Here is a 278,312-nt window from a genome sequence, read left to right as displayed (position 1 = left end):
GTTTTTCTTGTCAAAACAGCATGGGGGCAGGGGGCAGGGATGGGGAGGTTAAACACTGCCTTCTTCTCTCACACTCCAAATAAATTGGCTACACACCGCTTTCATGGCTGCCTGGCTTCATTCCATGTTAAACATTCCATGTCATGGCTTCATTCCAGTTAAACAGAAAAAGTTGTGAGATCAATTACATAATGTGTAATATGTATTCTTATATAATATGTAGCCAGGGCTGGCCTTAGAGACAGGCGAGCCAGATCGTCACCCCAGGAAGCTACCTGAAGGGGGCGCCAAGCTGAACTTGTGAAGCCACACAACTTGGCAACACCGATTACCTAATTCTGAGGGGTGCCAAAGGCACTCTTCACCAAAGGCACTATTTACCCAAGAGCTGGCCCTGTGTCTAGCTTGGCAAAGAGGGAGACTGATGAAGCTCTTCTGAGAGAGCATTCCAAAGATGATGGGCCACTACTGAGAAAGCCCTATTCCTTGTCCTTGCCAATTGGTGTGTGTCACTGGCGATCTGAGGGCCCTAACAGAAGGCTCAACTGGATGATCTGAGGGCCCTGACAGACTCTGATAAGGGTGAGTGTGGTCCAGAAGGTACCCTGGTCCCAAGCCATGTAGGGCTTTAAAGTTCAAAACCAGCACTTTGACACTGGCGCATAAAACTGGCAACCTATGAAGCTGCCACAGGATAGTTGTGATACTTGTGTAGCAACGAGCACCCACAAGCATGAAGCGTCCTTCAAAGGTTCAAACAACCTTCAAAGGCAGCCCATGTAGAGTAGGGATGTGCACGGAACCAGGCGGGAGTGGCTCAATGGCGGGGAAGAGGTCTCACTTTAAGGGTGGAGGAGGGTGCACTTTCTCCACTTTTTCCCTACCAGCGCTTGGTATTTTTAATGTCCTAGAGGGTGGCAGCGTACTTCCCTGCTGCCCCGTTTGCTCCTTGGTCAGAAGTGGCTGGAAGTAGCTGGTGCATGTCGAGCTCATGCGCGTCAGGCAGGCTCACGCATGAGTGTGGCAGGTGAGCAGGCATGCCCACTGGGTGCATGCACACCAGCTACTTCCAGCCAAGGAGCAAACGGGGCAGCAGGGAAGTACACTACCCCCCTGTAGGACGTTAAAAATACTGAACGCCAGTGAGGGGGATGTGGAGGGAGGGAAAGTGCACCCTCCCCTGCCCTTAAAGTGAGGACCCCCCCCTCGCCTTCAAACTTCGAACCCCCCAGTGTTCGAACCTGTTTGGAGGCCTGTTAAAGTGCCTCCGAACAGGTTCATGCACATCCCTAATGTAGAGCACATTGCAGTAGTCCAATCTGGATATGACCAATGTGTGAGTGACAGTGGTCAGTGCTGGTTTCTCCAAGTAGGCTTGCAATTGGCATACCAGCCAAAGCTGATAGCAGCTGCCTTGAAAAACAACACTACAGAACATAAAGCAGCACACACAATCCCTCCCAACACAGAACACCACATTTTGCCAAACACAAAGTCCAAAGGCCAAAAAAGAATCACTGACCCAGAATCCACTGTCAGCCAAAGTGCCAGCATTGCAGTAACATCATTGGCACAAGTTGCTCTCTCACACACAATTATGACTCCGTTCTTACTTGCAACAGCTGCCACAGCACAGCAGCACCTTTAGCAGCCAGCAAGCATAGCCATAAGCTGAACTACAGCACTGTTTTCAGCCACATTTTGACTGTGAGTACAGCTTGCAATGCAGATTGCAGAGCAGACCAGAGCAGTGAGTGTAGCACAAGTTACCCTCAAGGCCGTCAGACATGGAGCTCATCTCACAGCAATCACCAAGGAAATATGAGAGAGAGAGAGAGAGAGAGAGAGAGAGAGAGAGAGAGAGAGAGAGAGAGAGAGAGAGAGATATGAGCTGCCACTGTCCATTTCTTGCCACAACACCATCTCAGAAACAGATCAAACCGTAACTCAAATAAGGCAGGCAGGCACTGAAGTTCTGCCTTTGTCAATCTGAATCTAGAAAAACCAGATCATTATAGCAGCAATAGGTATCACAGCATTATACTCAGTGCTGAGAAAAGAAAACCACAAAATCAAACCTTCCTTGAGTCCTTCCTTCTCTTAATGTAAGAGCTCTCTCTGTTGCCCAGTCCCTTTGAATACATTTTGAAATTCCCTCCAAAAATGTTCTCCCCTCCCTCCCTCCTCCCTCCCCCAATCAATGGGGGAACAGTTGCCCATGCTAACACTTAATTTGAATGATAACAAGCCAATCAAAAGGCAAGGAGTCCTCCAGCTAGTCAGATGCCAGTGCCAGAAAACCAATCAGCAAGGGAAAAAGCCCACCAAAATGGCCACTCGAATCACATGAATCGATTTGCGCCAATCAGGGCTGATCCGATTTGACCTTGAATCAGCCCCTTCATTTAAGGGGTGGTTCAACTAGTGGTTGCATCCGTGAATCACCTCTAATAAAGAGCCCCTGGTGGTGCAGTGGTAAAACTGCCGCCCTATAACCAGAAGGTTACAAGTTCAGTCCTGACCAGGGGCTCAAGGCTGACTCAGCCTTCCATCCTTCCGAGGTCGGTAAAATGAGTACCCAGAATGTTGGGGGCAATATGCTAAAATCATTGTAAACCACTTAGAGAGCTCCGGCTATAGAGCGGTATATAAATGTAAGCGCTATTGCTATTGCTAATTTGAGCTACTGTATGGCCCTATCCTCATCTTGTTTGGCAATATCCATCTTTGTGCTTACTGAACTAGTGTCAATGTGACAGTTTTGTACTTATTTTCACCCTTTTATAATAAATTGTAATAATAATTGTAAAAAATAAAGTGTAGTCTATCTTGGGTTTTGTTTTCTTTTGTCTTGGCTTTTTTAATTAAATTAAAACTGAATCTCATTTGGTTAAGTTGAACATATTTTGCCCTTGGATGTCTGATAGATTGCAAAGAATTCCCAAGGGGAGAAAAATACTCAAGTTCACTTTTTAAAATGATTTTCAGGCTCAGTTATGCAAGGTGGAAATCCAGAAAGTTGGCTGGTATAGACTGACATATCAAGAGTTCTTCTCATGCCCTCTCCCAGGGTGGGACTGAAGAAGAATTCCACTCTTCTTTGTAGCCACTTGAAGAAATTCAGCCTCTGAAATATTCTGTTTTTTATAGAAGAGTCAAGAAGTTCAAATGCAAATCCAGACATTCCATTCAATTACAAAGGCAGTTCTGAACCGATAAACCAGTGCATCTCAGGACATAAAACATTTCAGACTTTGCAGCTGTCCTTAAATACCCAACATTAATAATGGGATTCATTTCAGAGTAGAAAACTTAAGTAAAAATAGCAGTCCCAACAGGTTCACAGGGCAGGCTGGATACATGATATCTCAAGTCAGAAGAGTGTCCCCATCCAACAGCCCAGTGCTGGGGATGGGCCCTTGTCCCACCCCTTCAGCACAGTCCCGGGGATCATCCCGATTGGTTGAGGCTTGTCAGAGGGCAGGGACCGCAAACTGCTCAGGCGGCTCCCTCGCCTCCTTGTGACTCCACCATCTGTTTCTGGTGTGACTATCAGGCAACAGTACAAGTTGTGAACTCCCAGAGACCTCCCATTCACCCTGGGTTATAGGGTGAATACTTTTGTGCATACCTTTGTGCTACAGTGCCTGTAGTATAACACCCTCTTTCTGGCAAGGCATGTGCTGGGGCTCCAGAATGACATTGCTGATGCCCTATCTCATTTTCAGGTCACCAGGTTCAGGGAATTAGCCCCAGAAGCCAACTTGGACCCAGAAGTGATGCCAGTGGCTCTGTGGAGGCTTGGCGACTAGAAACCCATCGGGCCATTGACGCGTCTCTGACCCCTAGTATGAGGGTTAGCTACTCCTGTAAGGTAGTCACCTTTCATGCATTCAGACAGCAAGAAGGACTGTGTGACAGCTGGCCAATCCTGCCCGATCACCCAATGCAATACCTAGTGCAACTGCATGCCTCTGGGTGTGCAGTCTCCATTTTGGCAGGCTATCTGGCCACTTTGTCATTCAAGGTGCAGGCTTGGGGTGTGCCACGGGTGATGTTAGGGTGAGGTGCATGCTTGAGAGCTAAAGAACTGACCCGGGTCCAAGACCTGTGGTGGCCTATGACTATTGAGATAGTTTTGCCACTGTTCAGGTGGCTCCAATCCCTTTGCAGCTCCCCTTGGTAAGGGTACTTTACCCAGCGACAATCACGAAAGCCTTCTTTGTGGGTTTTCGGTGACTGAGGGCCTTCCACGTAGCACTGAGGGATCGGTGCCAGCAATTTGTGGATATTTCCTTTGGGGGCTCTGGTGTGCAGTTGTACCTACGCTGCTCTAAGACTGGCCAGAAGGGCAAGAGTCAGTGGATTGAGCTGGCCCCAGTGGGGTGTGCCATGATGTACCCGGTTCGGACTTTGCGACAGTATGTTGCACTTAGGCTTAGCATGGAGGGATGCCTTTTCATGTACTCAGATGGCCTGCCCCTGACACACTACTAATTCTGTGCTGTCTTGCAGAAATCACTCTTTGCATTGGGTAAACCGACTCACGCTGCTACAACCACCCATCAGTCAGATGCTGAGATTAAGTGTATTGGGCGGTGGAAGTCCAAGGTTTTTGTGTGTTATGTTCGTTAATTACTTTTGTACTGTTGTTTCTTGGCAGGTGCTGGTGGAGCAGCGGCTCCTGTGCGTGTCTTAATCTGCGGCCACTCCCTGGTATTCTGGGCCTACAAATGAGCCAGCACCTCGTTGATCGGCACCCAACTTGGTTTGGTGAAGTGTGCCACTGTGCGCTGGCTTGGGAAATGGGGTATGCTGTGGGGCCAGTTACTTCCAATGTGGAAATATTTAACTGTTTGCCCGCCCCCTGAGGTTTTGATCTTGCATTTGGGCAAAAATGATCTGGGGAAGCAAACTGGGCTTTTCCTGATTCAACAAGCCACCTCTGACTTCACCAACATTCACACATGGGTTCCCAGGGTGATCATTGTATGGGCTGACTGAATTCAATGCAGAGTTTGGCAAGGGGTTCTGAACTTGCCAGATGTTGAAAGGGCCAGGAAGAAAGGGAATGCTGCCATGGGCAAGCATGCCATGGCCCACGGGGGCACGTTTATCTTGCAACTGGGTAGCACAAATTGGTTGCCACACCTTTTTCAGCCTGATGGGGTGCATTTGTCCATGACAGGTTGCTATTTATAGCTGGCTAACATTTGGAGGGGGCTTGTTGAGGTCTTGGAGGGCTGTGGGAGTAGGAAGGGAACCTCCCTTTGTGGCAGGTACAGTGTAGGCTGGGTAGAGGTGTATAAGCGTTTTAGATTGGTGAGCACCCTTGGTCAGTTAAAATGGCAGACTGGTCAGCTGGTACTTAGAGGCTTCATGGCTCAGGGACTTTGATTCACCAGCAAACCTGCTTCAGGGCTTCATACACTTTAAAGGCTGAGCGGCTTGGGGCAGAGGGTGAAGCCCTAGAAGTTTACCCTAGCCTTTGGGGTTGATAAGGAGAGGGGTGATGAAGGTTTATCCCACTTCTTTCCTGAGTCAGGGTGTGTCGCCCATTTGGGGCATGGGCGAAGACAGCAAGGTTCTAACCCGGCCTTAGTTAGGCCTGCACTGTAGGATGTTTGCGCAGTTCACGGGTTATACCACATTAATAAAGTTTTGGCTCTTTTTATCCAGGCCAATTGTGTCTGTTTTCCCTGGGACTGGGATGTGGGGACAATGCAATTCTTATTCCCACCAGCTGACCCCCTTATGGTTGCAGATGAGAAGCTACATACACAACCTCGATACACATAAAACAATCAGCAACATTCAGCATTTTTATTCTCTTAATCTCTTTTTATTTATTTATTTATTTTATTATTTATTATTAAAACTTTTATACCACCCTTCCAAAAGGCTCAGGGCAGTTTACATTAAAACACCATTAAAATCAGTTAATAAGTAAAACAAAAATTATAAAACATAAAAACAATGATTAACAATCAAAAGCATCATAAAACAACAATTAAATAATCAGAACAATTTAAAAACAAGTTTTAAAAAGGTTTTGATTGTCAGTCACAAATAAATGTGTATTTCTTTTTCAGCTCAAATCCTTGGTGCTGAAATATGGATGAAATCCTTCAGAGACAATTTAAATGTTTGGGGTTTGGCTTTTTTTTAACCAATGTTGCATTGGTCTGTGGGGGGGGGGGGGAAAGAGTTAGCTAGATTTTTCTTTAAATAAATGAGTACAAGAAAGAGATCAGGCTTTACTTCATATATGCTTCAGAAATAGGAATGTAATCTTATCATTTGTCAGAAAATATAATCTAAATGTTCAAGTTTCTGATACAGGAAGCACCTCCATTGGTGCGTCAAATTGAAGATTACGGTTTTCCCCCTCCCCCTGCTTAATGCTGCTTAAAATCACCTGGGAAGCAACGTTTTATGAGATAGGATGGTTCAAACAATTTTGCAAAGAGCAGGAGACAAAGAATTCATTTTACATTAAACTGGTTTCCTTGGAAACACAGGGGGGAAATGCAACATGATGTCTTTTAGAGGTAGTTCAAGGACCTCTCTAGCTGTCTTGTGATACAGCAAATTTCTGTCTAACTCCCTCTTTAGATCAAACAAGGACAGAACAAGTTTGGTAATACAGCAAGTACCTCATCTGCTGATACCCTTCCCAAAGCATATTATATAAGCTTTTTAAAAAGCATGCACTAACACTGAAGCACAAGGCACATGCCTTCTAAAGGATTTGGATTGTTCCGTTTTGAAAAAACAAGGAAACTGTCATTTTTAATTTTTTAATTTTGAAGTAGGATTCATAAGATAACTCAGTAGTCATTTGATGCATTGCTTTCAAGGTGGCATTAAAAAGATTGACCAGAAGAATGTTGTCCTTGTTTGAGACCATCTTTTAGTTCCAAACTCTGGCCCCAAAAGGAACCTTTTGTTTAGCTCTTTGTGATCTGGCAATCTATTGATAAGGTGCTTCGTGAATCATCAGTCCCAACCTATTACTATGAAATCAATAATCTAGCTCACCCTTTTGTGAGCTAAGTTTCAGCACAGGCCCACTGGCACTAAAAATCACGATTTTTGACCATTCTTGTCCCAACCCCATTTTTAAAATCTGTGGAGAAAACAATTTTATAACTTCTGCAGGTAACTTGCCCCAACATATACATAAGTAACAGTAGTTTTTGTCTGTTGCCTCAATCAAGATAAACATTCTGAGCTCAAGGTTAACCAGAATCCTAGAAATAACGTAACAGATTCCTAGATCCTACAGATACAAGTGGCTGCAATAACACAGAGTGGCTTGCAACAACATTACTGCAACAGCAATGAGTGGCATGTAGATTGATTCGATACAGTCCCTATCGGCAGTAGGGCTGTGTGCAGATGAAATTATTGGAGCCAATCTATTCCAATGCAATGCAAGTGATTATCAGACTATACAACAGATAATTGTACAAACCCAGAACAAATTGTTCAGTGCACTGGTATAGGAGTCAATGTATCAGCCCAGAGAATATAATATAATCATCAAAATACCCATAAAGATATTACTGTAAGCCAGAATGGGATGAAGATTTCAGGTGTAGACCTTTCTTAGAGGTGTAGTGGACTTTCTTAGGGCTCGATACTACCCCCATTTCATGCAGATTACCAATATGACAAATATTTATATACCGCTTGTCAATGAAAGTTTCCCAAAGTAGTTTACATAGAAATAAAGTAAATGCAAAGCAAAGTAAGTAAATAAAGTGGCTAAAATGGCTCCCTGTCCCCAAAGGGCTCGCAATCTTAAAAAGAAACATAAGATAGACACCAGCAACAGCCATTGGAAGGATGCAGTGCTGGGAATGGAAAGGGCCAGCTGCTCTTCCCCTGCTCAATAACCCCTAACCCCTGCCAGGGTTTCTGAGAAGCAGACAATCCACGCTCCCTTTTCACACTTCCGCTGTGCTTAGATCCTTGCTTTACTTGGATGCTTTCCAAGTGCAGGCTGATGTGGCAAGGTGCCCAAGAAGAAGGCAGGCAGAGCATTGGAGGTGTGGGGTTCTGGTGGAGCAGCAATTGTGCCAAAGGCACAGAAGCACCCAAGTTCCAAGGACTACGGTGTTGTGTTTAGTTTTTGAGGAGCAACAGTTGTGCCAAGGTCATGGACACAGAAGCAGCCAAGTATATACAATTCTAAGTCCCTTCATCATAGGACTGCCATTGGAAGGGAAATGAACCAATTGCACAATGCTTTGAGCAGCTACATTGATCATTTTGAAGCAATGATGTCAGCCACATAACTGCCCATCCTCCCTCCCCTACCCCCAGAATTTTCCATAAATGGCACATCACCAGATTCAACAACAAAGAAGTTTTGTGACATCCGTAACAGAGACAAGCAGCATGAAAACAGCCACCTGATGATGATCAGATAGAGTCCGATAAAAACCGACACACTACAGAAACTATTGTATTGGGTGGCACAGATATTAGCAATTTTGCCTCAAAACTGATATGATGAAAATGTTGCCGATAGGGACTGTATTGAATCAGATCTGATCATTCCAATTTGATGCACAGCTCTAATGTCAAGTCATGTTGCCTGCTTTAAAAAAAAATCTTATTACTGAAGGTTACTACCAAATGTGAAGTAGATATTAAATGCTATGCTGATGCATACTGTGGATACATATTATGTGATTTATATCACATTTAGTAGCATACAAAAGTACCTGAATTCCCACTCCAATCTAGGAAAGGTTCAAACACTTAATAGAACAGACACACAGGGCAGACAGGCAGGAATGGAAAACTGTTGGACATTTCCCCTAGCTAATCAATCTTGATTTGGATGATCAAGGAACACTCTTTTCTCAGGCTTCTTGTAGGGCAGCTGTCTCATTATAGGTGTGGAATAGGAAAAGGAAGGAGTTTGACACCTGTTGAATACTCTCGAACTTCTTGAGCAAGTATGCCGCAGCACTGATGAGAAGGGGAAATCTTATTTCTACTTCAAAGAACTTTCCAACTGTATTTTTAAGTCATACATAGCAAGAAATAGGCTGTGAAAGAGGCTCCTGGTGTGTGAAGCTGTCACACTGGCTGCTTGAAACCTCAAAGAGGAAATCCTAGGCTCTGCTTCTGAATAGGAACCTGGCTGTTTTCCATTTCTTCAACCGAAAGGGTTATGTGCCCTGGTCACATATATCTGTTTGACACTATGCATACAGAAAACCACAGGCTTGTGTTGGGAAAACACGCCAAGTCTATACATATAGATCATTTTCAGGATTCCGAATGTATATGCCCTCACCTCTTGCCTGTGGGCTCCCGAGAGGCATCTGGTGAGCCACTGTGTGAAACAGGATGCTGGACTAGATAGGTCTTGGGCCCGATTTATTTATATAATTTATTTATTAAGTGATTTAATATACCACCCAATCCACAGTCTCAGGGCAGTGTACAAAACAAGAATAGCATCTGAGATTTAAAAATAATTAAAAGAATTAAAGGGCAAACACCTGGTGGAAAAGAAATGTCTTCAATAAGGTTTTAAAGGCTGAAAGGGAGGAGGCAGACCAAATCTGGGGGTGGGGAGAGTTCCAGAGTGAAGGGGAAGCAACAGAGAAAGCCCTTCCATGGGCCCTAGTACTATGGATCTCTCTGAGACCAGGAACTGAAAGCAGGGCAACCAGAGAAGATCTCACAGGATGAGACAGGACTGGCCAGCAAAGGTGGTCTTGAAGGTAAACAGGTGCAAAGCCCTGAAGGGTTTTAAAGGTGAGAACCAGCACTTTGAATTGGACCTGGAAGCAAACAGGTAAGCAGTGCAGCAACTGCAGGAGAGGTATAACACTATCATATCTTCTAGAGCCCATAAGCAGGTGGGCTGCCACATTCTGGACCAACAGAAGCTTCCAGGTCATCTTCAAAGGCAACCCCAGGTAGAGCGCGTTACACTAATCCAAACGAGAGATGACGAGGGCATGAGTTACTGTTGCCAGGGCCTGCCAGTCGAGATAGGGCCGCAACTGGTGGACCAGCCGAAGCTGGGCAAAGGCACCTCTTGCCACGGCCTCCACCTGCGGCTCGAGCAGGAGCGGTGAGTCCGAGAGGACCCCCGAGTCGCGGACCACCTCCTTCAGGGGCAGCGCAACCCCATCCAGGGAGAGACTCAGACTCAGAAATCTTGACCCAGGGTCAAGAAGTAAGCAAAAGCAACTCAGTCTTGGTGGAATTAAGTCTGAGTTTGTTTTGTCCCATCCAGACCTGACAGCCTCCAGACACTGGGCAAGCACAGAAACGGCATCTCCGGAGTGGCCTGGAGTGGCCTGATCTAGCAGTTGTTCTTTTGTTTTTATACAGAGAGCCCCCAAGTGGGAGCTCTCAAGTGGCTTCTCATCCAGACCCAGATTTCAGGAAAGCTTCCCCATCACATGCCTTCAGACCACACATGTTTACATGGTGGTGATGGCAGCATCAAGTGATGAATCACCACAGATACAGCTTTCATAGCACCCAATGGAACTTCAAACAATACTTCAATACTTCAAACAATGGAACTTCAAACAATACAGCTCATGCCCTTTCCTGGCAGTCATCAAGGCTGGCAGTGACAGATGCACATTCATTGCTTGGTGACTCCACCATCAAGCAATTACTTGCATGTGTGAATAACTCATCACAGATAAAAACCACAGAGACAACTTTCTTTTGGCCTCACTGTCACATCACCTCAAAATCAACATTTTCCAAGGGCATCAGTTTACACATTCAGCTGCTGGTTGTCACATACAGAGGGATCAAGTGCAGAGAGATATCCGGTGATGAGTTCTTTGCCAAGCTGTCCTTAAAGCTGCAATGCAGACAAAGTCATCTAAGTGTAAGTAAGCTTCCTTTATTTGCACACAAATGATTTATTTGGGTCATACAGAATAGGGGTTTGTGTGGACCATGTGCATTCATAGAGGCCAGGTGAGTGCCAGAGCCATGCTGGGAGTGTGCTGCACCACTGCTCCAGGCAACACACCAAACAGCTGCACTGAACAATCTGAACCGAGTGCTCCAGGATCCATTACAATGTTGCAGAGGCAGCTCGTAGACCACTCTCTGCTTCAGGGTAGTTCTCAGACAACTCTCCACTTCCTTCCCCTAGTATGATTGCCACTCTAAGCAACCAATTGTTAACTGACCCTGAATAGTAGTAGTTAATTATCAGGGCTCCAAGTTACAAATGTCAGCAAGTAAATATGCAAAGATAAGGTGACCATTTTTATAGATTTCCTGTTTTCACATCATAGAGCTTATTAATGGTTCCATAGCAATGATTAGATTTGAACTGGGATGTTTTAAAGAGGCTGTTTAGATATAGAATTCTGGTCTAAATGCTCCTATCTAATCAAAATAAATCAGCCTAGTTAAATAACTTTTGTTAATTAAGGAAACATTCTTGGTTTTTATCCCATGAAGGACAGAACAAATAACAACAAATATAAGGCATATAAGAAATGCCAAACCATTTCTATTTTTTTTAATAAAAAAATTCAAGTTGAAATCCATACCCATTTCTGTTAACCATTCCCAAAAACAAATCCTGACCATAGACACAAGTATTGTAGGATCTTCTCCAGCATTCACCTCTTGTGTGCAAAATGCATTAAGTTGAGTGACAGCACACTAAGTGGTGTCTTGGGAATTTTCTTTATAACAAACATGCCAGTCTACATAACTAATACGATGTGGTAGGTTCTTCATTCATCTTTATTTTTTGCCTTTCAATACAAATCAACAATAAAGCCCCATCCGTGGATTAAAGTACCAGCTGTTAACATTGTGGGAGCGGCCTCCACTGTCTTAATGCTAATTAGAAATGAGTTGTTTGTCTTATAAAAAAAGAACAGTATACTCTTGCAGTAGATCTATGAGAGACTTATGCTTAAATTATCACAGAGCTGGAAGAATTACACAATAAGCATGGCCCCTTTATCAAACCAATGGAGAGAATCTTCTCTTTAATTTTATAAGCGATAATCAAAAATAATGCATTTGCATGTTTTTACAGGGTTCACCAACCACTAGCTTCATCAGTATGATAATTATGCAAGCATGCTGCTTTTCAGAAGCCCACTGTATTTATTATTATACTGTATAAAGACACCTGAGCTTTACTCACTCATTTGCTGAGGGTACTGAGGGCACTTCCAGCTGAGATAAATTAAATTTGGTACAATACACCCCAATTTCTAAAATACTCTAAAAACAGTTGCACGTTTATCTCTAAAAATGGACTCCATACATACCCAAAATGGTTAAGATATTTCAAGGACACTCAGAAGGCTGTAGTTAGCCAAGACAGCTTGTGACTAGAAAAGTTTGAAGGGGAAGCTACTTTATCCTGAGCCAAAGCCTTGGTCCGTCTAGCCCACTGTTGTCTATACTTACTGGCAACAGATCTCCAGGATTTCAGACAGGGTTATTCCCAGTCCCATCTGAAGAAGCAAAGGGCTGAACCTGAGATATTTTGCATGTCATGCATGTATTCTACCACTAAACTATGGTCCAAGGGACATTTGCACATCTTTCTCTGCCCAAGAAATGTTCGAACATGTATATTTGTACACCTCTCTCTCAAAAGCAGGCCTCAGTGTACCCTGAAATTGTTACTGCATTTTTGGGCCATCCAGAAAGCTAATTTTTTTCAGACAAAATGTTCTTACAGACAAAACTTTCCATCCTTAGCAATGGAACAAGAACTGTAGAGCCAAACTGTTAAGATACTTCTAGGGGAAGCTGAAATCTGCACATGCACGATGTAAGACACACTGGCTGACATCCAGAGCAGCAGTCTGAGGACACAGCAGAAGCAGTGTCCTTGTAGAGAGAGGCTGCCATTAAAATAGTCAGAGCACAACAAGCCTGCTATTGATACAATCAGAGGCTTCTCAACCAGTGAAGTGCACACACAGGCTGTGTGTCTTCCCTGCCTCCAGAAGTGCTCCTTCCTTTCCAGAAATATGCCCCTGAAGACAGCAAAACCCTCAGGGACATATTTCTGGAGAGCAAAGTGCAGTACTGGAGGCAAGTAAGCTCAGTAAAAATCACTCCCTTCCCCTACCCCACGTGTGCACGCTCTGCTGCTTAGGGAGGATGCAGCCTCTTTCTGTGAGGAAATGGCTCCTTCTGCATCTTCAGAGCTCTGGATGTCAGCTACCGATTCTAAAAGTCTAAAAATGGGAACTTCTTTTGCCCCAGAGCAAACATGGAGCATGAAGTTTACTTCAAAAGAGAGGGCAGCATACCTCTCCCTTAAAGTAGGCAACATGAAGTATAGTGGTCACACACTGACAACCCCTGCTGTCGAGAATGGATGGTTACGCAAGCAGCACTACTGCAATTTATCCCATTATCGCAAATGGGAGATTGTGCGCTGTCACTGCTTGTGCAACCACCCGTTCTCCATTGAGTCCAACCTGCCTTCTGAGTCCACAGCAGCTTTGATGTGGTACACAGTGGCTCCGTACTAGTGCATGTCATACTGACATACTAGTGCATGTCAGCCACTGACTGAAGTCTAAATTACGTAGCACAGTGAGCACATCATTGGACCTTGCATGTTTGCATTTTGTTTCCTATTTAGGTGTTTAGCATCCAGCCAGCATCCCCGGGACAGAAGGGTTTTAATGCAGTCTCCCTGTCATAATCCCAGTCTGTATTGGGGCTGCAGCAAGCGCAAAATCCCTTCTCCCCCAGGCCATAGTCTCTACATGAATGCACCCTCACTATCTTAGCAACTATTTAGGAAACAAAAACCTAGTGCTCAGTGATATGCTTAATGTAACATGCTGTTTGGGCCCAAAGTGAGATCCCCAGAGAGTCAGAGTGAGCAGTCCAGGATCTCATGCATTTCTTAGTCCTCTGACGCCTCACCAGCAACCAACAGGCAGTTGAGAAGGTGGGATCCCTGCCCAAGGCAGATGGACATTCCAGTTCTTATCTCAGATAGGGGTGGCTGTAGGAAGTGTACATTGCTAGATTTGTCACTGTTCTTTGATTATCAGGTGGTAATGAGAAAAGGTGAGGCTCAGTCCAAAGATGTTTATCCCCTTGCACAAGAGCTGATTCTCCAACATGCAGGATAAGAACTCACAGAGTCAGAATACAATGCATGACTGTATTATGGCGTGCATAAAACTCTTGCACAAGAGCACCAGGGGCAATCTTCATTCCATTTGTGGTTCTCTGGCTCCTAGCTTTTGTATTTTCAAATCCTTTGAGGAAAACATGTTTTTCTTCCATGTGTAAACCTTTTCCTGTTGGGTCTGAACACAGCAGATACATTGTTCACAATGATGCACTAAAGATGATCCACATTGGATCTAAGCCAAATAAGGTCACATGCAAATCTGGAGTTGAAGGCAAGAGGAGTGCTGAAACTTAGTCACCTGCACTAAATAAGCTGACTTTATTTCAATTTTTAAAATTAACAAATCATTACAAAAACTTTGCATAGTCAAACAAAAAGATCAAGATCAGCAGAGGGACAGGGACTGTGGAATCTTGTTCTGATTTCAGATATAAGACAGAAATATTCACAAATTGATTTAGCCACATTGCATCTTATTTCACAAGAGCATTGTCTAGAAGCAATAGAAGAGGTAGCACAATACTGAGTGTTTCTTCTGCTCAAATCTCTTTAAGACAAGAATGTTTCTACTACATTTTGCAATACAACCTAATATCAAGAAATCTGAGTATACTGATCAATGTTAACTCACAAGATCCATGTCCACCGGCACTTGAAAAAGAACTACTTCATTTCCACTGTGGATTCTATTGTTTCTTGTTGTATATACCATTGTTCTATTTACATCCAATTGATCCATATTGAATGCACTTTCCAATATAGTTTTTTCCCATCATATTGTGGTTATTCCTCCCCCCGCCCCCACTGGCTAGTTTGATGGGTTCTTTTTGGTTCTTTTTGTGGTATTATGAGGTTCAAACCATGACAGCAAGGTAATGCGCTGTGCTACTCATTAGGACCCTAGTAACAAGCTATGGAGATGCACTCAGTGGTTGAAAGGGGTACATTGTGGGACAAGATGGAATCGCATAGCTTTTTTCTAGCTCTGCTCATTCGCTGTAGAATTACAGCATTATGAACTGTATGTCTTTCCCCTTTCTCTCTTTCAGGCATGCGTGACCCACCCTAAAACCAGACCCCACACCCTGTTAATCTTTTACAGAGCTTCAGCACCCAGATGATGGAGCTCTGATTTAGCTGCAACCTATGTTACAGGTTCACTAATTCCACAAAGCCACACATAAAAATGGATCAATAAAAGAAATATTTATATGTCATTAACATGTCAGAGGCATTCATTATGCCAAATAGCTTGCACGGGCAAAGCACCTAGAATCAAAGGATGATGAAGAAAGTCTTGAGGGCCGTCATGCTTTGCTTGATGCAGGAGATTCAGTCTTTTAAAGTCTCCAATATCTCATTTACATGCTTAGACAGATCCTCTCCCTCCTTTAGTTTCTTATTATACATCTTTATAACCTGATGGGCCTTGGAGACAGCTGACTTTTCTTTCTTTCATACAACTTCTTTAGAATCTCCCATGTGTCCTGATAAACAAATTATCCTGGTGGCTTTATCAGCTGCACTGACCCATGCTTGTCTTTCTTCTGCTTCTTTGTCAGGGTGCTCTGTGTGTGAGCCCCTACGGATTCTTGCCCTGTCTCCATTTGTTTCCCTATTCAGGCTAATTACTTTCTTCACCAGTCTCACAGCTTTTGGCCCATAACCCTCCTGAGGGGTGTGAGGAGAAACATTAAAGTCTGCACACAGCAGAGTATGATCTGGTGGTAAAGGTGCTTAGCCTAGGAGATTATTTAGAAACATTAGGTTGAGTTCAAAAAACAAATAAAGATTTATTAAGAAACTAAAACACCACATACTAAGAGAGAGCCATTGAACAACATACATGAACAGGCACTAGCCTTCAACAAAAACTGAATCATTCTAACTGACAAAGACAGACCTATTAACATCTCATCATGCCTCTAGTGGCCAGAAGAGGTTACTGCGGTGCTAAGAACAAGGCTTTAGGATTCTCACTTCTAGCAGTTCAGAGGTTCATTGTAGAATCTTTTCAAATCTCATCCACTTAATCTGAATTAGGACAATTGCACTTAATCTGCAATCATCCATGAGTCCCCTAGTCCTTTAAGCAGTACCAGCCTGTGTGTGTGTAGGGGGAAAACAAACAACATTTTTACACCCACTTTTAAACAGTGAGAACAGTGGTGTGACAGTCATCCAGAATAAGATCTCCTACATCAAAAATTTTGTAGTCGTTTTTGCATTGTTATATGAACTAAGGCTAAACAACTGAAATCTAGTTGCATTGCTTTTTTGACATTTTTCTTCCTCCACTTGAGCTAATTAATGTTCTTTTCCTATATCAATAACATTTCCAGTGCTCAAAATAAATGCACTGATAGACTCCACTTCACCTTGTGCCAAGGAGAAAGAAACCTGCAGATTTAATTTAAGCTTGTTTCTCTCAACTTGTGGAGTTGGCAACTTGCAGGGTCAGCCAGTAGGTAGGAGGCCAAGAAACAGCAGCTTTCAGTCTGCTCGCATCCGCCAGATCTGCAGCTTGGCATAAGTCATTCTGTGCTAAATTACAATTGATCTTTCCAGCGCTCAGGCTCATACAATCTATTGCTGATGCTTGAGACAGTTAATGTTGCTTCTTTTTGTGTCACGCTTGCCAGTTATCATCAAAACTACAGAGGGATGGGGAGAGGCTAAATATAAAACCAAAGTTACTTCCTCTTTATTCCCAGTGTTCTTTGCTTTGTTTGTTTGTCCTCAATTGGACAATTCAAAAGGGAGTATCCTTCGTGAAGGAACTGGCTAAATAAACACGTAGTAATATAAGGAGTAGCAAGGGGACAAGGTCACCTGGCATGTAATTCCTTAAACCTTGTTGATCTTCAGTAACATCAGAACAAAAGTATGTCTTTTTCCAGCTGGAAAATGCTTTGTATAAATAGCACATTTCAAAATCTCTGTGTTTAAGCCTTGTGGAACATTCTTTTTAGTAAGGTTTTTAAAACACTCTAGATAATGCAGATAACAATTTGGCTAGTGGCAGAGAGTTTACTTTGGTGGCCATGAAGCTACATGGAGAGATAGTTGGGTAGTATCTGCCCATATATAGAAAGGAGAATTTTACAACACATCCGTACCCATTCAGAAATCCAGAGAAGTAAATGGCATGAATGGCAAGGTGGGTGGTGGGCCAATATACAGTTGACCTGATAAATTACCACAATATGGTAACGTACAATATGGTCAGTGACCACAAGTGATCACTGAGAACCCATAAAGTTGGCCATTCTATCCTGCAGAGATAACTCATCATGAATACATGATGAGGAGACTCGACTTCATAGACTCTTGTGCCATAATATATGTTAGTCTTTAAGTTTCCACAAGATTTATTGCTTTTGGTTGTCTCTGTCATACTGCCACATTAAGAGGATTTTTTTAAAAAATCAGCTGCACATGTTTTGAAAAACAGCTCTCTGTGTCCCACTGAGTTTTAAACCCTTGATGTAATTATTGCCTGATAAGGGAAGAGAAGAGCCAGATTGCATCATCAGTTGATTGTTAGTTCAGCATCACAGGCATTTTATTGACTGGCCACGTTGTTTTTTTTAACTGAAATGATTTTATTTCAAATGTAGGGGAAATGTGACATGTAAAGCAGAATAAGACAAGAGGCATATCAGACTACAATATCAGAGATCCTCAAATAATTTCCTTTTATAACCCTGAAGCTTTAAAGGGACTACTTATATGTAAAGTGCTTTCAGACAAGACACACTGGAAAGGTAATGTTTTCCTGTGCACAGAATGGTAGTTTCTGCAGACCTGATTTCAAATCTTGGTTTAGCAATGAATTCATTGTTTCAGTCTCAGCTCTCCTTTTTAAAAAACAACAACTGTGAGTAGTCATCATTTACAGGGATAAATAAGGACAGTAAAGCACTTTGTGCATTTAATGCATCATTAAATTAATAAATGAGAGTACAATCTCATTGGCAGTGATGAATGTAATATGCAAATGTCTAAACTAAAAGGCAGCTTTCCCCTGATGTACCTAGGGCTGCCAGTGTGCAATCTGGAGAACAGTCAGTTTTTTCCCTTTTTGTTTTTTTAACACCCAAGATTCTAGAGTTCTCTGAGAGAGCAGATAGAAAAGAGAAGGTGATATCAGAGGGCCCATGGCTAACAAGCAGAAGGTTGCCAGTTTGAATCCCTGCGGGTACTATATCTGGCAGCAGCGATATAGGAAGATGCTGAAAGGCATCATCTCATACTGCATGGGAGGAGGCAATGATAAACCCCTCCTGTACTCTACCAAAGAAAACCACAGAGCTCTGTGGGCACCAGGAGTCAAAATCGACTCGATGGCACATTTTACCTTTAAGTGATAGAACTGAATACTGTAACCTCTTTTTGCAGCTGCGAGGCCAGTAAAAAGGCTGGAACATAGCTAAAATAGGCATAGATAACAAGAAGTAGACTCTCAGCAGTGGAGCAAAAGATCCAGAAGAGATCTAGAAGAGCAAAAAATCCAAAGAACTTGGCATGGAAAAGGTCCCAGCATCCCGAGCATGTCCAGTTTTTTAAAAGGATCTCAAATAGCAAGGCTGCAAAATAATTCAGCTCTGAATTATTGGACCTTGGAGAGTTGCTGCTAGTTAGGAATTAAAAGTATCTCAATTGCCTCCTGAAGGTCATTTGGGAAGCTTTTTAAACTGTTCCCCAAGTCCATGTGCATAGGAGAGGCAGTGCTGCAGTGCAGAGTGATGTACGGCTGCTAGGGCTGCCATCTGTTAAAGACCAATCCTCCAGGCTACAAAGCCAGCAAGTGAGCATGTTTGACAGCTCTGTGCTTCTTTACTGCTCACCAGCGGTTCTTGCCAAGGATCAGCCTTCAGCCTTCCTCGCTCTGCATTGTTTTATGCATTATTGAAGCATAAATCCCTGGCTTTGTAGTCAGGGGAAAGGTCAACAACCTTTGTCGTTAAGGTTTAAAAAACGTTCTTCCAGGTACCTTATTTTAGAGCTGACAATGGATACAATGAGGTTTTTACAACAAATACTTTCTGAAGGCAACAAAGAACATGTTATTTGTGCTCATGACTACAATCCCCTGTTCTGTCTTTGAAAAATAAGGAGTACTCAGAAATGGTACTGGTTGAATCCACAGGGAATGAGAACTATGTGCAGCCCCCTATTTCCACCTTAGCAAGAAAATGAGTAGGAGGGGGAATGCGCTTTCTGCAAAATAGGAGAGCAGATATTATCTATTAAATGGAACATGGAAGAAAGAGTTTTCACAATTTTCAGAAGGATAACAAAGCTGTTAATTATTTTACAAGAATTTTCTTCCCAGATCTATAAAATCTCTAGAAGGTTATTTCAAACCAAGAGTCTAAAAACCTTATAGGCTTTTTTGCCTAGTTCTCATTTTGAGCAACTGCATTGTGTCAGGCAATGTTACTTTGATCCACACTTCTCTAAACAGGAAAACAATGGCATTTATTCATATAGTAATGTTCGTAAAACTCTTTAAATGAAAGCTCTTGAGTAGCATTCCCAATATTAATTACATATACTAGGCTTAAAAACTGGCTATCATCTTGATGTTCTTCTGCAGGCCCATTTACTGATCTGCTCTGACACAGTGGAATATTTATGAAGATGTGCAACGCTGAGGGGGAAGGAGCCATCACAGACCGTAGACCATCACTGTAATCAGCTGATTGCCTTCCCAGTGCAAAGTACAGCACTAAAGGTAAAGTGTGCTGTCAAGCCGGTGACAACTCCTGGTGACCAAAGAGCCCTGTGGTTTTCTTTGGTAGAATACAGGAGGGGTTTGCTATTGCCAACTCCTGCACAGTATGAGATTATGCCTTTCAGCATCTGCCTATATCACTGCTGCCCAATATAGTACCCACAGGGATTCGAACCAGCAACCTTCTGCTTGTTAGTCATACATTTCCCCACTGTGCCACTTAAGCATTAACAATTCACAAACATTCCTTTAATTTTGTATTTATACCAGCCAACTCACTTTATTGATAAATAATAGGCAAAAGGATGTCACAGTATTAAATCAATCCAATTCAAATAAGCAGAGCAACCTGGCCAGAAAGTATATGAATATATCAACACAGAAGTCTTTAGCTGGAGATGTGTATGTGTGTGTCACACTGAGTAACTCTGAGCTCTAACTCCAAACGCTATAAAATCTTTGGATCCATTTATTTATTTTATTGTTTGTTTATTTATCATATTTTTATACTACCTGTTGTGTACATCTCTAGGTGGTGTACAAATTTAAATATTTAAAAATTAACAAGATTAAAATATACAAGACACCATAAAAACAATAGTATAAAACAGTTATTAAAACAAATTATTAAATTATTAAAATTCTAATTAAAAGCTTGAGAGAACAGGAGAGTCTTGAGGGTCTTCCTGAAAACAAACAGAGAAGGAGATGCTCTTATTTCAGCAGGGAGCATATTCCAAAGCCCCGGGGCAGCCACAGAGAAAGCCCAGTCCAAACAAGCTGGTGGCAATCATAACCAGACCTCTCCAGAAGATCGTAACAGGCAGTAGGGTTTATGACAAAGGAGACACGCTCTTAAAATGCCTGGACCAAAGTCGTTAAGGGCTTTATAGGTAATGACCAGTGCTCTGTATTTCACCCAGAAACATATCAGCAGCCAGAGCCTTTCAAAACCAGTGTTATGTTGTCCCTTCGTGTTGTCCCAGAGACCAATCTGGCTGCAGCATTCTGTATCAATTGTGCTTTCCGGACTATGTACAAAGGCAGCCCCATGTAGAGCGCATTACAGTAGTCAAGCCTGGAAGTTACCAGCATATGTACCATTGTTTTAAGGTCATTTACCTCTAGAAATGGACGTAGCTGACATATCAGCCGAAGCTGGTAAAAACCACTCCTGGCCACGGCCTCAACCTGAGAAACCAGGGAGAGCTTGGGGTCCAGGAGTACTCCCAAGCTACTTACCTGATCTTTCAGGGGGAGTGTAACCCCATCCAGAACAGGCAGATCTAACCATCTCTCAGGTCCTGACCCCCCACAGTCAGTACCTCTGACTTATTTGGATTCAACTTCAGTTTGTTATTCCTCATCCATCCCATTACCGTCTTCAGGCAGGCATTTAGGGAAGGTATGCCATTTCCTGATGAGGTCGGCATGGAGAAGTAAATCTGGGTGTCATCAGCATATTGATAACACACAGCACCAAATCTCCTGATGATCTCTCTCAACGGTTTCATGTAAATGTTAAAGAGCATTGGAGACAGTATGGATTTTAAAAAACCACAACAAAAAACTCCACAATTTAGTTCTCGCTTTGCAGAACAGCCTCCAAGCAACACAATCTGGAATCTTCCTGAGAGGTAGGAGCAGAGCCACTGTAAAACAGTGCCACTCAATCCACCTCCCTCAGACAGTCCAGAAGGATACCATGCTTGATGGTATTGAAAGCCACAGAGAGATCCAAAAGGATCAGCAGAGTCATACTCCCTCTGTCAATAGCCAGTTGGAGTTCATTCATCATGTCAACCAAAGCAGTCTCAACCCCATAGCCCACACAAAAGCCAGTTTGCAATGGGTCTAGATAATCTGCATCATACAAAACTGCCTGGAGCTGAGAGGTATATATTTTAGTACAAGCATTTGCCATGCATTTGAAATCTGCCTTCACTTGGCACGTTCATGGCAATGTGCTCCTACAAGACCCTATTTACGTTACACTCATCATCATAATTTGTCTTCTGCACAGCTTGTGGCAGGCTGCAGTAGGGTTGCAAAATGAAATTTGGAGCATCTAAGCTAAAAGGATTACATATATGCAAATACAATAGTGGCCCAAGTGAGCAAAATTATTAATTTAAAAAAATTAAAAGCAATAGAAAAACAGGCACACATGTTATCCCATATAGTTCAGTGAAAGCTGAGATTTTCAATTTCACATAAACATAGGAAAATAAATTATGCTGCTAGGCAAACCCTTGCCTCTCGTACATCTGTCACTTATAGCTCCGTATAACGTTATCATTACATGGTTCTGAAACAGGCAAAGTCTCACAGCCTCTAAGGCAGCACCAAGATTTACTGTCAAACCTCTGGCACAACAACTACTTTAGATGATTAAAAGAAACCTACCAAGGGGAATACCTTTCAAACCTAGCAGGGAAAGTTTTATTGACCTCTTAGTTGCTTTGTTACATGAATAAGAAAATGAAAACAAAAAGATAGCAGAAGCAGCAGATTCTCCGGAAGCACAATGAAGGTCTTAACGCTTTTTCAAAGTCAACCTTGCTGAATGAAGAAAATACCATAGTAGAATCAAGGAAGAAATTAAGAGCATCTCATCCAGAAGAGTTATTTGAGATATTTTGCTATCCTCAATAGCTGCTATCCCATATTATCCTCAAGGTGTATTGAAAAGATGCCTTACACTCTCGCAGAACTGCACAGTTGTCAGACTACACATCACTGCATACAGCAGAGGCTCCCAACATTGGGTCCCTGGATGTTGTTGGATTACAACTCCCATCAGCTGAAGGACATTATGGTTGGGGAGCTGTAAATCCAACAACACCCAAGGACCCAAGGTTGGGAACCCCTGCCACAGAGCAAGAGTTGCACCCTAGCCTCTCCCACAACATTGCAATGCATGCTGGGATGGCATGCCCCTAAAAACTGTCTGCATCAGTTACTGGTGATATTGCTAGTCCAGATACGTGGCCCAAATTTTATTCAGTGTCTTAAGAATCCAAATGATTCTTAAGCTTACACTGCTCCCTCTGCTATCTCAAGTAGATGTGGCCAGCAGTTTGGACTGAGCTGTCCAAACAAGTCAGTTCAGTGAGCTTTGCACAGTGACAGGAGGATTATCAGGGCAAAAGGTAAATCTTGGGGGAGGTGGTATGTGAGGTATCCTGAGAATAGCATACTATAAACTGAGGGCTGATAGATGGCGGAAGACCCTGTTCCCTCATAATTCTTTTCTTGCATGGCATTCAACTAGAAAAGAAAACATCAGATGTAACTGAAAGCTAAGAAATGAGGTTGACGGTCTCTTCACCTTCGTTGTTTTTATTCCTTTTTCCTGGGGCTTTGTTCATCACTCTTAACAAGTTTGATCTTCCAAAGAGACCAAGTGTTAAGCAGCAGACTTCCCTGAACGAGGCACAGGAGAGCCCGGGTCAAAAGGAAGACAATGAGAGAATGAAGTGCAGACGGATGAGTCTAGCAGCCAGGACATTTATCTGTTCTCAGCTGATGAGCTGAGTCACAGATGCTGTGTTGCCTTCAGCTAACTGCTCTATTCTCTTCCTCAATTCCCACAGCAAAATGAGGGAGGATGTTTCCAGTCCCACTGGGGACAAAAGACAAAAGATAATTAATCACTATGGTAGCCGTCCAACGATGAGGGTCCACAAATACATTAAGAGAAGGTATTGGTTATCAGTTTAGTGTCTTCCAGTTCTTTTATAAGGGCCAAATTACACCTTGCTTTAAATGTGATGTTGTTCTGTGAGGGTTGCCCCCACCCTTTTCCTTTTGTAAAAGAAAGTCAAGTGGGGAAGGGATCAACAACTACAGTATGCATTTGAGAGGTTTAACGTCCACCCAGACATACATACACATACTGTATTACCAATACTGAACTATCTCTCTCTCTCTCTCTCTCTCTCTCTCTCACACACACACACACACACACACACACACACACACACCCCTCTTGCATTGTTATTTACAAAAGGGGGGAAACGCGCAGAATGGCAACAATGGGTCAGTTCAGACAATGCTTTCTGACCAGTCCCACTCCCATATCATTAAACTGTGAGTGTGTCATGAGCAGTGTTCCCTCTAACAGAGATTCCCAGATGTTGTTGAACAACTCCCAGAATCCCCAAGAAAAAGCCATTATATCTGGGGATTCTGGGAGTTTTAGTGAAGAACCTCTGGGAATCCTTGTTAGAGGGAACACTGGTCATGAGTGTACACATTCCACCCTCCCTTCATGCCATTCCTTAATTGTGTAGGGAGTGGTTAATCCAAACCACCACCTACATGTGCTCCAAGTACTACTTTAAGGAAATATTTGGAGCATGTGTAGAGGAACAGAGGCATCTGCCTTATACCATTAGCCCATGTTGCTCAGTATTGTCTACACTGACTGGCACCAGCTTCTCCAAGGTTACAGGCAGAAGTCTCTCCCAGCCCTTTCTCGGGATACCAGGGAGTGACTGTGGGATCTTCTGCATGCAAGAATGCAGATGTTCTTCCAATGAGCTATGGCCCCATCTCTTAAGGGGAGTACTTTACAGCACTCACATGTAGTCTCCATCCAAATGCAAATCAAAGCAGACCCCGCTTAGCATAGGGGAGAATTCATGCTCGCTACCACAAGACCAGCTCTTTTTTTCAATGGAGGGGGCAGTTTGGATTAACTATGCCCCCATGTGTTTAAGGAATGGCAATCTAGGGGCACACAAGTGCATGAAGAGGAAGGAAGAGGAGAGCTGGTCTTGTGGTAGCAAGCATGACTTGTCCTCTTAGCTAAGCAGGGTCTACCCTGGTTGCATATGAATGGGAGACTAGAAGTGTGAGCACTGCAAGATATTCCCCTTAGAGGATGGAGCCACTCTGGGAAGGGCATCTAGGTTCCAAGTTCCCTCCCTGGCATCTCCAAGATAGGGCTGAGAAAGATTCCTGTCTGCAACCTTGGAGAAGCCACTGACAATCTGTGTAGACAATACTGAGCTAGATAGACCTATGGTCTGACTCAGTATATGGCAGCTTCCTATGTTCCTATATTCCTATGCTCACAACACATCCATGCCTTAATCATGTGAGAGTGGGATCTGTTGGGAAGTATCACCTGAACCACTCCAGTACGTTTAAAGCTATGCTTAGTTTGGCCCTCAAACTTGGGTCCCTCTTGTGCCTGGGAATTATGGAATTGTAGTCCAGCAACATCTGGGAACACGCATTTGAGAACCCCTGACCTACATCAAGGTGTCCCCAGGCAGCTCCTTGTGGTCACCACATAGCAAGAGGTGATGTCCTTGGGTGACTAGAAAGGCACACAGGCTGGCTAAAAGCCCAAAATTAACACATGGCCCCAGGAACCCAATTCTCTCTACCTTAGAGGAGAAACTCTGCTAACAAAGGATGAATTTCCTGGAGCAAAGGAGCCTTTGCAGAGATTTAGGAATGTATTTACATGCTTAATTGATCCTCTCAGTTCTTATTGGAGAATATACATTCTCTATCTCTGAATGTCTCCCTCCTTTGTGTAATATGCATTATTTTTGTTCAGTGAGAGGTATTACCGACTAAGAAGTAATAGAAAGAGGATAAAAAGTCCCATACAAAACAAGTCTGCATTGTATATAACCTTTCAGGCCATTGTACTGAAGCTCGTAATATGGAAAAACAAATAACAATCTTGCATCTCCAGAGAGCAACATAACCTCTCCTTTCTATTTACAACTACGTATTTAACATTGTCTGAACCTTCCCAGAATTTTTACATGGATTTTCTGTTCAAGTCTTCCCAAAGTCCTTCATTCTTTGGTAATCTCACTTGTATCACCCAAGGCTCACAACTAGGACATGTATGCTCGTGTATGTTGTGCTGAAATCCCCTGGGCATTTTCCAGATGGCAGGCTTAACCATGGAATTAAGTGGGGTAAAGTAGGGCAGGTTATGAGGTAATATATGAGCCGCATGTAAGTGCAATAAAGATAATCTGAAGAAACCTGGGGCAGGGACGTTCACATAGGGCTGTTTTAATAGGGCTCCTATCAGTTCCTTCTGTGCACCATTCATACTGTGCACCGTTCAAGTCTGTGTGTACCACAATTTCCCTCAAGATCACCAAGAAAATGTTTTTAAAAATATAAGGGGAAAGTGAGGTTTTAAGAAAAGCCTATTTATGTTCTTATGTTCACCATAAAGTACCACTGGGACCCAAATACAGTCAGGAGGCTTTTCAAAGAGGGGGGCGGAATAAATCTTATTAAGAGAGGAAAACAAAATGCACTGTGTGGGTGCATAGAATGGTGTTCCGCAAGATCCCCAAGCATACGTTAAAAAAAAAATTGGAAAAAAATGTGGCTTTAAGAAAAGGTGCTCTATCAGCATGGCCTCATCTCAGAAGAAACATTGGTGTATTTTGGATATATTGAAGTATCCCAGAAAGCCACTGTAAAAAGTTGAACATTTTAGCATGGAGATAATGCAGGCTAACCTCCAATTCTCAGGGGAAAACCTGAATCAGGTATGGAGTGCTCCCCGATATCTCATATGGACTTCAATGTAAATCCATCCATTGTGTGAACGCACACCTGCCCTTCCCACGTTGAAGCAAAGTAAAATCGCCATCTGGGAACAGCCCTGGTTAAAGGGTACATTACAAATGACACTACTACTACTCCAACTGCACAAACAAACCCACTTCTCACCACATCAGGGCCAAGATCAGTGTCATAACAACCTCTGAAGGAATTTGGGTGCAATAACTGAACATGAACCCCTTTGGATAATTTCCCCATAGGGATCAATTTTTTAAAAAATCCATTAAAAATCAATGAGTGGACTGATCTCCTTGAATGTCCACACATTTAATGTTGGAAAGCCATGTTAAATTTCAGATTTTTCTGCACAGCCATTTGGACATTATTAATATTTTTGAGTTTCCCATTGATCCTTATAGGGAAATTATGATTTAAATTTAAAATTGGGGTGTGGCTTCCCCTGGTGGTAGGCTGTGTTCATTGCACATGTTTGCTCAATTGTAGTTCCACCCCGGCCAAGATTAAGAATACTGCATAACTAGTTTGCTAACTGCAACAAGGCTTTAACTAGGTTTTTAAACATTCTGTCTGTACCCTTCCCCACACCTTGCTGCATGGCAGGTTGTTTTTGAAACTGAAGTTCCAACCCAATGCAACAGCAGCAGAGCTGTTTCTATAAATCGGAGTCTGCTCCAAATCTAGTGAAGAACTCTGGTCCACTCTTTACAATACAGCAGGCAATGGGCAAATAAGGAAACCCTCTCCATGCCCAGCTCTTATGTGCTTGGTACTCAACTGGGAAGAAAATTACCAAAGGAGAAGGGAAGTTAACCTCCAGTAAATGGCAAAAAGGGACTTTTAAAAGTGGAGCCTGACTTATAGATAGCAGCAGGGAGACAATTGTTTTTATTCACCCAAGCATATATAGCATCAGTGTTCCCTCTAAGTCATGCACCTGTGCACACGCTCACACAGTTATTGATGTCCGCTCAGTTAATTTTAGATCACACTCAGGTTGAATCAGGAAGGTCCCACTCTGAATGCACATGCGCGCACACTACCTTGATACTGCCACCCACAACAAAACTCATCCCACACACAGATGAAACAAGTTGTTCTAGTAAGAACTAATCAGCCTACTTTCCTTTCCCTGTCTCTACAACAGGACTAAATTTGGTTCAAATTGAGGTCCACAAGTTAGATCTCTTGCACCTCAAATGACCATGCATATGCCATCTTGGATCGGGGTGGATGACATCATTACAAACTACACCATTGAGGTGTCCCTGTGTGTCACTCACTACAATTGTACAAAATTTGGTTCAAATCAGTGAGACAGTGCTCAGGTTAGTGCACTTACGCCTCAAATGTTCACACATCCACCTTCTTGGATTGGGGTGGATGACATCATCACAAACTACACCATTGGTATATCCCTATGTGTCCATACAGCTGAAGCAAATTTGGTTCAAATCAGACTGTCCACAAATTAGTTCACTTGCACCTCAAATGTTTACGTGTCTGCCATCTTGAATTGGGTTGGATGACATAGTCATTGAGGTGTCCCTTCATGTCCCTACAGTTGTAGCAAATTTGGTTCAAATTGGTTAAGTGGTACATAGGCTAGACCACTTGCACCTCCAAAGTTTACACGTCTGCCATCTTGAATTGGTATGGATCACATCATCACAAACCATGAGGTGTCCCTGTGTGTCACTTACTGCAACTGTACCCAATTTGATTCAAATGGGTTAGACAGTCCACAAGTTAGCCAGCTTGCACCTCAGACGTTCACGCAACCACCATCTTCGGATTGGAGTGGATGACATCATCACAAACTACGCTGTTGAGCTGTCCTTATGTGTCCCTACAGCTGTAGCAAATTTGGTTCAAATCAGTTAGGCATTTCACAAGTTAGCTCATTTGCGCCTCAAAAGTTTACATGTCCACCATCTTGGATCGGGGTGGGTGACATCATCACAAACTACGCCGTTGAGGTGTCCCTACAACTACAATTTGGTTCGTATTGGTCCAGGCGTTGCAAAGTTGATGGGGGAGGACACATGGATGGACGGACAGACACACAGAATGCCAGGTGATCTCATAAGCCTACTGGAAAGTAGGCTAAAAAATTAGACAGAACACTGGATAGCATCCCTCCAATGGCTGTTGTTGCTGGTGTGTCCCTTGTGTTCCTTTTTAGATTCTGAGGGTCCAGGTAACTATTTTCATATACCCAGTGCTATGTGAATCACTTTGACGACTTTTCTCTTGCAGGGTATGGACACTGATAACAGTATTATCAATAATAGTAATAATGCAAATCCTGGGGAAGAGGAGGATTGCATTCCCCCTTTGCTTTAAACATAATCCCTACCTTATACACAATTGAGGCTGGCATATCTGTTGTTCATGTGCTTCTTTGTGTGTGATCAAGGGCGGGGCGGGGGTGGGGAGGATGGCTTTGAATTTGTCGTTTAAATGGAGAACACTTTTAATAAAATGCCCATAATGAATACATGACTGAATTAAACCAACGGATCCCCTGCTATCGTGTTTAGTTTGGGCCTAAGGGGAATATCAGAAATAGTTTTGATATGCCAGGATGGAAGGGAGAGGCAGTCTGCTTTTTAACAAAAAGAAGGCTTAAAAAAAAATTGAACAGGTGAACGCCAGCCCTTAGACCAGACTGAAAGTCGCTTCTTGGGATTCTGGCCCAAACGCATTGGCACCAATGTGTCCAATGGAAGAGACTGCATTGTATATTTATGAAGCAATGGAAATGTTAAGAGCGAAAACTCAGAGGGCACCCTCCATACACCAGAGTTATGATGAGATTTGGGAATCACTATTTCTACATTACCAAGGGCAGGGGGGACATTTTAGAATTACATTATGCACTTCTGTATAGGGAGGAGAACTGGAATTGGAATATAACTAATTTGGGGAAGATAACTAACTGTGATAGAACTTCATGTCTGTTTTATTCAGACAAGCGGACATGTTCTATCACAATAAGAACTGCCAAAAGCCTGGTGGCATGTCTGGTGGCTATAGGCCACCTCCAGCCTCAGAGGCAAGATGCCTCTTCATACCAGCTGAAGGGGAGCAACAGCAGGAGAGAGGGCATGCTCTCAGCTCTTGCCTATGGACTTCTCAGAGGTATCTGGTGGGCCACTGTGTGAAACAGGATGCTGGACTAGACAGGCCTTGGGCCAGGTCCAGCAGGGCTGTTCTTATGTTCCGAAAACATTTACATGAGAAAACACTCTCGGTGTAATGAATCTGCATGTCCCAAAGTGTAGCAGTGCAGGCGGGGTGGATAGGTGAATGATCCCTTTGAAAGTACTATATTATTGCACTTATTGAAAATACATCTATGAAAACAGACATAATTGTGTGCACTCAGGAATAAAATGCTGCCATCAGCATAATTTTCAAAATAAAAACCAACTTGAGCTTTAATTTATCCTGCCTACCAGGAAAGAAAGAAAAAAGGAATCTCAATGATAAATGCCTGCTCTCAGATTATAGCTTTCTTTAAAGGTTTCCGATTTGGTGCATGCTAGTGAGGTGTGGAAGATGCATGGCAAACTGACAATATATTTGATTTATTCTTCAAAGACCTCTGGAGTCTTGTCAGCTCATCACAATTAATTCCAAGAACAAGAGTAGCTTAATATTGTTTGCGTGAGGGAAAAGTGGCTGGATTTTATTTATTTATTTTACTACCATGTGATGGTATAACCAGCATTGTTAGCACAAATGCTGTGAGCATGTTTCTGTCCTTATTGGAAGTATGCAGTGAAAACACAGATATTTCAGATTGCTCTTTGATTTGGCTTAACCACTCAGTCCTAAGTGAAATGAAATTTAAGTATATGTAAATACACTTGCTCTTTATCACACTGGTACCCTTCGCTACATTCTCTAGTTCCACTTCTCTACATTATCTGTTGGGACAACTACTACCATTATTTATATACCACTTTTCAATGAAGAAGTTCTCAAAGCAGCATACATAGAAAAAGAATACTAATAAGATGGTTCCCTGCCCCCACCCCCCGCCAAAGGGCTCACAGTTTAACAAGAAACACAATGTAGACACCAGCAATAACCACTGGTGGGATGCTGTGCTGGGACTGAATAGGGCCAGTTGCTTTCCCCCTGCTAAATATAGGGTGATAAATACTTAGGTTGCCAACTCACCACAAGAACTCACGTGGAGTGCTTTTGTGCTTAATAGCAGCTTGATCTGACGAAATCACAGGTGAAACGTCTCACACAATATTGTGATAAGCAGTATTAACTCCTAATGTCAGCAGCTCAAGCTGCTGTTAAAGGCACAAAACTAGGAGCCAAAAGCAAAGTTGGCAACCTTTCCTTTCCTTTACCCTTTCATGTTATCTTCCCAAATTTCAAATTTTAGATTGTCAGGTCCTTGGAGCAGGGGCTTGTATTTTTTTTTTATGCAAACATGTGAAGTATCATGTATTTTGATGATGTTGTATAAAACAATCATAATCATATCAAATATGATTGCTACAGACTGCAATCCATAGAAAATGGAGAGAGGTCCTGATGTTTTTCTCTGTTCACATAGGACCATAAAGCACAAACGTTCTCTAGCAGCCAGAAGCTTTTGTTAATCTGTGAAAGAGGCACTACCTGTCTCTAGCATGTAGAGATTCTGAAGCAGCACAAAACTGAATCTCCTGTTTCTGAATAATTTAGGAGCAAAGACGGTAGGGACAAGATGCCTGTCTTCCTGTAACTCTTCACTATCACTAATTCACTAACTCTTCATTAACTCTTCACTATTTGAGACACATCTTGATGATCTTGTCAAGCCACAACTGAACTGGAGAATCAGTCAGAAAGAAGTGGACTTCATTTTAATTTCAAAAATAATTTGCATTTTAAGGAGGAAAACTGACAGGACTAGTAAAATAAAGTAGCTGAAAGCTTTAATTTGACGGACTGCCACTCAAAGAGCACAACTCCATCAACCTTGGTGAACCTACATGGGTCATTTAGTTTTTACACAAAGGGATCGACCTTGAACAATTTGTCCAACATACTCTGCATAACAGGCCTTTCTTTCAAACCAAGCATAGATCAGATCTTTTCCACTGAAAGCCCAAGAGGTCAAACCTTTTGGTTCTTTATTGTAAGGCCTAGGGGACAGTGGCAGCTCCCATCAGCCATAAGTGTACCCGCCTGACTAATTGTTTATTGGGCCTCTGCAAAGCTTTGGCCTGTGCAGAGTCCCCCAGCACCATCTGGATATGACCACTCCCACAGTGCAGTGCTGCACTTTGCCCAGCACTGGTGGGGCTCCTTTAAGGGAAATGGAGGCCCCTTGAGCCCCTACATCATCTAGGAAGGCATACAAGAAGTCAGGGGCGGAGTTATAACTGAGCAGACATGTGTGAAGACCACTCACCCGCCCTGCCTCTGGGGCCGCCCTGCTTGCTTTCCCTCCCCACTTTCCAGCCAGCTAGCCAACCAGGTGCCGCGTTCTGCCACACTTCTACCGGCTTTCTCCTCCATCACTAGCAGTGCACAGATATACTTTCCCCTCCTCCCCTCAGCATATCATGCGTGTGAAAGCCAGCATGCAGGAGCCTGCCCCATTTCCTCCTTTTCTCCCCTGAACACTGTCAGGATCTTAGAGGCTCTGCTGAGCAGCAGTGGTGACAGCAGGGCCCTGTTTCCATCCCTGTGCTCCCACCACACCCCTGTTCCACTTCATTTCTGCTCCCCCTCTGCGCTCCAGCATCTCTTCAGATTCAGCACCTCAGGAGCAGCAACACTATAAGAGGGGTACAGGAGAAAGCTGGCGTGGGGGGAGCAGCACACCTCCTTGCCACCCCAGTCACCATCAAACCAGAAGCACATGGCATGCATGCGCACACAATCTTAAAGACAGCGCCGGCGAGGGAAACACGGTGGGGGGCAGCACCCTTCCCAGTCCTTAAGTAACCCCCCATGCTGAACCAGCCATCTGCCAGTTTGTGCGCATGCCTAGTAGCCATCACCCTCACCCCTTCTGCCTCAGCAGTAATGCAAAGAGCCACCACTCCACCTTCTCCCGGGCATGCTGAAAAGGAGGCCAGGAATGGAACCAAAGAGGAAGCATGAAGAATAAAATGTTGGCTAGAGAATTTCCCCATGACTCTCTTCTTTCCCGCACTTAAAATGTGTGAGAATAGTAAATAATAAATTAAACCAAGTCTAAGCTAGGGGTGTGCACAGAACCGAATCTGCAGTTCAGTTCAAATCTGAGCCAAATTCGAATCGGACCCATGGTCCGTGACCCAGTTTGTGTCAAGCCGCCCTCCCCCAGTTTGGTCCAAGGGTCGAACCAGGCTGAACAAGTTTGGAACCAGTTCAATTCGGCTCAAGGGGCATGCTTGTAAAGGGGAATCCAGTGAGAATTCCCCTTTACAAGCAAAGTGGGGTACCCTGCCTGCCCTTTAAAAAACTCCTAGTGGGGGGTGGCGAGAGGGCACCTCATCATCGGAGTCAGCGGCAGCACAGCTCCTCCAAACTGGGTCCACTGCTCCAGCACAGCTTGATTCTGATTTCCACGCATGCACGTGTTTGGAGGAGCTGCTCCACTGCTCCCTCAGTTTGGAGAGGCCGTGCCACTGCTGCTGACTCAGATGATGAGTTTCTAATAGAACCAGTTCCGCACACCTCTAGTCTAAGCCTCTAGAGCTACCTGGGAGGGAGCATATGGACATATAAAACTTATTTGTTCCGGATCAGACCATTGGTCTCTCTGGCTCAATAATATCTACACTGACTGGCAGTGGCTCTCAAAGTTTTCAGCAGGGAACTTTTCCAGACCTAACTAGAGATGCCAGGAATTGAACTTCGGTTCTTCGGTATGTAAATCATGTGCCCAACCACTGAGCAAGAACAATACTGACTGCACAATCCTCTGCTTACTACCAGCCCCTCCCAACAAATATTACAAGAAGTCTATAACATCCCTCCCTCTACTCACAGAGAAACTGATTCTGTAACCACTGCCCCTACAACTTACTACCGTTTCAGGAATGGGCCGCATGAAACAATGTGCAGTTTTTACACAGGACTTACTTTGACAATGTATAACCTAATTTCTACTTTAAAGCACTAACAGTATAGCTGTTGTCCCAGAATAGTATATGCACAGAAATGGAAGGACAATGAACTGCCCTCAAAAGAAGATTGGCTGATAAAAATTTTGGAATATGCGGAGATGGCAAAACTTACAGTACTGATAAGAGATCAAAATTTGGAAGGTTTTAAAGAAGATTGGAAATCATTCTCACTGTACCTAAAGAACTATTTTCCTAATATTGATTTTTCAACAGGGTTTGAAATTTTGTAATATTAGCGGGTTGAGTAGACTAAAAACGAGTTTGGTAAGGTATAGGATATATGTTTTGAATTATTATAGCAAGGGTTAATTGTATAGTTAGTGATTCGCGCTGATTGGCGAGTTGGAAGTCAATTTTTTGTTTAATGTTTGATGTAATGAGATTTTCAAGATATTGTTAAAATCAATAAAAATTTAAAGCAAAAAAACCAAAACAGTATAGCTGTTGTCCCATCCCCTTCCCCGCCGCACACACACACAGCAGATAGGTCTGTGTAGGGAAGTGGTCTCGTGTGAAATACTAGCAAGAAGAAATGCCTCCATTGGTGGTTTTCTAATTACAGCTGTTTAGAAGTCAGGGGTGTAGCTATAATTGAGTGGATGGGTTCAAAGAACCCAGGCCTCAGAGCTCCTGAGGGCCCCCCAGCACCACCCTTCCTATCTTCTTCATTATCTCCTTCACTCCGAGGGGCTGCCAGAGAGAGGAGTGAACATGGGCCTGCTCTCTCCTAGCTACGCCCCTGTTAGAAGTGGCACAGTTTGTTTAATTCTACCTCTCAAAGTGGGTGCCCAGATTAAACGTGAATGAAGACATCTTTACCTCTCTTTGTGGGAAGGCTGAGTACTGACTAGCTGCATTTCTTAAGTGTTTTTAAAAAACATTTTCAGTAAACACTTATCTAGATTCCACAGAGGCTGTCAGTGACACTGCATTGTCATTAAAAGGCACCACCTCTTCAGAAATAAAGGAGCCAGGTTCTACATGACTACACCGTTCTGAAACATTTATAGCTCTTCCCTGCTCTGACGTGCTCAAGTTGTTCTCAGTCACAGCCCACTTCATGGGCAGGGTTTACTTTCAGCTTGATACCAGAAGCCTGTGAGCTGACCAGCCATATTCACAGGGACCTGAATCATCAAGAGCACTTGAGACGGTGAAGAATAGAGGTCATCACACCCACAAGCAATGTATTGAGGCAAGTATCATTAGCCCATTCTTCAGATCCCATTGCTTCATAACTTTCCTTCTGATCAGAATCAAGTCTTGAATTCCCTTATTGCAATTGCCAAAAGATCTGTGGCTCAGACAAATCTATCAATTTACTGCGAAGATGTATAGCCTGCCTTTCAGTCAAAATGATCCCCAGGCTGGCTTACAAGAGAAAACAATATAAGGACAAACCAAGAACTCTTTGCCTTCTGACTGATGGCAGAGGCCAGAGTGTTTTGCCCTTGCTTTTGTAGTCCCAGGACCATGGGCAGTTAAAACAGAGTTCTCATTCAAATAGAATGAGGAAAGAGAAGGCAACTCTCTCTAGCGCTTCTTTCCAATACGGAGTTTTGTGACATCGACCATTGGTATAATTCATGTATAATTGGGTGGGTTCAACCCATCCCCCTACCAAATGTTCTTCAGTGTCAAAGTCAATCCCAAGCACATGTTTCAAATCCTTTTTATCACCTAGGAGAGTATGTGGTGCCAAGAGCAAAGCTTCTTGGGGCTACTACAATGACTTTGTCTCTACTAACCTGTTCAGAGCACACAGCTGGAATGTGTGAAGACTGCAACGGGTTACTCTCAGTTGCATTGTGTACGCATGCTGGTTCATGCATGCATAAGCAAAGGGGATGTTCATGCAGTCATAAATGGAAAGTGTAGCATGAATTCCTATAAACCATTCAGGGGCAGCCCTAGGTATTGCAGCACCTGATGTGAGCCTTGTCCCATGCCCCTGATGCGGGCTGGGCACTTTTCAAAACCAACCTTTGCCACAAGGAGGAGGGAAGGTTGCCCGCAGCCACCCTTTCACTTCTTGTACTTCTTGCAAGCTTTGCAAGGATTGTTGGGAGAGACACTCTTTGCAAAGTTTGCAAGGATCAGATTGGTCCCAAAGATGGCAACCATGGGGAGAGACATCCTGCCACCCTACTGACCCCTCAGCAATCTTCTACCGCGCTTTGCCTCATGAAACGGCCACCTCTGAAACCCCACACTCACACACCCCTCTCTCTATCTGCTTTCCTGGCCTAAAGGAGATGTTTCTAGCTCAAGTTAAGTTTCTAGCTATGTATAGGTTCAGCTGGAAGTCCTAGCTCAGTGCAAAAAAGGGCAGCAGAGACCAGATTTGGTGTGGTTTTGTCATTTGAGGTGAAGGTAACCAAGTTATGGTTGCCATGACAACTTGCCCTGTGGTGAGAACCTGGTGTGGATGACACAGATGCAAATGAAAACTAACAAATTTAGAACACTTCTCAGCACCTTACTTCTTGTTTTGCTTTTTAAAATGATTACCCCCAGAAAACTGCTCTTAGCAGTGCAAATTATATATTAAACTTTCTGTCTCATTAAAAAATCCTAGACACCACTTACATAACAGAGGTTAGTTTAACTATTTGTTAAATTTGTTTTGAAAGCTAATTGAATTCAGAGCAATGGGACCATGAAGGTGCTGGGAAGAAAAACTGTTAAGTAAGCAGAATAATCACCATATCTTCACTGGAAATTGTTCCCAGTTGCAGCTAGAGAAGCGACACTGAAGATTAAGAGAGGGAACAGAAGGTGACACAAAATGAAGAAAATGAGTGTGGAGCAACAGAGAGGTGTAGAATTCTTGCAAAATATTTTACTCACATTCATCATAACATTAGGCCAGATCACACATCATCTAGTATGCACATATCTTGTTCTGAGTGCACCAGCTTTACAGGGTGTCCTGAGTGAATTTTCTAATGTGTAGAAGCACCATATACATTATGCAAGGAGCTCCAGCTTCAACTGAACTCCTTCACGAAAAGGTTTACACATATATAAGCGTCCATAAGGAACCTATATAATATTTTGGGATTTCTGACAACACATGGAATTCACTTTCAGCATCAATCAAAGGGTGCTGAGGCAACTTCCACTTCCAAGGCTAAGTGGAAAGATAAGAGGCATCACTATTTGCAAATTATTGACCATTTACTTGCAAAGGGTGAGACTGACAATCTTATGGAAGCAGGATAATACTTTCCTGCTTGGGTGATGGTTTCAATGACAGGGGCCAAGATGATAAAAGGGTGCGAACATGTGTTTTGTGTTTATCTCAGACTGCTTTTCATTATCGCCTCTGAACTCTCCTGGTGGAGTTAGTTAGGAAGTATAAGTAAATTCAATGGTAAAGGGTAACCATTCATTAGTTAAATATTTGTCACAGGGATGAGGGGCAGAGGAAAGTAAATTCATACAGGGAGTACAATATATATATACATACACACATACAGATTGAGTATTCCTTATCTGGACTGCTTGGGACCAGAAGTGTTCTGGATTTTTCCAGATTTTGGAATATTTGCATAACGAGATATCTTGGGCATGGGATCCAGAGTGCCAAAACAGACGCTAACAGAGCAGGCACCAAACTGAGCAGGGGATGGAGGAGGGGGGCTTTCCCTTTTCCCTCTAGCGCCAAAACAAGAACATAAAAAACATTAAAAAGCTTCATAATAAAAACAGAGCCGCAACTAGAGAGAATTACAGACACTAACAGCCTTCTGAAATAAGTAAGTTTTGACTGCATGTTTAAAAGCAGCAAAATTGGGAATCTACAAGCGAGGGAGTTGAGCTGTTTTGTTTCTTTTTTTTTTTTTTTTGGTACAGCGAAGTGTCCAGATTCTGGAACATTCCGGATTTTGGATATCTGGAAAGGGATACTCAACCTGTATATGTGTGTGTGTGTGTGTGTGTGTGTGTGTGCGCGCGCGCGTGTGCACACACACACACAGAGGAGAGGAGATAAACTTTGGTAAAGTTATGTGCACAGAATAGCTATACCTTCATATGCAATAAAGACTTGCCACTTGCTTTAAGAAAACAACTTATAACAAAGACTTACAAGCCCATTAAAAATCCAGTACTATTGATATAGAATCTTTGAGAATACTGCAACTGTCACCCAGCCTTATACTAACAATCCTTCAGCTTTTGGTCCCTCTCCTATTATTTTGATAATGTACTTTGGATACAGGGCATGACCACCAGCTCATATGCTATGAATGGGTAACAATTGCTTGTCAATTTTTACCCTGGCTAGAACAACATCAGAGTGCAAAATGAAGAAGCGTTGTTATTCACCATCAATCTCATGAACCATCCAGTCCTAAGGCAACAAAACCAGCCATCAATGCCGTGTAATGCTTCAGTAATTGGTGCACTCAAGCAAGCTATCTTTTGTACTGATTGCTCGCTGATTTTAAGACACCAACATCTAGATTTTAAAACTATTATGAAAACGTAATCCTGACAACATGTCTTCAACTCACAACAGACTTACATTTTCCTTGACGACGTGCACTTATCTGCCCTATACTTTCACAACATATCAAGCTTTAACTGTGACACTAATAATTAGCAAACCTCTCTGGTATCAGTGCCATGTTCTTTAACCTTTTAATGTGCAACTTCATGTGCAACTAAAATAAAGGCATTCTTTGCCCAAGGAAATACATTATTAGTCTAGGGAATTAATATTAAATGACATAGGAACCATTTGGAGGCAAGCTGATACTTGATGCAAGGATGTTGATTTCAGCTGGTATCGTCTAATTTATTTGCTGTCTGGAAAAGAGTTAATTGATGCCAGAAAGTTTAAATATTCTCTCTTGCCAAAATTGGCTCTAATGTTTCCTATTTAGCACAGACAAAGTAAGGATTGGCTTAAGCAAGATCAAAAGGAAATTTGCCCAAGGAAAACAAAAATAATAATAATAATAATAATAATTTGATTTCTATACCGCCCTTCCAAAAATGGCTCAGGGCGGTTTACAAAGAGAAATAAAACAAATAAGATGGCTCCCTGTCCCCAAAGGGCTCACATTCTAAAAGGAAACATAGGACACACACCAGCAACAGTCACTGGAAGTACTGTGCTTGGGGTGGATAGGGCCAGTTACTCTCCCCCTGCTAAATAAAGAGAATCACCACAGTAAAAGGTGCCTCTTTGAGGGACAACCTTAGAAATATACAAATGCAGTAATAGATGTAAATAAAAATGCAACTGAGATCTAAAAACCACTTGAGCCAGCATATTTGCATTTAAAATGGATATAAATAGAGGGCTTACACAGAGTTAGAAGGAGTGTCAATTCTGCCAGGCAGCAGGCCTTGAATACAATTCTCTAGTGCTGCAGACTGGACAGGATATCTTAACTGTCGTTATGGGGGAGAGAACCGACATTGTGAACTGTGTCTGCACCAGTGTTCTGTTGTACATTTCTTTCACAACTATGTCTTTGTTGTTCTTTGTACATTGACTAAACAGAGCACAGGAATGACAGGTAAGATCCAGCTTGCCTCCAACCTTGCTAGTAGATCCGCTGGTAGGGATGCTCCAACCTGTTGCTTGAAATGGCAGCCCATGGCATTTACATGTTTGACTTCCTCACAGGTAGCTGTGCCATCATGTAGCTTGAAATTGCAGGCTAAGGTGCTTACTCATTTGAAGATGTGAGTTGCTTTCCATTTCAAGCAAGCAGTTTGTAGGGAATAATCTGCAACATCTGTCCTGACATCAAGGAAGAGCAGGCTTGCTCAACTTAGGCCCTGTAGCTGTTTTTGAACTATAACTCCCAAAATCCACAGCCACAGTGGCCAATAGCCAGCGATTATGGGAATTGTAGGTCCCATAATGCAGGAGGACTGAAGTTGAGCAGCCCTGAGGAAGAGTATAGGGAAGCTAGGCTATCGTCATCCATAAAGGTACTGACTCTCCTGCAGCAGAATCGTGGAACCTAATCACAAACATCACCCAGGACGAGGTGTAGACTGAACCAACTACTCTGGGGACTACTTTTTTCCAAGGAAAAAATAATAACTGGAGTGAACAGTTACATGACTGTGTTCAGAAGGAGTTACACCGGTACATTATATACAGTATTAAATACTCCTGCATGCCATGTGCAGAGACAGTGGACAGAGAGAAATCTTTCTCCCTCTCTCACAACACTGGAACCAGGGGTGATCCCATGAAACTGAAGGAAATTTAGGACCGACAAAAGGAAGTACTGTGTCACACAACACATAATTAATTGGTGGAATTATCTGCCATAGGATGTGGTGATGGCCACTAGCTTGGATGGCTTTAAAAGGGGCTTATACAAAGTCATGGAGGACAGGTCTATCAATGGCTACTAGTCTGGAGGCTATAGGCCACCTCCAGTCTCCAGCCTAAAGAGTAGACTAAAAGATGGCTCTAAATACCAGTTGCAGGGGAGCAACAAAAGGGGAGATGGCATGCCCTCATCTCTTGCTTGTGGGCTCCCCAGAGGCATCTGGAGGGCCACTGTGTGAAACAGGATGCTGGACCTGATAGGTATTGGGCCTGATCCAGCAGGGCTGTTCTTATGTGTGTAATAATTGTTCTTTGACCAAGGGCTCGCTCTATTCATAGAGAAGGACAAAAGTGCAAGGAAGATGAAAAATCATTTGGACAACTTTCCACCTGACATGGAATACTGCAAGCAACTTATGAAATGTGCCTGCAAAGCTGACTGCAAAGGAAGATGCAAATGTTTCAAAAGTGGTCTCGACTGCATTGGACTGTGTAACTGCACATGCTTGGATTAGAAAGCTATCCAGTGTCTTTACTTTATTTCATTAATCCATTAAATTTGTTTCTCTATTTAAGTATTTTATTTATTATAGTTATGCTTATAAACATTGAATAATGTTTATATGGCTATATGATATAATAATATATATACTACTACATGGTTCAATTTCTTATTACAATTAAGATATAGTAGTTCAATTTCATAAGAAACTTGGGCCGCATTTAGATGTAACGGATAACCTCAGTTAAACATGGCCGAGGTTGTCACTCCATTATGCCCATTATACACGAAACCACAGTTACAAGCTGAAAGCAACCTTTGGTTTGTCTCACCAAACTCCAGATATCTCTAACTCAAACACCAAACTCGGATATCTCTAAGGTTCACCACCGAGACTTGAGGCTTTGCCACCAAAACATTATGCCCAAATTGTGGTGCAGCTATGACCACGGTTTCATGCAGATTTTCAAACCGTAATCATAGAAGCAGCAGCACAGACCCACCCCAAGGACGTGGCTGCTCCATACTTTCAGCACTTCAGCCTGGCAGCCTCTTGGAAAACTAGATTTGACCCTCCTGTCAGCTATGCAGCTATGGAGTTGCCAGGCTACAAGGATGCCGCCATGCGTTCCAATCCAGGATGGTCTGCCTATCAAGCTGCACAGTCATGTGGGGGCATCGCTGTTTCCCAATCTGCCCCTTGCTCCACCCACCTGACAAGTGGCTGTGTGAGGGCACAGGATGACAGAATGGGAACTAAGTGCTTTGCTCCCCAAGAAGAGAGCAACAGTCGTACATTCACAAAAGCAAACACTCCAAGTGTCAACATAAGCAGAGTACCCCATCACAGCACTGGGAGGGGAGAAAATGACTGGGGCGGGGGGACTGGGGACGGGTATATAAGGCAGACCTAAGCAAGGAACCTGGAGCAACAAAGTTCTATTTTTTCCCCACAGAAAGTTTGGGAAGGGGGGGCAGCCCCTTTCCTGGATGTGGATTTTTGCACCCTAGTCTTGCACACGAAAGAACCACCTGTGAGGATTAGGTGCAAATGCATGGGATGACATCCCTGTGGCATGGGAAATGGCCATCACCATGTTGGAGACCTAGCCCATTATCCCATGGACCATCTCTCATGAGACTGGCAGATGAAGGGGAGTGAGGGAAGATGCTCTGTGCAGGAAAGCCGTGGAGACGTGTGCTTGGGCGAGTGCTATCCTGGTCTTGGCAACTGCTGCCAGGCTCCTGTCAAACGCTGTGCCCTGCCAGCCCACACACCCATGTGAGGATGTGCACCCCTGCCTGTGGCCCCAAAGAGCAAGGCTAATGTCCTGGCCAGCTTCCGGGAATCCCCGTGCTGGGTATTTGCATACAATGCCACGCTCTACCCAGCCCAGGAACTTTGAACGGGTTTAAAGGTCTGCGCCCAATCCCTGTGTCTACACCGTCCACACAAGCGGGCATGCTCCAGCAAATGGCCCCCTCATGGCAGGGATAGCCAGCATGAGTAGGGCATCCCCTCTCCAGCTGGGGAGAAACTTGGGGGGGGGCACTCCTGTCTGGGTTTGAGAGGCTGCCACAAGCAGAGATTCTGGAGCTACCAAGTTCTGTTCTTTTCACAGAACGGTTGGGGAAGGGTGGACAGCCCTTTCTTCTTTTGGAGTTTCATGCCCCCCCCAGGCTTACTCATGGTTAAGGTCAGTCAACAGAGTGAGAATTGGGTAAACTGAGATCCATTTTCAAGTATATGGCCACCCAACCCAGGGCACACTGGCCAGGCATGAGAGGGAAAGCCCATGGGGACACCCCTACACAACTCATGAGAAGGACCATCAGAGCGGAGGGGAGAGAGTTGCCTGGACAAATCTGACATGAATATAGGCAGCAAGACATCCCTTTCTCCCACTAAGACCTCCCTTATGTCAGACCATGGGTCCGCTAAATAGAGCCAGGTTGTTCTGTGCAGGCAAGCTGCAGGGAGGAGTAGCCTGGAGACTGCTTTCCTAGTCTTAGGGACTACAGTTAAGCTGCTGTGAAACTGTGCCCCGTACCAGCCCACCAGCCCATGTGTACATGTGCACTGTTGCCATTGCCCCAGAACAACCACCCCACTGTCCGGGGGGGGCTGGAGAAGAGGGGCTCACCTCTCCTGCAATTCCCTGCACCCGCAGATTTGCATACAGCATGATGACGGACCAGGACCCAGGATTATGATTGGGTTTAAAGGTCCACCCCAGGGTCTCTCCTTCCCCTCCATGCATGTGTACAGGCTATGACCGATGGAGCATCTGGATGTCCTTTGGGTGTGTGAAAGTCTGCATAGGGGGAGACGGTGGAGAGGTTTAGGGAGATCTGTTCTATTTGTTACAAAGAAAGGATGGGGAAGTGGGACCCAGCCACTTCCTCTTGGGGGTGTGGTGTTTACAACCCAGGTTTAATCATGAGCAGGGCCAGCAGGATCAAGATCAATCCAGTTTTTGGAATGATTCTTTCTCTGTGATTATGACTAGTCCCAAAGCCCACACTGACTGCACCCACTCATGAGAGTGTCAGTCCATGGGTGCTCCAAGTAGAGCTGTACTGTGTTGCTGTTTGTTGGCATGGATATCCCAGAGACTGCTTTCCTGATCCCTGGGAGAGCGGCCAAGCTGCCACGGAAACATGCCCCCTGCCTGGCTATCCACACCTGTGCACAGGTGCACCTTCACCTGCATCCCTTGCAGTCAATCCCACTGCTCCACGGTTGTGAGAGAAGAGGAAAATGCCGTCTCCTGTGATTCCACATGACTGCTTATCTACATAAGGTGCAAAGATGGAGCAGACCTGGGATTTTTGAATTTGTGTAAATGTACATCCCGTTGGCCCACACCACGGCCGCACATGTGGCCAGGCTGTGGCACATGGGGCGTCAAACTCTCTTCTGGGGTGCGAGCAAGTCTTCAGAGGGATTCAGGGAGAGGGAGGTAGCGGAGAATCAGTTCTATTTTTTACCATAGAGATCTTGGGGGCCCATAAATGGTGGTTCTGTTCCTCCCTCTCTTGCAGATTCCAGATGGTGTCACTTGAAGACTGTTGTCCTGAAAAGTGAGAGCTAAAGTGTGGGGCTCCACAAGGCTCCATACTGTCCTCAATGCTTTTTAACATCTACATGAAACCGCTGGGAGAGATTGTCAGGATGTTTGGTCTGGGATGCTATCAATATGCTGATGACACCCAGCTCTATTTCTCTATACCAACTGCATCAGGAAAAGCCATGACCCCACTTAGTGCCTGCCTGGAGGTGATATAGGGCTGGATGAGGTATAACAGGTTGAAGTTGAATCCAAACAAGATGAAGGTACTGTGTGAAGGGGGTCAGGATCTGAGAGATGGTTTAGATCTGCCTGTTCTGGATAGTGTTTCACTCCCTCTAAAAGATCAGGTTTGTAGTTTGGGAGTGCTCCTGTAGTTTGGGAGTGCTCCTGGATTTCTGAAGACAAGTTGCCTTAAAACGGTGGTACATATGCTGGTTACCTCTAGGCTCGACTACTAAAACGCACCTTACTTGGGGCTGCCTTTGCACGTAGTTCGGAAACTACAATTGGTACAGAATGTGGCACCTAGATTGGTCTCTGGGTTTACCCAAAGGGACCAAATAACACCAATTCTAAAAGAACTGCACTGGCTGCTGCTATGTTTCCAATCGAAATACAAAGTGCTGGTTATTATCTATAAAGCCCATAATGGCTTAGGTCCAGGGTACTTAAGAGAGCACCTTCTCTGTTGTGAACCCTGTCGCCTATTAAGATCATCTGGAGAGGGCCTTCTCTGTGGCTGCTGCAGGGCTTTGTAAAGCACTCTCTGCTGAAATAAGAGCATCTCCTTCTCTGTTTGTTTTTAGGAGGACCCTGAAGACGTACCTATTTTCCCAGGCTTTTAACTGAAACCAAATTTTAAATTTTAATGTGTTTCTATCTATTATGATTTTTATCTTTTTATGAGTTTTAAATGTTTTATATTTTATATTACGTATTAATTCTGTACACCACTTAGAGATTTATATATTAGGTGGTATATAAATTCTATAAATTCAATCAATCAATCAATCATGTGGATGCCCCTTGGGTTCACTGGTGGGTAGGTGGGCTGGCTATACTTGTGAGCTTGCAGTCCATGGGTTGGAACTACCCTTTTATGAGCACATCACAGCCATATTCCCAGTAGGCTGGCCCTCTCATGAGAGGACTAGCCCGCTTGGTAGCAAGCTGCCAGACAGATTATTTAGAATGGGTCTTCATGGACTGCTTTGCCGGGGTCACTCGTCATGACATCTTCCCTGGTTATGGTGGGAAAGAGCCCCAGCATCCTTCGCACTCCCCCATCTGCATATCCCATACTAGCAAATGTGGATTTCCCCCTCCTCTACTGTAATGAAAGTGGAATTACACACACACACACACACACACACACACACACACACACACACACACACACCAGTCCACCAAATCAGAGAATTTGTGCTTGTGTGGTGCTTTCATGGTTCTGGGCTACGGGGGATGCGGCAGTGCCATCACTGGCAGAAGCAGAGCTGGCATTGCAGGGCATTTAAAGGGCTTTACATGCCCTTTCCCTGCTGAGGGCAGGCAGAGTGCTCCAAAAATGCACTATCACACTTGGCCAACGTCTGCAGTGCGATTTGGGGTTTCAAACTGAAACCTCAGCCACATTTACCTCCGGTTAGCCATTATGTCTGAATGCAACCATGCTCTGTTGGAAATACTGATGTTCAATTCCATCAAATAAATATATTCAATACATTTGAATGCTATTTTTCCCCATTGTATATTGGTCTGTGGTGAATATTGCCATTATAATATTTTACCCATTTTATATAGGTAAAAGATAAAGTGTGCTGTCAAGTTGATTTTGACTCCTGGTGACCACAGAGCCCTGTGATTTTCTTTGGTAGAAGGATTTTACCATTGCCTCCTCCCGCACAGTATGAGATGATGCCTTTCAGTATCTTCCTATTTCACTACTGTCTGATATAGTACCTGTGGGGATTTGAACTGGCAACTTCTGCTTGTTAGTCAAGCATTTCCCCGCTGCGCCACTTATATAGGTACCATCTTTGATATGGGCACCATTTTGGATGTTTACATGGCTAACATTTCCCCCCATAAAATTTATAATTTATTCAACATTCATGCCATTTTTCATGCTTGTATCATAAGGTGAATGATACCATCCACTTTGTGCCCTACTAACAGGAGGGAAAAGGCAGACAGCAATTAAGGTTGTGCACAAAACTGGCTTACCCAGTTTGGTTCGAGTCTGGACATGTTCGGTTTTGTACACACCTGAACCCCACCCCTCCACTACCCCCCACCCCTGGTTCAGCTCATGTTCGAGCCAGTCCAGGGATCAAAAAGTTTTTTTTTAAGCTGTGCCCAGGTGGCAGGGGCCACCGGTGGTAGACTAGACAACAGCCGCCGGCATCCTCATTATGCCACTGGTTGGGAGTCTACTCTTTACATGAAACTTCACTCCCTTCCTGGCTTACCTTGCTGCACACTGTTGATTTAAGCATTTTCCTCTGCTATTTGGCTAGCTTCCAGTATTGGAACAAGGCTGTCAATATGATGATGATGATGATGATGATGATGATGATGATGATGATGATGCTTTCAGCAATGGAGTCCAGTTAGGAAAATGGGGAGAGAGCATGTGTGTCAACCCCTCCTCCATATGTGATTTTTCAAGAAATGTAAAGACCACCTCTGCCCTCAATTTATATGTGAAGAGTGCAGCTCTTATATTTGTGGTAGTTCTTTTGTTTAGGAGAGGGACAAAAGTTGTCTCTGTTAAATCCAGCACAGTGTCTTTCCAGTGGCCATTGCTGCCATTTTTTTAGACTGTGAGCCCCTTTGGGCGGGTAACCATCTTTCATTTCCTGGCTATGTAATAACTTGTTTCTTTATTATGAACTATTTGTGTATGTGGACATTACCAGAGTAAAGCCCACTCAGTCCCTCTCCACACTGCCTCTGCTCATCATAGACATTGTCAAAGGCTCACTCAACTGAAGACGTTGGCCAGAGATATATGATACAATAGCCAGTAGCTCAAGTTTCAGTTTTATTGCTAAATAGACAGGTTTAACAGTCTCCCCAGGGATACAGAAGTGAGGAAAAGCCCAAATTCCAAGGTCCCAGTCTCTCCGACAGAGGCTCAAGCCAATTTGACGTGTTGTTTCCAGCAGTTGTTCAAGGCACAGGCTGCCTGATTTATAGTCAGCAGCCACATGCCCTTAATCAACACGCCACCCCCACCAGCTGTCATAGATTCAATCCGGCTCCTGCTGCCTCCTCACGAACCGCTCTCTCCTCTGTAATTCCCTCACCTGTTGCTGACGTTTTCCCCGTCTGCATCCTCGAGGAGATAGTGGCCATTCAAAGTCTGGCTCAGATCCTGACCCTTCTCTCCAAAGGTCACCCGGCCCTGCTGTCCCCTCCTGCGCCAGACACTTGCCCTGGTCTGTCTCAGTTATCTCCCCATTCACATCACTGGCCCGCTCCTCCTCAGGTGCCTCCCCACCTTCTAGTAAGTTGCCTGCCCCCCACTCCTTTCCAGTATCCTCGAGTGGGGGCATGACAGACATCTTCTGCCTTTCCCTCTCTTAAAAAACAAAAAACAAAATACAGAGTGGTGAAAAACTCAGGGGTATCCAGTACGTACTTTGCTGAATGGTTTCTACTGACTTCCCCCTTTCTGGGGGATAAGGTAGGATCCAAAAGTGTGGATAAGGTAGGATCCTTCCTAGTGCATTTGGGGTAAGTAACCTCCAAAAGTGAGGAATTTAAACTCTTCACTTTTGGAGCTGACTCACAGTAAGTCAGTGCAGCACAGTGAATTGCAGATTTCAGCTGTGCTAGTTGTGCTATTTGTGCCCAGCCATACATACAGGTGAAACTCGGAAAATTAGAATATCGTGCAAAAGTCCATTAATTTCAGTAATGCAAATTAAAAGGTGAAACTGATATATGAGACAGACGCATTACATGCAAAGCGAGATAAGTCAAGCCTTAATTTGTTATAATTGTGATGATCATGGCGTACAGCTCATGAAAACCCCAAATCCACAATCTCAGAAAATTAGAATAATACATGGAACCAAGAAGACAAGGATTGAAGAATAGAACAATATCGGACCTCTGAAAAGTATAAGCATGCATATTTATTCAGTACTTGGTTTGGGCCCCTTTTGCAGCAATTACTGCCTCAATGCGGCGTGGCATGGATGCTATCAGCCTGTGGCACTGATGAGGTGTTATGGAAGACCAGGATGCTTCATTAGCAGCCTTCAGCAATTCTGCATTGTTTGGTCTCGTGTCTCTCATCGTTCTCTTGGCAATGCCCCATAGATTCTCTATGGGGTCAGGTCAGGCGAGTTTGCTGGCCAATCAAGCACAGTACACTGTATACTTTTCAGAAGTCCGATATTGTTCTATTCGTCGATCCTTGTCTTCTTGGTTCCATGTAATATTCTAATTTTCTGGGATTGTGGATTTGGGGTTTTCATGAGCTGTACGCCATGATCATCACAATTATAACAAATTAAGGCTTGACTTCTGTCGCTTTGCATGTAATGCGTCTGTCTCATATATCAGTTTCACCTTTTAATTTGCATTACTGAAATTAATGGACTTTTGCACAATATTCTAATTTTCCGAGTTTCACCTGTACATGGCTGGGCAGGAAGATGAAGGAAGAGAAAACACATACATTATACATGCATACATACATACATACATACAATGTGCTGTGGCTTTGCAGCTGCAAAAGGGCTGATGCTAGTTGGGGGGCAATGTGCTTCAATTTATTTTATTTTTTCAATAGAAATGTGCCGTGGGAGAAAAATAATGTTGGAAAATGCTGGCTTATAGAGCTAGACTGCTCTGCAAAGTGACCCAGCTGACCCATGTCCTGTAACAGAATATTGTGTTTCTCAAATCAAGCCAAGGGAATGTTGACCAAGGTTGAGACTTTGTGGTGCAAGCTTAGTAGCTGGACCCTTTCTGGGCTCAATCAACAATAGTGACCGCCAACAGCAATAAAATCTATTGTCCAGTTGCCTTCTTTCACACAGGACATTGTAGGAGATATAAAATAATGGGAAATGTTCCAATTGTAAACAGTGAGATGGAACTGTTTTTAGAACACCTTGCATAGAGCAAGGAAGCAGAATAATGGATTCAAGCCCACAGCAAACTGGCACCTGAGGTTGCAAGTTCTGTGAATGCCTAAAGTCAGACATGGAACATCACACAGCAGAGTTATCTTTGATAGGACTGCTTTAGAATGTCATCAACTTGCCTCGGGAAAATAATAGAAACATTTCAACTAAATATTCAGAATTGCACACACATAACCAAGCATTGTTGGTTGGTTATTTTTTAAGCCACCAGAGGCAACAAAAACAAGTGGATTTTAAAATTAGAGTGTTAGAAAAGGGATGGAGAATTGCTCTCAGGATATGACATGAGAGAATTTTATGGCTGACCACTTCTTTGCAATTGACCTGGGGTTGTCATCCTTGGCCATTGTGCCCAGAGATGTTGGGTTGTCATCAAACATCTGAGGACCCAAGGTTGAGAACCTCTCAATAGACCATGCAGATACCCTCACAGAGCACGGCTGTAGTGATACAAAAGTACAGTACTGTAGAACATTAAAAAGCGCTTGTACATGCTGTAATGAGCTTGAGGGGGTGGGACCATTGCTCAGGGCCAGAGCATCTGCTTTGCATGCAGTAGGTCCTAGGTTCTATCCCTGACAACTCCGGCTAAGGCTGAGAGAGACTCCAACCTAAAACCTTGGAGAGCCACTCATAGTTAGTGTAGTGGACAATACTGAGCTAGATGGACCAATGGTCTGACTTGCTATATCATGGCAGCTTCCTACGTGGTTATGGTTATGAATGTTAATTGGTCAACTCTTTTTCCCCCAAAGCAGATCACTAGCTAATATGCCAGGAGGCCAGAGGATGTCCCTAAATGTGGTGTTAATGGGGCTGACAGTTGCTCATATATACATTCACCTCACTGTAGCCTCTAGGAAATAGTTTTTTTGTATTAAAAAAAAAAAACCCTGCAAGACCTGTTTGTGCACAGATGACTGTGGGACAAGAGAAATATGTGCAATATGGACATGAACCCCCCGCCCCCGCTTGAGCCATTTCCAGCCACTGTCCATTTCTAGCCATTCTTAGCCTGATTCTATTGTGCTACGGTATCTGTTGTGAGATCAAGCAGCAGTGTGTAGCAGACCAACACATCCCTGGCAAGGGAAATATTCTGGCTAAAAATTTCCTGCCCCCCTCCACACACACACAGTTAAGTGGGTCCCAGCTCAGGATAGACAGCGTGTCTACAACTCTACCCCAGACATCTGGGGAACAGGGATTTAGTGCTGTGCATCATGAGTTGCAGCATTGCCCAGTATGAAGATCACTACAGATGTGTTTCCTATGTTTGGAAACAGCACAACTTGTTCCATGTTTTGTTTTGCTTTTGTTTTTTCAATAGCAATAGCAATAGCAATAGCAATAGCACTTACATTTATATACCGCTCTATAGCGGGAAGCTCTCTAAGCGGTTTACAATGATTTAGCATATTGCCCCCCAACATTCTGGGTACTCATTTTACCGACCTCGGAAGGATGGAAGGCTGAGTCAACCTTGAGCCCCTGGTCAGGATCGAACTTGTAACCTTCTGGTTACAAGGCGGCAGTTTAACCACTGCACCACCAGGGGCTCCTGGTGAAGGTGAGGGCTCTGCAGTTATCTACACTCTGACATAAAAGCTCCATTATATAACTCAGCATTCACAGGAAAGGAAAAAGAAGGCACAGGGATTTTTTTTAAGATAAGAGTTTGCAGGATAAGTTTGTATTTTATCATGCATCTTGTGCAAAGAAGATTGATTTGAGAACTGGTTAATGAATCTTCCTCCTGAAATGAGAAGGTAATTGTGACAAAGATATACTTTGTGAAAGGACACATATGCAACCTGGTAATAGCAAAACACTTTTATGTTCAGTGGGAGCTCAACATTTGTGTCCTTGGTTCATTTGCATGCCCCGATCCAATTTAGCCTAAGCAAACATCACTGGTTGATTTCTGAACAGAAGAATGAAGAACTCTTTAGGTACCTTTTGCTTTAACTGAATGAATGAGCAAGTGATCAAATTAGCATGATGGAATTAGGACAGTGCTAATGTATCAAAACACTAGCTGACAAGAGGCTTTCTGGTCTACTAGTCATCCATGGTTTAGGGTAATGTCTTATGCTAAAGAAACTCCCTGTGGCATAAGAGAACAGCTGGAGGGTGGGGCAAGTACTATAACTGTGAGCCCCCCACACGCAGCGGAGACTGAACTGTGTGCTCACCAAATCTTTTTCTTCCTTTTTTAATTCACCTGCCAATTAGTGCTGTGTATGAAGCAGGTTCCTGCTTAAGATTTTTGCCTCCTCTGAGGATTCCTCCTTGAGACTGAGAGCAATGAGGGAAAAGGCAAGAGGGAGAGAAAAGAGCTGAGTGATGTTCTTGCTCTCATTTCCCAATTCAATTAAATTACCTTGGCGCACTGCACAAAAGTTAATGCAATGTCAGATGCTAACTGTGATCAAGAATGACACATATTGCAGTTGCGTCACCAAGTCATAAATATGCGTGTGGCAAAGGTGAATTAACAGAATTCAAGTGCTTATTCCTCTCCACATGCAGGCATTGCTTAGGGAGCAGTAGGTTCTAAAACGGCAATAACCAGAATCTCACCTCAACACAAACAGGCTTTTGAAGGTGTCAGGCACAGACTCATGACACATGGCCGGTCTTTCTTTACATAAACAGTGATGCATCAATAAATGCTACTGGACTTGGAGGAGGAGGGAGGAAAAGTGGCTTAATGAAATAATAGATTATGAGGTAGATTGTTGTGCAATGCAAACTTGCTTTAGCTTGCTGGAAAGAAATAACCTAACCACCAGCTTTCTAGCTGACAGTCTCCCATGCATAAGATAAGACAAAAGAAAGGTCATTTTTTAATGGTGAGTGAATTCTCCTTCTCTAGACTTCTTAGGTAAGAGACTGCCAAGCCACGGCCCTATCCATTCTTAAAATGCCACCCTTAAAAAAAAAAAAAAAAGGCTTTGGAGCTATGCCTCCTGCTACTGACAAATGCCACCCGTACGTAGCCCATTGTTACTACTAACATGAAACTGCCCAACTGAGATCCTCTCACTTGCTTTTATACAGTTTATTTGTATTGTTAGCATTCTGTGTTCTTTTATTTTATCAAACACATCACTGGCCCTATTAAATATTCACTAATATTCCTTTAAAATGTAATGAAGAATAATAGCGGGCAGATTTTCCTTGGGCTCAGGAAAAACATTGTACGCTACCAGGACAGTGAACCTGTATGATGGGAACTTCCAAAGATGGTGATGGTGAGGAGAAATTGTACATCGTACTTCATATGACCTGGAAAATCTCACTTTTTAAACATACTGTATGACCTGGAAAATCTCACTTTTTAAAACACAGAGGAAATGTTGCCATTTTGGCCATGGTGTAGTGACACTGGCAGTGGTCCATGTTCAAATTATTTGGCAGGTCACCACTGCAGCCACCAGCCCTTCTAATCCTGCCACCAAGCCCAGCCCCATCTTGCCGCAGCCCTGCTAATCACTGCAGCCACTGCAACTGGCAAAGGAAAGCCAGCTGACCACGGTGCCGTATAATGCCCTCCCTGTCCAGCAGCACCTGTGCTGGATGGAGACATCATTAGATCACCATGTGGCCGGCTTGCCTCCCTTTGCTGGCTGCACCAGTTGGCTGGGCTGCGGAGGCCAGCACCAACAGACAGGGAAGGTGGGTGTGGGGTGTGGGCGCAGTTGGAGGGTGGGCATGGGGGGCTGCAGTGGCAGGAGGGCAGGGGGGCTGCAGCAGACCCCCTCCCCAGCAGGACCCTGGCAGCACGTGTTCTTCGCACATGGCTGCACAGTTATAGATCTGCCCTGACTGTGGCCTGCCTGACCTTACATGAAAACAATGGTAATTGATCCAACATTGTTATGGACAGTACCCCAACCTTAGACTTAAAGGTACCAACTCAGAAGTATGTGGAATTGAGGCCTGTGTCTGATTTCATTTTATATTAAGAGTTCAATTAATGCCTGGACTCAGGGTGAATTGGCACCCCAGATCTCAACTGCTCTGTGAAGGAGGAGGCAATCCAGCATTGTATTGTGAAATGGGTACTCAAGGAAGCACAAAAGCCAGGTCGAACTATCCAAATGCTAAAATGTGACTCACTATCAGATAATGTCTATGGAAGAGGCCAGAGGCTGATCTCCCCTCTCCTGTTGCAAGAAGTCAGCATTAATCCTTGTCAATGATTAACTCAATTGCTCTCTATAGAAATTCAACATAGGTAGATGCATACAAAGAAAACACCTATAGACTGTAATTCTTACTTTACTAACACTTTAACACCTTTTGGGATGAGGCTAGCAAAGAGAAGATGCCCATTTTCAGCTCAGAGATGCAGATTTGCTTTGGGCAATGTTCCCCGCCCCCTTCTAAGCGCACAGTTTACAGAAGATGAGATTCAGATCTCTCTGGACTGGCCAATATCCTGAATAATTAAAAGACATTATCCAGAAGGTAGCAGCAAGTTGTCACCTTTTGGGACCCAGGAAATATGATGGGAGATCAAAGGAAAATACAACTATAAAGAATAAGGCTACTGGACAGAGAGTTAGCAGTCTTGTGCCTACAGGCAATCTTGTGCCTACATGCAAGATCTGCTCACAAGCCATCCCAGAGTTTGCTGCTAAGCCGCGGGGCAACAAGCAGGAACTCTGTCCATGGACAGGAGCTGTCTGTGACTTCTACTGCGCAGTGAGAAGTCAAGACTTCCTCAGCCATGGTGCTCTGACTCTCAGCCATGCTCTGAGCAAACTGCATGCTTGATCCAAAGCTCCTGTCTCCAACGAAAGGCCTTGCTCCTTCAGCTGAAGAGATCCACCACTCTCAAGTCTCTCTGATCCTGGTAATATGCTGCTCTTACAAGCCTTGAATCCCTTCCTCCCTTCCCCGTCTTCTGCTCCCTTCCCCTCATCCCTCTACTAAATCCTGATCTCCCCAAACCATGCCAGTCCTCAGCCTTCCTTCCCTCCCCCCCTTTTTCTGTCTATATCTGAATTATATTAGGCTTTAGGAAGATTTAATACACACACATATGTTAGTTAGGAACACAGGTTGAACATTGGTGCTGGCTAGGATGTTCTGTTTAAATACTGTTAGTAATATTGATAGAGTGTTCTGCTTTCTGCTCAGCTAGAATTGATGCTGTTATTCTTTTATACTCAATAAAGCCCATTGAATCTTTTTAGGAGTGGTTTGATCTCCTTTCTTCCTTGTGCCCAGATCCTACATGGTCACTATATAAAAGAACTTGGTCACTTGGTGACACTATGGGACAGGCCTAATTTTGTATGCTAGCTAATGAGCATATTTGTTATATAAATCAGGCCTGGACGGTAACAACATTTTGTTTTATTTTGTTTTATTATAATAGGCCTTATTTAATCTGTCTCTCTTCAAACAGTAAAATCATTTTAATTTACTTTAAATAAGGAAAAAATTGTCGATTGACAGAGAGAGTGCGACTGCTGATCCTTTTGAATCTCTCGGCAGCTTTCGATACCATTGAACATGGTATCATGTTGGGTTGCTTGAAGGAGGTGGGATTGGGTGGCACTGTTTTACAGTGGTTTCATTCCTACCTCTCTGGCAGATTTGATAGTGTCAATTGGATACTGTTGTCCTGAAAAGCGAGAGCTAAAGTGTGGGGTTCCACAAGGCTCCATGCTGTCTCCAATGCTTTTTAACATCTACATGAAACCGCTGGGAGAGATTGTCAGGATGTTTGGTCTGGGTGCTATCTATCACCCAGTTATCTATACCAGCTTCATCAGGAAATGCCATGACCCTGCTAAGTGCCTGCCTGGAGGCGATATAGGGCTGGATGAGATACACCAGATACATCCATGTCTGGAGACACCAGATACATCCATGTCTGGAGACAAATGACCTTAAAATGGTGGTACATATGCTGGTAGCCTCTAGGCTTGACTACTGTTATGTACTTTACTTGGGGCTGCCTTTGTACGTAGTTCGGAAACTACAATTGGTACAGAATGTGGCAGCCAGATTGGTCTCTGGGTTTACCCGAAGGGACCATATAACACCGATTCTAAAAGAACTGCATTAGCTGCCGATATTATTATTATTATTATTATTATTATTAGTAGTAGTAGTAGTAGTAGTAATTCAGTTTCTATACCACCCTTCCCAAAATGGCTCATGGTGCTTTACACAGAGAAATAACAAATAAGAAATAACAAATAAATCAAAATACAAAGTACTATTTATTACCCTAAAACCCCTAATGGCTTAGGTCCAGGGTATTTAAGAGAGAGCCTTCTCTGTCATGAACCCTGTCGCCTATTAAGATCATCTGGAGAGGTCCGGTTATGGTTGCCGCCAATTCATTTGGTGGCAACTTGGGACCGGGCTTTCTCTGTGGCTGCCCCAGGGCTTTGGAACGCTCTCTCTGCTGAAATAAGAGCATCTCTTATCACTGAGCCCCTGGTGGCGCAGTGGTAAAACTGCCGCCCTGTTACAAGTTCGATCCTGACCAGGGGCTCAAGGTTGACTCAGCCTTCCATCCTTCTGAGGTTGGTAAAATGAGTACCCAGAATGGCAATATGCTAAATCATTGTAAACCGCTTAGAGAGCTCCGGCTATAAAGTGGTATATAAATGTAAGTGCTATTGCTATTGCTATCTCCTTCTCTGTTTGTTTTTAGAAGAACCCTGAAGACATACCTGTTTTCCCAAGCTTTTAGCTGAAATCTAAACATTTTAAATTTTAATGTGTTTTTATCTATTGTGATTTTTATCTGTTTTATGAATTTTAAATGTTTTATATTTTATATTACTATCAATTTGTACACCACCTAGAGATTTCTATATCAGGCGGTATAGAAATTCAATAAAAATAAAATAAAATAAAATAAAATAAAATAACTAAACCTTGAATTGTATAATCCTGTTTTAGAACATTCTTTAAAGAACAAAAACAGCCAGACATCTGCAGATTTATTTCTTCTACCTTTCTGAATATGTATTTTATAACCTCATAATAACTCAGCAACAGAAAAAGGAGAGTGGAGGCATGTCAACAGAATCATTTCTAACACTTCTCAGCAACTGAGTAAGTGGAATGAATTTGCTCTTTGGCTAATTATCAGTAATTAGGCATGGGCTGCTAAGATTGACAACCTAGTACTACAGAGGGACAGTTCTTTTTTCCCCTAAACTTTTTAATTGATATTTTCCAACATAATACAAAACAGTTCTGACATTCCTAACAGTACCTTTGGAAGCATTCTGTCTTTTTCTATATTTAGCATAAAAGTCTGCAATAGAAATAAAGGGTTTTTAAATTTAAAAAATGTTTCTGACATTTTGACTATACTTAAGTGGAACGTGTTTTGACATTAACTGAGTCTAGAAATGATTTATCAGAGGCATTTGTTAAAATTAACTAGTAACCCAGTGCAAGACCGCACACTATAGCCTCCAGTCACATACAGCATTTGTCAGTGACGTAGATGAATGGATTTTGGAATAGCACCTTGCTTGGTGTTAAATGTTCCATACAGTTCAGCAAAGTGCTCAATAAAAGGAAGAAAAACCAAATACAGCCTGACCTCTTCTTGAGTCAAGCATGGTTTCTTCAAGATGGCAAAGCCCTCAATTTCTACAAAGTGCTTTACGAAAGATCTATGGAAGTTGCTTATGCAAAGTGAGGAGCAAAGCTTTCAACATTCAAGAGAAATCATTTATTAAAAGATGGTGCTGTGCAAAAGGAGAGGGATAGGGAGAGAGAGGGGGGGAAGGGAGAGGGAGAGAGAGAGAGCCCTTCAGCTGCACTTTAAAAAGTCATAAGAAGTCATTTCTAACATTTAATTATGTTAACAATGTAAGCTCATAAAATGATAATTTTTAAATCTATAGATTTGTACTTTGTATAAGTGAAGAAGTGCTGCAGAAAAAGCAAAGAAAAAACATTCTATGCATATAATTGTTTATCTCTGAGTACATAAGATCTGGATAAGGCATTTAATTAAATATCTAACCCAGCAGCTCAAGATCCAATACGGAGTAGACAAATTCTGAGTTTTCCAAGAATCAGAACCATTTCTCCACTTTAAAAAAAAAATCAGAATAGACTTATGAACAAAGAATCAAAACTCAGATTGTTCCTATAACATTTAAGGAGAAAGAACAAGTGAAAGAGAATGATGGCGAGATTTTTAAAAAAAATCTATATACTATTTCTGATAGTGCTGAAATTTGAGGCTCTAAATGGATGGGGAATCAGAGCACCTGAGGGCAAGTGGAAGGTGCAGACTTTGGGTGACCCACAGATGTCAGTGTTCAAAAGAATCTGAAGAAAAAACATGTAAGGAGGCCAAAAATAACCCAAACTACCCACACGTTAGTCAATGGAATAGAGTGTTAACAGTTAATGGCCAAGAAGGTGGACAGAGGTAATGGAACTCTATGGCAAGTGAGGGGAGGAAGGCTTGAACAAAAAGAGGGAGAAATTTATCCACTTGAACACTTCCTCAAGACAGTCATAAGTTGTTGCTAACATTTGCTTTCTCACTGTGCTCAGCCCCAGGCGCAGATAACATGCACACCCGGGATATACCACAACACCTTGTTGCAGGTCCGTTCTTGTCAGTCTTATTTTCAGACTTTGCTATATTTGGAGCACATGCAATGAGGAGCACATTTTCTGGTTTCAGGTCGCAAAACCAAACAAAGGAGACAAATTAACTGGGGTTCTGCTTTGAGCAAGAATATCTCACCATGTATTCACATAACTCATGAAATTAATGGAATGATTAAGTTGTCACATTGGGTGGGTTCAAATGTCCTGCAGAACTTCAGTTACAACTGAGCTCCACAACATCCCTCAGACCCGGAAGTATGCATTCCCCACCCACACCCACCCCCCGCATCGCACACAAGTACTTCCTTCCTAGGTTAGGATATTCCGACCTTGGTTTTAACATCCAAACCCACCAATCTCAGCTTATCCTAACCTACTTGCTTCAGAAAACAGAGCCCCAAAACTAAGGGTTCAAGTGACTTTTGATTCTGACATTTCTGAGGCAAATAAATTAGGATAAACCAAGTTTGGTGGGTTCAAATGTCATGACCAACCTTGGCATTTTCCAATCTAGAAAGGAAGTAGACACTCATGCAGAAATAAGAGGGAAGTCACACCGAGCTCAGCTGCAACTAAGGTTCTGTGTGATATCTGAACCCAGCCATTGATTTCAATGGTGCTTAGAAGAGCCAGCGTGGTGTAGTGGCTAGAGTGCTGGACTAGGACTGGGGAGACCTGAGTTCAAATCCCCATTCAGCCATGAAACTAGCTGGGTGACTCTGGGCCAGTCACTTCTCTCTCTGCCTAACCTACTTCACAGGGTTGTTGTGAGGAGAAACCTAAGTATGTAGTACACCACTCTGGGCTCCTTGGAGGAAGAGCAGGATATACAATGTTAAAATAAAATAAAATAAAATAAATATTAATGACCAGCAAGTCTGGATGGAATCCCATGTTGAATTTTTGTCATGGAACTAAGGAAGACCTGCAATTTGTCCAGTGCTGGAGGGAGGGATGTGTGGCAGAATTAAAGATATGTTAGTTTGATTTTAAAAAAATAAAATAAAATTCTAAATTAAGTAAGATATGGTACTTCCACAGAGATTATTTAAGAGCACATGACTTGCTTCCACACTGGCCACATGTTTGTTATATACAAAGTCTTATAGGGTTTTCCATTATCTATTTCCATTTGCCTTCTCTATGTGTCCATGTATTATTTGCATGAATATATTCATTACTCATTTATACTGCTTATATTTAACACAGTTCTTGACAGAATTATATCTCCTTGTAGAACTGAATTATATTTATACGGCTGCATTTCCCTCATAATTCTTTTCAGGTCGTGACTTATTTCATATACTTGAAGCAATGAAGGGAAAATAGTCACCCTGTCGATGGCAGAGAGAGAACCTCACCTCAGTTGTCGCATTCAAGGCACCCAGAAGTGCAACATATTAATTGTAAAGCCATTACTTGAACCAGCTTTCATAGGTCTCAGTGCAACAGTCCCACTGTACAAGCTCCTGCAGTGGTGCTTTAAATACAAGCAATCTAGCAACAATTTGTTTTTGTTTTTTTAAGACCATGGGGTGTTTTTCTTTTTTCTTTCAATACAAGCTTGAAAAGCATAAACACTATCAGCCAATTGTCTGAAGGAAGCCAATGGCTTTTACTTATCAACTCTTTAAAAATGTGTGTTCCTCGGCTAATTATAAGCATGGATACAGTGGTAGTGGTGGGCAGCTCTATAGCAACAACATTAATTACAGCTAATGGAGGCATGTTGAGGCAGGCCATGTGCCTCTCATTCCAAAGTATAATCCACTTTCCCCCCCACACACGGCAGGTTGTTGCATCCTTCACCAACAGCTGGTTCCTTCAAAACACAGGGTGTTTGTTTTGCAAAGCTTTACCCTTAGCACTCCCTCCTTTTGTCTTCTCTGACATAAGTTGGAACCAGCACTTAGACAGCTATTTCTCTTCTTCGGTAGAACTCTCTGCAAGGGTTCTTTTTTGTGAGTTAATTGCTCTTGCTATGTAAGAGGAGCAATTAATTTTTAGCAGGAAATATAGGGAGACAAAGACCACTGGTGCAGACATTTCTGAGAATTTCCAGCATGGAAACAACAATTTTGCCTTGTTTCCTTTGAAGTCCAGTTCTTGGCATGTTTAATTTAAAATGAATCTCTCTCCTGCTGTGTGGATAGGCAGCTTGAAATTTGGAATGAAGGGATGTCATGCTGCTCTGTGGTAATAAATGGCAAATTTACCTCAAGTTTCTATTTCTGGACAAAGAACTGGGCATTTAGAGATGTTAGTCCAACGAACCATTATTAATAATGGCTATTTATTTGTTTCTGTTTAAACACTTAATTAGAGGCACATATGCTCATAGAAGCATCAGCTAAGCAAAGTAAATATTGTTCCTAAGATTTGCGTTGGCTTCAGCTATACTGCATTTTCTCTGAAGAAAAAACACATCTCATGCTACATGGTGATACTTTCGCCCACATATGGGCTATATTTACTAGTGCTTAGGGGGGATGATATAACATACAGAAAAGGACAACAGATATTGCTCATAAGGAAGGATAGCTATGGATCCGCAAAAATGAAAAGCAGTCATTTTTGAGAGTTTAGAACAAACCAGCAAAAGCTAACAAGCTGCTTGATTTAGAATTTGCAAATTATATACTGCATTCTCTAGTGTAAAATTCTCATTATCCATCAATCATTTATTTATTCCTCCTCCCGGGAAGGCATAGATGGAAGCAAATGTACAATCTCCATTGGGATGTTCTCCTGTGGTGTTCTCTCCTCATAGAAATTAATAGAAGCTGTGTAAATGGACCTATAGTGGATTGCATCCAATAATGGCAGATAAGAATCACCATATCCTTTTGGGGGAGGTTTTTTAATGTGACATGAATCCAATGTCATGCAGGAAGATGGCTAGTGATAAGGGTTTTACTAAGGTGATAGCAGATGAAGAATACTTTATTGTGCAGTTTTCAGTATTCCAATACTATTACTTCAAATACTTAATCATGAAAGTTAGAAACTTACCTCTGACTACTGTTTTTGAGCAGCCCCCTATCTAATGCCTCCTGTGAGGCATCATATTTTTTTATTCAGATAATTTTATCCTGCTTGTTAGATTGCTGCAGGAATTTTGTTTAGCAATTTAGAATTTAAGATATCAGGTGTATGACGTATTATTAAAAATACAGCAAAACTGTACATGCCCTTCAGGGCTTAGCACCTGCTTACCTTCAGGACCACCTCTCCTGGCCAGTCCTGTCCCATCCTGTGAGATCTTCACAGGTTGCCCTTCTTTCAGTCCCTGGTCTCAGAGAGGTCCGTAGTACTAGGGCCCATGGAAGGGCTTTCTTTGTTGCTGCCCCTTCACTTTGAAATTCTCTTCCCCCCCACACACACAGATTCGGCTTGCCTCCTCCCTTTCAGCCTTTAAAACCTTATTGAAGACATTTCTTTTCTGCCAGGTGTTTGCCCTTTAATTTTTTTTAAATCTTGGGTGCTGTTCTTGTTTGTACGCCTCCCTGAGTCTGTGGATTGGGCAGTATATTAAATCTTTTAATTAATTAATAAAATATTTAATGCTTCCAGGTGGCACATAAAAGGGCTTCTCTTCTGGCAGACCCTCAGACTTCCAATTTAACAAATTGTTCTAGTAAAAAATAATCTGCTACTTTCCTTTCACTGTCCCTACAATTGGACTAAACTTGGTTCAAATCAAGGTCCACAAATTAGATCTCTTGTGCCTCAAATGTTCATGCATCTGCCACCTTGGACTGGGGTGGATGACATCATTACAAACTGTACTATTCGTTCGTTGGTTCAATTTCTATACCACCCTTCCAAAAATGGCTCAGGGCGGTTTGGTCCAATAGGTTGGCAATCCAATCTATTGAGGTGTCCCTGTGTGTCGCTCACTACAACTATACCAAATTTGGTTCAAATCAGTTAGACAGTCCACAAGTTAGCCCACTTGCACTGTTGAGGTGTCCCTATGTGTCCCTACAACTGTACCCAATTTGTTTCATATTGGTCCAGGCGTGGTGAAGTTGATGGGGGAGACATAGACACACAGAATGCCAGGTGATCTTATAAGCCTACAGGAAAGTAGGCTAAAAATCAGCATTGTCCCCCTCATGGAATGGTCCTTTATTCTCCAAAGACATCCCTTTAGAGCAGGTAAAATCTTATAATGGATCCGTTCTGGAAGTTATAATTTGTGCTAAATCCTAACCTCTGCTTTATAGAAGACATTATGCCATAACTATGAAGTAATGCCACCACTGTCATGTCACAACACAATTGTTGCTGTGGGAGCCCTGAATTATACGTAAAGGAAGATGGTGATTGCCAAAGGGCAATCCAACATGCTGCCACTGCCATTGCCAGGATAAACCTCATAAGTATTACTTTGAGGGTAGTGGTGGAAGATTGTAGCACTTCTCAGCTGCCATGTTCACTTTTCATTAGGGTCTCAGAGGTCAATCATAGGTTCTTTGAAGGCCCTGGGCCTAGACCAGTGCCCAAGTTGATGGGCATTCCAGACGCAGGCCTGAATATGCACACAGTAGGCCTGATCTATCCTCCTCAGTGGTGCTTACTGAGGTGGTGATTTCTGAGTCTCTTTAAGCCTGGGCCCACACCTGGTACACCCACACAAGTTGTTGACTTCCTTATGCTCTAAATGCCTATTAATGGGCACTATAAAATGAAACTTTGAGCAGGTTTCATCCTACATATCTTCAGTAGGACAAATTGAGCCTTCATTGTTTCAGATTGCCAAGTGGTTTGTATTCCTTATCTCAGGAAAACACATCCCGTAACCTACATCTTGTTAGCTAACACCTTTTACTCAGGTTTAAATCTGGACTGTTAATTTTATCCATTAGAGAACCATCTCCCAGATTGCCTGCAGAGCTAAAAAGGCAAGTATTTATTAAAAGTGGGGGAAGAAGCAAGGAGTCCTTTTTATTAAAAACATTCAACTGTTCCTGGGTGGTAAGAAACAAAAGCACACCTCCACTCTGCGAAAACAAAATGACTGTAGAACTGACACCTTATATAACAGACCTGACTATATTCAGACTTGCAACTGCTGGCTTTAGTGTTTAAATAGAATTGTACCTGCTGAACAAAAGCAGCTCAGGAAATGGCACTGTATTTTATTCCCAGCTGTACATCACAACAGTTATTTAATAGCTGAAGATGAATATACTGGGATTTGAACACACCACTGATGTCATAATTTGACCCCTAGAGCCTTTATTGCCATCAAATGACATAAATGCAGAAAAAGCAGTAGCTTGCCATGTATACCCAACACAAGCATGACACCCACAGGGCTGGTTTTACCAAGCAGCTTTTCCACACTGTACAATTTGGCTATCAGAACCAGTATGCAGTATAACTCTAGGTTACTAAACTGACCTCCACAACATATCTTGGTCAGAGCACTGAGGTCCCTTTCACATGTACTCAGAGGCATATCTAGGGAAAATAGCACCTAGGGCAAGCACTGAAATTGCGCCCCCTGTCCAAACATCTGACACCCATCTTTCAGATAACTTTACCATAATATCAGCTCAAAAATACAAGCCAAGCTCGTTAATCTTTTAACATTTCAAAAACTATTTAGCAGTGGACGTAGCCAGACCAAAAAATGCTGGAAAACTCCAATTTCAGTATGCTGGAGCTCATGAAATACCCAAATACTATGTGGAGGTGTACTTGGAAAATTAAACAGAAGTGCCTGTCTAATTCTCTACTATGCATTGTAGCATCACTATTACATAAGTTTTAAAAATAAATGGAGAATTTGACTTTTCCCAGATACTCTGAAAATAATTAAAGGATATGCAGAGTAAACTGTGTCACTGCTTGGAATATATTCTAGTATTTCAGAAAGACGGTTAAAATGAGAGCAAGAGAGCAAGAAACTCCCAGTGGACCTTAATACTAAGGATTTCACACTGATTCAAAGACAAACTCACCATTAATAACCATATTATTAAGACATCACATTTATCACAAGTTGTTGTTGTTGTTTCCCTTCTTTTTCTTGTATTTATGCTGGCCTTGGGCCGAAATAAACCAATACATACATACATACTTATCACAAGAAGCAAAGTAAGAACAAATGAATACAATCCTAGCTCATAAGCTTCAGCTCAGTATTCACAAGCCCTGATTCTCTGTACATAGTGCCAAACTGAATATGTGTACAGTGACTTGTATTAAATTTTAAAAATATTTTTTACCTGTAGCCCCTTCGGGGCGCTTCCTATAGGCCGTGGGTGGGGGGGAGTCTGCAAAGGTTACCCCTTCCTCCACAGGCCTCTAGGGCCTCACAGGGACCATTTGAGCATGTGCAGTGGCCATTTTTTAAAATAATTGTTTTTTTAAAAAATGGCCACTGAAAACAAAATGGCCACCGCACATGCTCAAATGGCCTCTGCAAGGCCTGAAATGGCCTAGAGCCTCACAGAGGCCATTTGAGCATGCGCAGTGGCCATTTTGTTTTTGGTGGCCATTTTAAAAAAATTTAATTTTAAGAAATTGCACCCCCCCCTTCAAGTGGTGCCCGGGGCATGTGCCCTGCCTGCCATACCCTAGATACGCCCCTGCATTTACTGCTGTCCAAACAGATTTTCCCCAGCCTGTACTTGTGCATTTGGTTTTTCTTACCAAACGCATGACTAAACTTTTGTCTCTGTTGAACTTTTTTTAAAAAAAAAAATTTTGTCCAATATTCAAACCTATCAAGCTCCAATTGAACCTTGATCCTGTCTTGTAAGGTATTATATATTCCCTCACCCCGCCCCCCCACCCCACCCCAGATTTGTGTCAGTAGCAAATGGGATAAGCAGAGGTGCACTAACCCCCGGTCTGGCCCTCCAAAGTTCAGGGGAGCCTCCAAATTGCTGTGGGCCTCCAACAGCTGAGCCACCCTGTGCCCGCCCCAGCAAAACTCAATTTTTTGTTTGTTTAAAAACTCTTACTGCAGTCAAGGGGTGGCTGTGGGGGGTGAGCAGTCCTTCTCCCTTCTCTCCCCTCCCCCGGCGGCAGTGGGGTGTGAGCAGGAAGGATGCTGAGCCCATCCCTTTGGGTCAGCATCTTGAAGCAACTGCTAAGTGCACCTGCACAGTTTAGAGATTGTCGCAAGCCCACGATGTCACAGGCTTCAAGCCTCACAGTTGCTTCAAGATGCTGACCCAAACAGATGGGCTTAGTGTCCTTCTTGCTCACCCCCCCACTGCCGTCGGGGAAGAAGGGAGAAGGACTGCTCCGCTCCCCCACCACCCACCATCCCTCGGCTGTGGTAAGAGTTTTTAAACAAAAAAAATGAAGCTTTGGCGGCGTGGGCCCACCAAAGGAAGTTTTGGGAGGCCTCACACCCGGAGAGGGGAGCCCTTGCGGCTGAGCGGTCCAGGCTCCCAAGTTACCTTGGTGAGTCCCTGGGGATAAGCATCACCTCTACTCTATCCTCCAAGTCATTTATGAAATGTTGATTGGCCCGGGGCAGAGCTCTATGACACTCCACTTGATACCTCCCTCTAGGTCAGGGGTAGACAACCTTGGCTCTCCAGGTGTTGTTGGACTACAACTCCCATCATTCCCAGTCACAGTGTCATAGAACCATTAATGAGTACTCGCAGGGTACAGTTGTTCAACCAGTTGTGAATCCACCTAATTGTAGAATTATCCAGCTCACATTTTACTAACTAGTCAACAGGGATATTATAGGAAACTCTGTAAAATGCTTTGCTGAAATCAAGATAAACTATGTCTACAGATTGCCATGATCTACTAAACTGTCAAAAATGGAGAGAGGATTAGTTTGGTATGTCTTGTTTTTGACAAATCTATGCTGGCTTCTAATAATCACCAGATTCTTCTAATAATGAGCCCCTGGTGGCGCAGTGGTAAAACTGCTGCCCTGTAACCAGAAGGTTACAAGTTCGATCCTGACCAGGGGCTCAAGGTTGACTCAGCCTTCCATCCTTCCGAGGTCGGTAAAATGAGTACCCAGAATGTTGGGGGCAATATGCTAAATCATTGTAAACCGCTTAGAGAGCTCCGGCTATAGAGCGGTATATAAATGTAAGTGCTATTGCTATTGCTATAATCACCAGATTATTTTCTAAGTGCTCACAGACAGACTGCTTAATAATCTGTTCTAGGATCTTGCCAGGTACTGACATCAAACTGTAATTTCCTGGCTCTTCTTGTTCCTTTTTTTGAAGATAGGGACATTTGCTTATCTCCAGTCTTCTGGCACTTCACCCGTTCACAAATATTACAGACAGCGGCTTAGGATAAGTTTAAAGGTAAAGTGTGGCATCGAGTCGGTGTTGACTCCTAGAGCCCACAGAGCCCTGTGGTTGTCTTTGATAGAATACAGGAGGGGTTTACCATTGCCTCCTCCCATGCAGTATGAAATGATGCCTTTCAGCATCTTCCTATATCGCTGCTGCCTGATATAGGTGTTTCCCATAGTCTGGGAAACAATACCAACAGGGATTCGGACCAGCAACCTTCTGCTTGTTAGTCAAGCATTTCCTCGCTGCGCACACTTAAGGTTAGAATAAGCTACTCAATAGTAAGACTAGTTACTACTTAATGCCAACTAGATTTCTGTTGAGTAATTTTATTTAGGATGCCAGCCAGTGTTCTTAGATCATATCCTCAACTTCTTGCACTATCAGGGGATGTCATGCATCTGAACCTGGAGATTTCAACTCATTTAAAGTAGAGAGGTGTTCTCCTCTTTACTTATCTTGAGGTACAGTTCTCTCCTTCATTTGTGCATCTATTGCCTGACTGGGCCACATTTGCTTTGTAGGAGAAGACAGCTGCAAACCAGGCATGAGGTAGCTCTGCCTTTTCACTGTTACCATTTCACTATCTTCTCTAAACAGATCTGTTGTGCACCCACACCAAGACTCCAGGGAGATTAAAGGGGGAAAAATTGAGAGTGTCCTTGAGAGTGTCCTTGCGAGTGTCCTTAAGTGGAACTGTACACATTGCTGCTCCCTTGCCACCAGGAGCCTGTCAGTCTGTCTCCCACACCCTGCCTGATCCAGTCAGTACCTTAAAGGGGTAGGGTCATGGGGGTTGGTGGGCTAAAGCCAACCTTCGATGGCCAACCTGCAGTCAGCTGATCCACTTTGGTTTAGGCCTGGTTTGAACTGAACCAGATGATGGTTTAATTCATGCTGAATTGGGACAAATCTGAATCAGCTGTTGAAGCCTCACACAACTACAAGAAACACCTGTAGTTCTGCTGAAAGTATCTAATCTATATGAGTGGGATTGTTTCAGCACCATTGGCCTCAATCCATCAATGACTCAATCAGTCATCCCTCTGCCCTGTGGCTGTTTTTAACCAAATATATATTGGGCAATCACATGTATTATTATTATTATTATTATTATTATTATTATTATTATTATTATTATTAACAACACTGTACAACAAAAAAAGTTCTCAAAGCGAAATATATGAGGAAATGGTTTCCTGTCTCCAAAGAGACCCATTTCACACACACCACCACCACCACCAGCAATAGTCACTAGTAAGGCTGCTATGCTCAGCTGGGCAGTTACTTTTCACCTGGTATAGTGGTTAGAGTGTTGGACTAGGACTGGGGAGACTCAAGTATGTATGTATCTGATTTTCATATTGGCATGTGGCAGTACATACATGGCCTAGTTGCACAGGCTATACGATGAGGTGAGTAAGCATGTCTCGACTCACACAACAAGTGCAAGCTGTAAAGGTGAAGTGTGCCATTGAGTTGGTGTCAGCTCCTGGTGACCACAGAGCTCTGTGGTTGTCTTTGGTAGAATACAGGAGGGGTTACCATTGCCTCCTCCCACGTAGTATGAGATGATGCCTTTCAGCATCTTCCTATATCGCTCCTTCCCAATACAGGTGTTTCCCATAGTCTGGGAAACATACCAGTGGGGATTCAAACCGGCAGCCTCTGGCTTGATAATCAAGTCATTTCCCCGCTGTGCCACAAGGTGTACATAACCTATAAGAAGAACCAGTACTTGGACCTGTGGACCCCATTTGTTTTGCTGCATGTAGTCCCCAGTTCTCATTACAGGCAAAAGAGTCCAAGCCTCACTCCTGCTGGTGAACAGCACATGGGTTGAAGAACTTGTGAGCCAGTCGCATGTTCCATATCACCCACTTTACTATGTCACACTGCAGTTCAAAGGTAAGGCTATCGTGCTGGCATCAGAGCAAAAGCCATTTCATATATTTTCTTGCTTTGGGGGATAGAGAGTATCCTTGCCTTATCTTTTGAATTTTCCTGGATTTTTTACAGCATCAAGTACTAACAACACAGTACATCTTACAGTCATGTTTTCCAGGTGATGCATGCCAGTAAATGGAAAATACCCCGCATTGCAACAAGCTGTTAGTAAGATCCCTATCTATTCAATTATTCCCATAAGCTCTTCTTGCTTTGCTCACCAGGACTCCCTTTACAGATGCTATTTTATAGAAAACTTCTTCAAGACACATCTTCCCTAGCTATATTCATACCCTGCTCACAGAGACAATTCTGGAAGTCTTGTTTCTTACAACACATATTTGGGGGTGGTTTGCTTGCTTGTTTAAAAGAGGCAAGGAACAATAAAACCATTTTTGGGTAAGGTGACTGCATCAGAGATCTGTGAGTTTGTTCATCGATTATTTGGTAAAACAACTAAATTATCATAAGAAAAGGCAACTGCTCAGGGTCAGGAGCTGTGTCAGGCTTCACCCTGGGGTTGGCTCAGAGTCTCATAATGACCAGCCAGGAGATGAAGAACTATCTTCCGATAAGTCCCAGTCTGAAGACCCAGGGAAAGTCACCCCGGCATCTTCAGAGCTGGAGCCCCAGACAAGCCCCCCTCTCTCAATTCCATTGCCAGGACACACCAAGGACTCCCCCCACCCTTCGCCCAGAAGATTATATCTGCCTCCACACCAGATCTGCCACTGGAGGCTCCTGAGCCATCAGGATTCACTCAGACAACCTTTCCTGAGGACCAGGCTTCTCCCAGCAGCTCCTATGAACCTTTTGATGCAGAGACATGCCATGGGTGAACACTCACTCCACGACAGCCCAGGGAGTCCCCTTCAAGCCCCCAATCCTGCAGACACTACCAGATCAGGAAAATCTTGCAGAATCACCACCACAGTGCTCGCCTTGCTGCCAGACACCTGCCTCAGAAGGGTCTCCTGAAGAGGAGGGGTAAAACAACTCAGAAGGTTTACTTAAAACACAAGGCTTGTGTTTGTAGCAAGTAGGCAGGTTAGGACATGACCCTATACAAACCTACTTAAGCCACTTCCTGACTGCTGGACTGGAAACAACAGCTCAATCTGGGTCCTGCTACAGTCTTGCTGAAGTCCTAGCCAGCCCCACTCCTGCAACTTTTTGGTTCCCTGCTGTTGCTTTCCTGTTAACCTGCTACAGAATCTGTAAGACCTAACCCAACGCTCTGGCCTGGTCCCTGATCTTTGAATGTCTGTCACTGCAGCCTCCGCCTGGGCCTTGTTTATCCTGTCCAAAGTTCCTGATGAGCCCCTGTCCTGTCCCAGCATCCTTGGTACATGACAAGCTGTCTCTGTACTGTGTGGGATTGTCATTAACATTGCTGTCCCTTTCTTAGAGAGGCATGATCCCTTTCTTCCCACATTGGGCGCACACACACACACACACACACACACACACACACACACACACACACACACAGAGTCTAAGTGCTGATCAACCATTTTGCTATGTCAAGAAGAACTCTATCGGGGGTAGAATTAACTTTAGTTTTGCTTACTCATGAAGATGTCTGCTGTAGTACAGCAATTGAGCAGAATAATTTAACTGGCGATGCACACATGTAAACGAATTCTTGACAATAAATTTTTTATTGAAACTGAATCAATACACTCAAATACTACAAACCCACCCACCACACCCACTCACTGGTGGTTAGATATCTTCGGGTAGCTTAATGATGTAATTGTTGTACATGTTTTCAGACTATAGGTCAACTCATACATAGAAATCTTCAAGAGTCAAGCCTATTGGTTGGCCCATGGCTGAATTTGATATATTGAATCATTCCCAAACCAGAATGTACAAGGTATTCAAGTTGTTCAACATAAGACAACCTGGGGCAGGGGGGTTCTCCTCATGCTGGGAAGAATGATTGTCTGAATTTGCCTGAGTTCTCAGCACTGGCTGACATCCTAACAAAGCACCAATGCAACAGGAAAAGCATTGGTTCTTTTGAAAAGTTCAACTAACTCAGCTTCCACTGCTGTCTCAATGGCGTGGGGAAATTTCAGTGACTCCATTTCCCCCCAGAAGTGCTCTGTGATACTCAAAAATATGTCCCTGAGTGTCAAGCAGCCCTCAGGGACATATCTTCAGGAGACACCGAGGAAGACTGCTAGGGGCAGCAGAGTTCATTAAAACCCCTACACACACACACACACACACACACACACACACACACTCACTCAAGCACAAGGTAAATATTAGTCTAGAACTCTTCAGAAGCACTGATGCTACACCACAGCTTTTCCCATTGCACTGGTGCATTGTTAGTGAGGATGTCCACCACAGTTTAATTAAAAGCATACTTTCTGAAGTGTCACAGCTAAACAATTATGTATGTATCTGCTAAACAATTTGAATTGTACCAGCCTTCAAACAGGCTATATCTCTTCAGACAGAAGTTCCATGATGAATTACCACTGTTTTCTCCTATTTTCTCACACCCCCAAATCAAAGGGAAATTGTGGCTCAGCTTAGAGGTCATATCAATAAGAATCCAATCTCCTGGCCAACGCAGCCTTAAGTAGCCGTATTAATCAAGTCTCATCTATCAGCTGGAGAATATATAAAACTGCCTACTTAAAACAAAACAAAACAAAAAAAAAAAACCAGCCAAGACTTGGCATGGAGGGATATTTTGAAAATGAGTAAATGAAGTATGAAATGAAGTAAGTCCTTAATGCCTTGTGTTGAATTTCTATACAGGTAAACTGTTTAAAAGAAATAATGTAGATCTTAAAATCCCATAGGGAAGACATGCTTTGTTTATAAGGGATAATGAATTCAGTCTTCAGAGACCAGGAGAGCCTGTTCTACTTGAATTCTGTACTGTCAACTGAATAATCACCTAACAAACTATGCCTGCAGCTCTGTGATTTCTTTTCTTTCCTGTTATGAACCATAAGGCTGCTAACCTCTTCAGCAAAATACACCAGGTCAGGGAATGTCAGGTTGTACAAACACCATTTCCCACTTGTACCTTTCCTTTAAGTAGTATTGATATTTGATAAAAACATATCTGAAATAATGTTGATGGATAACACAGCCTTCTCTCCCAGATGTATTTTACAGTCTACCGAAGCAAAGTGTTAAGGAAAGAAAATGAAACACTTTGTCAATACAAGATGTGCTAAGTAAACCAGCTAGCGCAAAAAAAAGGGGGGGGGGGGAGATGTCTTGTGCTTAAGCAAACTTACAAGTTTTCTTTAAAGCAGAGACCTTGGGAGACAAATAAGACTTTGATGTTAGACTGAATCCACACAACTTCTTCAGCACCACCTACAGTGAAGCTTGTATGAACTGATTAAATGCAATGGGACAGTATTAGAGAAATCTCAAGTAGATTTTATCCACTGTTTTTACATAGTAAGAATGTCTTTACTACTACAACAGATATTTATATACTGTTTATCAACCAACGTTCTCAAAGCAACTTGCACAGATCCCCAAATGGCTTACAATCTAAAGGAAAACACAAGAGAAGCAAGAACAGCCACTGGTGGAATGCTATGCTGGGGCTGAAAAGAGCCACTTGCTCTCCCCCTGTTAAATACGAGAACCACCACTTTAAAAGGTGCCTCTTCGCTCAGTTCCCAAGGGCTGTATTACAAACAAATGTCATAATTCTGTCATAAAAGTATTTCCCTGCTTTGTTGTAGTTAGATGGGTGCCTGCCTTACCCTTCTTCCAAAGTGCCCTGAGTTGCTTTTTCAGCCTCATAACTATCCTGTAAAAGACTTTGCAACCAGACCCAAGGAGACACAGACACATGTTGCTTTGGTGAAATTGGCCACTTTTATTGAACTTCAGATTGTAATGTGCCCACAAGGCACTCTGCTGGGATTGGCGCTCCACCCACCACAGTGCGATCCCTAGCAGGTCAGCCTATATGCATATGGCGCTGGCACCTTGGCTCAGGGTGGGTTCCACCGCTATAAAGCGGGGGCACCCTTCTTTGCCGACCTAAGGTCAGGTCTCTGATATCAACGCCACCCCTCCTATGCTGCCCAGCTATACGGAAGGATGCCGCTTACAGAGAGCTAGGAGTTGCGCTGCATCCCCAATCTGTCAAACCTCAAGGGATCAGCCCCTCCTCCTTGAAGCCAAACGCTTACCTAAGGTGCTGCACCGATTATTCATTTGTTTCCCACTGCACTGTACCTGCCATTGTGGGTGTTAGCCTAGCTTAACGCCCGCACACCCCACAAGCCCTGTAGAACCACCGCCAATCCCAGCCTCCAGTCATCAATGAGCAGCTGCATCCCTGTGGCTGACAAGTGCACCCCGTCCCCTCTGCAGAGGGTGGGTTGCAAAAACAGTATGTCATCATGCAGTATGCAACCACCTCCCCTACTGGCCAAAAAGCGAGCCATCGCCGCATTAACACCCCCTTCTAGCCCTGTCAACCTTGTTTTGCCTGAGCATCTCCCTCCATACCCTACACTGAGTTATGCCTGACCAGAGCAAGGTCGCCAGGGCACCAGATTTGCTGGGTTTCCTTCATATGTAAAATAGAAAAACAAAATAAGATTGTTTTATAACAACATCTTGAATCAAACTGGATAAATTTTTAAATTTTACAAGCTCTTTTGAGAAAGTGGAATTTTCAGTTTTTGTTCCTCTTTCAGACTTCATCATCTTGGGCTGCAACCCTACACATATTTCCTTGGTATTAAGCCCCACTAAATATAGGAAGACTTAATACTAAGCAAACACACACAGGATTGTATTGTAGGACTTTCTCTTCTTTGACTTGACACTGTTTCCCCTTTGATAACCTTTAAGCATTAGCGATCAAAAGAAACTCTTACGTAAACTAGGGAAACTAATGTAGAAAAAGATGGGATTGTGTTGCATTAAAAAGCTATGATAAAATCAGTGAGAGAGTGTAGAAAACTTTACAGGATCCTGCAAGTACATTGTTAATCTATTGTGTACATTTAAGATTTGAAGTAGTATGAAGAAACATTTGAATAAGATACTGAAAAGATTTCTCAACAGGAAGCAAAATCCAGCTTCCTGATATTGAAACTCAAGCTATGTGCAGAAGAAGGTTACCAAATAGCGTAGATAGATATTGGAAGAGATCCCTGTAGTGAAAATTCATGTACGATGCAACAACAGGATGAACTAGATAACCATTCTCACCTATCAAGTTGTGGATTCTTATCTCTGTCCTTATGGTTGGCTACAGCATTTTAACTTAGTTTTACTTTTTAAGCATTTTTGAAATATTGTCTTACAGTCTCATCTATGCGGGCTTACTCAGGAGTAAGTCTAGTTATTGAAATGGCCTTACTCCCAAAATAAGTATGCATAGCATTGTTAACTTTATAGGGCTGTTTTGGACATGGGTTTTTCATAAGATGGTTACAGTTTTCATAGTTTAAAATTAAACTAGAACGTTATAATGAACTTCTTTGTTTTCCATGCTGAGTGCTCCGGGGAATGGAGCAAAAGAAAAATCATTTTTAAAAGAGAATCCTTAATCAATTGTTGTTGTTTTCAGTATTACTCCTCCTTGTGTTTTATTATGCTTTCTTTCCACCACATTTCTAAACTCCTACAATCTGTTTCTATGTTATAGATGGCAGTAGACTGCAATGGATCACAACTGTCATTCTAGAAGCTAAAAAGTCCTCTTCCACATTTCATTCCATTCAACCACCAGCAGATCACAGAAAATTACGACAAGTGTTGCTGCCGGAAATTGCAGGCCCCAAGGCACCATCTGCCAGCATCTCCACAGGTCACAATTCTAGCTGGCTCTCATTTTGGTACTCACAAAATCTCAAAACAGCAAGACATTACTCCAAAATGACAGTGCTATATTCATCCATTTGTGTATCCACTACTGACAGCAGCACATTGTTATTGTCTGTTGTTTATTTATCTGTGTTCATGTCCTGCTTTTCCTTCAAGAAGTTTAAGATGATATACATAGAAATTTCCCATTTCATTCCTCCAAATATTTCTGTGAAGTAAGTTAAGAGGAGAGAAAAGTAACTTGCTCAGTGCCGAGCAGGGATTTGAAGTTGCAGTCAGATGACAGTGGATAACTAGTTGCACCTTCATTTTGATGATAGATAAATATTGTGCACAGCAGTAAAAAGAGAAAACAGGGGAAGGTAAGTGCTACCCATGGTAAAAGTCCATAAAGAACATGGAAGAGGATTTGAGTGTAGCTCAGTCAGAACCTTTGGTGAATGGGGGTGTCTTTTGGTTGAGCCTGAAGAAGCAAACGAAGCAATCAGGAAAAGGCAAGTAAGAGACCAAAGGGAGGAAAACCAGTTAGCAAGCTACAGTCCTTGTAAGTGATACCAGAGCCAACCTGCAACCTATTTAAAAGAGAACTAAAAGAAAACAATCTAGCAAATGTGCTGGACTTCTCATAACCTGGCCCACCTGGAGAAATAGCTCACCATGTTTGAGCTTTGGGGGCATGGTTTGTTAGAAGGTGCAATATGAAGCAGCAGAAATAACAGAGGCAATAAAGGGCTTGTTTGTTCTAAAACCACTTAAATGGAGTATACTGGGGAAACAACTTTTCAGCAGTCTCTATTCTGGAATCATTTTACTAAAGCAGAACAAGACCAGTTGTCTAAACTAATATGCAGTGGAGACTTTGTGAAACGAGCCATTGTGTTCAAGCCCTCATTTCCTCGTGCCCGCTGTTTTTATAGATTGAAGTAGTCCAAATTAATTCCAGCTTGAACTTCCCAACTTTGGTGTATTCCCCTAAACAATGCCTAGTGTTCTTAACCTCTGGATTTCATTCATGTAATATTCAGGCATGGATCCAGTTTTCCTGTGCCTCTCACAGAACTGTAAAGCATCTTGACACTGATAAAACAAACAACATACTTCATGTTCTATAACCAGCATTGAAGGTTGGAATAAGTACCACAGATGAATGTGGTACTTATCTCATCCAGTGAGATAATCTCACTCAGTTCAGTGAGCAATTAAAAATAACATCAATTAGGCTACGTTTGTTCAATGTAGGGATCCCACACTAGCCATACATTGTAGCTTCCAGATGCTAGATAACCCCTCTGCTCTTGCAGAGACCGAACAGAATTAAAAAACTCTGCCTTTTTGGCTTAGGCAGAATAGAAAAGATAATACAGAAACCTGAAGTCTCTTTGAAAGTCAGGTCCTTTAGATTGGAAGTAGGCTTCTGATGTTTGTACTTCAAACAAACTCCGGTACATGCTTTCTCCAACCAAACTATTCATTATTAGCATCTATGCAGAACATTTACATTGAAATTTTTAGATCAAATCTGAATGCCTAGGACAACACAAAATTGACTTCAACTCTGTAGTACAAATATTTAGCAGTCTTATAACTAAGAAGAAGAAGATCTCCCACTCACAGAGGACAGGTAATATTGTCTTCATTTTGATCGTAAACTATAAATCTCTTAGCAGGAAATTAAAGTCACCAGCATCTTAAGATTCTATACTCATGCCTACTAAATGTAAAAAAAAAAAAAAGCTACTGAAGCCTTTTTAGACGATGTAACTTGAGCCTGTAACATAAATCACTAAGAAATCTGGAAATGATTCATAGTTATGTTTCAGCACATGGAGACATTTTGTTTTTGCTCCTTCATAAGTGTCCATATACATAGCTGTAGGACACAAATGTCTGTGCTACTTATCCCATATTACATTCTAGCTTCTTTCCTTCTTATAAGAAATGGATTTGTATTTAGGTACTTACATCTGTGCCCACATTTTTACCATTATACGTGTCTAGACAAGCTTCCTCACATCAGGTCCTTAAACAACAAGAAATTGGTGGATGGGATTGCACCCGGCTATATTTTATGGAAAAGGATTCACACATAGATGAAGGAATGCATACTCAAGACCAGATTAAGATAGTTGGGGGCCCTGGAGCACTTCCAAAATTAGTTCCCCTCCCCTCAAAATGAACTGTCCTGTTTCACCAAGACAACAGAGACAGAAAGATACTGTCTGCAATCTGTATTGTAATGTTCTAAAGGAGTTTATGTATAGGGGTTATGCAAAGAGCTTTTGCTGAAGTTTATGGCACTCAGATTTTCCAGAAGAAAGTCTCCAAACTTACCATTTTGAATCTATAAGAAGCAACTGAGATACTAAAATATTCTTGAATATACAGAGTTGATTTATAGTCCCTCTAGACAGCACTGAGTGATGGTGGCTTAACATCCAGACTGATGTTGCATGCACTGAATAATGTTACATGCATGCAACAGGAGAGGGGCAATTTTTGCCAATCTCCCCTTCCCTCTACAGCTCCCTGAGCATCCCGCAAAATTGTCCCTCATGCTCCTGCAGTCCTTAGGGAAATATTTTCAGGAGGCACAGGGCTGGAGAGGGAAAAGGTTCCTTCTTCCCCATTGCACAGCATAACATTATTCAGTGTGTGCAATATTAGTCTGGATGTCAGCCACTGGCTTTCTCAGGAGGCTGTCTTTCCCAGGCCTGTGTCCATTTCCTGTCCCCCAGGAATCTGGAGAAGGAACAACAACTTGAAATGGGGGGGGGGTGGAGTGTGTACAGTACAGCAGAATCAAGTGCCAGAGCTTTTCCTGGACTTCACCACTTTAAATGCTTCCCCATCCAAAAATATTACTGTACACAAAAAAGTAGCATGTCAGGAAGAAAAGTTCAGCTCAGCATTCCTCCTGACACAGTATTTCTATGTGCAGGAGAAGATTTTTTTAAAAATTATTTGTACTGGGGTTGGGGTGGAAATAGCCAGTCCAAAATGGTTAAATCTAGGGAAAGCAACACTGCCTGAGATGGTGGGCTTCTGCTGCTCCGCTCTTAAGTAGAGATGTAAAATTTCCGGAAAAGTTGAAGTCATGAAAAAACCCCATGGTTTTTTGTTTTGTTTTTCATTGTGTGGGGGGGGGAATTGAAAAATGCAATACCTTTCCCCCCCTTGAGCCCTTTATGAGTCTAAAGTCACCCTGTTTCTTTAGGAGTATTTATTGCATATAACCTGCTCTTTGCTCATAACATTGATCATGTTTGGTATGTTACATTAGAAATACTGTATCATGATCAGCAGTTTCTGCTTCTTCTGATCCTTCATTTTTATCATCTTAATGACTTACGAAAACTGTATTGCCTGTACTGAGACAAGCCTCCCTCTCTACCTTTTCACATGTTCCTTTATTTCTTGATCGGGTATATTTCCAAACATAGGCCAGTTTCTTTCACATGCTGTAGAAGATGGAGGAATCTGAAGATGGATCTGTGGAAGATGGAGGAATCTCCCAAGCTAAGAAGATTGGGAGAGGAAAAGCCAGAACACCCTTTACTTATATGACTATATCTGAACACCTTTTCTTAAATATTGCATTCATGATTCCAAAAGAAACAACAACAAATATTTACATACCGCTTTTCAACAAATCCCCCCCCCCCATTTTTCAGGGGGGAAACAAAAGTCCTTTGGGAAACAATGGGAAAAACCAGTCCCCCCAAATACATTTCTGGTTTTTTTCCAGGCCTTCACACCTCTACTCCTATCCCAATAGTCCTGGGTTTGCTGGCCAATAGCAATTGCCAATGCAGACTTTCTAGTGTTTCTGGGTTTTTAGGTTTAAGGGACTTTTGCAGTTAAAAAGCACAAAAGCATGTCTAGTTTTAAGAAAGTAGAACCTATATAGACCCCCTCCTTAATAAAAACCCCAAGCACACAAAAAAAACCAACCCCAGAATAGGGCTGTAGTTCAGTGGTAAAACATTTGTTTTTCATGCAGAAGGTCCTAGGTTCTATCCCTGGTAGGGCTGGGAAAGACTCCTGCCTGAAGCCTTGGACAGCCGCTGACAGTCAGTGTAGATAATACTGAGCTAGATGCACCAGTGGTTTGACTAAGTATAAGGCAGTTTTCTGTGTTAGAAGGTTCTATCCCTGGCATTTCTCTAGAGGTGGGAAAGATCCTGCCTGGAACTCTCGAGAGCAGCTGTCAGTCACTGTAGACTGTGCTGAGCTGGACAAACCAACGGTCTGACTTCACAGAAGGCAGCTTCCTATGGTCCATAACTCCAACATTTCATAGATAACAGAGACATGCTTGCTATCAATTTCAATGCAAAACACAATTTTGGGGCATCTTAACATGAATTTTTGCATTTTACTAAGTTACAACATGATAAAATACAAGATAAAATGGAAGAAGAAGAAGAAATGGGACACTACACTCTCTAAGATAAGTGGACAAATACACCTTCCTCAAGGAGAGAACATAAGAGTTACCTTGCCATCAGATCCATCCAAAGAGGAACACACACCAACTTACTATAGTTTAGATGGCTTTAAAAGAGGATTAGATAAATTCATAGAGGAAGAGAGGTGTATCACTGCTTATTGGCAACAATAGCTATATAGATCCTCCACATTAAAGGCAGTATTGTATTGTATTGTATTGTATTGTATTTGTTTACATTTATATTCCGCTCTTCCTCCAAGGAGCCCAGAGCAATGTACTAAATACTTAAGTTTCTCGTCACAACAACCCTGTGAAGTAGGTTAGGCTGAGAGAGAAGTGACTGGCCCAGAGTCACCCAGCAAGTATCATGGCTGAATGGGGATTTGAACTTGGGTCTCCCCAGCCCTAATCCAGCACTCTAACCACTACACCACGCTGGCTCCTTCCTTTGAATTCAAAGTATTTCAAAATATTATTTTGAATACCAGCTGTAATCTGAAGAAGTTATTCAAGCAACTGATACATCCAAAAAGAAAAAGTCATCAACTTGCAATCAATCAAAGCAAACTACATATCCTACCACTAATTTTATTTCAAAGCAGACAGCAGAAAGGCATACATGGATGGATTGATTGATTTATTTATTTATACAAACATATTTCTATACCACCCAAGCTCATGGCAAGCACTTCAAAGAACAGGGAGAACTATCTCTTTTACAATGTACCTTTTAAATGCATCCATGATTTATTTCACAAAATCTTACTTTCATGCAAGTGTATAAAACAGACCATAGAATCACATATTTTTGGTAGGGGAGAGGGAATGCTTAATTCCCAATTTTTAGAGAGTAAATAAGCAAATACATAACTACAGCTGCAATGCAAAACAGTTACTAGAGAGTAACTGCCACTGAACTCCAAGAGACTTATTTTTGAGCAAAGATGCTTAGGATTGTGCTGTGATCCTTGGAAAATAGATTGATTCTTTCTTTTTAAAGCCCTTTCTTTTTAAAGGAATGCAGACCTTGCAAAATACAAAATTCAGCATTCTCCATTTTCACAGCTGTAAAAGAAAAATCTTTCGATTCTTAAAAGAAAATAGCATGGCAGGAAAAATGTTCTAGCTTAGCTTCTCCCTGACATGCTACTTCCGTTTGTGTAAGGAGCTTTTAAAATGATGAAGATTTCAAATATTTGACTCTAGCTTCCTGCATCATCTGTAGTACAGTATAGCAAAAGTTAATTGCAAGCCTGTATCCATTATCAAAGATATGAGATAAAATGCAACAATCCATAGATCAACAAAATTTGATGTCTTAACAGGCAGGGTCTTAAAAGTATAACAGCAAAGAATTATGCCAACTCAGAGGGTTCCAAACCTGATGACTCTCTGGGTGGAGGGAGACCACATGGGAACCACATACAAGAGCTCTTTGGAGGAAGAATAGCAGTGTATAGGTATAAAAAGATAAATACTATTCAGAGAACATCCAGTCTAAGTGAAACTGGGATGAAATCAATCTCATGTTCTTAACCCCAGCTGAGACCAAATTGGACTTTTCCAATTGTCTAGATTTCTGCATTTCCAATATTACCAACAGAGAGGGTGGAAGACAAGAAACTCTTTCTGATTAGTTAGCATCAAAATCTGCATGAGTAGAATTTAAGAGTAGAATCTATGCAGATTATCCTTGGGATCAGTTGTTAGCCAGATGAGAAGTTGAGATGCTGGTAAAACTTGCCTGGATTGGGAAGCTTGTAATGCTCCTCTCAAACAAGAGGTAAGAGTATTAGGAGACCCCTCAAATCTTATCTGCCTTAAATCCAAGATGGAGAAAATTTTCTGGTTTACCCACACCACTCTGAAATCCTATTCCATCAGACCCAGTTATCAGTCTGGGCAGGAGTAGCAGTATTCCAGCCATTATTAGAGGGTGGAAGAAAAATCTACCACTCATAGCATGGATGCCCCCACTGGCCCTTGGGAACTGTATTTCTCCCAAGAACTATCACAATGGAGTGCATTGCAAGGGGCTAGGGGAGGGGGCTCGGTTGTAGGGTGTTAGCAAATTCAGATTAGCTTAGAAATGAGCTAGGCTATTTAACAGTTTTATCAAAATGACTGAGCTCATTTCTCAAGCAATCCAATGGGAGCAGGGTGGGAAGCTCACTGGTCTCTAGTGAAGAGATCTTCCCCCATTCAGTTTCAGGAGTTTCTAGTTCAAAGTAGGAAATTTAACAGAAAAACCAAAGGGAACAGCAGGTGCTTCCCTGTAACTGAGGTTCTTCAAGTGGCCAACTGTTCATTCACACTTGTAGGGTTTCGAGCCTGCACTGAAGCTCTGTCAGGAACCTTCTAAAGCTCTTTTCCTCTGCTACATTTTGGTGGTAGCTCCACCCCCCATCCTAGTGTTGCTCCAGCTTTCCCTCAGTTCAGAAGTCCGCCAATCTGAAAGACACTCCAGTGGAGAGGAAGGGTAGGTGTGTGGATGAACAGATGACCACTAGAAGAACCTCAGTTACAGGTAAGCAACCTGCTGTCCTTTGTCATGGCCTCTGTTGTTCACACTTGTGGGTGCATCACAAGCTTACATACCTGGAGGTGGTTTCTTTGCAAGTCGAGTTTCTTTGCAGGTTGGTAGGTCAGTCTAATGGTTTCCACAATCCACCTTGAAATGGATCATGAGGCAGGCTGTAACTTCAGAATCTGTTTCCCATAAGACACAAAAAGGTAAGTGTCCCTTTCAGATCCCAGCAGTTTGATGAACATAGAAGGCCAATGCCTTCACAGAAGTACATCTAGGGTGTGCAGTCATTTTTCAGCATATAAAGTGTGATTTGGAAAAAAGACTGGCATCGAGATAGTCTGTAATCTATGAAAAGTGGAGACCACTTTGTGTAAGTAGTTGATATTAGGACATAGCTGGACCTTGTCCTTATAGAAAATTAGGTATGAAAGGTCTGCTCATAGCACCTGGAGCTCACGAACTCTATGAGCTGATATAACAATGACAAAAAAAATTGTTTTCCAGGTGAGTAGATGGAGATTGCAAGTGGCAAGAGGTTCAAAGGGGTTATTCATTAACTGGATAAGTACAAGGAGTAAGTCCCAAGGCAGAGAGAGATGAAGTGCGTCAGGATAGGTGTGGCCAAGGCCCTTGAGGAATCATTTCACAACTGGGTCAAGAAACGGTGAGGACCTATTTTCTCTGGTCAGATAGAATGTGATGACAGTTAAGCGGACCCAAATTGAGTACAGAATGAGTCCCGATGTCTTCAGGTGTAGATGATGAGAGAACATATGAGAGATTGTTTGGTCATGATGACCATTACCCATCCACTCCATAAGTGTAATGAAACATTTCCACTTATTCCTATATGTTTTTCTAGTTGCAGGTTTCCGAGAGGCCAAGATCTGCAGGATACGTGGGTCTGTTACAGAAGAAGGCACCAAGTGGTTAGGAGAAGATGATACATGTCCAGCTGGAGAACATTCCCTTGTTGCTGTGTGAGTAAGTGAGGAATGAGTGGTACCATTCCCCCATTGCCAGCAATTGCAGGTGGGGAAACCATGGTGGCTTCTGGGCCACCAAAGTGCTATCAAGATGGCCAAAGTATGGTCCCACCTTATCTTCTGTATCACTCTGGGGAGAAGAGGAATAGGTGGGAACATGTAGAGGAGATGGGAGCTCTAGTTGAGAGCAAAAGCATCTTCCATCGAGTGCTTGTCCTTATCTGCCCTGGTGCAAAATTGAGGGTATTGGTGATTGTCTTTGTGAGGCAAACAGCAAACAGGTCTATTTCTGGGGTGCCCCACTTGCTAAAAAAAAAAACCTGCAAGCAGTACCTGACGATTTGCCACTCATGAGAATCAGAGGTTTTCATGCTGAGGATGTCTGCCAGGACATTTGTGTGCCCTTGGATATCACCCTTTACAATGAGCTTACAAAACGTGTACTGGAGGAAGAAATTCAATTTGTGGAGATCGAGAAGAGGGTGCAGTCCTCCGCCATGCTTGTGGACAGTAAAGTATGGACAGTAAAGTACTCCTCCACATCGTGGTTGGTGATACAAGCTCTATGGCATTCTTCTCAAGAAGGGCATCCAATTCTGATAGGAGGGTTGTGGTGGGGGGATTGGGATTGATTTGAGATGCTGGAGATGGATATTCCTTGAATTCTATAGCATAGTCTAGATGCACAATAGTAAGTAACCAGTGGTTTGTCGTGATGTTTTCCCATGTTTCAAGGCAGGGTCGGAGACACATACTAATCCCTCAATTGTGACTGTCAGGCCTGTTTCATATAGGTAGCGGCCTTGGACCTGGTTTGGTTCTGCCTTTGATGTGCGAACTGGATAGGCTTTCTGTAAGTATTTTGTCTCTGGCTGTGAAAGGAGTTGTCAGAGTTTTGCAAATAGGAAGATGTCTTGGAAATAGTGGGTCTATTCCACTTGAAGGTTTTGATTTGCTTAGATTGTGAAGGTTGGAAACTCATGGAATGGGCCATATTGCATTATTTGTGGACATTTCTCCATTGTTTCATCCGTCTTAGAGCTGAAGAGCGCTTCTCCATTGAAGGGCAAATCCTCAATATGCATTCGTGCTTCAGGAGTTAGTCCTGATGAACAGAGCCACGCGTGGCAGCCTAACGCAGTAGAAGTGGCCATGGTTCGTGCTGCAAAATCCATCTGTCTTGAGACGTGTAGTTGCTTTGACAGGTGGAAGGCTTCATTGTGGATGACTGATGCTAATTCCCTCTGTTCCTTAGGTAGCCTAGCATGTCAAGTTAGGGGCCCAACTTCTCCTATAGGAAGTGGTTGGATCGGCCCATGCAGGCTTGATAATTTGCGATCTTGAGTTGCAGTAGAATAAATTCAGCAACCAATAGCATCCAGTTTCCTACCCTCACAATTTATGGGTATAGTGTCTTGAATGGGACTGTGCAGCCTCTACCACTATGGAATCTGGTACTGGATGTTTCTGAAGGGAAGCACAGTCATCCAGTTGAACTCTATAAAAAGATTCTAGACTCTTGAAAGTTGGTTGCACAGAAAGCGGCTTTGTCCAGCAATCACATGTAATGTCCAGCAATGGTTTGAACTTGGGTAGGGCAACTGGGGTACTGATGTCCGTCTCAATCAGGCCAAAGATAGGCTCTTCATCCTGCTTTGCTTAACTGTCCTGGAGAAGTTGCCATGTGTAGGACTCTCTTTGAGTGAGACCACACATCTTCTGTTGGCGATTCTGGCTTTGGCTCAGGAATGCCTTCCAGATGTGAAGTATGTGTGCTGGCAGGGGCGTAGCAAGGTTGGAGTGGGCCCAGAGACAAGATTTTAAAATGGGCCCCCCCACTCAAAGTCCAGGGCCTCCGCACACCCCAGGCCCCCAAGGATTTAAGTCTGATATTCCAAAATAAGTATGCTGCCTGGAAATACATTTCACTGAATACACACACGCACACGTCACAATATATAGTGATATACATTGAGTACTATACATCTGTTTTACTTTTAATGCCTAGAACACACTAGAAAGATGAATGATTAAAATGGGCCCCTCGCTGCAGATTAGCCAAGGAGACTTTCAACCATGCAGGGTGAGCCTATGTTTGTTTTCCCAGAATTCTGAACAAATTCAGTCAAGTTTGATTCCAGGAGGTTTTTCACACGGGGCTTTTAAAGCCCTATAACACACATCTCCTCTGGAATGGAGGTGCTGCATTCACATGTTGGCCAGATTTACCCTGAAGTCCCTGCAAGTTATTGGGGAGCAGTTCACACACAAGAAAAATAAAATAAAAGCACAAGACATGCTTCACAGTTCTCACTCAGACCTTCTGGGTTGCAAAAGAACTTGAACATAAGTGCATTTATAAATATATGAATGAATGAATAAAATTAATATAATACTGTTTCTTCCAGAAGTTTTTGTAATTTTCTGCCATGAAACAAGCCACTTATAGGACTTTTTAGATAGTTTTTTTTAAGCCAGCAAATTTTCCAAGCTGTTTAAAAATAAATATTCAGAGACTTCTCAGTCCCACCCACCCCCATATCAAAGCCCTATGGCAAGCAGATCCCTATATATGGGGGGGGGGCGGGAAAGGTAACCACAAAAAGGAGTTCACACTCTACCTGGCAGCAGGGGGTCTTCTGCTGCAGAGAACAGTGGAGGCCTCTCTGGCTACCTCCTCCTTCCTGGCTTGCTTGGGCCCTACTGGAGTTCAGGCTTCACAGAGGCCTACAGGAGGCCTCCGTGGAAGCCCCGCCCACCCGCCGATCAGCTGAGAGGCGGGAGAAAAGGAGCTCTTTGCAGCTTGTCAGCTGCTTCCATTGCCGGCCAGGAGAACAAGCTGGAGAGACGGCGAAGAGGGCAAGTGGCTGAGAAGCTATGGGGCTGGGCAGGGGGCAATGGGGAGTCACGTGAGGTGCCTCTGGGGGGCCCCTCCAGGCAGTGGGGCCCCCAGACAACTGTCTCCCCTTGCCCTATCGTTGTTACGCGCCTGTGTGCTGGCATCATAGAGGTCCAAATCTGCATCTGAGTAGGAAGCAGATTTCAAGTCTATTGTAAACGGCCCATGATCCAAAGTAATAGTTTGGTTACAGGCTGTTTCTTCCCGCAAGCCAGACTTCCGACACCCCTCCCATGGGTGTAGCAGTGTCCTGTTCCTTTTGTGGAAGGGCAGTTAAGTCGGTTGGGTGGAGGTTGGCGAGGTGATTGCTTTCAATGCCCATGGCTTGAGACAGATGCCCATGGCATGAAAACCTGGATAGTCCTCTGGATTGGGAACTGCATCCTTACGGTTGTGGCCACGATAAAATGGTGACCAATCCCTACAGTGTTTGGATGGTGGGGGTGATCGCTGGCAGTGGCAGTATAGTTTTTGAGCATATAATGATCTATGGTAAAGTGATAGTGATCTCGAGTACACTGTGACAATCATCCCAGTCACACTGGCTGTGGTGGTGATGCCTGCAATCATCGTAGCAATCCCAATCTCCCTGGTGATGACAAACTTTAGGAGGGTAATTGCCATCTGGATGCTTCGCTCTTGGTACTCGGTCCTTGTGTGGTATTGTATTTTCTCTAAATGGGGTTTCCCCCCCACCCCAGTTTAGATCCTCCACAGGAGATCACCAGCCATCTGAATGGTGACTATCATTTCCCAGGCTGATTGGGGAGGTTGGGTCCCAGTTGAGGCTGAGTGGAGTGGAAGGACTGTGAGGTGTGTCAGGGTCAAGAATAGGATCAGGCTCAATCGGATAGAGTTCATCTCGAGGCTGGGAGCAATCTTCATCTCAAGATCAAGAGTGGTCTTGTTGGTGTTTAGGAGCACTCTGTCGACAGCTTCTTTTTCTTCAAAATCGGTGGCAACCCTTGTCCCGCCAGGAGTTACGGCCTCTGGGTTTGGTGGCACGGAGCCCATTGGGTCTGGTGGCACGGAGCCCATTGGGTCTTTTTCTTCTTCTTTGGAGGTTCTGCTCTGAAACCTAGTGGCAGCTAAGGTGGAGCTGGCAGTTTGGCCTTGGTTAGGTCGGTGCCACTCAGTCCCATGTGTGCAGTTGGGAGTTGACAGCACAGGCATTGGGAAAGACAAGACTGGTCGGGCCTGAGATCCCCTGAATGGGATGGATCCGAGTTCATACCCTTCTATTCCATCTATTGCAATTGATGTCGTAGCCACGGGAGCAGAGAGAGCCTTTTCCCAAAGCAAGGAACGCAATATCAGATCCCTATTTTTTATGGCCTGCTTAGTAAAGTTCAGACAGTGAGGGCAAGAATAGATGATGTGCAACTCCCCTTGGCGCAGAAGGCAATGAGTGACCGTCCATCGACAGGAGCTTGGCCCAACAAATCATACAATGTTTAAATGTGACTTTTGCAGCCGTGCAGTGACTCTGAAGAGCAGTTAAATAGAGTTTCTACCCCCACTCCCAAATGGAGGGGTGTGTGAGGGAAGGGAAGGGGGGTACACCAGAGGGGGGACAAAATGCAAACAGTGACAGAATAAGGAAGAGAAACTAAGGATAGTGAAGAAATAGGAACAATTTATAAGGAGATAAAGGCAGAGGTGTTTGGGGGAGGGGGTTAGCGACAGAGAGAGTTGAGAAGAAGGCACCTCAGCTAAGCTGTAGATCCTTCAATAGACAACAAAGAACTGAGAGAAAGCTGGATTGACACTAGGATAGGGAGCAGAACTACCGCCAAAATGTAGCAGAGGAAAAGAGCTTTAGGAGGTTCCCTACAGAGCTTCCACGCAGGCGCGAAACCTGACCACAACAAAGAACCAACCATTATTACGGTTTATATGCTACTGTAGCATTTGTACATGCTATTTGATACTGTTGTGAGCCCCTCTGAGAGGCATGTTTGTGGAACGGCATATAAATATCACATCAAACACACCAACCTATAGCCTAAAGTAATAACATCTAGAGGAAATATTTTCCAATTCAGACTTGCATTGTATGCTGACTAAACAACTGCCAAGTATAAGTCAGAGTAAGATAACTAGTTTACATTTTAATTATTTTTCACACTTGCCTGATACAATGTTTTTCTAAAGAAATACTTCCTTCAAATAAACTCTGCATTTCAATTTGTTAGGTCTAAATTATCTACTTGGCCGACACTAATGCTTATTTCTATAAAAGCAAGTTGGAAAGAAAGATTTCATATTAAAGAAACACAATATAGCATGGATCCCTTCTAGGGACTCCTGATTTGTCCAGATGATCTGGGAGTGTCTAAAAAACCTGATATTAAATTAAAATTGGGAGAATCAATGGTAAACTAGCCATTTCTCCCTTTCTGCTTCTGTAAAGGTCACACCTAATGTGCACAACAGCAAAGGTACATTAAGTATATCCACTGTCACAGACACATGGGGCTTCACTCCAATCAACAGCTTAAAAACATGCTGGTTGATACCCAGACTAATATTGTGGGGCCCTCAGGAACAAACCTGCAGGAGGCATAGGTGGTTACAAAAATTGCTGTTCTGGGGTGAGGAGAGCTGGTCTTGTGGTAGCAAGCATGACGGGTCCCCTTAGCTAAGCACGGTCTGCCCTGGTTGCATATGAATGGGAGACTAGAAGTGTGAGCCTTGTAAGATATTCCCCTCAGGGGATGGAACTGCTCTGGGAAGAGCAGAAGATTCCAAGTTCCCTTCCTGGCTTCTCCAAGATAGGGCTGAGAGAGATTCCTGCCTGCAACCTTGGAGAAGCCGCTGCCAGTCTGTGAAGACAATACTGAGCTAGATAGACCAATGGTCTGACTCGGTATATGGCAGCTTCCTATGTAAGTGGGGTATTGGAGAAAATCACCCCTCCCTCATGGCACCCACAAAACGTTTTCCGAAGTGCACAGCATTAGTTTGATGTCAGCCACTATTTATTTCATGGGCATAACACAATTGCTGCTCTTTGAATGATAACCATGATGGAAAGTAAGTATAAATCTATTGTAAGCTAGTAAATATATCCAAAGTGATTATTTAAAATGCAAAGTGTTTATTTAAAATGCAAAATTATTTAAAGTGATTATTAAAAATGATTAAATTGTTAAATAGAACAATCATATTCATATTTAGAAAGTCATATATCACCCAGAAGTTTCTTGAAAGCACAGCAATTCCAACGTGCACACAAAAATCCTGGATGTGCAATGGTTCTTCCTACCACTCACCTCCACTCATTACAGGGTTAGAACAGCTACACATATTTATGTTAACTGTCCTTAAAACAATCTTTTACAGCTACTAAAGCAGCCAGAAATGGCTTTGCTTTGTAGCTCAGCAACCTTGAAATATATGTAAGTTGTTAAAAAGAAAAGACAATGGGTCCATAACAGAAGTTTCTTTATTTTTTTAATTATTGAGATATACAGTAGTTATGGAGCAAAATGTTTTACCTGTTGAATTCTGATTAGTCATATTTTTTCTAAATATTTGAACATGTATTCTGTATTTAATGGTGATAATTGTTTCACTTATAGCCCTTCAACATTTGCAAATTTCCAACTTCTATGCAAAACAGAGAAACGGGCAGGGGTGGGGGATGAGAATGAATAGCACATCTACACTTCAAGATACCTGTAAAACAATATAGGGTGTATCCTCTACTCCAGTAAAAAATGTTCTTGAATGATGTGGTAAAGATGAGACCGACTAGAACCTCCATTTTCTTAACAATGATTTTCTTTGGTTACTGGGCAAACAAGAGACAAGCCATTTTCTGAAAATAACCAACTGAATTATTCAGCAAACTGTTGGCCAATCCATCTTCAAAAGAGAATACTGAAGTAGCAGAATGTGGTGGAGAAATTCATCTTCAGAACAGTATCATGTAAGGGAATCCAGTTGTGCTTGTATGGTCTCCAGCTATTTAATAAAAAAAAGCATTCAAGTAAGGGATTTAAACATGAAAACAGAAGAAAAATAATCAACTAGACAATATAAATTAAATATATTCATCTAGCAATGAGAGTATGCTATAATAGATGAGATTTTTACTGCTTTATTTATAATAATAATAATCTTTATTACGGTCGTTGACCAGCACAATGCTTTATTTATTATGTGCGTGCGCACACACACACAAACTAGCCTGTTCCTCCCTCTTTCGAGGCTGAAGTTTCCCAATAATTTTTTTCTTCATTAAATTCATTAGTATCATATGTAAAAGAAAGAGACGTCTTTTTTAAAAATCTACTTTAGGCATGAATACTTGTTTGATGGCAAACTTTTCCAATATATAACAATAAGGTGAGAAAAGTGAATGTTTATACAAATGTTGAGCTCATCCAGTAAGGAAAAAACACAAACCAATATATACCTTCCTGAGATATGCCTTTCAGAAAGTTTCTCATTGTCCTTTGGCTACTTTTTAGATTCAAGAGCAAGGTATATTGAGCATCACCTTGTTCAAAATCACTTTAACAGCAAATGTAAAACCTGTATTCAGTTAGAGCTTTATACGAGACATAACTCAGAGAGGCAGAGCTTTGGGGGAATGAAGCTATTACATGTTTACAAGGAAGCTCAAAGCTAGAACCAAAGGATTTGTAATAAAGACATATTAAGGGCAAAGGAAAGGTTATCAAAATGTTCAAAAGTCTGTAAAAACACCAATACAGACCTTGTTATAGAACTCAAACAGTTCTTGATGGCTGAATTCCACACACACCTTCTCCACATTCTGTGAAAAAGAAGAAAATATCCAAAAATTTAGATCATGTAATGCGACGTTATTTGCTATTCTCTTCCTATTTCAAGACTGCTGATCGTACAGTGCCCTTCAAATTTTAATTTTAGCTATGTGGGACATATAACAGCAGTAATATTCCAACTGCTATAGATCACAGTGTCCTCTGAACATGCACACTATATTTTAGTAAAGGACTTCAGTCCATGTTTTCATCTGTTCCTCTAGAAGTTATTCTCAAAGCCATAACAAAATAGATGCTAGGAGAAAATGATTTCATTATCTTTTTTAAAGGCAGATATAAACCACAAGATTATATTTCACGTTCTCAGCAGTCCTTTTGAGAGCTAGTAAATACCATTATAATGAGACACTGGAGGCAGTGTTTGTGACTGAACTCACATAGCCATTAAAGTGGTATACCAGCATAGAGCTAATACCTCAAATTAATCTAACAGTTATGATCTTACCATGCTGAGTTTGCTACAGTCAATTTACACAGACATTCAGCTAAAGTTAACAATTAACATAACTGCTTCAAAGCAGTTGTTAAAATACTAAAAATAAGAAGTAACCATTGATGGGAAGCACGGTGAACAAAACAGATAGAAGGTAATAACCTTCTGCTTGACTAACCTTATAGTTGTTGGAGAATTAAATTAAAAATTCTTTAAAAGGTCATTCAAACAACCAAAATTCCTGGTGGCTAGGGAGGGCTGGCAGGGAAGGCAGGATTATACCTACCTTCCCCCACACGACTGCAGCAATCGCTGCACCACTTGGCCGTGCAATCGATTTTACCGGGTAGAACGAACCAACAATTCCACTACCATTTTAGGCAGTGAGCTGAGGGGTGGAAGAGCAGCCACACTGAGCAGAGAGGCTGTTCTACTGAGAGCAGCCGCTCAGCTGCTCATGCGGGGTACGCTGGGATGTGGGAGGATTTCCTGCTCCTGATCCCAGCTCGGGACCCCATCACGGAGTCCTGAGTGTGTCAACTTGTGTAGGCATGCAGCAGAGCCTGAGATGGCTGCTGCTCATCTGTGGGGGAAGACAGGCAAACTCCTGCCTTTCCCTAACCCTCTCCATGCGAGTGGCTGAGGTCATATGAACAACCTCTATGTGTCACAAAACAAATGAGCCGCTATCTAGACCAGACAATTTAGGGACACAATTTGCTTTGAAGGCTTGCAACCGAGGCAATTTTGTTTGGAGACCAACATGGCTGTAATTTTTTTGTATTTATATCAAAGGAATATTAGGCTTAATTAATATTTCCTTAAAAGCATGCCTCCAAAACTGCTCAATGGATTTCCAACAACAAAGGTACTATTTGAAAGCTGAAGGCATGTAGGCACTCTTGGTGTTTAATTTCAGAGGTCCTCATGAAATGTGCAATTCAACACCAGCAGATTGTGACATTGCAGCAGATTAGCCAATTGGCTCTCATCTCAGAGTCCTTCTCATACTCCTGTTACAGTCCCTCTGACTGTCATTGGCTTAGCTGCTCTGACAATTCTGCCTACAGACACTCACTGTGACAAAGAAACAGATCCTATTGTTCTTCAAAGAGATGAGGACTCTGTTCAAGGTGGAATGGAAGGTCTAGAGATGAAGAAGACATCTTTGGCTAACAAACACCATTGTACTGATAGGCTGTTTGCTAGTTTCCAAATGCTGTATAATGTCTCACCTGCTCTAACTGAAAAAAGTAACAAGGCAGGAAACTTTTATTGAAAAACCAAATCATATAAAACATTCCTATGTGGTGTGCATAAATGTTTGGCTTTTTTTGACCTCCTCAGATATGATATATGAAAGTCAGACTGTCAGAAAATCAATGATATAACAAAAATAATGCATAAATATAATTATGTGTCTATGCCTAACCAGAAAGATTAAACTGATAAGATGCAACCTCTTCCACTTCAGTGGGTTAAAATATGCCTTATAGAAATATTTGGTTCAAGGCACAAAAGAAAAACAAGTTGCATGGAGGACATTCTACCATTGGCCCAATTATTTCAGAGAACTGGGGTCTGGCATACTGAATTCTCAGGATGAGCAAACACATTGCCATAAAATCACTGGGGCCAGCATGTCTACCCCAACGCCTCCCCCTCTCTTCTGCAGAAAAGGCCTCTTTCTATCAACTTAGAGAAACTTACAAAGGACCAGTAATTTGTATGAGAGACTAGTCTTAACTCTGATGAGGAAACAAAGCAATTCTGGGAATGGAATCATGAAAAAAAATCAGAAGTACTGGAAAAGGTTCTTTCTGCCATGATTCCCGCTGGTCTTCTGTATACAGAACATAATATGCTAAAAGCAAAGCAAAAGATTTGTATAACTTTCCATCAGCTCTTAAACCGAAAGAAAGTCAACAAGTGGCTGGAGGCAGGGAGAAAGGCAAAAAGAAATCTATTTCTAAATACAGTCTTTGTGTCCACGTCTTTGGGTTTATTACATGCAAGTTGAATGAATGCCAACACATTATTATGAAAAGCACACAAAAAATGCAAATATTATAAAATATTACTTGAAGTTTGCTCTTCACACGGAACCAACAAAACTTGGCCAATTCACTTAACTGTCAAACCAGATTTGGCACTGGCAACACCACTCCTAAGGTGCCAAAAACTGGGCCGTTTCATTCACACAAAGTTACAGTGGGGAAGCTCTAATGTACTTTTGAGAATATATGCTTAAATGTTACAGACAAATAAGTGAAACACGATTTAGTGACAAAGCACTAAAATCCATTTGATAAAATATGCAGTGTGTAATACCAAAAACTCATTGGCGAACATTCAAAAATACCATTTAAGAGTTCTAAAATTAATATTAAAATTAATATATTCTGTTGGCTGTACAGTAATATATTATATTGCCTTAATCGAAATACTGGATACTAATCACAGTACAAACAGGAGGATTTTCAAGGCCTGAAGCAGCTCCATCCATAACCTTGCTTTTATGGAGCTCTCTAGCTAATGTTGATCTCAAATGTTTTTGCCCAATAAGCTTCAGTTTTATGTTTAATGTAAAGACTCTTGGGAGGAAAGCATCTGCCCCCACTGTAAACTAAAAAGCTCAATAGAACAGAGACTGGGGGTGCGGTGGGTGGGCAGCTAATACATTAAACCCTTTGCATAACTTAGAATTGGAGAGCTTCTCCTCAACTTGGCCAGACAGACCGTACAGCTCTCCCTCACCCCAGGCCTGGAACCTCCTTGGCTTGCCACAGTCCCTAGAAGCATTAAAAGTCCTGCGTTGGGGCATATGCTTAGTTCCATCTGAGCTATCAATAGTATATAGGACAAGAATCAAACAAACTAAAATCACATTCTGATTTTAAAATTCAAAGCCACAGAAGAATTTCTGAGGGAAATGATGTTTGCTTTGTCATGCACCTGAGCACTATGAGCTAAGCAAATTTATACTCCAAATCAGGTCATTATGAAGTTTGAAATGAGAAGTATGGAGGTTGTGTGGCGGGGTGGGGGGGATAGAGCATATTTCAGCCTAGATTTCAGAGCCTTAAAAAGTCAATGCAATGAAATTAAAGCAGAACCTAAAAATGTTTTAAGCTTCACTTTAACTCATTCTTGTCAAAAGCACCTCCATTTCTCAGAGGTTTTGACTGCGCTCAGAATCTTATCTATTTTTCACCCAAGCCTTGCACACCAATCCCAGCTGAGACCAAGCTCTGCAAAAGCCCCTAAAGACTAGTACTTTAGGCTCCAGGAACCTGGGTCGTCCTTGAGCAGGTCACACAGGCTCTTTGAGTCTTGGGGGCAAAACAGCTGTGCAGTTCCTCAAATCTTTCTGATGAAGTTTGAGGAAGCTCCACAAACTGAATGAAACAAGAGTCCCCTTTTAAACATTCTGCAAGAGTTCCTGCTAGCACAAGTGACTGTAGTTAGGGCTTGAGGTGGGGTTGAAGCAGGGCTGTCACATGAGCTTACAAAGAATATATTCAGGGACAGTGTATTCAGGTTATGGAGCTTTTTCTAATTGGGCCAAGGTCAGGAATTGTACAGCTGCCTTGCTCCTCTGGTTCAGTTGCTTCCTGAAGCTATGCCCTGTGCATTACCTTCAGGATCTTTTCCACTGCTCTGCCTAAGCAATGTTCAGTGTCCCAGGGTTAGATAAAAAGCAGAGAAACAAATTGGCTGTTATGCAATTTCTCAATGGGAAGATTCCCCCCTCATGTGCAAATTGTGACACAAAAAGGAAACTTACAAAAATCTGACTCAGCTCTGCTCTAAACAAAACTGGCATAACTCTGGCAGCTGTCAATTTTAAAGCTACCTTTCTAAAGCGATAAACTAACGTGGCAAATTAACGTCAAGCACATATACACAGGCAGATGGAGCGACAGGTTGACTTGTCTTTAAAGTACCCATGGATGACAGGAGTGTTACTCAGCATTTAAAGCAAGAAAAGTAGTGGGGAATTTCAATGTTGTTTGTGGTTAGAAGCTAACTGAAGAGTAGTACATATCCTTCACATTTGAAAAACTGAGTAAAAGCAATATTTCGTTATATTGCAACTTTACATTTTTACCTGTTAAGCTATCATTTAGCCCTATCAAAACAGATCCAAGTTAACCAGGAAGGTAGGGTTAAAAAACTTCCCTTTAAAATTCCACAGTTCATGCAGTATCTCAGAGCTCTACCCCTAAGCCCCCGAACCCATGTATCTGCTTGTAGTACTAGCTCATCCCTAAAAACAGGAATGTAGCATGATTTATTGTGATTGTGATGTCATGCTGTCAAAGCTGCTAGCCTTCACAGTAAGCCGTGTGTCTTCAACCTGTGCCACTTTTGCCATTATTCCCAATGGCGGGAGCCGCACAGGAGTGTAGACGCATGGCTCATGTCAATAGACGCATAGCCACCATCCCTGCTGCTAGCAGGAACAGGCTCTCGGCTGCGAGAGGAGTCGTGTGCGTGCACCCTCCTTCCGTTGGCAGCATGCTGCATGGTATGTAAGTCAGCAGGTCTCAGCCTAATCACCTGTATTGTGGTACAGCAAGACTTAAGGCCAGCGCTTGCATCTCTGTTGTCCTTGCATGATCGCTGCAGGAACACAAGGAGTTCTAGCTTCCAGCCAAGCCATGCTCACATAGAGGCCATGCTTGCACTCTCTTGTGGATCCTGGATGCATGGGCTGCCACGATTTCTGCAATGGGTGGTAGCTTTGAGGAGGAAGTGAAGAAATGGGGTGTAGCAGCAGGCCATCATCCCAAGGTCCCTAACCCAGGGGGCAGAGAAAGCCTGAGCAATGGCATGGCCTTTCCTTGCGAGCAAGGGGAGGGAAGCCCACTTCCTCTTCCTCCCTTGTCTTGGGAAGCATTGCTGCTACTGCTGCAGCTGCCTAGGAGCTCTTTGCAACAAAGAGTGTTATAGTGTGCCTATAGGCTCTGGTCCTTTTTTGCACCAAGCATAAGAGAAACAGAACCATAATCGGAACGGAAGCCATGAAGTGGCTTTTCTATATAGGATGTCAGACGAATACCTACTAAGCCTTACTAAGTCACTACCTACTTCATAGGTCTATAATATTTCGTCTGAGGATAAATGAAAGCACTTTGTTAATTTGGGTTTCTTTATACTGTATTTCTATTGTTTCCTCATGCTTAAAACCAAATTAATTTGCAATACTTCTAGATGAGAAAATGTGTTGTTGAGTTCTTTCTCCAGAAAGGTCAGCTAGTCCTGACACTGCATGCCTTCAGGAAAAACAACAACAACTAGCTGCTGAAGAAGGCCTTTGTAGTTAGCTGAGGATGTTTTGGGTTATCTTCTGTTTTGCCAACTATTATTTGTTTAGTGTGATCATACTCTTTACTTATCTTCTACAGCTGTGAATTTTTGTGGACTATTTGTCTCTGCTGCTTTACTTAAATTCTTGCATTTTGATGCTTCAGTAGTTTTATAATGTTGTATTCTAGCTGCTTTGAGCTCATTTTATTAAAAAGGCAACACAGGAGAAAAAGTTTAAATAAATTCCTTGCCCTTTACCTGGCCAAGGGCACACTGTGATTAGTCAAGACTAATCTTGACATGCTGTGTTAGTCTCTTATGTGGCACAATATTTCTGCTTTTTACATTCTTAAAACACAACACGCTGGACAAATTAGGTTACCAACTAACTGCCAATCAGAACCAAAAAATCATTAACTGCTGTATTTAAAAAGCACGTCTGTGTGTGCAGATATGCTGCTATGATTTAAATGTTCACTAGGAGAAACGCTTAGCCATGCATATTAATACACTATATATGTTAGAGCTGCTTTTGGAAATTGTTAAGGCTTGGGATTGCTCTGTAATAGGACTTTTTACTATTAGCTGGAAACCCCTTGATTGAACTAGGAAAGAGTTTCTACTGCAACCACGCTTTCATTATTAGCTATCTTAAATTATAACTCGTTTTCCTTCCGAAGCACACTGTATCAATTGCAACAGCATACACCTTAATCACATTCTATTAGCTAGAGATCTGAGAAAGAGAGAGAAATGAAAAAAGCAAAAAAGGAAACTCTGCCGCTTTCAGTCAAGATCCTTTTGTCGGAAACAGTAATATTTTAATCACAGAAATGAGTCAACATACCACTTTGTCTTTTGAATTGCTTTACAGCATAAACTCTGGAGTAATGAAGCAATTTACAACACAAGAGGGAAAGGCAAGAAGAAATGTGAGTTAATACATTTTGTCGGTATGCCATCATGCCAGACTTAAAACCCCAGGCAAAGGCACATCCATTCACACTTCAGATTACTGCCGATAGCTTGGCATCCACGAGTTTGGATTGCTTCCCCCCAGCTCTGCTCATGGTTTTCATAGGACACATTTCTCAATCCCAGTATCACATTTCTAAGTGACTGGGATTTTTCCATGCCTGGCTAAGATAAATTGACATTTTATAGCTGTTTTCATGGTGCAGACACCACACAGATATTCAGGATCACTTATACTTTAACAGTTGAGAAATGCACTTTTTGGAGAAATCACCTTGTAAAGGTTGCTTATAGTCATGTTGATAAACCATAGCATTCAGGACAGTTCTTGGGCTGAATCTAGCTTGTTTTGTCAAGTCAAATGTTGAATATGAAGTTGGCTGGTTTTATGGCTTGTCTAGGAAAAGGCAGGAGCTTAGATTCAAACTACAGGACTAAAGAAGATCCAAAATAGTTTAATAAGAAGTTCAGCACAGGTAGGATTTCAACCAATGAGACTGAACCAGGACAGATATCTCATGACTGGTCAAGGATTTTCAACATTCCATAGAAGAGGAGTACAAATAGAAGGGCAGAGCAGAATCAAAAATAGCAGTTGCTGGTTCCAGGGACAAGGATAGTTGCCTGATCCAAGAGGGAGACGACTACCAGAGCAGCAGAGAAGAGAGGCAGCAAGAAAGAGCAGGAAAGATGACTGCAGAGTCCTCTTTCATCTAGAAGCCCGAGAGGGAGAGCTGAAGTTGAGCTTCCCTCTTGACACCTTTAAGGAGCCAATCTGAATTAATCTGGCTCTGTAGATTATTCAACTGGTGCTTGCATTTCTCAGTGCTGGAAGACTCAAAAGTGAGATCAACATCATTTGCTTGGAATATTTAGTAAGCTGAAGAAAGGCAAAGACCACAGACCACTCAGAAAGGAGGCTTCCATCATATCAGATGTCTAGCTGATACTATTTATTGCATTTTGCATTTGTATCCCACTCTTCCTCCGAGGAGCTCAGAGTGCTGTACATAGTTATTTTTACCCTCACAACAACCCTGTGAGGTAGGTTAAGCTGAGAGATATGTCACCCAGTGAATTTCATGGTTGAATGGGGATTCGAACGCAGGTCTTTCCGGTCCTAGTCCAATACTCTAACCACTATGCTGTCTACTAGGTAGTGGCTGAACCTCTTTTTGGAATCCTAGGGCTTGAACATGCTGAGACTGTCACTCTGTCTTGGCATGGCCTCGGCTCTTGGCTGTGAACTTGCCAGAGGGATCTGGTGGGCCACTGTGTGAAACAGGATGTTTGACTAGATAGGCCTTGGGGCCTGATCCAGCAGAGCATGTTCTTCTGGAAAAAGTGGCCTTCTAAAACAAGGCTTACCATTCAGTGTTCCTGTAAGCAGTATTGGAAGGCAAAGCGAATAAAATTATATTGGGAGAGGGAATCTGGCGTTGTTCCAACAGGCCAGCCCTATGTACCTTTCCTATTCTACTATTCTTATTTAACAGCTCTTACCTAAACAATATCCATTTGTTATTTCTCTCCAATCAATGTATTGGAGAGAACTTTTGTTGAAAGTTCACCCTAGATATTCCTTATGTTTTACTCCACATCCATGTTAACTTGCCACTTAACAGTAGGGAGGACATTTAAATGCTCAGTAAGAACATGCCCCGAGATTGTGGAATGTACTCCCCACTAAGATACGACCCTCCCCATCTCTGGCAATTTTTAAAAAACATCTAAACACCAATCTTTTTAACCAAGCTTTCTCAGCCTTTTAAAATTTGTTGGTTTTAATTTTGTGATTGATTTTAAATTGTTGAATTGTTTTAACTTTTTATATGTGTTTTAATTGTTTTATATTAACCGTCCAGAGACAAAAGTTTGGGCGGTATATAAATGTGACGAATAAATAAATAAAATAAATAAATAAGATCATTAATGAATAGTTGTATGCTGGCAGCAAGTGTATTGGAGGAAAGCAAATACAGAGCCAGGTTGAAAAACTGCACTAGGTGGCTCTGCCCACCAGAATCAGGCCTGATCCCAAGGGTTCTCACATGCAGCCTAGCCCAGACTGGGCTTCCCTAGTCAGGGTTAGGGTGCGCATGAGAACAGCCTCACTATCTTCCGGAAGATTTATAGTCGTTGTTGGACCAAGCCTGAGAGACATTCCTCAGGCAGCTTGCCTCTTTTGATGAGCTTATCTGTTTTTATTAGCAGCAGGGGATTCTTTGAATTAGAAATCAAAATTGCCACTGATAAATTTGAAAAAAAATCTACCTGAAAACAATGAATTAAATATCAGCAAAGACAAAGTATGAAGTATTACATCAAGTCCTCCATCACTGTGTAGATCAGTTCACACGATCAAGCCTCAGGCTCACACACTCTCCCTTCCCTAGCACGTTCTATTTAGTTATGCCTATTTTGCATCAAACTACAATTTGCCACTGCATCCAAATCATCAAACTATGGTTTACACTTTCCCTTCAAGATCAGGACTGAAAGCTTTTGAGTGGAAAGGAGGCTGTAGCTTTCATGAACACGCAAAAGTAGTTTGATCAAAACCACCATCAATCCAACCATTCTTGCATCATTAGAATAGGTAATTTGTGATTAGCAAAGTTTTAATTAAAAAAAAATAGCAGCAAAAACAATTAGTCTGCTTATCATCTCCCCAGGAGTCTTGTAGTCACTAGACAATAAAAACTCAATTGAAAACCAGGGACTTCTGTTCCTGACCTGACATCTCCTTCCTGGGATGGATCCAGCTCCTAACTGAGCTGTTGCCCTCTCTAAGTGCTGTCATCAGAACTCTGGGCTTGTACAGGAGAGAGTGGGGGAGGTTTAGCCACCTTTTTGACCATCTCACTGTCTGCTTGCCGTTTCTTTGCTCTCTACTGCAGAGGAATGCTGGGACTTTGCCTTGTGACTCTGTGCCCTCCTTCCTGTTGCTGTCACAACACACAGTCATGTCAGCAACCGACGTGGCTTCTTCCTTCCAGCCGCCATCAGCAGGCCTGGTAAAATAATTTCTGCAAAAATGTGGGCTGCATTATGGAACTGTGTGGGCTTCAGATGGCTCATGGGCCATGACTGAGACTAGCATAAAACAAGGATGCATATCTTTATTGATGAAAAGCACCTTTGGATCCAATCCATCAAAGGAATCATACATATAATCTCAGGTTCTATACCACATGGCCGTGACAGCTCTGATTTAGCATTATTGAATATTTGGGCTCATTCTTCTTAAGACTGTGGAAAGAAATGGGCAATGGTTCTATTTGACCAAAACCCATTTAACCCATCCAATGCATTGCATGTTCACTACCACCACTTCTTCCACTTGTAGTATACATCTGTTTCAATGGTATTCATCTTTATCCAAATATCAGACTATCACAACTTTTTGTCTGGAGAATAACTAGAGTCTTGCTATATTCTGTAGATCTGTGTCACAAAGCTTGCATTACCATTTGATTGGCTCAACGACAATGCATACGTGAATTCCTAAAATAAACAGTGCGTTGATCCTCTAACAGCCTTAAATAGATTCTGAAGACTCTACACTTTCATTTTAATGAAAAACATGCCACGTTATTTTTACAACTTTGTCATTTGAGTGTGCATTTCAGAGGAACCACAATCAGTTTCTCAAAGGATATAAAACATTTTCAAAACAGTCACATCGGTCAGATGCTTCCAAGAATACCACAAAGGGGCCTTTTCCCACTGTTGCACCCCAATAACAAAGAACACGCGGGGTACTTGGGCTGAGCACCACCCCAGAGGAAGCTTCATGGGGCGGCAAAGAGCAGGCAAGGACCTGCTCTCCTTTTTCTTACAGCTCCCGCTCTCAAACGGTGCTCGAACTGTGGTTTAGGCACACCTCTCCATTTTAAAGAAATGCTTATTACAAGGTATTTGTGCCGATATTTAGTCCAAAGTAGCTTTTCTTTTACTTAAAAAGGCTCACTTATAAAACTCTAGCGAGGGAAAACCTCCAAGGAATTTTACCATAGATTTAAAAGGTAAGAAAATGAATGTTTTTAAATATATGGCTAGGTTCATTTAGTGACAGTTTAATGCTATACAGTAAAACTGTGCTAATAGCAACTGCTGCTGGATGGATGATTGACATGACAGTTTAGGGTGTGTGTGTTTCTTTTTGTCTCCTAGCTACAACACTAAAAGCAAAGTATTAGCAATGTGTGCTGCTGAAAAAGCAGAAGAGAAAATAAGTGATAGGTACTCCTGATACAGAGAAGACTACATTTATGTTAAAGGAGTGGCTGTGCTTCAGAAAATAATCAATAAGCTTGTTTTGTTTTGCCAGTGCTGAACATCAGCTACAAGCTGATGTGACTGAATGATGCACGTAACACAAAAAACATACGGATCTGTTTAGTTTTACGGAATACTTACATCAAATTGAGCTCAACTATCTATCTTTATCTCTCTTCTTCCTTTTATTGGTGATCACTGATCACTAATTCTCCTTTTACTGATGGTCACTGATGACTTCTGCATAATCCTTCATCTTGGAACAGCAAATTCTGATGTTATAAAATGCATACACAGTACAGAGTACTAGCATCTTATTTGAATTTGTATTCATTTCCCCCCTCAAAAATTGACTCAATCAGCATGCAGTTTTAAACAAATCCATCTGTCCATTCTGAGAAAATTAATTTCAGTGCCCAGATTAGTAATTCCTCTACATGACAATAAGGGAACAGACACTTAATGCAATACTTTTACTATCTTGCTCCTGGCAACATGTAGAGACTTTCTTCAGTAAACTCTATTAAAATGCATGATGGCAGGGGATATTTTAAATTGAATTTGTAAAATCTATAACCCTCAAATACATGGCACTTAATAGCCAATGCACATTCAAAACAAAGTGGGTCAGTAACAGACAGTATGCATTAATAATAATCAGACTGTTAGTATGGACTCATTTTGCTGCTCTTAATAGGAATAGGTCATATACTGGAAAAGCAAGTTGACTGTCAATCTGGGACTTTTTTCAGATGCCAGCCCCTTTGTACCACGCAAGATTATGTTAAATTATCCATGATTCTATCTTTAGTTGCATGTCACAATCAAACAAATTGGTATTATTTCCACACAATTATAGCTATAAGGTCCCAAACACAAGGGAGGATCCTGTGATTTCCCCAATGTCATGGACAGACCACATCTGGTTATGGTTGGACTCACAGTCACACCCCACCTTCACATGGGCGAGACGCCCATTAGAATGGTCCGCCCGAGAAGGTTATTGGTTCCAAGAAGCTTTGGGGGAGATTTAGTGTTGGGTCTGCAGGAGATCCTGTTGATGCCCTGGTGGAGAATTGGAACAGCAAACTCACGAGGGCAGTAGATGTAATCGCTCCTAAGCATCCTCTCCGACCCACTTCAAAATTAGCCCCTTGGTATACGGAAGAACTACAGGGGATGAAGCGGCAAGGTAGATGACTGGAGTGCAAGTGGAAGAAGACACAACTCGAATCTGACAGATTACAATATAGAGCATATTTGAAGATCTATGCTCTGACGATATGGGCAGCAAAGAAGAGATTCTTTTCAGCCCATATTGCGTCTGCAAGTTCACATCCAGCAGGGTTGTTCAGGGTTGTGAGAGAGCTATTAAGTGCCCCTTCTACCTTGAATCAGAGCTTGGAACCATCTATTACCCACTGTGACATGTTCAATGAGGTTTTTTGTGAATAATATCTCTCGTATTCAGGCTGACGGATTTAGATCTCACAATTACTGCAGTATCTGAATTGGAGGTGTCACAACTCCTCTTATGTGGTCAGGCTGGATCAGGTCCAGTTTCTGACTCGTGAGGATGTAGACAAGCTTCTTGGAGCATTGCAGCCTACCACCTGTTTTCTTGACCCTTGCCCAACATGGCTTATACTATCTGACAGGGAAGTTGTTGTAGAAGGCCTAGTAGAGATCATAAGTGCTTCTCTGAGGGAGGGCAGGATGCCTCCTTGCCTTAAGGATGCAATTATTAGACATCTTTTGAAGAGGCCTGTGTTGGATCCCACAGAGTTAAGCAACTATAGGCCTGTCTCCAACCTTCCATGGTTGGGCAAAGTGATTGAGAATGTGGTGGCTTCCCAACTCCAGGAAGTCTTGGATGAAACTGATTATCTAGACCCATTTCAGTTGCTCTGCATAGTATAATGGGCCGGTTCAAGTCCTAGTAGAGATCATAAGTGCTTCTCTGAGGGAGGGCAGGATGCCTCCTTGCCTTAAGGATGCAATTATTAGACATCTTTTGAAGAGGCCTGTGTTGGATCCCACAGAGTTAAGCAACTATAGGCCTGTCTCCAACCTTCCATGGTTGGGCAAAGTGATTGAGAATGTGGTGGCTTCCCAACTCCAGGAAGTCTTGGATGAAACTGATTATCTAGACCCATTTCAGTTGCTCTGCATAGAATAATGGGCCGGTTCAAGTCCCCATTATACCCTACATAGAACCTCTTAGAACCGGTTTAAGTTGGGCTTGAATTTGAACCAAACTAGGGGGAGTTCGAGCACAACCAAAACCGAATCTACCCACCCTGGTTTGAATTTGAAACAAACAAGCCAAGCTGGTTTTGTGCACACCTCTATTCCTCAGAAGCAACAGGTACACAGTCTGGGGATGCTTCTGGACACAAACCTCTCCCTAGTGTCCCAGGTTGAGGCAGTGGTCAGAGGTGCCTTTTATCAGCTTAAGCTGAGACACCAGCTGCATCCGTTTCTTGAGATTATTATTATTATTATTATTATTATTTATTTTAATAATTATTTATTATAATTATTATTTATTATATAATAAATCTACAACTTTTTCTATTATTATTATTATTTTACACAGTCAGACAGGTGTTATTGACTGGTTTGTTTTATCCAGACATCGAGTCCTTCCCAAGGACCTGGGATGCCAGAATTTTATTGTAAATGTTGTTGCTGTTGTTATAGCTATCGTCGCAGAATATAGGCTGTTCCCATCATCATCATCATCATTATTATTATTAATTCAATTTCTATACCACCCTTCCAAAAATGGCTCAGGGCGGTTTACACAGAGAAATAACAAACAAACAATATGGAACCCTGTCCCCAAAGGGCTCACAATCTAAAAAGAAACATCAGATAGATACCAGCAACAGTCACTGGAGGCACTGTGCTGGGGGTGGATACAGCCAGTTACTCTCCCCCTGCTAAATAAAGAGAATCACCAAGTTAAAAGGTGCCTCTTTGCCAAGTTAGCAGGGGTCATGACCTCAGAACAGTAGTACATCTGCTGGTCACCTCCAGACTTGACTTCTGCAGTGCACTCAATATGGGGCTGCCTTTGTACGTAGTCTGGAAACTGCAGCTGGTCCATATCACTCCTATCTTAAAAGATCTACAGTGGCTGCCGATAAGTTTCCAGGCAAAATGCAAGGTCTTGGTTATAACCTATAAAGCTCTAAATTATTAGCCCTTATTTGAAGAAACCTGCATTGGATCCCTCAGAGTTAGCTAATTACAGACCCGTATCTAATCTTTCTTGCTTGGGTAAGGTGACTGAACGAGTGGTTGCTTCTCAGCTCCAGGCAGTTTTAGATGACACAGATTATTTACATCCTTTCCAGACTGGCTTTCAGGTGGGCTATGGGGTTGAGACTGCCTTGGTTAGCCTGATGGATGATCTCCAGCTGGCGATCGACAGAGGGAGTGTGACACTGCTGATCCTTTTGGATCTCACGGTGGCTTTCGATACCATTGGACATTATATCCTGCTGGGTCACTTGAGGGAGGTGGGATTGGGTGGCACTGTTTTACAGTGGTTCCACTCCTACCTGTCTGGCAGATTCCAGATGGTGTTGCTTGGAGACTATTGCTCTGAAAAGCGAGAGCTGAAGTGTGGGGTTCCACAAGGCTCCATAATGTCTCCAATGCTTTTTAACATCTACATGAAGCCGCTGAGAGAGATCGTCAGGAAGTTTGGTCTGGGATGCTATCAATATGCTGATGACACCCAGATCTATTTTTCCATACCAACTTAATCAGGAAATGGCATGACCCCCACCTAAGTGCCTGCCTGGAGGGGTAATTGGGCTGGATGAGGGATAACAGACTGAAGTTAAATCCAAGCAAGACAGAGGTACTGTATGTAGGGGGTCGGGATCCTAGAGATGGCTTAAAACTGCCTGTTCTGGATGGGGTTACACTCCCCCTAAAAGACCAGGTTCGTAGTATGGGAATGCTCCTGGATCCCAAACTCTTCCTGGTCTCTCAGGTTGAGGCTGTGGCCAGGAGTGCTTTTTATCAGCTTTGGCTGATACGCCAGATACGTCCATTCTTGGAGATTAGTGACCTTAAAATAGTGGTACATAAGCTGGTAACCTCTAGGCTTAACTACTGTAATGCACTCTATGTGGGGCTGCCTTTGTATGTAGTTCAGAAACTACAATTGGCACAGAATACGCAGCCAGGCTGGTCTCTGGGTTTACCCGAAGGGACCATATAACACCAATTCTAAAAGAACTGCACTGGCTGCTGATAGGTTTCTGAAATACAAAGTGCTAGTTATTACCCATAAGGCCCTTAACGGCTTAGATCCAGGGTATTTAAGATAGCGCCTTCTCTGTTGTGAATCCTGTTGCCTATTAAGATCATCTGAAGAGGTCTGACTATGGGTGCTGCAAACTCGGATGGTGGCAAATCGGGTTCGGGCCTTTTCTGTGGCTGCCCCAGGGCTTTGGAATGCACTCCTTGCTGAAATAAGAGCATCTCCTTCTCTGTTTGCTTTTAGGAGGACTCTAAAGATGTACCTGTTTTCCCAGGCCTTCAACTGAGATTGTATTTTAATATCTTAATGTGTTTTTATCTATAAATTTTATCTTTTTATGAATTTTAAATGTGTTATATTGTATGTTTTAATTCTGTAAACCGCCTAGAGATTTTTATACTAGGTGGTATATAAATTCAATAAACAAACAAACAAACAAACAAACAGCTTGGGCCCTGGATATTTAAGAGAACCTCTTCACTATGAACCACACCGCCCATTGAGATCATCAGGAGAGGTTTGTCTGCAGTTGCCACCGGCTTGTCTGGTGGCTACTCAGGGATGGGCTTCTCCATTGCTCCCCTGAGGCTTTGGAACACGCTTCCTGCTGAAATAAGAGGGCCCCCCCCCCCAATCTCTTACAATGTTAAGAAAGGCATTCCAGGACATTTGTTCATCCAGGCTTTTAATTAGATACTGTTTTAATAGTTTGATGGTTTTTAACAGTTTTAACCTTGTTTTACATTTTAAATTGTTGTAATGTTTTAGCCTTTTTACTTGTTGTTATTGTTTTGTTTTAAACCACCCAGAGACTTGCATTTTGGGCAGTATACAAATATGTTAATTGAATCAATGAATGAATGAATGAAATAATGCAGATGTTCCCTTTGTGTATGATACCACGAAGAGATATCATGGTATATCTTTGCTTCATGCCAATTGTGTAAGAAGCTGCCTTTATTTTACCCTATTTATATTTGGTTACACATATTCAAGCACAGTCTAGGCACACATATGGTCAGTTGTAAATGTGTGCTTGCCACTTCTCTATTTTCATTATCTGCCCCATTTCCCAGTTCCCCAATATCTCTGCCCCTCTCTCAGGTGGAACTTTGCACTGGTGGTGGGGGGGAAGAGTTAGTGGTATAAAAAGGAACCAAGAGAGCCAGCGTGGTGTAGTGGTTAGAGTGCTGGACTAGGACCGGGGAGACCCGAGTTCAATTCCCCCCCATTCAGCCATTATACTAGCTGGGTGACTCTGGGCCAGTCACTTCTCTCTCAGCCTGTCTCTGGGTGACTCTGGGCCAGTCACTTCTCTTCACAGGGTTGTTGTGAGGAGAAACTCAAGTATGTAGTACACCGTTCTGGGCTCCTTGGAGGAAGAGTGGGATATAAATGTAATAATAATAATAATAATAATAACCTGTCACCTGCCTTTTCTTCTTGCATAAAAGGTTTCTCTACTCATGTTTATTCACAAACTAAGTCTTTGACAGAGTGTGATGGCAATCTTTATGCAAGGGCACTGATCTCGGCTACAGCGCAAACAGGGTGCCAAGCACATATCAAATGATTACTGAAATCTCCTTTGTGAAGCAAGAGAGCCACTACTAACTTGGAGATGCAGTAACTCAAATGAACATCTACATTTGATTCTGGCCTCCTTATGCTCACTGTAGAGCTTAAGTATGGCTTGAAATGGAGGCAAGTTAAAAGAAAAATGTACAAGAGCCAACACTGGCTATGATCTGAATTCAAGTACAATGTAAAGATGATTGGAAGAACTATTCATGTTTCATAATATCAGGGTAAAATGGCTAACTCAGGACCAATATTTTCCCTACATAATGTAAAACTAGAATTATTTACTTTTATTAATTTAAACTGTACCCAACTCCACTGCAAAACGAAATAAAAATTATTAAGTTTGGTTCTATTTTATTAAGAGCATTCAAAAAAGTTAATGCAATTAAACAAAACAAAGATGGCTTTCTTTCTCTTTAATGAAATATTTAGTGCTTAGAGTATACATTGGTATCAGTACATCAACACACTGCTCATAAAGATCAACAATACTGATTTCAGTTTATCAAGACTGAGGGCTGTACCTAAAGATAGTTATAATTCATATGTCTCGTTAAAAGTAAAGAGACTTAAGTAATTATGACCAACTTTCTTAAGGTACAACCCTGAGTGTTTCACCTAGATCCATGCTTGGCTTTATTGTCTCAATATTCCTTCTGAAGAAACTGGCAGTCTTGATTTTGTTGTTTGCAGTTGTAATAGCACTAAAGATTGCATGGTTTTTACTATGAACTTACAGCAATAAGGGGCTGCGTCACACACTATCAATTCCAGAAACAGCATGCATATGTCAAATTAGGAGAATTGCATCCTACTTCCTGTATGATATAATGTGTTACACAGCATGTTCAATCTCTGTAATCACCTCATCTCAAAAACAAAAATGATGGAAGAAAAGTAGGAACACACTGTCAGGAGCTGCTTGGGTTGGAAATGAAAATGTTGGGTTCTGTGATTAGCTGCAGCCTGGAACATTCTCAAAGGAGGAGTATTATTATTTATTTACACAGTCAGACAGGTGTTATTGACTGGTTTATTATTACTACTACTACTACTACTACTACTACTACTGTTATTGTTATTATTACATTTATATCCCACTCTTCCTCCAAGAAGCCCAACTTAACTCAGGAGTTATAGCCCAGAAGTAGACAGCTTTCAGGCTCTGGATTGGTCCCAGTCACCCAGGCTGGCAATTTGTTCCCTCCGGAACAAAGAGGGCTATAAAGAACTTCCTGTTTGAGCTGGGGCCTGAGCTATGTATCCCTGCTTTTGGTCCATTCCTGTTTGTGACTTCTAGCCTTGACTGCTTGGCTCTGACTTGAACCTTCTGTCTCCACTCCTGGCTTGACTCATCTGTTCAGGCTTCAGACTCTGCTTTTGGGTCCCAATTCTCCCAAGCCCTCTCCACATGACCAGCATCTCAGCATAAATTCCTACACAGCCGTATCACAGTCCTTGTCTCCCCTTCCCCATTCTCGAATGTGCCAAGCTGCACTAAGCACAATTTCTGGTCCTACAGCCCCAACCCCCTCCTTTCTCACCCCCCTGGTACTTTTCCAAGCTGTTAAAGTTGCATAAGTGCACACAGCACAAATTCTTGCTCCTTACAGCTCCCCTTACCCTGGTCCCTTTCCAAGCTTATCAGCGCAAAGCCACCCCCAGCACAGTGACTGTTACTGGTGTCTACTTATGCTTCTTTTAGATTGTGAGCCCTTTGGGGACAGGGGTCCATCTTATTTATTTATTATTTCTCTATGTAAACCACCCTGACCCATTTTTAGAAGGGCGGTATAGAAATTGAATAAATTAATCATCATCATCATCATCATCTGCTATTACAAGTCTAGTCCAACTAGAAGAGGTTATTTAAAAAGAATGTACCAGATTTGGAAAGAGAAGCATCCAGATACAGAAATAACAGAACAAAGGCTAGCAGACCAGAGAAGATTCATAATAAGAAAGTATTCACAGAAGTTGAGCTGGAAGAACTGCAAAGAGCAACACAGGCTCAAGACATGGAAGAAAAATTACCACCAACTGAAGCAGTTGCTCAGGCGCAGGTGGAGGAGGTGTTGGAAATAGGATGCCACTGTTGCTGAACTGTTTCAAAATCAAAACCAAGCAACCTCCCCTTTGCCTTCACCTCAAAAACCCAAATGCCGTTTAACAGAAAAGCAACAAGAACTAAAGCAAAAAATAACTGAGCACATGAACCAAACAACCAGCAGGGTTCGACTTCCCGCTCTAAAAACAATTGCCAAAAAATAACTTGCTCAGGCATTAAAAGATGTCAATGCTGCACTTGCAGAAATAACAACCAATAATTTGCAAGAAACAAACCAACGAATGTACAGTGCAGCAACAATCACAACACAAGAGCTCGGATATAAGATCAGTGGACCTGTAAAAAAAGTAGTACATCACCTAAATGGAAGATTAGATTAGAAAATAAAATCTCCAGGCTTAGATCAGATGCTAGTAAATTGAAAGATATGAAAGACAAGAAGCTGAAGAATGAAAACACCAAACAGTATCTGATCCAAAAATACCACCTAGATTCAAGGAAAATTAGAGAAGTCCTGGAAATAATAAAGCAGCAAATAACAGCAGTGTCAAAGAAGATTAGCAGGTATGAAGCCAGAATTACATAACACAGGCAGAATCTCCAATTCCAGTTGAATCAGAGACGTTTCTACCAAAGCAAAGAAGGAGAAACTGCAAGAAACCTAGAAACACCAAATAAAGAAGAAACAGTGCAATTCTGGGGGAAATTATGGGACAATCCAATAGATTATAATAAAAAAGCAGGCTGGATGAAAGAGGTCAAAAATGTAACCAACAAATGCAAGATCTAATAACACCAGAATTAATAAGTGAAAGAGCAAAGAAAATTAAAAATTGGACTGCGCCAGGCAACGATGAACTGCATGGCTTTTGGCTTAAACACCTAACAAGCCTTCATAAACAACTATCAAAACAGTTCAATCACATTTTGCAAGGAGGTGATACTGAACAATGGCTAACAACTGGGAAAACTCATCTCATTATGAAAGACCCAGCAAAAGGTGCAGTTCCAAGTAATTATAGACCGATAACCTGCCTGCCAACCATGTTCAAATTATTAACTGGAATAATAGCAGATGAAGTGATGCAACACTTATTAACTAACAAACAGCTTCCAATTGAACAGAAAGGAAATTGCCCGAACACCAGAGGCACAAAAGACCAGCTGCTGATTGACAAAATGATTTTAGAAAATTGCAAGAGAAGAAAAAGCAATCTTTGCATGGATTGACTACAAGAAAGCCTTCGACTCATTGTCTCACACATGGATACTAAAATGTTTAAAAACAACTGGTGTCAGCAAAAACATTCAGATATTTATTTTAAAAAGCAATGAGCATGTGGAGTACACAGTTAATCAATGGTGAGACACTTGGACAGGTTAGCATTAGAAGAGGCATTTTCCAAGGGGACTCAGTATCGCCTCTGTTGTTTGTAATCGCCATGACCCCACTTTCACAAATACTAAACAAAACAGGCCTCGGATACCAAACATCTAAAACATCAAGTAAAACAAACCATCTGCTGTACATGGATGATCTGAAGTTGTATGGAAAGTCCCAGTCAGAAATCGAATCACTGCTAAACACTGTCCGTATATTCAGTAGCGATATAGCAATGGAGTTTGGACTAGACAAGTGTGCTGCATTAATAATGAACAGAGGGAAAATAACAAAAACAAAAGGAATAGAACTGCCCAATGGAAGGAAGATCAAGAACCTGGAAGAGAAAGAACATTACAAATACTTGGGCATTCTCCAGGCTGATAACATCACACAACACTGAAGTTAAAAGAAAAATTGGAAGTGAATACATCAGGAGAGTTAGAAAAATCCTCAAGTCCAAACTCAATGGAAGGAACACCATACAAGCCATAAACACCTGGGCTATACCTGTTATCAGATACACTGTAGGAATAATAGACTGGACCCAGGCAGAGCTAGCGATGCTAGATCATAAGACCAGGAAAATAATGACCATCAATCATGCTCTAAACCCCCGCAGTGATGTAGATAGGCTATACCTCCCTCGCAGCTCAGGTGGAAGAGGAATGCTGCAAGTCAATCAAACAGTAGAGGAGGAGAAAAGAGGCCTTGAAGAATATATCAAGGACAGTGAAGAAGATGCATTTAAAATGGTCAATAACGAGAAACTATTCAACACCAATGAAAGAAAGCAGGCCTACAAGAAAGAACAAGTCAAGAACCGAGCAGAAAAATGGAAAAAGAAGCCACTGCATGGTCAATATTTACACAATATAACTGGAAAATCAGACATCACAAAGACCTGGCAATGGCTTAAGAATGGCAACTTGAAGAAAGAAACAGAGGGTTAAATACTGGCTGCACAAGAACAGGCACTAAGAACAAATGCAATAAGAGCAAAAGTCAAAAAATCAACAACAAACAGCAAGTGCTGCCTTTGTAAAGAAGCAGATGAAACAGTGGACCACTTAATCAGCTGTTGTAAAAAGATTGCACAGACTGACTACAAACAAAGGCATGACAAGGTAGCAGGGATGATACACTGGAACATCTGCAAAAAATACAAGCTACCTGTAGCCAAAGATTGGTGGGACCATAAAATTGAAAAAGTTGAAGAAAATGAAGATGTAAAAATATTATGGGACTTCCGACTACAAACAGACAAATATCTGCCACACAATACACCAGATATAACTGTAGTGGAGAAGAAAGAAAAACAAGTAAGAAAAACAAGTTAAAATAATTGACATAGCAATACCAGGGGATAGCAGAATAGAAGAAAAAGAAATAGAAAAAATCACCAAATACAAAGATCTACAAATTGAAATTGAAAGACTTTGGCAGAAGAAGACAAAAATAATCCCAGTGGTAATTGGCGCCCTGGGTGCAGTTCCAAAAGACCTTGAAGAGCACCTCAACACCACAGGGGCCACAGAAATCACCATCAGCCAATTACAAAAAGCAACTTTACTGGGAACAGCCTATATTCTGTGACGATATCTATAACAACAGCAACAACATTGATAATAAAATTCAGCCACCCAGGTCCTTCGGGAGGACTTGATGTCTGTATAAAACAAACTAGTCAATAACACCTGTCTGACTGTGTAAATAAATAATAAAATAATAATACCACCACCACCATCATCTCCATGGCCGCAGTCTCTACCCCAACAGTTCTTATTCAAGCTTCTCAGCACACAGTGTGCACTCCCTGGCAAGCTCAGACTCTTTTTCCCCACCCCCAACATCTTATTTGGTTTTGGTGGCAACCACTGCTGCCTCCCCTTCTCTTCTTCAACATGCTGTTCCAATTCCTTACTCTCCCTCGGGGAAGAGGGAATGGAACAGTGACAGGAAGTGGGAGTCTACATTTCCTGTTGCTCCATTCCTTACCCCCTGCATGGAGAGTAGGGAATAGGAGTGGAGAGGAGGGAGGTGAAAAGGGTGGGGGAGACTGCAGTGGGGTGCCCTGGCCACCTCTGCCAATCTGCCACATGAGGTAGCCACCTCACTAGATCTTATTAAATGGCCAAACCTGGAACTCTGGCTCCTGCTTTGGTCTCACTAAGATTTGGTCTACATATCAGTGGCGGCTGGTGAGGGCACCACCGGGGGGCACCTTTAAGTGCTGGTTAGCAAATGCTTACCTCCCGTACCACCACACCTGAAAGCTCTCCTCAGCAGCGGCACGCTGCCCAGCACCTGCTGCAGAGGAGGACTGGCTCTAGCACTCAGCTGGCACATACGTGGAGGTCATTTGCTGGCATGCAAATCGCCCCTGCCAGCTGAGTGGCAGAGCTGATCCGCTGCCACAGCAGGTGCTGGGCAGCATGCTCCTGCTGAGGAGAGCATTCAGCTGCAGTGGTACGGGAGGTAAGCGCATACAAATTTACTCTTAAAGGTGCCTCCCACTGCTCTATGCCCACTGTGGGCATAGAAAATGGTATCCCTGATCTGCAGTGGCAGAATCTACTTTGTCAATATAATGTGAGTTTCAACCATAACTCTAACATGAACATGTCACATTCTGCCACCCACCCCAACTCATCTCTTGCAGGATATCACACTTCTCCACTCCAATCCCTTTTGCCTGTCTAGCACAGAAAGAAATGGATCACTTCCCAGAACTTGCATCTCCCGGGGGTCATGTTACCGGAAATCCTCTTGATCTCAGTGTGTGTGAGAGAGACTTAAAGACTCCCGAATCCCTGTGAGATCCTATATGGCCATCAGTCCAAAAGCTGTCAACTTGTGATATGTGGTTCACCCCTGATTGGAGGAAGAGCTCCTCTCCCTTCCAGGTGCTATTCCCAAGGAAATGCTTGTAAGTAGTCTGTTTACTTTTTCATTCAGCTATTTTTCCAACTGCTAGCTGCACTACTTTGACAATGATACTTATCTGTAAGTAATTCAATCAGACGTTTAGAATAAGTGCTAAGAGCTAGAAATGACTTTTCATGCTATTTCCCTACACCAACCTTTGCCTTACCCTAAAAAGCCTTGTTCCCATAGCTGAATGGAATCATCCTTTATAAAGAAAGATCTAGTGCTGAGTGTGTGGTTTGGGAAAGTCTTGAGCTTTATTCTCTCATGCACCCAGCCCTACTCCAAGCTACTTACTCATGAGTAATACTGTTGGGGGTTTGACTTAATCAGGTTCGTGCTTTGAAGAGACAGATGGTATCAGCCACTAAGAGGTTCTCTCTGGACAAAAAGAATGGTGGCAGTCACGAGTGTAGTGGCCCAAGGTTCATGGTCTGGTCTGCATATGTGTGGAGGCCTGGTGAATGCAGGCACTACGCTGCCGCTGCACGCACGCTGTTGGGGGTAGCGCCGCCACAGCAGGAAGGTACCTGGGGTGGTAACACTGGTAGACCTGCTTGCTTACTTTTAAATGTGCCACTCGCTGCCCTCAAACCACCAGACTGGTTTACGGTTGAGCCAAACTGGACTGAACAAGTTTAAGGAACTGAGGTTCAGTCTGAAGTTGAGCCGGGCCATGAACCTCAGTCCACACACACTGCTAGTGGCAGCCTATTGAGAGTTCTTATGAGCAGAGTTGTGGCCAAGGTGTGCCAAGATGGCACGTAAAAACACAGCACATTCACCACAAGAAGTATATCTAAATTCCATACTTTTATTCCTTATTTCAAGTCCAAGAATCAAGCTTTATTGTTTTTGTTACACAACACACTAAATCAGAATAAAAATCCTACTTTTAAGCTGAACACTAATTTCACCAAATAGTGCATCATCTATACCAGTATATCATTACAATTTCCAGAGCAATTATATCATCTTGTAGCAGGCCACTGTATAGTGCCAAGAGATCCCGTCAGCACTCCCAGGACTTTCCAGTCACTAATACTACTTTATAATCATTAAAGTTACCCAAATGAATTAGCTTCAGATTTCTAGAGAGAACCAAACAGCTTTAAAACCATTTTGGTAATGGCTAGCTGTGGAGTAGCAGTGGGGTGGGGAAGAGTATTATAACATAAAGGATGGCGGTTTCAAGTAGCTTACCTGTGTGAACCAATTTGCATGGGGTTATATCCTGATGCTCAAGTGTACGGAAGTGCCTAAATACACATTATATTTTGAAAACAACAGCAGGGTGAATGACATGCAAAATTGTACACACTAAAAATATTCTAAATAGTTGAAGCTTTCCTCAATGCACTGAATGAACATTGACTCAGAGCAAGTTACCACATATTTGGCTAATAAGTTATAACAGAAAGAGAATTCCTGGTGGAACAGCTTGAACAGGAAGCAAGAGCAAAATTGTACAAAACAGAGTTTTAATAGCACTTTAAACCCATTATAATGCATGACCCTAAACAAAAAGGCAAGGAATGTATATGATAAGATCAACTAATTATTTTGTTTGGATACAAACATTCAGGACAAAAAGATATATTACTAGAAATTCAATCTCACAGTGAATGCATGCATCCACTAATAACTCTAAGGAAGGACCCCTGCAGTCGATTTCCTTATTTTCCACACAGAACTTCATAATTATGAACATACGACCACAATTTAAAACTGCATGAACTCTTGAATAGATCTCAAAACCAGCCGTACAGTAATTACCTACTGCTCTGATATTGCGGTTTCTGCTGAAAGGTTTATAAAATATAGTAGATGCAAGAGCTAGAATTAATAGCCTTGAATGACAAGAGCCTGGATTTAAACTTAACTAGCCCATACGTATTCTATTAGCATACACCTCTATAAAATCACTTACAAAAACTTGCATTCAACACATAATTAAGATGTTTTATAGTAAATAAGTTGATGTATCATATACTAGCCTAAGTTAATAAATCAAGATTATAGGAAGTCTGCCAGACAGGGTAGCAAATTGGAACAGGGTTCAGCAATGGTGATCTTTAGGTCAAACATGGCAGAGGTTTTGATAGGAGTTAGGGTTATCATGTGGATCCTGACTGGCAAACCAGAGGTAAGAAAGCTACTTGTGGAAGGAGGCAGCTGTGGACGGAGTGGCAACGGTACTCCTATGATTTGCTGGCAGTCCACTTAGGAACGAGTGATGAGACCATGACTTGCTGCCCTCAACATCCAATCTCTAAGGATCACTCCAGCAAAACCAGTTGCCAGTCTAATCCACTGCTAAATGGGATCCTCCTAACAAAATACCATAGTTGAATGAATGTACAATTCTGGTATCAAATATCAATGCTTTTTAATACCATTTTAGTTCAACGGTGGGAGGACTACTAGAAGCTGGAGTCATAGGCTGGGAACAGCAAGGGAAGACAACAACCGTTTAGCATATGTCCATACTTTAAGACTGCCTTCTCCCATAATAACCTGCCCAAGCTTTGAGGTCACAATCTGGGTCTTTGCTCTGGGCTCAATGCTTTTCAGAGACACTCTTGGCAGTGGTCTCTGTGACCAAGCCTTTTCCGCAGTGACTCTTACGTTGTAGAACAACCTTCCCCTGGAGATTTGTTCCCCTTTTGCCACAGAGTGAAAAAATTTTTATTTTAACATTCATTCCCTAGCTAAAATTTTTATCACTACTATTTCTCTGTTTTTGTCGTTGTTGCTGCATTGGTTGTTTTATTGCTGTTTTGTATTTTTGAACCTTAAATTACTGTTTCAACTGTGTTTTAGATTTCTACTTCTGTATACTGTTTTGAGCTATTTAAAGAAAAAGCAGTTTATAAATTAATAATACACTGTAATTAAAAATAGATCCAAGATAATATCTTGAATACTACAAAATTTGATGGTGAAAAGAATAACACCTCTAAACAGAAAAAATGTGTTGGACTGAAATTACTAATTACTATTTTCTAAACAGAATGGGAAATAAAGTAACTGACATGAAAAATTATCACAGGTCATATTTTATTTGGAATAAAGCTTGCCACTCAGGATCAAACTAGATGTGACAAAGCATCATTGTATTTATGTCTCATCACTGCCCAGAGACATACGTTCTGGGCAGTATATAAATATGTTAAAATAAATAAATAAGATAAATATTCCCATCTCTTTCTTTAAAAAGCAGCAGCGGCCATGTAGGTGATATGGAGTGGGACCAGTGGGGGGCAGTTAATCCTTTCCCCAACTAAAATCTTCACCACCACCCCTCCGAAGACAGACAAAAGGAAGTACTGTTTCCACACAATGAAAAATTATGGAATTTCCAACCATAGGATGTGGTGATGACCTGGTGTCACTTGGATGGCTTTAAAAAGGGGCCTAGATAAGTTCATGGAGGACAAGTCTATCAATGGTTACTAGTCTTGATGGCTATAGACTACCTTCAGGTTCAGAGGTATGTTGCCTCTGAACACCAGTTGCAGGGGAACAGCAGCGGTGGGGGGGCATACCTTCATCTCTTGTGCTTCTCAGGCATCTGGTGGGCCACTGTAGGAAAAAGCATGCTGGACTAGGTGGTCCTTGGGCCTGATCCAGCAAGGCTCTCCTAATGTTCTTAAGCTATTTTCCCTGGGAGGAAAGTCGCTAATGCTGCCAACAGCAGCTTCTTTCCTTGAAGCAGATTTGAGAGGGATGATTTTTGTTCGAAGAACAGGGCAGGAGACAAGGTTGATCCCTGAATCATAGACTCCCTGGCGCTGTTGTTTAAAAAAGGGAAGGAAGATGAATACAAGTATGAGGAATATTTATATATCGCTTATTTAGGTGGAAATACAATAATGCATTAAGCTATGCTCAGTTTGACCCTTAAAAGTGAACTGGGAAAAACAAATGCAGGTCCAGCTGAGAAAGCACTAAAAAGATTGTAGGTTTTCTTAAATATTGAGGGGTAACCATCTGTTTTTATGTTGTGTTACATTGTTCTACTTCATTTATTATATTGGACAAAAGAAAGAAAAGGACATTTTGGAAATAAATCAGATTCAAATTTCAAAAGCTATAACTGTTGCTGTTAAGAACTGGAGTTTGCCAAATCCAAGCAGCTTTTTCACAGGACTTGAACTAACATTTTTGAACTAACATTATAGTTGCTACGGAACTCTGCTGTAAGCTACTACAGAAAATTAATTTATTCCCATATCTTCCATTGTTCAACCAGGGGCGGGGGCGGGGGCGGTTTGGCTATCTGATTCCTGGATGATTAAGGATATGCCAATCTACGTAATAAGCGCAACATTTTTGCTTCCTGAAAGGTACTTAAAAAGAAGTAAAAGACTAACAACCTGGATTGAGGGTTTTTTTCAAAGACAGGAAACAGACAGACCGAAGTGCTGCCTTGCGTTGTGTTAAACCAATCAGTGGCCCAATACCATCATCTATGATTGTCACAACCCTCTGGGTCTCAGAAAGAGATCCTTACCAGTCCTGCTGCCAGAGATCCTTTAAACAGAGGTGTTGGGACTGAGTCTTCAGATACTGTACATGCCAAACACTGCTTCACCTATTTTCTATGGCTTTCAAGGGTGAGCAAAGGGGTAATATGTTTCCTCCATTTTGAACTTAGCTGAGTTTTTCTTTACCTTTTGGTCCAAAGGGGCTATTTAATTCCACAAGGTGTTTCGAGATCATGACACCAGGAAGAATTCAGCTGAACAACCAGAACTTCAGACAAGCGACCAAGAAATGTTTTAGACTATATTTAAAACCATGGCAAAACACCATCACTTAACTACTTCTCATCTGAAAAAAGAGAAATAATCATCTGTTCTTCAATTCAGTTACATAGAACACAGATACACAGAAAATAACACAGTCATAATGGGACATGTGAAGGATATAAATAGTACTAAAAATCTAAATGATTCCACATTCTGGCACTGTAATCATTCTTCAGACAGTTGAAATATCAAGAATGACAGCATTTCAAGCAAATGAGCTTGCCGTTGTCACACAGAGGGCAATACTAGCTCTCTTAACTGTCAGAACTGCTGGTGGGCGAGCTCCCTGAATGCACCTGCAACTGTGTGGGAACTATTTTCCTGTTATACTATTCCATATTGCTGTATATCACAATTCTGTGAGTGGTGCTGATCATAAGCATTTTCTCACCACCCATTTGCCAACTTACCAATTAAGCAAAGGCTATGTGAGTTTTGAGGATGACTTTACAGAAAGAGAGGCAGCTTAACATAGACACACTGGGAAGAGTTCCCAACAGAAAGAGATTTAAATCTCAGTCCAAATTACTCTATTGTCTAAATATATGTGTTTCCTGTTTTTATGGATTTGTCAATTATGAGCCAACGGACCAAGAAAAAAGTACAAGTAGTAACACCCAACGGCTCTACAGGATGCAGCATCCTTGACCTTTCTGTATTAAAGGTTCCTGCAAGATAAGAGACATCCGCACAAACTACAACTTTAGTAACATTTGCAGAAATCATTTCTACTTACAAGTGAAAATGGAAATGGGGACTTGCATTCCGACACACTGCATTGTTAGCAATTCTCTATAGAGAACTGAAAGTATAAATAGAAATCTTGACCAGCTTCAACATCAGTACACAGCACTAATAGTAAACAAAAGTTAGTACTGGTCTAGGAATTCTCAAAAAGAATGAAATACATCTGAGCTTCAAGAAATGAACTGAAGAGAGTACAGGAAAAAATGGGTCCAGAAATATCACCACCCTAGAAATAAAATTTTACTCGCTCTTCCTGTAACCTACTAAGATCACAATACATGGTGTCCCAATTAAAAGAGAAAGAAAGTTAGAAGAAATGTGATTTGTATTTGGAAAATGTCCAAGTAATGTTCAGAACTGACAATTTCAGGCAACTGAGCTAGATATAATTCTGAGGCACCTCATGCTATGGCCAGGAAGGAGAGCTCACAGATAAGTGACACTATTATTAAAAAACATAATATTTTAAAACCCATTGATCTATCCATAGGGTCTGTAGATACTGGCCGAACTGAGATGCAACATGAAACTGGAAGCTGGTGGACCTGTGGTTTCAATTTTAAACTGTAAATCGCACTGCAGACATTCTTCCAACCTCTGGTTGCCAGAAGCCCCTCCCTGCTTCTCGGCCACCGAAGTTGATCCCAGCAAGTTCTATGGTCAGACTGCGGGCAAAGCATCACATGTCAATGGAGTGGCCATGATTGGCCACAATCTTGAATGGGGCATGCTGAGCGTAATTGTGCATTTTCAGAGCCATCCACCTGCAGCATAGAAAGGGCATTTAAATCCCTTTAAATGTGATGGCATCGCCACCCCCCAAAGAGCCCTGCACCTAAAGTGTCCCGCACAAGTGCAATTTCAAGGGGGTGGGTCCTGGGAGGGTTAATATTTCCGTTACTCAGGAAATGGAAAGGAACATGAAGACTTCCTAGGAGGGGATATGTATGTTAGGGAAGGCAAAGGATCCGTGTGTGTGTCTGTCTGTCTCACCATGACCCATCAAAGCAGTCCATGCAGAATAGAGCTTGCTGCCAACAGGCTATCCCTCTCACGAGAGGGCTTGTCTACTGGGGAAGACCATGGGGCTGTAAGCACTGGGTCTCCCATTGGACTGCATGGTCATAAGTTGAGCTAACCCAACAGCAGGGCCCCTGCTTGTCCATGGTAAATGGGGCCCCCAACTGTCCATGGTAAATGGGGCCCCCAACTGTCCATGCTAAAAGATAGAACAGAAGCTCTGCAACCCCCCACCTTCCCTGTTAAGCCTTGCACACACCCAAAGAAGATTTAGATGCCCCATGTGTCAGAGCCTGGCCATGTGAGAGGACAGGGGGAACAGTGGGTGCATGGATGGCTCTTTAAACCCATTCAAAATTCCCAGGTTCTGTCTTGCGTTGTGCTGTATGCAGATCTGCCAGTGCAGGAAATCATGGGAGAGGGGAGCCCCAATCTCCAGGGAGCCCTGGGTCACTGTTTTGGGGCACAAGCAAGAGTACACATGCCCATTTGGGCGGACGGACTGGCAGAGGGCAAGTTCTGACAGCTACTTGGTGGTAGTCGCCAAGACAGGGCTTTCATTGGGCTACCCATCCCCGCTGCTTTCCTCCACACATCACCTGGCTCAGTATAGAGCCCCAATGACCTGACACTCTCGTGAAAGAGCGGTCCATGGGATAAGGGGTTGTTTCGTCATCACACATTATTCAAAATTTTGCTTGGCAATTTTCTCCCCTCACCTCTGAAGGTCCTTCTCATGAGTTGTGAGGGGGTGTCCCCATGGCCTGACACTCTTGAGCGATCGCAGTCCACCCCAGGCCATCCTCAGCACATATGAGGAATCTCTCCTTTCACTGGAGCAATGAGGATCCTGCTTTCTGGCTTGACTCATGAGAAAGCCCAGGGACAACAAACCCCTAAAGGGGCTGGGGCCTCCTTCCCCAACCTTTCTGTGGGGGAAAAAAAATAGAACATGGCTGCTCGAGGATCCCTGGTTAGGGCTGCCTTTTAAACCCTAACCGGGTCCCCCTCCTCCCATGCCATTTGTTCCATTCCCAGCATGGTGATGGGGTGCCCTGCTATTGTTGCTACCTGGAGTGTTTGTGCTTGTGAACATACATCATTATCACCATTTTCAGGGAGCAAAGTGCTTAGTGCCCGTCCTGTTATCCCATCCCCTTTCCCTCCTGCTTGTCAGGAGTGGGCAGCAAGGGACAGAGTGGGAAGAGGGAATGCCCCTCTGTGACTGTGACACTTGACAGACCAACAAGCTTGGGATGGGACGTGGTGGCCCATCAATAAAAATAACCACCATTAAACAAAAATAACTATAAATAAAAATAACCATCTAAAGATTGTATATTGGACAGAGAACTAGCTTGAAAAAACACGTATAACACTAGAAACACATGCAGTCTGCTCCAAAAATGATCATTCTTGTAATAAAGTACTAGAATTGAGTCTACTAGTGTGAACTACGTTTTCTAGCATAGTTTGACACCTGAAAGTGGCCTAAAAGAGAGTCACAAATAGGTAACATAATGATCTGTAAGCTCTTATCTTAAAAACTCACTGTGCAATACAAGAATAAAAGTTTCACTAAAAGTTATATCTCGATAATCCCAAGAGATAATCTGAAAATTTAACTCCAGAATTCAAACGGCAAGACAGTACAGGTGGCCCTCGTTATTTGCAGGGGTTCCGTTCTCACCTGTATGTGTGCATACATAAACGCGAATAACAAAACCTTGAGTCAATGAGAATTGGGGAGTTAGGTTCCTAACCAACAAAAAGGGCCAAGAAAGCAAGGGTGGGCAGAAATAGGAGAATAAAAGAACAGTACCTCCTTCTCCAGGTCTCCAGCAATGCCTGCCCCAAACACTGGAATATTCGCCAAAAAACATGTTGTTTTTTTAAAGAAGAGCCACAAAATGGCTATTTGCTGGAAATGGCATCCAGAAAGGTTATCAGAAGTCAGTTCCAGCCACTCAAAACTGCAGATAGGTGAATTTCGCCCATTTTTCTACCTGCGGATAATGAAACTGAGTCTCTAAGACCCAATTGCAGATATGCAAAACTGTAAATACAAAGTCCGTGGATAATGAGTGCCATTTGTACCATACAGTTGGTAAGTCACTCATCATTTATCAACATGAATCTGGTTTTTTTAACATCACATACTGTTCAACTATCAACTTGGCTGGGCTTAAACTCCTTTGAAGCTTGTGTCTTTAGCTACTACACTTTTTTTAGCTTTCACATTTAAAAATAGCATTGGCATCACATGGAACAATTGAGGCTATCAAGAAATCTATTTAAGTTGTGTCATTTTTCAGTAAGTCAGGAGTATAACTACTTATTTAAAATTAAGGTTTCATCATAGATTGACCCCACCAAAACACACACACACACACACACAGAGAGAGAGAGAGAGAGAGATCATGGACCTTATTTTGAGCACGGATCCTTGCTCCATTTGACTTCATTCAGTCAGGCAACAAGTATAATTGCGAGAACGCTGTCTAATCCTCTTCAGTTCTGGCCAGATGCCCCATTCTCAATCCATGTGATAGAAAGGTGAACGCAAGTGGCTGAATCAAACAGGAGGGCAAGGTTTCAGAGGACTTTCCCCCGCAAGAACAGAGTAAAATGGCAGGGCGGGGGGGACGGGGACCAATCCCACTGGACCAGAGCAAGGCCTTGGACTTGCCTAAAGTAGCTCTTTGGATCCTGACCAAAAGTAGCATTTAAATAATGCTTATAGTTTATGGAGATACCAATTCTGAGCCTCTTATACTTAGCATGAGGAGAGCAACTGCCCCTGTCTAACCCCAGCACAGCCTCTCTCCAGCGGCTTTGTTACTCCCCCTTGTGTTTCTTTTTAGTGAGACCTTCTGAAAAAGGAAACTATCATTCATATTTCTTTGTAAACTGCCTTGAGAACTTTTCTTGAAAAGCAGTGTAGTGAAAAATTCTTACAACTACATTTCTGTGTATTTTGTTGCATTAAAACCTGTGCTGTAGAAAGTGGACTTCTTTTAAATTAAAAAAGTGGACATAATAGTCCTCTTTAGATATTATGTATATGGTTACAAAGTTTGAAAAGTATCCAACTTCTAATCCTCAGCATGGAGGCCCAAAGGAAGAACTAATGGTACTTTCAAGCTTCAGTCAAAAGTTCTCTTTCACTGCTCAGCTGTGATGAAACACTAAACAGGAAAGCCCATAGATGTTGACATCATGGGAAATTCATAGCAACAAACTGCAAATATGCATTTCAGTTAGAGGTGAGCCATCTATTTCAGAAAAGTTACCTTATCTGTTGAGTGTGTAGCTACCATACCCAAGACGGTTATCATGAATTACTGTCCTGGTCAATATTTCAATGCCCCCACTAGGGTTAAAAAATTTAATTCCAAATGAAGAAACCAAAGTGGTGTGAACCAAGGAGTTCACTTGTAACATTTTCATTGCTGTACATATTGGATTCAAAGATCGTCATTGTAAATTTAGTTTTGTTCATTAGATACCCAAAAGGTTTGCAAAAAACCACTACATAAATTCTGTTCTATATTGCCTTGGCATAAACACCTCCAGTCCTATCAATAAAAGACTTGCTCCACATAGCTTCTTAGTTGATTATGTACCAAACTATACCTGCTAAATTGTAGAAATAAATTCTACACAGGACAGCTGCTGAATCCAACACTTGTCATGGAAGTATTATTTATTTATCATATTTATATACCACCTAATATATACACATTTCTAGGTGGTTTGCACAATACAATTTACAATATAAAAATACAAACATCACACTTTCACAGAATAAAAACAATAAAAACAATTCACAGAGTGAAGCAAACAGTTTAAAATTAATTTTAATTAAAAGCTTAAGAAAACAGTTGCCTTAAGGGCCTTTTTAAAAGCAGCTGGAGACGGAGCAGCTCTATTTTGACAGGAAGTACATTCGAAAGCCCTGGGGCAGCCACAGAGAAGGCCCGGCCCTGAGATGCACCAGATGAGCTGACGGCAATCATAACCGGACCCTCCCAGATGATCTTAACAGGTGAAATGGTTCATGACAAAGAAGGTGGTCTCTTAAGTACCCTGGACCTAAGCTGTTCAGGGCTTTATAGGTAATGACAAGCACTTTGAATTTTGCTCACAAACGTATTGGCAGTCAGTGCAATTCTTTCAGAGTCTGTGTTATATGGTCCCTTCGGGTTGTCTAAGAGACCAATCTGAGAGCCGCATTCTGTGCCAGTTATTTCCAGACTACATACAAAGGCAGCCCCACATAGAGTGCATTACAGTAGTCGAGCCTGGAGGCTACCAGCATATGTACTATTGTTATAAGGTCATTTACCTCCAGAAATGGGCATAGCAGATATATCAGCCAAAGCAAATTAAAAAGCACACCTACGACACTGCCTCAACCTAAGAAAGCGGAGAGTTTTGGATCCAGGAGCACTCCCAAGCAATGTACCTGATCTTTCATGGGGAATGTAATCCCATGCAGAACAGGCAGATCTAAACCATCTCTCAGATCTTGACCCCTCATAATCAGTACCTCCATCTTATTTGGATTCAACTGATATCCCTCATCCAGCCCATTACTGCCTCCAGGCAGGCATAAGAATATAGGAAGCTGCCGTATATTGAGTCTGACCATTAGTCTACCTATTTCAGTATTGTCTACAGACTGGCAGTGGCTTCTCTAAGGTCGCATGCAGGAATCTTTCTCAGTCTTATCATGGAGAAACCAGGGAGGGAACTTGAAACCTTCTGCTCTTCCCGGAGCAGCTCCATCCCCTGAAGAGAATATGATAACACCCTACAGCAAATCTTCTGATTATCTCTCCCAGTGATTTCATGTAGATGTTAAAGAGCATTAGAGACAGTATGGAGTCTTGTGGAACTCCATACTTTAGTTTATGCTTTGCAGAGCAACAGTCTCTATTGCATGGTCAGCAACACCATGCAAATGGCCTCTGCACATGTGAGGAGGCCAGGTAAGTGCCACTGCTGCATGGGCTGCTGGGGGGAGTGCCACAACAGCAGGAAGCTGCCAGCAAGGACCTGTTTATTTACTTTATTTTTAAAAGGTGCCCCTTGCCACCCACCCCACCTGCTGGCGCTACTCTCACCAGCCCTCCAACTACAAGACCAGTTCACAATTGGGCTGGACCGGTTCACAAAACCGAAGTTCGGTCCAAATTCGAACTGGACCATGAACCATGGTCCACATACACCCCATCTCCAACTGACACCATCTGGAATCTACCCAAGAGGTAGGAATGGGACCACTGTAGGACAGTGCCACCTAATCCCACCTCCCTCTGGCAACCCAGAAGGGTACCATGGTATTGTCGACCCTGTATTCAACCCTGCATTTTGATCATTCCAAAAGCTTTGATTGATACTATTGTTCTTTTACACTAAGGACATTGAGAGACTTAAAGTCAAACCAGGAAGAAGATGAAAGTGAAACCCTGGCACCATCATCAAGTAAAGAAAGCAGATAATTGATGCCAAACTCCACCACAGCATTTGAATGTTCTGCCAAAAAAGTTGTCATAAGTAGAGACTGAACCAAGTGTTGTTATTAGCTAATGCAACATAAGCTGGCAAGAAATTTTGCATTACTAAAATGGTATTGAAGATGTAATAGCTACTGAGTCACACTACCATCCTGAGTGCAGCTGCAAGGAAAACAGAAAGAACGAGTCCCTCATTCCCATTTGCAGGGAGAGATTGTGTAAGAAAATATTCTTATTTGTTCCCAAGGGAGAGCATGACTGAGTAACCATTAACTACATAGAGGTCTATTTTTGCACTGAAAAATGTATGCAGTCTGAATAACACACTTGAAGGATACTGTAATTCAGTAAAAGATTAAAGTGGTGGACATTGTCTGCTGACACTGAAGCAAACGAAGCAAGAACTTCAGATTCTCTACAAGACAACCATTCCGTTTCAGCACCAAAGAAATGCAAATCTTTGCTTCTCGTCTCTTGAATTATGACAACTGCTAAAAGCTGTACAAGCACTTGTAACTTCACATATAAGTGATGGGGAAAGGGTTGGTCTTCAGTTCAGAGAAGAGTTTTCAGATAAAACATACACTATGCTGCACTCTAGATCAAAGAGGATTTGAAAGTTATAGCTGGTATCAAAGGATACAACAACCTGAACAAGAAGCAAGTCCACTAATGTATCCCTGATAGCCTTCACATTATGCTCTGTTTGGTTTTAGAAGATGGCAAGCAAAACTTAGATGCTCAAAGTTTTGTAAGAACCTAGAGAGATATACTGAACAGAGTTAGGATTTGGTTTACTTCCAATTCAGGGAAAATAAGCTAATAAATAAGTGAATACCAAAAATGTTAGCTAAGACTTACTAATACATCACAGGACTTGTTCATTACACTCTATGCATGACATTTCATCACATCGAGACCACCCTGCTCAGAAAAACTAAAATAATTTTGAGAAACTTACACTTTCCCCTCTCCACATCATATTTTCCCCCTGGTCTTAGAGGAGACCTGGTCTTGTGGTAGCAAGCATGACTTGTCCCTTTGGCAAAGCAGGGTCTGCCCTGGTTGCAAATGAATGGGAGACTTGATGTGTGAGCACTGTAAGATCTTCCCTTTAGGGGATGGAGCCGCTCTGGGAAGAGCAGAAGGTTCCAAGTTCCCTCCCTGGCATCTCCATGATAGGGCTTCCTGCCTTCAACCTTGGAGAAGCCACTGTCAGTCTGTGTAGACAATACTGAGCTATATGAACCTATAGTATAACTCAGTATATGGCAGCTTCCTATGTTCCTATGGTCATTTTGCCCAGCTTTTATTAGACAGAATTTCATGCAATGCAAATTGCAGAAATTCAGAAGAACTATCAAAAACCAACTAAGGTTGAAGAACACAGTGATATAATAGAACTAAGAGACCTTGAAGGTTATTCCACCTGTATTCAACAGTCATTCCAGCAATGATAAATCACCCATCCATGTAGGAAGTAACAAATGAAAAAGATAAGCAATTTAGCTGTCCAAGAGATGTTAGCAGAGCTATCATGGGTACCCAGTACAATATGAACATTGCTACACCAAGGTGGACAGCATTTAAACAGTTTCTTTCTGATGATATTTAGCCACCATCAGTAGTTTGACTGTAAAATACCTATACTGCCTCCACCCGCATCTGAATATAAACCATTTTGATCATCATGCAATGTAAAACTCCACACAGTCTTAGTACGGCTACCACTCGGGAACTTTCAATTAAGCATTGTACTGTAAAATGAACAAACTTGTGTGAGCTTGGCCAAAACCGATTGAAGGAATCATTCACTGGGAGGTGTCTATGTCATCATGGTAATCTAATGGCAACTGGTCAACATTTTGCCTCCTCATAGCTAGAAGAATGCTGGGCAGAACACTATTATTTTCTGCCACTCACCCATTGGAAGGAGAATTGTAGCTTTATGCTATGAAAGCACAATTCTAACAATGTAATATAACAGATTTTCATAAACAAATTCAATGTGTCATCTACTTCAGGAGGACTGGATTATGACATTGCTAACGACTTTCCAGTGGTATAACTGTTAAAGTCAAAAACAATTACTGTCAAGTAACAGAAATGTGTGAAACTATTAATGCATCTTTCAATGAATAAGACTTCAAGAATTTGTGGAAGAACACTCCCCTCAATGTACATTCAAGTACTGGATGAATATTTCATTCAGTAATCTCAAGCTTCATCAGGTCTGAATATGAAGAAAACTGGAATGACCATGTACAGTATCTGCCACAACAAATTCAGCAACAGTCCCCTATGGAATGAGTGTGTTGTTTATTCTTACAATTCCAGCAGGTTAATTATTTCATTAATTACCACTTGCAGACCTACTTCAAGGTATAAAATGCATCTTGTAGTTGTATTACATCTTGTATAGAAATTGAATAAACCAACAAATGCATCTTGTAAATTCAAAGTCATGATTCCAGTACTTCACTAGATTCTGTGATGCTTTGTAACTTTGTGATGCCATTGTAATTTTGCTTAAAAGGAGAGACTCTCAACGGTATTTCCCTACCAGAGGTGTTCATTTTGAGCTAAACCGAAACAGAATTGATTTAACAACTTCATAGATCTATTGGGTATCTAATGATGAACAAAATAGTACATTTTAGCAACCATCTTTAATACCAATACAGCTACAATGTGTTCTGATTCTACAGTGTGTTCGGAGGTTGCTCCTTGGTGCATACAATATTGGTTTTGTCACAGGAAATAGTTTTCAAAGCCTAGTTGTTAAATACTGATCAAAACATGAACTGACAACCATCTTAGAAGTCAATATGGCTGCTACTTAACACCACTTTACACACTACTTAACAGACTGGCAGCATGACCTTTTTAATGCAAGCAGGCCTAACTGCAACAAGTATTTGCCGCTGGAACTGTTAGAGTTGTTGATTTTTACCCACAATAGGTAAAACAGCAGAGCACTAAGGAATGAGCACACACTTACAGAGTAGGTAGCAGAGGATGGTTTGGATATTGCAGCTATTTAGAGAAAACACATGGAGATCCTTGTATGACTAAACACTACATATTTATTGGTTAAATACACTTAGATAGGAAAGACCTATAATCTAATCTAAAGGACTATATAATGGATAAGTAAGAAGAGAGAGAGAGATGTTTCTATCTGCTCTCTAGGAAGAAAGGAAGGATTGTGACTCAGCACAGGAAGTGCTGCAGAGTCAGTTCAGGGGTCATAGAGTAGGGACAGATAGGGAGACCCTGACTCACTGTCTCTACTCCCAACGCCCCTAGTGGTCATTAGGACAGTTGGTGCAAAAGGTCGATGCACTGGAAGTTCATCTCCAACAGGAACCCACATTTGCCAGGAAGAGAATTTCCTACAGGACAACACCTTTACTCTTCTTTGTTTATCCTATTAATAACTGTTTTCTATTTTTCCAGATTTCTAAGTTTGACAGTTTTGAGCTTCTGCTTCAAGCACTATATGCTCTTTAGCTGGCAAAATTAAACTAAATTGAAATTTCATCTCAATATATACTGATAATATTTTGTATTTCGGTGTGTGCATATATGCAAAGGTGAAAGAAAGCCTTTGTACAGTCATAAAAGAAAGAGTAATCTCTATTTTACTGTTATTTAATCAACAGCAACAATCCACTTCTCAAACTTTTTTATACCTTGCTGCCTTTTCAAGAGCACCTTAAAAAAAGAGAGAGAGCCCTCTTTCTACTGCTTATCATTATTGTAGGTTATTTTATATAAACAAGCAAGCAACAAAGAAAACCTCTTGATAATTTAATGTAATCATTCACTCATTTATCGCTAGAGATTGTTAAAAAAAGATCTTTAGTCATGTTACCTATAAAAGCTTTTAGAGTGCCTCACAAATTTATGCATATGTGCCTCTTTCAAGTGACATTTAACTTACTTTCCTGCCTTACCGACATTTATTGAATGACCTAGTTTGGCTGAAATTACTAGAGTGAAAAAGTATCTTCACTTTGATAAGGAACTCTGCCCAGACACAATGTCTCATTCTAAACACTATACAAGCATCACCGTCCCTGGCTGGAAAACACAATTCTTACATGTCTTTGTTGTATGGGTGGAAGAGGTGTTAATTTGATATTTTCAAAGAATATTTTTAATTCTAAGAGAGAGAGAGAGAGAGAGAGAGGTGAAGACTCTTCCAATCCAGACCCTGAAAGATATGCTACCTGCTATGTACATACAAGATGACATTGTTCAAAAATGTCAAAAGGCAGCTATATTAACTAAAAATACCTTTTTTCTTCAAGTAAGAGCTCATGTAGTCCTATTTATAAGGACTACTGTGTAGCATCCTAATCATAAAGGGCAGCATGCTGAGTCATAAAAAGGGGTAATATCAGTTATGAAACATCTCTCGCCTTGCCCAAATCATATAATCAGTGGTCTTAAAAAGGGCAAAATGCAAAATCCACCAGTGGAAACCTAAATTCCAGAGTCTCATCTTCTTAACGCATTCTAGTTTTTACAATAGTTTGCCAAAATGTAAATTAATGCCAATATTCACATATATTTTAGTCCTATCTCTTGTAAGCAACAAATGAATTAGAAACTTTGCTCACCACACTGGGGGAAGGGGAGTAAGGAATGGGCTGTACTCAAGTGATCTTTATTGCCTGTAATAAAAACTCATAACTGTGAAAGAGTCTTTGGTATACTTGGCCTCTTTAGTTTAGAATTCTTTGCTTTTTCAGACTCAGTTAATTAACTAACGAACTTCTAAAATGTGCACTATGGGCACATTTGGAGTTTATGATGAGGGACAGCAGCAGGACGCTTAGAGTGGCCTATGACCTTTAATGATGGTGTTCAATAATGAGTGCCATTTTACAATGCAGCTTTAGCGTTAACAGATGTGCAGACTGGCACTATCCTAATCATAAGGCATTAAGTTTAACATGTCTTCTTCCCCCCCACGCCCCGCCAAAAAAAAAAAAAAAAGGAGTCTGATAGTAATTACAGTTTCTAATTTTGAGTTTAATTAAAAAGCCAGGTAGAAGTCCAATAAGAGTACCATTTCTAAAAACATCATATTTTTTAAAAATATATATTAAAAGAGTTGTCCTGCATATTAGGAATGTGTAATGGACATATTATTAAAAGATGTACAGTAAAAGCCTGGCCCAGACCACACACAGTGTATTAATTACTCTCAGGTTAGCTTCCCCTTGCGAACAGAACAAGAAACTATTAAAAAAGATAGTAAAGCTTTACTTCATTTCCTCTCAGATCAATATGATTTAACGATTAAGAAAAAACAGAACGATTTCTAGAATATAAGTACAATCCTGTTCTTGAAATTCGACAAAATTGGCCAGTTTAGATTACACATTAAGAACTGTGATTGTGTTTTACTGAAACTTCTCTTTACATTTTATTTATTATTATTATTATTATTATTATTATTTTACATTTATATCCCGCTCTTCCTCCAAGGAGCCCAGAGCAGTACACTACATACTTGAGTTTCTCCTCACAACAACCCTGTGAAACAGGTTAGGCTGAGAGAGAGGCGACTGGCCCAGAGTCACCCAGCTAGTCTCATGGCTGAATGGGGATTTGAACTCGGGTCTCTCCGGTCCTAGTCCAGCACTCTAGCCACTACACCACGCTGGCTCTTTGATGCCATCCCAAGGCCCTTTGATGAATCCATCCCAATAAGGACCCTCACCACACTTCTTACCTGGTGGTCATTATGACATCATCAAAAAAAAGAGAGAGAGACTGTATTTCGTTCAAACAATGCAGAATAATGAGTTCCCAGGGTCATAAGAGTGGGAATTAAAGTGTCCCATAGAGGGAAAAATTCTGCATATAATGAGAGAAAATGCAGAACTATTTCCTTTGAAAACAACAGTAAAACAGGTGTTAGAGCAACAGTCTCTATTAATGTAACACAATATTCCACTTTATGATTGTTTTGTATTAAGAGGATTTTGTATAGGATTCTATCTGAAAATAACGCCTGCACATAGATTGTGGTGGTGGTGGGATTGTAAAAGGGATGCACAGGTTTTAGCCGCTTTCATTTCTCAGACTGTTTCAACCACTGAAGTTTATTAAAAGGTCATGAGCATCACGTGGCCAAGAAAAACATGTCTAGGACAATGTCCTGCCACTACTTATATATTTGACACATGCTGTCAATCGCTTTCTTGTGAGCATTCTCAGTTCTCCTTCTGATTATTACTATTGTTATTGTATGTATTCTTTTTTATCCGTATTTTTCTGTAAAGTTTTAAATTGCATTGCTGATCTTTGATCGTTAATAGTTATAAACTAAACTGTGAACCTTCTCAGAATTAATTCTGAGTTGTTGCTGGGAATGCTTGAATTTCTTAACCTAATTTGAGCAATCAATTTGAGCCATTCTTCAAGCAGACTTTTGTAAAAGATCATGAAAAAGCCCCAATAAATGAGAGAGGGGTTTTTTTTTGGTTTTTTTTTAAGGATTGGGATTTTTAAAAGGATATTAAAGTTAAAAATCAGAAGAACTATTATGCCAGATCAAAGGGCTCAAAGGAATTCCTAGTGTATATAAGTCAGTCATGAGCAATGGGGGAAATGAGGGCAGAAAGCAAAAGGGGGACTCATCTGTATAACAAGGATTCTTTTTCAGTGCTGTCTAATGGTTACTCTTTCTTTCGTTAAATGCATTTATTCCATTACATGTACAGAATAAAACCAATTTTTATTTACAAATCTGAATGCCAGAGTCAATAACTGTGTTTGAACAACACAAGGACCGTCATTAGCTTTTGATCACCCACTGTGCTCTGCATAATACTAAACACAACATAACATTGTTGAGTGCTATTTTAAAAGTTTCCACTGTGGATTCCTGGAGTATACCTCTTTACATTGGTGAGCCTTAGAATCCTTCTGCTTCTTCATTTTGAATTCATATAAAATGTCAACATGTTTTTTGAAATCTCAACCATTAAATCAACATGACTGTCAAAAACACAAGACGAGAGAGCAGCTAAACAAGACAAAAGCAATTCAAAGCCATTTAATATTTACTTGCCTTCTGCGCAGACACATGCGCGCGCACACACACACACCCACACCCATAATGTCGAAGGATAATAGAGAGTATTTTAAATGCTGAAGATGGTTACACTTAATCCAGACTTCCAGTAATCAGCTAAACCTTTTTGTAAACACAGATGCACTAGAACAAATTAGCAGCTCATTTTCACAACCAATATGTGGTAGTCAAGGCACAAGCTTATAGCAAGCCATCACGACAATGAGCAACAGCCCACTGAGAGGAGAGCTGGTCTTGTGGTAGCAAGCATTACTTGTTCCCTTTGCTAAGCAGGGTCTATTGCGGTTGCATATTTTATTTATGTATTTATTTAACATATTTCTGTACTGCCCAAAACTTGCATCTCTGGGCAGTTTACAATTAAAATCATTTAAACATTAAAATCACTTAAAACCCAACATTAAATGCATTAAAGCTATACATCTGATTAAAACCTTGGTGAATAAATATGCCTTCAGTACCTTTTTAAAAGTTGCCAGAGATGGGGAGCCTCTTATTTCAACAGGGACCTCTTTCCAAAGCCCAGCGGCAGCAACGAAGAAAGCCTGTCCCTGAGTAGCCACTAGACAAGCTGGTGGCAACCGTAGATGAACCTCTCCAGATGATCTTAATGGTCGATGGGGCTCATGGCGAAGAAGACGTTCTCTTAAATACCCAGGGCCTAAGCTCTCTAGGGCTTTATAGCTAATAACCAGCACCTTGTATTTTGCCCGGAAACTATCGGCAGCCAATGTAGTTTTTTCAACACAGGAGTAATATGGTCTCTCCTAGACAACCCAGAGACCAACCTGGCCGCCACACTCTGTATCAACTGCAGTTTCCAGACTACATACAAAGGCAGCCCAACATAGAGTGCATTGCAGTAATCCAGCCTGGAGGTTACCAGCATATGTATCACCATTCTGAGATTGTTCATCTCAAGAAATGGGAGATATGCATGGGAGACTGCAAGTGTGAGCATTATAAGATGGAGATGCTCTGGGAACAACATCTGCATATGTGCATGAGAAAGTTCCAAGTTCCCACCCTGGCATCTCCAAGATAGGGTTAAGAGAGATTCCTGCCTGCAACCTTGGAAAAGCTGCTGCCAGTCTGTGTAGACAATACTGAGCTAAATGGACCAGTGATCCATGCCCTCTCCTTAATTCCAAGCTGGTGAGAAAGACTGGAGATCTTCTGAAAGGGCAATGGGATACTTGCCATCATGAGGGTGGTGGCTGGAACTGTAGAGCAGTGTTTATGAGACAACACATGGACAGAAAAATGGTTCAAGACATGCAGTGCTGAGAATCATGATTAAACAGTATCATTATGCTGAAGGTTGTCCAGTACTTAATTGATTCCTGTGCACATCTGAGAGTTCTTCTTTTTATGTTCTGTATTGGTGCCTTCTCTCCCTATGTTTCCCACCCCCCTGCACGACTGATCCAAGATAGTCAAGATGCTGCTCCCAAACAGGGAATTGTTTACTCTTAGAAGTCTACTTCACAAACAGTTTGTATATTATCTTTAGGCCCAGCCCTCTCAAAAGAGTTTATATGCAATTAAAAAGGAAATAGTCTTCTGACTGCTGCTAGTGATTCTTAAGGTTGTAGGAGACCCAATTTAAATAGTCCCCATGAAAATGGCCACCAGGAAACCTTGGCAGCAGATGTCAGTTTCTCTTTCATTGCATCACAGATATAGGAGCGGCTCCTATTGGGGATGTGCACTAATTGAAACATGTTGTTTTGATTTGAATTCAAATAGAGTCATCCCCAAAACAGGTAGATTTGATTCGGAATTGAATTGATTTGAATCTGAATCGATTCAATCTGTTTTAAAAGTTAAAGCCTGGGGGGAGAGGAGAGTCTCCTTTTAAAATGCCAGAAAGAGGTACCAATGCACCAGGATCTCACCTTTTAAGTGCAGAGAGCGTGGGGGGAGGCAGTGAACTGACCCGCCATCCCCCAGCAGCCCACTGACTGCTCATTTCAAAAAGAAAGAGGCGCAGAGATGCCTTTGAACCACTCCTCAGAGGTACCCGTGGCACCGAGGAGCAGTACTGACTGCAGAGTGGCAGTAGGGGGAAGATGCCAACCTGACCTGCCACTACCCCCGCAGCCTGCCGACCACTTACCTGGCCTCCACACAGACATGAAGGCTATTAGAATGGATAGTGTGGTGCTCTTGTGGAAGAGCACCACGTTATTGATTCGCACATCCGATTTTGCACAGCTTTACAAAGTACATACACATAGTAATATTCTTCACACATAATGGTGTAAACCATGTTAAGATGTAAATGTTTTACATGCTTTTTCACACACTGAAGTAGTGATGCCCATATAGGTCCTCCAAGCTGCTCTCTTCAAGCACAGAAAGACACTTAGCAGCAGTTCAGTTATAACCTGAAGAAGCCTCAAAAGAGATGGCAGAGACAGAGGAATAAATATTTCACAACTTTGTGTAAGCAACTATTTTTTGTTCATAAAGCTGACCAAATATAAGATGATAGTTTGACAAGCCTCCAACACAGTAGTCATTCTTAAGATTTCAGCACTTGGGTCAGTACCTCAAAAAAAAATTGCCTTTCAAATCTCTTAAACTGGGAAGCTATTTGACTTAATTACAAATCTCTTAAATCTACTTTAAATGTATATCTAAAAATATACACTTTTTCTTTTGGATAACTGATTCTACTGAAGGCGTTTAAGGGGTCTAAATGTACTGATTTTTAATCTAATCAATTTGGTTTCTGAAAGACATATTCATCTATAAGGACACACTAAATAAATGACACACTGGCTCAGCATATTCCCCTTTCCATTGTGAATGCATCTCAGAAGAAAACTCCTTATCACACAGTAACTGAAGAATCACCTGCAAAAATGGAAAAGTGCAATTGTTGTCAAATGTAAGAGCTTAATAAAACGTCGCCATTTAACTTTTACATTTGGCTATCCTAGTGCAGAGAGAAAGACAATACACTTTGGAAAGTGCCAGTTCCACTCCTTTACTATAGAACTCCTTAGTCTCCCTTAATTATGTTTCATGCCCTGGTGAGAAAGTAAAATTAGCACACAGCCCTACACATAGGTCATATGGCAGAGTGCAAAAGCAAGCCTTGTCTCCCACTACACATGTCCTTCCTTTCTATTAACTGCTAATTTAAGAACTCTGGTGGCTTGGCACACCCAAGTGTTCCTAAACAGAAGGATGAGAACCAGCAGCACAGAGAAAATCTGTTTTAGTCCATGAGATCCAACAGGAGTGAGGTGGGAAAATGACCCAGATGGACAAAAGGAAAGAGAGTGTACACACATACATTTCATATAGATAAAGTGTGCCGTCAAGTCAATATCGACTCCTGGCGACCACAGAGCCCTGTTGTTGTCTTTAGTAGAATACAGGAGGAGTTTACCATTGCTATCTCCCACACAGCATGATATGATGCCTTCCAGCATCTTCCTATATCGCTGCTGCCTGATATAGGTGTTTCCCATAGTCTGGGAAACACACCAGCTGGGATTCAAACTGGCAACCTCTGGCTTGCTAGTCAAGTCATTTCCCCACTGTGCCATTAGGTGGAATACACACAAACACACCAACCACTGAAACTGGGTCTTACAGCTGTTGGGAAAAGGCTTTTTTCTCTTTATTCTTTAACATGCCCCTCCACCCCATTAATATTTCTCAGTTCTTAGTAATACTTCTAAAGGAAGCATTTATTTTCCGAGCACTTTTATTTGGCGCAAAGGGAAATGGCGACTCACAAACACATTACGTTGGCGCAGTGTCACTGACTTCAATAAAACATTAACGTAACCTGCAAATCACCCATTCCAGTTTTTCACTTCGCAAATCTCAAATACATTTCTCTATTACAAGCAATCTGCCCACACACACAGTCCAGAGTAATAGCATAAAACAAGTTTACAAATATGAAAAGCTCATAATGTACCTTATGTTTCACACTAAAATTGTTGTTTGCCTTTGAGGACCTAGACCAATTAGTACTAGATAATCAGCAATTACAAAATGCATTTAATTACATATCATATTAAGGAGGAGGTGCCATGTTCACAAGTCATAATTCCCTTTACTACCTCTTTCCCTGCATCTCTCCATGTTTAAACATTTAATATTTAATCATCCTCCCACCCAGATTCTAGCCTCCAAAAACAGGCCTTCATGATCATGCTGCTACTATATCAGCTCATTTCCTTTTCCAATGCTGACTCCCGTTGGTGGGAGAAATGGTGACCAATTTTACAGATGGAGGAATAAGGCACATACATTTCCTGCAAAAGGATTAGACTTTTGGCAGGAACTCAGATCCTCTAGGAGGTATAAAGGACAGGAAGAACAGGATAATTTGCAGTGCAAAACCACAGATAGACCTGGATTTGCCATAGACTTCCCACTTTTTAAAAAAAAAAGTCACTAAGCTGAGAATTGATGACTAGCTCAGGGTCACCTATGTATATGCAGTATGTTCCCACCCAGCCCTAAATTAAAAACATGCTTCTTGATTATCTGCTTGTGTAGGAAGCTACTACAGCTATGCATGTGGCCCCAAAGGCAGTAACCACTTTCTTTTGGCTGAGAGTCAAACTAGACATTAGTTTTAGAATGTAATTGGGATTAGCATGAGTGTTCTTTATTCAGGAAATAGCAGCTGGATCAGCCCTTCGTGAATCTGGGAGGAGGAGGATTTAGCCCACTCCCACCATGGTCCTAATCCACACTGGGACTCCTGCAGCTGTTCCATAGCAGCCATGAGGGGTGGAGGTCGATTTAGATTAGGACCGTGGAGGGGCCAAGGGTTAAATCTCACATCATGAGCCTGATCCATGCTCTGTTGACATGTTTGCCTGTCTTGATTGCAACCCAGTGCACCACTGCTCAAATTATTGTGAAACGTAATTGCATTGCCGTTTCTACTATTGGTTGAGCCTCATCCGATTGTTTTCCTCCAAGTCAAGGAAGAGGAAATGGGTCATCCTGACAAGGTATGCTTACTTCCTGGTAGATGGGCACAAGATTACAGATTTAGTCTTATAGCACTGACTTTTCTTTTTTCTTTCTTATTTAAGAAATTATCAGTACACATGTATCAAATCTATGCACCATTTTTGTAAAACACTATTTTAATAGACTTTTCTGAAAAAAAGTTGAGCTTCCTCTACAATTGCTTACCTCAACCACACATTTATCTAGATTTCTTCCCAAAGAACAAAGAAGCTTCAAATCTACTTCATGTCAGATTTCTTAGACCAAAGATATTGTACAGTATATCATTTAAACACACACACACACAAAAACCTCTAAGCCTTTAGTGGCTTTGACTCAAAGCTTCAACCATTTATACTACACTATTGCTCAAAATGATAGAGTGGATTATAAAATAACCCTACCAGCAAACTGCAGGAGATTTCAGATTCAAAGCTTTGTTGGAACTTGCGACGTTTTTACCATGACCTTTTAGTTTCCGACAGATTTAAATATCATACCTAGAAGAACTTGGTAGAACATCAGGTTAATACTTAGCATGAAGAATGATTTCCATATGCATTAGTAAAAAAGCTTTTCTTAGTCTAGCTTTGAAACATCCCTAGTAGTACTGTGTAATTACATCTCTTAATAGAGCATTCCATAGTTGTTTCCATTGCCCTTACCATCATGTTTGGGGTTGCTTTAAACTTAGTTATCCTTACTCTACTGTGTACATGTCAGAAACAGGTACATTAAATTCACAAGACATCTGCCGTGCCAATGCATTCAACAATTATTTACTCCATTCTAACGATGGTGATCAATTTCTCCTAATAAATCCAACAGTGGTTGTCTGCAATGTGGAATCTGTTCGTTTTGCTAAGGACAGATTTCTCAGAAATGCTGTCAATTTTTTTTAATCACTTAATGACTAGGAAAATCATTTTCACAGGTGAAATGGAAATCAGTGTTTTATGCTTCTACTTTCTACCTTTCATTAACATCCACATGAGACACATTTCAGACTAAAAAGCATAATAGACCCATGGTCTTTTTTAGACATTTTAGACATTCATCAGACCTACATTCTATACCAGTAAAACCATAACATTTGAATATGTCTTAATTCACTGCACATGGCTGCAGAAATGCACAAGGAGGTCTGAGCCGTGCTCCTATAGTAGTGTTACCTGTGGCGTATATAAGATGGGAAGAAAAAGTGCATGCCTTTCAAGTGTAATAGCTTCAGTGGATACACACCACAAACCTGTAACTGAGGCTCTGTAACCAGGACATTAGCCTGGTTCAGCTCAAATCTGGACCGGATTTGAGCCACCCTGGCTAGCTCATGCTCAATCGAGCCTGGCTGGTTCCGGTCTAGTCCATGAGCTGGCCAAGCTGGCTCGTGGGGGGTATACTTGTAAAGAAGAATCCGGTTAGGATTCCCCTTTACAAGTACAGGGGATCTCCTAGCCTAAAAATGCTTTCCTTTTTATACTTTAAAGTGGTGGTGGTGGGGACAGGCAAAATGCGTCTTTTTTAACCTTATAAATGAAGTCCCGCCAGTGGCGGCCGTGGATTCTTGCAGGGAGGAGGCAGCGCTCCTCCCACCGCCACGCCAGTGGGTGAAATGGCAAATGTTCATCTTTAAAACAAAGCCCCGGCAGTGGCAGGGGTGGCCAATGTGGCAGCGGATACTCAGGAGGAGGCGGTGGCAAAGGCTCCTCAAACTGCCCCGCCGCCCTCCCAACTGATAGTCCAGGCCCGCTAGGGCCCTGTTTGAGCCTCTGTGCACTTTGGCTCTGGCAATTCCACCTACCACAGCCATTGTTCCAGCTTCACTTCCAACTTCTGATTTGGACCCATCTCTTGATCCAAACCACATACACCACACTTGGCTGCCTTAGTGAGCCAACCTCCCCTGGAACCAGCCACTTTCCTAGTTCTCAATTTGCGAGTGCCTCCCCTCTACCCTGTCCTGCTTGGCCCCTGGGAAGAAAGACCTCAGCATTCCCCATTCGGCAAATGTGGCAGAGACACTGATGGAATTGGAAGAAGGTATTACTAATAGTCTCACCCTCTCTCTCCCCTTCCTCCTAAATCTGAACTCTGCACTCAAGGTCCTTTCTCTCTGGCAAACCGTAAGCTGATCTAATTGCAATTCAGACCTTTAAGCTAAAAATACCTCTTCCTGAGTCTCTAATTTATATTGCTAGACAAACAATTGAAAAGAAGCCAATAAAAAACTATTTTTCATTTCCTGTACCCTAATAACCTTTAAATAAATCTGATTGTACCATATTCCTATATCAAGCCTTTATTTCCAGACCAAAGCCTTGCACAAATTGACACTGTAATGTACTGTTCATTCCAGTCTTACCAATTTCCCACACAATCCCAAAAGTAGTCTCAGGATGTTCTGCCATCATTTCAGAACAGATCATTTATGACATACTAAGTGACTCTTTACCATAATGATCCGGGGGGGAAATAAAAAAGGAGAGGAGAGCTGGTCTTGTGGTAGCAAGCATGACTTGTCCCCATAGCTAAGCAGGGTCTGCCCTGGTTGCATATGAATGGGAGACTTGATGTGTGAGCACTGCAAGATATTCCCCTCAGGGGATGGAGCTGCTCTGGGAAGAGCAGAAGGTTTCAAGTTCCCTCCCTGGCTTCTCCAAGATAGGGCTGAGAGAGATTCCTGCCTGCAACCTTGGAAGCCACTGCCAGTCTATGAAGACAATACTGAGCTAGATAGACCAATGGTCTGACTCAGTATATGGCAGTTTCCTACATTCCTATGTTCCTAAAAGGTTACTAGAAATGTTGGCCATTTTAAACTGTTTGAAAACATCATGAATAATGACTACCCTGAAAACAAGCTACATAAAGCAACTGTTTTTAAAAAGGAGTGGGATAATCTAATATTCAGACAAACCTTAAATTCCAAACCATTTGAAGTCTGCAAAAAAAAGAAATTGCAAGATGGACTCTGAAGCACTTCAGCTATGGTTTTTGCTTGCAAGTGAAAATGGGTGGAAGAGCCTTAAGATAAGCAAGAGAGTGCAACAGAGTACCTGTTTCAATTACTATGTCATCTGATTATCTGTGACATTCAAAAATAAACTGAAATTAATTTGTAATGATATTAGTGCAAATCACTTTCTACTATTTTCAACTCTATTCCCTTTGATATTTCAGATGATGTAAGTTTTAGTTCTAAACTGTAGTAGGGTGAGATTTGTGCAGTCTTTATTGAAGGGGGACTCAACCATGAGAAGAAAGCAAAGTTGGCTTTTAATCCAGTTTATACATCAACAGAGGTCAGTGACAAATGTGCCCATGACAAAGCAGCCAGACAAATTTATGGAGGGGGAAAACTGTCTGCAGGCTGCTTCAAATTTTGTAACAAATATAGTACAAAATATTGTGCCTTTCCCTAATCTGGCTAATATTAGCTGGAACTGCATGGGGTCTGAGAATTTACCAAAGTTCTACTCATTCAGCCAATGTACACTTCTGAAGCTATGTAAAAGATAATGCAATATTTGGAATGAAATCTTTTTCTTTTGTCATGCCATATTGTGTGGACTTTTCTGCTACTTTACTAAAACAAAACACAAAAACACCCTTTCTTCTTAAACAACACTTTTCTCCATCACCTCACCCAGTCTGTCTACCACCTTTCCTCCATTTTTAACAACAGTGCAATGCAGAGAAAAGGAAGAGCACCAAATATTGCTTACAGCAGTTCTTGCTTCCATTGACTAGGAGCTTATCTAAGTTTGTTTTGATTAGAGTTCTCTGAACTACCAGCACAGCACATAGATAAACACACTGTACAGAATTATGTGAGGTCAAGTGCCCTTCTGGCAATTTTGTCATTTTGAATGTCATACCCTACTGAGAAGGGGGTGAGAAAGATAGTGGCAGTCTAAACAAAAAAAAAAAAAAGAGCAACTCCAGCAGTAGTTTGCACAGGAGTACTCCTCATCCTTGGCTGTAAGGCCCAGTTGAATATTGGACAATCCAGCACAAGATTCTAAACATACAACAGCCCTCTTCAGATATTATTAAAACTGGGGATGCTACACTTGCATAGGGCATTCTTGGGAGCATGCTCTGAAGCCCCATCTCCATATGGACACACTTACAAACTGCCCCCACTGTCCACCATTACAGCGTTTGTCAGTTACTAATGCTGTACTTCTGGCCAGATCCTTCCTGTGACTGGAATGCTGGAGCAGTCTCTCGGGAACACTGTATGCAAGTACAACGGTTTTATAGCACCCTTATCTGTGCTTCAAAACAGGCAGATATGCAATGACAAATGCTTATTTAATTAAATGGCTTTCCCCCTTTTAACAATAACATTGTAGCAAAAAGCTTGAACCGTTTGTTTTTTAAATATAGGCAAACCAAGATAACCATTTTCTATCCAACATCTCTTTTAATTAGATCATAAAAAGGGGATTTGGGGGGTGGGGGGAAGGAACAGTTTTGATGCTTTTGCAGGCAAATTATTGACAAGATTTCTTTCTGAAGATGCAGCTTAGGATACATTGGCAACAACCTCTCTAGTGCAACAAATAATGCCTTCTACCCCTCTAGTCATAGAAAATCTTCAGAACAGCAGCAAACGTTAACACGACTGCCAGTGCAATGAAGCTGGTAGGAGAATAGCTGCAGATGGCAAACTTGTTTGTTGCAAACTGTGCAAAGAGATTGATGTCAACTGCTGGCCTTACAACTGATTGAGGTGGTGACCTGTACCTTCTCCTACCTGAAGCACAATGGCAATGGTTGCTAGAACACTGGTTACTGCCACCTGTTCCCTGTCAAATCCATACAGTGTTTGTAACATTTGACAATCTGGATTTATGATTCAGCAGCTCAAACCAGACAGATTTTTAAGAGATGAGACTTAATGTGTAATCTTACAATAGTCTGCATTATTTATTTTAGTACATTTTTATCTTATTCTCCCTCCAAGGAGTTTCAGGTGTTAAGCACAGGTTTTTCACTTTAGCCATTCAAAAAACCTCCATGAGTTAGACCAGGGGATCCCAATAGGGGGCACTAGTGCCTCCAGGACTATTTGAAGGGTTCCCAGGGGATACACAGAGCCCTCCTGCCTACCCAGGCTGCAGAGATGATATTTGTTCCCCATCGGAGAGAGTCGCTGGATGGAATCCAACATACTGTATCCTCATCAATGTGTCCACTGTAGAAGGGGAGAAAGGAGGGTGAAGATTCTTCTCCTCTGCTCCTGATTGGTTGGCTACATGCTGAAACTCAGCAGACGCATCCCCTCAACCCAACAGGCTTCAGAAAATTTGCACTGAATATTCCCATTGAAATAGGACAAATAAACTTGCCCCGTTAATTTCAGTAAGACTGTTTATGAGTAACAGTGCGGATATGAGCCAGTGACTGTAGGAGGCTGTTTTCCTAACTCTAACACTTAAATTTGTGTTTTAAACATTTAGAGTTTGCGACAAAAGGGCACACTTAAAAAAAGAAGCAGCAGCAGCAGGGAACCCCAAGTCAGACTAAGCTGAAGAGGGGGGAATAAACAGCCCCAAGATCACCCAGTGAGTTTCATGGCCAGGCAGCAACTTAGATTCTGGTTTCTTCAGTCTAAGTTGGGCACTATATAATACACAAGCTCTAATAATTAACCTTCCCTTAATATGGAGGGCCTGAAAAAACTGACAAAATGTTAAATGTTCTCATCAGAGATGAGTAGCAGGGAAATGTGATGACTTTCTAAAGTAGCTTCCACAAGTAGAACTACTCATTAAGATTTTTAAAAGGTTTGGGGGGGAAACATCCAAAAACGGTTGGATGTTCCATACTCTTATGTAAGTCCCACTAAATGGACATGAGTTCTTGCACTACGATGCTCTCTCATATTGGACTCAATAGGCTTCTAGACTGCTTAACTTTGACCAAATCATGTCTAGAATGCTAACCTGCTGTTGCTCACTCTCCTAAACCTTGCAGTGACCTTTGCACTCAAGAAAAAACACTGAAGATGGTTGACTGTGTGATCTGACCCTGGCTTGGCAGGCACCTAAAGTGAATGTCATTAAGACAGAGGAGTCCTCTGCTAGACGATGTCATTCTTTCACACTTCTGTGTGGGCAAGGGTCTTGCAGGGGCTACCTCTTTTATAACTGGGGCTACCTTTTTTATAACTGGTGGATGAAAGAGGGAAGACATTTTTCAAGGCCTATATAAAACCCAAATTAGCACTGCTAATAGCATATAAGAAAAGGAAATGTTAGAACATAAAAGGCACCACTGGTATTGCCGGATGCATGTGGTAGGGCCAGATTTTTATTTCAGAATGAAATAGTCTGTGTAGGAGATAGGATTTGTTTGCCTTCCTTTGAAGGAAGGAAGCAAGCATGTTTCCAGGGAAGACGAGACAGAAAACAGAGGCGAAGGAAAATGATAGAATTAAATATAGTTTTGGCCTAAAAAATATCATCAAAGTTGAAGACCCAGTCTCGTGGTAGTGAGCATTAATTGTCCCTTTTGCTAAGCAGGGTCCACCTGCTTAGGTTCTTTAATGTGAGAAATCAGGAGGCCGTCTTAAGTTCAGAGTTCTCTCCCTTTCAGGTAAATACAACATAACCTATGTTTTTTTTTAAAGGAGGTCATCTTAAATCCAGGGTCGCCTTCAATTCAGGTAAATAGAGTAAGTTTAAACAGAATTTTGTTTCAAAAATCTTTGTACTTGAAATCAATGTAATTCAGGGCATGAAAACATTCCCTATGAAGTTGGAGACAGAAATACTTTTAGATGAAAACATTCTAACACAAGACTTACATGTTTCTCATTCTAAAGGTTTATATCACAAGGCCCTAGTCTGTCTCCAATTTGAAACTCTTCCCACAAATAAAGCACCATCTGCAACTAGAATCTAGTCCAATCCAATCTACCATAAGAGAAATTATCTCCTGTTGTCAAGGTGATTTCGTGGTAGCATCCTGGGGAAAGACAGATTAAATATAACCCCAAACAAATGGAGCATTTATTTTATGTTTATTTCTATCAGAAATAATTAGATCTAAATTTACGAAAATCTCTATCATTTCAAAATCACTGCTAGTTTAAAACAGCTACATTTTGCCAGTTAAAACATTATTCTAGGATGCAAAATTCCCCAACAAATAGAGCTGTAGCTTGATAACACAAATATCATAATACTAGAGGATTAATCAACTAGTCTGCACAATTCATTTGTTACCTTATATCCACTTCATTTTAATGGTAGATCAATAGGAGGGTTTTTATTCTCAAGAAAGAAATGTTTTTAGTACTCTGCTTTATTTTTTCAGAACAGATAGATCAGCCAATAGCAATTCAGTATGCAATGGCAGTATTCTTGTCACAAGTTGCTTGTCTGGTGGTCATCCTGTGAAGCAAAATGCCCCACACAAGTCTGGGCCGTCTTGTCCCCTTCATCTCACCCATGATCAACATTTACAGCAGCTACGAGCTGCCTGATGGCCCCAATTAATGTGGCAAGTTGGTAGGAAACTCACTTCAGATATACTGACTAGTGAGAGAGACTTTAGAGGGGGAAATGATAAAGAAGACGGGAGAGAGGCAGCATGGGATTTGCAAAGGAAGGGTGCACTGTTCCCTCTAAGGCTTGCACACATGCACACTCACACAAGTTTTCAGTTAATTTTAGATCCCGCTCAAGTTGAATTAGGAAAGCCCCACTCTGAATGCATGTGCGCACACAGTGCCTTGATTCTGCCACCCAGAACAAAATTCATTCCGTACAGAGATGGAAAAAATTGGAGGGACCGCTGGAATATTGGATTAATTAATTATTCCTTATAAACAAAATAAGCAGGTCCCTTGCTAACTTGGCAAAGAGGCACGTTTTAATGTGGTGATTCTCTTTATTTAGCAGGGGGAGAGTAACTGGCCCTATCCACCCCCAGCACAGTACCTCCAGTGACTGTTGCTGGGGTCTATCTGACGTTGCTTTTTAGATTGTGAGCCCTTTGGGGACAGGGATCCATTTTTTAAATTTATTATTTCTCTGTGTAAACCGCCCTGAGCCATTTTTGGAAGGGCAGTATAGAAATCAAATTAGTACTAATAATAATAATATAGAAGTTGCACCTTTTCAGGTTACACATTTCACCCTCCTCCCATACCGGATTATTTTTAATCCAGTGTTCAAAACCCTATATACAAAAGCTACCACAACATACACATTAATTTCATGCATTAACTCTTGGGTCATTAAAAGTACCATCATATCTATACAACAGATTGGTTCAGCAATAGTTTGCACTGCCAAAGAGACAAGCTGTTCTTCTCAAGTAAACAATGGCTGGTCTTTTCAGTAATGGAGATGACATGACAGACAGACCTCGTCCATATAGAAAACTCTGGGCTGCACACACTTTCTGCCCTGTGTATATACGTCCATTCTTTGGGACTGTAGCTTCTTATAAAGAGATCCAAAACAAATACAATATGCAGTCTATGTGTTGAAACTCCTTAAACTAGTGCAACTACTTTCCCATTACAAATATATATGGATAACACAAAGAAGACAGAGCTGCTTAGTGCTGTCTTCTCCCATAAGGCAAATGTGATCCAGTCACACAATGGATGCACAAATGAAGGAGAGAACAGCACCTCTAGGGGTGTGCACGGAACCGCCAAACTGCGGCCCGGCACTGGGGTGGGTGCCTCCCTGCCGCCCCTTTCCCTATGAAAAGCTCCCAGAAGTCCTCTGCGTGCGCACACATTGTGCATGCGCTTCACGTCTCTGTGAGGTATCCTGCTGCCCCAATTACTACTAAAATTACAGGTGCTAGAGCAGGAAAGCGGTGGGAGGGTTAAGTAAACCCTCCCACCGCTCTTAAAACAACCCCCCACCCGAACCGAACCGCCCAGGTCTGGACCGGTCCGGAGGCCTTTAGAATGGCCTCCGGACCGGTCCGGGCACATCCCTAAGCACCTCAAGATATGTAAAGAGACAAGAAAACACCTAGCTACCTTAAATGTGTTCAAGTCTCCAGATATATTACATCTCCAGATATTGAAGGAACTTGCAGATGTGATTTCAGAACCACTGTGAGTAATCTTTAAATACTTTTAGAAAATGGATGATTATGAGAACGGAAATGATCAAATTTTGTCTCCATCTTCAGAAGCAGGGAAAGGAGGAGCTGAGGAACTACAGACCTTGATGTTGATACCTGGCAAGATCCTAGAACTGATTATTAAGCAGTCTGTGAGCACTTCAAAAAGCATCTGGTGATTATTAGGGGCCCAACATGGATTTATCAAGAATGAATCATGCCAGATTAATTTCATCTCCCTTTTTAATAGAATAAATGGTTTAATAGATCATGGGAATGCTTTAGAAGCCTACCTTGGATCACTCGGAGCTGAGTAACTACAGGCCCGTCTCCAACCTTCCATGGCTGGGCAAGGTAATTGAGAGGGTGGTGTCCTCCCAGTTCCAGACAGTCTTGGAGGAAACGGATTATCTAGACCCATTCCAAACTGGCTTCTGGGCTAGCTATGGGGTGGAGACTGCCTTGGTCAGCCTGATGGATGATGACACCCAAATCTATTTCTCCATGTCAGCATCATCGGGAGAGGGCATAACCTCCCTAAATGCCTGCCTGGAGTCAGTAATGGGCTGGATGAGGGAGAACAAACTGAGACTGAATCCAGATAAGACGGAGGTACTCATTGTGTGGGGTCGGAACTCGAGAGACAATTTTGATCTGCCTGTTCTGGATGGGGTCACACTTCCAAGGAACAGGTACGCAGTCTAGGGGTGCTTCTGGATCCAAGTCTCTCCTTGGTGTCCCAGTTTGAGACAGTGGCCAGAAGTGCCTTCTATCAGCTTCGGCTGATATGCCAGCTATGTCCGTTTCTTGAGTTAGACGACCTCAAAACAGTGATACATCTGCTGGTAACCGCCAGACTGGATTACTGTAATGTGCTCTATGTGGGGCTGCCCTTGTATGTAGTCCGGAAACTACAGTTGGTCCAGATTGCGGCAGCCAGGCTGTTCTCTGGGTCATCCAGGAGAGACCATATTACTCCTGTATTGAAGGAGTTACACTGGCTGCCAATATGTTTCTGGGTAAAATACAAGGTGTTGGTCATAACTTTTAACTGATATTGTTTTGATTGTTTTAGTGTTGTTTTTAGAATATTGTTTTAAAATTTTAAATTGAGTTTTAAATTTCTTGCTTTTAGTTTTTTTGTTTTTGTTTTTAATTAATGTTTTACTTTTAATCTGGTTGTAAACTGCTCAGAGACGCAGGTTTTGTGCGGTGTAAAAATATGATAAATAAATAATAAATAAGTAATAATAAATTTAAACATAGTGTAACTTGATTTCAGCAAAGCATTTAGCAATAGCAATAGCAATAGCAATAGCACTTACATTTCTATACCACTCTATAGCCGGAGCTCTCTAGGCGGTTTACAATGATTTAGCATATTGCCCCCAACATTCTGGGTACTCATTTTACCGACCTCGGAAGGATGGAAGGCTGAGTCAACCTTGAGCCCCTGGTCAAGATCGAACTTGTAACCTTCTGGTTACAGGGCAGCAGTTTTACCACTGTGCCACCAGGGGCTCTCTGTTCAGTGGGTCCATAGCTGGTTGAACAATCATACCCAGTGAGTACTCAGTGGCTCAATGCCATCCTAGAGGGAGGTATCAAGTGAAGAGCTTCAGGGCTCTGTCAAGGACCATGTGCTGTTCAACATTTTTTAGAAGAGGTAGCACTGGGCATGCTCATCAGATTTAAAGATGAAACAAAGTTGTGGGAGAGGATAGTTAAAACTTTAGATAGTATCAAGAGTTAATCCAATCTGGACAGGCTCAAATATTGGGTCAAAACCAACAAGATGAAGTTCAGCCAAGATAAGTACCAAGTCCTGCATCTGGGTAAGAAAAATCAAGTGCACAAGTATAGGCTAGGGGAGACCATGCTTGGCAATAGTCCATGTGAAAAAGAGCTGGGTGTCTTAGTGGACAACAAGCTGGACATGATCCAGCAGTATGATGCAGCTGCTTAAAAAGCTGAAGTTGTATTAGGTTCCATGAATAGAGGCACAGTGTCACAAGAAGTCATCGAAGTCAGATCAGAAGAAGTCATCCCTGCACTCTATTCTACACTAGTCAGACCTCACTTAGAATTTTGTGACAAATTCTGGCCTTCACATTTTAAGGTCATTGGTAAAGTGGATCAGGTTCAGAAGGTGGCAGCCAAGATGGTCTGGAAAACAAGTCCTATGAGTTGATGGAGCTGGGTAAGAAGACTGAGGAGAGAGAGATTACAGCCATCTTCAAATATCTGAAAGGACTGAAGGACTGTCACACAGAAAGAGGAGTGGACTTGTTCTCCATTGCTCCTGAGGGCAAACAAATGAGTTAGAATTACAAGGAAGAAGGTTTAGGCCAGACACTGAGAAGAATTTCCCAACTTTGAATTGTCTGAAAGCAGAACAGTCTGCCTTGTATAGTGTGGACTCTCCTTTACTGGGAGGTTTTCAATCAGAGGCTGGACAGTCATCTGTCAAAGTCTGTGCTGTGCAGAGGATTGGACTACAAGACCAAGTTCATTCCAAGTCTAAAATTATTCATAGCTCACACTAAACGTGTCTTTGTCTCTTAAGCATCCATTCAGAACATTTCATGTTTAGCAATCAAGTTCAGCTTTGGGATTTTAAAACACCCAGTTAGAGAACACCCAAATACACACTATTTCTATGATCAGAGTGTTTAACAAATACTCAGTGTCAGTTTCATTTGTATATTGATTAAAAAGCATTAAGTGAGTAGAGAGCTAAACTGGGACTGGATTGCTGTATGCAGATTAGAAAGGTAAACACAGCTTCCCACAACTACTGACTTCACAATTGATTCAACAATGTTATTGGAAAAGAAGACACATTTAACATGTCAAAGAAACAAACATTTGAAAGAGCTCTACTGCCCCCTAGTGAGCCAATGCAATAGAACACATTTAGGTCAATATTTGAATATTTAAACACAAAACACTAAAATTGTATTTAAGTTGATGCTTTCCTCTGCAAGAAAGAATGAATATGATTACATAGCATTAAGAGAGGAAAATAATATAGTTTGAGGTAGCAGGATTAGAGGGGGGGGAAGGTAGGTATCTGATCAGACTTTATATATGCTTCTTAGAATAAATAATAAATCAATCCAAGTACTTGCCTCATACTTCATACAAAAGGATCTGTATGGTACAATTATCTTTGTTTCATTATAATTCAAGGCAATATACATATGCTGTTCACTAGTACTGCATGCAACATGTGGATAGGTTTCAACTTTTTAAAAAAAGGGCACGATGTACAGTCCTCCATCACTGGAAGGTGGGCTGCAGGACCACAAGAAGCCTTCAGCATCTCTGCACTGAAGGCCTTTTTGCACAGCAGACTGGGTGCAGAGGTGGAAGGGGGAGCAATGGTGTGTCCTCTTCCCTCCTTCCCAAACCCATTTCTACTTGTATACATCTATTCCAAGGATCTGGCAGCCCTCAGGAATCAATTTATACAAGTGAGAGGGCTTGGGGAGGAAAGGGAGAGACACAACATTGCTCCCCTTCCATGCCTGGTCCGCTGCACAAAGAAACCTTCCACTTTTTATGGACCTGCAGCCGTCCTTCTAGCGATGGATGGTTACACATCATGTTAGCCATTATTCCCAAAGAAACGTCTGTGTAATTTAACCGAGATCCATACATTTTGACTAATTTTGACAGCCAGTCAGTATTTTTGGTTGCCACCAACCCTGTTCCTCCCTGCAACACCATGGAAAGTACCTATAAAGGCCAGGCACAACTGCAGGGGCAAGCTGCCACCATGTTCCTACATCTCCGAGCCAGGTAGAGAAGCAGGAGCATGTCACTGTAGCACTAAGTAAACCTTGGAAATGGTGAAAAAGCAGTTTTCCAAGTCTCTTGGAGACTCAGTGCAAGATCCCCCACAACCCCCTGTCCTAGCGTTGACGCCACCTATTTGGCACCTGTGGAGGTCATCAGTTCCAGAAAACAGCCAGAGTTGAACTAGTCACCATTCACTAGTCGGATGCACTGCCTACTCAGAGCCTACTCAGATCCACAGCCATGCTCATTCTCCCCTGGTTCATCAGATTCACAGTCCTGGCATGGTTTCAAATGCACAACTGTGTCCCGAGTTCTAGACTGCAGCACTGGCCAGATGTGAAAAGGCTGCAATCCTTTCTTCTCATGGCCATCATGTATTGAGGTAACAAGCTGAGGCGAGACTACAGTAATTGTTCTATGTGGAGGTGCCCTTGATAATAGGGATGTGCCTGAACCTGTTCAGAGGCTCTTTTACAGGCCTCTGAACAGGTTCGAACACTAGGCGGTTCAAAGGTGGGGGTGGGTAACTTTAAGGGCAGGGGAGGGTGCACTTACCCCTCCCTCCGCTTTCCCCCCACCAGCGCTCCATTAGTAAACGTTCTGTCGGGGCAGCAACATACCTCCCTGCCGCCCCATTACCTCTTTGGCCAGAAGTACCAGGGTCTAATCCCTGCAGGTATGTTTCCCAGACTATGGGCAACACCTATATCGGGCAGCAGTGATATAGGAAGATGCTGAAAGGCATCATCATACTGCACAGGAGATGGCAATGGCAAACCCCTCCTGTATTCTACCAAAGACAACCGCAGGGCTCTGTGGTCACCAGGAGTCGATATCGACAAGACAGCAAGCACACTTTACCTTACCAGGAAGTACTTGGTGCGGGTGCACACGCCGGGCACATGCACGTTGCTCTCACGCACAAGAGCAAGCACGATGTGCATACTTGCACCAGGTACTTCCAGCCAATGAGGGAACGGGGCGGCAGGGAGGTATACTGCCACCCTGATGGAGCCTTTACTAATGGAGCGCAAGTGGGGGGGAAGCGGAGTGATGGGTAAGTACACCCTCCCCCACCCTTAAAGTGGTTCCCCCACCACAGCCTTCAAACTTCCCCCATCCAGTTCTGTGCACATCCCTACTTAATAATTCTTCATATCAATTCAGAATATGTGAGGCAAGAGAATCCTCGGAGTTGATTCACAGCATTGCTCCACTGTTGGCACCTTGTTGACTTCCAGGCATGATTCACGGTGTTACCTGCAAATAGTGTGGGCCTGACATGCCCCCATATAACCATCTCTCCCCTCTGTTCTACTGCTAAGATCACCTGTGAGCACTCTCTTGAACCAAGTTCAAAGAGAAAGGGCACCTGAAGTGGCACTCTTGGTGGCTGCCCCACAGTTGTAGAACTACCATTCAGCAACACCTAAATACCTTGCAGAAGAATCGCAAGACTTTCCTATTTGGGCTGGCATTCAACAGTTGGGGCTGAATCAGTTCAGGAAATTATCTTTGCAGTATATATTACATGAGTATTTTGGTTTTCCAGAACAGTTGTTTCACCTGCCCTGAGGAAAGGGCAGGATAGAAACCAAAACAAAAACCCTTAGCTTAACAAGCAGCTTCCTTACTCACTGTGGCGTGGAAACAGCAAAAACGCAAGAGCTACTAAGAAAGTCCCTGCTGTGCAGGTGGTTGCATGTAAACAGCTCCTTTAGATTGCTGCTGCAGTTATAGGCATCCTGTGATGGGCAACTTTATCACCAGCTATAAAATGATACTGTAAATAAACTTTATATGTAAAGGTAATGGTTCGCCTTCCACTTTTATGATATTTATACCAGCAGCAGGCAAACGCTTTGTTATGGTAACTTAATACAAAATGGAAAACACATTGTCATTTATAGTGTACAGACAAAATTTCATGAAACCCATCTAATGTAGCGGAACAGAGTTCTGCAGAGTTAAGTAGGTCTAAACTCCAAGGCCTGTTTAATGGTAACTGCTTACTTTTGAAACTTGAAAACGGGTGCAAGCCTGATCGCCATCTGCAGCATTGCACTGACGGTATGAAGAAGAGGACAGCACAACATACTTCTTACCTTTGAATCTTCATTGTTTACTCCAAGTTCTAAAACAGCTTGCGGAGATTTTTGTTTTGCTTGAGTGGACTGAGACATCTGAAGGCTAAGCTGCCATCCAACTGTCTCAAGCTACAAAACACAAATGAATATTAAAAGAAGATATGCCAGAAGCACCAAAAGAAAAGGCAAAGCAATTGTTTCAGTTTTCAGCTCCATTTAAGGACTGGGAAAGAAACAGGGCTTCTACAAACTTCCTTCACTCTCCTCAACTCTGACATGCATTTACAACAATAAAATTAAACATATATTGCTTATTCAAGGACAATTACCCAGTCCCAAGAATAAGCTATAGATATATTAAAAGTGAGGCACAAATAACAACAATATTTGCTAATATCTGTTTTCCAAATAAATTATCTACCATAGCCTCGGAGGATGGGGGTAGTGTCTGAGCTGGAGAAGTTATTGTAACAACAAGTTGTTCTAGTAAGAACTAATCAGCCTGCTTTACTTTCACTATCTCTACAACTGAACTAAATTTGGTTCAAATTAAGGTCCACAAATTAGATCTCTTACACCTCAAATGTCCATGCATCCACCATCTTGGATCAGGATAGATCACATCATTACAAACTACACCATTGGGGCATCCATATGTACCCAAGCTGTACCTAATTTGGTTCAAATCAGTTAGCCAGTCTACAAATTAGCCCACTTGCACCACAAACGTTCAAGCGTCCACCATCTTGGATTGGGGTGGATGACATCATCCCAAACTACACCATTTGGGCATCCCTATGTGTCCTTACAGATGTATCAAATTTGGTTCAAACTGGTTAATCAGTTCACAAGTTAGACCACTTGCGCCTGAAAAGTTTGCCGGTCTGCCATCTTGGATCGGGGTGCATGACATCATCACAAACTACACCAGTGAGGTATCCCTACAACTGTATCCAATTTGGTTCCTACTGGTCCAGGCAATGCAAAGTTGATGGGGTGGGAGCGGGCACATGGACACACACACAGAATGCTGCGTGATCTCATAAGCCTACTGGAAAGTAGGCTAAAAATGGGGCCTTCTTAAATCACTAGATCTACTCCCTAAATGCATTCAGTCATGCCTACTGTTTCTAGCAACAAAAATAAGTTTACTTCACCCTGATTTGTTAGCTGTTTTTAGTTCTACTGAACAATAGCATGAGATTCAAGAGCTGCTCTTACTTGAACAGATCAAAAGGCAACAACTAAAACAAAGTTGCAAGCTGTACAGTAGTGGTTTTCCCACCCAGGAACATACAGGGCTCTTTACAAAGGATTTTTGAGAAGAGGGTACAGTACCACAAAATTGTGGTCAACATTAGGTTTACAGGAACAGAAACTTCCAGGATTTTCTTGAACAGAAAGAAATCTCTTTGGAGTGATATTACAAAGGGTCCTGCACCAGTTTTTCCAAAGCTCACTGAATTCTAACAGCCACACCACTCCACAACTCTGTTTATATGCAATATTTGAGAGCCAGGTTATTCAGACATGTGTTTCATATACAATATTTGTTAGATGTGTGACTTCCACTGGGAAAAATGAAACAGGAATACAACATGTTATGCCAATTTCAAAGCTGTATTTTTTACATCCTCAAGCAGGAAACATGTCTGATTTTTCATATTTGAGGTACAGCTGATAATCATCATTTTTAATGTAGAATTTACACTTTCACTATAGAAGCCCCTGGACATCTGCTGGGTGGGAGGAAAGGCTTTCTGACCTACTGAGGGTGCCATATCCCTGTTTTAGATGCATTGCAGTCTCCTGTGTAAATAAGGAAATAAATAAATAAATATGCCACTGATGGGACAAACATGCATATACAAGTATCCACAACTTATAGTAATATTTCATCAGACTTTAGTGATCCCCAAAGTGGTTTTATTTAAAACACAGCCACAAATACACCCAAGGTGGAATACTATACACAAGGCACACATTTATCCTAGTACAATGCTTCAAGCTCAGCGCATAATCTGAGTAGGCACAGACAGACAAATGACAGTGACTACATCAAACAGGCCAGTTGATTCCCCTTTGCAGCAGGCTGTCATCAAACCCACAAAACAGTAACTAAGCTTGTAATCCTAAACATACTTATCTTGGAATAAACCCCATTGAACAGAGTGGAACTTACTGCATAGAAAGGCATAAAAATGCACTTTCTAATTTTCTATTTTCTATTCACATAGCCCATTTGGTAATCATTTTGGACACTCTTCAATGCATCCTGTTAGTCTTGCTTCCTTCACTATCATGGCCATCCCTTGCAATACTGTGATGTCACTACATCATGGAACACAGGAGTTGAGATGGATATGAAATATAGCTTAAGAACATAAGAAAGGCCCTGCTAGATCAGGCCCACGGCCTAACTGGTCTAGCATCCTTTTTCACACAGTGGCCCACCAGATGACTCTGGGAAGCTCACAGGCAAGAGCTGAGGGCATGTCCTCTCTCCTGCTGCTGCTCCCCTGCAACTGGTATTTAGAGGCATCTTGCCTATGAGGTTGGAGGTGCCCTATAGCCCTCAGACTAGTAGCCAGTGATAAACCTGTCCTCCATGAATTTATCTAGACTCCTCTTAAAGCCACCCAGGCTGCTGGCTGTCACCACATCTTGTGGCAAAGAATTCCATAGCCTGATTATGAGCTGTGCGAAAAAGTACTTCCAATTTGTCGGTCCAAAATTTCTTGGCAATCAGTTTCATGGGATGACTCCTGATTCTAGTGTTTTGCGAGAGGGAGAAAATTCTCTCTATCAACTTTCTCCACACCATCCATGATTTCATAGACCTCTATCATGTCTCCCCTCAGTCTGATTTTATATATCATGTCTCCCTGCTAAATGAGCAAAGAGGCACCTTTGCAAAGTGGTGATTCTCTTTAGTTAGCAGGGGGAGAGCAACTGGCCCTATTCAACCCCATCATAGCATCCCTCCAGTGGCTGTTGCTGGTGTCTATTTTATGTTTCTTTTTAAAGATTGTGAGCCCTTTGGGGACAGGGAGCCATTTTATTTATTTATCTTTCTATGTAAACTGCTTTGGGAACTTTTGTTTAAAAGCAGAATATATATATTCGTTGTGTTCATTCATGTTCTTGTTCAGTCGTCTTTTTTCTAAAGTAAGAAGCTCCAGGTGTTGTAGCCTTGCTTCATAAGCAAGGTGCTCTAGGCCCCTGATCATCTTGGTTGCCCTCTACTGTACCTTTTCCAGTTCTACAAGGTCCTTCTTGAGATATGGGGACCAGAACTGTACACAGTACTCCAGATGTGGCCGCACCATTATTTTGTATAATGGCATTATAATATTATCATTTTTATTTTCATTCCCCTTCCTAATGATTCCAAGTATGGAATTGGCCTTTTTCACAGCTGCTAAACATTGAGTGGACACTTTCATTGAGCTGTCCACCATGACCCCAAGATCCCTCTCCTTGTCAGTCACTGACAGCTCAGAAGAGGGATCTTGGGGTCATGGTGGCCAGCTCACTGAAAGTGTCAACTCACTGCTTCCCTCAATACTACATTTTCTTTGAGGGCTGATTATTTCACCACATTTGTACTGTAGTAACAAAAATAAAAGCCAGATTTCAATTTAGGTTCGTACTTGTTTTAAAAAAGACCCACAGGAGTACTGGAACAATCACACAAACTATACTGCAGTTCAATGCCGTTAACAAGCAAATGGAAAAGAAGGCAACCTTTTTAGATATTGAATGGTCTTACTTTTCATTGTGATTCAAGAGGAGGGTTTTGTTTTGTTTTTCCTATTTCTAGCATCATAGCTCTGCTTTAAGAATCTTTGATTAATGTACCATATGCTGCCTGAGGCTTCAGAATATCTTAACTACTTATTTTATTGGAAAGAAGATTGAATATAATAGAATCCATCCAATTCTGACAGCTTAAGAGTGCTTGATATATGGCACAATAAAACGGGACAAGGTATCCAAGCCTAGAGAAGTGGGCTACTTGAGACATGCTGAAAATGAAAGGTTGAATTTGGAGTCTTCCAAATCAGAAAACTTATTTTATATATTTTGCTTTTGCAGTATGGTAAATATATTGTTTTATGCAGCAGCTTGACAGGAACAAGTCTTACAGCTGTAATCATATACACTTCCCTTTAGAACAAGAGAGATGTTCTGCAGGTTGTCCCAACTGTTGTGCAAGCATGCAGGGGCGCACCTAGATGACTTTGGCACCCGGACCAGCCCTTCCACAAGGCCCACTCCCGCCAGGTGCCCCCCCCGCGAGTAGGTTTGGGGGGCCTTGCAGTGGGGAGGGGACCCTCCTGCTGCGACTAACCTACGTGCCATTTTGTTTTTTTAAACAAAGCCACCGCACAGCCAAGGGGTGGCTGTAGGGGGTGAGCCAAGTAGTTGACCTCTTTCTCCCCCCACCCAGTAGTGCCGACGGTGATGGGGGAGCAACCACTGGACACGTCCTGTCTGCCCAGTGGCTGCTGTTAACTGCGAGGTGCACCTGTGCAGTTCAGAAAAAGATCATTGCAAGCCTGTGATGTCACAGGCTTGCGCAATCTTTTTCTGAACTGTGCAGGCGTGCCTTGCAGTTCACAGCAACCACTGGGCAGAGAGGACGCGCCCAGTGGTCTCCCCCCCCCCGCCATCGCCACCGCCGGGAGGGAGAGGAGGTTGACTACTTGGCTCACACACACACACAACCCGCAGTCACCCCTCAGCCACGCAGCGGCTTCGTTTTTTAAAAAAACAGCACGTAGGTTAGCCACAGTGTGGCAAGCAGGTGCAGGGTGGCTGAAGGAGGCCCCCCAGGCATTTGGAGGGCTCTTTTGGACCTTGGAGGCCATGGACTGGGAAGCCAAGGTCCGGGGGTTAGAGCGCCTCTGCAAGCATTACTGCAGTAGCACAACACTAGCCTAGAATGCAAGCTCTAGCCGAAGCACAAGCAGCTAGCGCAACACCCTTCCACAAGCAATTCGTTAGTCAGGATGTCAGCCACTGAAGTCATTCACACAATCAAAAATTATCCAGGTTTGGGAGCTGTGTGTGCTCCCAATTTTTGGTTGTGTGGAAGCAAGGTAGGAGGAAAACCTGGGTAGCTTTTCCTCCTACCTTGCTTCCACTCAATCACTTCTATAGTGAATGACATCACTATATTCTGTACCACTGAATGAGGAAAGGCCTGCCACCTCTAGAACACAAGCTTTTACAACTTTTCTAAGGTTAATGAAGTAAGTAACTTGCTCCCAACATTTATAAAAGGGCAGATAATTTTTTTTCCTTGGGTGGGGGGATGAACAACAGGCAAAGACCACCATCAGGTAACTGCTTAGTTTCTGCAAAAATCTACATTAAAATTGGGTACTGAAATCCTGCTTCAGCCATATTTCACATCTTTGGGTGCTGCAACCTAAGCCAGTCCGAACCACAGAAGTAAAGCAGAATTCACAGATATACTAGGGATGGATGGGTGTGTGTGTGTGTGTGTGTGTGTGTGTGTGTGTGTGTGTAAACAACAAACAGAACCCAAATTCCACCAGAGCCAGGGGCAAGAGAGTGGGTGAGAGTAGCCAGAAACAGAACTGGCCATTATCTACTCCTCCCCATGAACCATATATTGAAATGACCTTCATATTGGTGTGACTGGGGAGGCTGTGGGCAGAGGGTGGGGCAGGCAGGTGCAGAACTGGCCTCAGCTGCATCATTCTTACTCTCTCTCTCAATCTTCCCCACTAGGACCGCTTCTCCCTCCCTCTCTTCTCATTGCGGCTTTAACTTGAGCCATGCAAGTTGGTCAGTGATCCAGTGAACAGCCTGATGAATGACCATCCCACACTGCTCAAGTTAAAGTGACCACCTGGAGAGAGGAAGAGGCAGCCATGGGGGCTATTCTCACGATCAGCCAAAATCGGGCTAGGAGAGCCTAGTCCGATTTTGGCTCATCGTGTAAACCACCGGGCTTGCAGGTGGGCCCGGTGGCTTGCAAGCGGCTAGCCCACTTTTTTAGCCCTCCCCTTAGCCTGGGTTTGCCGATCGTGAGTAGCTGCGGCACGACTCCACACCACGGCTATTCACAAGGAGACCCCCGGAGGGGAGGCGAAAAGCCGCCTCCCGGCTCCAGGGGTCTCCCCAGTATGCCCTGAACGCTCGCACAGGGAATACTGGAGCTTCCAGGGGCAGGGCAGCCCCCGAGCTCCCCAGCCCCCGCCAGCTCCGTCACAAAGCCGTCAATTGTGTGGGCGGCCAATCCGGCTACCCAGGACTCCCGCCGGGATCGTCTGCAGGGACAGCGGGCTTAGCCCGCTCTCCCCGCAAAAGCACGTCTCACTGATCGTGAGACCCACCTCATGGTGGGGTAGGAAAAGAGAGAAAGGGTGCACACACAATGCAGCTGTGGCCAGTTCTGCACCTGCCCAGCCCACCCTTAACACCCACAGCCACACCAGCTGCTTGTGTGTGTGTGTGTGCACATACAAATCTACATCCAAGTTACTGCAAATCAGTAGTTCAACTATTCAAATCACAAAATTCTAAACCTGGCCAGCACAGCTGCACAAAGACCTGATCAATATTTGCATTTTAAAGGGTGAGGAACACCAAGGTTGAGAAATAAGCAACTGCACAAGGCCAGCCACAGCAGAGATTTTCTTTTCCCACTTTCAATAGATCCTGATTTCCCTACCCCCGGCCTTTGGAAGGAGTGCTTGCCATGCTGGAAGCCACACCTGTGTCTAGCTTCTTATGCTGCTTCCAGCACAGTCAGCTCCCTATGCAGACTAGGAAAATCACAACTCTGAGTTGTTTTGTATTGTGGGGAAGGAAACATCTCACCTAACACACACACTTCTGTCAGGCCGAGGGCCTGCATAGCTTCCTTTAGAATACATGTCAGCCTAGTAGTTAGAATAATGAGCAAGTAATAGAATGGTGACTTCTACTGCTTGTTTTCATTATGGAAAAGTCACACTTACAGAAGCTCCAACATAATGAAATTGTAAGCTAAGGAATCTGTGTGTGAAGAATCCCTGCTCCCAAATGACTCACATTCCCATTTCAAAAGTGGGGAAATAAGAGACATAGGGAGATGAAGGACAAGCTGCATTTAAAGATGAGCGTGATATGATTTACAGCAGTATTAAAACAGCCGTCATAGTAATGAGATAGGTGGCAAGACCAAAATCATTTTAACACCAGGAACAAAGCTAAAAAGGGGAAGATACGCATCATTAAACATTAGAGCATGAGGATATTTTTTCAGGCAGTGGCTGCTGCCCAGATTGTCTCTGGCAATAAGCTACTTCCAGGAGCTTCAAGCCATCTGCTCTCTGACAAGCATTCCTCATTCTCCGTACGGGAACTCCTCCCAGAAGACAGTTGGCTTGGCTCCACTAGAGCTTCACTATAAGCTTCTGTATGGCCCATTTGGAAAACAGGCATTAAAATTATTAGCTCAGTTCCTAATAAACCCAGTGTTGACTGTGCCTGCCATGCCGCTAGACTAACATACTGGCATATTTGTATCATACTAAGCCACATATATGCATGAGGATTATGGATGAGGTTGGACATGACATTTTTAACTACGACCATACAGTAGTCATACACAAGCTTTAGACCAGGGCTGCTCAACTTCAGCTCTCCTGCAGAAGTTGGCCTACAGGTCCCATAATCCTTGGCTATTGGCCACTGTGGCTGTGGATTGTGGGAGTTGTAGTCCAAAAACAGCTGGCGGGGCTAAGTTGAGCAGGCCTGTTCTAGACTGAGGGGGATTTTTATATGTTTTGTATTATGTCCTTCCTAGAAAAATGAGGGGTGGGGGAGGTTATGACATGAGCTGTTGGATGGCAGCCTTGTAATCCAAAGCCACCGTTCAATGTCAAGGGGTGGGGGAATGGGGGCAAAGCCATGCCACTTCAGAGTTTGAAGAACAGCAAGCAGGCAAGTGTGTGCTGGTTGCATTTGCCTGACTCCACTAACTCAGAAGGATTGATCACAAGTAGCACCCTGCTGGTGTCAAGTAAGAGCCTTCTTTTGCAATCATACTTTCCTTTAAAAAAAAAAAAGTGACTGCACATTAGTATTATAAATATAATATATTATATAATATATATATTATATAATATAATATATATTATATTATATCACACAAATGCAAAAAAGAGCAACGGCAAAGTTAAGGCAACTAGATGTTATATTGATCTATCTTATTATGAACTGTCAGGCCTTATCACTCCCTAGGGATGTTGTCACAAGACTTGAACATGACCCCAAATAATACAGTATTCTTTCCTTCATACATTAGATCTTGGCACATCTCTGGAGCTACTTCTAGTAGTACTGCTGCTTCTAGCATTAGCAGTCCCTCTAATCAAGTTGTTAATATGAACACGCACACTCTGAATGTCTTCTAATTATATAGGGCAGCAACTAATACATGAATTCAAACAAATGTATGGTACACAGAATTTAATCCGAACTACCAATGCAGCAGACATTTGAAACCAAGATTTATCACACACGCATGCACACGCACACAGAGTGCATCTTGCTGGATACTATACAGGAGCCATACAGTCAGAAAAACTTGGTAGAGTCCAAGCCAGGAGATGCATTGTCCCCCAAAAAGCAGGGGCCACATGTAAAACATTCAGTCCTCGGCTTGGAACACACTGTTCAACCAACAGCAGCACACCAGTTTCCAATCTATGGCCATGTGTCAAGATTGCCAATGTCTTTTGAAAGGCTCTATCCTCTGTCCCTTCAAACTCTTTCCCCACAGGCTGCTTCACATATCCTTCCCTTGATTTCCTGCTTCCTTCTAACTGCTGCTTACTGTACTTGCTGCTGTTGGGTTTCAATATGTAGAATAATCAGATCTAGGCCACAATCTTCCCCTAGCCCTACCTCCAGCCTTCACCTTCTTAGCCATCCCATCCCCTCCTGGTCTATGTAGCACCCCAACAGCTGAGTCAATAGCTTGTGAACTAAGACTTGTTGACACTTTCTTTGTAATAACCCAGAAGCATACAAGGACCCTGCAAGTCTCATAGCCAGGCCACAAGCACTTGGAGATGCCATCTGTATGAAGCAATGCCCTCATGTGGGGGCTGTATGTAAGCAACCACTGTGATCTGTATGATCACGGCAGTGCTTTATCAAGCTGCCATGATCACACAGCCCACAGCAGCTGTGTTTACAGTCCCAGGTGGAGGCACCAGGTCATACGAACAGCACTTCCATAAAAAGCCAGCTGGAATGTGTAAACTGCCCTAAGAGCAGAAATCAGTTACCAAAATTTCACATGTAGGAACTTTTCTGGGTGGTACCACTTTAGACAGCAGGCTGGGTACTGCACGTTTGAATACTCTCTCATATTAAAAGCTCCCAGTAAACTCAAAGCTAGCTGAGGGACATATGACCTTTAAACAGCATACATACGTACAAAAATACATAGTGTGCCAGGGAAGAATAGACTAGCTCTTTCCTGTCGTTTAGGAACATAGGAAGCTGCCTTATACCAAGTTAGACCACTGGTCCATCTAGCTCAGTATTGTCTACACCAGGGTTTCTCAACGTGTGGGTCCCCAGATGTAATTGGACTTCAACTCCCATAATTCCCAACCAAAGGCCACTGGAGCTGGGGATTGTGGGAGTTGAAGTCCAATAACATCTAGGGACCCACACGTTGAGAAACCCTGGTCTACACCAACTCGCAGCGGCTCTCCAAGATTTCTGGCAGGAGTCTCTCCCAGCTGCACCTGGAGATGCCAAGGATTGAGCCTGGGACCTTCTGCATGCAAAGCAGATGCTCTGCCACTGAGCTATGACCCCATCCCCTAAGGGGAATATCTTATAGCAGACAGTGCTCACGTGTAGCCTCCCCTCCAAATCAAGGCCAACGCTGCTTAGCAAAGGGGACAACTCATGCTTGCTACCGTAACACCAGCTCTCCATTAAACCCAGACCTTGCTATGTTTGTAACAAAGTGTGTCCTCTTGACCATCTCCTGGGCTGCATCAGCTGCTCCACAAGATCATAAAAGGGTCTCCTACACTCCACCACTCACCCTCCCCTTTGCACAAACTATATAATGGCATATTTCATAATGGAATATTTGCACAAATTACATGATGGAATATTTCAAAACATTTACCCAAGCAATCCATTCCTCATGGAGGTGCACAAGTCTAGAAAAAGCACTACTAAAAGCAGCTTTCATTTTGCTCATATCTGTCCGAACCCAACTCATTTGTCATCTTAATTATACTAGACTGTGGCAAGGCTTTTATAGTCCCAGATTTTTAAACCTTAGCACATCATAACGTCTCTCCTCCTACTTATGCATTCATTGCATGTTTATGTTTTTAATTATACATGAATGAAAACTGTAAACAATCAATACAGTGACAACCAATTAAAACAAAACGAGGCACAGTGGAGAAGGTGGCTCAGTAACATAGCTTCTGTTGTACGTCCAGCACACTGCCTTCACTGTTCAATGCATGCCATTTCCCACCCACCCTTGGGTATGAATGCATCCATACACACGTAAGAATATTTGACATTGCTTTACCAATGCAGCCGCTGCCATTTAGAGCAAGGAAGCCCTGGTGCTGCAAAAGGAGCAGGCTAACAGCTCTTCCCAATTAACTGCACCATTGCACTAGGGAAGGGGCCATTTTCAAGGACCTCCCCTTCCCCAGGAAGCCCTCCATGCCATTCTAAGAGATGTCCTTGAGGTCTGCACAGCTTGGGGAAGAGAGGGTTCTCCAAACTCTCCCCTCCCCACTGCAGTCAGTTGGGATGTGCTGTCAGCCTGCTCCTCTCACTGCACTGGTGCTTCCTTGCTGCGTAATCAGCCAGTATTTTCAACAGTAAAAGATATGCTTACATTTTGGCATTTGCCTAGTGGTTAGTACATATTAGGGAGGTACATCGTATCAGTTCTGACACAGCTGTTAGGCCCCAACTTGCCAAGTGGCAGAAACTGTTGGACGGAGTTCTGACACGACAGCAGGAAGATTGTCAGGAGGCTCCTTGCTGTTATGGAGAACTATGTCAAAGACCCAACAGCTATGTCAAGACCCTCGTCCCACCCCTCGCTACATTCTGCTCCTCTTCCTTTCCCTGTGACTAAATGGAGGCAGGCTGCATTGCTGTATCAGAGAGAGAGAGAGAGAGAGAGAGAGCGCACACAGCTGCCTTCCACAGCTTGGAATTTTAAAGGGATCCTCCCTGCCCCCTTTCATTAACTTTCCTTCTATGTCCTGTTGATGGAGCAGATGCTGATGGTTTTTCTGCACCCCAGAAGCATCTGCACCACTCACAGGACCTAGAAGGAAAGTCTAAAGGGGATGTGGGAAATCCCTTTTAAATCCCAAGCTGTAGGTACAGCTTGTCTCCAGACCCCACCCAGTCTCAAGGAAAGGAGAACGAGGAAGAGGAGAGGGCAGCTAGGGGCAAAGAGTCCGAACAGAGCTGCTGGAACTCCGACCCAACAGTTGGGAGGGACTGCCATGGCACTTACTGACAATGCCGCTGTCAAGTCGGAATCTAACATTTCTGATGGTGTACAAGCCTAGTAAATACACACTACTTTCCATCTCTTCCTTCCTAATAAAAAGGTATTAAGTGTCACGTTGTTTATTAATGAGGCTTGCACACGTTTCAATAATAAATTACCTTCTGAGGTGACAAACTCCTTTGTCTGAACTTCTCTATTGTCTCTGGCCCTGCAGCAGCCCAAGTAGTAGCAAACACTTCTACTTTATCACGATCCACATGGGAATGCTCCAACTGCTGTTGCAGAATGGTTGGTTTCAGGTTGTGATACACAGCCTGTTGAAAATGAAAACAGAATAAGCACACTTTCCTAAATGTTATTTTGGACAACACCTCAACAAAAGAACCCCATAAGATGCTGAACATGTGCTCTCCATGCTGAAAAACTGGACACTTTGCAAGTACATCCAATAAGTGAAGGCCACTTTCAGTACCACATTTACAAAACCAGTGTATACTGGCCTTGGGCCGAAATAAACAAATAAACAGAAAATAAACAAAACCAGTGAAAACAGTGGCTTGAGGAAGATTTAAATGTTTCCAGCAACTAAACATGGTAGTCTGAGGCAATATCACCCAAACAGAACAGCCACCTTAAGTAAGGCATTTGGAGCAATAACAAGTAAGCACACATTTGTTGTGCTACAAACTGATGGTCTTGAAGAGCCTTTGTACCACTAACACATGATATGCAGAGTTCAGCTGCAATCCTAAAATCAACTCAACTTAATTCTATGAGTACAGATTTAAGAGCAAATTGTAGGACTACTAGTAAAGTAAACTATTACTTGGCTAAGAGGAACAGAATCTGAGGCTCTACACATGATCCGTGTGTAGAGCCTGTGAGGGTTCTGAGGGGAGAGCGGGCTTAGCCTGCTCTCCCCACAGACGAGCAGCCGCTCGTTGCTGGGCAACTGGATTGGTCGCCCACACAACTACCGGCTCCGTCACAGAGCCGGTAGGGGCTGCAGGGATTGGGGGCTGCCCGGCCCCTGAAAGTACCAGGAAGACTCGCGCAAGTGCGCGGGGCATCCTGGGGAGACCCCTGAGGCCAGGAGGCTCATTTTAGCCTCCCAGCAGGGGTCTCCTCACAAGTCACCACACCGCGAACCCACGCTGTGGCGACTCACGATCAAGGAAATGTGGTTACCAGGGCAACTTAATAGCCCAGCAACCCACAATCCACCCAGAGCCTCTGGATGGGGCGGTTTATAAATGTAATAAATAAATAAATAATCCTCCCTTTGCTCTGTGCTCAGCACACTTTGAAGGTCCAAAAGCACTGGTGGGAAAGACTTGTTTTTATTTATTTATCTAACTTTATAAAAACATATTTTTTAAAAAAGGAAGAAGCAGTTGAGCCTGTTGGAATATGTGCCTTTGCCATCTGGAGTGATGACCACTGGCTGCCTGTGAGTTTCTGCCACCACTGGATCTTTCCCCGCCACCACAGCTCTTGCCCCTGCCAGAGCGGGAAAATCGGCTCTCGCGCACAAGCAAGAGAGCCATTTCTCCTCCTCTGGAAGCAGCAATAGCTCTCCTGAAAATGGCAGCAGGCGTGTGCATGCCTTGATAATAGCATCAGGGCACATGCATGCCTGGTGCCATTTCCAAGCGGCTCCTGCTGCAGTCAGAGTGGGAGAGCCTGTTTTCCCGTTCTGGCTGGGTGAAGACGAGCCAACATAGGGGCAGGGAAAAGCTGGTTAATTTAGCTTTGGCTGGTTAACTTAGCTCTGTTCCTGTGCACGAGGGGGCAAAAAGAGTCTCAACTTAGCAGCCGGCCTGGCAGCACAAGGCGAAACTACAGGGCAAGAGCCAAGTGTCAGCAGGGAAAAGGCAGCACTGAGGGAAAGGGAACAGCTGGGCTTTTCCCGCATTACGCGCTGCAACAGTTTCGCAATGTGTCTGCTAAGTGCCCCCCCGTATTGCCCATGTTTTGACACTGTGGTTGCTGCGCTGTCAGCAAGGTGCCGTTCATTTTTCCGGTGCCTTGTTTTGGGTTTTATTGATGCGTTATAGCCCTATAATGTTGTAAGTGCATTTCAGGAAAGTAGCTGTTTTTCCGTTGTAGGAGGATTGCCCCGTTTATGCACCGCAGTGCAGTGTGGTGTGGTGTGGATGGTTCAAATCACAGTGCAACGATTTGTTGATTTTTACAGCCCCTTTCCATCCCGTGCATGAAATATATATATTAATTTTTCTGCCTGGGTTTTTGTGCAACAGGGCAACTCGATTGTCATCTGCTTTCATCTTTTGGTTTCGATCGCATTTGCTTTTGTTTTTCATCAGACTTAATTTTAGTCCACGTTCAAACAGAACAGAAGGAGCTGTGCTTCTCCATTGAACTGAATCATTTACTTCTGTGCAATCCCATTTGTTGACTGCAAGGCAATGGACTTTTCCCTCCTTGTTTACTGCAAGGAAGCCCAGTGAACTGAATCATTTACTAGCAAGTCTGCAAACCGTTCTCAATGCCATGTGGTATGGAGGGCTCATTCCCTTGATCCCTCATTCAGATCAAGGATTTGTGGATATCTAAAACCCCTTTCCGTATATGAATTTATTTATTTATTGGCGGCTTGGGTTCTTGCGCAAGAGAATTGCAAGGAATTGTAGTTTGTGCCATGGTGTTCCCCCTAGCGGTGGCTTTGTGCAAAACTGCCTAGAGAATTGGGTTGTGTTTTTTTAAAGTCATGTCATTTCTCCCTCTGTGATCCCATTGGCCCGAAATGGAGGAGAAGGGGGCAATTAATGCAATTCAGATGGAATATGGACACCCCTGCACAGAAAACCCACTGCAGTTGTGGGCAATTTGAACAGCCACAAATGCTGAAAAACACATCAAGAAATACTGTACTTGCAGGTTCAAGCCACTGCCTCATACCATTGCACTTTGCAACACCTTAACTGGCATAAATCTCGTAGTCCAGAAAACACCCTGAACAGAGGACTAGGGGAGAAAGAAGGATCCAGAGCCTGGCATGTCGTCATTGCTGCTGAATCTGACTGACTTGACCAAACCAAAGAACCCCAAAAGGTTGAGGTAGGAGTTTCTTTCATAGAAGCCAGCCATATCTTTGTTTCTTTCCATTTTCTTTATGTAGGTTGATTTCCCCACCCTCAGAGCATAAAATAGAATCCTTCTCTCTTTCCTTCCTTCCTTGTGGTGCATTATTGTTCAACTAGCTTAACCTGCGCAGAGCATCTGTGAGCTAGTACCTGATTGCTCCCCTTACCTCAGAGCTCTCTCCACCCTCACCTAGGCTGCACTCCTGCTCCTCCTCCTCCATCCGGTCCAGCCCTCTTACTCCATCCTCCTCACCCCTCTTGGTCTCAGCTGCAGCATTGCTGGGGCCTATTGGCCAAGCTGCAGCCCTCTATCCCCAGAGACCTCCCCAGCCTCACCCAAGCCCCTCTCCTGCTTCTCCCCACAGGGGAAGCAGCAGTTGACCAGGCCCTGCTTGCTGCTGCCATGGCTGCTCATTTCCCTCAGGCCGCTGACAGTCTTGGGCCCATCCCTTGCCTGTTGCCCCAAACAGCAGCAGTGGTTGACTGGGCCCTTCCTTGCTGCCAATAAGCACCTCCGTGGCTGCTCGTTCCCCTCAGTCCACTGACAGACTCAGGACCATCCCTCGCCCTTCCTTCTTTTTCTCTTCCCCTTCCTTCTTTTTCTCTCATTCTCTCTCCTCCACTTGCTCTTCCCCTTCCCCCCTTCTTTCTTTCTCTCTTTCTTTCTCTCTTTCCCTTCCTCAATTAACAGATCTCGTTCCCTCATCTAATTCGCACAGTGGCAGCCTCCTTTTCCTGAAGGGGCTCTTTCCTCCCACATGACCCCTCTCTTCTCAGACCCCTGCCTACTATCCTATCTATCTATCTATCTATCTATCATTTCCCTCTCCTCTACTATCAAGAACATCTTCCAACCAGTAACAGTTGCATTCCAACTGACCTTAACCATCACAGGCTCCTCCTCCCTAACTGCATATGGAATCCACACTGCCCAATCACCACAGTGCTACAGGCTCCGCCTCCCTATCTGCATATGGAACCTCCACTGTCCAATCACCATGGTGCTGTTGCTCTCACAGGCTCCTCCTCCCTATCTGCATACAGAATCCCCACTGCCCGATCAGGTGCTTCTTCTCGCAAACTCTCGCGAGAGCTGCCACATGTGGGATTAGCCACGGGTATGCCTAAGAGAATTATGTATATAGAAGAAGATTAGCAAAGCACACCCAGTTTGGAGAGTTATGGGGGCTGTGTGGGTCCTCCTTAATAGGATGCAATTTTAAACTACTGTTCAAAACTGTTTCAAGACAACTGTTTCTGCCTTGTTTTTAGATCGACCTTGTTTTTATTATACTTAAATGTTAAGCAAGTGAAAGTAAAAATCCAATTTGAGAAATAGATATAATTGTAAAATACACTTCCTTAAGTTTCCTTCCATATTTATGAGGGTGTGTGTTGCATCTATAGTGGCACTGGCGCATACCTAATAATGCACGTGTGCACAGTGCCTTGATACTGCCATGCAAAACAAAACTCATTCCTCTCATTGATGGAAAAAATTAAGAGGGAATACTGAACGGGAAGTGGGGAAACTTGTGCTCCCAAACTTTGGAGATATTACACAGGACCAGGCTGAACAGTGGCTCTGTATTTCATATGAACCAGCCCTTTTAAGTTACTAATTTGTGACAATTTTAAATATTGCCATGAAGAAAGCAGAAAGCCAAGCAAAATGGGTACCTTTTTTAAAAAGTATTTTCAAAAAAATGATTTTTGCTGATATTCTAGGTTATGGTTTAATGTGTATTAATTAATCAAAGTTATTCCACTATTAAAAAAGATACCTGTTCCAAAATGAATGTGATGGTTTCAAGGATGAGGTGGAGATCTTGCTTCTTCACTGAGAAGGCAACTTGAAGTTTTTCTTCCTCTTCTTCTGTGAAAGTACTCTCTGCCTGGAATAAAGAAGCTGCCATTTAACTAAATTTCAAGTAGTTAGATAAGCTGAGCAACAGGTTATCATTGTTATGCATCTTAAAAACAAACATAGCGACTGACCAGATACTGGTCGGAAGATGTTCTTGATTGTAGAGGAAAGGGAAAGGTAGATAGATAGATAGATAGATAGATAGATAGATAGATAGAATAGTGGACAGGGGTCTGGTGGCCACAGTCCACCAGAGTTATGCACATTGAAGACCACTGATTTCAACATTAGAGTATCAAAAGTAAAAATAAAGGCCACAGTCCATGGATTTTACAGAGTAAAAGTCTTCTACACATATACACAAAAATGGCCTGCACCAGTGAGATTCAGCACACAAAATTGAAAAGGTAGTGTAGAGTCCCCAGAAGGGGAAGTACCATCTTACTTTTTTGTGCACTTATTGCTCATGTAAATACTGTCATCAACACTGACACAATAACTTTCCTAATCGGCATGCAGTTTATTAGTTGGCTTGTGTGCATCAGTGCATTCTATTTACATTATTTTTACCACACCTCTTACATCCAGTGATTCACAATAGAGCTAACACATATAAAATCATAATAAAACCTTTTAAATCTGCAACAGAAACCAAATAAAAGCAGTGGCATCTGCTTATCAGAGCTCCAAAGATTTTCCCATATAGAAACATCTTAAAATAGCACAATCACATGATTCTCTACAGCTGTGCCATTGTGAAAGAAAAGACATGCCTTCAAAACATTGGTTACCTAATGACCCATAATTAGCGCAATGTCTGTAGTAGCAGAAACAGCTTCTTTTGTATTTTGAACTAAGTGTACTTATATTTGTCTGCTCTATCTGACAGTAAGACAATTTGTTGCCAAATTCAAGAGAAAAGAGTAAAGAAGAATGCCAAATCTACACTCAAGGGCAGTTCATGGCTGTTAGCAGCATAAAAGATGTTCAAGACTATACTCAAGAACTGTGTGTCACCCCACCCCAGCCTTTCATACAAACCTTTAAGTGAAGCTTCTGAAGGATGCGGGAGAGCAGCCGAGAGAACTTGCCTGTATCTATAGCATTGATAAGGGACACTGCCTTTCTGATGCTGGAAAAAAGCAAGATGGAAATAAATAAATAGAATCAATTGCAGATGGGGAAGGAGCAAATGTGGCCAAATTTGCAGATGATACCAAACTCTTCCGGGTTGTGAAATCCAAAATGGATTGTGAGCAGCTCCAAAAGGATCTCTCCAAACTGGGGGAGTGGGCGACAAAATGGCAAAGGCGGCTCAATGTTAGCAAGTGTAAAGTGATGCACATTGGGACGAAAAACCCCAACTTCAAGTATATGCTGATGGGATCCGAGCTGTCGGTGACAGACCAGGAGAGGGATCTTGGGGTTGTGGTGGACAGCTCGTTGAAAGTGTTGACTCAATGTGCGGCAGCTGTGAAAAAGGCAAATTCCATACTAGGAAATTTCATTAGAAAGGGGATTGAAAATAAAATGGCTAACATTATAATGCCCTTATACAAAACTATGGTGCGACCACACTTGGAGTACTGTGTACAATTCTGGTCACCACATCTTAAAAAGGAGAAGGTACAGAAGAGGGCAACCAAGATGATCAGGGGCCTAGAGGACCTTTCTTATGAGGCAAGACTACAACACATGGGGCTTTTTAGTTTAGAAAAAAGACGACCGCGGGGAGACATGATAGAGGTCTATAAAATCATGCATGGTGTGGAGAAAGTGGAGAGAGAGAGAGATTCTTTTCCCTCTCACACAACACTAGAACCAGGGGTCACTCCATGAAATTGATTGCCAGGAGGTCTAGGACCAACAAACGGAAGTACTTTTTCACACAACACGTGATCCACTTGTGGAACTCTCTGCCACAGGATGTGGTGACAGCCAACAACCTGGATGGCTTTAAGAGGGGTTTGGATGACTTCGTGGAGGAGAGGTCTATCAATGGCTACTAGTCGGAGGGCTGTGGGCCACCTCCAGCCTCAAGGGCAGGGTGCCTCTGAGTACCAGTTGCAGGGGAGTAATGGCAAGAGAGAGGGCACGCTCTCAACTCCTGTCTGTGGCTTCCAGCGGCATCTGGTGAGCCACTGTGCGAAACAGGATGCTGGACTAGATGGGCCTTGGGCCTGATCCAGCAGGGCTGTTCTTAAATAAATGCCCCTTTTGCTTTCATACTTAGTTTTTAATAAGAGAGCTGTCAGGATTCAAGCCTGCATGGAATAGAGCTGAACACTTTTTCAGAGATCTTGTGCTCATATGAACTTACAAGAGCCCTAAAATTGGCTTCATGGACCCAGGTCTCTGGTCCCTCATTAGCTGCTGGTTGGTGGCAACCAGACAATCAGTCTTTGGGGTGGCAGTGTCACAGCTGAGAAATTCTTTTCTTGAGAATATCCATCAAGCCTCCCACTCCACTTATGTGCCAGTGGCTGAAGACTGAAGCCATAAGGCTTTGGATGAAGGTTTTTAATCTCTGCTGGTTCTTAATATTGTTACGGTGCAGCTCTGTTTTCTATTGTGAATGCAGTATTATCATTGTCTGATATTGCTGTGTGTTCTTTTTAATTTGGTAGCTGCCTTGGGGAAACATTTTTGTCCTGCCCAGGGTACAAATCAATCGCGTCTGAAACTTCAGCAAGGGGCACTTCTCTCGCCACTGCAAATCCTGCCTACTGAATGTTTAGCCTGTCATTCAGTACCTAGCGACAGAGAGGTGCTGCTGGGAAGCCTTGCCTGGAACTCATAACCATCCCAGCGTTGAGAGAGGACATAGCTACTCACGGGTAAGCGGGAAAGCACCCATCTTACACTTGCTCAAAAGTCTTCATCTGTACGAATAAGCCTTATGCCGAATGCAACCGATCAATAAAGTTGAAGACTTCTCTGAGCATGTGTAGAATGCCTTCCTACTTATCCTCGAGTAGTCAAGCACTAAAAGGCAAGTTCTAGGGCTCGGGTGGTGGTGGTGGTGGCGGTGATGTCCCACTCTCCTCCCACCCTGTGAAGAATATTGTTCGTATGCTAAAGTGTGTGAGTTCCAGGCTCCGTAGCACTCCCGCGTGTGACTCTCCAAAGGTTCAACCAGACAGATAAGACGAGCGCCGATTTACCCAGCGGCACCTGTCGCGATTCCCTGGGGAAAGGGGAGGCAGAGGACGGTCCTTACCTGCCTGTATCCGGGATTACGATGGGCGCCGCCATCTTACTCACTGTCAATCAGCCTACCCGAGCCCCCGTAACACCAATACGCGGGCGAAGAAAGCTCAGTCCCCGAAGAGCCGGGAGCCAATCCCAGATCCGCTGCTCGATTTAACTCCGCCTTTCGCCCTCAAGCACCGCCCCGAACTTCTGCTCAGAGACTTCCCTGCGGCCAGAAGTCTGCGCTGGGCTTGCCCTGGGAGTCTGAAGCGGCGTGCCCGTAGTTTGATCTTCAAAAGTAATTGCGGTTGCCTGTCCATCGTCAGTGCCGATGACAGGCGGTGAGAATATCATTGCAACAGAGTCTGTCCGAGTTAAAGGAGCCTCTTCTGTCGTCCTTCGTACGCGGCGTGTGTGCGCGCAGAAAAGCGCTGTATGTGCGAGGTCACTTTACGCAAATAAGAGACTGATTAATAATATCCTTAGATCGGTGTATCATCCTCTCAAATGTATGCATATGAGACGTTGAGTCATATTAGTGATTGTGGGACTGGAACCGCTGGAAGTGGCTGATTGATTAAGTGCATCAAGTTGGTGTCCAGTCTTAGCGACCACATCGATAGATTCTCTCCAGGACGGTCTGTCTTCAACTTTTAACGTGGTGATTCTCTTTATTTAGCAGGGGGAGAGTAACTGGCCCTCTCTACCCCCAGCACAGTACCTCCAGTGACTGTTGCTGGTGTCTATCTTATGTTTCTTTTTAGACTGTGAGCCCTTTGGGCACAGGGGTCCGTCTTATTTATACTTGTTGATTTGTTATATCTCTGTGTAAACCGCCCTAAGCCATTTTTGGAAGGGCGGTATAGAAATCAAATAAATAAATAAATAACTTGGCCTTTAAGGTCTCTCAGTGATGCATTCACTGCTTTCGTAACCGAGTCCATCCACCTTGCTCAGGCAAAGGGAGGCCAGCAGTGACCCGGTTTTGCTGGCAAATGGGACCATGCACACCATTTGCAAGCAAAATCTGGCAAGCACCACATTTGCTGCCAAGCCACGAGCCGCTCTCCCTGCTTTAGAGCAGTGCTGCAAACACGGCGCTGGCTGGATTTTGCTTGCAAATGCGCACGGCCCCGTTTGCAAGCCAAACCACACCGCCTGTGTCTGACATGCAGCGGCCCAGTTTCTTTGAACCTGTTCACACTATGGTGGCTGTGCCCTTGACCTTGCTGCTGGTCATCCTTTTCTTCTCTTTCCTTCAACTTTTCCCAGCATTATTTATTTTATTTTTAAAAAAATTATATACTGCCCTTCCAAAATGGTAGTGATGTGCACCGGTCCGGATCCATCCGGACCGGCACGGCGGGGCATCTACCTTTAAGGGCGGGGGGGTAGAACTTACCCCTCCCGCCGCTCTTCCCCCTCCGGCGCTGCGGTAATATCCAAAGTTTTTGGGGCGGCAGGGTCCTTCCCTGCCGCCCCGGTGCCCGTCGTTGCCCGGAAAAAGCCTTATGTGTACCATGCATGTGCGCGTCGTGGCACGCGCGCGCACAGCAGCCAGGCGCGTGCGTGCCATGCCGTGCGCATGCGTGGTACACATAAGGCTTTTTCCGGGCAACGACGGGCACCGGGGCGGCAGGGAAGGACCCTGCCGCCCCGAAAACTTCGGATATTACCACAGCGCCGGAGGGGGAAGAGCGGCGGGAGGGGTACGTTCTACCCCCCCCTCCCTTAAAGGTAGCCACCCCCCCCCTGCCGGACCGGTCCGGATCCAGACCGGTTCGGAGGCCTCTAAAATGGCCTCCGGACCGGTCCGTGCACACCACTACAAAATGGCTCAGGGTGGTTATGGACTTCTTAAGGGAGCTGGGTCTTCATAGTGGCTATAAAGGGTTAAATCACCCAAAGCAGAATAATGTGCCTTGGTGTATGTACAGTCAGAAGAATTATACTAACTTCAAATTCTTTAATCTATAAATTTGACTCTTGATGTGTGTTTGTTTATTTTATTTTTACATTTTATATCCCGCTCTTCCTCCAAGGAGCCCAGAGCACTGTACTACATACTTGAGTTTCTTCTCACAACAACCCTGTGAAGTAGGTTAGGCTGAGAGAGAAGTGACTGGCCCAGAGTCACCCAGCTAGTATCATGGCTGAATGGAGATTTGAACTCGGGTCTCCCCGGTCCTCGCCCAGCACTTTAGCCACTACACCACGCTGGCTGTATTTCTTACATTCATCCTAAAATTGCTTAATTGAGAGCTAGTGTGATGTAGTGCAGGGTTCCAATCTTGGTCCCCAAATGTTGGACCACAATTCTCATTGTGGCAGGGAATGATGGGAGCTGTAGCCCAATAACATCTGGGGACCCAAGGTTAGGAATCCCTGGTCTAATGGCTGAAGTGTTGGATTAGAACAGGATCCCCTCCACTCCCTGACTGGCTATGAAGCCAACTTGGTTAGGCTGTCACAGTCTTGCAGCCTTGCCAACCTCACAGGGGTGCTCTGATGATAAAATGGGGGTGGGAATAATATAATGTACACTTACCAATGCTCCTTAGAAGAAGAGAGAGCAGGATATAAATGTAATAAATACAATAACATAGATTGGTTACCCTAAAAATGTGGATGAGTTAAATCTGGTCAAAGGAAGTCATGTTATACAGACATCCCTGCTTATCTAATCCCTGCTTGGCAAGAAAACTCACTGAGCCACAAGCTCACAATCATTGGGCAATTGCACATGACCAGAAGGGGGTGGTTTGGGCTAGGAAGAATCCTTACCCTATCCTGGACAGACAAGCAGAGCCTCCATTGAGCTCTGCAACCCCTGCTCCTAGACAAGCACTGGAGTGGCAAGCTCAGAGACAGGAAGGCCTCTGACACTTGAAAGAATCTTCCCAAAATGCACTTCACAGCCAGAAAGCAGGAAACCCCATGACATCAGCAGCCGCACTCTGGCCATGCGGGGAGGCAGGGCAAGCCCCATTGATTCAAGTAAGTGATCATGGAGAGCACTGTGGAGCAGCAGAGCAACACATTCACAGGTCACACTCCTCCAGCGGTAGCATTCTCTAAATAACATGGTGGCCAGCTGCCAGGACCCACAAATGGCATGGAAAGTGGACACATGACCTACTAACCCAGGTACTGGGGGCCCTGCTCTGCACTAACCTGGGTTAAGACCCAGGGTTAGAAGCAGTCCAGTTTGGGATAGCGTGGGTTGGACAGCTATCTGGTTTTGGATAGCCTGGGCTTGAGGGCTTTGCCCTGGTTCACACATGAATGCAAACCTGGGTTAGTGTCGGATAACTCAGGTTTGGGTGTTGTGTGTAGAGGGCTACTATCAATCAATGTAAACCTCAAGAGACCTAACTCACAGGGTTGTTGTGAGGTCTGTGGGGAGAACCACATGTGCCACTCTGAATTCCTTGGAGGAATGTTTGAGATAAAAATCTAAAGAATACGTGAGTCAAGGAGGTCATGTGCATGACATATACAGTGGGAGGACAAACTGCTTTGCTATACAGTAATTCATTTTAAGGGACAATTTACTGAACTGACCCACCTGACTACAGTTTGACTGAGCTGCTGCTAATGTGTTTGCAGGTATGTGTGTTGAGGCCCAAAGGAAGAAAGGGTCTCCCTGATAGGAAACACTTGTAAAGAAACAGACTAACTGAAAAGGCTGTAAGATAGTTTAATATTGCATGAGCTTTCGTGGAATAAGCTACTTGGTCAGATGCTGGGTTAGTACTGGAGAAACCATTAGGAAATGTTACAGTTCTATAGAAAAGGGGTTCAAAGAGGGTTTTCTGGGTTCATGTACTAAAAGCAAAATGGATCACTGCAAGTGTCACCTTGTTGTATCACCATTTATAAAAGGAAGAGGGAAGAAGCACCTTGGAGTCTCATGTGCTCTAAAAGACTACTAAATTTCAATAGGACTTCCTCTAGTAAATTTAGTCAGGATTTATTTATTCCAGTACTTGCATTGTGCTTATTGTACTATTTGTATTCTGCTTTGGTCTATTGACTGCAATAAATCTACTACTACTATCAATAGTAGTAGTAATACAGTATCAATAGATACTGTATCATACTCTTACTCCAAAGTCCAGGGCAGTGTACACGTTTATATTTATCCTCACAATAACTCTGTGAAATAGGTTAGGCTGAGAGATAAGTTTAGCAGGGGGAGAGCAACTGGCCCTATCTTAAGTATGTAGTACACCGCTCTGGGCTCCTTGGAGGAAGAGCGGGATATAAAATGTAAATAATCCCCAGCATAGCATCCCTCCAGTGGCTATTGCTGGTATCTATCTTATGTTCCTTTTTTAGATTGTGGGCCCTTTGGGGACAGAGAGTCACATTTATTTATTTATATCTATGTAAACCACTTTGGCAACTTTTGTTGAAAAGCAGTATATAAATGTTTGTAGTAGTATTGTACTTTCCATACCTAAGGCCATGTTTAATATATCAAATTAACTTTAATCATATAACATCCCTGATAAATTTATCCTGCTCACTTTCAAAATAAGTATTTTTAAAATTTATTTAACATTTGTATATCTCCAAAATCTCAAATCTCTGGGTGGTTTACAACAAAACAATACAAACAACAAATAAAAAGGTCAAAACATTACAATAATTTAAAAGTAAATCAATGTTAAATCTATCAAAAACCATCAAACTATTTAAACAGTATCTAAATAGAAGCTTATTTGTTGATTCCATGGACATGCAGAACTCCAGGATGTAAAATCTGCCTGAGAATTTACAGCTCAGGTATTGTGTTGGTTGCTGGATTGTACAGACTGAGAAAGCAGGGTATCTGGATCATATCTTGAAATATTTGTAAAGGTTGTATTCCAAAGTCGTCTGATTTGAGACTGAGAGTCCTTAATCAGATCTCTACTCTGGCTGAGAAAATTGATTGTAAGCAATATTTCCATTGTTAGCTGTTGCTGTTTTAAAAGGAGCCTGGAAAGAGTTCAAAGGATGTGATTTGTGCATTTTCTGGCATAGTTGTAAGACAGAGACTGGTGAACATTAACTGTGGTGCTCTCCTCTCAGCAGATATTGATGGGTATAAGCAGTGGAGCAGGACAGATTAGTTTTCTATTAAATGATGAAGTGGGACCTGTTGGCATTTTGCCCAAAATATGTCTGAATACATCCTTTGAAACCCAAAGGAGTGGCTTAAAGGTCAAAATCCGGGATTGAAACAACTAGACTTTTTGGAGCCATGGGTCTCCCTGAGATGACAGCTCATCTTTTTAAAGCAATGCAGATATGTTATCATGCAATACACGATCTATGAATCTTTGGGATCATACTATTATAGTCAAACTTGTCTGCTACGATTACTGTGCAAGCACTACAATACTCTTGTGAGCCCTAAAATGTGTCAGGAGAGACCTATTGATGATTAATATAATGTAATGTATTTGAGGTTACTCATGTGGGCCTTTTAATGCATGTGAAAATACCACTGTGCATACTTTTATACTTATACACTCATAACTTAATGTGGTCTGCAGAACCATGAAGTAGCCACAGCTGGACAAGGTCAGAAACAATCCTCTCCATACACACCCCAAAGAAAAAGTCATTTGCAGTAAGTCCAATATGTGCAAAAATGGCTGTAGAAAGAAATTAAACCAACAAGGAAATTGAGCCAATTAAACAAACAGGTTTAATCTGCCTAATTTCAATACAAATGTTTTTAATTCAAAATTCAAATTATTTCAAAATGGCATTGGAGGAAAGTTGTTACATTTAGTGAGCACAGTGGAGCCCTAATTGGGACCAGTTGCACTTAAAACATAAACAGAGGTATGTCCAAGCACAAATTGCATTATAACCAGATGGGCTACATGTCAAAATTTGAAATTGATGGAATATGCTGCAAAAAATTAACACACACACCCCAACAAACCCTGGTTTCATATGGATATAGTCCTGTTGGATACTGCATAAACTGTCACATTTTACTGGAAATAGACCTCCCCCCACCAATCTCCCAGGAGCTATTTTGCAGTAAGATCACCCACCTGCTCTTCCCCCCAAAACAGTTCCCAAAACTCTATGAAAACAGATGTCCATAGCTGAGACCACTTGCTTTGTATTCTCAGAGCAATTAGCACATATATTACAGGTTGCCTTGAAATTACCAGAAGTGTAGGATTTCCCAGCATTAACTTACCAAAACAAGAGCTGGAGTAGTGTGGTACCTTGGGATTTGGCTTTAGACACTCAGCCTAAAGTCACTATTTTTCAGCCTATATCTACTACTACAGATTGTGAGGCATGCAGCCCAATCCTATCCATGCTTACTCAGAGGTCTTCCTTATTCATTGGTAAATAGTTCAAAGTAAGCACGCAGAGGACTGCTGCCTCAAAGAGCAGCATAATCTAATGCAGCTATTATATTATGCTGTTCTAAGGGAGCCCAGCCCAGTTTTCCCCCATCATGAGAACCACCTGGCTCCAGGCGCATAACAATGATAGGGCAAGGGGAGACAGTTGTCTGGGGGCCCCACTGCCTGGAGGGGCACCCCAGAGGCACCTCATGTGACTCCCCATTGCCCCCTGCCCAGCCCCAAGGCCTCTCAGTCACTTGCCCTCTTCGCCGTCTCTCCTGCTTGTTCTGCTGGCCGCAATCGAAGCAGCAGGCAAGCTGCAAAGAGCTCCTTTTCTCCCGCCTCTCAGCTGATCGGCGGGTGGGCGGGGCTTCCACGGAGGCCTCCGTGTAGGCCGCAGTGAAGCCTGAACTCGAGTAGGGCCCAAGCCAGCCAGGAAGGAGGAGGCAGCCAGAGTGTTCTCTGCAGCAGAAGACCTCTTGCTGCCCTGCTTAACCCAGACCAGCATTTGCCAGGTAGAGTGTGAACTCCTTTTTTGTGGTTACCTTTCCCACCCCCCCGCCCCTATATAGGGATCTGCTTGCCATAGGGCTTGGATATGGGGGGGGAGGGACCGAGAAGTCTCTGAATATTTATTTTGAAACAGCTTGGAAAATTTGCTGACTTAAAAAAAACTATCTAAAAAGTCCTATAAGTGGCTTGTTTCATGGCAGAAAATTGCAAAAACTTCTGGAACAGTATTTTATTAATTTTATTTATTCATTCATTCATTTATAAATGCACTTATGTTCAAGTTGTTTTGCAACCCAGAAGGTGTGAGTGAGAACTGTGAAGCATGTGTGGTGCTTTTATTTTATTTTTCTTGTGTGTGAACTGCTCCCCAATAACTTGCAGGGACTTCAGGGTCAATCTGGCCAACATGTGAATGCAGCACCTCCATTCCAGAGGAGATGTGTCTTAAAGGGCTTTAAAAGCCTCCTGTGAAAAACCTCCTGCAATCAAACTTGACTGAATTTGTTCAGAATTCTGAGAAAACAAACATAGGCTCACCCTGCATGGTTGAAAGTCTCCTTTGCTAATCTGCAGCGAGGGGCCCATTTTAATAATTCATCTTTCTAGTGTGTTCTAGGCATTAAAAGTAATACAAATGTATAGTACTCAATGTATATCACTATATATTGTGACGTGTGTGTGTGTATTCAGTGAAATGTATTTGCAGGCAGCATACTTATTTTGGAATATCAGACTTAAATCCTTGGGGGCCTGGGGTGTGCGGAGGCCCTGGACTTTGGGGGGGGGGCCATTTTAAAATCTTGTCTCTGGGCCCACTCCAACCTTGCTACGCCCCTGCCTGGCTCATAGGCAAGCCGGGTGGTTCAACAGCGGCTAGACCACCAAAGTAGCTCTCCCCTTAAATGAGGTTAGTGGAGCAAGCACTCCGCGAAGCCAGTTTTCTCGATCGTGAGTTGCCATGGCACAGCTCTTTGGCAACATGTTGTTTTGTATGACACAGAGAATATGTTGTGTATATTTCTGAAGTCCAAAATTCTGTTGTAAGATGGGAAAAGATGACTCACACTTTCCTCTCTTTCTTAGCACAGTCAAAACAAGCTAAGCTCTAGAATGCTTCACTTGGTTTTCTTTATTAAAACTAGGTTTCATTGACTCTTTTTGATAGCATTTTGCTATATGTTCAATCAACAGGATATGCCACTGACCATTATGGAGCTAAGCCAAACCAGCTGAAAACCTAGCCTGTTGGCATATCAATTGTGCTTTTCAGTTGTTGCCTGTCCCATAATAAAAGCTGATGAGGGGGAAATGAAAGTGAATAACCAGGCCTCCAAATAGGGAGAGAGAGAGGATAAATTGTATACTAGCTCTATTTTTCTCCCTTCTCTTAAAGAACAAAAAAGGTCAAGGCCACCTAGCCAATTTTGTGGGGGGTCAATTGGAGTCAAGAGAACTACAGCCAAGCGGACACACAATGAGAAGAGAAATCCAATAACTTTTCATAGAGTTTCACATATAACCCAATTTGTACATGTTTTAATTAAAAGATTATGTACAAAATATAAAGCATGCAACCATATAGGCACATTAATTAACAAACTATGAAGCAGAAGCAAACAGTATGGAAGGTGAGATTAACCTGAATAAAAGTATGTCAATATTGCCCTTCAGCATGAGTGTACATCTCTCTTGGAGTATTTATATTTATCTAAGTATATATTGGCCAACATCCAGACTAATGGTCCAGACACCACAGTGCTGCTGCTGAATTCCAGATTAACACAGCACAGGTGCTCATGTACAAGAAGGTGGTTTTGACAACCTCCCTTTGCCCATAGAACACCCTGAACCACCCATAAATATGTCCCTAAGGCCTCCACAGCCCTCAGGGGCATACGTTTGGGTGGCACAGAGTGATTACAGGGGAAAGGGAAGTCATTTACAACCCCCCCCCACCCACACAACCCCATGCTATGTTAGTCAAATCTATCAGCAGTACTGGCACATCATTAGTCTGGATGTCAGCCATTTAGAATTACATGCAAAATCTTATAGATCCAGATTTCTGATATATGCCATGACTATTTTTATAGCCATTTACAACAAAGATGATCCTGAAGGTAAAATATCAGCAGTCCTGCATTTTAATATGATCACAGTAGTATCTCAAGAGTAAGCAACTTAGAAAAAGAAATTTAACCATGACATTAATATTGGTTGAAACACTCTAATCATCTGAAAGTTTTCTTGAACACATAGACTGTATGTTTTCAATTTAAGTGCAGACAGACTGATGTAAAATAGGTGAGAATGTAACTTTTAAACTACCTGTTCCTTGCATGTGTTTAGAGTCTATTCTTTGTACCAATAAAAGCTAATGCTTGATATAGTTTATGTCTAGCTTTATTTTCTGAAACTTTGCCCACAGGACTTAAACATTTCCTTGGATTGCTCTGCACAGACAATAAACAGGAGGAATCAATTTTCTAGTTGTGCAAGTCTCTTGGGGAACAAGAAGAGGCTTTCATTAACCTTGTATTCCTTACTCTCCTTCTGTTTGCAAGAATCACTTGGAATGAAGATTTCAGGACACATAGTTTATTTTCATGTGAGCAATAATAAGGTACAGTAATCTATATCAAGTCTGTATAGGAGAAACCAAGAAATAATGAGCCTATATGATGTGTTGTTTTCTTCTATTTATTTCTGCTGGCTTTGAGCCGCTTTACTCTCAATGCAGCTGACTCTATCCACCCCCACCCCCAGGAACCCCTCCACTCCATAGGCTTAACCTAAAGAAAAGATGAAATTCACCTTCCACTAACCAAACTAACTAACCTGTTTAACCTTCTAACTTGTTTAAACCAAAGAAACCCAAGGACTACCCCACCAATTTTTTGGTCAATAAATACATAAATAAAGTTCAGCATATGCTCTACAAAGGAGGGGGTGGGAATCAGAATGGAAATCTGATAATTCGACCACTCTCTATCTGAATCTGATCATAAATCCATTTTCTGTTGCATCGACACTCTGGCCCACACTTGGTTGAATTGCATTTACTGCAGGGATAGAAGCAGCCCAAGCAGTTCTTGTCCAAACAGTCACATAGATCTATTTTACTGGAAAGCAGCCACCCATGTTTGTCGTATTTCTTCACAGTTCTATAAGAAATAAGAAAGAGCATTTTAGTGGCTCCTTTGGTGCGTGAAGCAAATTATTTTGAACTTGAGAACTGCAGTTTGAAAGCAAGGCATTCAAACCCAAGTTAAAATATGCAGGGCAACAGCTATGTACATGTGTAAATTGTCCACACTGCATCCCTATGGAGAGGCAATGGATGGGGGACACCTTCTCCTGGACCGGAGGGGCCCAGCCTAGGTTCAAAGTCAATTACCAAGAAAAAAATGTGAGCCTAGACATCCTTGAGGATGTTTCTACAAACATTTGAGTGTATCTTTTGGAGTGTCCTGATCCGGTAAAATCTTAGGAAAGTTGGAAGCAGAACAGAACAAGCACAACATTCTGAACAGATGCCAACCCAGCCACTCCTCTAGAACAAAATGAAAGAGCACACCTGTACAAGAAACTCTAGAAGGCAGTTCACACAATAATGAAAGGAGTAGGAGAAGCATCCTACCCTAGTTCGAGAGTGTGCACTCCCATTTTCTCCTGTATGATTAAAAAAAACAAAATTGGAGACTTGGACATCAATCATGATCATCTGTTAAGTGATAGCTGGGTATGGGGATTTTTCCTCTTACCTCATTCAGCAGCTGGATATGCCTGCTCGGTAGGATGAAGCCCTCCTACCCAGATGACATTTAACAGATATTCACTGATGTCCAGGCATCCTCCAGCATTGTGTTTTTTACGAGCAGGAAATAGGAGCGTGCACAGCTCCTATACTAGAATAGGATGCTGTTGGAGGAAAATCTAACATAGAAGAAAGAAATCCAAGATGGAGAAGTGAACCAAAGTTTTATTCCCTGTCTGTGGTATTTGGGAAAGATGCTGTGAGCGCAAAACAATAGCCTCTGTGTGATTTGAAGACTGGACATGTACAGTAGTTATAAAAATGTATCTAGCCTAGAGTACCATGATTGGTTAATACAATGTACGGGTACTCATTCTGACCAAATGTATTTGCATAACTGATAAGGCTTTGATATATAATCTGTGTGGTTGCTAAGAGTCAATACCAACTTGATGGCACTTAATCACTCACTCACTCACTCAATCATATAATCTCTAACCACCATTTTGTGGGGTTCTTCTCTCTCACCTTGGTACTGGGGCGTAACTACTTTTAGGCAAAGGGAGGCAGTCGTCTTGGGGCCCTATCGCCTCAAGGGGCCCCCCAGAGGCACATCACATGACTCCCCACCCGCCCATGTTGTACCCCCTATGAATTATGTTGAGTCTCTTGGAGGTCGGCAGGAGCAGAGAGTAAAAAAACTAGATTCAATGTGAACTAGATATTCACTGTATTCATAATGGGGATGTGAGTGTGAGTGCACTATATATTGTGAAGTGTGTTTGTGTGTGTGTGTGTGTGTGTGTGTGTGTGTGTGTGTGTGTGTGTGTATCAGCGAGGGGCCCATTTTAAAATCTTGTCTCTGGGCCCCCTCCAACCTTGCTATGCCCCTGCCTTGATTGATGGAAACCGGATACCATGATCAATAAAGCTTTGAATCTGATGGAACAATATGGCCCCTGCCTATAAAGAACCCTAGCATTACAGGATAATTTCTCCAACAATGCTTTACTTACTCTTTTAATCACCCTGTGAATTGCATTTAAGACTTATTGTTTAGAGAGAGAGAGAGAGAGAGAGTTAGTTGTGTGCCTTCCTACTGACATGCTTTCCCAGGAACTACAAGTCCCAGAGTTCCTTCATTCTGGCTGGTATCTCCTAGAAGTTTTTCACACCTAACCTTTTGTCCGCATCTCTGCTGAAATGGAGGTGTGCGTTCACATAGCGGCCAGATTTACCCCGAAGTCTGTGCAAGCTATTGTGGAGCACTTCACACACAATTTGGGTTTTTCAATGCGCGTTAAGAGTGTAACCTGATTTATATCCAGAATTTTAAATATCCACTTTTTGTGTTGGTTTTTTGGGGCAACTTCAAACTCACTGTAAAGCCTCACAGTAAATCCGTGATAAAGCCTGCTGTCTGGGAAAGCTCTTAAGCATAGTCAAGAGGAGCCATGGCTTTATGCTGCGGGGTATCTGAGGAGTGAATCTACTTTGCAGTAGATTCGAGGAAGTTTAATTCGAGGGATTAGATGGACAGTTCACATAGCTGTGGGCTCCTCCCCGCACTCCCTGCGATCTTTCTCCTTTGTGCGTTCCTACTGCTTGCTCCGTTTTTTTCCTCCAACCAATCACATCCCAGGAGGAGGCGCAAGATGCCTCCCTTCAGTCTTACTTTTTTTAGTTTGACAGCCAGCTGGATTTCCACAAAACTGACAAGTCAAAAAAACAGAACGCTTAACCCCAACCTGCCAAATCTGAACCAAATCTTCGCTGGTCTTTATAATGAACTTGCCTTTGTGAAATCATTGCTATCTCTTTGTAATGAAGAAAAATAAGCTCAGATATAAAGGGCTCAAGTTACATCTAATCTGAAGTCTCCATTGTTAAGCTTACACATATGTAAGCTGTGTTCCTATGGTGACCAAACTTGAAAGCATAGGAAGACCCACATTTTGCATGTGCTTGTGTTTAACCCAGGAATTTCTCCCTCCCTCCTCCTCCCCTTCTGGACTTTTCCACAACCCCTCCCCTCCTGCCTGTGCTTGCAATTGCAAATCACTCAAAGAACACTGCAGACTGAGCTGTCAAACTCTCCTTTGATGACACGTGGTGTTACGGAAGTCCATCCAGCAAACTTTTTAAAAAACCCCAAAAAACCCAGGAAAGTGCAAGTAAGCCAAATTATTGACAATGGCACCTCCACACATCAAAGAAAAACATCAGAGCATAGCAGAAACCTCGGGGTTTGTTTAAAGCCTCTGGAAATACTGGATTTTTTAAAAGCCAGACATACTTCAGGTTAAGCCAGAATATGCAGTCTCAATTCAGGGGGAAACAGAGTCATGTCTGTACTGGTCCCTGATAGCTTGCAGGGACTTCGGGGGAAATACAGCTAATTAATATGTGGACTGGCACACTCCATGTCGGAAGAGATTTGGAGTAAAAGCCTTGTGTGTACAACATCCTGCTGTCTGGGAAAGCTCCTATGCGCAGTCAGGGAGAGCCAACAACAGTTAGCATTTGACTGGCAGTAGGAAGGACAATCACCATAATAATCAGGACAATTGAAATCTCAGGAACAGTGGGTTAACAGCAGCTGATAAAACATACAGGACTGAGTGTAAAACACATAGCAAATAAGTTCAGGCCTGTGGTCTCCAAAGTGCCTACAAGAACTGCCAACAGATCCTAGGGACAGGGCACAGTGTCTAGAGGGCATCTGTCAAGCCCTGTTCAGACACTACTTTATATGTGCAAACTCGTGTCTGAATACATGTACATGTTTTTGTGTGGATTACTGTACATATGTTCATTTTAAAAGTGAACCTGAGTAAAATCTCCCTCAAATGCAGGGTACAGATAGGAAGTGTACTATTCTGTCTTCTGAACATGTGTGAATGTGTATGGAGTTGTACATGCATACATTGTACACAGACTATACATACCCTTAATAACATGTAAATAGAGCTTCACATGTACTCAATTATGAGTACTTCCTTTAAATTCATATATTATTTATTGCCTACGTCTGACTAAAATACAAGTCAGGCAATCTGTATAAATCAGAGCTTTAAAAGAAACCTAAAGAAGCTAATAGATGCTAATCAATCCTCCATCTTTTCAAAACCAAAAAAGCATTTTAAGTGGGGGGGAGGGGGTCCATGCATGTTACAGTCGGTCTTCCACATCAACATGCAACCTCAGCAGCTGAGTTGTTTTAAAATAAGAGAGTTTGAAAAAAAGAATCACAGAAGTCCCTGTAAAATGTATTCCTGTCCTCATTTGAATAAGTAATATTCATGGTAAACTGTACTGAACCTCTAAATATCATCCCTGTTGCTCTCAAGATGCAGGCTAAAGTAGAAAAGGATATCTCTTATAAAAACATTGGGAATGAACAAGAGAAAATGGATGTAACATCATGCTCCACTTATGAGCTTGTGTGTGTGTCCAGCTACTATAGACTGGCCTAAAGCCCAATCCTTCCCATGTTAGGTCTCCAAAGAAACTGCATAAGATTGCAGCCTTAGATTATAATGGCCTGGCTTCAAGAGCATGGCAGTTCTTTATGGTGTTCTATAAACAGTAGTCATCAGCCCTGGGGATGCCTGAGATGAGGGAGCAATATGGTGGCTCTTCCCACAGCATGGAAAGCACCAGCCAAAGTTCACCCCCATGTACCACACATTTCCCCCTCACCCTGACCGTTCTCCACTCCCGTTCTCTCTTTCCTTCCACCACCTCCTCGCACAACCTGTGGCATCTATCCTTCCTTGACACACTCTTTTTCCTCCTGACTGTGCACAGCCCATCACCTCCTTCCTTTTTCTCTTTCTCTCCCAGCCAACTGCATCGTTGTCTTTCTCCAAACCCCTCTAACTCTCTTTACTTCCTGCTCTCTTTCTCTCTCACTCACATTCTCACACACAGCCCCTCCCAGCCCAACACATCCCCCCTCACTCCCCCACTTACCTCACCCAGGAACAATGAAAGCCAGAGCTGCCCTTGCTCTACTCTGCCCCAAGTTTTCAAAAGCCAAGAAAAGGAGTGGAAGGAGGAATTGTTCTCACCTGCAAAAGGAGAGTGCAGGCCCAGAGCATTTCCTTGGAGATGCTGTAGGCTAGCATTCTGCTGGCCTCACTCCACTTCCTTCTGCACCCTTTGCCAGCCTGTGCCCTTTCACAGGCGGGGGTGAGGGTGGAGCTGGGAAAGAAGGCCATTTTGGAGCAGCTAAGCTATGTGGCAGGCACTGCTCCAAGATCTGTACAGGTGATGGTCAGTAGAGGAGGCAGGTGAGGCAGCAGTGGGCAGTTAGCCACCCTGGTGGTACCAGAAATCCGCTGCTCCAGGCAGCCACCTCACCTTGTTTCATGAGAGAACTGTCAAGACATCCAATTTTAAAATATAGCGTAAGCTGGATGCACCATCTTACTTCTTTGTATTATTAAAACAATCCTGGTTTATCATTGACATGCAGGCTTTCTTTTGCTGCTCCCGAGTTTCAGGGTTGAAGTCTGCTAGCAGTGGTCCCGGATTTTGAAATGCAAGGCATCTCAGCTGCCGTTCTATTTGTTGCTATGATCAAAGAAACAAGCAATTATAGTGATAAAGTTATTGCAGGCTAGGAGATGACTTACAATCATTATTAAAACATAAACGTACCAAATAGATGGCAATTAGAATGCAAGACAGCAGCTGACCTTAGCAATAGTTCTCACCTTAGCAAAACATCTCACCTTCTATTCTCTGTTTAATCTCTCTTGCCTGAGGCACAGCCATTTGGCTACTTTTTAAAAAAAAAAACATTTTATATCTCTTTCTTCCTCCAAGGAGCCCAGAGCAGTGTACTACATGCTTAAGCTTCTCCTCACAACAACCCTGTGAAGTAGGTTAGGCTGAGACAGAAGTGACGGGCCCAGAGTCACCCGGCTAGTATCATGGCTGAATGGGGATTTGAACTCGGGTCTCCCCAGTCCTCGTCCAGCACTCTAACCACTAAACCACGCTGGCTCTCTTTGAATGATGTTGCATCAGATATTTGGCATTGCATGGGATCTTGTATGCTGGATAGCACATGAAGAGCAGATGAATGGAACTTATTTATTTTTCATATTTATAAACCACCTGACATAGGAATCTCCAGGCAGTGTACAACTATTAAAAACACAGTTAAAAAGTCCAGTTAAAATTTAATTAGATACATTAAAAAAAAAAAAAGCAGAAAGCCTGAGAAAACTGTGATTTGTGTCATCTGACTGGGCAAATCGTAGACAGGAGCCTAAGGTTCAGTATAGTATAGTATAGTATAGTATAGTATAGTATAGTATAGTATAGTATAGTATAGTATAGTGCTAGCATAGTATTAACAAAACAAAGCATGGCTGTTGTTGAAGAACCCTAGGACAGGAGTGTGCTTTAACAACAAAAAAGTTTATTATTTTGTTATGTTAATGCTGTGCAAGCTCTATGCTATTTTGTAGCTAATGTGCATGAGCTAGCTCCTGTACAATCGCAAAAAAGTGTGTGTGTTGGGCGGTAGTCATCTGGAACCATTTGTTGTTACCACTTGCTGGAGTCTTCAGGGAAGGGCAGTGAGAAACCTCAGCAAAGCTAAATATAGAAAAAGCGTAGCCTTCTTTCACTAGACAAAGGGAGTAGAAGAGGAGAGCAAACAAAAACAGGAAAGGCACCCCACACACACACACACACACACACACACACACACACACACACACACACACATCCCCGCAGACAGAGCCTGCCCCCGTCCCATTTATGTGGTTCCACTATTCCAACCACCTGCTTTCTATAGAGGCTCCACTCTCTTCCCTCCCTAAATTAGGGATTCCTACGTGTCCATTCATCTGCCAGGTGCATGGAGGGAAGGTGGAATGCTGGGGCTGCGGTGACAGAGAAGGAAAGCTCAGGGCAGAAGAGAGAGCCAAAAGAGTCATCATAGGCACATAGGATGTTGCCCTTTACTGAGTCAGACCACTGGTCCATCTAGCTCAGTATTGTCTACACCAGGGGTGGGGAACCTTGGCCCTTGGAACCCAGCCGGGGATGATGGGAGTTGTAGTTCAAAAACAGCTGGAGGGCCAAGGTTCCCCACCCCTGGTCTACACAGACTGGCAGCAGCTTCTCCAAGGTTACAGGCCCTCAAGCCCAGTGGTTCTCACAAGTGAGCAAAACTGGGATGGGCTCCTGTAGCCTGGTTTTGCTCTCTCGTGAGAATAGGTTCCTTGTCAGTTTTCACCACAGCGTGGAGTGAGCAGATGGCAAAAACTGTGCAAGTGACATAGAACAATGGAGTTAAACCAACCTTGTCAACCAACCACTCCTCCTCACTAAGTGAAACTATTGCGTAAATTACAACCTCAGTAGAAATTAAGCGAAAAATTACAATAAACCAGCATCTAAGATGGGAAGACAGTGGAGACAACATGGGAATGCAATTCTTGGGAGGAACAACATCTTGAGGCGATTCTCACAATCACCATTGTGCGCAGGTGGGCAGGGGTGGGGAATATGCAGGGTAAACCTTCCCTTCCCCACAATCTTAAGGTGGTGGGAGCATGTTCCATGCTCCCATACAGGCAGCCCTACTCTGTGCAACTATGTGAAGCATGGAGCAGGATGGAGGAATCTGGGGCTGGAACTTGTTGTTCTGGACTCCGGGCATCTCACAATACAACATGCGACACGTTTGTTGCATTGGGGGATCCCCCCGTCAGACGGGAGCTCTATGCGCCCATCTCTGTATCTCCTCAGGTTGAAATCAGCCCAACCCAAGAAGACACACAATACCTGGCAGCCGGGTTGAGGATGCGGGTGCCAGGTTTCTTTATAGGGTTAGGCAGACAGGGAGAGGAGGGATCTGCATTTATCCCAAGCAGCCCAACCCCGGCTGGGCTGCCCCAGGCTCGGTTAGGCTGGTCGTGAGAACAGCCTCCTTGTTTCTTAGCAATATGGGAATGAGCAAATAAGAATGCCAATAACAGTGAAAAGAGGTATTGTGGAAGCACCCTAAAGCTGCAACCTTCACACAAATTGCCTGGGGTTAAGTCTACTTGAACTTAACTGGACTCACTTCTGCACAGGATTATACTGAAAGTCCTTTATACTAAGGAGACAGGACAGTCCCCTGTTTAGTCCACCCCATGGAGTAACTTATTTGGGCTAATTGTAAGAACTGTAAAATACCCTCAAACTACCTGGGTGCTGAGACACAAAAAGCAGTTTCCATGTCTTTTATATATTGCAAGGCTCTGAAGCCTGCAAAAGGAAATGAATGTGTGTTAATTGTAAAGCTAGTTGCCAATAGTCCAGGATGGTAGCTGATGGTTCATCAATAGGAATGTAGGACAGGAAGTTGTCTCTTAATAGCTGTGAATTGCTCTGTGGTTTTTGGAATGAGATACCTATCAGAGTTTGGGAAAGGAAAAGCCCCTCCAGCGGAAGGGCAGGCAGAAACCAAATAAAAATGTAATTTGCACTTGCAATGGAGAAAGAGTAGCACAAATGGTGACTAGTAGTTCTCAAGTGATTTGCTATCTGCTGTAGGAGTGCCTCTTTGCTGCTACTATACTCTGCCTGTATCTGTACATGAAACAATAATTACTATAATAAAAGTTTCCAGTGCTCCCTAATCCAAAAGGAACGAAACCTATAGCACTATCCTAGGATATCATAACATATGCATGCAGCATAATTTCCAACAATTCAGAATGTAAGTGATTAGCATTATTCCAACATATTTAAGTTTAGATGGAAGCCCACAAATTTGAACTTAGATCTACAGAACCGGGGTGGTTCACTATACTCCTTCAGATCACATGTCCACATTGTCGATATCTCAGCCAAGCAGTCATAAGAAGATAAGAACAGGTCTGCTGGACCAGGCCCAAAGCCTATCTAGTTCAGCATCCTGTTTCTCACAGTGGCCCATCAGATGCCTCTGGGAAGCCCACAGGCAAGAGGTGAGGGCATGCCCTACCTCTTGCTGTTGCTCCCCTGCAACTGGTATTGAGAGGCATCATGCCTCTGAGGCTGGAAGTGGCCCATAGCCAGTCACAGTGATCCGGATTCTAACCAATCCTTATGATTGAGGTGGAACTTCTTTTCAGATGCCACAAGCAAAAGAATTGCCATGGACTTTAGAAAGAAACCAACAGGAAGGTTTTTATGCAAGCTTTCTTGAAAATAACGGGAGTCTCCATTCAGTTCAATGAAGCCTGTTGCAGGAGAATTCCCCACCAGACTTGACTCTACTTTTGTGATTGCTTGGTCCGCACACTATGTTTCTCCCAATTAGTATGTATCTAGGAATGTTTAGTACTGTTGCCATGGACAAAAGTAGTAGTGAAGCATAAATCAATCTTCAGTAACCTAAAATGCAAGAGGAAATGCTCAAACTCTGCTACTCTTGGCTTGGTGCTCTCCCTTCCCTCCATACTCTTACCATCTTCTTTTTCCACTGATCTCCTTGGCCTGGCAACTGAAGAATCTGAGGGCAAGGAAAGGTTATAGAAAGAATCATTGGTGCAAAGCAAACAAAATATATAGAGGTCTACAGCAAAGCACTGAGAAGACTGAGTGAGTGAGACAAAGCCGGCTCATTAAATCTTTAGGGAAAGTATTTTAGGGTAACTGCTTTAGTTTTTCTGGAAGCAAGAGGTTGGACTTGGATTTTTACTACTGGTAAGCTAGCATGTATGCACAAACAAGTGCAGAATGTTGAGAACAAGACCTTTAGATTTTGTTTACTCTTCTTTATTTATTACTTTAGTTGGCAAACTGAAACAAATTGACATCTATCATCTATATTCTTGTCATTATTCAGAATTCATGCCAGGTTTTTGATTTAAAAAAAAATAAAAATAAACAAAGAGTACAAGTACATTCAGTAGAAGCCAAAGACTTGATGGTGAAGAGGAAAGGGGTCAAGACAAGGAAGGATTAACCCTCATTTTGAAATTTCTTTCTTAAAGGCAATTTTGGATTTCACTCATAAAATACAGTTCTGATAAAAGACTTGCAAAGTGGAAACAAATAATAAAGACCCCAATGGAGAAGGAGAAAATGCCAAATGTATGAAATCAGCGAGATGAGATAGATCTGTCCTGGATCAACTTGCAGAATAAGTATGCGGCTAAACATCTTCTGTTCCCTACCTATATTAGACTGCACTGATCTCTATTCACTTTTCCTAACATCAGATTCATTTCTGGTTGCATGTCACAGCTGCTATGAGGAGGATGTGTTCAAATCCCTCCGTGTGGCAATTGTTAGTATATACTGAGCTGCTCATGTGCAGTGGCTCACAATAAGGACTGGACAAATTTCACTAACAATTTTCCCAGTGTTTGTGGCAACATGGTGATACTTGCCTAATCTGTATAATGATAATGAATTAGTTCAGTTCATCATGATAGCAGCTGCCACATGGAAGGATTCAAAGCCCCACATGCTGGCTTGTACTGGGTAGACTACTTCCTTTTCAGTGCTGATTAAAAGTGAAAATATACAATCAGATTGACACAAGTTAATCTGTGCTGCATTTTGTAATGTGTGCTGCTTTGCTTTAATGTGTCTGAACTTTTAGATGACCATTTTTCTGCTTGTGCTTTGCAATGCCACACCCATCCGCTGTAACAAACCATAAACTAGAGCACTGTGCAGACTATAGCACCTTTACATTTTGTTTCTCTTAGGTATTGTTACAGGAGAGCCAGCTAAATTGGAGAAATCAGGGGGTGGGACTTGTAGATTTCATCAAAAGCCCCTCTCTAAAACGAGCACTGAAATAGGGCACTTTTTAATAGCTCCAAATGTGATGAACCCATAGTGCTTGGCAGCTGTGTTTTACAAAGTGGAACTATCCGCTCAGCAGTCTCCATGGTATTGGGACACCAACACCAGTACCAGCACACATCTTCTTTATATATATTTCTCCTAGGTGTACCCATTACAAATCCCATGCGTAGCAGCTCTCATGAGAGTTCGGGATAGCAACAGGATGGACAAGAGGGGGGAAATGATGGCGGCGGTTGGCCGGCGGGGAAACAAAAACGTTGGTGAGCAGCAGCACAGCCAGTGGGTGGGGGGAAGAGGCAGGCCAGCCAGGAAGAAGAGGGTGCCCAGCTGGCCGGCTGGGAAGAAAACGGTGGCAACAGTGGAGGGCAGGCGGGGGGGGGTACAGTGGCAGGGGCTGGCAGGGAAACAGCAGCGGAGGCGGGTGGGGAAGAAGACGGTGGCAGCAAACTAGAGGCCAGGCTGGCCGGTTGCCGGATGGGGAGGAGAAGTGGAGGCAGGCAGGGAGGAGAAGCCTGGCCACCGAGGAAGAACGAACTGGGGCGTGTGGGGTGGAGAACAAAATAGGGCTGAAGGCGGGGAGAGACAGGGAGAACTAGGGGTGCAAATGTTCTGCGCCAGGTCTGCTAGTTGCATTTTAAACATATCACAAGCTCTTGCACAGCCTACCAAACTATTTTATTGCACTGTACACCCCTGAATAATCCACATTTTGTCCAATCGATAGCACACGTGAAACTGCACGTCAATGCAGAAATAAGTACTAATCAATACATCTTAAAGTGGTTGTATATTTGCACCCTAAATTTAAGCCCCAGGTGACTCCTGCATCTGAATATTTGCTAAAGTGTACATTGTAGGCATCATCTCAAACTGCGAGGGAGATGGCAATGGTAAACCACTCCTGTAGTCTACCAAAGACAACGACAGGGCTCTGTGGGCGCCACCAGGAGTCGCCACCGACTCAATGGCACACTTTACCTTTGCCTTTACCTTTGCCTTGGGCATATCAGACATCCAGTCCTAAAAATGTTCTTTGCATGAGCATTTCCCCTACCCGCTTGGTGCTATAGAAGTAAATTGGAAGTCCCAGAGGAAGCTACAAGGAAAACAGCTGCCTTATAATGACTCAAACTATTTCAGCAGGAGCTTGCAAAAGTCTCAGACAGATGTTCTTCTCTAGGCCTGTGTCAGGCCTGAGGTAGTCACACCCAAATCCCAGACCCAGGATGATAGGTCTTTTAACCCAGAGCTCCAGGATCTGTCACTGACACTGAAAACTGGGCACTTGTGCCAGCGGAAGATAGTGCTCTGCTCTCAAGCAAGGGCAGAAAGTCAGATGCCTGGAATCATAAGAGCACCAATCTTAGAGGTTAATGTTATATACTCCTGTTCTCATCTGCCCTTAATAGGGCACACACAGTCCCAGGTCTCATGTCCCAACTTCGGCTCATAAGATTCCCCATTCAAGCTCAGAATTCCTGGCACCCAATGTCCTTTAGCACAGGGGTAGACAACTTTGGCTCTCCAGCTGTTGAACTGCAACTCCTATCATCCTCAGCCACAATTTAATACAAATTGTGGCTGGGGATGATGGGAGTTGTAGTTCAACAACAGCTGGGGAGCCAAGGTTGCCAATCCCTGCTTTATAAAGATGCCAGGGTTTGAATTAGACAAATGTTCTAACTCCAACCTATAATCTCCCAACCCTGTTAAAATAAAAGGTTGTAAGTCACTTCTTCAAAGCATGGATACCATAACCAGTCTTCAGTTTCCCTTGCCCTTCAGTTGAACATGTGTCTGCAAGCAATAAGAGAGGTGAGAGACTGGCACAGGATGAACATGGGTACCACATGGCATTCAGGAACCAGAATTTTTGGAAATATCCAAAGTCCAAAGAGAGCTCTCAGCTGTCATGCGATACATCTATATCGTTATCACAATTCAAGGCACAGATCTCAAAAAAGAGGAATCTCCTGACTAGAAAATGCAATGTGAACAAAATCCAAAAACCAATTTCGACACAACAGAAAAACATGAAGCCTTGTGGAGAACAGAAATAAATATATTGTATGTATTCTGAAGTCATACCTGTTGTTTCTGCACCAGAGCACTCTCTTTAGTGCAAGTGACACTCGCTTCTGCAAGTTCACCTGGTGCAGACTGGCCTCCGACACAGCTTCCTTCTAGACAATCATCCATTTTCAAAGAAATGCAGAACCTGAAATGACAGATAAATATAATATTCACAGCTTGGAGTGACAAGGAGGTGATTCTCACGATCGGCAGAAATCGGGCTAAGGGAATCTAGGCCGATTTTGCCTGCGTGTGAGAACCACCTGGCTCACAGCTGAGCCCAGTCTCACCAAAGCGGGTAACCCGCTAAAACTACCCTCCCCTTGCTGGAAGTGAAGGACTTTGCGCTGTCTCTTGTCTCAAAGACAGTGGGGGACAGACTAGTGAGTCAGAGGGCTAGAGGGTCAAGACACTGGTCATCCCTTCTCTACTGATCTGACACTATCCCTTTGGAATGTAGATTGCTACTCTTAGGGACACTTCCTTCCTTCCAGCCACTTCCTTCCTCTTCCCTTCTCCTCCTGTTCCTTCTACCTTGCAACATGCAAGCTACTCTCCCTGCACCATGTGTGCAGAGATGTAGAATCCATCTGCATCCAGCTAGCTACCTAGATTAGAGATCCTGACTCCTCACTTTCCTATCTAGAATGGAGTTCTCTAATAAATACCATTTATATTGATTTGAAACTATGAACTGGCTCCAAGTTACCTTACTCTCAGCATACACGCATGCCGAACTAAATTCCGCTGTGTTGTGCCTATGTGCACTCTGCAATAATGAAAAAGGGTTTCTCCTACCAGAGAGAATTCCCAACACCCCTAAGCCCAGGTTAGCGGAGCGAGTGCTCTGCTAACGCAGGCTTTTGGATCGTGTGTTGCCATGGCAACTCACAGGTAGACCCCCAACCGGGAGACTAAAAAGCAGCCTCCCAGCTCAGGGGACTCTCCAGCATGCCCTGCGTGCTCACACAGGGCATGCTGGAACTTCCGGGCGGGACATGGCCCCTGATCCCCGCAGCCCCCACCAGCTCTGTGGCAGAGCCAGCAGTTGTGTGGGCGCTCGTCTGTGGGGAGAGCAGATGAAATACAATCAAATACAACCATGGTGGACCCTGCTTAGTAAAGAGGACAATTCATGCCTGCTACCACAAGACCAGCTCTCTTTAGTTCCTGGAGTGGCTGATGCCAGGTTGGCGCCTCCTAGGAATCAGACTGGCTGGAATAGCTTGATTAGCAGGCTGTTCCAGCCAATAAGACCAAGGAAGAAAGAAACAGACAAAGAAGAGGGGCTGGAGGAAGCTCCATGATTTGGAGAATTTGCTGGCTGCTTATAAGTTTGAGTTTCTCTGGTAGCTTCGTTTGTTTTGTTTGGTGGAGGATGCAAGTCCCTTTTCTTCTCTTTCTCTTTCCTGTTACTCTTTTTTACTCCTCTTTCTTCTTTCCCACTTCCCCTCTTTTTCTGCTTTCTGTATTTTACCTTTTGGGCCCTGCCTTCTGCTTCCTCCCTCTTCTTGCCTTCTGGCCCCTGCTTCCAGCTTTCTCCCCATTTTCTAGTCTCTTCCTTTTGCCCTGCTTTCTGCCTTCCCCTGTTCTGCTTCCCCCCACCAGCCTGGAGGAAAAAAGTGGGGGGAGCTTCTGCCTTGGTGAGTGGGCTCTCCTTTGCCCCCCTAGCCCTAGTGTCCACCAGCCACCACTGCAGGGCACTATTGGAGACCTGAGTTCTTTGGTCACTTTGTGTGTAGGCTCGCCATATGACCATCTGTGTCCCTGACTACCTCAGAGCCCCTAGACTCCCAAGTGAAACTCTAAAGAAAAATCTCTGGGCTGGGTCATTCCCTGTGTGGGCTTGCTATGGGCTAAACCTTGCACCTGACTTCCTGAAAACCTCAAAGCTCCCCTTTGCTAGCTGTGGGTATATATAGTGCAGCAGACCTCGGTGCCATGCCAGCACCCCACTGCCTCTTCTTGTCCTTGTTTTTGAAAAAACCTTTATGAGGGACCTCAAATCATCTCAGGGTGGGAAGTTCTTCCTTTTTAGCATCTCACATGAAACAGCAGATATGGACAGGTAATAAACTACTCTTTCCCCCTCCATTGTTTATTATCCTCTTCCCTCCTCTTTCTGCTCACGTTCCAAGGCCCACCAGCCTCTATGCTATTAGAGCCTTCATTCCCACGGCTTCCTTATCTCGTCCCTGGAAGCTATCTTCACACTCTGGCAACTGTATCAGGGTTACCAAATACCACCATTTGCATTGTGCTTCTCCTTTATCATCAATACACTTTATTGCTTTCAAAGCCTTGTCTCTGAGTCTGCAGCTCTTCCAGAATACCCTAAACACTGGAATTTATTTTGTCCAGACTGCAGTGTGTGTCATGCACATTTGCAATTTTGCTTTTCAAGCTAATTTCCCCAGTTTGTCCTAAAAGCACACATACACATGTGAGTAGTGATTAAGTGTGTGAACGTGTGGTAACACCAATTTATAGCCGATGACCCCCAATTTCCACCCTATACGTCCAGGTTTTGAGATCTTTTAGACACTGGTGAACGCACACTGCAACTTGGCAAAATGGAGACACTATAGGGCAAATCTTTTTCAACTACAACAGTTTATTGAGGGTTGCGATGATATGGCCTTTAGGATCCCCCTTTTCCTCAAAAGATTTCCCTTCAGTTACTTAACCTGCTGCCACCACCTACCCATTTTAGGATAGAAAGAAAAATAATCACCTTTAAAAACCCTGGTAATAAAGTTTGTGTAGGCTTGGTTGCGGGAGCAGGGATAGACAAGCAGGAACAAGATATAAAAGAACCAGAATAAAACTACTTTGTTGTAGGGAACAGAATAAGATGAAGCTTTGTGTGGATATAGGATATGCTTGTGTCGCTTGCTTGTTACAGTTTCAGAGGAATAAAGTAAGGGTAGATTGGATTAGCACTTTCCCCTAAAACGATTCCAAAGCCAATTACTCTCCCTGACGCTCATAGGTTTGCCTGTTAAAACCCTTCTCCCTTTGCCAGTTCACTTAAACTGACCGGATCCCACTCTGGTTCAACTCAGAGAACCGCTGGGAGGATTCTTTAGTCACAGCCTCCTTGAGTTCACACCTCCTCAGGACACAGCTGAAGGGTTGCTCTTCCTGAGGCGGAGGGACACCTTCCCCCCATGCCTTTCCTTGCGCTCCTCCTTCTTAGTAGAAGATCAATAGTGGCAGGAAGAAGAGCACAGCCTTCTTCTGGCTCTCCTCACCAACTGTCACTCTTGTGCTTTCGTTCTCCTAGGCAGTGGCTGCTTCTCTTCTCTTCTCTTCTCCCAAGGTAACCTCCAAAGTCACTTCTCTTCTATCTTCAACTGAAGATCTTTACCCAGAGACTCTCTGCTGACTTCAGGACAGATTCGTGGATCCAGCCTCTGATTTGTCCAGAGTTTCTTTTTTTCTCTTTTCCCCCATCCAATCCAAATTCACCCCCACTTTAGGGCATCAGATTTGCATATCTAGAAATGTTCAAGATTTACCTCAGACAAGTGCCTTCCATAAGCCAATACTTCATCCCTAGTGACTGACAGCTCCCAAAATGTATCCCTGTTTTCACTGTAGGCCTTAGCTTACCATCTATACCTCCTATAAACTATAAAGGGGTATATACCGAAATGGAAGGTGACAAGAGACAGAAGGGCATAAATGGGTTATTATTGACTGATTGATTGATAAAATATAAGCAGACATATGATAAAAGAGAAAATTTTACTTAGCCAAATAAATACTAGTAACTTAGTATGAGCCAAAATGTTCTCTTAAATTAAATACTGCACAAGAAAAGCAAACTACATAATAAAGGTCAACATGTGAAAAACAGAATAGTTAGGATGGAAAATTCAAGATCGGCTGGAAACTTATCCACATGGATAGTGGAAACCCTGAAGCAGAGTTCTCAGAGAATCCAAAGGCATGATACTTATAAGTTACTCAAAGCTAATGAAAAGCGAGCAGCAGTCTACCGCAGCAAAAAGTTTAAAAAAAAAGCTTTGACCACAAACACAAAGTGAGAGGCTACTTATAAGAGAAAAAAGCAAGAAAACCCATCAACACAACTGAGGAAATGAACAGAAAACCAGAAATGCAACAAACCCCAATTCTAACAACACAGAATCATGAGCAAAACCGATAATTCATAGTATTTTATGGACTAGTCACCCTGTAAAATAAAGGTTTAACACATTGTTGTATGTATGATTTAATACACAAAAAGGTTTAATATATACTGCTCCACCTAATTACATACAATCTGCTCAATTCCACCCCTCCCCCACCGCAAATCTACATTAAAAAACAACACCTTGAATTAATCTGTTAAGACAGGAAGACATGAACATTTCACCAGAAATGTTACATAACCACAAAAATTTAAGGGCTTTTCTTTTCAGTTGAAACTGAACCTAGATCCTTTAAAATACAATCCATGTTTTTACAAAAACCCTTTCCCTATATATTAACTGTTAAGAAGGCTAGTATGTGCCTAATCTTGAAAAGTACATTTAAGACCTTTAAAAAGAAGAGTGTATTAGGAAAACTTGGAAGCTGCTTAATCTACAAATTCCAGCATATCAGAGGAATCTATTACTGTCTGTTTTTAAAAAGGAATATTTGACAAGTGGTTGCTATATGAATAATATATACTTCCATTGAAGGCTGAGATTATTTGAATTTGTTATAAGAATATTTGAGGACATTAACCGTGTTTTGCTCATGCATTGTTAAAACAATTGTGATAAAAATTGAAATTATGTTTTTAATGGTATATATATTAAATGAAAGTGAGTGTGTGTGAGTAAATACACATACACAGACACATAAGGTCCTTTAAGAATTATGTATGTTCTGCAAGAAAATGTGCATTTATTTTCATTTGTTGCACACAGTTTGAGTATCTTTCCTTATGGCTGAGCTTCTGCATTATATTATTATTATTTCTTGTTTACAAAGTCAGACAGGTGTTATTGACTGGTTTGTTTTATCCAGACATCGAGTCAGGGGCGTAACAAGGCTGGAGTGGGCCCAGAGACAAAATATTAAAATAGGCCCCTCGCTGATACACACACACACACTTCACAATATATAGTCATGTGACTTGCCTCTGGGGAGCCCCTCAAGGAGTGGGGGGCCCCAGGCAGCCGCCTCCCCTTGCCTAATAGTAGTTACACCCCTGCATCAAGTCCTTCCCAAGGACCTGGGATGGCTGAATTTATGTTGTTGCTGTGGTTATAGATATCGTCGCAGAATATAGGCTGTTCCCAGTAAAGCTGCTTTTTGTAATTGGCTGATGGTGATTTCTGTGGCCCCTATGGTGTTGAGGTGCTCTTCAAGGTCCTCTGGAACTGCACCCAGGGCGCCAATTACCACTGGGATTATTCGGGTCTTTTTCTGCCACAGCCAATTTTGTAGATCTTTGTATTTTGTTATTTTTTTCTATTTCTTTTTCTTCTATTCTGCTATCCCCTGGTATTGCTATGTTGATTATTTTAACTTGTTTTTCTTTCTTCTCGACTACAGTTATATCTGGTGTATTGTGTGGCAGATGTTTGTCTGTTTGTAGTCGGAAGTCCCATAATATTTTTACATCTTCATTTTCTTCAACTTTTTCAATTTTATGGTCCCACCAATTTTTGGCTACAGGTAGCTTGTATTTTTTGCAGATGTTCCAGTGTATCATCCCTGCTACCTTGTCATGCCTTTGTTTGTAGTCAGTCTGTGCAATCTTTTTTAAACAGCTGATTAGGTGGTCCACTGTTTCATCTGCTTCTTTACAAAGGTGGCACTTGCTGTTTGTTGTTGATTTTTCGACTTTTGCTCTTATTGCATTTGTTCTTAGCGCCTGTTCTTGCGCAGCCAGTATTAAACCCTCTGTTTTTCCACTTATATTGTGCAAATACTGACCATGCAGGGGCTTCTTTTTCCATTTTTCTGCTCGGTTCTTGACTTGTTCTTTCTTGTAGGCCTGCTTTCTTTCATTGGTGTTGAATAGTTTCTCATTATTGACCATTTTAAGTGCATCTTCTTCACTGTCCTTGATATATTCTTCAAGGCCTCTTTTCTCCTCCTCTACTGTTTGATGGACTTGCAGCATTCCTCTTCCACCTGAGCTGCGAGGGAGGTATAGCCTATCTACATCACTGCGGGGGTGCAGAGCATGATTGATAGTCATGATTTTCCTGGTCTTACGATCTAGCGTCTCTAGCTCTGCCTGGCTCCAGTCTATTATTCCTGCAGTGTATCTGATAACAGGTATAGCCCAGGTGTTTATGGCTTGTATGGTGTTCCTGCCATTGAGTTTGGACTTGAGGATTTTTCTAACTCTCCTGAGGTATTCACTTCCAATTTTTCTTTTAACTTCAGTGTGTGTAATGTTATCAGCCTGGAGAATGCCCAAGTATTTTTAATGTTTTTTTCTCTTCCAGGTTCTTGATCTTGCTTCCATTGGGCAGTTCTATTCCTTCTGTTTTTCTTATTTTCCCTCTGTTCATTATTAATGCAGCACATTTGTCTAGTGCAAACTCCATTGCTATATCGCTACTGAATATACGGACAGTGTTTAGCAGTGATTCGATTTCTGACTGGGACTTTGCATATAACTTCAGATCATCCATGTACAGCAGATGGTTTATTTTACTTGATGTTTTAGATGTTTGGTATCTGAGGCCTGTTTTGTTTAGTATTTGTGAAAGTGGGGTCATGGCGATTACAAACAGCAGAGGGGATAGTGAGTCCCCTTGGAAAATGCCTCTTCTAATGCTAACCTGTCCAAGTGTCTCGCCATTTATTTATTTATTTTATTTATATACCGCCCTTTTCAATTTTATAGTCCCACCAATTTTTGGCTACAGGTAGCTTGTATTTTTTGCAGATGTTCCAGTGTATCATCCCTGCTACCTTGTCATGCCTTTGTTCATAGTCAGTCTGTGCAATCTTTGTACAACAGCTGATTAGGTGGTCCACTGTTTCTCCTTCTATGCTTTGGTAGAAACGTCTCTGATTCAACTGGAATTGGAGATTCTGCCTGTGTTGTGTAATTCTGGCTTCTTCTTCTTCTTCTTCTTCTTCTTCTTCTTCTACTTCTTCTTATTATTATTAATAATAATTATATCCCCTTAACTGAAGAGGGACATCTGTTTTTGAGTTTATAATGCTTGACTAACAAGCAGACGGTTGCTGGTTTGAATCTCCGCTGGTACTATATCGGGCAGCAGCAATATAGGAAGATGCTGAAAGGCATCAGCTCACACTGCATGGCTGGAGGCAATAGTAAGCCCCTCCTGTATTCTACCAAAAGAAAATCACAGGGCTCTGTGGGCGTCAGGAGTCAAAATTGACTTGACGGCACACTTTACCTTACCACTATTTGAGGTACTTCTATCTATTGTCTCTCTCACTATTCTCAAGCATATTTAAAGTCATCAGACCATATGAAATTGGATAGCAAGGAGAAATGAAGCACAGAGTTCATACTTTTGTATCACACTGAAATGATAGCAATATATAGAATTTTACTTATAATGGGCAGAATCCAAATTAGCCGTGGCTAAGCACTACTGAAATCAACTAGACAAGTTAGTCATGACTAACTTAAATCCCATTAATTTCAATGGCACTTAGACAGGACTAAATCTGGATGCTGCCCACTAGTTACAAATTAGAAAGAACCTTTCAATGAGCTAAACAGGATAACAAAATAACATAGACAAAGATGCTGTCTTCTGACCCAACTGACATTAACTTACTCATGCTCTTTATATAAATCCATGGCATACAAATTTTACATTCCTACAGACACTTTTCAGGCAGCTCCTTTCCTTTTCTCCCAACCTCCTCCTCTTTCCTTCTCAGTTTTACCAGGTCCCTCTCCCCACCACAACTGACTTACCAACTGATGTTTTCTAACTGCCAAGTTGGCCCCCAATTCCAACTGTCCAGTCAGGCCTCTACACTGTAACCTGAAACAATCCTCACACAAGACCAAAAGCCAACAATCATTTCTATGTTCTGTCCTTTTCCAGCCAATTGGAATGGAGTTTAACATCTGTTACTCCTTTCCCAAACTTAGTCTTATTCCACAGTGTTTCTTTTTGACTTAAATGATTTTTCTCCTTACCCAATAATCAACATGTAACTTCCAATGCGTTCTGTCCTGAACTATACCCCCCCCACACACACACACAATTTCTCTCAAGACAACCCACTTTTCTTGCCTATCGATCTGTTCTGTGACATGCTCTCAGCCCACATTGCTTTGGGGGTCAGAGCTTCTGTTGTGCAGATATTTGTCATGGGACTCCCTGAGCAAAGAGGTCCTTCTGGCCCTTTGAAAATGACAATGCATTCTGCTTGTTCAGGTTTCAAACTTCACATGCTTTAATGAGATCCCAGGATGCCTTTTATAACCAGCACCCTTGTCAACATAAGGATCACAGAAGAGCATTCTATTCCCAATTTTCAGATGAAATCCAGGTTCAGCAAAACAACCAATTCCAACCACTCCCTGGGTAATACAGCTCAGAATTTTATCCTTTTTAGTAGCATAGCACAGACCCTAATGCCAGATGAACCAGCCAGGAAATGCTTGCTCAAATGTATTCTGCCTGGTCTCCTCTTTCTTTTCTGTTGTGCTGTAACTCTGGACTGGTTCTCAACAACTGAAAACACCTGTATCCCTTTTCCTCAGTTATCCCTTTTCCAGGTATCTTCCAGACAATAATAAATGCAGAAACAAATACTGCAGCACACAAGCATATGAACTACAGCTTTCAAAACATTTCAAAAGACTTTTTACAAAACAAATCAGCAGTTTCCCTATCACAATATTGAATATCCCCAACACTCAAATTACAGCCAAACTATACCACATATCTGGGGAAAATAAATCATTTTTATTTATTCCTTAACAAATTGTCTTTGGCTCTGACAGTCAACTCCAGAATTTAGCAGACAGATGGCCTTCTGCATCATGGAGGGTGAGGCAGAGTGGCCACTTGGCTCCAGCAATGCCCTCCACTCAGTGGGGTGGTGGACTCACTCATCTTCCTGGTTACATCTGTCTGGTTCAAGCAAATGATGGACAACCAGACAGGTTGCAAGGAGAGCAACCCACCCCTTCTTGCCTCCTCCCTCCTCCACTTGGTCATATCTGTCCATCACGTGTCTCAGTCAGCCAGGCACAATCAGAAGGAGACGGAAGGAAGCAAATAAGGTGGGGTGGGTTGCTCCCTCCTCATCCTGATCACAGACATCTGGAGCAACCCACCTCCACCTTGCTTGTTCACTCCTCCTCCTGCTTGCAGCTATCCATCACCTGCCTCAGGTGCCATGCACAAATTTCCAGGTGCCATGGCAAGCTGGCACCTGGGAATTGTCGAGCCCTGTTTTATGTATATCCTGTCCTTCAAGTCAGAGGCAGCTCCAGACAGCTCAACAGAAATTTAAAAACCAATACCGTAAGTCAAGTTAACATAATAAAGTAACAATACAAAATAAAACAAAAATACTAAAATAAAGGAATAAAAATCAAACAATAATCACAATTAAGAGAGCCAGAGAAAATGACACAAAAAATTCAAGGTCCCCTGAGAAAGCCAGGTCTTTAACAGTCTCTGAAAGGCAGGGAGATTGGTTGACATGCATACCACACATACCTTCTTAAATTATTTGGAATAGAAAATTCAATATTTTCATTTGGGGAAACTGCAAAATATTATCTGTAGTTAAATCAGCATGCCATTAGGTGTCACTATTCTGCTATGAAGGTATAAATACAATATTATGCCCCATCGGAGAGAGCCAAATTTAAGCATTTTGTCATTCAGACAACAAAATGCTAGTTTGATTTATCAGTGGAGATGCAAATAAGTCCCACATGAGAACTTATTTGAAGCCTTTTGCTGGTAAAACTTAAAAACGTCTTTATTTGCATGGCTGCACAGATTGTGTTTTTAAATTTACAGGAAGTTACTCATTCAGCTAAACAAGCAGCAACAATTCCAGTGTATGAGAGTGTCATGTAAAGAGTCTGGTCTAAATCAAAGCAATGACATTAATAACCCTGATCTGATGTTCTTCACATTTTCACTGGATGCATGTAGGGTAAGGGGTCAAACCAATTGCCCTAATCTCTGAACAGCCACTGACTCCAACATAATGCATTTATGACTTACTATCTGTTTAAATATGTATATCCTGCCCTTCCAGCATAATGCTGCTTGTGGCGGCTCAAAATAAATAATCACAATGAACTAATTTAAAACAATTTAAAAAAAATAAAACACAGGGAGCATTCAGAGAAAGGTGAAACAACTGTACATATATATAGTCTGACTCTATACACTAACTGGGAACCCAGATAATGTGTAGAGACTCCATGCAAGTACAGTTGCACAATCCCCACCCCCAGCGAATGCTTTTCATTGTCAGTGAGCGCTTGAACAAGAAGTTAAGAAACTGGACTAAAGTAAGTATCTTAATGCCTCTCTGGACCTAGGTGGACTGGAGTCCTCCACAGAAACCCTGTGGGTGACAATACAAGGCTTGAAAGGAAACGTGCTGCTGGGGACGTGCTATCGCCCTCCGGATCAAAACACTGACAGTGACAGGGAGTTGCAGCAAGAAATCAGGGAGGCGTCAAGGAGAAGCAGGGCTGTAATAATGGGTGACTTCAATTACCCACAAACAGACTGGGTAAATTCACAGTCAGGTAATGACAGAGAGGTCAAATTTCTAGACACACTGAATGACTGTGCCCTAGAATAGTTGGTCTTGGAACCAACCAGAGAGAAGGCGACCTTGGACTTAAACCTGAGTGGCACCCAGCACCTGGTGCGTTATGTCAGTGTCATCGACCCTTTAGGGAACAGTGACCATAATGCGACGAAATTCAGCATACATGCGGGGAGAAAATCACCAAGGAAGTCTAACACAGACATTTTGAATTTCAGAAGAGGAAACTTCTCCAAAATGAGGAGTATGGTGAAAAGAAAGCTGAAAGGGAAAATCAGGAGAGTCACTTCACTCCAGAATGCATGGAATTTACTCAAAACCACAATACTAGAAGCCCAGTTAGATTGTATACCCCAAAGGAGGAAAGGTACCACTAAGTCCAGGAGGATTATTATTATTATTATTATTATTATTATTATTATTATTATTATTACATTTATATCCCGCTCTTCCTCCAAGGAACCCAGAGCGGTGTACTACATACTTGAGTTTATTCTCACAACAACCCTGTGATGTAGGTTAGGCTGAGAGAGCATTGACTGGCCCAGAGTCACCTAGCTAGTATCATGGCTGAATGGGGATTTGAACTCGGGACTCCCCAGTCCTAGTCCAGCACTCTAACCACTACACCACGCTGTTTCAGCATGGCTAACAGGTACCGTCAAGGAAGCCATAAAAGGGAAGAAGACTTCCTTCCAAAATGGGAAGGCCTGTCCAAATGAAGAGAACAGAAAGGAACACAAACTCTGGCAAAAGAAATGCAAGGTGACAATAAGGGAGGCAAAAAGAGAGTTTGAGGGACATTTAGCTAAAAGTATCAAGGGGAATAACAAAAACTTCTTTAAATACATCAAAAGCAGGAAACCTGCCAGGGAGGCAGTTGGACCATTAGACAATGAGGGAGTGAAAGGGATTATTAAGGAGGATATGGAGGTTGCAGAGAAGCTAAATGAGTTCTTTGCGTCTGTCTTCACGGCAGAGGATACTGAGCATATACCTGTTCCTGAAAAAGGCTTTTCGGGGATGGAGGATAAAGAACTGAGTCAGATAGAAGGGACAAGAGATTATGTTCTAAACTGTCTGGAGAAACTAAAAACTAACAAATCGCCAGGGCCGGATGGCATCCATCCAAGAGTCCTCAAAGAACTCAAATGTGAAATTGCCAACCACTTTGCTAAAATATATAACTTATCCCTGCAATCGGGCTCTGTACCAGAGGGTGGAAAGTAGCAAATTTTCAAAAACGGATCCAGGGGTGAGTTCCAGGGGTGAAGTTCCTCATCAAGGACTCCTGAGGAAACTTAGCAGTCATGGGATAACGGGACAACTACATGTGTGGATTGCTAACTGGTTGAAGGACAGGAAACAGAGTGTAGGGATAAATGGAGAGTTTTTACAATGGAGGGAAGTAAGAAGTGGGGTCCCCCAGGGATCTGTACTGGGACCGGCGCTTTTCAATTTATTCATAAATGATCTAGAAGTAGGGATAATCAGTTAGGTGGCCAAATTTGCAGATGATACCAAACTCTTTCAGGTAGTGAAATCCAAAACAGATTGTGAGGAGCTCCAAAAGGATCTCTTCAAACTGAGTGAGTGAGTGACAAAGTGGCAAATGTGTTTCAGTGTTGGCAAGTGTAAAGTGATGCACATTGGGATGAAAAACCCCAGCTTCCCATATATGCTCCCATATATGCTGATGGGATCTGAGCTGTTGGTGACTGACCAGGAGAGGGATCTTGGGGTCATGGTGGACAGCTCGTTGAAAGTGTCGACTCAATGTGTGGCAGCTGTGAAAAAGGCCAATTCCATGCTAGGGATCAGTAGGAAGGGGGTTGAAAATAAAACTGCTAATATCATAATGGCCTTATCCAGGTGTGGTGCGGTTACACCTGGAGTACTGCGTACAATTCTGATCACCACATCTAAAATAGGACATTGTTGAACTGGGAAAGATGCAGAAGAGGGCAATCAATATGATCAGGGGCCTAGGGCACCTTCCTTATGAGGCAAGGCTACAACACCTGGAGCTATTTAGTTTAGAAAAAAGACGACTGCGGGGGAGACATGACAGAGATCTATAAAATCATGCATGGTGTGGAGAAAGTGGATAGAGATAAATTCTTCTCCCTCTCACATAACACTAAAACCAGGGGTCATCCCATGAAATTGATTGCCAGGAAATCTAGGATCAACAAACGGAAGGGTTTTTTTTTTTTTAACCACAACATATAATCAACTTGTGAAATTCTCTGCCACAAGATGTGGTGACAGCCAACAACCTGGATGGCTTTAAGAAGGGATTGGATAACTTCATGGAGGAGAGGTCTATCATCGGCTACTAGCTGGAGGGCTATAAGTTAACTCCAGCCTCAAAGGCAGGATCCCTCTGAGTACCAGTTGCAGGGGAGTAACAGCAGGAGAGAGGGCATGCCCTCAACTCCTGCCTGTGGGCTTCCAGTGGCATCTGGTGGGCCACTGTGTGAAACGGGATGCTGGACTAGATGGGCCATGGGCCTGATCCAGCAGGGCTGTTTTCACAGAGGTGGTAAAACTGAGACTGGGCTAAGCCACTTCAGACTGCAGGTGGGAGCTAAGATGTCTGAGTTCTCCTCCAAACATACCAGGGAGAAGGCTAGAACCTTTCTCCAGAGGCGTAACTATAGGGGGGCAGGGGGGGCACGTGCCCCGGGCGCCATCTTTTCTGGTCACGTGGGGGGCGCCGCCATGACCAAATTCTTTTTTTTAAAAAAATAATTTTTTGTTAATACAAATGTTTCCTGCTCAGTGCAGCAGCACTGCAGCAGTCAAGGGAGCGTGTCGGTGCCCCCTTCCCCACGAGCGGTCCCTTCCGCACTGCCTGCGCCCCCCCCCCATTGCTTTGCTGGCGCCTGGCGGCCAGTCAGTGGCCTGGCATGGCGGCGGCGGCGGGCACTTGTGAGGAAAAACCTAAGTATAATGTAGTATGTTGGGGGGCGGGGGGGCGCAGTGGGGGGGCGCCATTTCAGTGCTTGCCCCGGGCGCCGTTTTCCCTAGTTACGCCTCTGCCTTTCTCCCAGACATTTAGTTTTCTTCACAGAGGGATTTTATATTATAACAACATATGTGGAGGGGTGGGGGTGAGCATTCAATTCAAGCCCTCAGCAGCTCAGCTGCAGTCTGAAGTAGCACAGTCCAGTTAAAGGCATACAATTTCAGTGAAAGCTAGGTCATTTGAAATATTATTCCTTATATTATTTATTAATAATAATAGTAATAAAATTGCTCATGTTATAATACAAAGCAGCTGCAGTGACTTTGGGGTTAAGTGCAGGGCTGATTACTTAACAATTTCCTTGCCAGGCATTTATCCACGCCGGGGAAGAGTTAAGCAGTCTGTTACTCTGCCCCAAGGGCCTCCAAGTTTGATTGAAGTGCGGTGGTTAGTAGGAGGAGAGGTGATCCACTCATTGATCAAATTAACTTTTTCCACGCCCTCCTTTCATAGGATTCTTGGCTGGGTCCGACTTACCCTATCTCTAATAAGATAACCACAGAAGTGATAAATAATAGTCCCAAGCCTCTGTCAGTACAAGCACGTGAGATCCGTACAAACTGAACGGGGCGGGGTAGCCTTGTTAGAAGGAGCGAAGCTTAGCAGAGAGAGTAAACAAACAAATAGGCGGATTGCATTCCGTTGCTGGGGAGGAAGAGAGTGTTTATCCTTTAAAGCAAAAGAGCGAGCGAGAAGGGAAATATGTTTTATGAACGGCAGGACACTGCTTTCCAAGGCTGTAGAAGCGTTGGGCGGCTGAGGGGCCTCCCTGGATTCTGTAAAGGAAGCGCCAGAAGGTGCGCCCGACGGGGTCTGTGCTCCGTTGCAATCAGAGAGTTATAAGAGGACATGACGACTTCTAAAAACCTATAACAAAAACGCCTCATTGTCTGTCCACGGTGTGTGACACAATTTGTGGGTCTCTGAATAAATGGCAGCCTCTCTTTTCCACTCTACCTTACGCACCACTCAAAGTCTCTGGAAGTGAAAAGTTTCCAAGTGCTTTTCTATACACCATCTATAAGATCCCTGCTCGGGATTTCATGTCACCTTATGATAACACGTGTTGATAGCTCCCTTAAGCTATAACTAGGGTCGCTAAGGTTCCCCTCCACTGACAGGAAACTGATATTCAAGATCTTCTCGCGTCTTGATCTGTACCTGGCCTGCGCTTTCTAGAAATCTTCGCAGGCACCAGCCAAGGCTCCTCCGCAGCCTCCTCCCCAACGCTCATGGCTCCCCCTTTAGGTTTGGCGGGAAAGTTCTGTTCATGCTGAACACGAATTCTCTGATCTGTACGTTTGTGAAGACCTAGGGCTTCTGGTGTGGAGCTGTTTCTATAGCAGGGGTCGGGATACAGGAGCATTTTTTTGTCAAACATAATCCACCTTATAAATAAACATCATGAAATCAATAAACTTCTTTATCTCCATATTGATGTAGAAGAGAAGAAAGCAATTCCAGCATCTTCAGATAGTGGCAAGGCGAGGCAATTCAGCCGACTTTATTTATTCATCCATTCATTCATTTCTATACTGCCCTTCCAAAAATGGCTCAGAGTGGTTTACACAGAGAAATAATAAATAAATAACATGGATCCCTGTCCCCACTGGCAAGAACTGCCAGTTTTTGTCAGATTAAAATAAGGAAGCTGGAAAGTACACGCTTCAACTAGAGCGAGAAAAAGACTTCTGATCCCTGGGCAGTGTGACTGCTCTGGGTTGTCTTGCTCTTTTCCTGGAGGTTGCAATTGTTGCTGCAGTATAATCACTGGGAAAAAATGCTGATCTAATAAAACAAAATGAGGTTGCAAGAGAGTTTTATTAAAACAGGTGTGGGAAGCAATAGCAAGAAGATGTCTAGATATCTGACCCTTTTGTCCATGTAGGCAGGTCCATCCCGTGGGGCAGGCAGTCCTCCATCACCCACCCAGCTGTCCACTTGCTCCGGCCTGCCACAGCCCATTATAATCATGTTGCAGAGTTGCATGGCGACATCATTATAACATGCTGCAGCAGACCAGCTGCCCAGAAGTGCATGAGTGGTGGGCAGAGGCAGCAAGGAGAGCAAGTGGGCAGCCAGGCAGGCAGTCCCCATCACCTGCCTGGCTGCCCACTTGCCCTCCTTGCTGCCCACGCCTGCCACTGGGCAACTGGTCTGCCATGGTGCGTTATAATGACATTATAACACGCTGCAGCAGGCTGGCTGCCCAGAAGCAGCTGGCAGCGGCAGGAGTGGCAGCCGGAGGCAGCAAGGAGAGCAAGTGGGCAGCCGGGTGGGTGGTCCCTATCACCTGCCTGCCCCCCCCCCACTTGCTCTCCTCACCACCTCAGCCTGCCACTGGGCAGCTGGTCTGCCGTGGTGCATTATAATGACATTGCTGCGTGACTTGTCCATGCTGTGGCAGGCCAGCTGCCCAGAAGCAGCCAGCAGCAGCAGATGGGCAGAGGCGGCAAGGAGAACAAGCTGGGCATGCAACAGGGATGGGGTGCGGCCACTCAGTTGCCCGCCCTCTTGCTCACACTGGTGTTGGGAGATGCGCCCCTGAAGGGGCGAGGGGCACCCGCATGGGTGGCATGTGACCCAGGCTCTCAGCGCCCTGTGGCGATTGCCTAGTTTGCCTAATGGACGGGCTGGCGCTGCCAAAGGAATGAGATGGTTCCCTGTTCACAATCTAAAAAGAAACACAAGAGAAACATAACAGCTCCTGGAAGGATGCTATGCTGAGATGAAGAGGCAGTTACTAACCTGCCCCCACCCCACCCCCAAAATAAGAGAAACGCCTTTTTAAAAGATACCTCTTTGCCCTGTTAGCAGGGATAGTTGCATGGAAATAGAAGAAAAATTAAACAGCAATCAGATGAACCTCTCATCAGCATGTCCATGGGCCTCACCTCACGGACCCGCTTAAAGACACAATTAGCAGCCAGCCACTCTGCCGTTAAAACAGAGAGTGACAGACATGACAGACAGCAAAGCCCCTTCAATTGGCCTGATGGTCCTAACTGTTATAATTCCTGTTTTATACTTTTTATGTTAGCTGCCTTGAGGTCAAAAAAGGAATGCAGCATATATAGTAAGTAATAATAACTTGATGTATTAGGGTCTTCGCGAGAGTTCAGCAGGTTTGGGATTAGCTGAACTGGTTTATGCAAATAACCACAGTCTTTAAATCCATCTGCATTAATTAACCTGAACTATCAACTTCCTGGTTCTATGCTCACATATGAGATAATATCCAGTCCTGTATTGGCACCGGTGGCCAGCCAGTGACCAACAGGTTCTCGGATTCAAAGACAATAAGCTCACACCAGGTAAATGCCAAAGCAGTTCTATTAGGTAGAGCTGAATAATAACTAAAGAGGATTACAGAACAAAGGATATACCATACGTCCCTTCTGCTCATCAGAAACCGCAGATGGTAGTGGACAGACCCTCTGAAGCCAGCTAGTTGTGTAGCACCTTCCTGGGTCTCTAGGTTTATGACGAGGTTTGAAATACTGGGGTGTCCTGCTGCCCTTTTATACTTTTACAGGACTCATAAACCTGGAGATGGTCTGGTGGGTACACTTTATCAGTGGTATGTGTGAGACCCAAACATTTTATCAACTGCCATATTAAGATACCATCCTTCTAATTAAGATACCATCCTTGGTGCACATCTTATCTATCCTCCCCTCTCCAGGTGCTTAACTAGGGAGTATGTTTTAAGTAAACATTATCTCTGCCTTGCTACACTAATTGGCCCAAAGATATAAGATTCAAAACATGAATACAGGAAAGAAAGTGGTTCCCAAGCCTTTAGTGAAAAACAAGATCTCAAGTTTACAAAGTCTGCAATGAAAACCCTTTATGCATATAAGTATAAGGAATCTACAAATCATATGTGCACAGAGGAAAAAAGTGGACCACACTACTAAAACCTCCTCACCATATCTTTTGCTGTGCCACTATGAGTCCTCTCATATAAACAGTTCTTGAATGAGAATGGGGAAATCCACTTTCTGTTATGTTTTAATGTGTGTAAAAGGAGCAAATACTGTATTTGCAATACTTGATGAGAATACAAGAGCAAATAATATGTGATCAGTCATCCGGAGTATATTTCCTAAAACCAAGACAGGGCAAAACCAGCAAATATATTTCATAAGACAGAAATATATGCTTTTCCTTCACACAAAGCTTTTTGTATTCTGGAATACTCCAAGGACAAGGTAAACAGTGAGTTTCAGGATTATGCTGGCAGTACACCTTTAAATGAAGACACATAATCCAAGATTAGCATGGCATAGCTAGATCACATTGTAAATTCAACCATTATATTACTATCCTTAATTTCTAAAAAACATTACAAAGCATTAGGAAATTAGGCCACTTTTATCTGCGGGGAGGACATCATCCCTCAAATTTAAGTTGTACTTACTAGAGATATGTCCTGGCCACAAAGACAGCTGATCAGGTGTACAGTTTTATCATTATAGTAGTTGCAATGGGGTGACATCACCCCTCACCCTGTCCCCAAAAGACTGAAACAAGAGACCGAGCATCAAAACAATGCTCCTAGGAGATCAAGCTTAAGACCACACCTGGTAAATGAAGTTCCCCTCATTTTGCTATAGTTTCATTCCATACTTAGTATGCAAGCACAGAATCTGCTTTACATGGATCTTTTGTGAAATACCAGATAAAACAAATATTTCTTTGTAGACAGCAACTGCTGGCAAATATAATTGCTTTAAATGCTACAATATGAAGCCTCGTGTTTATCCAATAAATTTTCTTGTAAGTCCAATGCAAAACATTAGTAAGATCCTGCATTCCCTGACAGACATTTACAAGAGCATAGTACAGAATAAACGTGTTTGACTTGCAGTATTTCCCCTTCTTATACTATTTTGACCAGCGCTCATTAATGATAACATTTTGGGTAGGTTACAAAGCTGGTTCAAAAGACAGGATTCAAAACATTGCATTATGTGGCTCCTCCTTGTATACCATTCTACAATGGCAGGAGGAAACAATACTATATTATGCATCTCTTGGTTAACGTTCTCACAGATTTCACAATACATGAGTTATTGGTCTGAAAGAAGTGTATTAGTCCAGTTAATAAAGATGCTGTTAATTCTTACTTCCTAAGAGTTGTTTCCTTCCAACTAGTCTTTCCCCTTCCCCTTTTGTAAAAATATATAGATGAAAGCAAGCGATAACAATTAATAAAATATAAATATGCATGGAAAATGTTTTTAGTATGACAGAAACTGACAGTGTATTAAAAGGTAACCAACATAAATTCATGTGCCAGTTTTTAACATCAGCACATTTTTAATGTCTTTAAATATTAATATTTAAAGTGTCTGTTCAAGTTTAAAAAACAATGCCCCAATATTTCCTCATTAAGTGATTAACTATCCGTTAATCATTCTATTAACTGATAGAATAGTATGAATTTTGAAAGTCCGTAATCCAGGAGAGAAGGCCAGAGGTTCCTACCAATTCTTCTCAGCAGAAGAAAAACTAAGATTTCTCTCTTGGATCTTTTTTTGCCCAAAACTGGACCAGCAATCTGAGGATCAAATAAATAATTACCTTCCCATATCACCTTTTTCTACTGAATTAGCATTCTTATGCAGAAGTTATTTATGTATAACTTACCTAGTCTGATTATTACACTGCAAAAAGAAATCTATAGCTGCATTTCTCTTGGAATTTCACACAGGACAAAACACAATTTATACTAAAATTACGTAACAGTCTGCAAACCTCAAGTAGTCTTTTAGCGATGATGCTTGCTTGTTGATCACAAACTTAATTGGACACAATGGGCCATGTGAGTGTTCCAATTAATACTGTTAGAGCACCTGAGACATGCTTTAATCAGGTATTCTATAGACTGCATGAGATTATTACATTGTAATAAGAAAAAAAAATCATTTTAGACGATTGAGATTTTTCAGTGATAATTAGCTACCCTATTGTCATAGTAAATGGGAAAACATATTTTTGAATGCACTTTTACTGTGATTTAAAAAAAAATAAAAACAGTGGCTTATATAATGACTGAGGCAGTGTGAAGGAAATGGGGGCTGCATCCCAGTGGGAGCTGCTCTTAACACAGCCGGAGAGCTTCCTCACTGCTGCTGTACCCATGCATGCATGGGGGAGAAGTTATTTTTGGCAATCTTCTCTGCCTGCAGAAGTACCCTGCGCCTTCCAAATGCAGCCTTCAGGGACATATTGTTGAACATGGCACTTCGGAAGGCGGAGAAGGTAACTGAACATTGCTACCATGGTGTGCGCAGGCGGAGCAACAGTGGGCAATTTCTCCTCAGTGCAGACACATCTTTATCGTGTGTCCTGCTGCCTTAAGCCAGGATGTCAGCCACTAGCTTCAAGTGCCTGAATTTTCTGATCTAGAGTTCATTTTTGTTGTCTAGTGTTATGGAAGAAATTCATATTAACCTTTAAGGCAATTACAAAGTCATTTTGAATTGTATTACAATTACTTTTGTATACAACTTATTGCATACATAGCAAAACTATCAATTGCTGTACTTAATGATGCGTTGTCGATGGAGAATCCATCAATATGGAGAGCTTTTCACCTCTATGGCAATTCCAAGCTCCTGTGCAGTAATGGAAATGGAAAATATGCTCTATGAAGAGTGTTGTGGTTAAGCAGATGGGTATGTGCCTCATTTTGACACTTTTTGCATTTCCATTGAAATGTCCCAAGTGGAACCTGCATAGAGAAGATTCATGCACCCTAAGGATCTAACGTGTACACACACCCTTGTGAGAGTTCTCCACTGGATATTTTAGTGGAAGCACGAAAGTGGTAGAGCAAGGTGCTCATTTTGCTTGGAACCGGCAGTGCCTGCCTGCTGCTCTGCAGCAGATTCACAACCCAATTTTGTGGTGGTCAAGGGCCCCTGAGCAATAGGAGAGCCTCCACATGACTATGGTCTAGCATCAGGGCTGCTCAGCTTTAGCCCTCCTGCAGATGTTGGCCTACAGTTCCCATAATCCCTGGCTATTGGCCACTGCGGCTGGGGATTATGGTAGTTGTAGTCCAAAAACTGGGGGGATGAAGTTGAGCAGGCCTTGCTAGCTGCTGCTCAGAGGAACTGAACTACTATATGAGAATAGCTCCATATGAGAGCTGAGAAACATTGAGGCGATTCTCATGATCGCCAAAAAGAGGGCTAAGGGAGCCTAGCCTGCTCTTTGGCGGTCGTGTACTGCCACAGGAGCCGCAGGGCTCCTGGCAGCAAACTGTGCTAATTCCCCCTCCCCTTAGCCAAGGCTAGCAGAGCGAGTGCTCCGTTAACCTCAGAGTTTTGATCGTGTATTCGCAAGCAGCCTCCCAGGCTCGGGGGTCTCTCCAGGATGCCCCACACACTAGCGCAGGGCATCCTGGAACTTCCGGGGGCCACGTGGCCCCCAATCCCCACAGCCCCCACCGGTTCTGTGATGGATCTGGCAGTTGTGTGGGCGGCCGATCTGGCTGCCCGGGGCAGTCTGGCAAATATCTGTGGGAAGAGCAGGCTAAGCCCACTCTCCCTGTAAACCCCCTCACGGCAAGTCTCACTGATCGTGAGACTCACCTCATTGTCTCTCCTTCAAGCAAATGCTCTCACCTCCCACCCCACCCGCCACCTTCCTTCTCAGAAGGGTTATATGGGGTGGAAGAGAATGAAGACACCTTAGGAGGATACACAGTGGTGTGTTTTGGTGTAGGGGAGCTGGATCAAAACATGCTGAGGCAAGGCAGTGGCATCTTTGCTGATGGGGGAGGAGCTGCTAAAGCCTTCAGCAGCTCCCCCCCTCTGGGGTCAGGAAAGACAGCAATGTGTAGGCTTGCTCAGCTGCTACTGTACACAGCCCTTCTAGCAGCAGCTAGAGCTTGCATGATCAGTGTGAAGGAGAGGTGCCACATGTGTACACATTTGGCTGGCAGGCTGATTGATGCCTCTACCCTATACTTAGCCTGCCTGGCTAGTAGCTGTTCTGCATTCCCTGCTCAGGGAGAGTGAGCAAGGAACAGCCAGATGGACGAATTTCTTGAGAGAAGTGGCAGCCAAAACCAGGTTTAACTTGAAAAAAGCAAAAGCAAAACTCTTTTTTGGGTTCTGTGTTTGGCTTCTTATCTTATCATCTACTCTTCCTGAATGCTTTCCTCTTCAAAGACATCATTGGTGGATGGCTGTGTGAACATGACAGCTGCTAAGCTCTCCTTATGCTTAACAACCTTGTGCCACTGATTACAACATTAATAACATACAACATTAAAATGGTTTACATAGCAAATGAATGGCTGCAGCATGGTTGGCAACTCGGAATGAAGTGGTTCCTTGCTGGAGATTTCCTCCTTCCCCCAGCATTTTCACCATGACTCCAGGCTTGCTTTCAATAGCCAGTTGGAGACTGATGCCAATCCTAGAGGATTATTTCCCCACCCCCATTTTCCATTCATACATCATGCAATTTTCAAGTGGTCTGTGAAAGAAAAGACTACCAGAACAATCAATGTAGGTACCTCACTTTATTTGGATCCAGCTGGGGGAGGGCTGGTTCTGCGGCAGCCCCCAAAATGAGGTTGAGCACAGAGCCACACTAAATCTACATCTGCCTCTGCTGTAATCATGTAAAACCTGGTCAAGATGTATATTTGTTTTAAAAGAAAAACAAACCACACCATAAGTCTCCAATACTCTCTTCCAAAGGAAACCACGTGTCATAAAAGCTGCCCTGAACTCCCAGCTGTTCAGAGCAGGAACTGCACAAAAGAATGAATTCAAAAAGCCCAACTCCATCATTACTAAGAAGAGGCACAGGGAAAGTTAAAATCATATATTTTTAAAAAATATATACATTCTTATCTAAAACTATTTTTGTAAATATATACATATTGGCAATTTCAATTTATTATTATTATTATTTATTTATTTATTTACAAATTAACATTTTGTAAACACAAGAAAGGGAAAATATTAAATGAAAAGGTGAGAAAAGTGGCAGTGGTTTCATATTCAATGCTGACCACATAGCATTGTACGATCTGTGAACTTAAAGTCAGGCCCATTAATATTCTGCAGACCAGTGTGAAATATATTTCAATGTGTTGGCAAAGATGTTAGATCACTTTTGCACAGAGGCTACAGTAAGGCTACATGGAAAGATTTGGTGGCATGTGTGGGATAATCAATAATAAAATCAGTACACACTATACTTTCTCGGAATTCCAGTTTCTAAGTCTTCCCTGAGGAAGGTTTGCACACACTTTGGTACTGCAGCTAAAAATAGGCCCTGCTGAGGAATTCTGTCTTATGCCTGTCATAAAGATTCTCCTTATACCATAGCAGAAGTAAAAGGGAATTTTGAAAATGACAAAGAGGTGCTTTTTGTTTCCCTGCTGTGCTACACGAGGTATCAACAGAGGAATTTTCCATGTCTACAGTTCTATTTACTCTGCATTACCTCTCTCTGCCTTGTTCTTAGATCCTACTTTAAATTCAGCAAAGAGTTAAGCCTGGTTAAGCACAATGAAAGTTGTGCTGCACTATGGTCTATCTTTTTATTCCTTGAGGCATTCATTGTTTGGCAGGTGGCTGTCATGCTGGATTACAACAGCTTTGATAGATCAGTACGATTTAATTTTTAGATGCAAATAAACATACAAATGTCATAAACAAATATATCTTGCTTGCACACTGGTGACCCAAATGCAATATAAATTATACAATACACTCAACAACAGACTTGGAGTACTAAAAATCTGTAGGAATTTTACAAAGTAATTCAAATATAGTTGGTGCAGAAGACTCTTTAGTGTAAAAATAATGAGCTTTGCACTTCTATAGCTCACTGCCTGCAAGATCTGGAGGAAACATTCATGTATTGTAAACCTGGGAGTTATCTTTTATTATTCCTCTTATCTTGATTTCAAAAGGTAAGAAAGCTGAAGCTGAAAACAATATGAATGTTGAGTCCCACATCATATAGCAAATTCAGCCGAAAACAGGCAGTACATTAGCTTCTTCTAGTCCTTTATTTCAAACACCAAAGCTTGCTTCATTCAGTTCACTGGACACAGCAAAAAAATATTCTTGATGTTCTTTTTGCCTTCATATAGGCACAGGTTTTTAAAGTGCACTCCCACAAATGAAGAATCCACTAAGATACACATATATTTTTGGTATTGCAATATCCTGGGTGGAAATCTCTTCATTCCTTCCAAAAAAACCAGTAGCCTGCTTTGCACTGGGCAGCATATCACAAATTTTCCCCATCTGAAACTCAAAGTGACATTTCTACATACAAAGTAATGTGTGTTCTTTTTGAAAAATATAACAAAAATAATATAAGATGCCAGCAAGCCATCTACTAAATACACACACACACACTTTGAAGAGTTCGCAGATGTCAAACATCTATATTTTTCCTTAACCACTTGATCATTTGGATGAGGGATTCTTTCTTTTCTTCATGTCTAGATTGTACTGCCATCAGTCTATCATTAGTAGCTAATATTTGATGTGGTTCAAGAGTATTGTTAAGTAAAGGCTGTATCTAAAAGAAATAAATATACATGTTAAGTCTGCAGGTGTTCAAAGCTGCATTTTATTATGTACATGGACTCAGAGGATGAAGAAGATTGGGGGCAGGAAACCACATCCAGACAATGCCCCCGCAAATACCCACATTGCCAGAGACTATTGGTGCTGTTGGCATCTGCTTTGTCTAGGGAGGCAGCTTGGCCCACCTGACTTGGAGAATTGCTTTCCCTTAGAACCATCCAAAATGCAGGAGGACACTGCCCTGCCCCACTACCATCCCACAGTCAAGTGCAGAAGGAGGCTCCTCAGTCTAGCCAGAGAAACAGCAGCAACAACTTTCCTCAAAGGCTGGGACAGAGCTAGAAACAACACTCAAACTATAAAGGCTCTCAGCAGGCTTCAGCAACTGCTGGAGCAAAACCATTAGTTGCTGCTCTAAGTTGTTCTACGCAAGTTATCAGACTTGTTCCTCTGGGAGCTAACAGAAGTCCTGATCTTCTGGACCTAGCCTGCTCTCATCTTGCCAGTATCTCTGTGGGGTTCCAGGTGGGAACCAGACCAACCTTGACTTCTGTCCAGACCCATTCTCTCTCTAGGTTTGTAATTAAGATCCTGACTACATCTTTGCCACTCTCAAACTCAAACTCCATATACCTCCTTCTTTACAGAGGTAGCATGCAACTGATGACTGAATTCACAAGTTTTGCCCAGACTGGGTACAATTTCAAGGATGGTTGGCTGATTCCTGTCGCTACTGAAATGTAAACAGTGCACAAGTGCTTTTAAGAAGCATATAATAACATTAAAAACCCAATAGCTGACACACAGATTAATGTAGCACTGATGCAGATAATAGCTGATGCTATGGGCAAGGGGTGATCTTCACCAATCTCCTCTTCCCATTGAAGCCCACTGTGCCTCCTGAAATCTGTCCCCGAGCACTCTGTGACCCTCAGGGATATCTTTTCAGGAGGCATAGTGCACTTAGCACATAGTGCAGAGAGAAGGGGAGATTGACAAAAATTGCCCCTTCCTCATAGCACCAACACAGCGTTAGACGCCATGAGGTGTTAGTCTGGATGTCAGCCACTGTGGTCATTCTTTCCAGTTATGTTCCCCTTTGCCCCAATAACTATACCAAGATCTTTCCCAAGAGCTCAGTCAGGTTCTTAATATATATTAGGGCAATGGTTCTATGATATTTCACAGAACTTAATTATTCTACAGTTCAGTTATTCTACTTACCATTTGGACCTCTAGATCTGTACGGATGGTAGTGATCAAAGCATTTAATGGGTCAACCCCAAACCTATAACAGAAAGAGCTATGAGTGTTCATGCAGCTGAAGACACTTGGAAAAGAATTATACATAGCACTGAGGGAGAGCTATGATTTTGTGCCATTATCATGTTTTCCCCATTTTCTTTATTTCTTAATATATTATTTTCTGCTTGGTTTTTTACTATTGCAGCCCAGGACTGTGTGAAACTGCATGTATGTATCTCCATATTAGTTCTATGTATTTGAGCTTATAGAGCTCTTCTCACGATCCGTTAAGAAGAGCTCCAGGGCAATCTGTGGGGAAGGAGGGTTTAACTTACCTTCCCAACAGACGATTGCCTCTTGGTCCCTGGGCGGGGGGAATCACTCACCCAGACAAGCAGCGGCTCTCGTTGCAGCTCCCAGGGTTGGGGTGCCACCCCCTGGAGCCCCAATGATGCACCGCGCGAGGGTGGTGGCAATCCCTCCCCCCCGAGTATGCCAGCTGCAGTTGCTTACAGCTGTCGCTGACACTTGATCAGAAAGACAAGGGTAAGGGAGCGCTCGCTACCTTAACCTCGTTTAATTGGGAGGCTACTTAGGTGGGTTTGCCACTGTGTAGCTGCCAGAATTGGGCACAATCCCGGCAGTTCACACAAGTGTGCAGAACCGGGCTGGGCTCCCTTCGTGCGTGCTCTTTTTGCACGCACGTGTGAATAGCCTCATTGTCTCCTATTTCCTGCAACTATCAATAATAAATTCATTTTGCCATACTCATACATATCTGCCTGTTACAACAGCATCTACTTTAACTCCTAATTTAACTATCTTGAATTTTTACTCAATCTTCAGGTTTTGCCATTTCAGTGTTTATTCTCTTTTCCAGTACACAGACACATGCCCTGAATATCTTTTCTGCATTTAGTGATATAGAATAGATCCCCAGGCACATTTTTGTGTCTGTTCTTTGGTTTCTATTACTTACTCTGTTCATAGCCCATGGTTAGAAAAAACCAAAACAAATTCAGTTGCAAAGAAATAGGTCTCTCCCCATGTGGATAAGCAAGCTAAAGTGAAATAACATCAAATAGTTTACTTGCCATACCTATCATATAAACTTGACCAATTGTCTCTTACAAATATCCAAGCTATCCAATGGCCAACTTCCGTTTTTGCCACTTCTTCAATTACTTCTGATATAGTTATAAAAGCTGATGCACTTATAGAATCATTGAGAAAATACTGCAAAAATCTGTAAAGAAGTTCAATAAAAGCAAAACATTCATAACAGGGGGAAAAATGTAGTTTTCAAAATACAGCCAAGTTAAAATGAGTATGGTGTAGAGGTAAAAGAGTAACACTAGGATTGAGTTCAGGTCTCCATTTGTCCATGAGATCACTTGGTGAACTTGGGACATTCACCATCTCTTAGCCTAACCAACTTCACAGGGTTGTTGTAAAAATAAAATGAGGGAGAGAAGAACCATGTATACCATCTGTTTTATAACTGCTTCCCTCATAAACATGAAGTAATCTTATGTAGATTTAACTAAGAGTTTATTCAGAAACAACTTCATATTCTCGTTTTTCTCCCTTTTTCTTTCTGACTCCACCCTTCACACTCTCTACAGCATACCCACTTGAAACAAACTGCTCAATAACAAAACATAAAAGATTACTAGATAGAATACAACACATCCCTCCCCTTTGTAACAATCAGAATTGAATTGATTTAAAATCCAGTGACAAAAGTCTTTTTGCTGGTCTCCTGTCATGCATACTTTTCCTGATTCTTGGGTTCTCTGGCACAGTAGCTGTTAGTGATTTGTTTTCTGGTGCAGAGGCTTGTCTATCACTTTCATCAGCTTCCTCTGTGAGGTCAAAACTGGAGGCAAGATAAAATTCCGCTCCAGTTCCTCTGAATAGAAGACTCCCTACCCTCCTTTCCCATAGTATGCATCCTGGAAAGTCTCAAACTGTTCCATTTCTTTCCATCATCCAATAGGACAGAATCTCCTTGGATATTGATTGTTTTGGTTCAGAATATCAAGAACATCAGCAGTTCAAAAGGAGATTTTCCTGTAGTAGAATGAGTAGTTCCAAAAGCAAATAGAGAGGCTATTCACACGAGCGTGCAAAACCAGGCGAAGGGAGCCCAGCCTGGTTTTGCATGCTCGTGTGAACCACCAGGATCGCGGCCAATCCTGGAGGCCACATGGCAGCAAACCCACACAGTAGCCTGCTAGTTAAATGAAGCGAGCACTCCCTTGACCTCATCTATTTGATCGTGTCTCTGTCGCTGCTGCTTGCAGCCGCGACAGACACACTCGGGGAGGAAGGGGACCACATGGTGGCACTTCCATGTGCCCGACCCCTGGAGATTCTGGGAGAACCACGAGAGAGCCAGAGCCAAGCTGCCACTCGTCTTGGAAGGTGATTCACCCACCCAGGGAATGGTGAGTGCTTGTCTGCAGGGAGGGTTGGGCAAGCCTTTTATCCTTGGACAAAAGACAGGTCAAATAAATATCAAACTCTCACCTTTCTATATATTACAATCAGGGGACAGGTAGTGTCAGGCACAATGGACAGAAAACAATTGCATGGCTACAATTGTTTTAGGAATCACAATAACTAGTAGAGCAGTTCACATGACCCTAAAATGGATAGGAGATGAGTCTTAGCCAGTTTTAGGAGGTGGGCACCCTCCCATTTTGTGCTAATGTGCTTGTAAAAAGCAAGGCCAAAGGCAGGGAGCTTGATCATCTGTCAAGCCTCAGCTGGGTAGGACATGTATGCCATACCCAGATTTCACCACCAACTTTGGAATGAGGTGGGGGCGGGATCATCCTACCCTATTTTTATTCCTTGAGGTTGCAGAGTCAATTCAATCACAAGGGAAAACTGTGGGCAGATACAAGAGGATAAATGTGCAGCTTTTGGTTATCAAAGCTGAATCTTTTAAAACTTTACTCATATCCCTGCTTAGGGTAAGGCAATCTGTTTCATTTTTGTTCCAGTAGGTCTAGCTCAACTTCAGTCCAAGATTATCCATAACTGGAATTATTAGGTAAGCTACAGTGGCCAAATATAGTGACTGAAGACTTCAGGAAATCCATTTTGGATATTTATGTTTTAGTCAACTGAAATTAATATTGGCAATTGGTAAGAAGAGGAAACCCTCTGAAATAATATGGCAACAGAGTGAATTTCAGATAGTATAGCAGCTGACTCTGTCTTTTCCCCATCCAGGACCATAGCTCAGTGGCAGAGCGTCTGCTATACATGCAGAAGGTCCCAGGTTCAATCCCTGGCATCTCCAGGTAGGGCTGGTAAAGACTCCTGCCTACGTCACAGAAGAACCACTGCCAGTGTAGACAATAATGAACTAGATGGTCTGACTTAGTGTAAGGCGGCTTCCTATGTTGGTAAGAAACCAGTCTTACAAAGCCAAACTACCTTCCTAAAGAGTTCCAATCAACAAAAGAATCTGCATATCCATTTCAGCCATCAAAACTACACCTTGTGTTGTTTGGCACTCTACCCATATCAAGAAGATGAGTAATATAACAAAGCAAGTTTTATCAACTGTTTGTGTTAATTTGGTTTTTTAAACAAGACTAATACTTTGATGGCCTTTTCTGTTCAGTTTATTAATGATTAGTTCACAGAAATAATAAACATTATGGGATAGCAAAAGGTACATGCACATGAATGGATAAAGTGTTTAACTTTACTGTTTATTTACTATTGTCCTTGGCTTAGAAAAATTTTAAATGCTCAACAATACAAGTTAATTAAGGTCACCTTCGAAGTAGCCATGGCTCACGGGTGCAGCTTAGGGCAGTAAATATTGCATATTTGTCTTCAGTTCTGGAATCATTAAGATTGTACATTTTCCATGCAAAGTCCCATTCTTTTTCACTACCCACTTGAATAGCATAGCAACAAATGGCATCACTAATACAAAAAGGAACCCTGTAAGACAGAACACAATACTGTGAATGGCACAGTAGAACACATTGCTTCAGAATTATTTTAATTTTTATTTATGTAAAATAAGAACATAAGAACTGCCCTGCTGGATCAGGCCCAAGGCCTACATATGTGATGATCCATGGGGGTCGTGGAGGAGGATTCCTCAGATGAAGACCCAGAGCAGGGGGAGCAGGCTAAAACTCCAGTCGACTCAGCAGAGCCAGAGGCCCCTCTGCCTCCTTCCCCCTGATGAAGCCTCAGAAGCTGCTGAAGTCGAGGTGCCTGCCCCGGATCCCAAACATCGACGTTTGGCCAGAGTACAGGCTCAGAGGGAGGAACCCGATAGGTCGGAGAGGTTGGCCAGAAGGAACAGGTGTTTCAGTTCTGACCTGGCTGCACCTCCCTGACAAGGCCCAGCTGCAGTGATGGGCGGCGCCCTCAGCACACTGCCTATTTAGAGTAGCCTGAAAGCTGGTTCTGTGCTGGAAAAAACGTCCATGGTGACCAGCCCTACCGTGAGCAACCTTGACCTAGAAATCTGGACCTGTATGTTGTCTGACCGCTATTCATGTTTACCCTTGATCCTGTGGAATTCCTGGTGTTGACCCCTGGTTCTAGTGTTGTGAGAGGGAGAAAAATTTCTCTCTGTCCACTCTCTCTACTCTATGCATAATTTTATACACCTCTATCATGTCTCCCCATAGTCACATCTTTTCCAAATTAAAAAGCCTGAAATGCTGTAGCCTTGCCTAATAAGGAAGGTGCTACAGGCCCCTAATAATTTTGGTTGCCCTCTTCTGCACTTTTCTAGTCCTACAATGTACTTAAGATATGGTGATCAGAACTGTACACAGTACTCCAAATGTGGCCATGCCATAGATTTGTATAAGGGCATTATGATGTTAGCATTTTTATTTTTAACCCCCTTCCTAATGATGCCTAGCATGGAATTTGCTTTTTTCACAGCTGCACTTAGTTGACACTTTCAACAAGTTGTCCACCATGACCTCAAGGTCTCTCTCGTGGTCAGTCACTGAAAGCTCAGACCACATAAGTGTATATGTGAAGTTGAGGTTTTTTGCCTCAATATGCATCACTTTACACTTGTTTACATTGAACCACATTTGCCATTTTGTCACCCATTCACCCAGTATGTAGAGATCCTTTTGGAGTTCCTCATAATCTGTTGTGGATTTCACTACCCTAAATAGTTTAGTGTCAATTGCAAATTTGGCCACTTCGCTGGTTATCCCAACTTCTAAATCATTTATGAACAAGTTAAAGTGCACTGGTCCCAGTACAGATCCTTGGGGGACCCCATTTCTTACTTCCCTCTATTGTGAAAACTGTCAATTGATTCCTACATTCTGTTTTCTGTCCTTCAACCAGTTACCAATCCAGACATGAACCTGTCCCCTTATCCCATGACTGCTAACTTTACTCAAGAGCCTTTGGTGGGGAACTTTGTCAAAAGCTTTTTGGAAGTCCAAGTATATTATGTCAACCAGATCGCATTTATCCACATGCCTGCTGACAATCTCAAAGAACTCCAAAAGGTTAGTGAGGCAAGACTTGTTTGTCTTTGCATAAGCCATGTTGGTCTTCAGACTAACGTCAGACTATGTGCTGCTGCAATACTTTTAATGGGTTCTTTGCAGACAAAATCTCTTGTATTCAGGCCGACGCATTCCACTGCTTCTGCAAAGTCTATTAAGGTGGAATCCAGCAATCCTTCTTGCAGTATTAGCTTGGATCAGTTTCAATCTGTGATGCCTGAGGATGAAGACAAGCTGCTTGGGGTGGTGTGGCTTACCACTTGTTCTCTGGATCCTTGCCCAAATGGCTGCTTCTATCTAGCAGGGAGATTGTTGGAGATGGCCTAGTTAATATCATTAACTCAACACTGAGGGAGGGTAGGATGACTCCTTGTTTGAAGGAGGCAATGATTAGACCACTTCTTAAGAAGCCTTCTCTAGATCCCTCAGTGATGGATAGTTGTAGGCTGATCTCCAATCTCGCATGGTTGGGCAAGGTGAGTGAAAGAGTGATGGCTAACCAGCTCCAGGCAGTTTTGGAGGAAACTGATTATCTAAACCAAAGATTTCCAATCTGGGACCCTCCAAATGTTGCTGAACTACAACTCCCATCAGCCCCAGCTACAATTTATTGTGGCTGGGGATAATGGGAGCAGTAGTTCAGCAACATCTGGAGCCTCCCAGTTGGGAACCACTGATCTAGACCCATTTCAAACTGGTTTTAGAGCAGGCTATGGGGATAAGTGGGCCTTGGTCAGCCTGATGGATGACCTTTACCAGGAAATTGACAGAGGGAGTGTGACTCTGTTGGTTCTTTTGAATCTCTCGGCAGCATTCAATACCATCAACCATCTGGATTGCCTGGGGATAGGAGGCACTGCTTTGCAGTGGTTTCGCTCCTATCTCTCAGGGAGATTCCAGATGGTGGAGCTTGGTGACAGTTGCTCTTCGAAACAGAAGCTATCATATAGAGTCCCTCAGGGCTCCATTCTGTCACCAATGCTTTTTAACATCTACATGAAACCACTGGGTAAGGTCATCAGGAGATTTGGTGCAGAGTGTTATCAGCATGCTGACGACACCCAAATCTATTTCTCCTTATCATCAGCATCATGAAATGGCATTCATTCCCTGAATGCCTACCTACAGGCAGTAATGGGCTGGATAAGGGATAACAAATTGAAGCTGAATCCAAGCAAGATGGAGGTACTCATTGTGGGGGATCAGAATTTGAGGGATGAGTTAGATCTTCCTGAGCTGGATGGCGTTACACTCCCCCAGAAGGAACTGGTATGAAGCTTGGGAGTGCTCTTGGACCCAGTCCCAGGCCTCACCCTGGTATCTCAGATGGAGACTATGTCCAGGGCACTTTCTATCAGCTTTGGGTGATTTGACAGCTGCATTCATTCCTTAAAGTGAACGATCTCAATACAGTGGAGCCAGCGTGGTGTAGTGGCTAGAGTGCTGGACTAGGACTGGGGAGACCAGAGTTCAAATCCCCATTCAGCCATGATACTAGCTGGGTGACTCTGGGCCAGTCACTTCTCTCTCGGCCTAACCTACTTCACAGGGTTGTTGTGAGGAGAAACCTAAGCATGTAATACACTGCTCTGGGCTCCTTGGAGGAAGAGCAGGATATAAAATGTAAAAAAACAAAAACAAAACAAAACAGTGGTGCATCAGCTGGTAACCTCCCGGCTTGACGATTGCAATACGCTCTACGTGGGGCTGCCTTTGTACATAATTTGGAAACTTCAGTTAGTTCAAAATGTGGCAGCCAGACTGGTCTCTGGGGTAACCCGGAGAGACCATATTATGCCTGTTTAAAACAGTTGCACTGGCTGCCAGTGTGTTTCCAGGCAAAATAAAAAGTGCTGGTTTAAAGTACAAAGTGCTTTTAAATACAAGGTGCTGCTTTAAAGCCCTAAATATCAAGTGCTACTTTAAAGCCCTGAACCGTAGACACCACCTTCTTCTGTATGATCCCCATCGCATGTTGAGGTCATCTGGAGTGGTCCATCTGTAGTTAGCACTGATACGTCTGGTGGCAACTCGGAGCTAGGCCTTCTCTGTAGCTGCTCCTGGACAATGGAATGCACTCCCGGCAGATATCCATAATTTAGGCTCGTTGTTGGCCTTTAAGAGAGCCCTAAAAACTTACTTGTTTGGCCTGGCCTTCCAAGGTTTCTAAATTGTTTTAAAGTATTTTAATTGGTTTTAAATGGTTCTGAATTGTTTTAAAATTGTTTTTATATTGTTTTAAGCAGAGTATTTTATATGGTGTTTGTTTTTATGTTTTTTAAACTTGTGCACTGCCCAGAGCTTTTGGATGGGTTGGTCTAGAAATGTAATTAATTAATTACATTTAATTAAATGTAATTAATTAATGCTAACGAGATATCTTCTTAGCCAAAGCTGGATTGTTTGTTTATTAATAAACAAACAAACAAACAATCCAGCTTTGCCTAAGAAGATATCTAGTTAGCAGCCAAGCCCACCTCCTCTAAGCAGAAGCAACCCACACTAAAACCAAAAACAAATAGACATACAAGAACTCACCTGCCTGTGCTCTGAATACCCATTTTATCTAGTGAAGAGCTATGTGAATCAGAAAAACTTCACCAAATTGGATGCTCCAGTAATGTTATGGTATTAGCAATTTTATATCTCTGATATCCAGTTGGAAGAAAATTCCTTGCTATGGCAATCATCAACCAGTGAGCACCATAACCAATTAGCACCTTCTCATCCACATCCTATTTAGTCACAATTATAAACCACATTATAGACCATATTTACTCATAATTGGGGTTGTCCATCCACTTGGCAAAGATTTCAGATGCTAGGTCTAAACAGTCTTGGAGACCAAACCAACATGCTGTTCGAAGGATTCTGTCTATACTTGCTCTTGGAGAACATGGAAATACATTAAAGGGGAGCAGAGGGAGAGAAAGAGAATATGTTAAACATTATGCATTTCAACCATGAGGCCATTCCAGCTAGTGTACATTTGGAAAAGTCGTAGCTTTTTTATTTGCAGTAACCTGTGAACATACTCCGGATGTTGCTGAACTACAACTCCCATCATCCCCAGCCACAATAAATTGTAGCTGTGAATGATGGGAGCTGTAGTTCAGCAGCAGCTGGAGTATCACAGGTTGGGAACCCCTGTGCTAGGGGAAACAGTCTGTACAGTCTGTAAGCTGAAGTGGGACAGAATCAGGTGATGAATGAAATGCCTTTGATGAAAGGCATCAGTGAAATGCCTGGTGATGAAAGGCCTTTGGACAGATGGCCTTTTGGGGGCAAGATGACCTTTTGGTTCCTTCCAAATCCAGGAATCTATTCTATGATTTTACATATTTCTAATCTATTATAATAATAATATGCCTTTAAAATTTATGAGAGAGGAGAGCTGGCCTTGTGGTAGCTAAGGGGGATCTCATATTCTGTGTCCAAGCACAGCCTTGTCCAAATAGTTGGGAAGCCATGACCAGGAAAGACAAGTTTGGATTGGCTGCAGCAGTAGATGGGCCTGAGCCAGGATTTCAGGGTGCTCCTAGGGAGGAAGTGGGCAAACTATGTTGCTCAGGAGTAGGATGTGCCTTGCTAACTGAGCAAAGAGGCACCTTTTCAAAGTGGAGATTCTCTTTATTTAGCAGGGGAAGAGCAACTGGCCCTATCCAACCCCAGCACAGCATCCCTCCAGTGTCTGTTGCTGGTGTCAACCTTATGTTTCTTTTTAGATTTTGAGCTGTTTGGGGACAGGGGACCATCTTATTTATGTATTGCTTATTTTTCTATGTAAACCGCTTTGTGAACTTTGGTTGAAGAGCGGTATATAAATATCAGTAGTAGTATCTGTAGCTGTCACTTTGTAAACATCGAAAATACAACAGGAATACAGTGGCCCACATGTTGCTCAAGTACGCTGATATTTAAAGTAGTGTGCCTGCATTTCAGGAGCACAACTTAATTGTTTCCAATATAAGTAGCACTCCTGGAGTGCGGGAGCATGACTGAAATATCTGCACACTTGTGCAAGATCCCCGGAGTTTCCTTAAATGCTCACAGCAGCATGGGCCAATCAGAAATACCTGTATGACACTGCACAATGTGTGGGCCTTATCAGATTGTACAGGAGTCTCCCCCTGCTCACAACCCCGAAATTCAGAGTTGTGAGAGTCTTGTATAAAATGACAATTTTCATCAGTATTTGTCATCTGCTTGGTATTTTTTTACAAGTATTAATTAAACAAACTATCTTGACCTATGTTCATATATGCCATACCAGAGAACTAGCATGGTATAGCAGCAGGTTACACCAGACAAGGGGGGGACCCAGGTTCAAGTCCTATTCAGCCAGGCATTTTGGAGCGAATCACTATATTTCATTTTAATTTGCTCCTTAGGGTTGTTACAAGGATAAAAATGGAATTGTTTTATGCCCACGTACACTGTCCTGTGATCCTTGGAGGAACAATGGAATAAAAGTTAATAAATATTTATTTTCACATTAAAGTATCCTTTGCTACATTAATCATTTGATACTTAAACTTATTTTCCCCCATATACGCCATTTCCATTTTACATATATGGCTGCATTGCTGAGCACTGCTTTTCTGCAGTTAGCTAGAAACAGAATTAAAATGGAGGCTCCACACATTTTATTTTATACTAGCCGGCCCGCACAGAGCATCTGTGCGCTCTTTGGGACCGCTGTTCACCCCTCCCTCTTGCCCCCCTCTCTCTTGCCCCTACCCCTTCCTCCTGCCCTGCTCTCTCTTGCCCTCCCTCCCTCCTCCTCCCACCCCACTCCCCTGCCCCCTACCCCTCCCTCCTACCCCACTCTCTCTTGCCCACCCTCCCTCCACCTGCCACACAACTCTCTTTCACCCTCCCTCTCCCTCCCAGCCCTCTCTCACCCTCCTTCCCCCCTCCTGCCCCACTTCCTCTTGCCCCCCTCCCTCCTGCCCCCCTCTCTCTTGCCCTCCCTCCCCCTCCACCCACACTGAGCATTTTACAGCGGTGGGCGGCCATTTTTGGCCGGACCTCACTGCCATCTCAGACCTTCCTTACTGGGCAGCGGGTGGGAGGGCCTCCACCACAGTTCCTCCTCCCAGGCGGCGAACAGGGAAATCCCGCCGCCCGTTTCCCTCCTGCCGCGACCTCTCTCCCCCCTTCTGCCCCAGTCTCTGCTTCCGGGCCCAGCCACCTCTCCTCCTCACTGCCACTTCTGCCTCCCCTTTCTTTCCCCACCCCTGGGCCTTGCCTCCACGGCCGGGCCTGCCACCTCTGGCCTCCATGACCGTGCCGCGGCAGCGGCAACCAATCCTCCTGGGTGCGCCTCAGCCAATCAGGCACGTCTGCCGCCCAGTCAATCAGCTGGGCTCTGGGACGCACATTCCAAGGCACACCCAGGAGAATTAATATAATAGATTGCACTACATTCACCAGCAATGCCCTCCCCCATAGCCAAGATCATCTTATGAAGTTTACTCAAAAATAAGACCTGTCCATCAAAAATCCCTGACAGCTTTAAATAAAAGTTTATTTCTTTCAGGATGACAATTCCAGAGAAAAAGCCCTAGTGAGGAGGCAACCCATGTAACATTCCCTCCAAACTTGTTTCATGGGAATGAGTCTCAATGGCTGACATCCAGATTGAGTTAATCTAACTGACTGCTTAATTTCAATAGGACTACTCAGGAGTAATTTAGCCTGGATGTCAGCCACTGGCTCACATATTCCACAGCATTGGAAGGGCAGAACAGGAGCTGTGTCCTTGCAAAAGGCTGCTTCAGAGCTCAGCCAGAGTGTTGCCGAGCAACCAAATGCATGTGGAGCTGGAGGGGGAGTGATTTTTTGCCCTCCCTCCCTCTAAAAGTGCTGTTTGGCTGCTAACAGTAGGTGATTGAGGTTCATGCAGCTCCTGTCCCACCCTTCTACTGTTGCAGAACATATGGACCACTGACATTAATATTTTCACATTGTTTATCTAGTGGCCTGGCTATTAGTCTATTATAAACAAACAAACAAACCATATGATGACTTACTTAACAGTGTACTCAACTGCAAATATTTCAAAGGAGTCCTGACGAAGGAGATCTGCATAATAGCGGTATATTGTTGAAATTCGCGGTAAGAAGTATTTCTTTGAAGAAAAGAAAGAAAAATTTACAAGCACTCTACTTTTATTCTATTTAATCTAAAAAACCACCCCACCCAACAACCCACCTTACTAAATCTCCCAGATGCTCCTATTATCAAATTCCTCTTTTCTGCACAAATTAATTTGTTTGACATGAAGAATTAACAATTCTGTATTTTTATTTTCAAAGGAGTCCTGACGAAGGAGATCTGCATAATAGTGAGCGCTCCACTAACCCCGTTTCCCCGATCATGAGTCGCTATGGTTTGGCTCCGCGGCATGGCAACTCATGAGGAAACCCCCGCCAGGAGGCTAAAACAAGCCTCTCGGGGGTCTCCCCAGGATGCCCCGTGCACTCCCTGGGACTTACGGGGGTTGAACTCCCCCAATCCCTGCAGCCCCTACCAGCTCTGTGACAGAGCTGGTAGTTGTGTGGGCGGCCAATCCAGCCGCCCAGCAACAAGCGACTGCTTGTCTGTGGGGAGAGAGGGCTAAGCTCACTCTCCTTGGACAGCCTGGTAAGGCTCTCCACACTGCTCATGTGGAGAGCCTCAATATCTGATTAGAGCCCTCAAAATATTACACATATTTGCTTATGTGTAATACCTGTTTTATTTGAAATAATTTTTTATTCAGGAAATAGATATTACATACATGACCCTGTTCATAACAACATTTTAAAATATTTGTTTTGGATTGGTTATAAAAAGCAAAAATATATAGAGAAACACATAATATTGGCTTTATCATATATTTTGAGATATTAAAATAAGACATTCCAGCCTGAAAAGTCCCGGTGTTTTTTACTGATAAAATAAGAGCATTAAATATTGGCTCTGTATGAACATTTTTATATGTGGAGTGAGGGGGAACAAACACATTCTTCTTCCCAATGCACTCTTAGTCAGAAAGCAACATTTCATCTGGTCTAGTAGTACTGGAGACACCTATACCTAGGATCTCCGAGGACCCACTATTCAAAGCCAGATAAAAGGGGAGTATAAATAGCAGGTGCAGAGAGATGAACTTGGCATTGAGCCAAGTCAATAGGCTCGTTCACAGAACCATTAAGTGGGTAGGAGAAGCCTCAGGAGCTGCACACACTCTCGATTTTCAGTTGTGTGCAAGTAAAAAACAAGGTAGCAGATAGCATGATCATCTGTTAAACCTAAGCTGAGTAGGATGGTTTTTACTCCTACCTTGTTCAGAAGTCAGGGACAGAATCTGGGAAGGGTGTGCTGGTCCTACTTGGATGAGACTTGGCAGATGATCAAGCTGCCCACCTCCTACCTTGTTTTTTACTCACACATGACTGAAAATCAGGAGCATGCACAACTGCTGAATGTCGGTAGTATGTGTCTCTACCCACTTAACAGTTGTGTGAATGAGCCTAATAATTGATTTCTACTCACAGAGAAAAGGGTGGGAAGGGAGGTATAGGGCAGGCATTCATATCTCACATGGGACAGAAAATGTTTATAATCTAAATTTCAGTATGTAAAATAATATTAAGTACCTTTAAAACTGGATATAACTCATAATCACTCAGAATAAATCTCCAATAGGAAGCATTTAGTTCGGTCAGAACTACATTCCACACTGAGTTATCATCTTCTTTTTCAAGGTACTTGGTTAATAGCATTGGTGTATCATACTCTGTGTAACCAGACCTATTTATAATAAATATTTAATATGTTAAGGAAAGGCAATAAAAAGGCAATTATTATTAGATAATAATTCATATAAGCAAGCAAACAGTTTTCTCCTGAATGGGTTTTTAAGAAGTTAACAAAATAATATACTACTAGTGGGTCTGGGCGCAGAGCATCTGTGCCTCTAGTTGGGCCCAGCCCCCAGCCCACCCCCCAGCCCACCCCCATGCCCGGCTTTCTGGCTGTCACACAATGGCAGCCTCCTTCTCCTGAAGGGGCTCTTTCCTCCCTCACAACCCGTCTTTTCGCAGACTCCTGCCCGCTATCATTTTATATATATATATAGATTCCTCTCCTCTACAATCAGGAACATCTTCCGATCAGTAACAATTGCATTCCAACTGACCTCAACCATCACAGGCTCCTCCTGCTTATCTGCATATGGAATCCCCACTGCCCAATCACCATGGTGCTTCTGTTCTCACAGGCTCCTTCTCCCTGTCTGCATATGGAATCCCCACTGCCCTATCAGGTGCTTCTGCTTGCAAACTCTGTCAGCCAATCGCCTCCTCCCCCTCTAACAGCCAATCACCTCCTTTCTGCCACATCCCCACGCATGGCCCGTCTTAGATAAATAAGTATATAGATTAAATGAACAGCCCTCACATTTGCAGGTTCATAAGTCTCCATTTACATATGGCAAGCAAGATACCATGCACAAGCAATATACAGAGTTTTGTACAAGAGAGCATATCAAGAAGAACTATTATATGAAATTTATGTGGTGAAAATGTTACTTGCTATTTCAGTTTAGAAGGCTTCAACATTTTCCACTATCTTTCAGTCACACTCCCTGAAAACCTAACAATTTACTAAAGCTACCATTGGGAGGGAAGATTTTAGATAATCAAATGTGGAAAACTGAAAATGGTTATCTGTGCATTTGATGTGACAAGCTGCTCCCGCTCTTTCTCCTCTATGCTGGATTTGAAAACAAAAAGCATGACAGAACAGAAGAAGGGGAGGAGAAGAAGCGACAGACAGACACTTTAAGCCACCACTTTCCTCCTTCACTTCCACTCTGTCCCCCTCTGCTTTTAAAATCCAGCATGGGATGGGGAGAAGGAAGAGCAGCTCTTTGCATCAGCTGTCTGTCTACATAAAGTCATCGTTGTCCGCTGTGTGCCACAGAGTGTGGAAGAACTGAGAAGAGCAGCTGCCACCAAGCACCTCGCCATACCTCTGACGATCAGCCAACTAAGGTGACTGTCTCAGTTCACCTCACAATGAAGCTGACTGTGGTTTTTAGTCAACTAGGATGACATTTTTCAGGAAAGACTCTTTATAAAAGCACAACTATCTTCCCATGCCAGTCAGGTTTTAAAAAAGAAAGAAAACCTTCTTCTGATCCTATTAGCCAGTCTGATGCAATTGGAAAGGGGCTTTAAAACAGACCTCCAGTTGAGAGTCAGTCTTGCTGAGAGGGAGAAAAATGGGGGTGGGGATTTGTGTGTGGAAAACCCTAAAAGGTCTGGTAGTTCCTTTTTCTATCCTGGAACTTGCAAGGTTAGGACATATTCAGAATATATATAAAATAAATGGACGTAGCTGAAATAACTCTAAAATGTGCATAGGTTTTGATGATAAACAGTGTAAAAACAAGATAGCATAGTAATGAGTAGTGGAGAAAACAAGATTTGAAAAAGAAATGTATTCCAGCAATAATGTGAACACTTACATTTCTGACTGAACAAATAAGGCTGGATTCAAATGTTTCCTAGCCACATGGAAGTGAAAGCCAGTAAGAACAATATAATATGTAAAATGTTTGGGTAACACATTTTATGTAATATTCACAGGAAGGGTTTGTGCTGACATGAAATCACAACAGCATGGGAAACTACCTGACACATATAGCTTCCCCACAAAGTTTAACATCAAAATGGCAATCATGCCACTGCTTGTGTGTCAAGGGTCAGATGGGGGAAAATCCCAGCAGGATCACCTCCAGCAGACAACAAGATATACTCACAATCCAAAAGCTATTGAATGGTGATGTTCCAGGCAGGCCATTTACAGGAGGAGGAAGCTGAGCTGAAAGCAGAATCAGGAAGCAGACTGAGGCTGGAGAAGGCAGGCCCGACAGACTGTGCTCAGAACCGAAGCAGAGAAAGGGCAGGAGCAAGAAACAGGCTATAGAAAGGGTAAGAAGCAAATATTTGGAGTGCAGATGTCTATAGTACAACTCACTGTATAGTTGACTGCACAGATAAATCTGTATGACTAAGCTTTGGGGTTTATTTTAATTGGGAAGGATGACTAACAAGCAGAAACTTCACTGTGGACAATCTATATTGCTGCAGCAGAACTATGGAGAAGAAAACAAAATGAGCTAAGGAAGTCAGTTTCTTTCAACCCTAGCCAGTCTGGATGTGAGATCTATGGTCCCAAATATTGTCCTGTAAATAAACCCTTGTAAGTTCTTTACTTTCAACCAAACCACTACTGTTTCTAGTAAAACATATTTCAGTCAAAACTTTCAACTAATTCTTCATCAGATGCACTGTAACACAAAGCATCCATATTATCAGTATGTGCACATGCATTGTATTAGCACCTCTTCTGCTTGGGCATTTACACTGGCTCAGATAAATGATGAGGGGGAGGATCCTTCATTGTGCTTGGTCCCCTGGGAGTTATTGACACATGGCTTCATACTGCAGGGTAAATGTTGAGCAAAGCCACTTGAAATTACACTCGAAGCAGCCCCTCCCCTCTGCTCGGGGGAGGGGGGGTTGGTGCAGGTTCACATCACATGCCTCCATGTTTTCCTTCTAGCCATTGGCGAGAGGAGAGAGATTTCTAAAGCCTATATCTGCATTCCTAAAGACTAAGAGGGTTTCTCTCTTATCATGTTAATGATTCTACTCAGTGCCTCTCCCAATTTGCTCCAGAGTTTTCAGAAAAAGTTGCTTAAAACCAGCATTTAAAAATCTGGAAATACATCGAGATAAACTAGAATTTGGAAGACAAAGTCCAATTTGTGTGTGGTGTGCTTCCAAGGATCTCGAATGGACTTTGGGGTAAGTTTGGCTGGTGTGTTGAATGCACACATTCCCTTCCGGAGGAGATTCGGGGTAATAGCCCTGTCTGTAAAGCCTCCTGGTTGGAAGACTTGGTTGGAAAGACTATTCTAAATTACTTAAGGCTTGTAAGTTCATATCACAGGTTTGTTCTGTTGTTAAATCCATGTCAGTCTCCCCTTCTAGTGGCCTCTTGTGGTAATCTAATTGACTAAAGTACCCAGAAGCTCTTATGCAGTCTGTCACCTTACACTCAGTATAAAGCAGAAGCCGAAAGGTGTAGAGCACAAGCTATTTATTTTTTAAGGAGTCATGTGGAGGTATGAAGCACAGTAATAAGTAAAGTGAAAACTTTAACAGATAATGCTCACCGTCTCAGTTCAAAAGCATCCACAATCAACTGGAGCCTGTTGACAGCAGGAATCACCTGCAAAGAGTATCTATAGATTTTAGCAGATCTAAACAGTTCATTATGATCCAAAAACAACAACAACAACAAAAAACCCCTACTTTTTTCAAGTTATTGACGAACTAGTCCTGGAAGCCAAACTCATTCATACTTCAGTTAATATTGTTCAAATTACCTAAGACAAATTTAACTCAGTATATGAATGAAAGGTTGATGGTTTGAAATTGCTATGTTGACACACAGACAGAAACACCTCTAACTCCATGTGTGTAGTATATCTTCAAATGACATACATGCACAAAGAATGCAGCAAAAGTAACTTGTGCTATCTTTTAGCTCAGGGGCAGGCAACCTTGGCTCTTCAGCTGTTGAACTACAACACCCATCACTCCCGGCCACAATTTACTGTGGCTGGGATGATGCGAGTTGTGGTTCAAAAACAGCTGGAGAGCCAAGGTTGCCTACCCATTTCAGCTTCTTCTCTTCTGTGGGGGCTTCAGGTTCCCTCAAGTGCCAAAGATCCTTGGGTTCCTAACTGGGCCTCATTGTCCAGAGGAAAAACACAAGAGCCACCTTCAACCTTGTTACTTGTGGCCATCTGCTTCTGGCTCCTTCATGGATGCTCACACTGAGAGTTTATGGGCTACCCCCAGGCTTCTTTGCCCTCTATTCCTTCCACACTACCTCATCATCAGCCCCTTCTTCAAAGACCCTCTCACAATCACCACAGACCTTGCAAGAAAGTGAGCTCCACCCTCTTATTTATTTATTACATTTATAAACCGCCCCATCCAGAGGCTCGGGGCGGTGTACCACAAACATATGAGTTTGTCCTCTCATGAACAGCCAACTCCTGAGTAGGGATGTGCACGAAATACTTTGGGCGCATCCCAGGGGGCGGGGAGGAGTTCCCTTAAGTGGAGGCAGGCAGGTCCTACCTGCCCCTCCTGTGAGCCTCCGCCGCCCCATTGTGGCAGTGTTCTAAGAGAAACATCCCCGTGAAAGCGGCAGCCTGTGCCGCAGTCTCCTTTAAAATGCCCTGCCGTGGCGATGGGATACTTCCTCCAGCATCCCTCGTGTAACGTCAGCATGCAAACGGTCATACAAGACACCAAAATGATTTGGGCACATCCCTATTCCTGAACAACATAGTTTATCCACTCCCTCCCTGGGAGTACCCCAAAGCCCCAGCTTAGGCCCATCTACTGCTGCAGCCAATCCGTCTCTTCCCTGGGCATGGCTTCCCAACTATTTGGACAAGGCTGTGCTCAGACAAGGAATATGAGATCCCCCTTATCTTCTTTTGTAATGAGCAGGCCCAGACTGTTAAGACCTTGCCATTCTTGATGGTGGAGGAAGATGTGGGTTATTTTATAGAGGAATATGTGTGTGCATTGTCTCCATTCCACCACAAGTTTGAACAGAGGTAGATCCAGGTAATGCAGGACAACCTACTTGCTACACTCACATCTAGTATCCCTTGAAACACTCCCAACAGCCTTAATCAGGACTGTGTCCCTCAGGGTTTCCCTGCACTTAAACTTCTTTAGAATACTGGTCTCATGAAACCACCCCAAGTAGGAAAGAACCCTACCTTTGAACAAACTTCCCTTAAGTGAAGTCCTACAGTGTACACTTCCAAAGGTATGGCCATAAAAATGGTCACCCTTAAATGTTAAAAGCATACAGGGTGACAAAGACCTAGATACCTTACCATCCTGATGGGGTCACAAGGCTATAATTACAGGAAGTTCCTTACCTTTGGGTCACTTTCAAGCACTTTGGCCAATCTTCTCCAGTGTAATTGGTCATAATTAATTCTATAGTAACCAGTCACATTCACATTTAAAATAATCCAGTCATGTTCTGAATTTGATATTTTCATTTCAGGAAATATTTCTGTAGGCAGCATTAAAACAAAAAAAGATGGTGGCTGACATTCTCCACAGGACTAAAAAAATAGAAGTTGTCTTGCAGAGACTTGCAAACAGACCAGAGCTTAACTTTGCTCCACTCTCCCCACAGCCTCAGCGGCAGCAGAGCCAAAGTATGATTTTTGCTGCTCTCTCCTTCCTCCACATAGAGTTTTTACTTGCAGCCCTCAGACATAGATTCCTGGAAATAAAAGCTACCTCTGAAGGGAGGAGAGAGTTAAAATTGCTGCCACTCACCACCACCACCCCTGCCACTGGGGCTATGGGAAAAGATTGGAGAACAGTTAAGCTGTAGTCTGTTTTCATCTCTACAGGGTTACATTTGTTTTCATAGCCCAGTGGAGAATGTCAGCCAGCATGAATTTAGTGGCAAGTTGATGAAAAACTATGTCCATGAAGCTGCAGGACTTATTTCTGCAAAATCTGAATTTCCATGAAAGAAGTCCAATATTAAATGTGGTATCTTAGGATGCTCCTGAATAGAAGCTTGTGGTTAACAGAACATGTTAAGCAGCCTTTTCTTGGATAGGTCCACTAATCCATCTAGCTCATCACTCTACTGTACTGTCTGCAACGACTTTGCAAGATTCAAGACAGAGTCTTTCCCAGACCTACCTGCTAGGGCAGTGTTCTTCACCGTAAGGCCCAAGGGCTAGTGGCAGCCCCCATTAACTAGGAATGTGCATCAATCGAAAATTGTGATTCAATTTGAGATTGAATCAAAACATGTTGTTTTGAGTCAAACACAAACAGACTGATTCAATTTGGACTTGGTTCAATTTGCATCAAATCTGAATCAATTTGACCTGTACTGTACAGAGGGAGTGAAGGGGAGGAGAGCCTCTTCCTTTCAGCCTCTTTTTTATAAACAAAGAAGTACTGGGGTGCGCGGAAATTACCGTTTTTGTGTAGAGCCTGCAGGCGGGGGCGGGGGGTGGAGGCAGCAACCCGGTCCACCATCCCCACAAGCTGCTACTTTTACAAACAAGAGGCCCAGAGGCACCTTTGAACCACTCCTGGCGGGAGCAGTAACTGCAGAGCTGGTGGTGGCAAGGCGGCAACCTGACCTGCAATTCCTTCAGGCTAGGCCTTTAAATGGCCTCCACACATGCACAGGGAAGCCATTTAAAGGGATAGCCTGGTGTTCTTTTAGCTAGAACACCAGTGGGATTTGTGCAAAAACACCAGAGTTTGAGGTAAAAGAACACCTGGCTATCCTTTTAAATGGCTTCCCTGCGTATGTGCAGAGGCCATTTAAAAGCTTAGCCTGATGTCAGTTCCTGGCTGGACTGGCCATGGGGAGGTTTTGTGAGCTGGTTCGCCACAGCCACCTCTGCAGTTGCCACTCCTACCAAGAGTGTTCAAAGGCGCCCCTGCACCTCTTGTTTGTAAAAACAGCAGCTGGCGGGCCTGCAAGGGGATGGCGGGTTGGGTCACCACCTCCTCCCCCCACCACTGCGGGCTCTGCAGAAGAAAGGTAGTTTCCGGACACCCCAGTGCCGCTTTGTTTTTTTAAAAAATGGCTGACATGAGAGGCTATCCTCCCACTCCCTCCCCTGTCCTCCTATACAGTACAGGTTAAATAGATTTGGATGGATTCAATCAGAATCAGGAAGGTTCTGTTCAAAGTCAAACCACTCAAATCAGCTAGATTCAAGTTGAATCGATCCAAACACGAATCGATTTGGACATCCCTACCATTAACCCTAAGTGTGGCTCCCTGACTAATTGTTTACTGGGCCTATGCTTTCCTTCTAGAACCCTTAAGAGAGAGTTTCCATCTCCTTTAAAGGGCCCTCCTGAGAAAAGCACAGTACTGTGCAGAGGTCAGCATAGTAGGAAATGACTCTCAGATATCTTTCTCATGATCAGGGAGAAAAGGCTCTATGCTTCAGGGGAGGAAGTCTTAAAATGCTTACCTCCCCCACAGACAATCCTCGTCTTCTGACTGATCGCTTGCCCAGACATTGGCCAACTGCTACTGGCAGTTTGGAGATTTGGGGGCTAGGAGGCCGCCAGAACTCCCATAATGCACCTTGCAAGTGCGTGGTGCTTTCTGGGAAGTCTCCCTAGGCAGGCTGGGAGGCTACTTATGTGTAGGTACCACCGACACACAATCAGTTAGCCAGGGGTGAGAGCATGTTTGCGCCCTTAACCATCGCTAATAGTTGGGGGTCTCTACAGGGTTTGCCACCTCCAGGAGTCATGTGGCTCCCGGCGGTTCTCATGCGCAGGCAAAACCGGGCTGGGCTTCCTTAGCCCGGTTTTGCCCGCATGTGAGAATAGCTTCTCAGATTAATTTTTTTTCCCCCAACGTGGCCCCTGCTTGAAAAATTGTGTGCTAATGTCTGAGCCTGAGAAATGTACGAAAAGCATTTTCTTTATCACTGAGCTATAGCCTAACTCTTATTTATGTTTCTTGCCATTTACGTGGGTAGTCAAAAGCAGTTTAACATAATACATACATTAATTGTGCATAATTTTGCCTATTAATTTCTTTTCTGCTAATATATTGAAGGTTACACACTGCAAACAGTAGGCACTTTCTCAAATTCAAGGGGGAAAAAATTACTTACTGCTTCTTTTATCAAGCCATATTAAAGGTTGTACGGTTGCATTTCTCATCCAAGAAATAGGAACGATCCATGTGTTACTTAATTGAAAACAAAAATGTATAATTTAATTATTTTAAAAACACATAAATAAAGTAACTCCAAATGTTATTGAGTAACTTGAATTTAGAACAATTTTCAGGATGGCGGGAATCCAGTTCTCCCAGTCCTATTATTAATTATTTTTATTGTTTTAGATGTGCAATTCAAACTGTACTAGGACCTGAAGAATTCTCATCTTTTTCATACTGGCCACAAGCTAGCTAGAACTTGAGATCTGCTTGAATCCCACTGATTTCCTTGGATTTTCAGATATCCTGAGAATGGCTAGCATTCTCTAAATACCACCCAAAGACCAAATGCAGACCTGCACAGGGTTTTCTACAACTATGGAAGGGCAAAGCTTGAAAGTTCTTGACAAAGCTTGATATTCCATAGAATAATTGACACAACTGGGAAGCCAAAGTACTGCACATGGTTTCACTCTTCTTTATTGGATCATGCTCTTTGCACAGAAACAAGTTGCATAGATTTGAGGACATGGGTGGGGAGGTGGAATGGCTGTCGTCTGGAAGAATAACATCTCCCTTACCGGGATCCCTGTCAAAGTGTCTTGACCATATCGAATGTGTGTACTTAAGTTTGGGGATTAGGGATAGACTGGGGTTTTTGCTGGTGTACTGATCACCCTGCTGCCCAACAGAGCCCCTAACAGAGCTAATGGACTTGGTCTTGGCATTGGAGTCTCCCAAGCTTATAGTGGTGGGGGACTTCAATGTTCTTTTTGAGATCAATTTGTCCAGGGCAGCTCAGGAGTGCATAGCAGCCATGACAACTATGTGCCTATCCCAAGCAGTCTTGGGATCAAGAAATATTTTTGGACACAAGCTTGGTCTGGCCTTTTACTCTGATCAGGGTGGTTTCCATGGGTAGGGGCTCCTGTGATTTCCCCGTTGTCATGAACAGACCACCTTCTGGTTAAGGTTGGACTCACAATCATGTCCCACCTCTGCAGGGGCGAGGGGCCTATTAGGAAGGTCCACCCAAGAAGGTTATTGGATCCAATAGGATTCCAAGAAGCCTTGGTATTTAGTGTTGGCTCTGCCCATGATTCTGTTCATGTCCTGGTGTAGAACTGGAACAGCAAACTCACCAGGGCAGTAGACATGATCACTCCTAAGCATCCTCTCCGACCCGCTTTAAAATTGGCCCCTTGGTATATGGAAGAACTATGGGAGCTGAAGCAGCAAGGTTCTGGAGCACAAGTCTGACCATATCTGGAGCACAAGTGGAGAAAGACTCGAATAGAATCCGACAGATTACAACATAGAGTGCATTTGAAGACCTATGCTCAGGCAATACATGTGGCAAAGAAGCTCATGTCCAGCAGAGTTGTTTAGGGTTGTGAAAGGCTAATACATGCCCCTCCTCTCTTGAATCAGAATTTGGAACCATCAATTACATTTGCGATGTTTTTAATAAGTTCTTTGTGGATAAAATATCTTGTATTCAGGCCGATTTAGATTCGGACCCAGCAATTATTCTAGAGTCTAATGCAGAGGTGTCCAGCAACTCCTCTTATGTGGTTAAGCTGGATCAGTTTCAGTTTGTGACTCCTGATGATGTAGACAAGCTGCTTGGAATGTTGCAGCCTACCACCTGTTCTTTTGACCCTTGTCTGACATGGCTTATATTAACTAGCAGGGGGGTTGTTATACAAGGCCTTGTAGAGACTATAAATGATTCTCTGAGGGAGGGCAGGATGCCTTCCAGTCATAAGGAGGCAATCATTAGACCTCTTCTGAAGAAGCCTGCATTGGATCCCTGACTATAGGCAACTATAGGCCTGTCTCCAACTTTCTGTGGTTAGGCAAGGTAGTTGAGAGGGTGGTGGCCTCCCTGCTCCAGGCAGTCTTGGAGGAAACTCATTATCTAGATCCATTTCAAACTGGTTTTCGGACAGGCTATGGGGTAGAGATTGCCTTGGTAGGCCTGACAGATAATCGGCCAAATAATTCTTCTGGACCATCTGAGATGGTTGGGAGTGGGAGGCACTGCTCTGCAGTAGTTACACAGCTACCTCTCAGGCAGATTCCACATGGTGTCACTTGGAGACTGTTGTTCTTCAAAACATAAACTTTTATACGGCGTCCCCCAAGGCTCCATACTGTCTCCAGTGTTCTTTAACATCTACATGGAACAGCTGGGAGAAATTATCAGGAGATTTGGTGCAGGGTATTATCAGTATGCTAATGACACCCAAATCTATTTATCCATGTCAACATCATCAGGAGAACACATAATCTCCCTAAATGCCTGCCTGGAGGCAGTGATGGGATGGATGAGGGACAACAAACTAAGACTGAATTCAAATAAGAATGAGGCACTTATTGTGCGGGATTAGGAGACAATTTTGATCTGCCGGTTCTGGATGGGGTCATACTTCTCCAGAAGGAACAAGTACACAGTTTGGGAGTGCTTCTGGATCCAAGTCTCTCCCTGGTATTTCAGGTTGAGGCAATAGCCAGAGGTGCTTTCTAATCTATCAGCTTTGGCTGATATGCCAGCTGCAAATGTTTCTTGAGATAAATGACCTCAAATAAGTATGTATGCTGGTAACATCCAGACTTGACTATTGCAATACACTCTATGTGGGGCTGCCTTTGTACATAGTCTAGAAACTGCAGTTGGTACAGAATGTGGTAGCCAGGTTGGTCTGCGGGTCATCTTGAAGAGACCACATTACTCCTATATTAAAAGAACTACCCTGGCTACCAATACTTTCCAGGCAAAGTTCAAGGTGCTGGTTATAACCTATGAAGCCCTAAACACCTTAGACCCTGCATATTTAAGAGAATGTCTTTTTCACTATGAGCCCCACCATCCACCGAGATCATTTGGAGACATTCATCTGCAGTTGCCACCAGCTCATCTGGTGCCTACACAGGGACAGGCCTTCTCTGTTGCTGCCCCAAGACTCTGGAATGCACTTCCTGCTGAAATAAGATCCTTCCCATCTCTGACAACATTTTAAAAGTCTCGAAAGACACATTTATTCACGCAAGCTTTTTAACTAAACTTGTGATTTTAAATTGCTTTAAGGTTTTAATTTGTTTTATGTTGCGGTAAACTGCCCAGACACAGAGGTTTGGGGTGGTGTACAAATAAAATAAATAATACATACATACACACACTAAAATAAACATGCTTTTGCATAATGGGCATGATCAAGAGAAAAGCAAATCCTATTAAGCACACATCACATCTCAATTGAATTCAGAGGTTGAAGTGTGGCCCACCAAAGTGTTAGGTGGGACACATCCAGCCATACTTGTTTTTTCCCCTTTCTCTGCTTTAAATGTGCATGGGTTTATTTATTAAAAACCTGGGTGTCAAAGAAACTGATCTGCAGAAGCCAGTCTCCCAACAACAGGGGATTGCCCCCAGAGTTCCACGCTATCCAAGAGATCCTAACCTACCATTTGAGAACCTAGGGACTACAGAAATCTTATTTATGCATGGTTCTCAACTTAGGACAGTCAGTCGTCCTCTGATACTATTTCAAAACTAGTGCAGCATTTCAGTTTCATGTAAGGGGGAAGACTGAGGAAACACTGTCCTACTACCACTAGTAGCTCCTAATACAAAACAAAACACAATGCAACAGCCTGGTTCAATCAATCCTCTGTAACATCCTCAGGAGAGGAGAGCTGGTCTTGTGTAGCAAGCAGGACTTGTCCCCATAGCTAAGCAGGGTCTGCCCTGGTTGCATCTGAATGGGAGACTTGATGTGTGAGCACGGGAAGATCTTCCCCTCAGGGGATGAAGCTGTTCTGGGAAGAGCAAAAGGTTTCAAGTTCCCTCCCTGGCTTCTCCAAGATAGGGCTGAGAGAGATTCCTGCCTGCAACCTTGGAGAAGCCACTGCCAGTCAGGGAGCTCTGTACATCCCTGTTGCAATAAAATTACTATTGGCCAAAGTGTATCCTCAGATAATGTATGGTGCACAATTGGGCCCATTTAGTAATTTTGCTCCGTCAGAAACACTGCAAAATAAGTTCATAAGAACTATATTACAGCTGCCATGTTGTGTCCCAAATACTGTTATTAGAAGGGAGGTGGGTCTGGTTAGATTTGAATCACACTATTGGAGATCTATCATACTCTACTGGTTAAAATTGGTTTTCATGAAAGTCGGCTTAGTGCATTTAATTCTGGAAGACTCCTTTAAATCCAATTGGAAATTGGCAATTACAGAAAAACTTCTATTATATGGATTCTCTCATGATGATTTTATTAGATTAGGTTTCGATCAGGCCAGAAGAGAAATTGTGCAACGTATCCATGACGTGGAGTTGCAGATGGATCATGCAGAGTTACCGAGTAGCATCTACATAGGTAGCCAGTGCACCGAGCTCAAGCCTGCTACATATCTAAGTAGCATTTTAATTCCAAAATTTAGACGAGCTCTAACACTTGCCCGTGTAAATGCTCTCCCAACAGCTGTGCTCCATGGGAGATTCCAGGGTATACCATACACATCAAGATTATGCCCTTGTGGATCTGGTAACGTTGAAACAACTGCTCATGTTTTACTGCATTGTGAATATTACAGAGACATAAGACGCCAACAAATTGCCCCACTTTTGATAAATTTTCCGGGTTGTGGAGAGGATTTCTATTTAAACTATTTGCTCACTAATCCTAATCCGGATGTTATTCATATCGTGGCCAAATATTGTTATATAATATGCCAAATGCGTATAAATGTAGTCTGATTTTATATTATCATCTTATTATTGTTATTATCATTATTATTTTAATATTGTTGTATTGCTGGTCTATGACCGAAATAAAGTTTTACATTTACACTGCCAGTCTGTGAAGACAATACTGAGCTAGAGAGACCAATGGTCTGACTCAGTATATGGCAGCTTCCTAACATAGTTTGGAGGATCAGACATGAGCTCTGGGCTCCTGTGGTCCCTTCTCACATGCAGTTTCACTTCCAGTTTTCTGTTCATCGCAAACCACAGAAGTCATTGCGAAATCAAAAACTGTGTTCTAGCTGGGCTTGGGAGCTTTGTGTGCTCCCAATTTTTGGTTGTGTGGAAGCAAGGTAGGAGGAAAACCTGGGTAGAAGTGAAAAGCTATCCAGATTTTCCTCCTGCCTTGCTTCCATACAATTACTTCTACCCAGGTTTTTATCCTACCCTGTTTCCATATAGTCACTTCTACCCAGGTTTTCCTCCTATCTTGCTTCCACATAACTGAAAATTGGGAGCAGACACAGCTCCCAAACCAGGGTAGAACACAGTGAGGCTTGCCACACGAGCAGTTTGGAGAGCCTGCAGGACTTCTGCAGGGAGAGGAAGCTTGACCCGATCTCCCTGCAAACATGGAGGCCACCATGGGCGGCTAGATTGGCCGCCCACACGATTACTGTCTCCATCACGGAGCCGGTAGGGGTGGCGGGGATCGGAGGCCATCTGGCCCCCAGAAGTCCCAGGATGCCCTGTGCAAGTGTGTGGGGCATTCTGGGGGACCCCCAATGCCGAGAGGTTGCTGCAGCCTCTCGGTTGGAGGTCTAATCGTGGGTTGCCATGGTGCAGAGCTGTGCCATCTCACGATCTTAAAAACAGGGTTAGCAGAGCGCTCACTCCACTAACCTCAGTTTAGGGAAGGGCTACTTTGGCAGGCTAGCTGCTGTGGAATCACCAGGCTCACTCGTGAGCACAGTGGTTCTCACGATGGGGGGAAACAGGGCTGGGGTCCCTTAGCCCAGTTTCCCCCCATCATGAGAATAGCCTCAGTTTTTTATTCTGTGAATGATCTCATGGTCTACCATGACACCTGGTTTGTGTTTAACCTCCAAACCAAAATTGGAAACCAGACTGAAATAGGTTTCCACAGTTATTATTTGACTGGCAAGCACAAAACACGGTTTGCTGATTAAGGTATCATGCCAAATTATGGTTTACACTAAAAAGGAAGATTGTCTGAACTTGGGAAACATGTCACTAAACAGATTTGTGTAATTTGGTCATGCAGATTACTGTTAATAATGGCTACATTAAACATACTTGGAAGTTTTTGTTATGTTGTTTCTTGTATCATAAAATTGTTCCTGCTTGATATTTCCAGTGGATAGATTTACTGTTAGGACTGGGAAGCCATATTGACAGGTCCAAGTGTCCATTATCACTTTTACTGGTGCTGGCAGTTGGACATCGTGTTGCTTGTCTACTACCTTCAAGAAAAGTTCTAGATTAGGAAACTATTTCATTTATTTTACACATACATCCCAATATCAGTTATTTCAGATACCATGCACACATTCATACATTAGGTTTTCTCAGCATCTTTTAACATTTAACTCACATAGAGGGGGAAATGATGAACTCTGCAGTTCAGCCTCCAAAAGTCGGGGGCTCCAAACATTGACATCCCTTCTTGCAGAAACTGTCCTGAAGAGTTTGATTACAACATTACATTACTCTTGTTACACTACTTCATGCAAGCAGATTATTTGCTTGGGCTGTTAAATGCACAAGAGAGTTAGGAAAACTAACATCTTCCCTATTCTTGCATGACAGAATAGTCACAAAGAAGGAAATAGGCGTCAGTTTGGAGGCACTATTTTAACAGCTAGAAGCAACCAGACCAGGGAGGATTATTGTAAAGTACAGCTAGGTGCCTGAAAGCTGAGGCAGGGAGGAGAATAATAGGTGCTGTTTAAGCCAATCCCACCCCCTATCTGAGAGCTGGTTGGAGCCCTGAGCCAAGTTCCCTGCACTCCCTGCTATGTTCTGCTGCAATCCCCCTCAAATCTATAGTACAAGACCATAATACAAGATGAGATTATCAGTCATGGATAAGATGCCTGATCTAAGCAGGTACTAATAAGGTGGGTGACTTTCTTCTGCAGTGCTAAACAACCTCCATTCCCCAAGAAACAAATATAGCCAATATATTTGGAAGAGCCATTCAATGCAACAGCAACTGACAATCCAAGGAGGAAGAGGAACAAGGACTAGGATCATGCTGGACTGGAGTCAAGTAGGAGCAAGTCAAGGGTTCAGGAACACCGTGCTAGGCATGAATGTACTATTGCCAAGACAAAAGCCTAAGGCCTGGCTTGGAAGCTCCTGTCTATTTATATAAATCTCCATTGTATTGTTAGGAGCAAGAACAGAACACACCGAAGAGGCTTATGGAGAAGAATACAGCCCTCTAGAGATTTGTGAGCCCAAAATGGTGGAAAAGCCAACCACAGAATCCAAAATTGTTGGTTCAAACAATCATTTTAGGGTCAAGAATAGTCCAATTGTTATAGTAACAGTACTAGCAAATATATTACAACTATTAAGCACCTTCTGAACATGATGCCACAGATCATCCTGGACAGCAGTCAAAAAGGAAAATGCATTCAGATACGACTGCAATGAAACAAGCATAATTTTTCAATTAACATTAACAATACATTTTAAGATCTTTGCAAATCAAAAACCAAATTGTTCTTAGTCAATTTTTAATAGCCCAAATGGTTCAGTTTTATTTTTCTATACTCACATTGAGTGCTTTGGTAAACAGTTTTTCCGTCACAAAGCTGCAAAGCATCCGGACTATGGAAGCCCCCTAAGATTTATTTTTTTAAAAAGAGAAAAAAGATGACTTGTTAATTAAGAAATTCAAAACAGTTTGTTACTGGATATTACAGTCAAAATAAGCACTTTACATCATGCATGTTTTTTCCCTCCAAAATGGTTCTATTCTTAATTCATATATCTTATAAATAGGTGACAAGATATTGTCATTTATATGTATACATACAACAAATAAATGAACTTTAAATATCCCCCTATACAGTTCAAACTAAATATCTGCCATGCAAATGTATGGTATTAAGAAATCACAATAATAGATGTGGTTATTGGACAACTAAAACATATTTTAAATATTTGGGATTTTCCCCAAATGGGAAACATATAAATAATATGTGGACAAATGAGAAAACATATAAATAATAGTAAGAGCAATATTAGAGTTTTCCCTGCTAACAGAGCAAAGAGGCACCTTTTAAAAGTGGTGATTCTCTTTATTTAGCAGGGGGAGAGCAACTGGTCCTATCCATCCCCAGCACAGCATCCCGTCTCCAGTGGCTGTTGCTGGTGTTTATCTTATGTTTCTTTTTTAGATTGTAAGCCCTTTGGGGACAGGGAGCCATTTTATTTATTTATTTATAACTATGTAAACCGCTTTGGGAACTTTTGCTGAAAAGTGGTATATAAATATTCATCCTATTCGTAAGATGTTGACATGTTGCAAAATGTGTTATACATTCTACAAATAAAACGTTGTGCAACATTGTGGCACTCACAACTTCATGCAAGCTTCTTATATATGGGCAACGCCTCTCACTGCACTAGTGCAAATTAGTCTAGAATGACATTAGTCTACATTCCTGATCTACTCACTTCTTTCATTCATGGAGGTTAGATATCACTGACAAGCTCCTACGCTCATAAATGTTTCACCAATCATTTCAATTGATAGAGAAGATTCCTTTGTACTTGCTATGCAAAAACTAGGGATGTGCACAAATCAATTTTTTAAATTCAATTTGTGCCCAAAACAAATCACCCGATTTGTTTTATATCAAAATCTATCCCCTCCAAATCACCACAGATTCGATTTGTATTTGCTTTGATTTGGACTTATTCTGACCACTTAACAAGTTCCTAGGGGCACCAAATTTGGGTGGTGGGTAGGTCCCCATGGTTGCTACCTACCACCCAAATCTCAAAGCAGTGGGATACTTGGTTGATTTTTAATAATTTTTTTAGTTTTTACTTATTTTGAACATTTCCCCCTTAGGAAACAATGGGGATTCAAAGTTGCCATATCCTAACCCTAAAATGGATCCCCAGTTTTCATTTTTTAATTTTATTTTTAAAAAGCTAAGCTCTAGCCCTTGTAGAAGTGGAATTATGGAGCAAAATGTGCAGTCATTATTTTTCAAGTGTTTGGATTCTTTGGTGTATAATAACTTTTCCTCATAATGGATCCCTATGAGGATTCATTATACGCCTTCGTTTCTTCTGTTCATTTTGACTCTCATTGGACAGTGCCAACTGTCAACTGCCATGTGTCAACTACACCACCACCCCACACTCTGGGATACTCAGTTTATTTTATTTTTTAAGGTATTTTTGAAGTTTTTAGATTCTTTGGTATCTTCATTACACACCTTCATTTCTTCTGTTCATTTTGACCCCACCGCTTTGCAGGTGGGGGTGGGGAATAAGTGGCATCCCATATGCCAACTACCCACCAAACCACAAGCCACTGGATACTCAGTTTATATTTAGGAATGTTTGAGGTGTTTAGACTCTTTGGTGTGTAACGAATCCTCATAGGGATTCATTATGAGGAAAGGTTATTAGACACCAAAGAGCCTAAACACTTGGAAAAAATCCTAGAACATAAACTGAGTAGTACCCCACTTCCTTGTGGGTGGGAGTGGGGTGTAGTTGGCACATGGCAGTTGGCACTGTCGAAAAGATAGTCAAAATGAATAGAAGAAATGAAGGTGTGTAATGAATCTCAAATTGATTCAAATAGAATCAGGCATGATTCGATTTGTACCTGAATCTAGCTAATGGACCACAGGGGTGATTTGTTTTGTCTCCAAATCACTCGAATCAGCTACAAATCAATTTGTACCCGAATCAATTTGCACATCCCTAGCAAAAGCCATATTCACTATGATCTGCAGTACCAATTCAATGCTACACCTTTTCAAATCACGTGTATAACATTCTATACAATAATTTGTTTTTTTAAAATGTGTTAGCTATTTTTACCTTATGGTATGTGAGCATATCAAATGCGCCTGTAAATCTATCAGTTTCTGCTTTTTCTTTTATGACTGATAAGGACTGTGGTATTTTACCATCATCAATATCCAGTGTAGGTAATAAAACATTACTAATAAAGACTTTGTCCTGAAAATAACCATAAAATATCAATAAGCTACTGCTGCAATTAGATATTTTGTTCTCTCTTCTTTCCTGTAAAAATTCTTCATTCAGTCATTGTATTCATACCCCCATTCATGGGAGCCTGCATATTTTTAAAATCTAGACAGACAGACCAAAGCCAACATGCTACACAGAAATAACCGGGCTATCATACACTAATTCTAACCATCATATGATACCCAATCACCCTAACTCAATAGCACCAAGGTTACACATACAGAACATCTGAGGTTCAAGGCATCAGATTAGAAGCAAAGAGTACATCAACATAGACAGCTTGTGTGAAACAGCATATGACATCATGATTCACAAGTTGGATTTGTGGTCACCTATTGATCTTGTTGGGGAACTGAAAGATGAGGGACAGAGAGATTTAGAAACAATGGATTAGATCTCACAAATAGTGTTTGAAGAGCTGTGTTTTCTGGAAATTTTAGAATTGGGGGAAATCTGGGAAAGTTTCCAGACATTTTTGGGGGGGAGGGGAGTTCCAGTGTTTTTTTTCTCATTTACATAAAATTCTTAGAAAAGTTTACTATGTGATTTTTCCTGGTGCCCTAACTAGATTGTGATATAATTTGGTAGGTTACTTGATCTATATATTTAGTAAAAAGAACAAAAAAGTCCATCATATTATCTTCCTGTTTACAAATCAGTGAAGCAAATATTCACCCAGTTTCCAGAGATAATTACCTGAAAAACATTTATTACAACTTTTAAATTGCCAAGCTGGCCTCATATTGCGTTGATATCCATTGACTGCTAGTAATGTATTTTATCAGGTATCATCATTTTTTTGCTTATAATTAAAGTCATCACAATATATATACAGTAAGGATAAAATTAATAAATTAATTACCTAGAAGAAATCAGATTCTAGAACACAAATCTTCCATAAGCAATTGTGCTTTTAAAACTAAATTCCTTTTAAAAAGGCTTCTCAGTCCAGGAGACCAATTCAGCTTCTTCACCTGTCATTCAGCCTTTTTTTTTTTTTAAAGACTGATGGGCACCTTGCTACAATTTGGAGTATTTTTTGTTCCTACTAGTAAACCATACCCAGCTTCCCTGTCACACCTGCTCATTTGTTGTTGTTGTTGTTTTGCTTGATAAAGAGTTCAAGAATTTAAGTTTGCTGCTCACAACTTTGTGTCATTTTCACACCTGAGTGTGGCTTTTGGATTTTTTTCCTAATGGAATAACAAAGCTATCTGTGATTTTCCTGGACACTTACAATACATTTTGTAATCTTTGTTTTTACCAGTGTGCAAACAGAGCCTATTGGAACCAAATAGGCACTCCTTCAGCATATTAAAGTGTGCTAAATAAATAAATAAATAAATAATAAATATTCCAAGAAAGCAACTCATGCAACATCACACAGCAAAGATGCACCCCAATTACAGCTAGAAAATCATAGCTCGCACTCTTTCTCTCTCTGCCTCTCCCTGTTTCTATCCATTTAAATGCATATCTCTGTCTCTCTCCCTCTCCCTCACAAACACACAAACCCTTCAGAGCTGGTCACCCTGCAGGATAATTGTCCATCCAGGTGAACTTCTAGAGTAATTGAAAACATTAAATCTCTGACCCACACTGGCAGAAAGAGACTATACTTCCTAATACTTTATCAGCTTTCTGTTGGGTGGTTCACCTTTCAAGTACAAAGACTTAGGGATGAATGTCTAAAAAGAGAATTTATAAAAATGTTGCTTTTAAACTGAAAATGAGAGTTTATGAAATGTTTATGCTACATAAGAATGCACTTCTTGTTCTTTTAATCTATAGCTTGTTTATTCTGATTTGCATATGCATTATGCATGGACTAATGGGCCCAATTAATGACACTGAGAGAGACTTCTAGTACTATGAGGAAGCATATCTTGATACCATATCCCTTGAGTTTAATCTATGATACGCTAATTGTATATTCTCCATGTTGAAATAAGTAGAGACAACCAGCATAGTAAACTGGAGCCCATTGTGTCTCTCTAGCATAAATATCCTTTTCAAAAGTAAGCCAGAAAGGAAAATGGAGGGAGAGGAGAAGGAGAAAATGGAGTCGTTTCTGAAGAAACTCTTAGTCAAATATAAGACTACTTTTTGTTTGTGAGAGAAGCAGCTATAAAACAAGGGGCAGAACAGGCAAGTGAGCAGCAGTGGAAGGAGGGAAAAAGCACTGCCAGTGCTGCCTCCTCCTTTACCTGTCCTAACTCTGAATGGCTGTGGGGAATGGGCCCAGCATTGTAGGAAGGAAGGGGACCACGGAGGACACTTTACCCTATGGCTTCCCAATACCTGAAGCCAGCAATACAGAGTCTCCATTAACTTTAAGGTAGTGGGGGGGAAACTATATTTCAAGGAAAATATAACATGAAAACACTGACATAGTTTGCACCTACCATTGATTCTCTAGTTTCAATATAGTTTGCACCAAGATATTCAAAATAAGATGCAAATCCCTCATTAAGCCATAAGTCGTTCCACCAATCCATTGTAACCAGGTTTCCAAACCACTAAAATAAGAGAGGGGGAAAGTATTTGAATGCATTATTTAAAACTACTAGTATCCTTCTGGTAAGAGAACCATTCACAGTTTCACCTTATGTATTGTCACATTAGGAATATAGTAATGTCTTCTAATAGGAGTTTAGTAGACAGAAATTTTTTTTTGGAAAAGCCACAGAATCAGAAGATTTTTTAAAGAGTGTCTGCAACTTTACAACATAAACCAATACAATCATTTCATTAACCTTCTAAACTTAGAAGATGCATTTGCACATTATTAATAAGGAATGTCAGAATAAGACTTGAAAATATGCTGTTCTCATGTTACAAATATGTTTTCCAGACACATCTTTAAATAAGGGTTTTGTAGTTGAAGTACTTCAAAAAGAGAAATGAATCCTATAATATTAAAGGTGATAAATTGTAATAAGGACTTGAAAGTGTCACACCAAATCCCAAAAACACTTTTTTTTATTTATAGCTGTAAATCTGCCTTGGTTTTAGAACTACTTTTTAATATATTTTTTAATTATATGACTAGATGCAACAACACACAATTTACTTCATTTTCTACTGCACTTTATTTAATGGCTGCTTGTTGAGAAAGAATAGCTATCGCAATAAATCTAAGCTTTAAAAAAAGTTTAATTTGATTCATACACATGCATATCTTTTGATTAGCTTAGTATTTTTCAGTGATTTCTTTTCTCTTATTTGACAACAGCAGCCTTTAATATTATATGCAAGTGAATGTCTACAGAACTGCTTCAAACCTATTTAAATGTCATAGGTCCCATCAAAGCAGCTCTGCAAATAGGATCTTATTATAATCTTATTGTTAAGGCAGTATTGGCCATTGGCACTGTTCCACTTCTCCTATATGGCATAGAAATAGGCTAAGCAGGGAGTTTACTCCAGGATGCACAGAAAAATATAGGATAGCAACAGAAGTGACCTCTTCAACCAGCATCATATTACCTTGGGAGCTTGGAACAAATGCATACCACTGTGGTTCCTTAAGAATGATGAGGGGATGGGGATGGCAAGACTGGCAGACAATTCTGCTCTTACTGCAGCACTGCAAGTCAATAAAGCTATTCTCGTGATCAAAATTCCTGGTGGCTACGGTGGGGGAGGGGGAGGCAGGGTTGGATCTACCTTCCCCCAGATGACGGTTGCTCTTTTCTTTGGCATGCCGATGCATGCCCATACAATCTGCGCTGCTCCTGGCAGCAAGAATCACTGGAGGCCGGGAAAACGAGTCCTAGCCTCCAGGAATCCCATAATGCACCATGTGAAAAGTGTGGTGCATTGGGGCATTCCCTTGGGCACTCTGGATGCTTGCCTCTGTGTGTGCTCGGGCTGCATGCACACTATCCTGACACCAGGGTGGAGGATACACTCACACCCTCTAACCCCGGTAAAAGACCGGGCTTCAAACTTTGGGCTTGCGGCCAAGGCAGCAACAGGATCGGGCTTAGTCCTGGCAGTGCACACAAGCAGTCTAACCCAGGCTGGGCGGCCCTAGCCTGGGCTGGGCTGCTCATGAGAACAGCCTTAAGGTTTGTATTGCTGCAGCAAAACCTATCCATAAAATTTGACTGCCCAAATCCCTAAGTGCTGAAATGTTCTCCATTAATTAGTGACCCTTTACAGTAAACAGTGTTAAAATAATGTAAAAATTGTCCACACTGCTTTTATTAATCTTTTCAGAAAAATTAGGATATTTAATGGGTGGTTCTTATGTCATCCCAGGAATGATTTTTATAACTTTCATAAGGTATATGCAATTAGCCTTAGCACATTACAACTGCCTTAAATTGAAAATATGCTGCATGTCTCTTCTGCTCCTCAATAAGTGACCAAATTTTAAGATATTTAAAATAACAAATTTTTAAGACATTAGGAGATGGTTATGGTTGATTCTCACATTCCATTGCAATTGTACATCTACAGTAGTTGGAAAATATCAACTCAGTTTAAAAGATAAATAAGATGTATAATATTTTACCACATGCCTGGTGTCCTATCTCATGGGAAACAACTTGACGAATATCAATTTTCCTGTCTGTGAATTTATCTTGCGGGCGATATAACAAGGAATTTTCCTGGAAAGTCATTAATCCCCAGTTTTCCATAGCACCTGCTCCCAAATTAGGCAATGCAATCAGATCTAAATTGGTTTAAACAGGAGAGAAAAAATAACGTTAACAATTTAATAATGAGCACACTTACATGAGCACTCAATACTTAACCCACAATATCCCAAGATTTTCAGTGATGGAAAATAATAGCATTAAAATAAACCTAGCAAATGGTATTAGAAGTTTCCTTACTTATTTTTTAGAATGTGTTATTGAAAAATAAAGTATTTAATTATGACTGTGTCCTCTTCACAGTGTAAGAACAGGGCTGTAGACATAAGTAAGAACATATGAGCCTTGCTGAATCAGACCAAATATCCTTCTATAAAATCCAGCATCCTGCTTCCTAGAATGGCCTATCAGATGCCTCTGAAAAACCTACAGGAGGGCATGAAAACAATAGCCTTTTCCTGCTGTATTATCTCCCCCAGCAACTGGCATGCAGTGGTATATGCCTCTGAACACAGAGAATCCATATAATTTCATTCTAGTTAACTGCGACTGACACATCTACCATCCATGAACCTGTCTCATCCCCCTTTGAAGCTGTCTAAACTAGAGGTCATAACTTCTTGCTGCAATGGGTTCCACACCTCTTTATGCATTTTTGTCTTTTTTGCTTTCACTGGCAAAAGGGCAATTTGGAATATTTAGAAAAATATTTCTTAGAAGTTGGTTCCTTAGAAGTTAGGCGTGTCAGGAAAAAAATATGTAGCAGAGGAAGGAATAATGAAAGTGTCTGGCGGGGGCCCCCACCGGCCTTACCCACTTCAATGTTCTCTCAGCAGCTGAGGCCAGAGAGGCCCCAGGCAGAGCAGGTGGCCGGACAGAGCAGCCCAATGAGCAGCCAGCTGAGATGCTGTGGGACCAAGGAGCCCAGCTAGAGAGGGCGGAGGCAAGGGAGGGAGAAGGCAGCAGCAGACAGAGACACAGATGAGGGGGATAAGGGTGACAGCAGCCTGATATAACAGAGCAGAGGTCCAATTAGAGGGGGCAGGGATGAATCAGTTGTCAGGAGGGATTTAAGGCAGGCTTGGCCAGTGATGGGGGCAGTTGGAGGACGAATGGCGGAGGCCTCTGGAGAGAGACTACCACAGTGACCCCAAGGAGCCTGGAGGAGAAGGGCTCAGGTGAACCAAGCTCCCTCTCCTCAAAAACTCTGAGGCCCTGCCTGGGAGGGGTGAGAAGGAGAAGTAAACAAGAGAACAGCTGTGGAGAGACCAGTGTCATGACAGAAAGAAAGGGAAAATGATTAAGTAGGGCATAGGAAGAGGATGGATAACTATGTAGCACTGATTCCAGAACAGAGAGAGAGAGCGCTTGCTGAGACATTCTAGCTATTATTGTGGTGTGAACTTTCTAAAGTAACAACCTACTTATACTAATTGTAGAATATCTATAGTTCCTTTGAAGATGTAGGTTGTTGGTTAGGAAGCCTCACACCAAACTAAACCAGTCAGCTTCTGATGCATTGTCCAGTCTCACCCATTCAAGAACCCACAAAGTCTAACAGGCAGGTATAAAGAACCATGGAGACCTCCAAGTGAACAACTTGCTCCAACAAGGAACAGAAGTAGAATGAGGTCTTAAATTCATACAGGCTCAGGCTTCCACTCTCCCAGGATTCACCTACTATCTGGAGTGTGTCTTCTCTCCTTGCTTGAAGAACACAGAGGTTTAAAGGAGAAACCCCAAACTCTGAGCTACTGCTCAGGGAACAGATCATGGCGGATGAGATGCTGCTGCTTTTTGGCTTGCATAGCTATTCCTCAAAACGTTTGTGAGTTACTAAATTGAGCCCCCACCCCACCCCCAATGATAAAACAGCATTTCCGAAGAAATATTATTTCAGTGCAAATGCAAAAATAAAAATAAAAAAATTGTAAGAGCATTTATGTTCTAAGTTTTTTAAAAAAGGAAGTAAGCTTACCTGTTTTGGAAAGTGAGTAACTGATATTAAGTAAGTCTTCCATATATGAAAATATTCTTCCAGTGATATTTAAGGCATAATCAGCAAACCCATTTCTAATATTGTCCTTCTGAGACCAAATGCGTATCTGTCAAAATGCACAGAAATAGTTATTTCAGACAGCTGAGACTTGACTCCAAATAATTCTCTCATTTTTAGAGAAAATCATATTGTGAAAGTAACTTTCTGCTTTGAAAATGCTTCTTACCTGAATGTCTCAAATCTGCAAGGGATTTATGCAGGATTCTTAAACCTTATTGTAATTTAAATACAATTCTAATTGCCTTATTCTCTTCAGACTACCTTATGTTACATCTACCCTATGGAAGACTTCCAAATTAAAACTTGTCCTAAACTCATATGCAGCAGCTGCACTAAGAATGAAGGGAAAGGAAAGCACTTTAAGCAGGGATAGTACTAGATGGTAGTACTAGTGGATTTGGACTTGTGTGTCACTCAAACATCTGACAATTAAAACACTATATTTGGGGAGGGGCTTATTCCTGCTTTGTAGCAGTTACACAGATACAGAATTGAAATACATTTGCATTTTAGCGGCTTCACATAATGGATGTAATTCAGGAGAGAAATTCACCAGAGCATTTGCATCTCATATAGACTCTTCATGCCACTATCAGATAAAAGAATTGGCACTGAATGATAATTAATTTTCAAAATAAATATGTTATGATACTAATTAATTTTATGACATTCTTTAAACACAGGGAATATATTACATAACCTAAAACCCATTCACAAATATAATTATGTGCTGCTGACATCTATCATAAACCCAAGAGACTTATTCACCTCATTGCCCCTCTCAGTTGTGGTAACGTAATCAAAGTTGCAGACCACAAAAACAGTGAGATATGAGGACATTTTCGGTGTTGTTTCAAAAGTGGTAATAGTCCAATTCTTTGGTATAGTCCAATTATGCAATACACTTAGTGTGCTCTCATTCACATCTTTATACTCAGATACATCTGTAAAAACAATATTAGGAATTTATATTTAATATCAAAATTATTTTACTCTAAACAGATTGCAGAATTAGCTAATTATATTTTATGCACATTTACTCACAAATTCTGCAAGTAAATATGAACTAAGAGCCTTACAAATGGATTAAGTCCTAAACTTCTCTTATCAATTTTTTTAAAAAACTTCATCATATTTCATGCATGCTGGGATGTCAGAAATGATATTTTGCTTCTGTCAAATATATTTCAACATTAATTATCTAATTGAACAGCAGTGTCTGTTTTGTGTCTAAGTTTGCTCTGCAGCTGCCTATAACTCCCCAAAGTATGTACCTGAATAATGGAAAGCAGAACACTCTACTACTATGTGTATACACATACACATTTTTTAATGGGGTGAAGGAACCATCGGCTGCACTCCTATGCTCACTTACTTGGGAAAATACCCTTTGAACTCAGTTGGAGTACTACTAGGTAAATATGCTGCAAGTCTCTTCTGGGAGCAATGCCCATCAAAAAAGCACATTGACAGTAGCAAAGTGCCTAGGTTATCTATGTGTTTACATGTATATCCTGCCTTTCTTCCATTATGGGATTCAGGATGACATACATAAAGTCTCCCAAGAAGTGTTCCATCCAGGCACTGACCAGACACAACCTGTTGAGTCACTGGAGAAGACAGCATGTTTGCAGAAAGACAAGGATGTGAAATTGTGCCTGGCTTGAGGTGAGCCGCTTTTCAAAGCAAATTGTCATTTCTGGCTTGAAGAAAGATGCTTCTAGAGAGGTAAGCAGTTTGCCCCTGCCCTGAAGAACACTCTTGATTTGGTGGAAGGGGAAATGAGTGTGTAGAACCAGCCTTAAGATGCCTGCTACTTCCCTCACTTGGGGCAAAATTCAAGAGCTGCAACAAAACACACTGTGGAAAAGCTGGAACAACTTATGTAGAGATCCCCCAAATTATGTTCCCTCCCTTGAAAGCAATACAGTCATCCCTTGCCAACCTCTAGGGTTCCGTTTTGGCAAAACCTCACTGTTGGCGAGGCATAAAAGTCTATGGGAAATGGGGTAAGGGGAGCCACAACCACAAAAAGACCTAAAAACAAAGGAAAAAACACACACACACCCCAAATGCTAAAAAAGCTTGTAAGGTCGCCAAGAGTCACCAAGAAGAATGAGCAGATTGAACCTCTGGAAGTTTGTTGAAACCTGCCCCCTCCCCCCACAATCACTCAAAGGCATTTTAAATTGGCAAGGGACAGCAAGGGTCACCAAAAGGAATGAGCAGATCGAACCTCTGAACCCCCATCACTAAAAAATCTCGCCAACTGTGGATACTTGGGTGGCGGTGGGCAAGAGTTGTCACAGTTTCCTATTTCCATATACCCAAAACAGTGGTTAGTAAAACCATGGTTGGCATGGGATGACTGTATATATATTTCTAACATGACTGTTCTGTTCAGTTTCTCCTCAATCAAGGATGTGGTAGATATTTGGAAATGCTTCAATGTTCCTTGTTCATCTGTCAGCAAAAGCAACATAGATTTGAGATTAATTTGGCCCTTTTATTTGTTCAAAAGTACAAAACATGTATTGACAAGGACATTGTAAAGAAAAGAAAGCTGATAAATTGTAAGTTCAGCAAGTTTTCAGATAGGAAGAATGTCCACTGTGGTGCAGATAAATAACAAACATCTTGCTCATAACACCACAGGTCAGGCATCAGAATGACCTTGTTTTTAAAAGAACCTAGTATTTGTTGGATTCCTATTGAACTTTATTCCACATGGCATGTGGCTTAAATCATGGGGTTTTCTTTTTCCAAAATATCACAATTGCGTAACAATATTGATTTCCTTTCAATACTCATATCTTTGTGTATACGTGTATACACACACACACACACACACACATATCTTGTTATTTAGCTCACACTACCAATCATCATAATTCTCCATTCTTTCTAATAGTAGTCAAGTGCCTATCAGTCTTGAAGAGGAACAGTGTTGTGCCAGCAGGCATGGTTCTTTTCCTGGGTCCAAGATGAAGAGAGATGCACACGGTGGAAGGTGAATAAATGCCGTTTTAATCAGAGAAAGATAGAAGGGTAAAAGGCTTACATCCCTCAAAACATACACTACTAGAGCCTTCGGAGTCAGGCAGTATGTCAAAATAATAATAATAATAATAATAATAATAATAGAGATCCAATTGCAGTAGGGGGTGTGCTCTAGCATTGGTCCGAGGAACTTGCATGCTAGTCCATTGGTGAGATCCAATTAGCACTCTAAAGGGGCTGCCTTTTATAGCTGCTTACAAATAAGCTTCACTTGCTGGCAAATAGACGCACATGAGCAAAGCATGGCCAACACTGATACACAGAAAGACAGTATGATGAGCAAGGTTCTTACACAGACCGCTGATAAGGCAGTACATCTAATTATATCATTAACCAAGACAGGGGCTCAGAGAAAGAGAGAGAGAGAGAGAATACTTTATATGAGCCACTAACTCTCAGGTAGGATGGCTGTCCTGTGCCTTCTACACAGGGGCTGGCACATGCATTACTCTACATTTCATGGCTGAGATCCTGACACAGACACGACACTTTTCCTTCCTCATGATACAATGGTCTTGTGCAAGGGGATCTTTCCCTACCATGTCACTATGAACGGGGACACTAAAAAGAAAAAGAAAGGTAGTACTCTCTACATACTCAGATTTCCGGGGTACAAAGAAGTATAGGTAAATTAAATAGTAAATTAAAAGAAAAATACCATTTTAAAAACCCTTAATGTTACCTAGAGTTTGAGTTACTAGAAATGATCTACAGAATGTTGAGAACACTTGAGCCAAAATGTCAATTGGTTAAAAGGTGGGGTGGGAGGAGGGGCAAGGGCAAGTCTCAAGCCCCAAAGAGATTATAGTAAGTAGCCTGGAGGAGGGGACTTGGGGCAGGGCACATGGTGAAGCTCAAAAGCCCTGCCCTGCCCTATACAAGGATAATTTCGAAGGGAAAGGAAGAAAGGGATAACTTTTACTTGCCTGCTCTCCAGAATCACCACTAGCATCCTGCTATATAACAATGAATTACTCAGGGTTGGTACTGGCAGCCAGTCTCAAACAATATTCTCTCCATTTTTTAAAATCTGTGTGTGGAATGAGTTTTGTTCTGGGCGGCACTGTTAAGGCAGTGTGTGCGCAGATGCATTGAGTGTGGCCTTCCTTACTAAACCTGAGTGGGATCTAAAATTGACTGAGCAGACATCGAATAACGTGTGAGAGCATGCACATGCGCACGCATTAGAGTGAGCAGTGGTCCCAAACATGAATCTCTAGTACTATTTAGTACAGCACAGGATAAGGCTTCAAGGAAATGGGAAAGAAAATGTTATTTTCCTTCCCACTCTTGAAACTTTCTTACCCCACAAGGCCTGAAAATCACTACAAGACAATCAGTTCCAGGCTGACAGGAGCCATAATCAGCAGCACTCCTCTTAAAGGCTGAGGATACAACCGTTTATTGCAGGTCCCATCTGTACACGTGAATAGCACACTCAGGTGGTCAAACACCCTAGTATAGGGTCCTCACCTTCAGACATGGTTTCAGGAGACACAGGTGGCAGCAAAGGGAAGATGGGGGTCACCAAAAATCACGCCTCACCCTTGTATAACAGAAAACTTTGGTGCAGCAGCACACATTTAGTCTAGATGTTGGTCACTGTTCACAGCAACATGAACCCCTCCCCCCTGCTTTTTAAAAAAACTTACCTATAGCAGGCATGTTGGAAAGTGCTACATAACTTGGATGGTGAACAATACTGATGTTAAAGGTAGCTTTCATGGCAGGCTCATCAAAGCATGGATAAACAGTCCTTGCATCTATTGGTTGTAGCTGTGATGCAATCAGTGTTCTAAATTGAGAATATGAAAATTGTGAAAACCAAGTTCCACAGCAGTGTTTTTTATTCATTTTTCTTGAGCTATGGAGGCTGGAATCAAAAGCTGTAGGGAATTAAGGGAATATACTTTTTGCCTTTGGTTTATTTATTTTGATGTAGACAGGCTTAATGCCTAATCTAAAAAGGAATTGTATATGACATCACTATAGCAATTCCATTGAAGGAAGGTAGTTGGCAAATGTAAATATTGTGGGGAAACGTGCAAACTATGCAACAAGAATGAAAAGACATTTGGCAACATCATCCTAAGTGTCCAGAAAAAAATAAAATGCTAATACAAGAAGGCACTGTAGTGAAGAGGGAGAACATAATCAAAGGAAAGTGTGTTTATTAATCTTTCCTCCCTAATCAAATACTGAAGTTGAACTACATGGCTACCTGAAATGTCTTGATATATTTATAAAGCACTGAAAATATGGATCTTAGTAGGTTTTTAAAACTAAATAAACACATCAGATAACATGCCAAATCAGTTCAATCTACTTAGGGCACTGGGGAAATTTGTACAGTAAAGTTTTTTGAGAAAAATTCTTATGCAAGTTTCATGCAAATGAGGAAGGGAAATGCATGGGATAATTTTCTGGGGCACCCACATCACGATGTATATGGCTGGGAAGACTGGGGAGTTGAGAGTGCTGGCTTCTGGTCCGCTTCTGGACCAAACCAGAGGTCCAGATCCCCACACCCTGGTGTATAAAATGGAGACGTTCAGGTGCATTTGTGTTACAAAGGCTATGCCTTGGTGACATAAACAGTTGTGTGGGGGCCAAATTTGTGGAGGAATATTGTGCCTCAGGCACACAAACTTATAAGATAGGTGACCACTGGTTGTTATCTATAGCTTTCAGAGAAACCTACAGCTCTACCTATAGAAACCACTCCAACATATCCTGAGCAGTGTCCCCTCTAATTCGTTTCATCTATGCACAGAATGAGTTTTGTTCTGGGTGGCAGTATCAAGGCAGTGTGTTTGCACATGCATTTAGAGTGGGGCCTTCTTGATTCAACCTGAGTGGGACCTAAAATTAACTGAGCGGACATAAAAAAATATGTGAGTGCACACACGTGCACACTTTAGAGCAGGGGTTCTCAGTGTTGGGTCTCCAGATGTTATTGGACTTCAACTCCCATAATCCCCTGCCCCAGTGGCCTTTGTTGGGAATTATGGGAGTTGAAGTCCAATTACATCTGGGGACCCACACGTTGAGAATCCCTGCTTTAGAGGGAACACTGATCCCGAGCCTTTCTTGAACAATGACACTTCTCTCCCCAGGATTTGAGTTATAGGCCTGTCTTTGATTATACTCAGCCCCCCATCTTGAAAAGCTACTCACCAGGAACAACAGACAAAATAACAGAGATACAAACATGTGACCAAACTATGTAACAAACTCATGTTCCCATATTTACTCAACCAGCATTGTTACAGTATCTAATAATGTTTGCCATCAGAGGCTCATCACCCTGTCATTCTCCAATATGGTACATATACCAGAGGTTCCCAACCTGTGGAAGTCCTGATGTTGCTGGATGACAACTCTCATCATTCCTAGCCAAAATAAATTGTGGTTGGGGATGGGAGTTGTTGTTCAGCAACATCTGGAGTGCCACTGGTTAGGAATCCCTGGTACATACTATCACCTGCCAACAGTTCTTTTCCGCTGCCTCCATCAGACAGTCTCTACACAAAATAATAAATAGACATAAGTTTAATATCAAAAGTGACAAAGTTCAGAAACCAGCGGAAGAACATTTAAGTCTCCTAAGACACACCACTGTATATCTAAATGTCATCATTCTACAACAAAGAAACGTCAAAGAGAGATACTCATAACCCCATCCAACATTACTGAAGGGAGTACAGCCTACAAAAATGCAGCAGAAGTCCTGCCCGGTGTATCAATCACTGATTTCCCCAGAATGTCCCTCATGCTTACAGCATCTATCTGAAGAGATGAATACTGTAAGCATGATAGTGAGCAGGCACTTTAGTGATCCAGGACATTCCGTGCATTTACGGAGGCTGTATGCAAGTACAGTGAGGGAAATAAGTATTTGATCCCCTGCTGATTTTGTCCGTTTGCCCTCTGACACAGAAATGACCAGGCTATAATTGGAATGGTAGGTTTATTGTAGCTGTGAGAGACAGAATAACAACAAACAAACCCTCAAAAGCCCAGTGCCCAAAAGTCAGCGATGGATTTGCATTGTAGTGAGGGAAATAAGTATTCGATCCCCTATCAACCAGCAAGATTTCAGGCTCCCAGGTGTCTTTTCACTATATGTAGGTAACGAGCTGAGATGAGGAACACCCTCTGTAAGGGAGTGCTCCTAATCCCAGCTTGTTACAGTACCTGTATAAAAGACACCTGTCCATAGAAGCAAGCAATCACTCAGCTTCCAAACTCAACACCATGCCCAAGACCAAAGAGCTGTCGAAGGATGTCAGGGACAAGGTTGTAGACCTGCACAAGGCTGGACTGGGCTACAAGACTGTCGCCAAGCAGCTTGGTGAGAAGGTGACTACAGTTGGCACGATAACTTGCAAATGGAAGAAACACAAAACAACTGTCAATCTCCCTCAGTCTGGGGCTCCATGCAAGATCTCACCTCGTGGAGTTGCAATGATCATGAGAACGGTGACAAAGCAGCCCAGAACTACACGGGGGGAACTTGTCAATGATCTCAGGGCAGCTGGAACCATAGTCACCAAGAAAACAATTGGTAACACACTACGCCGTGAAGGACTGAAATCTTGCAGTGCCCGCAAGGTCCCCCTGCTCAAGGCAGCACATGTACAGGCCCGTCTGCAGTTTGCCAATGCACATCTGAATGATCCAGAGGAGAACTGGGCGAAAGTGTTGTGGTCAGATGAGACCAAAATCGAGCTCTTTGGCATCAACTCAACTCGCCGTGTGTGGAGGAGGAGGAATGCTGCCTATGAGCCCAAGAATACCATCCCCACTGTCAAACATGGAGGTGAACACATTATGCTTTGGGGGTGTTTTTCTGCTAAGGGGACAGGACACCTTCACCGCATCGAAGGGACGATGGATGGGACCATGTACCGTCAGATCTTGGGTGAGCACCTCCTTCCCTCAGCCAGGGCATTGAGAATGGGTCGTGGATGGGTATTCCAGCATGACAATGACCCAAAACACACAGCCAAGGCAACAAAGGAGTGGCTCAAGAAGAAGCACATGAAGGTCCTGGAGTAGCCCAGCCAGTCTCCAGACCTTAATCCCATAGAAAATCTGTGGAGGGAGCTGAAGGTTCGGGTTGCCAAACATCAGCCTCGAAACCTTTCTGACTTGGAGAGGATCTGCAAAGAGGAGTGGGACAACATCCCTCCTGGGTTGTGTGCAAACCTGGTGGCCAACTACAAGAAACGTCAGACCTCTGTGATTGCCAACAAGGGTTTTGCCACCAAGTACTAAGACATCTTTTGTGAAGGGATCGAATACTTATTTCCCTCACTACAATGCAAATCCATCGCTGACTTTTGGGCACTGGGCTTTTGAGGGTTTGTTTGTTGTTATTCTGTCTCTCACAGCTACAATAAACCTACCATTCCAATTATAGCCTGGTCATTTCTGTGTCAGAGGGCAAACGGACAAAATCAGCAGGGGATCAAATACTTATTTCCCTCACTGTACATCTGAAAGGGGCTCATGAAACCGCTGCATTAGAATTTACCAAGATGTTTGAATCTATTCATTTTTCAGCCTTGAACCGAGACAGTGAATGGTTGCTCATCGTATTAGGAGGGATCTGAATCTCGAATTATTGGTTTATTATTATTATTATTATTATTTTACATTTATATCCCACTCTTACTCCCAGGAGCCCAGAGCGGTGTACTACATACTTGAGTTTCTCTTTCACAACAACCCTGTAAAGTAGGTTAGGCTGAGAGAGAAGTGACTGGCCCAGTCACCCAGCTAGTTTCGTGGCTGAATGGGGATCTGAACTCGGGTCTCCCCAGTCCTAGTCCAGCACTCTAACCAGTACACCACGCTGGCTCTCTTTCGAATCTCGAATTGATTCGATATTCGAATCTTGAATTGATTCAAATTGCATCAGACACGATTTGATTTGGACCCAAATCTAGCCAAATGGCCCACAGGAGAAGTTTATTTTGTCTCCAAATCATCCAAATCAGCTAGATTCGAGTACAAATCAATTTGTACCCGAATCAGTTTGCACATCCCTACTGTATATAGAATTGTCATAGATGATACCTCCTGCATTTCATGGCCATTTGACCTAATTTAACATCCTTTCCCCTATACCTATGTATAGGATACATTAGGATAACATTTCATGATCTGATAAGTGAGCTGTAGCCCACAACAACTTCCACTAAACTACAGGACTCTTTGTGGTTTGTCCAAGAAAGAAAGAATAAAGGTAAAGTGTGCTATCAAGTCAGTCGACTCCTGGCAACCACAGAGCTCTATGGTTGTCTTTGGTAGAATACAGGAGGGATCTACCGTTGCCTCCTCCTGCACAGTTTGAGATGATGCCTTTCAGCATCTTCCTATATCACTGCTGCCCGAAACACTCCGTTTTTTCTTACTCTGTCCTCCCTCCAGTCTTTTTAAACCATGCAGTCCAAACCACATCTCCTCTCACTCCACTGACAATCATTGGCCAGGAGAAGTTCTCCCCTTCATTGTTCTCCAAGGCAGGCTGCCCAATAAGTTTCCAAGGAAGAAAAAAAGAAGAAGGAAGAACTTTTAAAAGGATAAGTCCAGTTATTAAGGTACTGGTGGCGGGGAGTTGCCCACCTTACTAGTCAACCTACCTCCACCATACAGCCCTCCACCATGTCACAGTTTAGGCACCTGTGCAGTGCTCAGTGCTAATCTATAAGATCAGAAAGGAACTGAACTCTGGGTGAAAACTGCACTCCTGAGCCAACACCATTCCATCCAGCCTCCAGAAAAATCCATCCACTCATCATCCATGGTGCCAGCCATGTAGATACACCTTGATCTTTAACATTTGCTTCCCTTTTACAAAAAGGTGGGTATCTGGTGTATACCAGATGGTATATGTTTTAATATATTTTCACATTTGTATCCCATGCTTCCTCCAAAGTCAGGGTACAATCCCCAACACCATTTTATCCTCACATGAGGAGGGAGGGAGACTGACTGACTAACTACTAGCCCCAAAATCACCCAATGAGCTCCATGACTGAGTGGGAGCTCAAGTCTCTAAGATGAAAGGTTACCTCTCACTACACCACACAAGCGTGCTAAGTAACTATCTGGTCTGGTCTCCATCCTATCGGGATGGAGACCACTTGGGAACTCCATGTACAGTGTGTACACTGGAAAGATGGAATACAATGGAACGGATAAGCAAATAAAAATAAGGCAACCCCTCACTCCACATTCTCCCTGGTACAGTCACCCCGAGAGCGCCTTCTTTCCTTTCCTCACCTCTCTTGCAAGCCAGCAACATGCTTGATCCCTCATTAATCTCTGTCATCATGGGAGCGGGGTGGAGCCGGCAGCAGCAGCACAGAGTGTGAACTATATAGGGATGACACGCACGAACATTTCCTGCCCCCCAAATCAACACCATGTAGACCAGAGACCTGCCCACCTAACCCAGCGACTTCTGCGCCCTTAGCTGATAATACGCGGCAGACAGAAACTCAGCTCCTCCACCTTCTCCCGCCATCCAACCCGCGTAGCACAACAATCAATGCAGTGAAAGGGAATGGCTTCCCTTGTTTAGGTTCTGCCTGCCCGTCATGCAGCTGAGCCCTGGCAACTTTATCCCATCTTTTGGCCAAACCAGACGTAGCGCGGAAGGAAGATCCGCGACTAGGATTTTCCCGCCACGCCCCCGCGCACGATGTTTTACTACTTTGCTAACTGGCAGTCGTGCGGTGCTGCATCGAAGATGCGGGGCGACGTGGTGCCTTGGGAGGCAAGCCCGCCGCCCCCACCCCGGGCATGCTAGGAACTGCACGGAGGGAGGGGCGGCCAGCAGCAGGAACAGCACCGGCCGGCCAAAAAGCTACCTCTTCTCGCCTTCGTCCTCATAAGTGCTAAGGAAGAGCCCGCTGAAACGTGGCCCCCCCTGGATGGATCCTTGGAAGGCGAGCTGCAGCTCATAGAGGGCGCCGGCGCTCAGGTTTTCGCGCAGCTCCAGCACCGCGTACTGGTTCAGCGTCGCTTCCCACAGCTCGGCCACTGGGACGCTGCTGCTGTTGCTGCTGCGGGCCAGGCTGCGGTTGGCGCCGGCGCCCTGCGGCTGGTCGAGGGGTCCCACGACGACGGCGCTCTGATAGGTGAGCGCGGCGCTGTGCCAAAGCACCGTGGGCGTGTCCTGGCGGCAGCGCACCGTGATGTTCACCTGCCCCGAGTGCGTGCGGGGCTCGGGCAGCCCGGGCGCCATGTGGGGCCACAGCAGCAGCGAGTAGTGCAAAGGCTCCACGTGAGAGGGAAGGCGCGGGTGGTCCCAGGGTCCTGGCGGCCGCCCTGGAGGCGAGGCGCTGGCGGGAGGTGTCGGAGTGGGCGCCTCTGTCCGCGCCTTTTCGTCCTCCAGCTGCCGCACGCAGCGTCCGTAGAGGATGCCCAGCACGAGGAGCGCCAAGAGCAGCGCCAGCAGCAGCAGCGCCAGCAGCCTCGCGGTCTTTTTGCCCAAGTAGAAGCCCGAGCGCGACTTGGAGCCCATTTTTGCGCCTCGCGGCAGGCTCCTTCCCGCTCAAACGAGGGCGATAGACTGGCCGCTCCTGAAGCCCGAGGCCCCGACTCAGCATAGGGCGTGGGAGGGCTGGGCGGAGGTGGGGCGCCTCTTCTGCGAAGGAAGGCAAAGCCCTGGCGGGGCGGTGGCTGGGGGGCCGGTCAGCGCCTCCTCAGAGCTTCCTTATCTCTTTAGGCGAGAGTGAGTCGGAGGGGGCTCCAGTCCTTGCTGCCTGACGGGTGACTGGAAGAGCGGCGCGTGGTGGCTTTGGGTCCCCTAGAAGACACATACGCTTAAGAAAACGCACCTATCCGACCAGCTTTAACACCCATCATTCCATCATACTTCTCTGTTTTTAATTAGAACCAGAACCAGAAGGTAGAAAAAGCAAAGTCCGGACCTCACCCAATAGTAGAAGGGAAGACTGGCCAGAAAGGACTTGCTGTTTTTGATAGTGTGAGCAATGCAAGATGTTTATGCTTCGGTGTAGGGACAAAAAGAATGCAAAGTGTGCGTGTTTTGTGCTCTTAGATACACAGCACCAAATGGTCAGATGGGGGGACAGAGGAAGGAATTAAATAAACAATAGTAACACCATAAAAATGTGTGCAAAATGTGGAACCCAGATGAAACAACAAATAACTTTTCTTTAAGAGAGCACCAAGTTAAGCCCACTGCTCAGAAACTCAACTCCTTTTTCCAAAGTACTCCGCCCATATGCTCTGTCATGCCCTTCTTCTTGCATCTGGGAACTCAAGAAAACATTTTTAGTATCGGGCATGCTGGCTCAGTTGGTTCTTTTTTCTCTGACTTTCCTCTTTTTGCTACAGTTGGACGTGTTTAACAGTTGGACTTGTTTCCCTTGAAGTTCAAGAGAAGCTTCTGTCTGCCAAGAAAGAACCAACTAGTCTTAACACCAGGTTGCAAGGGTAAGCAAAGGTTAAGATTACCATTTTAAAAATGCAATTTTTTGCTCTCATGGTCTGGCACAAATAGGACAACCATAAGGACTGTGTTAGATAATCCAGGTATACTGTAGGAGCTTTACCTGCATCAACAAAAAGGATAAAATATTGGAATATGAATAGAAAAATGAAAAAAACTACAAACCACCACTTCAAACCAAATTCCTATTAAGAAAACTGAATTGGAAGTATGTAGTAATAGTGTTGCAACTGCAGGACTCTACAGATCATCTTCTTAAATATTAGGTTATATTATATTACCTTCTATATTAGGTTACATTACCTATAATATAGACAGCCTCCAGAGCTTTAAACAAAGGACACCAGTTGATTCACATCATTATACCTCAGTGCTTATTACATCTGATCTGATAAAGAAATGCACAAATGTGCATTTCAAGAAAACTGTTTACTGTCACTTCTGAACAGTCCGGCACCAGAACAAAAAAATGGGAGGGGGGCACAGAAGGGGCAAAGTGTATTTATGAGTGGGCAAGCTGTGCCCCATATATTAGGTGTCTGAAACATAAGTTGGGGGCAGGTGAGGGGCAAACTTCTTCTCTGAGGGGGCACTTGCCCCCTCCCACTGGAGCCACCCTTGCTTCTGAACCAAAGAGTTCTCTTTGCCCTCACCCCTGCTTTGTTGCAAGCAACTTTCTGAAGACAAGATATTTTGAAAACCCCTGGAGGCCCTAAGTCAGGATCTGGAGAGCTGGGTAGACAAACCATAAATTTAAACGTGAAGTGTAATGTGACACAAGGGGGCTACTAAGGGATAGCAGTAAAACTGTCCTGATGTGCAAGTGAGTAACACAGAGGTTGTCTGGCTTGGTGATATTACACAGAAGCAAGCCTCATTGAAGTCAGTGGAACTTGATTCAATGATATATATGGGCTGACAACCAGGAAAAAAATAGCACCTGAGTTGTCCTACTGAAATGATTTAGTCCTTTATAATAATTGGAATAGTCTATTGAGTAACTTAGTCTGGATGTCAGCCAAAGTATCGGGTTGGAGTGCTAAATTCCTAAAACACTATACCACAGAACATGCCAGGCAACAAGGCATTCCTGAATTGATTCTGAAAATCTTTCCCATCTCCAAACTCAGACAGGAAGCTACAACACTTGTACTTAATGTTTATAGAGCCTACAACTGTTTTCCAGCATTCACATGCTTTGTCAGTAGTCATATTAGAGTAATATCAAACAGTAGTGTAGCTTTCCTGGTAAATTTTAAATCACAGGCTTTCTAGTTCTTTAAATCAGCTGAATCTGATTAGCATTTTTAATTTATATTTAGTGACCAGTCTTGTTAATCATCCTCCCAAAGCAATTCTCCATCACCACCAAATGTACTCACCTGCTCTGAGGTGCTGGGAAGTGGTCTTTTTATTTTTAAAAACCTTTTTGCCGAGGCTTCAAATAGTGCCTAGAAGCACTGAGAATGATAGTAGCCACCAGGCACTGCCAGTCACCTCCACACAACTTTGGCCTTCCAGCTATTGTTGGACTACGGCTCCCATCATCTCCAGCCACTGTCACCAATAGGGATGATATGATTGGAGTTGTAGTCCAACATCTGCAGGAGGGCCAAAGTTGTGCAGGCCTGGTATAGAATGATGTAGCCTCATTTCAACAGACACTTTTAAAAGGCACTTGACAGCAATCGGAATGCAATAAATCACACATGTTTTTCCAATTGACAAAAATAGCTGAACTGAAATATTTGATTCAGGCAGCGGGGAGCACTGTGAAGGAATGAAACTATTTCCACCATTTTGTAACTGGTTTTGTTATAGCATGGTAACATGGTGTGAAATGGTCACCTCTGAAAACAAAAATGTGTTGTTTTGCCTAGCTGTTGGAATTACTGTAGTCAGTTTTAACCCTCAACCCATTTGTCATTCAGCACTAGAAAGGTGAGGAAAAGGACAATTCCTGTAGGAGCTTCAGAAGTTCTCATGCTCTAGGAGGTTCAAAAGGGCATTTCCTATTGGAGGTTCGAAAGGTCAGCCCTGTCAACTCAGGAAAGAAAAACTTGAGATACTGGGCAAGCAGAAATGTAAGGACCCTTTGGTTGATCAACAGCTGAGTCCATGAGCTGAGCCTGAGAATCATCCACCTGCATGGGCTCAAATTCAGAGATGGGAGGGGCTCCACAGAGATGGCAACCCCAGGCCAGAATGAGGATGGGAACCCTCTCCTTTTCTGGGTCTGTTCTGCCAAACAACTACTGATCTGGACAAACAGTGCAATTAAATTGCATAACAAATAGTGCAATTAAACAGCACATTGCATAACAGTGCAATGAAATGCAGCAAGTGTAACCACTTGGGTGAGTTCATCCTTGATACTCAAGTTTGGTAGAAGTAGAAACGCTGTCCAGCTTTGTTCAACTCTCTGTAGGCCACCAAACTGCAGAATTCTGCCACATATTGGGAAACTGAGCGCTGCCTTGGCAGAAGGCTTGCTGGCTCATCTCTGCCATGTGTGTCTGGTTGATGTCCCCAGATGCTGTCATAAGCACCAAAACAAAGTCATCAACATCACTCAACAAGAGATCACCTGCCTCAAGCAGTGGAGATGCCCATGCCAGAATCTCATTAAAGGACCTCAGGCAACAAAACACCTTACCACCCCAGCGGTCTTACAGACAGGGCTGTTAACCCAAATCTCCTTTGGAAGAGAGAGTGTGCATTCACACAACAGCCAAACTTACCCCAAAGTTCCTTCAAGATCTTTGGACCCACTCCACACACAAATTGAGCTTTGTCTTGCGAATTCTAGCTTATCTCTGTGTATTTCTGGGTTTTTAAAATGCTGATCCATCTTATTTATATATTATTTCTCTGTGTAAACTGCCCTGAGCCATTTTTGGGAGGGCGGTATAGAAATTGAATGAATGAATGATTTTAAGCTACTTTTTCTGAAAATGCTGGAGCAAATAGGGAGAGGCGCTGATGTAGAATAATTAGCATTATAAAAGGATACTCTCTTTAGAAATGCAGGTATAGCTCTTTAGAAAGCTCTCCACCCCCATTGGCTAGAAGGAAAACACGGAGGCGTGCAATGTGAACTTGCATCAAAACAAAACCCAAGAACAGAAGGGAGGGGCTGCTTCCGTCAATGCTGTGAGTGTGATTCGAGGTGACTTCGCTCAGTATTTACCCCGCAGCATGAAGCAATGTGCAAATAATTCCCTGGTATCTTTTATCCATATGGTCCTATCTGTCAGGAAACAGATGAATCAATTTGTGGATTTACAGTATATGGAAGTCACCAACTGATATAGTTTTTAAATCTTCCTTGTTAAGCTCATTCACCAGCATGTCGAGAGTATGAATAAGAAATGTTTGTCTGGTTCTGTGTATAAGCATATTATGAAGTACTTAAGTTAGGCTTTCAACATTATTCACTGGCAGTTGCACATTCTCCTAGATTTCTGATATTTTATTTGCAATACACTTTTCTGAAGAAGCCTAGTCTGTAAGACTGTTGTTCCTCCAGAAAAGTTTCTTGTTGCTCTTCTAGAAAAGTTTCTTGCAAAATAAAACTCTGCAAATAACCTGTGTCTCACTGCAAAATATAGCTGAATGTCAGTTGTGATCAAAACTGGCCGAAAATCTAGATATTCCATAATTCAGGCCCCTTCCTGGCAGAACATCCTGCCTTTATTTGTTGAAAACAACTTGATGCTTGAGCCTGATTGTAAGCTGAGTAATACTGGTAATTACCTAAGCCTTTTGAGAGTCTTATTTACTTCTTTCTCCATTTGCTTCACTTGCATATGTTTAATTTTTACCATGTGAAAAACAGGGGTGTTCCTTTTGTTTGCTTATATTCCACACATATTATTGTTTCACAATGGACTCCAGGGTACTCTCTAATTTGTTATTCATTTGCACAGCAGCTGACAATGCTGCATATGTGGAATCAAAAAAAGCAAGTGTACAACAATATTGTCCCTGCTTCTGGGGATGCATCTTTCAAGGGAAGGAAGGGATCTCTCCTCCCTTTGGAGGTGCTCTGTGCAATGCAAAATTATTTCCATCAGGACCCTCATGGACATAATTTTGCACTACACAGAGTGCCTCCAGAAGAAAGGGACATCAGTTAAAATCACTCCCCTGTGCAAGGTCCCGTAGGGGGGATTCTCTTGCTGCACATGGGCATTCTTAGACTGCATGCATGCAACTTTAGTTAACCTGTTGTGGAGTTTTGATGTGACTATAGGGCGCAGCCAATCCCCCCTCCCTCACATAATGCATCAGGAAAAGGATGCAATATCATGCTCTTGCTTCCTTTCTTGGTGCATTGTTGGGTGAGACCAGGGAAGCAAAAGCGGTGAGTTTAAATGTTGTCACTGCTACTTTTCAGAGAATCCACATTTTCAGTAAAGGTAAGCCTCAACAACCCACCTACCCCCACCCGAAGGCATTAAGCCAATACTGAGGTATTGGCTCAATGCAATCCAGACGACCCAGGACTGGGTGCACAATTGTGCAGGTTGATACCAATCCCAATAATAATAATGAGCATGCATAGCTCATTGACACAACTAAAGCTATATATTAATTGTGTTGTGTTCTCCCCACTTTATCAAGCAATTAGAAGTTCCAGGGGTAGCATGACTTGAGTTCTGGTTTCCTTTGGAGAAGGCAGCATGGTGAAGGGTAATAGTTTTTAGTAAGATTTGCTTTATTTACAAATATACTAGCAGAGCATAATTGAGGGCTAAACTCCAAACTCTGACAACTAATACTCAAGAGGGATCTTCAGATATTTCCCAAATTTAGCTCCTATTGAGAAAACGTATAGAATATCACCCAGGCAACCAGTCATTCTTCCCTTATAAAAGATTCCTTGGCTTTCTATCTTAACAACAGAATCAGTAAATAAGTGTCAGAGTAGCTATTTAAGGCTTATTTTTTATGAGAGGCATGAAAAGCCATGGCTTGGAAGTGCCAAGTCTTTTGCTTCAGATTGTTTTCTGGCATGACTTTGCATTCAGTTTGTGCTAGTCATCTCATGTATTTTCCCAGTTCATCATAGTTGCTGAAGTTGAAAATGCTGTTGCTAAATCCAAGTCTAGCCTCTGATTTTTTTTGCACAACTTTAAGATTGGCCCTTATGCAAATGTAAGGTATGACTTTGAAAATGCAATGGGCAAAATGTGAGCATTCAGTAAATGGTTGGAAGTCTATATAAAATCCTTTCGACCAAATCTGATGGTGATTTAAAGGTGGTGGAACACCATTGTGGCTTTAAACCAGTCTACACAGTGAATTAATATAGACAAATCAATTTGCAAGGGATGTACAAAGCAAATGTAATGAAAATAAAATGCCCTTAATAGATAGAAGAGAAACAAGACAGCATACATTGGCTCCTATACAGGGGCAGCCCAAGGTATTCTGGCACCTGAGGCACCAAATGCTGCTTTGCCCTGCCCCTCTGGTGGAAGCCAGCCTTTCAATTTGAAAGTTGTGCAGCAGTGTCCAACATGGTGTTGCTGGCCATGCAAACAGCCGCTGCACTGTTCTGAATGTGTTGATAATATAAATGTCTCGATAAATATTTTGGTAAAATTAAAGTGTTGATAATGCAAAAAACTCTGGTGTGAACTGCATTTCCCTCTACTTTAAAATCTCTGATCCTATAGCTGCCAAGTGTGGTCTGTGTGAATCATGCAGTCTTAACCAATTCTTTCTTCATTTTGAATCAACAACCTCCTTTGTTTGGATTGAATTAAAAGCATATGATGAAGAGAAATGGACAGATGTTTGTGACTTTTCCAGAGTTGTTTTTCCAGCTGGAAACCTGTTGTTCCAAGTCTGTGATCAGTTGCACAGCGTTCAGAAAACTGTTAAGTATTAAGAAAAACATCCAGTTTTTCACCTGAGTTAGTCAAACATCCACTTTTGAAAGTAAAGATAGTATTGAATATTATTATATGACTGATAGTCCAAAGAACCTCAGTAAAGAAAAATTGGCAGACATCCAGACAAATAAAGTGCCGGTGCAGCAACGCTGCACTGGTGTATGGGGAAGGGATGATTTGGTTGATCTTCCCTTCCTTTTGGAGCTGACTGTGACTCCCAAAAAATGTGTCCTTTCAAAAGAAAATATGTCATGCAGCCCTCAGAGACATATTTTCAGGAGTCACAGTGGGCTTCAGAGTGAAGGGAGGATCGACAACATAGCCCTTCCCCCATGGTTCAAGTGCAACATTAGCAGCACCAGTGCTTCATTAGTCTGGAAATCAGCCATTGAGGCCATTCAGACAATCAAAAACTCTGTTCTACCTGAATTTGGGAGCTGAGTGTGCTCCCAAATTCTGGTTGTGTGGAAGCAAGGTAGGAGGAAAAACCTGGGTAGAAGTGAAAAGCTACCCAGGTTTTCCTCCTACCTTGCTTCCACACAACCAATAATTGGTTGTGGGAGCACACACAGCTCCCAAACCTGGGTAGAACACAGTTTATGATTCTGTGAATGACCTCATTGTCTCTTAATCTTCCCTGTGTCCTAACACACCCTAAAAATCATAATCAGCATCATAATCCTACAGAAGACATAAGATTACTTGGCATGGCCGTGGACATTTGAGTTATGTTTTTGACCTCTCCAGAAGATCGTAATAGGTGGTAGGAAGAGATATTTATCTTATGCTCATTCTTCTCTGCTTTTGTTAGCCTCTTCCATAGGCAGTGGTGAAATTTAAAGAGCAGACAGGTATAGGATTGCTTGTGTGTGGGGAGTCACCATTGCAGATCCCCATTCACAACTGACTTTAGAATATCACCCAGCAAGATCAAGAAAAAGAGCATTCACTGGTGTTTCGGTATAACTGAGAAGAGGGGGACAAATGGAACATAAGAAGCTGCCATATACTACTATATCAACGTGGGACTGCCTTTGTACGTAGTCTGGAAACTACAATTGGTACAGAATGTGGCAGCCAGATTGGTCTCTGGGACAACACGAAAGGACCATATAACACTGGTTTTGAAAGAACTGCACTGGCTGCTGTTAAGTTTCTGGGTAAAATACAAAGTGCTGGTTATCACCTATAAAGCCCTTAATGGCTTGGGTCCTGGCTATATAAGAAAGCACCTCCTTTGTTATTAATCCTACCACCTATTACGATCTTCTGGAGAGGTCCAGTTATGGTTGCCACCAGCTCGTCTGGTGGCAACTCAGGACTGGGCTTTCTCTGTGGCTAACTGGGTAAAGTGGCAGTTCTCTTAATTTAGTAGGGGGAGAGTAACTGGCCCTATCCACCCCTAGGACAGTACCTCCAGTGACTGTTGCTGGTGTCTATCATATGTTTCTTTTTGGATTGTGAGTTCTTTGGGGACAGGGAGCCATCTTTTTTATTTGTTTGTTATTTCTCTATGGAAACTTTTGTTGAAAAGTGGTATATAAATATTTGTTGTTCTTGTGGCTTTGGAATATGCTCCCTGCTGAAATAAGAGCATCTCCTCTGTTTGTTTTCAGGAAGACCCTCAAGAGTCTCCTGTTCTTGCAAGCTTTTAGTTAGAATTTTAATAGTTTTAATTTGTTTGTATAACTGTTTATACAATTTTTATTGTTTTATGAATTTTAATCTGTGATTTTTAATATCTTAAATTGTGTACACCACTTAGAGATGCACATATCAGGCGGTATAAAAATTAGATAGGTCCATCTAGCTCAGTATTGTCTACACAGACTGGCAGCAGCTTCTCCAAGATTGCAGGCAGGAGTCTCTCACATCTCTATCTTGCAGGTGCCAGGAAGGGAACTTGGAACCTTCTGCATGCATCTTATAGTGCTCTCACATGTAGTCTGCCATTCATATGCAACCAGAATGGGTCCTGCTTAGAAAAGGGGACAAGTCATGCTTGCTACCACAAGACCAGCTCTCCTCCCAAATGTCCCTGGAGGCCTCCTCCTTGCCTTCAATCCACTCCGCCCTCCATGTATTCTGCCTCTTAGGACGCTGTGCTTCCATTGCCTCCTACACCCTCCGACTGTTCCCACTAACAGGCATGGTACTTGCTTGTCTTCACAGCTCCCGCCAGCAGTCTGGTTGCCCTCCTGCTGCCACTGCCAGCCTGCCTCCCTTTGCTGACCACAAAGTCACGGGAGGGAGGCAGGATGGGTGGCTGGCTCATGTGAGTAGAGGGTGACAGGAGTGGGGGGGGGGCACCCCAAACCTAATCTCGGACCCCCCTCAATGTCACAATGCCACCGAGCACACAGTTTTAGCCCACATAAGCTGCAGTCAAATTCAGAAGTTAAATTTGCCTTCATAAAAAGGTGCACGTGTATGGGAGTACATATGCACA

General features: G+C 42.8%; 3 protein-coding genes and 2 long non-coding RNA genes across 14 annotated transcripts; 2 read left to right on the top strand and 3 right to left on the bottom strand.

The window, feature by feature from the left end:
* The first annotated feature begins 3,741 nt into the window (after nt 1-3,741).
* Nucleotides 3,742-5,679, top strand: LOC128348053 (uncharacterized). The gene is made up of 2 exons (XR_008317894.1): nt 3,742-3,874; nt 4,664-5,679. It is a non-coding gene; the product is annotated as an uncharacterized LOC128348053 (long non-coding RNA).
* A 72,743-nt stretch (nt 5,680-78,422) lies between these two features.
* COMMD10 (COMM domain containing 10) lies at nt 78,423-171,441 on the bottom strand. 2 transcript variants are annotated; one of them, XM_053303565.1, is made up of 9 exons: nt 171,234-171,441; nt 169,055-169,145; nt 167,931-168,041; nt 163,198-163,353; nt 151,507-151,617; nt 136,897-137,001; nt 88,942-89,001; nt 83,938-88,184; nt 78,423-80,509 (listed from the first exon to the last, which is right to left on the bottom strand). In XM_053303565.1, exons 1-6 carry the CDS (start codon nt 171,266-171,268, stop codon nt 136,993-136,995), a joined length of 513 nt encoding a protein of 170 aa, XP_053159540.1. In that variant the 5' UTR covers nt 171,269-171,441; the 3' UTR covers nt 78,423-80,509; nt 83,938-88,184; nt 88,942-89,001; nt 136,897-136,992. The 2 variants fall into 2 exon arrangements, with proteins under 2 accessions (XP_053159540.1, XP_053159538.1); XM_053303563.1 differs by lacking the exon at nt 136,897-137,001 and having other exon boundaries at nt 171,234-171,359.
* LOC128348052 (uncharacterized) lies at nt 84,488-118,228 on the top strand. The gene is made up of 3 exons (XR_008317893.1): nt 84,488-84,625; nt 112,012-112,278; nt 116,968-118,228. It is a non-coding gene; the product is annotated as an uncharacterized LOC128348052 (long non-coding RNA).
* An 8,159-nt stretch (nt 171,442-179,600) lies between the features above and the next one.
* On the bottom strand, nt 179,601-208,830 carry ARL14EPL (ADP ribosylation factor like GTPase 14 effector protein like). 9 transcript variants are annotated; one of them, XM_053290724.1, is made up of 5 exons: nt 208,695-208,830; nt 193,751-193,880; nt 190,308-190,352; nt 186,279-186,421; nt 179,601-181,250 (listed from the first exon to the last, which is right to left on the bottom strand). In XM_053290724.1, exons 2-5 carry the CDS (start codon nt 193,859-193,861, stop codon nt 181,043-181,045), a joined length of 507 nt encoding a protein of 168 aa, XP_053146699.1. In that variant the 5' UTR covers nt 193,862-193,880; nt 208,695-208,830; the 3' UTR covers nt 179,601-181,042. The 9 variants fall into 9 exon arrangements, with proteins under 9 accessions (XP_053146699.1, XP_053146702.1, XP_053146703.1 ...); XM_053290727.1 differs by having other exon boundaries at nt 208,584-208,717; XM_053290728.1 differs by lacking the exon at nt 208,695-208,830 and adding an exon at nt 208,011-208,112.
* A 7,233-nt stretch (nt 208,831-216,063) lies between these two features.
* LVRN (laeverin) lies at nt 216,064-269,006 on the bottom strand. Its single transcript, XM_053293073.1, has 20 exons — nt 268,351-269,006; nt 262,120-262,262; nt 258,176-258,351; nt 257,327-257,453; nt 255,271-255,425; nt 253,147-253,260; nt 250,568-250,708; nt 248,274-248,339; nt 248,075-248,140; nt 246,785-246,951; nt 240,668-240,744; nt 237,917-238,056; nt 236,120-236,175; nt 232,530-232,683; nt 230,919-231,016; nt 227,662-227,769; nt 223,157-223,327; nt 220,458-220,604; nt 219,338-219,401; nt 216,064-218,105 (listed from the first exon to the last, which is right to left on the bottom strand). Exons 1-20 carry the CDS (start codon nt 269,004-269,006, stop codon nt 217,959-217,961), a joined length of 2,973 nt encoding a protein of 990 aa, XP_053149048.1. The 3' UTR covers nt 216,064-217,958.
* Between the last annotated feature and the right edge of the window lie 9,306 nt (nt 269,007-278,312).

The sequence above is a fragment of the Hemicordylus capensis genome, chromosome 2, assembly GCF_027244095.1.
Source record: "Hemicordylus capensis ecotype Gifberg chromosome 2, rHemCap1.1.pri, whole genome shotgun sequence".
Classification (NCBI taxonomy): domain Eukaryota; kingdom Metazoa; phylum Chordata; class Lepidosauria; order Squamata; family Cordylidae; genus Hemicordylus; species Hemicordylus capensis.
The sequence above is the reverse complement of the archived record's forward strand: the minus strand, read 5'-3'. Positions and strand labels throughout refer to the sequence as shown.

Coding starts and splice junctions, on each gene's coding strand:
- LVRN (XM_053293073.1), bottom strand. CDS start 269,006: ATGGGCTCCAAGTCGCGCTCGGGCTTCTACTTGGGCAAAAAGACCGCG. Junction 248,141..248,273: donor TGTTTACCAAAGCACTCAAT/GTGAGTATAGAA, acceptor GTTTCATTGCAG/TCGTATCTGAATGCATTTTC. Junction 238,057..240,667: donor ATGGCTTGATAAAAGAAGCA/GTAAGTAATTTT, acceptor TGCTGCCTACAG/AAATATTTCCTGAAATGAAA.
- COMMD10 (XM_053303563.1), bottom strand. CDS start 171,268: ATGGCGGCGCCCATCGTAATCCCGGATACAGGCAG. Junction 169,146..171,233: donor GTAATCCCGGATACAGGCAG/GTAAGGACCGTC, acceptor GCTTTTTTCCAG/CATCAGAAAGGCAGTGTCCC. Junction 88,185..88,941: donor TGTTTGAGTTCTATAACAAG/GTCTGTATTGGT, acceptor TTTATTAAATAG/CTGGAGACCATACAAGCACA.
- ARL14EPL (XM_053290721.1), bottom strand. CDS start 201,539: ATGGATTTATATAAAGAGCATGA. Junction 186,422..190,307: donor ATCAGTGGAAAAAGAAGATG/GTAAGAGTATGG, acceptor CTTTGATCATAG/CAACAAATAGAACGGCAGCT. Junction 181,251..186,278: donor TGTTTTAATAATACAAAGAA/GTAAGATGGTGC, acceptor TATTTCTTATAG/AACTGTGAAGAAATACGACA.